Source organism: Sus scrofa, chromosome 2 (assembly GCF_000003025.6).
Source record: "Sus scrofa isolate TJ Tabasco breed Duroc chromosome 2, Sscrofa11.1, whole genome shotgun sequence".
In the NCBI taxonomy this organism is placed as follows: domain Eukaryota; kingdom Metazoa; phylum Chordata; class Mammalia; order Artiodactyla; family Suidae; genus Sus; species Sus scrofa.
In genome coordinates, this window is record NC_010444.4 from 73,133,251 (window position 1) to 73,412,871 (window position 279,621).

At 50.9% G+C, this 279,621-nt stretch overlaps 12 protein-coding genes and 1 pseudogene across 27 annotated transcripts in view; 8 read left to right on the forward strand and 5 right to left on the reverse strand.

Annotated features, from left to right (window-relative positions):
- Positions 1-4,671, forward strand: part of NDUFA11 (NADH:ubiquinone oxidoreductase subunit A11) — a 6,893-nt gene extending 2,222 nt beyond the window's left edge. Inside the window, exons 2-4 of the mRNA NM_001244924.1 lie at positions 2,844-2,936; positions 3,049-3,171; positions 4,492-4,671. Of these exons, the coding sequence (NP_001231853.1) occupies positions 2,844-2,936; positions 3,049-3,171; positions 4,492-4,604 (329 nt within the window). The 3' untranslated portion in view covers positions 4,605-4,671. The remainder of the gene's footprint in view (positions 1-2,843; positions 2,937-3,048; positions 3,172-4,491) is intronic.
- On the forward strand, positions 19,201-38,366 carry LOC100513844 (galactoside 3(4)-L-fucosyltransferase). Of its 4 annotated transcripts, XM_013994729.2 has the most exons (4): positions 19,219-19,331; positions 23,540-23,773; positions 24,633-24,711; positions 36,933-38,366. In XM_013994729.2, the coding sequence occupies exon 4, from the start codon at positions 36,945-36,947 to the stop codon at positions 38,028-38,030; it is 1,086 nt and encodes a 361-aa protein (XP_013850183.1). In that variant the 5' UTR covers positions 19,219-19,331; positions 23,540-23,773; positions 24,633-24,711; positions 36,933-36,944; the 3' UTR covers positions 38,031-38,366. The 4 variants fall into 4 exon arrangements, with proteins under 4 accessions (XP_003123142.1, XP_013850183.1, XP_013850182.1 ...); XM_013994728.2 differs by lacking the exon at positions 24,633-24,711 and having other exon boundaries at positions 19,231-19,331; XM_003123094.6 differs by lacking the exons at positions 23,540-23,773; positions 24,633-24,711 and having other exon boundaries at positions 19,201-19,331.
- On the reverse strand, positions 41,035-55,132 carry NRTN (neurturin). The gene is made up of 3 exons (XM_021084020.1): positions 54,724-55,132; positions 44,465-44,676; positions 41,035-41,624 (listed from the first exon to the last, which is right to left on the reverse strand). The coding sequence occupies exons 2-3, from the start codon at positions 44,631-44,633 to the stop codon at positions 41,200-41,202; spliced, it is 594 nt and encodes a 197-aa protein (XP_020939679.1). The 5' UTR covers positions 44,634-44,676; positions 54,724-55,132; the 3' UTR covers positions 41,035-41,199.
- DUS3L (dihydrouridine synthase 3 like) lies at positions 64,364-69,426 on the forward strand. 2 transcript variants are annotated; one of them, XM_003123092.4, is made up of 13 exons: positions 64,364-64,582; positions 65,329-65,617; positions 65,839-66,348; positions 66,723-66,764; positions 66,916-67,068; positions 67,296-67,412; positions 67,578-67,643; positions 67,725-67,835; positions 68,100-68,196; positions 68,369-68,444; positions 68,753-68,941; positions 69,018-69,146; positions 69,262-69,426. In XM_003123092.4, the coding sequence occupies exons 1-13, from the start codon at positions 64,476-64,478 to the stop codon at positions 69,332-69,334; spliced, it is 1,959 nt and encodes a 652-aa protein (XP_003123140.1). In that variant the 5' UTR covers positions 64,364-64,475; the 3' UTR covers positions 69,335-69,426. The 2 variants fall into 2 exon arrangements, 1 of the variants encoding a protein (XP_003123140.1); XR_001307011.2 differs by having other exon boundaries at positions 64,374-64,582; positions 67,993-68,196.
- On the forward strand, positions 69,678-71,729 carry PRR22 (proline rich 22). 2 transcript variants are annotated; one of them, XM_003123091.4, is made up of 3 exons: positions 69,712-70,053; positions 70,143-70,205; positions 70,618-71,729. In XM_003123091.4, the coding sequence occupies exons 1-3, from the start codon at positions 69,924-69,926 to the stop codon at positions 71,709-71,711; spliced, it is 1,287 nt and encodes a 428-aa protein (XP_003123139.1). In that variant the 5' UTR covers positions 69,712-69,923; the 3' UTR covers positions 71,712-71,729. The 2 variants fall into 2 exon arrangements, with proteins under 2 accessions (XP_020939680.1, XP_003123139.1); XM_021084021.1 differs by having other exon boundaries at positions 69,678-70,053; positions 70,143-71,729.
- Positions 74,208-132,908, reverse strand: CATSPERD (cation channel sperm associated auxiliary subunit delta). The gene is made up of 22 exons (XM_005661304.3): positions 132,344-132,908; positions 130,046-130,100; positions 128,192-128,268; positions 122,862-122,934; positions 121,323-121,437; positions 117,399-117,466; positions 113,627-113,740; positions 108,779-108,862; positions 104,923-105,073; positions 104,083-104,178; positions 98,358-98,440; positions 95,928-96,104; positions 90,589-90,702; positions 89,719-89,808; positions 88,951-89,009; positions 87,558-87,636; positions 87,084-87,136; positions 83,668-83,742; positions 81,832-81,960; positions 78,782-78,965; positions 76,109-76,266; positions 74,208-74,906 (listed from the first exon to the last, which is right to left on the reverse strand). Exons 1-22 carry the CDS (start codon positions 132,415-132,417, stop codon positions 74,669-74,671), a joined length of 2,346 nt encoding a protein of 781 aa, XP_005661361.1. The 5' UTR covers positions 132,418-132,908; the 3' UTR covers positions 74,208-74,668.
- Positions 98,563-100,840, forward strand: LOC110259125 (annotated as a pseudogene).
- On the forward strand, positions 133,060-153,524 carry LONP1 (lon peptidase 1, mitochondrial). The gene is given in 18 exon segments (NM_001243220.1): positions 133,060-133,504; positions 136,031-136,119; positions 136,492-136,611; positions 138,213-138,441; positions 139,852-139,913; positions 140,311-140,440; positions 140,838-140,921; positions 142,620-142,840; positions 143,817-143,955; positions 144,646-144,824; positions 147,056-147,143; positions 147,506-147,628; positions 147,711-147,827; positions 150,093-150,233; positions 150,866-151,031; positions 151,837-152,057; positions 152,139-152,303; positions 153,177-153,524. Coding segments are annotated over 18 exon segments (2,883 nt in total). The 5' UTR covers positions 133,060-133,072; the 3' UTR covers positions 153,354-153,524.
- Positions 153,656-155,262, reverse strand: RPL36 (ribosomal protein L36). Its single transcript, NM_001244687.1, has 4 exons — positions 155,229-155,262; positions 154,948-155,042; positions 154,050-154,184; positions 153,656-153,783 (listed from the first exon to the last, which is right to left on the reverse strand). The coding sequence occupies exons 2-4, from the start codon at positions 155,038-155,040 to the stop codon at positions 153,694-153,696; spliced, it is 318 nt and encodes a 105-aa protein (NP_001231616.1). The 5' UTR covers positions 155,041-155,042; positions 155,229-155,262; the 3' UTR covers positions 153,656-153,693.
- HSD11B1L (hydroxysteroid 11-beta dehydrogenase 1 like) lies at positions 155,739-161,427 on the reverse strand. 7 transcript variants are annotated; one of them, XR_001307013.2, is made up of 10 exons: positions 161,263-161,427; positions 160,960-161,129; positions 159,299-159,403; positions 159,083-159,213; positions 158,371-158,482; positions 157,910-158,001; positions 157,538-157,631; positions 157,234-157,399; positions 156,792-157,151; positions 156,400-156,700 (listed from the first exon to the last, which is right to left on the reverse strand). XR_001307013.2 is itself a non-coding variant. In XM_013994748.2 (9 exons), exons 2-9 carry the CDS (start codon positions 160,961-160,963, stop codon positions 156,280-156,282), a joined length of 723 nt encoding a protein of 240 aa, XP_013850202.1. In that variant the 5' UTR covers positions 160,964-161,129; positions 161,263-161,427; the 3' UTR covers positions 155,739-156,279. The 7 variants fall into 7 exon arrangements, 6 of the variants coding, with proteins under 6 accessions (XP_013850202.1, XP_003123133.1, XP_013850200.1 ...); XM_013994748.2 differs by lacking the exons at positions 156,400-156,700; positions 156,792-157,151 and adding an exon at positions 155,739-156,298; XM_003123085.6 differs by having other exon boundaries at positions 156,400-157,151; positions 159,299-159,385.
- C2H19orf70 (chromosome 2 open reading frame, human C19orf70) lies at positions 161,962-163,581 on the forward strand. The gene is given in 4 exon segments (NM_001097463.2): positions 161,962-162,029; positions 162,661-162,838; positions 163,023-163,074; positions 163,365-163,581. Coding segments are annotated over 4 exon segments (357 nt in total). The 5' UTR covers positions 161,962-162,000; the 3' UTR covers positions 163,463-163,581.
- On the reverse strand, positions 167,374-201,244 carry SAFB (scaffold attachment factor B). 2 transcript variants are annotated; one of them, XM_021084023.1, is made up of 21 exons: positions 200,772-201,136; positions 197,510-197,594; positions 189,672-189,736; positions 189,379-189,585; positions 186,251-186,313; positions 183,456-183,483; positions 182,004-182,514; positions 181,531-181,580; positions 180,623-180,717; positions 178,603-178,752; positions 178,444-178,526; positions 177,981-178,120; positions 177,736-177,824; positions 175,695-175,801; positions 173,457-173,747; positions 171,958-172,095; positions 171,704-171,746; positions 168,735-168,853; positions 168,326-168,432; positions 167,926-167,992; positions 167,374-167,684 (listed from the first exon to the last, which is right to left on the reverse strand). In XM_021084023.1, the coding sequence occupies exons 1-21, from the start codon at positions 201,132-201,134 to the stop codon at positions 167,555-167,557; spliced, it is 2,931 nt and encodes a 976-aa protein (XP_020939682.1). In that variant the 5' UTR covers positions 201,135-201,136; the 3' UTR covers positions 167,374-167,554. The 2 variants fall into 2 exon arrangements, with proteins under 2 accessions (XP_020939682.1, XP_020939683.1); XM_021084024.1 differs by having other exon boundaries at positions 167,378-167,684; positions 168,326-168,426; positions 200,772-201,244.
- On the forward strand, positions 201,272-236,111 carry SAFB2 (scaffold attachment factor B2). Of its 4 annotated transcripts, XM_021084025.1 has the most exons (21): positions 201,272-201,629; positions 202,814-202,901; positions 206,656-206,720; positions 206,806-207,009; positions 209,804-209,866; positions 210,915-210,945; positions 211,865-212,375; positions 212,805-212,854; positions 213,392-213,492; positions 218,414-218,563; positions 218,652-218,764; positions 223,782-223,912; positions 225,136-225,227; positions 227,520-227,656; positions 229,229-229,519; positions 230,526-230,666; positions 231,817-231,859; positions 232,817-232,947; positions 235,119-235,231; positions 235,391-235,457; positions 235,718-236,045. In XM_021084025.1, exons 1-21 carry the CDS (start codon positions 201,444-201,446, stop codon positions 235,872-235,874), a joined length of 2,865 nt encoding a protein of 954 aa, XP_020939684.1. In that variant the 5' UTR covers positions 201,272-201,443; the 3' UTR covers positions 235,875-236,045. The 4 variants fall into 4 exon arrangements, 3 of the variants coding, with proteins under 3 accessions (XP_020939684.1, XP_020939686.1, XP_020939685.1); XM_021084026.1 differs by lacking the exon at positions 202,814-202,901 and having other exon boundaries at positions 201,312-201,629; XR_002341685.1 differs by having other exon boundaries at positions 201,292-201,629; positions 210,915-212,854; positions 218,414-218,764; positions 231,762-231,859; positions 235,718-236,111.

Genomic DNA, 279,621 nt, shown 5'->3' on the forward strand with positions numbered 1-279,621 from the left:
CAATGAATGAGCACTGTGTCTGGAGGTCACTTCAGGAGGCTGAGGGGAAGCCAGGAACAGGAGGTGAAGGGGAGGGGTCTTTTGAGGGGGGTGACAGTGGCCTGCAGTGCTGGGAGGGAAGCTGCAGCATCTGAGGAGTCAGGTAGGTTCCTGGAGGTGGGCTGTGGCAGGTCACCTACTGAACGATTGCTGGGGGCGAGCTGGACAGTGCAGGCATCTGACACTGAGATAATCCAGGGGCTTCCAGGTCAGTCATCTGCTCCCAGTTAAAGGACTTCTGAGTGGACGTAGGATGGTGGGGCGCTGTTTGTGTCCAGTGTGTATGGTGAACTGGGTGTTCCTCAGCCAGGACTGCAGGCATACGGGGGTGGGGTCACTAAGGTTCCCTCCATGGCTCACTGCATGACTGGGTTTGGGAACAGTCACTGAATCTTGTCTGTGGTTCCTCTTCAGGGTCCAGCTCTGGAGATCATGCCTCCCCAGGTCCCTGGCGGGATGGGAGACCCTTCTGATTAAGTCTCTACAATCTCAGGTTGGGTGGGGGCACGTGTGAGAGAATGACTGAGGAAGGGGGCCTTCTTGGGTCAGGGCAGGCAGGTGGGGATCCCCAGAATACTCCAGCCCACTCCCCCCTTGCCAGCCTTCTTCGGCCTCTCTGAGGGCGAGTGGGGGCACCAGGGTTCACCGTGGGATTGGGAGGAATAAGATCTGGAGGGTCTACGTTCCCATCATGGCTCAATGGAAATGAATCTGACTGGCGTCCATGAGGACGCAAGTTCAACCCCTGGCCTCGCTCTGTGGGTTAAGGATCCGGCGTTGCCGTCAGCTGTGGGGTTGATCTCAGACTCAACTTGGATCTAGCATTGCTATGGCTGTGGTGTAGGCCGACAGCTGCAGCTCTGATTCCACCCCTACCCTGGGAACGTCCATATGCTGAGGGTGCAGCCCTGAAAAGACAAAAGGAAAAGGGAGGGGGGAAGTCTGGAGAGTCTCCAAACGGATGCCTTGCCTGTGGGAGCCCTATTTATTTTTTTTTTTTTTTTCTTTTTGTCTTTTTGTCACTTCTTGGGCTGCTCCTGCGGCATATGGGAGGTTCCCAGGCTAGGGGTCTAATCGGAGCTTTAGCCACCAGCCTACGCCAGAGCCATAGCAGCACAGGATCTGAGCCGCGTCTGCAGCCTACACCCCAGCTCACAGCAATGCAGGATCCTTAACCCACTGAGCAAGGCCAGGGATCGAACCTGCAACCTCATGGTTCCTAGTCAGATTCGTTAACCACTGTGCCACAACGGGAACTCCCCTATTTATTTTTTAAAATGTGTTTGTTTTTTTAATTGGATGGCCGCACCTGTGGCATGTGGAAGTTCTGGGCCAGGGATTGAATCCGAGCCTCAGCTGCAACCTATACTGGATCCTTTAACCCACTGTGCTTGGCTTGGCCAGGGATTGAACCAGAGCTGCTGCGGTCGAATTCTTAACCCTCTGTCCTGTGGCAGGAACTCTGGGAACCCTCTTTATGTGCAGCTTTTCTCCCCCATTCCTGGGCCTCATCTTCCCTGTCCGTGAAGTGGGACAGCTGTCTTGGCCCTCCCCAGGGTTGCTCTGGAGGTTACCCCCACTGTCTATGAGCTGCACCCCAGCCAGATCTATGGGTTGCTGCTCAGCCAGAAAGGTCACATGGGGGCCTGCACACTAGCTGACAGGGTCTCCAAATGCTGGAAGCCTGGGGTCTGGGCGGGGCCAACATCCCTGGGACATCTGTAAAAGGTGGCGCTTAGCCCTTGGGTCAGACTCTCCTGGTTTCTAGGGTCCTTCTGCCTGCCTGAACCCCACCCCCTGTCTCCAACACACCACCAGTTGACAGGCAGAGGGAACTGAGCCCTTCTGGCCTTGAGAATGAGTGGGGCAGTGGGTGCCCTTGCTGCATAGCAGGTGGCCGTTTTGTGGGGTGGCCCGGCCCTGGAGGTCTCTGCTGGCAGCTGGGCCACACTGGGGGTCTGGAGAGAGAGGAGGGGTGCATTGTCTGCCCTGAGCAGGGTCAGCTGCAGGATGGGGAGCCCTGTGTTGGGCTGATCTAGTGACAAGGAGCCCACCAGGTGGGCATTGGTCTGCCCGTCCACTGAGGAGGGTCTGCCTGGGGGAGCTGCCCAAGGGAGCCCCAGTCTCACCGCGAACCCACACGCCTGCCCGGGTCAATCAGTGTGTGCACAGGGTGCCCCCAGGGTGAACCTCAGTCCTGGCCACCCACCCAGGACTCGGCTCCAGGCCCAGCCCTCACAGAGCCCCTCACTCATAAAAGCCAAGTTCAGGGGTAGGGCAGCTGGGGCGATGGCAGAGATGGAAAAGCTGCCCAGAGTGATGAAGCTGGGCAGGTGTGGGTGGCCACCTAGCCAGTCAGCTGTGAGGGACGGGCCCAGTGGTGGCAAGGAGGAGGCCTCTGCCAAGGAGCCCTGGGCCTCTCCGGAAGATGGAGCCTTTGATGGGAGTGTGGGGCCAGCCAGGGTGCCAGGGCAGCCACCAAAGCCCCAGGCTCATCCTCATGTCTGCCATGTGCTGGGCTGGTGCCCTGCGGGGGGTCGGCGAGGGTAAGGGGACGCAGGCAGCATTCCTAGGGGCTGGAGGCAGAGGAGAGAGTTCAGGACTTGGAGCAGGAGAGCCGGTTTCGAGTCCCAGCTCAGCGGCTCTGGGCCCCTGGGTGAGCCCCTTTCTGGGGCTGCGGTGGTGCTGGAAGCCACCTAGGTGACTGCCGTGGGGCGGGGGGGCCTGCCCCCAGCCAGGCTGCTGCTCCGGGCCCAGGTCTGAGGGCCCAGGTCTGACTTGTCTTGCCTCCTCTCCTCCCCCAGGCCTGATTGTCTCTGCCTACAGTATTGCGCTCAAGCCCCCAGCCTCCTTCCTGGAGGGAGTGGCAAGGACAGGACGGTACACATTTACCTCAGGTGAGCAAGGCTGAGGAGCAGCTTGGCTTCTCCCCAAGGAGCCCTCCTCCTGGCACTGGTCTGGGCCACTGACTCAGACTAAGGACCTGTCCCTCCCCATCTGTCCCCACAGCTGCCATCGGCGCCATATTCGGCCTCACATCCTGCATCAGCGCCCAGGTTCGCGAGAAGCCTGACGACCCTCTGAACTACTTCATTGGAGGCTGCGCCGGAGGCTTGACCCTGGGAGCACGCAGTGAGTGACCTCTCCCCGCCCTGAACTCTGCTGACCCCCTACTTCCCACTGTTCTCTCCTGGATTTCGGGCCAGGCCAGGCCAGGCCAGGTGTGCAGAAGGCTGGTCCCAGTATAGGAGAGGGCGGTTGTCCTGAGAACTCCCAGTGCTTTGGAACCTCAGCCACCAGCACCTACTGTGCACCTACTGTACTATACCCTTGCGCCTCCCTCTCCTCGCCTTGCCGGCTATGCTCTAGCTCCGCTGCCACCTCCCCCTCCTCCTTGCTGTTCCTCCAACTGGCCTGGCATGGTGCTGCCCCAGGGCCTTTGCATGGGCTGTGCGCTCTGCCTGACTGCTCTTCTCCCAGATGCTGGCTTAGCTCCCTCTCTCACTGTCCCAACCTCCCCGCTAATGATCTAGGCCCTTGAGTGCCTTTCCTACATATCTCTCTTCTCCATCTGCCGCGCCTTGTCTGAGAACAAGAGGTCACCGCCCGTCTCCACTCGGGCCCCTGAGCACAGAGGAGGCAGTGCTGGGCCTGGCACTGCCGACCCGCTCCCAGCATGCAGGGCCTTGGTTGACTGAACACGTGGCCCTTGCTGGGGGCCGCTCTCACCATTCCCACTTTACAGGTGCAAGGACTGAGGCTTGGGGGATTAAGTGGCCCAAAGTCACTCAGGAAGCTGGAGAGGGTACCTCCCTATTGGGAGGCAGGGCCGGGCCCCAGGCCAGCCTGGCACAGTGGAGCCGCCTGGAATAGGAAGCAGACGCCGCTCCTCCTGCTTCCCACAGCCTCGGGATGGCGGGGGAGGAAAGGAGGCCACACGCAGATAAACTGCACAGGCCAGGCCAGCTGGGAGTGCTCCATGGAAGGTTCCAATGGGGCAGAGAGGGAGGGTACCATGGGGGGGAGGCCTGAGCCATCCTGGCTGTTGCTTTGAGACCTTGGCTGAGGTCTGGGTGTGACCCGTGCCCTTGAGCCAGCAATGGGGGCGAGAGCCCCACACCCAGCACACAGACCCCCTCTTCCCGCTGCGGTGCAGGTAGAAGGCCTCTTGTCTTCGCTTCATGGACCACAGGGTAGACTTGGCCAGGACACAGGCCGAAACTCAACTCTCCATCCACACCCCATCCCCAGACCCGACAGCCTGCATTCCTGCCTCCGTTTCCACACACATCTTCCAAGTCAGGGCCTGGGGGCTTAATCCCTAAGGAGCCTGCGATCCCAGTTAGCTGAGCTTTGAGGGACAGCCGTCCTCTTGGGGTCCCAGCCTGGCTCCCCAGGGTGGGCCTGGGCGAGCCCCCAATGTGCCTGACACTGCCCTTCCTGCCCCCGCAGCCCGCAGCTATGGGATCGGAGCCGCCGCCTGCGCGTACATGGGCTTGACAGCTGCCCTAGTCAAGATGGGCCAGCTGGAGGGCTGGCAGGTGTTCGCAGAGCCCAAGGTGTGAGCCCCGCCGCCTCCCGGGACCTCGGGCAGGTGCAAGTTCATTGTAAAATAAATTCTGCGTGTATTTATGTGTTTCGCGCCCTTCCTGCCGTGTTCCCCAGGGTGAAGCCCTGTACATGGATTGCTGGAGAACAGGCCAGCACTAGCAAGGGAGGCTCAGGGTGGATGCAGGGGGTGGTGAGGAAGGCAAAGGAGATAAGGCAGGGTGACAAACAGGGCCAGGGGTGCCAGCTGGGCCCTCGAGGAGGGAAGGGGTAACAAGCAGGGGTCACCAGGCCTCAGCTAGTTCCCATAGTGGCCGCGGAGGGTGAGGAGCTGGGCCTGCGTCCACAGGCCTCCCAGCAGCCCCCTGCAGGTCGCCAGCCAGCCCCGCCCTGGGCCTCCCCCCAAAGCCAACAACAGCATGTGGAAAACACGCCCAGGCCCCACACATGGCCTGGTTCCAAATTCCTAGGCATTGGAGCAGAGAGCCCTGAATGGCCTGGCCCAGGAGCCTTGTCCCCATCCGACAGGTGGGTGACAGGCCACCGGCAGCCTGCAGGGCAGGGGCCCTCAGTGGCAATGAGAGGAGGGAATCAAGGTCCTCACCCGCTGCCGCCTGTCAGGCCCAGTGATTTAGGCGGCCCCGGAATGCTGGCGGGCCCCAGGCCCTGGGTTTTCTGCAGAACTGGCTCAGTCCTTCCTGGCAGCCAGAAAGGAAAGCCCGGCATGTTCCAGCATGCCTCGATGGGCCATAAATTAGGGCTCTCTGGGCCCCACCCTAGGGAGCAGGGTCATTGCTGGCCAGATGGGGTCTAGGGGAGGGGGTGGTCTGGGCACTACAGGTGGCCTGGGGGCCGTGGGAGCTGGCCCGCAGGTCGCAGCCCTTCCCTTTCCTCCTCTCGAGCCTGCCCTGGGGGTCTGGATGTGATTGAAAGCCAAGCTTGGAGCCTTGCTTTCCTCCTCCGTCTACCCTCGGTAATAACTCACCGGTGTTGGGCAGGGCACAGAGCCCCAGCCGTTCTGCCTTCAGCCGCGCTGGCCCCATGGCTGCCGTTTCCTTACTGGTCCAGCCCCATACAGCCCTTTGAGTCCTCTGTGTCCTCACCCGCCACGCCAAGCCTCTCTGTGCTGACACAGCCCCTGCCCAGCATGCCGTCCCGGGCACCAGCATCCATATGAGACTGGTCATGTCCGGGCCTCAGTGCCTGAGCCAGCACTTGGGGTCTCCAGAAGAGGATAAGGAGACCCCAAGAGGATAAGAGGATAAGCCCTGCATCTGGGCTGGTGTGGGAGAGCAAACAGTGCTCTGGGCTCCCAGGTGTGCGTTCGAGTCCCAGCACTTGGTTCTTTCCTGGCTCTGTCCTCACCTTCCCCACCTGGCAAGTGGGGATGACCCGGTCCCTCTCTCAGAGATGGTCCCTGGAGAGGGAGAGTGACTCCACCCCATGGAAACGCCCCTTCCAGGCCCCTGCTCCTGCACCAGCCTGGCCAGTCCCTGCGGCGACCAGCAGGGGGCGGAGCCACTGCGCTCAGCACAACAGCCAGTCTCTCCAGGTCCCTGGCCCTGTGGCCCTGCAGTGACCACAGAGAAGTCAGCTTCTGTCCATGTCTCCCTTCTTCCATGCCTTCCCATCACTCCCGTCTACGGCAACCCAAGGAGCAGGGGTGACAGATTGTCAGAGTCAGTAGCGTGGACCTGTCACTGTAAGTAGGGCCTGTGAATGTCATTGGGAACGCTGAGGGCCGGAGCTGGGAGGACCTGTTCAAGGCCCGGTAGATGGTCACTTCCCAGCCCCCGCATAGCAGTAGCTTCCAAAACCAGATCTGCCCAGGCCTCCCCTTCCTGCCCACCCTTCCTCAGCCCCATCCCTCCTTGAGCCCAAACCCTATGCCAGACCCAAGGGTACGCAGAGGGGAGGGCCTGTTCTCAGCCAGCCCCTGCCTGCCTCCCAGCCTTGGTTTCCCCTCTAGCTCGGACCAGGGCTGTGCTGCTGCCCCCATCCCCACCCCCAGCCCTCTGCCCGTTGGAAGCCAGTGAGCAGACCCAGGCCCCCTCAGCCATAAACATTTACTAGGCCGTGAGGGGCTGACATCATCCCCACACGCAGGCCCATGTCCAGAGGATCCATTTCTTACCCCCACCCCCCACCCATTCCTCTTCCTAGAACCCCACCTCCTGCCACAGCAGCCGCTACATGGGGCAGTGGAGGGCCTTCCCAGAGTCACCCATCCCCCACTGGCAAGCCGTTCCCAGGCCTGTGCAGTCTGGACTGGAACGGGGCGGAGAAGGGGGGAGCAGGGGCCTCCTTGGAGGGGGCCAGGAGGGCTTCCTGGAAGAGGCAGGGAAGGGAAGACCCAGAGATGAAGAGGTCTTTCTAGATGTTTACGAACGGGAAGGGTGTCCCAGGCAGAGGACAAATCAAGATCAAAGGCCTGGTGTGGGTGCAGTGGGCACACCCTCCCCTCGGACCCCGGTGCTAGAGACACTTGCCAGTGGGGAGTGATGAGCCCTCAAGGACTGACCTAGCCCTCCAAGCCGGGCTCTGGCTCTTTGTACACATGAGCGATCCAAGTAGGCTAGAAGGAGAAAAGCCTTCCCTCCCCACCTGCCAGGAGGGCCCGGTTGTCCATAGCGATGTTGCTGTTTTCCCGTTTGCTCCCTGGATCCTCCCAAGCAGCCCCGGGGGGAAGCTCTTCACATGAGTCCCTTTTTACAGATACAGAAACTGGGGCTGCAGGAGGCGATACTATTCTAGGGCCCGGCTCACTCGGTGTTAGTTCACTTATTATTACTAGCTGTTACTGGGAAAGGACATTGTAACTGTGTCTAAAAGACTTCTCAAGTGGTCGCCATGATGGGAACAAAAGCAGCCTGATGGGACACAGGAGGTTTTCTCGCAGCCAAGTGATCTTTTTTATTTTTTGTTTTTTTTTTTTTTTATTAAAGTATAGTTGGTTTACAATGTTGTGTTAATTTCTGCTACATAGCAAAGTGACTCAGTTACACCTATGTATACATTCTTTTTTTTTTTTTTTTTTTTTTTTTTGTCTTTTTGCTATTTCTTGGGCCGCTCCCTCGGCATATGGAGGTTCCCAGGCTAGGGGTCCAATCAGAGCTGTAGTCTCCAGCCTACGCCAGAGCCACAGCAACGCGGGATCCGAGCCGCGTCTGCAACCTACACCACAGCTCACGGCAACGCCGGATCGTTAACCCACTGAGCAAGGGCAGGGACCAAACCCGCAATCTCATGGTTCCTAGTCGGATTCGTTAACCACTGCGCCACGACGGGAACTCCTACATTCTTTTTTATATTCTTTTCCATCGTGGTCTAATCCCAGGAGATTGGATATAGTTCCCTGTGCTCTACAGTAGGACCTTGCCGTTTGCCAAGTGATCTTTTTTTTTTTTTAATTAAAAAAAATTTTTTTTGATCTTTTGTCTTTTTAGGGCTGCACCCGCAGCATATGGAGGTTCCCAGGCTAGGGGTCTAATTGGAGCTACAGCTGCCGGCCTACACCACAGCCACTGCATCGCCAGATCCAAGCCGTGTCTGCGACCTACACCACAGCTCACAGCAGTGCCACATCCTCAACCCACTGAGCAAGGCCAGGGATCAAACCCGCACCCTCATGGTTCCTAGTTGGATTCCTTTCCACTGCACCACCACAGGAACTCTGCCAAGTGATCTTAAAAGCAAAATCATACCCCCACAAATTCCTTTTAAAAAGTGTTGTTGGATATGGGCTAAGGGGAACACACCAGGCTTTTAAGGAGGCCCCGTTGGGCCTGCCGTTTGCCCCTGGGGACCTGGGTCTGGTCATCCACACTCACCCGTTTTCAAACCCTTCTGCCTTCAGAATCCTCCCTGGATCTGCTCGCATGTCTCTACCTCTGTGGCTCCAAGGCCCATCCAGCCCCCATCAGCACTGCATGGACCGGGACTTTACCCTATCCTGGTCCCTGGCTCCCACCCTCAGCCCCTGTTCTGTCCTCCCTGGAGCAGCCTGTGTCTGCACCCAAGTCGGGTCACAAACCCTCTCTGTGCACAGCGCTCCAGGTTCCCGCCTCCCTGGGGTAAAGTCTGAGTCCTCCCCACAACCCACAAGGCCCTGCATGACCTGCCCAGCCCCCTTCCTGCCCTCACCTCCCTCCCTGCCCCTGTCTCTGCTCCAGCCACAGGGTCTCCTCACTGTTCCTCCAACACACCAGGTCCTGCCCCAGGACTTTTGCACATGCTGTATCCTTTACTGGGACCCCTCTCCCCCAAGATGTCCCCTACAGCCCCTCCCTTACCTCCTTCGGTTCTCAGTTCAAATGTCACCTCCTTGGAATTCCCTGGTGGCCTAGTGGTTAAGGATCCAGCATAGTCACTGCTGCGACTCATTGCTATGGCGCAGGTTCGATCCCCAGCCTGGGAATTTCTGCCTGCCACTGGTACAGCCAAATAAAAAGTCACTCCTTTATTGAGTCCTCCCTGTCAGGCCACTGAAATGGCACCCCACCCCACCCAGCCAGCAGTGCACCCACACCCTTTACCCTCTGCTATTTTTGTTCATGGTGCTCACTTGCTTCTAAATCCCACGTCAGGAGTTCCCATCGTGGCTCAGTGGTTAACGAATCTGACTAGGAACCATGAGGTTGTGGGTTCGATCCCTGGCCTTGCTCAATGGGTTAAATATCTGGCGTTGCCGTGAGCTGTGGTGTAGGTTGCAGACCCGGCTCGGCGTAAGCCATCAACTACAGCTCCAATTCGACTCCTAGCCTGGGAATCTCCATATGCCACAGGAGCGGCCAAGAAATGGCAAAAAGACAAAAAAAAAACAAAACAAAAAAAAAGAAAAACAAAAAAAAACAAATAAATCCCATGTCATCATCCCGTGTACTGTTCAATGGAATGTGTGAGCCCTTAAGGGCTGCGTCACAGCCTGATGGTTATACCCTTGGGCTAGCACCCAGCATAGGAACGCAGCAGGGCTCCATACATATGGGGCCCAGCCCTGCTCTGGGCAGGGTCCCACTTCCTTCATCCCCAGGCGATGGCTGTGGTGGGAGGGCAGATAGGAACCATCTGGATCTGAGGGTCTGGAAGTCAAGACCCAAAATTCCCTTACAGTATTTACCAAGCACTACACGTGTCAGGCAGAGTCTTAGGTCTGGGACCCTATCGGCTAACAAGAGCCACTGGGTCCCCACCTTCCTGGAGCTCAGAGTCTGGTCTGGAGGAAGAAATAGTAAGACAGTAAATGAGCAAACATGTACAAGAGTGGTTTACACAGAACTGTGCCTAAGAGAAAAAACCAAGGTGACATGAAAGCCAGGGTGGTGGCAATGGTGGGTTCTCTCACGGGGCACAGTCAGGGAAGGACAGGGAGAGACCAGCCTTGGGGCAGCTGGAGGAAGGATGTTCCAGCCACAAGGAGCAGAGGGTGCAAGGGCCGAGGTAGGAAGGATCTGGGTGCACCCCCACCCCAGCTGGGAGGCCACTTGATGGGGTGGGGTGGGCCATGGGGTGAGAGAGGAAGGGCCAAAGCCAGGCACATTACCCAGGTGGACACAGCAAGTCAGGGCCGATGCCATGACATCCATCCTGCCTCCACCATAGCAGGTGCTTCTGGGTACAGACATCCCCCTCATCCCGGCCCGTCTGAGTACCCCCAGAAGGGCTGCTCCGGGAGGGAACCGAGGCCCTGAGTGCTTTGGGACACTCCACAGGGTCCCCACACAGAGGGGAGGGTGGAGCGAGCCAGGAGACTGGAGGATGGGGGCTCTCAGAAAAGAGGAACCTCGGGAGTTCCCGTCGTGGCGCAGTGGTTAAGGAATCCAACTAGGAGCCATGAGGTAGCGGGTTCAGTCCCTGCCGTTGCTCAGTGGGTTAAGGATCCGGCGTTGCCGTGAGCTGTGGTATAGGTCGCAGACGCGGCTAGGGTCCCGCGTTGCTGTGGCTCTGGTGTAGGCTGGCGGCTCAGCTCCGATTAGACCCCTAGCCTGGGAACCTCCCATATGCTGCGGGAGCGGCCCAAGAAATGGCAAAAAGACAAAAAAAAAAAAAAGAAAAAAGAGGAACCTCGAGGGTCTGCTGGCTGGGTTCTGGTGAGGGTGTGGGATCCCGGCTTCACCACCCCACCCTCAAAGCCTGAAGCCGGGTTAGTTGTCACTTCAGGGGTCTGGAAGCTGGGGGCAGAGCTTTGCCCCTTGTCATGCTCCGTGGCTCCAAATCCAGGGCTCAGAACCCAGCGGAGCCCCCAGTTCCTTGGAAACAGACTATCTCCAACAACCCCAGCCAGAGAGTGACTGCAGTCCAGGGCTCCTTGGATTTGGCGTCCAGAGAGGCCTGGCTGGGCCCCCAGCCCCACACTGGCACTCAGGGGTCCCCCTCAGAGCCAGCCAAGCCTCCCAGGGCCTTCCCAGAACGCTGGGTGGTCGGCACAGACCTTGAGGGGCTCAGTCAGGCCTGGCCCCAGCCCAACCCGCATCTCATCCCCCAGGCCCCGCCAGGCTGTGAACCTTCCCTGACCCAGAGCAAGCAAGGTGTGAGCCAGGGTGGGAGTGAGGCCCCAGGGGCCGTGGGAGGCACCGAGTGGCTGCAGGCAAACCCATGGCCTGGCCTAAAATCCCACCCCCACACCTCCTTCCTTTAAAGCCCATCCAAACACTTTTATTTATTTCACCTTTTTTTTTTCATAACACTCTATGTATTTTAGTTTTTTTTTTTTTTTCAATAGGCAAAATAGACTCAGGCCACACACCTTAAAATATACTAGAAAAGGAGTTCCACGATGGTTCGATCTAGCCTCACTCAATGGGTTAAGGATCCTGTGTTGCCGTAAGCTGTGGTGTAGGTCACTGATGTGGCTCAGATCCCATGTGGCTGTGGCCGTGGCTGTGGTGTAGGCCAACAGCTGTAGCTCTGATTCGACCCCTAGCCTGGGAACCTCCATGTGCCATGGGTGTGGCCCTAAAAAAAAGCAAAAAATGTATATGGCATATGGAGGCTCCCAGGCTAGGGGTTGAATCAGAGCTACAGCTGCTGGCCTGCACCACAGCCACAGCAATGCAGGATCCAAGCTGTGCCTGTAACCTATACTACAGCTCATGGCAACGCCAGATGATTAACCCACTGAGCAAGGCCAGGGATCAAACCAGCAACTCTCATGGTTCCTAGTCAGATTCGTTTCCATTGTGCCACAACAGGAACTCCTGTCTCTTGCCTTTTAACAGCTGTGAAATAATTCCTCCTGTGGCTGGATTGCCATCCCAGGTGAGGAGTGAGGCCCCGGGAGGCCATCCCATTAAAGGGCATTTCCTCATTCATAGCCTTTTGCCAATTTCACATAGTGCCGCCATGAAAAACCTGTAACATATCATTGTGCATGTGGGTCAATATAATCCTTCCTGAAAAAAATTTTTGGCCACACCCACAGTACATGGAAGTTCCCCAGCCAGGAATCAAACCTGCACCACAGCAGTGACCCAAGCCACTGCAGTGACAATGCCAGATCCTTAACCTGCTGTGCCACAAGGGAACTCTCCTTTCTTTAACTGAAGTATAATTGATTTAAAATGTGTTAATTTCAGGTGTATAGTAAAATGATTCTATTTTACATATTCGTAAATCCATTCTTTTTCAGATTTTTTTCCTTCATAGGTTATTACAAGATATTGAGTCAAGTTCCCTGTGCTCTACAGTAGTAGGTCCTGGTTGTTTATTTTATATGTATGGTAGTATGTGTATGTTAATCCAAACTCCTAATTTATTTTTGCCCCACTTCCCCTTTGGTAACCGGAAATCTGTTTACTATGTCTCTGAGTCTGTTTCTGTTTTATGGACAGGCTCATTTGCGTCATGTTTTAAATTCCACATATGTAAGTGATATCATGTGATATTGTCTTTGGCCTACTTCACTTAGTATGGTAATTTCTAGGGTCATCCATGTTGCTGCAAATGGCATTATCTCATTCTTTTTTATGGCTGAGTAATATTTTATTGTGTATATATACCATATCTTCTTAGTCCATGCATCTGTCCATGGACATTTAGGTTGTTTCCATGTCTTGACTATTGTAAATAGTGTTGCAGAGTTCCCGTTGTGACTCAGTGGTTAACAAATCCGACTAGGAACCAAGAGGTTTCGGGTTTGATCCCTGGCCTCACTCAGTGGGTTAAAGGATCCGGCTTTGCCATGAGCTGTGGCATAGGTCACAGACGCAGCTGGGATCTGGCGTTGCTATGGCTCTGGCGTAGGCTGGTGGCCACAGCTCCTATTAGACCCCCAGCCTGGGAACCTCCATATGCCGCGGGAGCGGCCGTAGAAAAGGCAAAAAGACAAAAAATAAATAAATAAATAAATAGTGTTGCTATGAACATTGGGGTGAGAGTTCACTCTTTTTTTTTTTTTTTTTTTTTTTTTGGCAACACACGAAGCATGGGGAAGCTCCTGGGCCAAAGATTGAACCCTTCCCACAGCAGTGACAACACTGGATCCTTAACCCACTGAGCCACCAGGGAACTCCAAGGGTTCAATCTTGGTGCTATATGTTCTATGGATTTGGCCAAATGTATAATGATAAGGATCCACCATTATAGTATCATGTGGGGTAGTTGCACCGCTAAAAATTCTCAGTGCTCCAGCTCTGCAGCCCTGCCCCTGCCACCCATGGCTGCCATTAATCCGTTTACTGTCTCTGCAGTTTCACCTTTTCCAGAATGTCCTACAGTTGGTATCATGCAGTTGGTAGCCTTTTCAGAGCAGCTTCTTTCTCTTAGTAATGTGCATTTAAGCTTTCTCCACATCTTGAGTTTTTTTTTTTTTTTTTTTTTTTTTTTTTTGAGCACCAAATAACATTCCGTTTTCTGGATATCCTACGGTTTATCCATTTACCTGCTGAAGGACATCTGACTTGCTTCCAGGTGCTTGCAGTTATGAATAAAGCTGCTATGAACATTCACGTTCAGGAGTTCCCTCATGGCTCAGTGGGTTAAGGATCCAGCATTGTCACTGCTGTGGCTCTCTGTGGCCTGGGGGCACTTGCGCATGCCAGAGGCGCAGCCAAAAAGAATAATCAGTTCATGCACAGGTTATTGCGTGGACGTCCATTTTTGACTCCTTTAGGTGGATACCAAGCAGCATGAGTGCTGGGTTGTATGGTCAGAATATGTTTCGTTTTGCAAGAAACTGCCAAGCTGCCTCCCCAAGTGGCTGGACCATTCTGCGTTCCTTGCAGCAATGAACAAGAGTTCTGTTGCTCTGCATCCTTGTCAGCATTTGGTGTTGTCTGTGGCCTGGATTTGGGGCATTTCAGCGGGTACGGAATGGTACCTCATTGTGGTTTTAATTCACCTAAATATTTAGATAAACATTTGTTGAGGTTTCTCCTGGGAGCCCGGCATGCTTCTAGCATCTTTTGTATGATGCAGACTAGGAAGGAGGCACTGGTACCCCATTTTGCAGGGGGGAAACCAAGGCCCAGAGAAGGATGGCTATTTGCCCAGGGTCACACAGCAAATGGAGGTAGAGCCAAGGCCCTGTAACTGATTCCAGAGCACTTCCACCTGCACTGTCCTGGGCCCTATGGTGGGCACTGGGGACATAGTGGTGACAAAGACAGACCCAGTCTACCCTCTCAAGGCTCACAATCCAGTGAGGGATTTGGGGGAGACAGATGCATGACCAGGCAGCCCTTGGGCTGATCATGACTGTAACTTGGGAGACCCAGAGGAGGCACCTGACCTGGCCTGGGTGTCTAGGGAGGCTTCCTAGAGAAAGGGGTGCTGAAGCATGTAGAGGAGCTTTCTGGGAGAAGGGGAAAAGAATGACCCTAGCAAGAGGAACAGCATGGAAGATGGCTCAGAGGTAAGAGAGAAGAGGGCGTGGCTAAGAGCACTGGCTCTGGTGGGAGAGAATCCTGGGTTCCAGTCCCAGTTCTGCCACTGATAACCAGCCAGTCCCTTCTCTGAGCCTCAGTTGGTGGCCACTTCTCAGTGCAGGTTAGCCATGAGGATTCAATAAGTCCTGGGAGGAAGCCAGGAGCAGAGCAGCCGCAGCTCTGCCCCTGCCTGCACATCTAGGACACTGGGGTCCAGAGGACCTGGCCCAGGTGGTGGTGGAGACAGGTAAAAACAGAGAGGTGCAGCCCCTGGTCTCCAGTTTCAACATGAAAGGAAATGGCAGGGTGCCGTAGGGGTCTCATTCCTGCCCCTGCCCCAAGTTAGACACTTCCTGCCACAGGCTGTTGCGGGGGGGGGAGGGGGGCCCTAGTGGGCAAGGACCACACCCCTTTCCCAGCCCCCACTCACACTCTAGCCCCCATTAGTGAGGCCCAGGTGTTGCCCGCCCATACTCTGCCCCAGTGACCCGCCATTAAAAATGAATAATGGGCCCAGCAGGCAGGACCTGGAGGGTGGGGGTGGGGAAGAGAGGCCAAGCAGCCCCCTGGAGCTCAGCAGGAGTCACCTCACCATCCAGCACCTCCTGTGGCTTATTTAACCTCCTCCTGCCTGCCCCGTCCCCCTCTCCAGGAGGTGGGGGGGTCGGGAACCCCCCCCCAGCTAAAGTTGTCAGATAAAGCAAATAAGAATACAGCCAGCCAGTTAAGTTTAAACATCTCATAAGCAGTGAACCATGCAATTAGTGGGACATGCTTCTACTAAAACAGGATTCATTGTTTATCCGGAGTTCAGATTCAGCTGGATTCTCTCCAGTAGCCCCTTCCTTATCCTGCCTGGGTGGACAGCGGGCCTCAGTTGGCCTTCCTGCATTATGGGCGAGCACCCAGATGCTGATCCACACTGACTGATCAGACAGGCCCTGGCCCCACGGGACCCTGGGGGCCTCCATCTTAGGTTCTGGACCTGGGACTCCTGGGGGGCCTGGGTGGGGGCTCAGGTGTGGTTGAGGCCGCATCTGTCTGCCAGCCATAGTTGACCTATTTTAATCTGGATGCTGACGTTGGGACTCTGGACAGGGCCCCGTGCCCACCTCGACCACATACCCACTGAATGGGGTTTCTGTTAGCTCCCCAACCTTCAGCAAGACCCTGATAGCGAAGGCACCATCCCTGAACCAGATTCGAACCCCAGCCCTGTGCCTCGTAAGTCATGTGCCTTAGAACCAGGTGTTCTCTGGAGTTCCCATTGTGGCTCAGTGGGTTAAGAACCCAGCTAATATCCCTGAGGACACGAGGTCCATCCCTGGCCTAATTACTTAGTGGGTTAAGGATCTGGCATTGCCGCAAGCTGCCGTGTAGGTTGCAGATGCAGCTCAGATCTGGCGTTGCTATGCTGTGGCCTATGCCAACAGCTACAGCTCTAGATTCAACCCCTAGCCTGGGAAACTCCATATGCTGTAGGTGAGGCCCTAAAAAGACAAAAAATTAAAATTAAAAAATAAAAGGGAGTTCTCGTTATGGCACAGTAGAAACTAATCCAGCTAGTATCCGTGAGGATGCGGGTTCAATCCCGGACCTTGCTCAGTGGGGATCCGGTATTGCTGTGAGCTGCAGAAACAGCTCAGATCAGGCATTGCTGTGGCTGTGGTATAGGTGGCATCTGTAGCTTTGATTAGACCCCTAGCCTGAGAACTTCCATATGCTGCGAGTACAGTCCTAAAAAGCAAAAAAAAAGAAAAAAGAACTAGCTGTTCCCTCGTGCCTCAGTTTCCTCACCTGTGAAATGGGGATAATAATAACGCTGCCAATAATAGTATTGACTATCACGGTCATTGAGAGGATTCCAGGCATTCACATATTGGAGGAGCTTCGCCTGGCACAAAGTTAGTGCTCGCTTAAGTGATGGCCTGTCCGGGTCTCCTGGCCCAGGAGGGAGGGGCTGAGCGGGAATTGGAGGCTAATTTTAGCCCTGATGACACCCCCTGGCCGCCTGCCTTGTCCAAACATCCTCAGCCAAGCATGAGGTTCAAGGCGTCCCCCACCCCCCCACCTCTGACATCCAAGGAGCCTGTTTATTCATTCCTGTCGGCCAGAGCATTCCTCGCCTGCCTGCCTGCTTGCCTGTGCCTGCCATCCAGCTCCATCCAAGCCACTTGTCACCTGCCCCTTGTCGCCCAGGGTTAGGACCACCTCACCTGTAGGTCCCTAGGAGATAACCCATGGCCAGGGGTGGCCAGGGTTGGGGGCAGGGGAAATGGTGGGCAGGAGTCACTCCCAGACCAAAGTCTGGAGTCCCCTGGCGGCTTCATTTACAACTCTCCAAGTAAGAGTCCAAGCTTCTGTCTGTGTAGACTCCCAGACGCCATAATTTATTCCACCCCCAGTTCCTGAGCACCAAGTCCTCCTGGAGACCCAGGCCATGCCCCACGGGGCTCCCAGTCTCGGGGGGAAGGCAGTGACAAGCCAGGAAACAGAATTTTCCAGCATGCTTAATACTGTTCATTCATTCGTTCATTCATGTTCATTCATTCATTTATTCAAGGCGTGTTTCCTAAGGCCCTCCTGTGTGTCGGGCACTGTTCAGGTGGTCGAGGCTCAGCAGGAAAGAAAGCGGACCAAAGATCCCTCACAGAGCTGACCTTCTTGGTGGGGAGAGAGGCAGAAGACAGTAAGTCACGCAAATAAGCCAAATAAATCATGCAGATAAGTCAAATACACGGTATTTGATGCTCTGTTCTTGTTGTGGAGAAAAGTAAATCAGGAAACAGCACGGGGAATGCTGGGAATTGAAAGTAAAGTGATTTAGGAGTTCCCATCACGGCTCAGCGGAAACAAATCTGACTAGTATCCATGAGGACGCAGGTTCGAGCCATGGCCTCGCTCAGTAGGTTAAAGATCCGGCATTGCCGCAAGCTGCAGCGTGGGTCACAGATGTGGCTCAGATCTGGCGTTGCTGTGGCTGTGATGTAGGCACAAACTGCAGCTCCAAATTGACCCCTGGCCTGGAAACTTCCATATGCCCTAGGTGTGGCCCTAAAAAGAAAAAAAAAGAAAAAAGAAAGTGGTTTGAGGAGTTCCTGTCTTGGCACAGCTGAAACAATCCGATCAGGAACCATGAGGTTACAGGTTCGATCCCTGACCTTGCTCAGTTCGATCCCTGGGTTGAGGATCCGGCATTGCCGTGAGCTGTGGTGTAGGTTGCAGATGAGGCTCAGATCCTGCATTGCTGTGGCTGTGTTGTAGGCCAGCAGCTGTAGCTCCGATTAGACCCCTAGCCTGGGAACCTCCATGTGCAGATGTGGCCCTAAGAAGACAAAAGACAAAAAGAAAAAAGAAAAAAAAAAAGTGGTTTGAGAGGGAGAAATTTGTGGGAACTCTGTGGCTGTCAGGGTGGAAGGCATTCTGACCAACAGGAACTGCACATGCAAAGGTCCTGGGGCACAAATGGTTAGGAGGCACGTGGGGAGATGCAGCAGGACTTGTGGGCTTTGCCTCTGGAATTGGGCGGGGGCCATGGGAGGGTCTCAAGCCAAGGATGAGCCAGATGTGGCCTGAAAGTGCCCTGCCTGACTCTCACTGCCCTCTGAGGTCCATCCCCGGAACTGTCACCCTTGAGGCTGAGGGCCAGCCAGGGGCTGCAGCTGGGTTGGGGACCCAAGTGGCTGCAGGTGGATTCCTATGAATGAGGACTTCCAGAACATTTGGAGAGCCTGCACTGGGGGGAGGGTGCAGAATTGCTGCTCTCTGGGAACTGCCAGCCGCAGTGGGAGAGAGAGCAGAATTCTGGGCTCATCTTCCGCACGTGGCGTCGCCATACTCTCCCTGCAGGGCCGGGCTGGGTGCCCAAGTGGCGGGCGTTCTGGGCCATGTTTTGCCAGTGAAGAGACAGGTGTCTTAGGAAATTGGAAAACATCCTCCAAAAGCAAACCTCCGCTCTTCTGTTCCCTTGTCCCAACAGATCTTCTCCGAACTGTTTTCTTTCTTGCATAATACCTTCCCTGGCTTTTCTGACTCTCAAAGCACCACACACGCTCCACGGAACCTTTCCAGAGTGAAAGGGCTCTTTGTTCCCAGGCCCCAGTATTCCCTGGAATTTTCTGTCTCTCGACGGCAGCCATGCACCTAGGCGCTATTGTTTTTTCACAGGCAGTTTTGCAATGGGTTTTTTTCCACTCGACAATAGGTGGCCCCACAGCTTTTATTTCCAGAAATTGGAAAATGAAGCGTGTCCGGCCCCCGCCTCTTCACCCACCAGAGCCTGAAATTTAAGCCCCATGAACCCGGCTGGGCTGGGGTGCCAGGGGCGGGCAGACCCCAACGTGCCAGGGGGCCCGGGGTGAAGAAAGGCTGGGGGCGGGCAGCACGGGGATGCCAGGTTTCTGTCACCTTGTGTTCCCCCCACTCCCTCTCCACACCGCAGCCCCCAGCACCATGACGCCGGGCAGGGAGAGGCTGCATTCTTTACAATGTCATTGGAGGGGAAACCGAGGCCCAGTGAGAGCCAGGGGTGGACCCAGACCTGTGGGTTTCCAGCACACAAATCTGCCCTGCAGAAAGGGGATAGAGGGAAAATCACCTGAAGAGGGTACAAGCATTGGCTCTGTTTGGCAGAGGACATGACTGAGGCCCAGAGAGACTGTGCCACTCACCCAGGATCACTCAGCTGCAGGCCAGAGAACAAAGTCTCTTCTCTGAAACTCTTGGGGTCAAGAGTTCTGTGATCAGATAGGCCAGCTTCACCCACTGCAGGTGGAGTCTGATGCTAAATGAGGACTTCCTGAACATTCCAGAACCTTCTGGAGCTGGGGGAAAGGGGATGCTGTCTGGAGAAGGCCAAGGGAGACTGAGTTGGAAGTGGAGGTGAGTTCCAGGCACTCTCTGAGCCTCAGTGTCCCTGTCTGCACCGTGGACACCCAGGGATCCCTGTGCCGCCTGTGACCGGGGCCAGGATGGAGAGGGCACTGGTGGAGGGTGTGGGGGGTCTGGAGCGCCTCTGCCAAGCCCACTGGTGACCCAGGGCCTGAGCCAGCTTTACTGGGCCCATCGCTCACCCACCACCCACACCACACACCTGGGGCCCTCCCTACAGGCTGGCTGCAGGCCAGGGTCTTGGGAGGCAGATGGGCCCCCGGGGGGCCAGGCCAAGGTTTCCTTGCAGGCTGGGGCAGGGCTGGCTCCGGGGCCGGGTGGTCGCAGGGTGGTTGCTGTCTCTAGCTGAACTGCCACCTGGCCGCTGAACATCTCGCTCTTTCTCCTTCTCTCTTTCTGGAAGTTTCTCTGAGGCTCAGAGGGGAATAGGAACTCTCCTTGGCCCCTAGCCACCTGGGTCAACATCAGGAGATGCCAGGGCAAGCACCATCCCTGCACCCCGATCATCTTCCCATTTGCTCCTCATCGCACGTGTGGTTTGTATGGTTTGTTCCTCACCCACTCCAGGCTGGGGGCAGGGGTGCCCTCCTTTTGAGCCACAAGCTGTCAGCTGCCCCTTGGCTCACAGCCCAAGGCCCCAGGGGAAAGCAGTTTCCAGCGGGCTGGCAGCTCCATCACCCACCAGCCCAAGCTGAGCAAGGCCCTGGGGTCTGACCCAGGCAGAGACCCCAGCGGCAGGGGAGGTGCAGATGCCCCACGTCGCCCCACACGCTGGTTCCAGCTCATCCCAAGCCTGAGGGCGGGGTCCCCAGGGTCCCCCACTCTAGGCCTTGGGATCAACCCCTTTCTAGGGAGTCAGGAAATCTCTTGGCTCCCTCTGGTTTGGGGCGGGGGATTCCTCTGCCCCAGAAAGGCTGAACCCCAGAGGCTGGTGGTGGATTCTGGTGCACATCCAGGAGGTCTCGGTTCAGATCCTGATTCCCTCCACCCCCGACCCCCCGCTCCACTTCCCAGCTGTGAGAAGCAGGTGAAACTGTCAATAAAATCTGAAATAAAATTGTAGACAGAATAGGTGGTTTGAGGCCATAAAACTAAATGATGGGAGGGACAGTGGCAGGAAGCCTCCTGAAGGTGGTGGCTCTCTGAGAAGGAGGATTGTGAAGGTGGGGGAGGGGATCACTGCGTGAGGTCAGGGTCAGCTCTGCCAGGGGTGGTCTCAGGTGGAGCAGGAGCTCGCTTGGCCAGTCCAGGGGGGCTTTGGATGGATAGGAGGTGACCTGTATCCCTGTTACACATATGGGTTTCCTTTTTTTGTTTGTTTTTGGCGGTGCTTGTGGCATAGGGAAGTTCTGGGGCAAGGGAGCAAACCGGAGCCACAGCCCTGAGAGTGCCGGTTCCTTAACCCACTGAGCCACAGTGGGAACTCCACACCTGGGTTTCATTTCCAGTCCCTGTGAAGTGACAGGATTTGCTGGAGGGGTGTGGGTGGGCAGAGTGTTGGTGATCAAGAACCCCAAATGCCCCCTATGAACTCCACTCATCAGCTTCCCCTTCTCTGCAATTGGGGTCATAGCTCGGGATCAGGGCTCAGCCTGGGGTCATTCGGGGGCTGGCTTGAGGTCGGGGTTCCACCTGGCTACAGTTTCTGACCCCGGAAACACCATTGCTGAGGTCAGCCGGGTCATCCAGCCTCCCGTTGCCCTGTGGGGCCAAGTTCAGGCTCGTGAGAGGCTCAGGCAGGCCAGGTTGCACGATTGGCGTCTGGAAAGATCCCTCTCAGTGAGCCGCACCTAGCTGCCTCTGCCCCAGCCCACATCCTACCCATGACCTGGTGACAGATGGCTAGAACTCCCAGGGAATGGAGGGGTCGTGGAGTCCTGAAGCGCCGCAGATGTGTGTGTGGACCCCCTGGGGATGCACCCCCACCCCCGCCCATCCCCCACACAGTGGCAAGAGGGTCTGGGCCGGGCCAAAGCAGGTGGAGAGGGACAGCATGGGGTGGGGGGGCTCTGGCTGCGGGCCCAGCCCATCAGGATCTGACAGACAGAGGCCTCCTGGAACCTTCCTGCCCCCCTTGGTTCCCCTGAAGCATCTCAAAGGGGGATTCTTTTTTGTTTGGTTGGTTTGGTTTGGTTTGGGTTTTTTGTTTTTTTGGGTTTTTTGGCTACGCCCAAAGCAGGAGGAAGTTCCCAGGCCAGGGATGGAGCCCACGCCACAGCAGTGATAACACCAGATCCTTAACCCACTGAGCCACCAGGGACTCCTCAAAGTGGTTTTTTGGGTTTTTTTGTCTTTTTGCCTTTTCTGGGGCTGCTCCCACAGTATATGGAGGTTCCCAGGCTAGGGGTCTAATCAGAGTTGTAGCTGCCGGCCTATGTCAGAGCCACAGCAACACAGGATCCAAGCCACATCTGTGACCTGCACCACAGCTCATGGCAACGCCGGATCCTTAACCCACTGAGCAAGGTCAGGGATCGAACCCACAACCTCATGGTTCCTAGTCGGATTTGTTAACCACGGAGACACGACAGGAACTCCTCTCAAAGTGGTATTTAACAGAGAATCCTTCCACAGCTGAACCATCCTGCTTGGCCCCTCCCCTTGTTGGGGAGCTCATTCCCTCTAGAGACAGTAAAGGACACTCCCACAAGGGCCAGCACAGGCCCTGTATTATATGGGGGGCGCAGGGGGACTGAGGCTGCCAGAAGGGCCATCCCTCTCCTCATATCCCTCTGTGAGTAAAAGGCAAGACTGATGGCCTGGTGGTTAGGACTTGGCGCTTTCACCACTGCACCCTGGGTTCAATCCCTAGTCTGGGAACTGAGATCCCATATCAAGCTTCTGTAGGCTGCAGCCAAAAAAAAAAAAAAAAAAGAAAGAAAAAAGGCAGGATCAGAGTCCCAACCCGACACACTTACAGACAGAGGAGGCACAAACTTTGATCACAAGTGTGGTAGGCAGTGCCCTCCAGGCCTTCACGGGAGACCGGCTTTGGGGTTTTAAATCCTGGAGATAGAGCCCAATTTCTTACTCTCTCTTCCGAACTCTTGTGCCCTCCCGGCTTTTCTGTCCTCATGGGGCTGTCAGCACAGCAGAGGAAGTGACAGTGTGTCCAGAGCTGCACTGGGAAACACCAGGCAGCTATGGGAGCCAGAGGAGGGATCTGATCTGGTGCAGGGGATGGGAGGAATCCAGGGAGGCTCCCTGGAGGAGGTGCCTGGCCTGAGCTCTGTGGGATGACTAGGGATTAACAAGTGGGGGAGTGGGGAGGCACAGGGTGTTCCTGGCAGAGCAGCTTTGTGTAGTGGAGACCCCTTCATGCCCTTGAGATTCTGAACGACCCTCTGGGTCTCAGTTTTCATGGCAGGGTGGCTATGGGAAGGCTGAAGGCCTGGAACTAACCGGATGCTCTGATGGTTAATGTCCAGGCAGCGTGAAGTAGCCTCATCTGGGGACAGGGGAGTCGTGGTACCTGGGAGGTGGACCTCGGGCTTTGGCCCGCCTGCAGTAGCCCCCTCCTTCCCAGCTTCCGTGCCTCTGCCCTGCTCTGGAAGCTTCCCAGGGCTCCCTGTCACTCTTGTATTGAATAGCCATCCCTGACCACAGCCAGACACAGCTCAGTGAGGCTGACCTCATCTGCTGCTCACGAACACCCAGCCTTACTGGCTTTCCTCCACTGCCGGATTCCTTGCTGCCTCCGGGCCTTTGCACAGGCTGTCCCTTCTGCCTGGAAAGCTCTTGCCTCCTCCTTTTTCCTTAGAGAATTCTTATGAGGCTTTAGCTCCCAGATCATACATCCAGGAAGTCCAGACCAGGCCACAACCTCCTCAATTTTTGCAAATTATAATTTATGTTTGTTTATAAGCTTCCTTACGGGTTATTGGTCTCACCCACTTGCTTCCTGCAATATCCCTGGGGCCTGACACGTAGCAGGTATTCAAGAAACGGTTGCTGAGACGGAACAAGGAGGTGGAATCTGCTGGGAGTGAAGGTGGGGAGCTTGAAATTCTGCTCACTGGCCCCTTCGCACCCTCCAAGGAACCCCTGGTGCCCCCATGGAAACCACTTTGAGAACCAGGGGCTTGGGTCAGCCCTTTCGCTTTCTGGATGGGTCAACTTTACGCCCAGAGCCATATAAGCCTTGGGGCCATGGGGTGGTGACTCCAGCCCCCAGCTTCCTCCACCCTCTCCCTCCTCAGGTCGTATGGTGATTAGGGGAGTCTCACCTTTGCTTGTGGATGATGGCCTGGCTCATGGGACAGGACACCTTGCGTCACCTAATGGCAGGTGCGGGGGTTGGGCTGAGCCGTGCTGCAGCTATAGGCACATTTCCTTCTCCTCCCCCGGTGTCGCCTTATCCATACCCAGGGAGACTGTGCCTCCTAAACTTCCTGGTCAGCCACTCACTGCCGCACACGAACGCTGCCCCCTAGGTAAGGCCTCGGGGGCGGGGGGGGCAGGGGATGTACCCTCTCCCAGAAGGCGTGGGTGCCCCCTGGGAAGAGCCTTTGGGCTGCACTCCCAGGGGTCTTTCTGGGTACCCAGCGCACCAGAGTGGGATGTTTGGGTTGATTTGGGAAACCAGGAGGGATAGCGTTTCTCTCCCTGTGTCTTCCATCTCCACCCCCCACCCCCCCACCCCCCCACCCTCATCTTTTCCTCTCCTTTGCTCCCTCTTTCTCCCTCTCTCATCCCTCTCTCCCACCCTCCATTTCCTTCTTCCCCCCATCTCTCTCTCTCTGATGAAGTTTTGGATGAGAACCCCCACTGCTCCTGTGCCCCCATCAGCACCCCCAGAGCCGCTCTTCCTTCCTGACCCATCTCATGGAAAAAAAGGACCTGGGATGCTGCGGGCAAGGTGGGGGGCGATGTTTGGATTTTCTTATCTTTGTGGTGTCCCAGCATAGTGGCATTTTAAAAAGTTCCTTTCTAGGAAGAAACATCCTGGGTTCAAATCAGTGGGATCTCAGCCGTAGCCTCCCAAACCTGTCCCCCAGGCTGTGCTCTTCACGGTCACTGTCAGGGGCCCCCATGCCTCCTAGGAGGAGCTGCCATAAACCCAGGACAAACAGACTATATTCATTTTGTATTCATTTTAATTACATTGCCACGTATTAACCTTCTCTGCATGGCCAAAACCCCCAACAGCACAAAGCAGCTTGGGGTCGAAGTTCACCCCCTGCCTGCTCCTTCCTTGGGCTGTCCCCCCAAAGGCCTGTTTTGGGGACTCATTCCAGAAACTCGGGGGGGGGGACATGGAATTCCAAATCCTGCTCCATTCTCCTTGCACAGGGCCACCCGTCGACTCCTCCATTCTGCACTCACATGTTTGTAGCAGTTCCACCTAGCAGGAGCCTGCCAACCATCAGTGGTATTATTTTATTTTATTTTTTAATTAAAAAAAATTTTTTTGGCTGCACCCATGGTGTGCAGAAGTTCCCGGGGCCAGGAAGTGAACTCAAGCCACGGCAGTAACAATGCTGGGTCCTTAACTGCTAGGCCACCAGGGAACTCCTACATTATTTTTTAAATTGTGATAAACGTGGAGTTCCCATTGTGGCTCAGCAGGTTAGGAACCCAGCTAGTATCCCTGAGGATGCGGGTCTGATCCCTGGCCTCACTCAGTGGGTTAAGGATCCAGCATTGCTGCAAGCTATGATGTAGGTTCGGATCTGGAGTTGCTGTGGCTATGGTGTAGGCTGGTACCTGTAGCTCAGTTTTGACCCCTAGCCTAGGAACCTCCATATGCCATGGTTTCAGCCCTAAAAAAAGAAAAGAAAAGAAAGGAAGGAGGTTACCAGACCAGGGATCAAACTCATGCCCCTGCAGTGACACCACTGAATCCTTAATTACTAGGACACCAGGGAACTCCTACATTATTTTTTAAAATTGTGGTAAAATATATATGACCTAGGAGTTCCCGTCGTGGCTCAGTGGTTAATGAATCCGACTAGGAGCCATGAGGTTGCGGGTTCGATCCCTGGCCTTGCTTAGTGGGTTAAGGATCCGGCATTGCCGTGAGCTGTGATGTAGGTCGCAGGTGTGGCTCGGATCCCTCATTGCTGTGGCTCTGGCGCAGGCCGGTGGCTACGGCTCCAATTGGACCCCTAGCCTGGGAACCTCCATATGCCGCAGGAGCAGCCCAAGAAATCAAAAAAAAAAAAAATATATATATATATATATATATATATATATATATATATGACCTAAAATTCAATGTTTTACTCATTTAAAACATTTTTTTAATTAAAAAAATTTTTATTAAACAAACTTTTTTTTTTTGACTGTGCTCACGGCACGTGGAAGTTCCTGGGGCCAAGGATCCAACCCAAGCCACAGCAGCAGCAACGCCAGATCCTTAACTTGCTGTAGCACAACAGAAACTCCAATGTTTTACTCATTTTAAAGTGTGCGGTTGGAGTTCCTGTCGTAGCTCAGGGGAAACAAACCTGACTAGTATCCATGAGGACTGGCCTCGCTCAGTGGGTTGAGGATCTGGCGTTGCCGTGAGCTGTGGTGTAGGTCGCAGACAAGGCTTGGATCCTGCATTGCTGTGGCTGCAGTGTAGGCTGGCAGCTGCAGCTCTGATTCAACCCCTAGCCTGAAAATTAATTAGCCTGGGAACTTCCATATGCCATGGGTGTGGCCCTAAAAAGCAAACAAATAAAAAAAAATAAAGTGTGAAGCTGAGCAGCATGAAATACATTCCCAATGGCATGCAGCTATCACTGCTATTTCCAAAACATTTTCATCACAGCAGAGAGGCTCTGTATCCAGTAAGCAGAAACTCACCATTCCCCTTCTAACCCTCCCAGCCTATGAATTTATCTATTCATAGAGATATTCTAGATTTCGTAGAAGCGGGATCATAGAACATGTATCCTTTTTTTTATTTTAGTTTGTTCCCAATTTTTTTTTCATTTTTTTTTTTAAGGGCTACATGTGCAGCATATAAAAGTTCCCAGGCTAGGGGTCACATCAGAACTGCAGCTACCAGATTCAAGCCACATCCTCGACCACAGCCCCAGCAGCACCAGATCCAAGCCACATCTGCGACTTACTCCACAGCTTGCAGCAACATGGGATCCTTAACCCACTGAGCAAGGCCAGGGATTGAACCCTCATCCTTGTGGATGCTAGTTGGGTTCTTAACCCACTGAGCCACAATGGGAACTCCTTTTTTTTCATTTCTTAAAGTTTTATTGAAGTGTACTTGATTCACAAGGTTGTGATAACGTGTCCTTCTGTGACTGGCTTATTTCACTGAAAGGTTCATCTATGGTGTAGCAAGTGTCAGAATTTCCTTCCTTCTTAAGGCTGAACAATGTTTCACGGTATGGATGGAGCATGTCTTATTTATCCACTCATCCTTTGTTGGACCCTTGGGTTGTTTCCAACTTTTGACTATTGGAAATCATGTTTTTAGGAGCGTGGGTATACAAATACCTCTCAGAGTCCCTGCTTTTTCTGTTCCTCTGGGTAGATATCTAGTAGTGAAATTGCTGGGCCATGTGGTAATTCTGTGTTTAGCTCTCTGAGGACCCACCAGACTGATTTCTGCCACATGTATAATTTCCAGTCTTCTACCAAACACATTAAAAAGGATAGAAAGAGGAGTTTACGGAGTTCCTGTCGTGACACAGCAGAAACAAACCCGACTAGTGTCCATGAGGATGTGGGTTTGATCCCTGCCTTCACTCAGTGGGTTAACGATCCAGCATTGCCATGAGCTGTGGTGAAGGTCACAGAGGAGGCTGAGATCCGGTGTTGCTATGGCTGTGGCTGTGGCGAGCAGCTGAAGCTCCAGTGTGACCCCTAGCCTGGGAATTTCCATATGCCTCAGGTGTGGCCCTAAAAAGCGGGGGGAAAAAAAAAAAGAAAAGAAAAGAGAGGAGTTCCCACTGTGGTGCAATAGGATTGGCAGCGTCTCTGGAGCCCTGGGATGCAGGTTTGATCCCTGCCTGGGCACAGTGGATAAAGAATTCAGCATTGCTGCAGCTTGGGGCATAGGGTCACAGCAGTAGCTCAGATCTGATTCCTGGCCCCGGAACTCCATGTGCTGCGAGGTGGCCAAAAAAGAAAAAAAAAAAAAAAGTAGTAGTAGTATTGAAGAGTTCCCTGGTAGTTCAGTGGGTTAAGAATCCATGCTGTGGTGTGGGTTAGATCCCTGGCCCCGGGAATTTACACATTCTATGGGTATGGCCAAAACAGAAAGAAGTATTGAGATAATGTAACAGGGTCATCCTCATCCTAAGTTTTGAACATCCAATGTGTATTTTACACTCACAGCCACCTAATTCAGACACTGTTTTCATCGTAGATGCTTAATGTGTAATTAGACTCCATAAAAAAATAAACCATTGGCACGGATTTGCACCTCCAGGACAGCCAAAATGTACTGTGAATTTTTACAGTCATTCCACTGGGGAATCAGGGGCCGGTTTTGCTTTTGTTTTTACTGTTTATCTTGATGTTGTCTTAAAAGAGATTATTTTTTTTTTTTGCCACACCCAAGGCATACAGAAATAACGGGGCTAGGGATCGTGCCCAAACCACAGCAGTGACAATGCCGGATCCTTAACCCACTTTGCCACTAAGGAACTCCTTGAATTTAATTTAGCTTTAAAAACTGTTCCTTCAACACAACAGCTCCTCAAGCACCATAGGGGCTAGCAGCCACCAAACTACATAGTGCAGATATAGAACATTTCCATGACAGCAGAAAGTTCTGGACTTCCCGTGTGGCTTACAACATGACAGCAGAAAGTTCTGTTGGCCAGTGACAGGCTGTTGATCGGAGCTCTACCTGCAAAGTGGGAGAGGAATGTAGAATTACATTAAGACGGGAGATTCTGGATCATGATGGCTCTAGCTGTATGTAATGGGCAAGGGACATACTTGTCACTCACAACCTCAGTTTTCTCATCTGCTCCAGGGGCCCAGGACGTGGAAAGGGGCAAAACCAAGGTCCTAGATTTCTGCTCCGGTGGTTGGGATCTGGGGTCTATGAGGGCTTTGTGACCGCCTACAGGCACTGGAAGGACCAAGGAGTGGAAGAAGATCAGCCAGACTGAGACACCCAGGATGTGGGACCCCAGTTGTGGGACCAGAGGGGCAGTCTCTCTTTTTTTATTTTTAGGGCTACACCTGTGGCATATGTATGTTCCCAGCCTAGGTCGGGGGAATCGGAGCTACAGCTGTCAGCCTACGCCAGAGCTCATGACAATGCCGGATCCCTGACCCAGTGAGCATCCTCATGGGATTCGCTACTCCACAGTCAAAACTCTTTGTGGTCTGTCTTTGAAGTGCTTTATTCCCTAAGCACTCCCTTTGCTCTCCTGGAAAAGAGGCCAGGCTCGCTGCCACCTCTGGGCCTTTGCATGGTCTGTTTCCTTCTCCAGAAACGCCCTTTCCCCCAACTCATCCTCTACCCTGTGAGCCTTCACATAACCTTCAAATGCGAGAGGGTCATACCCCTCCCAGACGGAGCCCTGGATTCAAGTTTCCAGGGCACTGGGGGGCCTCTTGTAACTGTTACTGCTGTGGGTTCTTGGCCTTCCGAGGCCAATAAAAATTGACAAGAGGCCAAAAAGGAAAATTTCAGGCAAGGCTTTATTGGGGCCCCTGTTGTGTCAGGGAGGAGTGACAGCAAACAGGTTCCCTTGCTTGCTCTGCTCCACGGTGGGGGCTGGGAGGGGAGCCCAGAGCTGGTTCCTTATATGGGGCGAGGGTAGGAAGGAGCAGACCCAGGGGTGGTCTGCCCACCCCTTTGATGTTGTCATTTCTGGAGGAGCTCCCGGAATCCCTAGGCTGCCTCAGTCATCCAGCATGACTTACCCAGGAGCAAGGGCCCCCCTTCTTCTGGTCTAGGGACAATCCCATTTCCAGTGACCGTTTGCAGACTGAGCATGGACCAGGGGGCTGTTTCCGGCACTTTCGGGTCCAGGGGCAGGCTGACTCATACCAGATGTGTTCTCTCTTGCTGGTTTTCTCTCCGGGTGGATGGTGAAGCTTCCTTGATCCCCTTGGGTTGCCCTGACAGCAATGGCCACCGGTTTAGAGTGAGCCCTGGCCTGTCTCTTTGCACGCTGGGTTCCCTCTTCCTCCTCACCTTGATCTCAATTACTAAATACCCCAAAGGCCACCTCTAGGAGTTGGGGCATAGAGGTTTGTGGGCCCAATTTGTAACTTTTGGAGTTTCCGCCTAATGTCGGGGGCGGACTGGCTAATAAAATGTAGTCCCAGGAGTTCTCGCTATGTGCAACAAGATTGGCAGCATCTTGGGAACCCTGGGACACAGGTTCTTAACCCACCCAGCATGGTGGGTTAAGAATCTGGCGCTGCCGCAGCTTAAGCTTAGGTCGGCAGCTACAGGTCAGATCTGAGCCCTGGCCCAGGAACTCCATGTGCCTCGGGGCAGCCCAAAATAAAAAAAAGTGTTGTTCCAGCAGGGATTGACCCTCAGGAGCAGAGGGATCAATGTTGGTAAATTTTCTTTTCTTTCCTTCTTTTTTTTTGTCTTTCTGCCTTTTCCCACGGCACATGGAGGTTCCCGGGCTAGGGATTGAATCAGAGCTGTAGCCACCTGCCTACACTCTGATCGAGGCCAGGGATTGAGCCCGCAACCTCATGGTTCGTAGTCGGATTCGTTAACCTCTGAGCCACAAAGGGAACTCCCCATTGTTGGTAAATTTTCTAAAAGCCTCCACAGAGCATCCCTGAAAGAGGTCGGGATTTTCTCTTTCTTCTTGGTCAGCCCTTTAACCTCTTAGTAGTTAACAGTCTCTCTGATACACTTTCTCAACGCTTGTAACACTCATTAAACCGTGTGGCTCCCGGCCTCTGTTCCCTCCTGGGAATTGTAATCCCAATGGGGCTCCGGATTTGGGACTGCGTCTCCGCCCTTAGCAGCTGGGGTTGGTCCCTGGCAAGCTGGTCGCTGTGCCCCTGGGCTGAGGCCCAAATTCTCTGCTTTTCCTCAGGAGTACAGCAAGAAGATGGGACTATTTGGACCTCCTTCCAAGTTAAATCCAAGGCCAGGGTTAGGGCCCAAATCCCTTCAGCAAATTTACCACGGTCTTCAGAAAATCAGCCCAGTCTCTGCTTTGAGCTGAATGGGTTCAAGAGAAGGTCACGTGTCTTTAACAGGCCCTTCGCCGGGTGCCACTTTCCTAAGTGGGCGTATTTCCCCTGATCCTGGGTGCTAGGAACTTCCACGAGGAGTTAACCTGGTGGGACTAGTGTTCTCCTCCTGGGGCAACGGAGGATATAAAGGGACATAGGGAAAAACTACGGTCTCCAGAGGAGACATTTTGGGGAGTGGGGGAGTGTGCTTGGGTTATGGGATGGAAATCCTGTAAAATTGGATTGTTGTGATCATTATACAACTACAGATGTGGTAAATTCATTTGAGTAATAAAAGTAAATCAAAAAAAAAAAAAAAGGGCATAGGGAGGAGTTCCCATTGTGGTGCAGCAGCAGCAGAAACAAATCCGACTAGGAACCATGAGGTTGCTGGTTCGATCCCTGGCCTCACTCGGTGGGTTAAGGATCCGGTGTTGCTGTGAACTGTGGTGTAGGTTGCAGACGTGGCTCAGATCTGCGTTGCTGTGGCTGTGGTGTAGGCTGGCATCTGTAGCTCTGATTCGACCCCTAGCCTGGGAACTTCCATATGCCCCAGGTGTGGCCCTAAAAAATTAAAATAAAAAAATAAAATGTTTTCTGATTCTTCAGGCTTTTGATTACAGAGGCTGCATAGAGCAGGGGTTCTAGTAAAGGACCATGAAGGCTTGCACATAGGGAACCTCTCAGTCCATTTTCCCACCTTGCAACAATAAAGACCCAATTGCAAGATGGTATTATAATTTAGAGATCCATTTTCAGGCCATTTTTTTCCACTTCCCAACTTTTATATATAAAGGCCAGGTGGTGCTGGCATAGAATGTAAGTTTTTCCCTTCTATTTTGAAAAACTTCCAGTTTTCAGGGATACATTCCAGAGGTGTTGCTTCTGGCTTAGAAGAGGATCCTCCCGTGTCGAGCAACCTGTAACCAAGAAAGAGCGCTCCTAGAAATGCAGTCCGGCGTCCTGGAGACGTGCACCAGGAGGCTTTTGTCAGAAAGGGATTAGAGTGTCCCCCTGAATTCCCTTCTTACCTAACGGGGTTCTGAGCATCTTCTACTCTCCCATCACCTAACCAGGCGTCTCTGGTGGACCCAGTCCCTTCCATAAGGAGTCCCCCAGGGGGACATTTGAACCAGAGCATTCCCAGGACCCTCCTTGAGAGGGATCTGTTGTTTATAAAGCTTATGTCCCTGTGGTGCTATGGTGTCCTCCTTGAGATGAAACGTCGATAAAGCCTAAGATGTGAGCTGTTCGGAAGTGACCAGCCCAATAGGGAGTTGGCAATAATGTCTGGGCAGCCGAGGCCTGGAGTTAAGAGGATCCGAGATGTAAAAAAAGAACTGGAGAAATTGGAGTTGGGTGCAATGGAGGATGCCATGGGGGTCAGGACTTGAGGGCCTCAAAGGGAGAGTATTCCTATAGTGGATTTTTTTTTCCAACATAGAGGAAAGTGAGAAACTAGATGGCACAAGAACCCCAAACCATTCCCTTATCTGGCAGTTACAGTAAAACTGGGGAGAACCTGATGATTCCATCTGACATAAGCAATGTTCCCATGTAAACTAACATACCACATGAACCCAGGTAGTTTGGGATCTTTCTTTGGGATGCTCCATGGGCCCTTGGAAGCATTCCAGAGTTAACTAGAAATCACAAGAACTTTAATTAGAATTTGATATTTGGAGGAGAGTTCCTGTTGTGGTTCACGGGGTTAAGAACCTGACATACTGTTGGTGAAGATGTGGTTCCATCCCTGGCCTTGCTCAGTGGGTTAAGGATCTGGGGTTGCTCAGAGCTGTGGCATAGGTCACAGATGTGGCTAGGATCCGGTGTTGCCACGTCTGTGGCACAGGCCAGCAGCTATAGCTCCGATTCGACTCCCAGCCTGGGAACTTCCATATGCCATGGGTGCGGCCCTAAAAAGAAAAACAATGAATTTGATATTTGGGAAGTCCATCAAAAACTTCAAGAAGGAGTTCCCGTCGTGGCTCAGTGGTTAACGAATCCGACTAGGAACCATGAGGTTGCAGGTTCGATCCCTGGCCTTGCTCACTGGGTTAAGGATCTGGCATTGCCATGAGCTGTGCTGTGGGTTGCAGATGCGGCTCAGGTCCTGCGTTGCTATGGCTCTGGTGTAGGCCGGTGGCTACAGCTCTGATTAGACCCCTAGCCCAGGAACCTCCATATTCCGCCGGCGTGGCCCTAGAAAAGGCAAAAAGACAAAAAAAAAAAAAAATTCAAGAAGCTTTGGAGTTTCTGTCATGGCTCAGCGGTTAAGGAATCTGACTGGCATCCATGAGGATGCAGGTTCGATCCCTGGCCGAGCTCAGTGGGTTGAGGATCCAGCATTACCGTGAGCTGTGGTGTATGTCGCAGACGCAGCTCAGATCCCACGTTGTTGTGGCTTTGGCATAAGCCAGCAGCTACAGCTCCAATTTGACCTGGGAACCTTCATCTGCCACAGGTGCAGCCCTAAAAAAAAAAAAAAAAAAAAAAAAAAAAAAAGCTAAATAAATAAATAAATACGTTTCAAGAAGCTTTAAAACAGTCAGATAGGAGTATAGGTTACTGTGAAACAATACTCATTCCTTGTGCTAACGTGGAAGAAGTTTTCAAAGGCACATACAGATCACTTTAAAGGCACAAAAACTCACTCGCTCAGTGATCAAAAGCAGCATTCCAGGAAAACTTTGTTCTCTTGAGAGAGACCAAATCCAGTCTTGCATCAGCTTCCTCTTAAAATGCATTTAGCTATTTCAGTTTAATCCAACCTTAGAAAATTCTGACTATATACAAAATTCTTTTCGTAGTGTTTCCTTTCCTCAAGGCTTCTGCAACTTTCTGTGTCCATATTATTACTATTATTATTATTATTGCTTTTTAGGGCCATACCTGCAGCATATAGAAGTTCCCAGGCTAGGGGTTGAATCGGAGCTGTAGCTGCCAGCTTACACCACAGCCACAGTCACAGCAACACCGGATCCGAGCCGCGTCTGTAACAACCACCACAGCTCAGAGCAACACAGGATCCTTAATCCACTGAGCGAGGCCAGGGATCGAACCCACATCCTCATGGATACTAGTCTTGTTGGTTACCACTGAGCCACGATGGGAACTCCTGTGTCCATATTATTTTGTCCCTTTTTTCCTTCAGAAACAAGCACCTTTAGGACAAAAATCACCTTTTTTCCTTTAACAAAATGTATTTCCATTCCTCATGCCTTTTTACTGACAGCACATGTCCTACATTCCTAAGCAACCATGAACTGTCTTTAACATCAGCGTTCTGTAGATTTCTAGACATCTCAGAGTGGCACCAAATGTCTTTAGTTTCTCTCACATAAGAAGACAAAAGTAGGTAAATTTAGACCTGTTCAGCAATTGATGTTCCAATATTTTATCTTATTTGAAATGGTCTGGGAGTTCCGGTTGTGGCTCAGTAGTTAACGAACCTGTCTAGGATCCATGAGGATGCAGGTTCGATCCCTGGCCTCGCTCAGTGGGTTAAGGATCCAGCATTGCCATGAGCTGCGGTGTAGGTGGCAGACGCAGCTCAGATCCCGTGTTGCTGTGGCTGTGGTGTGGACTGGCAGCTGAGCTCCTATTGTTGGACCCCTAGCCTGGGAACCTCCATATGCTGCAGGCGCAGCCTTAAAAAGCAAAAAAAACCAAAAAAAAACCAAAACAAAAAACAAACAAAAAAAAACCCCAAAAAACTTCCCAGATCACATGAGCCTGAAGAGGATTCTGGTGAGTTTCTTTTACATTTCTGAGAATGTATATAACTCCTCCATTTCCTTTAAACCAATTAAATACAGCTCATTTACACATTAATTTTACCTAAAGACGGAATGAACCAGAGATCAGATCTCAGTTTTCCAGTTTGAATTTTTTTTTTTTTTTAGGGTCGAATCCGCATCACACGTAAGTTCCCAGGCTAGGGGTCTAATTGCAGCTGCAGCCACTGGCCTACACCACAGCCACAGCAACACGACATCCAGATTGGAGCCGCTTCTACGACCTATACCACAGCTCACAGTAACGCCAGCATGAATTTTAAAAGCCCTCGTTCTTGTCCCCTCCCCCCCAATCTGGGGCACTACAGGCAGAATAGTTACATTGCAAACGCAGAGGAGGGAAAATGCAAGCTCCTTTCTTTTTTCTTTTTTTTTTTTTCTTTTCCTTTTTGCTCTTTAAAATCCCACCAAGTAATCTTAAGTCTGGGAATCTCAGCCAGTGGAGGCTCTACGAGGCTCCACCACTCTCACAATTTCACAGACTTGCCAGAACAGTTGGACAGTCCAAAACTACCTGACACAAAGATAACACTGACAGAAACTTAAATACAAAGTTTTCTGGGTAAAGGGAATGGGAGCATAAGGCTCAAGGGAGAGGTAAGGGGGGGAGAGCCAGACAAGACAGAAAAAGAGGAGGAGGCAGCAAGGAAATAAAGGTGAGTGTATTGGGATGATCTTGGACTTCCAGCCGCTATAGACGAGAGGTTTGAACCTCCGTCACGTTCATAAATCAGGGAGACCCCCCTGCAGCAGCATCCACACTGGGTGAGGCAGGCCTCCCCCACCTGCTTGTTACCGTCCGGGTGAGTCATTGCTGCCCAGAGGGAACAGGTCTCACAAATGAGATGAGTGATTCTGTAACTGCCCAGTGTCCACGCTAGAAGTAGGAGAGGACAAAGGAAAAGTAGAGAGACCTCAGGAGAGGGAAAGGGACAAGGGAGAGGGGAAAGTGTTGCCCGAATGAGGGGACTGAGGCCCCCAGGGCCAGGTAGGCGCGCTCGCTAAACATGGTGACACTGAAAAAAAAAAGGTTCAGGAGTTCCCACTGTGGCGCACCAGAATCGGTGGTATCTTGGGAGGGCTGGGTCGCAGGGGTTTGTTGTGTTTTTTGTTTTTTTTTGTTTGTTTGTTTGTTTTTGTTTTTTTATGTCTTTTGTCTTTAGGGCCGCAGCAGAGGCATATAAAGTTTCCTAGGTTAGGGGTTAAATTGGAGCTGTAGCTGCTGAGCTACACCACAGCCACAGCAATGCTGGATCCAAGCCATGGATCACAGGACCTACACCACAGCTCACGGCAACGCTGGATCCTTAACCCACCGAGCGAGCCCAGGGATTGAACCCGTGTCCTCGTGGATACCAGTCGGATTCATTACCGCAGCACCGCAACAGGAACGCCAAGCTGGTTCTTTTTATGGGGTGAGGATAGGGGTGGGGCCAGAGGGGTGGCTTAGGTGGTCTCCCCACCCTTTTGGTGGTGGTATGTGCAGGGGAGGTGCCTAGTACCTGGCTTTTGCTCTTTGATCTTCAGAAATGGCAGTTGGGTTTTTTGATTTTTTGTATCTTCTTTCTGGTAATTTGCAGAGACTGCGCATGTCAGCAGTTATTTTTAGTCTCTTACAGTTTCTTTGTATTTTGTTGGAGATGTTTGTCCAGATGCAAGCATGGCAGCCACTTCAGCAAAGGGTCCTACATCTCATAACCTGCTCTGTGTTCTCCCCAGGCTGGGGAAGAAGCTGGGAAAGCTGGGCAAGTGCAGGGTCAAGGTCAAGGTGGGACCTATCCCAGGTCAAGAGGTCATGTTTCCTAGCTGCTAGGAGAAAGTAGACTGTGGAGCCAGATGCTTTTGGTTAGAATTTCAGCTCTGGGGGTTCCTGTTGTGGTTCAGCTGGTTAAGAACCTCACTAGTATCTATGTGGATGCGAGTTCGATACCTGGCCTTGCTCGGTGGGTAAAGGATCCAGCGTTGCAAGCTTCAGTGTAGGCTGCAGATGTGGCTGGTGTTGCTGTGGCTGTGGGGTAGGCTGGTGGCTGCAGCTCCGATTCGACCCTAGCCTGGGAACTTCCATGTGCGGAGGCTGTGGCCCTGCGGAGGGAGGGGGGGGATTCCAGCTCTGCCATTTCCTCGCTCTGAGTCCCTTGGGCTCAGTTTTATCATCTGTAAAATAGGAATAATAGCAGTGCCTCCTGCTGGTTAAGAATCCAACTGCAGGAGTTCCCATTGTGGCACAGTGGTTAACGAATCCGACTAAGAACCATGAGGTTGCGGGTTTGATCCCTGGCCTTGCTCAGTGGGTTAAGGATCCAGCGTTGCCATGAGCTGTGGTATGGGTTGCAGATGCAGCTCGGATCCAGCATTGCTGTGGCTCTGGCGTAGGCTGGTGGCTACAGCTCCGATTCGGCCCCTAGCCTGGGAACCTCCATATGCCGTGGGAGCAGCCCAAGAAATGGCAAAAAGACAAAAAAAAAAGAAGTCCAACTGCAGCACCTCAGGTCATTATGGAGGCACAGGTTCAATCCCTGGCCCGGATCTTCCAGATGCCATATACCCAGGGCACGGCCGTTAAAAATGCAGGACTCGTGAAGATTGACCATGGGAACCCGTATCTGCCTGCTAGGGATGTGTTATTACTTTTGTTATCAATGATGTGGTCTCTGCTCTCCCCTCCTCCCAGCTCTTCTGATCCATGGATCCCCTTGACTCGGCCAAGATAAAATGTTCCTGGCGTCACTATCTCCCTTGGCTGTTTTTGCAGCTGCTTTTGGCTCTGTGCTTTTTCTCCTACCTGCATGTGTCCCAGGACGCGCCCACATGGGCCCCTGAAGCAAAGGCCCCCTGCCAGACCACAGCGGCGCCCTCCAGCCGCCCACCCCTGCTTCTGCTGCTGTGGACGTGGCCCTTCCATGTCCGGGTGGCTGTGTCTCGCTGCTCGGAGCTGCGGCCCGGCACGGCCGACTGCCAGCTGACTGACAACCGCGGGGAGTACCCTCGGGCAGATGCAGTCCTCGTGCATCACCGGGAGGTCAGCTCCCACCCCCAGAGGCAGCTCCCGCCTTCCCCTCGGCCCCCCGGCCAGCGCTGGGTCTGGTTCAGCATGGAATCGCCCAGCCACTGCCCGCAGCTCAAGGCCCTGGACGGGTACTTCAACCTGACCATGTCCTACCGCAGGGACTCTGATATCTTCATGCCATACGGGTGGCTCGAGCCATGGCCCGGCCAGCCTGTGGACGTGCAGCTCAACATCTCGGCCAAGAACAAGCTGGTGGCCTGGGTGGTGTCCAACTGGAGGGAGGACTCGGTCAGGGTGCGCTACTACCGGCAGCTGCAGGCCCACCTCCAAGTGGACGTGTATGGGCGCTCCCACAAGCCACTGCCCTCGTCGGCCATGACCACGCAGCTGTCCCAGTACAAGTTTTACCTGGCTTTTGAGAATTCCTTGCATACTGACTACATCACCGAGAAGCTATGGAGAAACGCCCTGCTGGCCTGGGCCGTGCCCGTGGTGCTGGGCCCCAGCCGGAGGAACTACGAACAGTTCCTGCCCCCCGAAGCCTTCATCCACATCAACGACTTCCAGAGCCCCAAGGAACTGGCCCAGTATCTGCTGGCACTGGACAAGGACGACGCCCGCTATCTGGGCTACTTCCGCTGGCGGGAGACCCTGCGGCCTCAATTCTTCAGCTGGGCCTTGATGTTCTGTAAGGCCTGCTGGCGGCTGCAGCAGGAGCCCAGCTACCAGACAGTGCCCAGCATCGCGTCTTGGTTCACATAAGCCAGGCAACCTGGGGCCTGGGCTGCCGGGAGCCTGGGGGCATAGGTGGCTGGAGCTTTTGCTTACCGGTGGCTTCTCCTGCCAGGCACCTCTGATGCCAGAAATCTTGCCTCCCTGGGAAATGGCTTTTGAGGAGCTCCCTCTGATGGACGGCTACCTGCCAGGGGCCATGACTGCTGGGGACCTCCCCAGCTAGGTCACTCACCCCCTGGGGAACTGGCCTTGGTGTCCTTAGTGATGGTGCTGATGGATTTGCATGTGATTACTGTGGCTGTTGTTAATTAACCGCCTCTGGGCTAAGCAGGTGGCAATATGACACTATTTTCCAGATGGGAATGCATGTCTTCCCTTCCTCCAGATTGGTGGTTTTCACCCCGGGGCGACTCTGCTCCCTGGGTCTAGGGATGTCTGTGGTTGTTACAGATAAGGATGGGATGATAGGAGTACCCGTCGTGACTCAGTGGTTAACAAATCCGATTAGGAACCATGAGGTTGCGGGTTCGATCCCTGGCTTGCTCAGTGGGTTAAAGGATCCGGCGTTGCCGTGAGCTGTGGTGTGGGTCGTAGACGCGGCTCGGATCTGATGTAGCCGTGAGCTGTGGTGTAGGCCAGTGGCTGCAGCTCTGATTGGACCCCAGCCTGGGAGCCTCCATATGCTGTGGGAGCGGCCCAAGAAAAGCCTAAAAAAAAAAAAAAAAAGGATGGGATGATAGCATCGAGTAGATGGGAAGCCAGAAATGCTGCTCAACAGCCTGCAGTGCCCAGACAGCTCCCTACAACCGAGAATGGTCCAGCCCCAAGAGAGAAAAACCCTCAAGGTCAAGGCAGGATGGGGGACCGAGGTCTAGAGGGGGTGGGAGTGTGGGGGCTGAGCAGTCTAGCTGTCCACACAGAGCAGGGCTGGGACAAAGGGACCTTCTACACCCAGCACAAGGATAGAGGGGCAGGGACTGCCCCCCCCGAAGGAGGGAGAGGGTGTGATGCTGTGCTTATGACTATGAGTGGGTATGACAAGTGACGACCATGTGGGGCTTGGCGCATGGCTCTGTGTGACTGAATGTGCGGCCCCATGTGTTTTTTTCAGATAAAGTGACTTTGAGGGTCCCCCATTCTGGGTGTGAATGTCCACTGAGCATGTAAGCATGTGGGCCCTGGGTCTGTGTGTGATCCTGTTTGCTAAGCCCCGGTGGGTGTGCCCTGTGAGCGCGTGTGTGTGTGTGTGTGTGTGTGTGTGTGTGTGTGTGTGGTGTGCACTGCTGAGAACCCCAGCCCTGGGGTCTGTGGGGGCAGCTCTGTTTATGTTCCAGTTTTCTGGTGGGCTGGGCCAGTACCCTGTGGTTTGATCTGAGTGGGAGACGTGGATGCTGGGGTCCCAGGAGGCCCCAGGAGAGTGCATGCACACACATGCACACGCACACACTCATTCTCTCTCTCTGGTGCATGCGAACACTCTCTCCCTCTCTCTCACGTGCATATTGAGGCAGCCAAGCTTCAGGGGCCCAGACCTGGGCTCCGAGGCCAGTTTTCCTGCTGTGTGTCCTTGTGTCCTGGGCCAAGCAACTCACACCTCTAAAGCTCTGGGCCCTCTAGCACAGGGAAACTGAGGCTCAGCTTCTGCAGCATCTGAGAACTCTGGCCTCTCTGCCACAGCCAAGCTGAGTCAGCCCAAATGGTATAGGAATCCACCACCCGAAACCTCAGAGTCAGAAGACTGTGGGGGTGGCTGGGGACCCCAGCCAGCCAGCCTGCCCTGGAACTGCCTTCCAAGCAGACCACCCACCGTCTGGGGCCTGGCCTCGGAGCCCTGCTCTCAGGGCTCCCTGGAAGTCCTGCCTGTTAGCTGCCTCCAGTGTCTCCTGCTGCAGCCAGGGGTCTTGGGCACAAGGGAGCTGGGGATGTGCCTGCCAGCCTGCGTGGACCTCCCTGGGGGCAGCTTGTGATTCGAACCCTTCAGCTTCAGGATGGTGATTGAGTTTGGGAAGGATATGATGTTTAGAAGGTGGTTCTGAGCAGAGATGTGTGGGAAAGGGGAGGCGGGGCCAGTCTATGAGACAACAGTAAGGGAGGGAAGCGGCTGTTCTCTCTGGAGCCCCAGTCAGGAGTGGGAGGAGGGAAGAGGAGAGGAGACCAGGTCCTCAGGAAAGCTGTCTGGGCAAAGGGGGAACTGTGCGCGCCGGACACCCGCCTCCCCAGTCTGCTGGGAAGGGTCTGAGGCATCTGGTCTCCAAAGTGGGGCTCTCTACACCCTCCTTCGTCCCAGGCCCTCCTCAGACTGTAGGACCTGCCGCCCTCTCCCCATCCGCCGAGAACCCAACACCCCACGTCGTCATGGGCCTGCCAAGCATCAAGGTGACCCGCAGGCAAATCTAAACACCGCACCGCTTTTTCCATTCTGCGCGGGGTACTCGTTGTAAATTCTCCCTGGAGCTCTGGCCAGAGCTTTTATGGCCCTAGGACCTAGGTCCCTGGGGACCCAGCTTGGCCCCAGCAGGCGCCAGTTTGGGGCTGGATGGAGTTGGTGCCAGCCCAACCCAGCCCGCAGGGAGATGGGCAGCACACATATATTTTTAGCAAGTGAAAGGAGATAGTGGCTCAGAGTTCACCCTGGTGGGAGCTGAGGAGGCCTGTCAGGTGAGAGAGGCCTGGAGCTCAGTCTTCCCATCTGCACTGTGGCTCCATCTTTCCAACCCAGAAAGATACCTTGCAGGGAGGTGAGGATGGGACACACGGGGAAGGGCACAGGGACCTGCAGAGAGGTGAGAGAAAGGGTCCCTGCTGACATTCCCCTATTTACCCCATTTTCCTTTTTGAATCCTGGAACTAAGATCCTCTTTGCATCTGCTTTCCTTTTCCCCAAGAGCAAATGGGATCCTCCCAGCATCCTGCAGGTGGTACCTACATCCGTCCCCATTTTCCCAATGGAGGTGGCGCCTCCTCCCCACACACCCTCGCTCCTCCAAGAGGTGGGCATCCCCGGGGTGGGGGGCAGAATCACAACTCGGGCTCGATTTTACACTCTTTATTTTAGTACAGTTATCACGAGAGTCCTGAGGCCTCGACGGCATCTTCTGCCCATGGGCAGTCCGTCGTGGGGCTTGCCAGGCCAGACGGTGGGTGCCGTCGGGACGGGAGGCGTGGCCACCATCTCGCCGGGCCCAGTGAGGTAGGGTCACACGCAGGCGCACTCGCGCGCCGACAGCTCGTGCACCGTGTGGTAGCGGCTGTGCGTGTCCAGGAAGGACACCTCGTCCTCGTAAGCCGTCGGGCGGCAGCAGGGCTGCGCGCGCACCCGCTCCCGCCGCACTCGCCGCCGCTGGCGCAGGCGCCGCAGCCCCAGGTCGTAGACGCGCGCGGCCGCCTCGCACGCGCCTGCGCAGTAGCGGAACAGCACTGTCTCGTCCGACGCGTAGCCCAGGCCCAGCTCGCTCACGCGCACCTCGAGCTCGCGTAGTCCGCACGGCCGTGTCCCCGACCGCGCGCGTGCGCGCCGCCGCCGGGGCCCCGCCCGACGGCGCGAACCTGGGGACCGCCCGGCCCACGGCGTCAGCTCGCGCAGCTCCACCGCGTCCGGGGCGCCCTGCAGTAGTGCACGGTCTGCAAGCGGAAGGAGATAAGGGGGTGGGGTGGGGTCAGTGGGTGGGTGGGAGAGAGTCGGAGGGAGCCCTCTCCCCTCGCTGTTCCCATGCCAAAACGGACCTTTGTGGAGACGCTAGTGCACCTTTTCCGGACCGCTTTTATCTCGCTCCCGGATTCCGGCTCATGCATCTTCTCGGGAGGTGTAAGGGGTGCATATCCAGATCCTTATGCCGTGTCCCCTTTTCTGGACCCTACACCTATGATGGACTACTCAGAACCTGGTACATCCTTCCCGGGTGCCCTGTACCACTTTTCCAGCCTGCCCCACCTTAAGCTGAGCTGACCTGGGTGACTGTCTCCCACTAGGCAACCCCTCCCCCCGCCCTGCCCCAGCACTCTCTGGGGACCCCATTCCTATGCAGGGCAGCATTGGGGATTGTTCCCCTTTTCACTGAGCTGCTCTTACCCGGTTGCAGAAAAGAAAGGGAGGGCTCAGCAGGTGGTGTGGTGATCTAAATCCCTGTCCCCGCTGGGCTCCAGCTGCCCACACCCCTATGCAGAGCTGCCCAGAGCACTGTTTCCCACACTCCAGCTACCATCAGGAAGCTTGAGCTATCGGGGTCTCTTGCTCACCCTCTGAGGTTCCAAAGCCCCCACATCTCTGAGCCCCTGGCCTGTTCATAATCTCCCACCTGTCCCTGCTGCTCCACTGTGTAGCAGAACTTGGTTTCCCTCTTCACAAAACCAAGTTGGGGCTGTGCGGGCTTCTCAGAAGGCACCGAGGAGTAGCAGGCACTGAGGTCCTATGTGGGGACCTCACCTCTTGAGGAGGCAGCTGTCAGGGAGACCCCCCCCCCGGTGTTGTAGGTGAGGAAACTGAGCATCCAAAAGGGCAGAGACTTGCTGGAGGCCACACCACGAGCACGTGGCACAGAGAAAGAGAGATGAGCCCAAACAGCAGCCTTCCCACTTCCATCGTGTGCCCAAGTTTGGTCCAACTCCAGCCCTCTGCTCCCATAGCTGCCAGGAGTTGCCCCAAGCCTTAGATTCCCAGGGCCCCATGGCCTAAATTTATTTCCCAAGCGGCTGGCCCTGCCCCTCCCCCTCCCCCATACTCCTCCGCCCCAGGAGAGAAGTGCAGACTTTGGAATGGCAGGCAGTGATGATCGGCTGCAGATCTGCAGGCAGGGGGTTCCCAGCCCCTGAGCAGGTGGCAGTCACACTTGTGGTTGAGAGAGGAAATCTTGAGTTTAGCCCCCGCCTGTCCCCAAGGCTGATGCACCTGGCTGTCAAAAGAAATGGCTTACTGGGAGGCCTGAGGGGAAAGGGCTGTCAGGGGGTCTTGCTCTGCCACTCTCAGCCTTGTAGTTTCAGGCAGGCGCTGGCCCTGTTCTCTTCCTCAGTTTCCCTGTGTGCTCCGTGAGGCTTATAGGGACCCCATTTAGCTGGGGCTGGGAAGGTAGAAAGTTGGGGTGGGTGGGTAACCAAGCAGCATCTTCTGAGTTCTTGAAGCCCAGGGGCAGGAGCAGGGTGCCCCACACTGCCTGCTCTGGAGTTGGGTTGAGCCTAGCTCACTTCTGAAGCCTACAATTCCAACACTTAGTGTCCCCACCCCAAAGTTGTGTATCCAGAGAGTTAACTCAGGGGTTGCCAGATAAGATACAGATGCCCTGTTAAATTTGAATTTTGGATAAACAATGATATTCTAGTATATCTGTCTGCCTCCCTCCAGCAGGCCTAGCCATGTATGCTGGGTCTGGAATACAAAGAGGTGAGATCTGCACCCCCAGGCCTAAGCCTGAAATTCCACCATCAGCACGTTAGTCCCAGGGCCTAGGACATTCGACTTGGGGGGATCGGGAGCCATTCCCTTCCCTCAGTAGGGCTGGGTCCAAGGACAGGATGCCAGGCAGGCAGGGGCTGACCATGAGCCAAAATCCTCTGCTGTGCCTGAAATTCCACTATTGGTGCTTTGCCCCCAGGGCCTGGAGCGCTAGCTTTAGGGGGCCCACCCGGGTCCCTGGGACCCAGTGTCCTGGGAAGGACTTTGATGCCTATAGGAGGGAGTGGTGGAGGCGGAAGTGGAGACTGCGCCGGAGGCCACCCACCCTTGTCCATTGTAAAGACAAGAAAGAAGGATTGTGTGGGCTGGCAGGGCGGGTGCGGACGTGCACACAGGCGTGCACGCAACCCCTACCCACAAGGGTCCATGTATGTGCCCCCCCATCCCTGCTCCTAACTCCCCCTCCATCTGTGCGGGTGCTTGCGAGGACATGAAGGCGTGCACACAAGGTCGGGGCCCATGCACTGCCCTGGACCGACAGAACCTGAAGAGGGCAGGCGCCAGGGGAGAGTGGGGAGCAGGGTGGACACGCCCCCCAGTGGGCGTGTCCACTTTTCTACCTCCCTGCCTGTTCCCATCCTGTGTCTCTGTGCTGTTCTCTCTCTCTCCCCCCTTCTAGGTCTCTTCTTATTTCTAGGTCTCTCTCTCATTTCCCCCTCCCCTTGGTCCCTGTCCACCCTGGCAGGTCACTAGGGCCTTGGGTCCAGCCTCCCTCTCCCTCCACCCCCCGCTGCGCTGCAGGGCCGCCCGGGCCGAATGCCCAGGTCTAATCTCCATCTGGCCCCCTGGCCCCTAAGGGCTAGAGCCTAATTCCTTGTGACAGCTGAGCCGAGAGACCCCAGTTCCCAGGAGCCATCCCATCCGACGCCCCTGCCAGGCCTTTGGGGGGATTTGCATCCTCCCCCCACCCCATCTAAAATAAGCCTCAGCGGCCCCGCTCCACTGCGTGGAATTCCACGATTGTGGCCCCTCCGATGTTGAGGGTGTCTGACCCAAGACAGGGGGAAGGGCTTACACTGGGCCAGGCGGGCGATTCGGGCGTCCAGGGTGCGAGGGGGCCGGCGCAGCGGGGCCAGCGCGGGTCCGAGGCGGTGGCTGAGGAGCAGGCCGTCCCGACACATCCAGATGGAGAGCACCGAGCTGCAGAGCACCGAGGCCAAGGCCGCCGCCTTCCAGCGCTGCATCCTCGGCCTGCGTGCACGGGATGGTCAGCCACACGGCCTCCGTCTGTCAGGCAACAAATGAATGGGCACAGGGTACTTGGTCAGGCACTGAGGATACAATGGGGCCTCTTATTTTGAACCCCCTCCTGCTCAACGATCAATAATAACATAGAAGGGATATATCAAGGAACCAATGAACAGTGCTGTGAAAAACGCTGCCAAGGAGGGCGTGGGTGCTGTGCCAGGGTTAACGTGGGAACCATCCCCATCTGGGGGGCCCAGAGTGCTTTCCTAAGGACTGAGGAAAGTTGAGACTTGAACAAAGGTAGGAGGTGGCCAGGCAGAATAGAGTGGCACCTCAGGCAGAGGAAACAGCCAGTGCAGAGATCCTGGGGTGGGACCAGGTGTAGCCAGTTTAACCAGGAGGCTGGGGTGGCTGGAGCCCAGTGAGCTTGGGGAAGAATGGAAGGAGGTGAGGCCGTCCCCAGCAGGGGGCACTGTGGGACTAGGGCGGCGAGGAGACGTGGTGCTTAGTATACTGTCTGGGAGGTAGGAATCCTGGGATTTAGACAAATAGATGTCCCTGGGAGTGACTTCCTGCGCCACTCTGAGCCACAAACTAATGCCCCAGAAGTGGGCAGCAATGGACCAAAGCTGCCCTTGACGGCCCCCCCCCCCCCAGGCCTTTGTAATACGACCAGGCCCTTCTATCCAGAACATACTCTTCTCCTTTGCGGCCCACTCCCATTCCATTTTCAGTCTTAGCGTGGAGGGCGCCTCCCCCAGGAAGCCTTCCCTGACTACTCCTCCCCAGCCCCAGGTCGGCGCAGGGGCACCCTCTGGGCGTCCACAATGCCCTAAGCTTCCCCCCGTTAGGGCACTGATTACTCAGAGTTGTGGCTGCCTAAGTCGCGTCGTGCTCGGAGCAAGCAGTAGATGTTTAATAACCCATGCGCACCCCACACCTCCACCCTGTCTGAGAAGCTCCCCGCCGCTGGGTGGCCCCCAGCCCGCGTTTACATTCCCCCGCCCGGCCGCCTAGTGTCGGCCCGCGCGGGGCCTGGCGGCCGGCCCGGTGTAAACATTTACACGGAGCACTGAAAGCCCGGCTGGACCGCGGTCAGCGCCTGAGCTCGGCCGCGGGGCGCCGGGCGCCCCCACGCGCGCGCCTCGGGCCGCACAGGCAGGCAGGCGCCGAGCCGAGCAGTTATTCGCGTTTCATTTGCATGTAATTTGCATGTGTCCGCCTGCGGGTGGCGTGGTTAAGGGCAGTAGGGCTGGAACCGCCTCTCCCCCCTCCCACCCATGGATGCCCCCCCGCATAGGAGCTACACTCACCAGACAGTAAGTAAAAGGATATTTATTAAGCGCCTGCTGTGAACCAGACCCGGTACTGAGCCCAGGAAGGAAGCAATATAACCTCCATTTTACAGCTGGGGAAACAGAGGCACAAAACAGACAGGGAGGGGCTTGGCCAAGGGCACAGCTAGGAAAGGGTCTGTTATGCACACCTGGGTTCTTTGACCTGACACACACCACGTGGGGCAAGCAAATGCTGTAGACTCATTCCGAGGACTTCCCACTCTTGGTGGTATTTGATACTGCCATTCTTATTACTGTTGGTGGTGACAGTGGGGAATGAGCTCCCCAACTCCGGGATGTGTCAACAAACATAAGCCAGCTTGGAGATCTGAGGGGCAGGACTATGCCTGGCTTGGGGAGGGAACAATCAAGGCAGCGCCGTGTGTTTGAGCAGAGTGAATGAAGGAGGAGGTGAGGGCAGGGAGGTGACCAGGGTTGTGGGGAGATTTCATTCTCAAAGTTGTACAGCAAGCGGAAATTTTTCAGGTGCCCAGACCCATGGCCTTTATTTAATTTATTTATCTCTAAAGAAATTATAGTTTGGGAGTCCCTGTTGTGGCTCAGTGGTAACAAACCCGACTAGTATCTGTGAGGACGCAGCTTTGATCCCTTCCATCCAGTGGATTAAGGATCTGGCCTTGCTGTGGCTGTGGTGTAGGTCAGCAGCCGCAGCTCTGATGCGACCCCTAGCCTGGGAACCTCCATATGCCCTGGGTGAGGCCCTAAAAAGACAAAAAAATAAAAATAAATTAAATTTTTAATTTTTAAAAAGAAACCAAATTTTTCCCCCTGGGTGCACTTGCAGCATATGGAAGTTCCTGGAATCTGAGCTACAGCTTCAACCTATGCCGCACCTCTGGCAATGCCAGGTCCTTAACCTACTGCACCACAGGGGGAGCTCCCACTGCGTTTATTTTTAATGAACATCCCTTTTATGCCAGATCCCATTCTACAACCTTAAGGACATTATTAAGTCATTTCAACCTCGCAAGGGTCCTTATTCTCATTTTATAGCTGGGGAAACAGACCCAGAGTGGTGACGTGACCTGTCCAGGGTCACAGAGCTGAGATTAGCACTCTGGTGGCCTCACCCCTCCTGGGAGAGGGAGACGGGCAAGGAAACCCACTCAGGCCCAAGACCTCAGGTGGTCAAAGCCCTCTCTGCCCCCCACACACACATCTTGCTTGCCTCACACCCAAATCCTGGAGTAGCGTGCCTCAGATTCCCTGTTAGGCTGGAACAAGAGCCCTGCACAGAATTGGCCTAAAATTCGGGACTGAGAAGGTAAATGAGTCGCCAGCCACAAGATAGCCCAGCATGGGAGCCTCTGGTGGCCTTGGAGCCGCAGACCCCCCGGAGCTCTAATGGGGGTCAGGAAAGCAGGGGGCCGCCAGTGGAGGGGACCCAACAGGTGCGGCTGATAAGCGTCTGCTAACAATGAGCCTTTCTGTAAGGGGGTCACCCAACTGGTTTGTGTCTGGCATGGACCTGACTGGGAGCGGGCGAGGCAGAGGGCACGGGGAGGGGACCAGGTGTGCTTGATCAGTGTGCTTGTGTCGTGGGGAGGTGGGTTCACTCACACAGCCAGCATTCTCACACTCACACATTGACCCACTCACGCGCACACACTCTCAGGTGCACCCAAACACTATTGCACACTCTGGGATACTACCAGACACACTCTCACATGCACAAATGCCACCCCACATACACACTCAGTGTTCTCATGCTCACACCCTCAAACAGGATTGCACTCACACACCTGACCACCACCACACTCGCATGCCAGTGTTTCACACTTTTACACATGGGCATTTTACACCACACTCAAACATGATCACACTCAAATATTACCACACTCACACACTCATGTGTGAGCACACTATAGACTTGCACTTGGGAAGTCCCCCACTCATGCCCACTCAGGTGCCCTTACACTTTCTCATACCCTCAGGAGCTCCCACATGCCTTCAGTACTCACACTCCTACACACTCAAGCTCATTCATACCCTCACTCACTGTCTCTTGCACCCTGACACGGAGAATGAGCACACCACACACACGCCACCTCCAAACCCTCCCGTGAGCGTTTGAAATTGTGCGTGTACAGGCGTGCCTGTCCTCATCGGCTTCCCGCATTCCGGGCACACACATGAACACGCTGCCGTTGCTCGCGGGCCTTAGGCTGAAAGATCCTGGGGTCGGGGGGTGAGCTGTGCAGACAAGGTGAGCTGCGAGGCGGGGAGGGGAGAGGCAGAGCGACCTAGCGAGAAGAGCCCGCCCTGGCCACTGGTACCCAGCCCAGGCTCACACCTGCTCAGACAGGGCCTGGCAGGGGGTCCCCTCCCAAGCCAACAATGTCCAGACCCTGGAGAATCCTCACGGCCCAGGGAAGAGAGCACCTCCCTTCTGGGGGCCAGGCCGGTGTGAAGTGCAGCAAGAGGGATCTGGCTTGGACGTCCTCTTCTAGCTGGAGGCCACAGAGGGCTGGGGCACTAAGGGACGGGAAACTGAGGCGCAGAGGGGCAATGAGTAGCCCAGAGTCACATAGCCAGCTAAATTCTTCCAATTAGCCATGGAACAGACAATTAGGCCCAGGGTGTGTGGGTGTATCTGGCAGCTTCCTTGATGGTGCCAGGAAACACTGCTCATTATCTCGATGTCCTGGCAACACTCCAGGGCTCCACCTTTCCACAGGTCTTCTCAGGGAACACCCTCTAGGCATACCTGTTCCTAGGGTCAACAGCCTGCATCCAGCAAAGATCCTGGCCTCAGGGTGGGACTTGCTTCTGGCTTGTTCCCAGGAGAGGAGAGGAACCCTCCCTCCATCCATTCATCTCTCTAGTCTGGGGGAGGCCTGGAATCAGGGCCCGTCTCCATGAGGCAAACTCCTATTCATCCTTCAAAGCCCCAGCTCTTATAGCCCCTCCTCTAAGAAGCCATTCCTGTTTCCTGCCTTGGCCCCCTAGCCCCCTCCCTCTTGCCCAGCTCAGCCAGCATAGTGTCTGGGTCCATGTCTGTCTTTGCTGGGCAGGGGGCTTCATAGCCTGGGCTGGGTCCTCTCAAGGTTGGGGCAGCCTTTGATAATTCTGTCCACGGTTTCCCGGCTTTTGGCCATGTGGTGCCTCTCTCCATGGGCACCTTTCTTCTTCCTCTGTACCTCACTCCTGGACATGTCTCTGGTCCTCCTGTACCTCTTTCCCCATCCTCAGAAAGGGCCTGTGGCGGGGGCTGGGGGGCACCAAGCACTGTGGGAATGACCAGGCAGCTCGTGGAGCTGTCTGTCATTTCTGCCCACAGGCAGAGTGAGCCAGTGAGCCAGGCTGGACAGCCACATGGGCAGATGTCGGGGTGGCTGCATGTGTGGGCCAGCCTGTGAGGAAGGGCGTGTCTGGGCGCTGCAGCACGTGAGGCCTGGACAGCTGAATCCAGATCCCTGCTCTGCGTCTTCCTGGCTGGATAACACAGGGCAAGGCTTCTTGTCGCTGAACCTCAGTTTCCCATCAATTTCCCAGGCTGCATGGGACCTTTTCTTCATTGGGAGGGCCATTTAATTCAATGAAGTCCCGCAGGTCTGGCTTGCGTGACATGCGTGATTGCACGTCTGGTCTCTGGTTTCTTCCATCAGTGCTGACAGCTCCGGGGCTGGCAGCTGGGCCTATTCCCGGGGCAGCCCTGCTCATCGCCTTTCCTCAGCTGGCCCCTGGGGGTTCCCTAGGGTTCCATTGATGGGGAAACTGAGGCCCCACAATGGGCGGGGCTTGGGCCTCTCTCAGGGCAAATTCAACTGTTCTGCAAAACAAGAAACAAATTCCACAGTCTGCAAAAATGTGCCCCCTCCCTTGGAGAGCCCCAGGGCCCAGCCCCACCCCATGGGGGGGATGGGGAGGCCAGGGCAGGCACAAGCCAGTGACGCACATCTGGGGCTAAACCAGGAACATCTGGATAGCACAGCTGGTTCCGATGTCGCGTCTGTGGAGGCCGGGGGCCAGCCTGTGGGGCGGCCTGATGGGAGGGTGCAGGCTCAGACACCCCCAGCAGACCCCTCAGGCCTGGCCAGAGGTGGGAACCCAGCCTCTCCTCTTCTTTCCCCAACCTGGAAGCTGTCTGCTGCCCAATCACTAGAACCATTGCTGGCTCCTTGCTACTCTGATGGTCAAGTCTCGAGTTCTGAGCTTGTCTTAAGGGGCTCTGGGTTCTATCTTTGTCAAAATAAGGCTGAGGGGTGGACAGACAGAGTGACTTCTGGGGAAGACCATGTCTGTTGCTTTGTGAGAATCATAGCAGTAAATAATAATAATAATAGCTAATACTAACATTATTGAATAACACCATTGGTGTACCATAGTGACCCATAGCAAGGTGTGGACCATTTTATCCCCATTTTGTAGATAGGAAAACTGAGATCCAAAAGACTGAAGTGACTTCTTCAGGGTCAAACAGAGCGTAAATGAGATTTGAATTCAGATGGCTGGGCAAACTCCTACTCATCCCTCAAAGCCCCAGCCTCAGTGCCCCCTCTTCCATATTCTTGACCACTGTACCATGTGGCCTCCCTAACAACAAAAACAATAATAATAACATTAACACCTGGCAATGTTAGCTATTCCATTTATTTAGTGCCAAGCATTCTGCTAAGTGCTTTCCATATGTTTACTTCTCCCCAGTCCTTGGAAGAGATGTCGGTATTATTATTAGCCCCATTTATCTCACAGGAAACTGAGATTGGAGAGATAGGGTGACTTGCTCAAGGTCACACATGAATTAAGTAGCTGAGCTGCAGTTGAACCTAGGTCTGACTCAGAACTTGTTCTTTGCATGTCTCCACAACGCCAGTAACAAGGGTAATGCTGAGGGCCAGGGGAGAAGCGGGGAGGGCATGATAGGTCCTACTGTTTGGGACAACAGTGGGCCTGACGTCCAGGGCAGTAAAAGCTTTGCTCAAAGACCACACAGCTGGAGTTCCCATTGTGGCACAGTGGAAACGAATCCTACTAGTAACCATAACGTTGCGGGTTCGATCCCTGGCCTCGCTCAGTGGCTTAAGGATCTGGTGTTGCCATGAGCAGTGGTATATGTAGGTCGCAGACATGGCTCAGATCCTGCATTGCTTTGGCTCTGGTGTAGGCCGGCAGCTGTAGCTCCGATTGGACCCCTAGCCTGGGAACCTCCATGTGCTGTGGGTGTGGCCCTGAAAAGCAAAAACAAAAAAATAAACAAACAAAAACACACAAAAAAACACACATCAAAGCAGAAATAGCAGAAAGCCCAGTGTGCCACGCTGGGTTCTGCCCCCAGCACATTAACTCCACACTTACTGAGTGCCTACTGTGTACTGCACCAGCCAGGAAACTCAGGATGACAAAGGCCAACCTCCCCCACCTTTGCCAAGCTCACCATCCAATCAGGGAGACGGCTTATAAACAAGAAACAAGTAAGGTAATTTAGATGTTGACAGTGCAACAACCACCCCAAAATAAAACAAGGTGAATCATTAGTGACCCGGGCTGCTTTTAGGTAGAGTGGTCAAGAAGGGCTTCTTAGAGGAGGCAGCAGTTATGCTGAGTCCACGTGAAGAGTGTTCTATGCGAAGGGGAGGGCAAAAGGCTCAGAGGCAGGACTCTAGCTTTGCGGGTGACCTGTGTGACTAGGTGAGCCACGGGACAGCAGGGGGAGATGAGTAGGAGAGGTAAGGAGGGCCCTGTGTCCTGCAGGGCCAGCACTCCATCCCCCACCGAAGTCTGGAGCCCTTCTGTACTGGCTGCCGCACAGGCGTGTTATTGGGGAGGCTGGCTGGGGATCATGGGGGTGTGTGTGTGTGTGTGTATGTAGCAGGGCTGCCAGCTTTTCAGACCCGCCGTTTCTGGCCCAGCCCTCTGCGGCTGGCCTGTGAAATACCCACCTTGACCATACCAGCCTGGTCTGGCTTAGCCAGACCGGCCTGGGACTGGCCCTGCAGGCATCTGGGGCAGGCAGGAGGGGCCTCCCTGGGGTGGGATAACAGGATCAGCCTAATGAGGCCTGGCACGGCTGAGCAGCTGGCATGGGGCCCAGCGGGTGGCTTGAGGGACATGGGTCCTCTGGGAGTGCCTGGGAGGACACCGCACAAAGCTGGTCATCTGACAGAAAGGGAAACCGAGGCACAGGCCCTGGTGAAGCCTGAACCTTAACGCTGGTTGCCTAGGAATCAGGGGACCTGACTCACCTCTCCCCTCTCTCCAAATGCAAATTCTGCCTTGGATCCTGACACACTGAGCTGTTTAAGCATGCATGGTGCCCTCCATCTGGGCCTCAGTTTCCCCAACTGGGAAGCGAGATCCACCTGCTGGATTTCTTCCAGGACCAGCCAAAGCCTGATGGCACTTGGATTTGGAGGGAAGATCTTTCTACTCCTAAGCATCCTTGCCAAAGCGCCCCAGGCTTTCTTTCAGGCCGTTACGTCCCAGGAAAGTCCAAAAGACTGGCTGGCTGGTTTGGGAGCCTCCTGTCCTCCCCTCATCTCACCAAATGCAGCTAGCACCAGGGCTATCTTGTTCTCACTTCATCACAGCACACAGCCTGGCACACAGCAGCTTAGGGCTTGGGAATTAATTACATGGAGCATGAAAGAAAGCTTGCCCAGCCTCAGTTTTCTCAGCTGTGGGGTGAAATGGGAAGAATCAGCCTCTCACTGCACCTGCTCAGTCGATGCTCACTGGGCAGAGGGATGTCCCTGTCTCCCCTTCTGAGCTTTGAGGCTTGGATCCCTCTGCCCAGTCTTGGGGGAGGGATCCTGGGGGACCAGGAAAACTGTATCTGCAGCAGAATCCCTTCTCAGCAAACACCAGTGATGGGCCCAGGGATGCCAGATGCATTAAAGACCCATTCCTCTCTCTTCTGTGTTGCCAGCCTCAGGAATCCATCGTTGAATGCCCCCGGCCAATTCTCTAGCAACACAACAGTCTCCCTCCCACACTCACACAGGCCCCCTGGATTTCCCCAAACCACCCCTGCTATTTCCCACCTCCAGATCTTTGCATATTCCATTCCCACCACCTGGAATACCCTTTCTTTTCCCATTTAGAAAACTCCTATTCATCCTTCACAACCCCAGCTCCAATGCCCTTCCTCCAGGAAGTCTCCTCTGACCCTCCTTCCCTGAGATGGAGCCTTTGCTCCCCTCTCTGGGCTCCACTCTGGATCCAAGTCTGTCTTCCTTGAAGGACAAGGCCCAGGAGCTTGACACCAAACAGTCAGCCAAACTGTTGCTGTCCAACAAACATCTTGATTGTGTCCTTGTGCCTGGCTGCAAACTGGTTCTCTCTCCTGCCCAGACTCTTGAGAGCCATAGCCTCTTCTCATCCAAAACTGAGGACAGACACTGATGGTGGAATTTCAGACACTGCCTAGCTATAGTGGGGAGTGGTGGTAATATTTTGTTTTCTTCTCTGGGCCCTGGAACTAGCTCTTTGAGACTTGAGGGGAGTAGACTGTAAGGCCTGGGAGTGGCCGTGGAACCCCAAACCTCAGGAGTCCTAGAATGAAGAGTGTGGAGAGGGGGGTGGTCCAAAGGGCCCAAGGCCAGGGGCTGGGGGTGGGGAGAAGCTGGCAAAGTTGGGCGTCACCCCCCCACACACCCGACATCCGCCTAAACCAGTCACGCCCCACTGGGACTTCCTCAGCCTGGGGCTCTTGAAGACAGACAAAGAGTGTCATGGAACACAGAGAAAAGGATGTAGAGCAGGGAGAGGACGGGGCAGCAGGCAGGAGTGAGGAACGCCAGGGTCTGACCTTCCACACCCCCTACCTAGGTCCTTGGCCCAGCCTTGCAGGTAACCACAGGACCCCTGAGATGGGCCATTGGCACCACGGTATATGCTGGTACTTCCTGGGGAGGGGGCAGTGGTGACCTCCACCTCTGCAAAGGCTATTTCTCTCTCCAGTCCCACCCCACATCCACCCATTTTCTGAAGCCCCCTCAGCCTAAAGTCTGCGGCAATCTGACAAACCGAACTTCTGGGAAGAATTCTGAGACCATCCTAAGCAAGAGATGCCTTTTACAAAAAGTCAGGAAGGAAGACACAGCCTTCTCTCCCTCAAATACGGTCTTTGCCCTTAAGGGACCCCCCCCACCCCCCCACCCCCCCGCAATGGTTTCGCGCCCTCTTGTGGCTGAACAAGGGCTCCAGGAGCCGAGAGAGCCCGGCCCTTACCGGAGGACACCGTGTCCCCGGCGGCGGCGGCGGCGCGCAGGGAACGCGGTTGGAACGCGCCACTGACAGATGTTTACTTCTGCGTGCAGCTGGGCTGCGACGGCAGCCCCCCACCCAGGGTCTGCGGGATCCGGATGCCCTCCCCCCGCGGCCTCTTGCAGACCGCAAGGCAGAAGGGGTGTCTGGGTCTCGCCCTCCTAGAGGCTGGGGAAGGGATTCCGGCTGCTCCTGCTTCCACCCTTCTCCAGACCCACACATGGGGGTCCGAGGAGGCAGAGGCGCGCCCGCCCCGTCGGACAGGGAGGCCCCCCGCCCCTGTCGCCAACACCGGCCAGACTGGCTTGAAGAAGGAGCTTATGTTCGCACTCCCGCCCCCCTGCCACGCGCGGACCTGTCGCCCCTTGACCCCACCACCCTCATACACACGCCAGTTCTCGGCTCGAGGCGGGAAGCTACTGGTCTACCCGGAGTCCCTGGAAGCCCCCCAACCTCCAGCCGTGGGGCCAGTCCTTTCCCCGCGCCAGTCCCTGCGGGCCCCCCGCTGGCCCTTGCTTACCTGCTCTGGGCTCCCAACTAGCCGTCAGTGGCGGCCGCGCCTGCCGCCCGCGCCAGCCCCGGCCCCTGCCCCTGCCGCTGCGACCGCCATCCGGGCTGTCTGGGCCCGCGGCGCCCGGGGGGGCCCGGGCCGGAGGGGGCGGCCGCGGGGGGGCCGCGGCGCGGGCCGGCCCATGGGGCCCCCCCGGGCTCGCTCAGCCGCGGGCTGCGGCCATCCCGGCCCGGCGGAGGCTGGGGCTAAAGGGGTGCCCTGGACGGCCGGCGGCTCGGAGGGCGCGGGGCGTAGAGCCGCACGGACGGCACGGGCGGCCTCGGCGCGCGGCGCTGGTCTCCGGTGCGGCGGCGCGAGGGGCCTGGGCGCTCAGAGCGGCGCCGCAGCCCGCTCTCCCGCCGCCTCCGCCGCTCCCGCCGCGGACGGCTCGGCCGGCGCGGCCGGGGGCGGGGCCAGGGGGCGGGGCCAGGGGCGGTGGCTCGGGTTTCCCGGGACAGGGAGCCGCCCCCGCCCCGTCCCGCCCCGCCAGAGGGGGACCAGAAGAGCGCAGGTGGCAAGGGTGCGGAGGCCAGAGCACCCCCTAGACGGCGAAGTCCCTGGCCCGGAAGGCTGTGGTGGTGCTCCTTTGGAAAAGCCAGGGTCCTGAGATGCCCCACTCTTAGGGCCCCCTCCTGAGATAAGAGCCACAGCGCCCCCGACGCCAGTCCCGCAACCTTCAGCGTCCCCCATCCTTCTGAGGACCTGATCTTACTGCCACACACACACACACACACACACACCCCTTCCCGCTCTGGTATCCTGGAATGCAAAGCCCCAAGAGGTCCCGTCATCAAAGAGGCCCCTCAGGGAAACCCCCAGGACAGCTTCTCCCCCAGATTAGCTGTTTCCCACCCCAACTCCAGGAACCCCGACGGCACATCTTCATAAATCCAGGACGCACCAAGACCGCCCCCCCCTTCCTTCTGGTGGAATTAAGAGTCACAGCATCCTCCCAGACGGCCGTAACCACGGCCTACAGTCTCGCCTACCCCACTGAGGATTGTGGGGCACCCAGTCCTTTCCCAGGTCCTCTTTCCAGAAAGCTAAAGAAGGCCCCCTCCTAAGGAGGACATTCCAAAGAAGTGAGACCCCCGATTTTTTCCTAAGACAGCAAGAGATACCCTCAGACTGACTGAAGATACCCGCTCCGCTGTCCATGGCGCCCCTCATCAAGTGGCAGTTCTCTCCAGTCTGACCTCCGAGCTAGATCCTGCAAGGGATACCTTTCCTACCCCTGGCTCCCGGGAGCGCTCTCTTGGGCCCAAGGCCCAGCGCTGCCCCCGATCCGCCTGCGATCCTAAACCTACCCGGCCCCCTCCCCGACGGCTTCGGGCTTCGCGTTCTCAACGCGCCCCCTAGCGGCCCCAAACTGACTCCGGGGTTGGTGGAGGAGAAGGAATGGGGAGGCGCGGGACCCGCCCTGGCCTAATTTCGGAGAAGCACCGCCTGGTAGCCCAGCCCTCGGACCCCCGCACTCAGGCTCCTGCCCGCTGAGCCCGCGCTGCTGCCTGCGTTCTTGGGCCGGGTACTCTGGTTCTCACACCCGCCTCCTGACTTCTTGGGGCTTCCTCACTCTGGCTCAGGCCGCCTGCATTTCTCTAATCCCAGCAGCCTGGGGGTTTTTATGGACATTAGATCTTCCTAAGACCCCCACCCCCAGCCCCAACACACACACACACACCCGGCCAGTGGCCTACCAAATTTGGCACTACTACTCATTGTACGCAGTGGTGGGGGAACACTTAGGCTGTACACGGGCTCATGTGGATGATGTGGGGCAAACTGGACCCGCGAGGACCATGTAGCAGGAATGTGAGTTTGTGGGTGGTAGGGGCACATGAGGATGAGTGAGAGTCCAAACAGCGGCGCCTCAGCTGCCCCATCAACGTCTAGGATGGAAAGAACAGGAGTCTGTGCTCACCTCTCCGTGCCTGGGTTTTCCCATCTGTAACACGGAATGTTGATATGAGATCCTAATAGGATTGCAGCAAGGAACGAATGCGTAACCATGCGGGCTGAAGGTGAACAACGCCCACGCATCTGCCACCATTGGTGTTGCCAAGGGCTCACTCTCAGTGACACGCATACCCTGGCTGGAAGGAAGGGTGAGGCACTGGTGATCATTCACACACAGACCCTCAGACCTTGTTCCAGGCCGGGTCCCACCTAGCACTCTTGAACACCCTTCTGACCACAATGCCATCCCCACCACACACACAGCTGTCCAGTCCTCCCACGCAGACACACACTCACACAGGTGTCCTTACTTCTTTCCCTTTGGACACACTCGTGCGCACAGATATGCAGCTCTCACTGTCCCAAATCTCGAGTGCGTGCACGTGCACACACACACAAACACAGAGAGTTCCCTGTTGAGACACAGACATGTGATATTCACATGATTAGCAGCTCATGCATCCTCACAGCAGCTCCAGGGGCCACTCCGGGCAGCAGAGTAGCATTGCTCCTGCACACGCATGCACACTTGGCAGATGGTTACACACTTCTGTGCTGCTAGGTTAACATGCGTTCGGTGCTCACGCACGCTTTTCATACAAGACACTCACACACGACCCTAAGGACCGGGTACCCACCCCACAGCCACACACCCACAGGAGTTGCAGAGATCCTGTTGCTGTGCACACATGGGCCCACATGCACACACTGGGCCAGCCCGGAAGCACAAGCTCCTCTGCGCATACGTGGCCAGCCCAGCAGCCCACCCCCACCCTGGCCAGTCATCATTAAGCTGTCACCAGCTGCCCCTGGGCAGCCTCTGCTCACCTCACACTGCCTGGGCCCCCCTCCCTGCCCAGGGCAGGGGGCTGTGGGGAGGGGGCAGGGGCATGCAGACACAAGGGGTGCAGGACATACACATGTGCCCACCATGTGGATTCTCGTAAAATGGTTGCCTTGGTAACAGTGTCTTGAAAGACTCAGTTCTTCCTCTGGGGTGGGGGTGGGGGGGCCAAGGGGAATGGGTGGGATCTACACCCACCTTCCGTCACTGGAGATCAGGTCACACAGTCCCGGAAGCAGACACACACAAACTGCCACCTGGGAGGAGACCCCTCCACACACATTGAAACACACATGGAGACCCCCATCACACTGGAGCCCCCAGAGACCCTGCCCTGCTCCGGGCCAGCCCCACGTGATCATACCAGACACAGGTGTGATGCCCTTGCACAACGCTGGGACGCCACTTCATACAACCCAGCACCCTGGCTACTCTCTGTTGTCAGCCACATGGTTTGTCACCACCTGGACAGGTGGTGACAGAGACACCCCGTCACACTGGCTGACTCACACGGCAGCTGGGAACTGGGGCACACCCACCCTCAGCCCCCACCCCACCCCCAAGTAGCTGTCTGGGCTCAGCTGCCTGGGAGGCCGAGGGGATTCAGGGGCTGGTTCTATTTGCAGGAAACACGAGTATTTACAATGCTTTATTTTTAAACCTCTCTCGTTCCAGACTGGGGCTGCTCTGGGCGGGGTGGGTGGAACTGAGACTTGAACCTCCCACCCTAAAAGTACCGCCTTTGGGTAGGGACCATGGTCTCCCCAGGGCACAGATGGGGGAGACAATCTCAGGGATGAGCAGGGGGCATCTGTGGCTGATTTGAACTTTTCAGCCTCAAGGTCAAGGCTGAGGCAAGGGTGGGACAGCCAGAACCCAGGCCTTGCCACCTGCCCTTCTCCTCAGTGTTTTCCAGGGAAATTAGTTCTGCTCCTTCACAGCCTCCTCCCCTAGGTAGCTCACGGCAGCACTCCCCGTCTCCAGCCTGCTCTGTGCCTACTTGGCAGTTGTGAAACCTGAGGATCAGAGAGGTCAAGATGCTGGCCCAAGGTCACACAGGAAGACAGAGCATCACATCTGGGGCTAGATGAACACTCAGCCACTGCCCTTGGCCCCTTCTCCACCCCTGTCCCCTGGGGCTGGCCCCTTGCCCTCCCTGGACAGTCACTGCTCCCAAGGGGAGTGTTCTGTTCGCGGATGGAGGCCCAGGCGGAGGTCCTGGGAGGCCGCGGCTTCTGGCCAAGATGTAGACTTGGCTGGTGGAGAAGTTTCCATCTTAGTGCCAGGAGCTGCTCCAGGCCCTGCAGGCTCAGGGCTGCACCTCGGGACCCTCCAGGGACCAGCCCTGTGGGGGTGGAAGTGGCCTAGCACTCTCTGTGTCCTGTGTCCCTTCACTGGCCCTCGGCCAGTGCTTCAGCCGTCCCACACACTGAGCAACACACCATCCCACAACGTGCAGGTGGCTGAGCTCCCTGGGCCTCAGTTTTCCCATCTGTGAAATGGCTCCTGCGTTTGTTCTGTGCCCAGTGCAGACCTGTGGCCGTGGGAAGTGTTCTGCCCTGGAGATGAGATGGGGCTCTCCCAGGGTCAACAGGCCAGCCCAGCCCAGGTCTGCCAATTACCAGCCACGAGGCTCCCCAGAACTGGGCTTTGGGGGTCTTGATTCCAACAAAGTTATTCTCACCTCGAGCTGGACGATGCTGAGGGTGGAGAGAGGCCTCGGCCCCTACAGGGAACACAGCTGGACACCCACTCCTGGCCAGAGGTCAGAGCAAGGGCCCCAGGGACCAAGGAAGGAGTCGGTAGGACCAGCCAGGATGGGGCCCATGAGGCCTGTGGGCGGCAGGAAGGAGCCGGCTGGATCCAGGCAAGGATGGGAAAAGCAGGGCCAGAAGGCGTCCCCATAGGGCCATTTGCAGCAGGAGGTCACAGGTCGAGGGCTCTGTCCCTGGGGGCCCCAGGTCGGCAAGGTGGGAAAGCCATCAGGCCTGGGGGCAGAGGGACAGGGAAGTGGTGGTGGGGGGGTCAGCTTGGGGGACACCTGAGGGCGGGCCAGAGCTGAGGCCCAAAACGGAAGCTCCCAGACACCCCTCCACACACAGAAGCCACAAATGTGTGCCCACCGTGTGTATCCACGCATGCACATACAACAGACACACAGACACACGCTCAGAGACACAAATATGCCTGTTGACCCACAGACCCATAATGACACACACAGACGCCTCCCAAAGTCAATCATACTCGGCAAATGTGTACACACACCATCACACACACTCACACAGACACAATACATACCCCCCACACTCACACACTCACAGCTGTACACAGCCGCCTCAGGCCCGGAGGCTGGCAGGCACCCCGCAGCACACACACCCGGCACCCTGGCTCTCGCCACCCACTTGCTTGGCCCTGCCTTCTCGTGTCCTTGGCCTGGGCTGCCCTAATCCTGGTCTCGTGTCCTGAAGCCAGAAGATAAGGGGCAGCTGCAGCCCCAGATAAAGGAGGCGCAGCCACAAATCCTGGGCGGCCCCAGCAGCAACGGGCAAAGAGCCCGGGCTGCACCTGCCCCGTGCTTCCTCCCCCATCCGGCCCAGAAGGACAGAGAGAAGGCAGGGGAGACAGAGACCAGAGACGTGGAGGGAGTCAGAGACAGGGGTGGGGGGCAGCAGCAGAGAGAGGAGAAAGATGCAGAGAGAGATGTGGAGGGACATAGACACTGGGGGAAAGAGAAATGAAGAGAAAGATACACGACAGACACACAGAGAAAAGGAACTACAGAAAGAGAACAAAAAAAATTGAGGAGTTCCCGTGTGGCTCCATGGGTTAAGGATCTGGTGTGTTCATTGCTGTGGCTCGGGTCACTGCCGTGGTGCGTGTTCCATCCCTGGCCCCAGAACATCTGTGTTCTGTGGGTGCAACCAAAAAAAAAAAAAGAAGAAGAAACAGAAACAGGAAGAATAAAAGAAAGAGACAGGCAGGGAAAGCACAAAAGCACACATGGGCAGAGTGCCAGCGGCACTGTCCCTGGGCCCTGCCCCACCCCTTCCTGGGTGCCTCAGTCTCCCCCCCTGCCCACAGGGGCCCCAGTGCCACCTGCCTCCCTCTTGTTTCCTCAGATCGGCCAAGGTCAACCATTTCTAGGACTCAGGTCTGGTTGGGGGGGGCAGGCGGCGCATCTTCCTTAATGTCTCCACACCCTCCAGGGTGACACCTGGGAAATTCCCAGCTTCCTGCGTAGCCTCCCAGGGTGACACCTGGGAAGTCCAGCCAGTTCGTGCCCCCCCATGCCTCAGTGTCCCTAGCTATGACAAGATGCATTCACTCAGCAAGTGTTCACTGAGCACCTACTGTGTGCTAATCCTGGTGCTGTGTGCTGGAGATGCTGAAAGCCCGAAGCAGACCCAACTCCTGTCCACTATGGGCTCATAGTTTAATGGGGAAGATCCCTTGTGCATCCCTTCTCCAGAGGAGAAGCTGGGAATGGAAGGGTGTGTGGAATGAACAAGGTGACTGGGTGCAGGGAATAGTCTTCCCGGGAGAGGGAAGAGCATATGCAAAGTCTGGGAGATCATACTGGCTCATGGGAGGTCTGGAACAAACTTGGTACTTGAGTTTAGGAAGTGAGGAGGTGATGAAGGATGAAATTGGGAAAGGCAGCAGGGGCCAGATTATGCAGAAACTTCAGGGGTGTGCTACAGGGCTGGGGCAGTAGGGAGCCATGGAAGGATGGGGAGCAGGGGAGTGCCATGGTCAGAGCTGTGTTTTAGAAGGAGCTGTAGCGGGAGTTCTCACTGTGGCACAGTGGGTTCATGATCTGGCTTGTCTCTGTGTAGGCTCCAGTTCCTTCCCTGGCCAGGCACAGTGGGTTAAGGATCCAGCATTGCAGAATCCTTGTAGGTCAAAACTTGGCTTTGGATTTGATCCCTGGCCTGGGAACCTCCATATGTCACAGGTGCAGCCATTAAAAAAAAAAGAAGAAAAGGGATCTGTGGGAGGCTGGACTCTTGGGGTCAGGATTGGAGATTAAAGCCTGGAAGGGGGGTTGCTTGGAGAGGAGGTGGACCAGAGAGAGACCCTGGAGGGAACGTAGGCAGGACACGGGGAGTGACAGGCTGTGGGGGGAGTTGCAGGGTGTGTGTGTGTGTGTGTGTCCTGATGCCCTGGTTTCTGGCTAGAAGGTGGGGCAGCCCTGAGCCAGGACCCTCTGCAGGCCATGGACTCAGGGAGTTGGGATGAATGCCTGTTCCCTCCATATAAGGTCTGAGAGAGGAAAAATATGAGCTAATACATGAAAGGAGCCTAGGACAGAGCCTGGGATACAGTAAGTGCTCAATAATTAGCTACTGGTGAATAATTAATACTATGCCATTAAAGGAGTTCCCATTGTGGCTCAGCGGTAAAGAACCTGAGTAGTATCCATGAGGATGCAGGTTCAATCCCTGGCCTTGCTTGGTGGATTAAGGACCCAGTGTTGTTGTGAGCTGTGGTGTAGATTGCAGACGAGGCTCAGATCCCACGTTGCTATGGCTGTGCTATAGACCAAAGGCTGCAACTCTGATTTGACCCCTAGCCTGGGAACTTCCATATGCTGCGGGTATGGCCCTAAAAAAAAAAAAAAACTATTCCATTATAATAATATAATGAAAACAAGCAATTAATATTATGTCACTTGTAGTAATACCATGGTTATTAATGGCCAGTCCACAGGCACACTCCTCGCTGCTGCCCCCACCCCCTTTACAGGAAGCCTTCCTGGATCACGTTACACAGAGAAAAAAAGTCACCATTATAGGGCAGAGCCAGGAAGCCCTGGGAGGGTTCTTGGAGGCTGAGGCCCAGAGGAGTGAGGCCAGTTCCTGAGGTCACCCTCTCTGGCCTCAGTTTCCCCAGCTGTCCAGTTGTCTCCCCAAAGGACCTGGGTGCCTGTGGGATGACACCGGGGACATGATGGTAGAATCTTGGAGGGCAATGGGACAGGCACCTCCCATTGAACAAGTGAGCTCCTGTCCCTGGACGTGGGGGGGGCGGGCGGCGGCAAGAGTCTCCCAAGGACTGTGGTGGTTTCCTCCCAGATTCCACCACTTTATTCCCAGATTGTCCGATAGAGGGCAGCCAAGGCTAGAGATGGAAGACAAGCTTCTCCCCACCCCCACTCCATTTTCTCCCAGGTCTTAGAAAAGCTGGTGCCTAGCCTGTGGCCTCAAGCAAATCCTTTCTCTCCTCAGGCCTCAGTTTCCCCACTTGTTACCTCTAGGAACACAGAGTTCCTGCCTCACTTCCCTGCTCAGGGGAACATCATCAAGTTTAGCCATGAGGAGATCCCTTGTGGCTCAGTGGGTTAAGGATCTTGCATTGTGACTGCAGCAGCTTGGGTTGCTGCTGCGACATGGGTTATATTCATGGCTCAGGAGCTTCTATTCCATGCTGCGGACTCGGCCAAAAAAAAAGTTTAGCAGTGAAATGCAAGGGCCGCTATAAGGGCGTGGTTGTTCCCATTCTGCGCTATTCACGTAATTCAAGGCAAATAATAGTAGTAAAGTAACAGTAACAACAGTAGTCATTAATGTTCATTGTTATTTATTGAACCTTACTTTCTTTTCTATTTTTGTCTTTTTAGGGCCACCCCTGAATATGGAAGTTCCCAGGCTAGGGGTCGAATGGGAGCTTACAGCTGCCGGTTTACACCACAGCCACAGCAACGCAGGATCCGAGCTGCATCTGTTACCTACAGTACAACTCATGGCAACGCCGGATCCTTCCCCACTGAGTGAGGCTAGGGGTTGAACCTGCGTCCTCATGGATGCTAGTCAGATTCATTTCCACTGAGCCATGACAGGAACTCCTCCCTTACTTCTCTCAAAAACACTCAATGTCAGCTTCTCAGTGAAAATGTTTTCCCTGATCATTCTATTAAGCATTGAAGCCACCAAAAAATGACATTCCTGGGAGTTCCTGCCCTGGCACAGTGGGTTAAAATCTGACTAAAGTGGCTTAGGTTGCTGCAGAGGTGGGAGTTTCATCTCCAGTCCGGTACAGCAGGTTAAAGGATCCCACATCGCTACAGCTGCACTGTTAGTTGTAGCTGCTGCTGGGAACTTCCATATGCCATGTGTGCAGCCATTAAAAAAAAAAAAAGGTATTCCCACTTCCTGCTTCATTACCATCCAACATACAGTATACTTATTATGTGATCGTCTTCACCACTCCTATCTGAACTCTTAAGGGCAAAGTTTTTTGTTTTTTGTTTTTTTTTGTCTGTTTTATTCATTGGTGTATCCCTAGGACAGCATCTAGCATACAGGCCCTGAACAAATTATTTGTTGAATGAACGCCCCAAATAAAAGCAGCAGAATTTAAAAAATTTTAGGAGCTCCTGTCGTGGCTCAGTGGTTAACGAGCGCGACTAGTGTCCATAAGGACACAGGTTCAATCCCTGGCCTCGCTCAGTGGGTTAAGGATCTGGCACTGCCATGAACTGTGGTGTAGGTCGCAGAGGCAGCTTGGATCCCCCGTTGCTGTGGCTGTGGCGTTGGCCGGCAGCTGCAGCTCTGATTCGACCCCTAGCCTGGGAACTTCCATATGCCGCGAGTGAGGCTCTAAAAAGACACACACACACACAAAATTGAAAATAAAAAATTTTAAACCCCATCAGGAAAACAACTCTTCCTTGGGCCGATTGTGGCCCGGAGGAGGCCAGTTTGAGCGAACCAAAAGGATCATTTAACATTTCCCTTTCCCACAAGAGGATCAGAGGTTTGTACAAGAATCTGAGGCCCCACCCCCACGCAGGCTCCGCCCCATGACACGTACAATGGCGTCATTTGGAGCGACGCGGGCAAGAGCACTTCCCCGGCACAACCAGGGGAGACACACGGGCGACCCGGAAGGCGACACTCCAAAGCGGGGGTGAAGGGGACCGATGGCGGAGGGAGCGGCGGAGGCCCCAGCAGAGAGTGGTGGTGGTGGTGGTGGTGGCAACCCCGGAGCCGGCGAGCCAGAACGAGGGGTGACGCCCATTAAATCTCAGTGAGTCTCTGGGGCGGGGGGAGTATCTCAGGGCCTTCCCGGCATCCGTAAGTGGGGCCCGAACCGTGCATGCTGGGAGGTGGGGCCGCAGCCCAGGGCGGGAAGCTCGCATGCTCTTCTCTCTTTCTTTTCTGCTCTCCTTTCTTTTCTACTCTCAGGGCCGGAGAGCACCTGAGATCGCGCACGTTGGGAACTGTCACATGCTCGAAGGACAGCACGGTGCATGCTGGGGTGGGCGGGCTTTGATGCCAAGGCCAGCATGCATGCTGGGGACTGTAGTCTCAGCATTTGGCGGGAATAGCGCATGTGCACCCCTAGCCAGCCGCAGATAGAATCTGGGATTGAATCTGAAGCAAGTGCTGGGAGGCGGGGAGGCGGGGAGGGGGCGTGCTGGGGGTTGTAAGGCTGAAGGGCGTGCTGGGAAATGTGGCGGGCTGCGGCCTGGTTGCAAGACACTCTGGGACTTGTAGTTTCTTTTATCCTAACGTGGCCAGGGGTGTTCACATCTGATGCCTATACTTCAGCTCATCAGTGTGGGCTCTGGGGACCCAGGAACAAAATAGGTACTCCTTGTGGCCCTGAGGTGCTCCCAGGTTGGCAGCTGACTGATTCTAAGTGAGCACCCCATCAGCAGAAGCATGTAAGCAGGGGCAGGTGTTTTCAGCCTCTTTTCTCAGCGTTCATTGACTCTGAGCTCAGAGGGACTTCTTCCCTAACTCCTGTTTCCCCCGCCTATCTGTTGGCAGATACCTCACCACCAAGGAGCAATTCCACGAATTCTTGGAAGCCAAAGGACGGGAGGAGCCCAGCCAGGAAACCAAGGCAGGGGACCCTGATGACAATGACCTGGTTGAGCCTGAGGCCAAGCGTATCCGACTGGAGGATGGGCAGACAAAGGACGGGCAGACAGAGGAGGCAGCCGAGCAGAGGGAGGAGCCGCAGGTTCAGAAGAGGGCCCGGGGCCAGAACAAGAGCCGGCCTCATGTGAAGCCCACCCACTATGACAAGAACAGGCTCTGTCCCTCCCTGATCCAGGTGAGTGTCATTGTCACCAGAAAGTTTTAGGGGACTTGAGTGTGTGCCTCTCTGTCCTTCATTCAATCCTCATGACTTTGTGATATAAGAATCGTTATCATTCCCATCTGCCCATGAAGAAACTGAGGACACCCTGCCAGGAGGAGAGGGACCTGCATTTCAATCCCTGGTTGCCTGACTGTCTCCCTGTCTTCCCTCATTGCCGGCTTGTTTCCCTGCAGGAATCAGCCTCTAAATGTTTCTATGGTGACCGCTGCCGCTTCCTGCATGATGTGAGCCTCTACCTGGAGACCAAGCCGGCTGACCTGGGACCCCGCTGTGTGCTCTTTGAGACCTTCGGCAGGTGCCCTTATGGCGTGACCTGCCGCTTTGCTGGGGCGCATCTGGGGCCCGAGGGCCAGAATCTGGTGCAGGAGGGGTTGGTCCAGGCCCCAAACATCCGCAACGGCCTGGACAAGGCCCTGCAGCAGCAACTGCGAAAGCGCAAGGTCTGCTTCGAGCGTTCGGAGCAGGCCCTGCGCCAACTAAGCAAGGGCCGGCTGCCAGGCCCTACCCCCACCGCTGCTGAGCCTGAGGTCACAGAGGCTGATGGTGCCCCAGAGCAAGATGGCTGTGATGCCCAACAGGCCTCCCATGGGCCACAACAGGCCCCTCCCAGTGGCCCTTTAAGGACATGCGGGCCCCTGACAGATGAGGATGTAGTCAGGTTGCGGCCCTGTGAGAAGCGGCGGGTATGTGTCACGGGTTCCCCGCTGAGGACATGGGCAGTGTTGGGGACAGACAGAGCTGGACACTCACTCCGAACTCTCGAGGGTCAGGGCTGTGGCAGAGGGGAGCAGTGGGAAAGGCTTCCTGGAGGAGAGGACATTGGGGCTAGTGTCATGATGGTTGGGTAGAAGCTCTCCAGTGGAGAACGTGGAGAAAAGAACATTCTTCATGGAGGGATTTGTTGGCTTGTGTGGAGGCCTGGGGGTGAAAGCGATCCCGGCTGGTCGCGGTAGGGCAAAGCATGTGGGGCAGAGGCTGTGGGGAGGCTTGAGGTTTGAGAGGCCTTGAAAGCCAGGTCGGAGGGGGGATCTTCACCGTGTGTTTTCCTTCCCTCCAGCTGGACATCAGTGGGAAATTGTACCTGGCCCCCCTCACCACGGTAGGACCCACATGGGGCTGGGCCGGCTGCTGGCAGCACGGTCACTCCAGCAGTACCTCCCCCGCCTTATGGGTCTTAGGGTTTGGACGGGTGTCCGGGGGTCCCTGCCTGCCATGCCCTCACACATGCCCCTGTCCCCCTCTGTCCCCAGTGCGGGAACCTACCCTTTCGGCGGATCTGTAAGCGCTTTGGGGCTGATGTGACTTGCGGGGAGATGGCCGTGTGCACCAACCTGCTGCAGGGCCAGACGTCCGAGTGGGCCCTGCTCAAACGCCACCCCTGTGAGGACGTCTTTGGTGTCCAGGTCTGTGCTGCCCTGAGGGAGGGTGGAGGGGAATCTCAGCTGCCAAACTTCAAGGCAGGGTTCGGGGTCCGGCTCTCCATGTCTCCTCCCAGACCCCTTGCCTCAGCCACGGGCGGGGTGCCAGCCTGATGCACTTCCAGGGCTGATGGCTTTGGCACGGGGCTAGGAAGAGCCGGCCCCTCACCCTCTGCCCTGTCCCCCTGTTCCCCCTCCCCATGCACACACAGCTTGAGGGCGCCTTCCCCGACACCATGACCAAGTGTGCAGAGCTGCTGAACCGCACCATCGAGGTGGATTTCGTGGACATCAACGTCGGCTGCCCCATCGATCTCGTATACAAGAAGGTACCCGCTTGGCCCCAGAGCCCCGGGGAGGGCAGAGTGTGGGTGGGCAGAGTCCCTGGGGGCCTCTGGGCCTCGGGTTCCCCATCTGGACAGTGAGGGCAGCAGGGGGCATCTGGCCCAGCCTGGGTCCTGCCTTCTGGAGCTCCAGCAGCCCATCTCTCACAGGGCGGGGGCTGTGCCCTCATGAACCGCTCGGCTAAGTTCCAGCAGATCGTCCGAGGCATGAACCAGGTACAGTCGGAGACACCACCTCACTCCCACACCTTCCCCTTTCCCGATCCCCAGCCCTGCCGACCACTCCCGTCCCCACAGGTGCTGGACGTGCCCCTGACCGTGAAGATCCGCACAGGCGTCCAGGAGCGTGTGAATCTGGCCCACCGGCTGCTGCCTGAGCTGCGGGACTGGGGGGCAGCTCTAGTCACGGTGGGTCTCGGGGCGCAGTGGGCATCGGGACCCCTGAGACTCATCACTTTCTAACTCTCTCTCCTTTCCCACTGTTCCCACCTGTTCTCTGGCTCTCCCTCCATCTCTGTCTCCATCTGTCTCTCTCTCTCTGTCTCTCTCTGTCTCTCTCTCTCAGCCCGTCTCTCCCGGTCTCTCTGGATCTCTTTCTCTCTGTCTCTGTCTGATCCTCCACCTTCCCGAACCCTTCCTCCCTCCCTCCCCATGCGGCTGCCTCTTCTCCAGCTCCATGGCCGCTCTCGGGAGCAGCGCTACACCAAGCTGGCCGACTGGCAGTACATCGAGCAGTGCGTGACAGCAGCCAGCCCCATGCCCCTCTTCGGTGGGTTCCCTGCCTTTCAGCTCAGACCTCCCCTCCCGCACTGCCACCAAAGGCCACACACCTGGGGCCTACTCCCTGCCCTGATGGGGGTTGCTGGGCCGGCAAGGACTCCCCAAAACCCCCCATTCCTGCCTGCATGCAGCTCTCTGAGGCCCTGGCCTCTGTCCCTCAGGAAACGGGGACATCTTGTCTTATGAGGATGCCAACCGAGCCATGAAGACCGGTGTCGCTGGGATCATGATTGCCCGGTAAATGCCCAGGGCTGGGGGGTGCTACAGAGCACCAGCCAGACCCACCCCTGAGCACCCGCCTGCCTCCCCCGCAGCTCTGTCAGTCCCCAGTGAGTGGCTCTGCCTGGTGGGGCAAGGGGATGTTGGAGGTGGCAGCCGGTGGGGAGGGAAAGGACTGGAAACTTCTGCCATCGCAGGCTCAGAGTTGTGGGTTGGAATTCTCGGACTTAGAAGGTTGCATTAGCGTGGCCAGGAAGTTTGGGACCATAGGTCTGGGGGGCTGAGGGTCCGGCCACCGGCCTGCTGACTGCTTGCCCGGCCCCCAGCGGTGCCCTGCTGAAGCCGTGGCTCTTCACGGAGATCAAGGAGCAGCGACACTGGGACATCTCGTCCTCTGAGCGCCTGGACATCCTGAGGGACTTCACACACTACGGCCTCGAGCACTGGGGCTCAGACACGCAGGGTGTGGAGAAGACGCGCCGCTTCCTGCTCGAGTGGCTCTCCTTCCTGTGCAGGTGGGATGGGACAGGGGGCGGGGGTGGGTATCCTGTGGAGGCCTGGCCCAACCCTGGCCCCCCCGCCGCCCCACAGGTATGTGCCCGTGGGCCTGCTGGAGCGGCTCCCACAGAGAATCAATGAGCGGCCGCCCTACTACATGGGCCGCGACTACCTGGAGACGCTCATGGCCAGCCAGAAGGCAGCCGACTGGATCCGCATCAGGTGCCCGGGGGCCCAGGCACCGGGGTGGGAGCCGAGAGGAGCTGGTTGGTGGATGGGGAGCTGGGCCGGGGGCACCCTTGCCCTGGCTTGACCCTGCCCCCTGTCCTCCTCACAGTGAGATGCTGCTGGGACCCGTGCCACCCACCTTCGTTTTCCTGCCCAAGCACAAGGCTAATGCCTACAAGTAGCCACGGGGGCGGGAGGGGGCGCCTGACCGCCCAGTGGCTCCCCCCCGACCTTCCTGGCACCTGAGAAGACAATAAATTTTATTCTCGTAAAACCCAGGCCTTTCTGTGACCCTGAGGCTGCCCTTCTGCTCCCTGTCCTTTTAGCTCCCTTCCTCCTTCTTTAGCCGTCTACCCGTGCTGGCTGCTGCCGGTGCCCAGGAGACCTTGGCCACAAGGAAGCCACAGGGCTTCTGAGAGGAGAGCTTGGCCTGTGAGGGTGTGGATCTGGGTGGGTTGCCTGGAGGAAGGGGCCTCGGACCTGTCGGGCAGGCATTGCTGGCAGTGGCGGAAGGCTGGTGACTGGGCCCAGGGTCCACCCTGCCCTTTGTGACGCCCGTCTCTGGCTGCCTTGGTTTCCCTGTCTGTTCCTGCCCACCCACCCCCCATACCCGGAACCCTGACCAGTGGGCAGTGTGCAGCCTGGAACCTGCTGCCCCGAGTAACCGGGCAAACAGAACCTTGCAGGACTCTGAGCCCATTCTCCGGGTGGGCTGCCTTTGCTCCCACCTGCTGCCTTCCTGGCCTGCCCAGGCCAGGCTCCCACCTCTCCATGCAGCATCACAAACCCTTCTACACACCTGCAGCTCCCCAAAGAGGCTTCAGTCCCCAAGGCTTGGACGGCACTGAGGGGGCGGGCAGCCAGCCTGGTCCCACCTGCACGGAGCCTCTTCCCACTATGGGTATGGGGAGGTGGGATCCAATGGGGTGGGGACCAGGGCTCTGCCCACCAGCCACAGGACCCCACCCACCTGTCTGTTTTTGTCCACAGGTTCCTCCAACCTGTATCACCCCTCAAACCCGGAGAAAGAGGTGTTTCCGGCCCCTCCAGCAGGTACCAACCTTGATGTCCAGGGAGTGGGCAGGTCTGTCTTGCCCCCACCCATGTTTCTAGGTGGCTCCCCCTTCCGAAGGCAGGACCTGTGTCTTATTTCCCAACGGGGCCCCTGGACTGAGGCCTGTGTTCCCTCTTCCCCTAGATGGGGCTCTGCAGACAGGGACTATGTCCCTTGTCCTCCCAAAGCCAGGCCTGTTTCCCCAGCCCCCAGTCAGGCCTGCAAATCGAAGCCCAGGGCCCCTGGCCCCTAGACAGGTCCCCAGAGGCAAAGGCTATGTCCCTGTCCAGGTGGGCCCCAAAGTTGGTCCGTGTGCTCTGTCTGCCATGTGTGCCCCAGGGTTTGGGCCCCCCAGCCCCCCCACGGCAGGTCCCAGGACTGCTTCTCTCAGGGCCGCCCTCCCGGCCACAGGTTTCCAGATGGCGCCCTGCGGGTGCTTCTTTGACCCCCGCATCTACCGAATCGAGTGGGCCGCCACCGACTTCGGCCAGTCGTCTTTGTACAAGCTGGCGACAGTAGGCGGCGGGGGGCCTGCTGGGGGCCCCGCCTCGCCCAGCACCTACCTCCTGGAGCCCCAGCACTACCTCAAGGCCCCAGGGCCGCCTCCGCTGCCCCCGCCCTACCCCCACTACCAGCCGCTGCTGCCAGGGGGCCCCCAGTACCTCCTGCCTTATTTCCCAGAGGGGCCTGGGCCTGAGGCCCTGGGCTTCGTGGGGGATGGGGGACCCCCCACCTTCGTGGAGCTGCCTCCTCCCTTGATCAAGGAAGGCCTGGCACCCCCACTGCCCCCCAAGGAGAGCAAACTGCCCCCACTGCTCATCACGCTGCCCGCCGAGGCCCCGCTGCCCGCTGGCCCCTACAGCCACCTCAAGGGCCGCCTGAGCCAGCTGCAGGGGCCCAGCGAGCCCCCCGCCTTCCCCATCAAGGAGCCGCCACCCAGCCCGCTGCTGTACCCACCAGGCCCCGCTGAGCCCAGGGCGCCCGAAGCTGAGGCGGCCCCGCTGGGGGTGGGTGAGGCCAGGACCTCCGAGGCGACCAAGGCCTTCACCCTGCCTGAGAAGGTGCTGCTTGAGGATGCCATGAAGCTCTTTGACTGCCTCCCGGGTGGTGCCGAGCCGGATGGGGCCCCTCACAAGGCCCCCGGGCCCACCCTGCCTGACAGCGGGGGCGGTGGGGACGACTCCTCCGGTGACATCCGCTCGCTACACCTGCCCGACGAGTTGCTGTCCTTCGACTACAGTGTACCCGAGATCCTGGACACTGTGTCCAACGTGGACTATTTTTTCAACTTCAAGGCGCTGGACGAGGAGCCACCACCGCAACCAGGCCCCCCGGCTGCCACCGCCGCGGCCCCCGCACTGCGAGCTGAGCCCCCTGGCAAGAGAAAGGCCGGCACCTCGACCTCCAAGAAGGGGAGGCAGGGTGGCAAGGGCAGGCAGGCTGCTGGCCTGGCCAGCGTTGCCCCCTCAGGGCCCAGGCAGGACCTGGAAGCCGCGCCCCATTAAAGGAGATTTGATCTCTCAGCTCAGCGTCCACGTGGTGGCATCGGATGTGGGGGCCTGGGCTGGGGCCCGACCTGGAGGGCTCTCCCTTTGCTCACTCCATTGTCCAGTGGGCCTGAGCCATGTGGTGAGGCCCTGCCTGACCGCAGTGCCTCCTGGGTGTCAGGCTTCCTGAGCGGAGTGGATTTGGGATTCTAAATCCCTGGTCTCCTAGCCCTAGAAAATCCCAAGTCAACCAGCAGGACTCAGGGGGTGGGCTTCTTAGTGGTGGAGAGACACCTTCCAGACTCCTGCAGTGTCAGGATTTCACCTCCGTGTTTGATGAGGAAGCCAAGGCTGCCCAGAGATGTGCAGGAACTTGCCTGGAGACACACAGCAAGCAGGGTGGGGCCTGGGAAGTGGCCTGCACATCCCCCCCATCCCCCTGAAGCCAGGACCTGACCAGTGGAGGGACGGGGGAGGCCTTTCAGCAGCGTGCAGCTGTCTGGGCTTCAGCCCAGCGGGCAGGAGTGGGTGTCACCAATGGTGAATGGAAAGGTCCCCACTGGTGGAAGCCCTGGGAGGGTGGAGGCAGGTGTTGGGTGGGGATGGAGGCACCTAATGGTCTGAGGGAGGGGGCTGGACAGGGATGCAGCAGAGGATACCTGATGGTTGCTCAGGTGTCCCAGGACAGGTGTGCAGAGTGCAGCTGCAGCCCAGGTAAGGGCCGAGGCTTGGCCCTGGGTGCTGCATCCCCCCACTGGGCCCTGCCACACGTGGGCCCAAAGTTTGGGTGTTTCACTGCTTACACCTGTTCCCTATGGCCTGGCTCCACCCCCTGCGGTCCTTGGAGCTCCCTCCTCCCATGTCCCAGGCTCCCCTCTGCCTTTCCCTTCAGGAGAAGACATTTCAGGGGAGGGGCAGCTGTTGGCTGTACCCTCCCCTGAAATGCTCCAGGGGACCCTGAGGGAAGTGACTTGGTTTCCTGGTGGCATATAAGGAGGTAAAGAGAGATGGAGCAGTCTCTGGAGTGGGTGGGCCTGCCTGCTCCCCTCCCTGCAGGAGGAAGGGCCCTCCCCAGCCCAGGCCCTGGGGCCTTCACAGTTGGGCTCTGCTGGGCAGGCCCAGGGGCTTCATTAGAACCCAGGACATGGCTGAGTGTGTGTGTTGGGGGGGTCCTGTGTGTCAGCACCACACCTGGAATCTGTGGGGCTTGTCCCCCTGAACCCTTCTGCAAGAGCAGAAGCAGCCGGTCCGGACTGTACTGGCGTCGTCGTCCACACTTACCCGCCCGGCTCTGTTCAGAATGTGGACACAGCCCAGAGAAGCCCGAGCTCGCCTCCCTCGCTTCTCTCCGAGCCCTTGCTCCCTGCAGCTGCATTACGGGTATTTTTGAGACTAAAATTAAGTGCCTCCAACCAAGAGGAGGCCCTGGCAAATGAGGAGGCTGCAAGACAATGGGTTCAGTAAGATGAACGCAGACTGAGGGTTGAGAAGCTAGTGTTACCTGACCTGTCTGCTCCGAGAGGCCTGGAGGGTGGGTGGGTGGCTCAGCCTCTGGGTTTGGGGGTGGGGGGAGCCAGGTAGCCGGCCACTGCGCTGGATGTGGATGGTGGTTTTCGGCAGCCGGGCATTGAAATGACTGTGAGATGTGTCCTTTTAACCGAAAAGCGATCAGGAAAGTTGTGGGACCACCCAAGTTTTCACTAGAGTGAGAGGGCTGTCCCAGGCCACCTGGATCTGAATGAAGTGTGGGTGAGGGGAGCCTATTGGATGGATGGATAGAGTGGTAGAACACACACAGACACACACACACGTGTATGTCATGGATATACATGTACAGACCTGTATATGGATTCACACGTGTATGTTCACATCTCTGCATACACATGTGTACACCAAATAGGCAATGTGTTATCTGTATGTGTGTATGTGTACATGCATGTGTATGTGTACATGCATTATATGTTTATGCATTATATGCATAAACATATAATGTCATAGTGTATGTGCACACATATGCATGTGACACACACAATCACCTATGCATATACGCACACATACATGTGTTTCATGTTGACATGTAGACATAGCATGTATGCACACTATCCGTGCATAGGCAGCACGCATATGCATGTATTCACATACCCACATTGTATGCACACACATGCAGATTATCTACATGTGTGTGTATTGCACACCTGTATATGACTCCATATGTGTACATGTGTGCACACTGTAGTTATGTGTGCATGTTATCTTTGCATACATGTACGCATGTATGCATGCACAGCTATACACGTGTACATATAACACATACAGTTAAAATATGTATGGAGTTCCCACGGTGGTTCAATGGGATTGGCGCCATCTTGGAAGCTGTAGGACCCAGGTTCGATCCCTGGCCCAGCACAGTGCGTTAAGGATCCAGCGTTGCCACAGTGGCGGCTTCAGTTGCAACTGCAGCTCGGATCCTGGCCCAGGAACTCTATATGCCATGTGGCAGCCAAAAAAGAAAAAAAAAATGCACCAGCCTTCCACATTTTATTCATGGACATCCCAAAACATGCAGATACGCATTTGTTTGTATATACATCAGGGTTTCTTGGGACAGAAATGGAAACCCAGGTCTCATGTCTTCTACAGCCCCTCCCCTCTCTTCCCTTGGGTCTCATCCTTCCTGACAGAACACATCACCCTGTCTAATGCGTCCCAGAGGCTCCACTGATTATTCCACCACCAGCCTGTGCTTATCTCACCAAGCTCCTGTTGAGTGGTACTTGGGCTGCCCACCTTCTCCCCGTTACAACCCGTGTAGGTGCTGGAGTTCGAGGGGATGCTGATGCCAGGATGTCAGGGGAGGCAGGTGGATGGAGAAAAACTCAGAACACAAGTGAGACACACTGCCACCAGGTTTTTTACCCAACGCTTTAAGACGTCTCTGCCCCACCCCGCCCTGCACCCCCCCACCCTGTGTGTGCTCAGCACCTGCCCTGGAAACATGCACAAAACTTCCTGCATCTCCTGTACAGATGGACCCAGAAGTCCTTGAGCCTGAGGCCCTGCTCGGTGTGCAGCTGCTTGGGGATCATGTAGGCCAGCCACACGGACAGCAGGGTGGCCACCGTGAGCAGGACGATGGTGAGCTCCGCCGGGATGATGGACAGCGGGAAGGCGCCATAGACGTAGACACTGAAGGTGGCCTCCAGGTGACAGTAGCTGCGAGAGGCAGGTGGGGAGAGAGGCCGTGGGATACTGCCTCCAGGGATCCCCCTTCACCCCAGCAAACATATTCAAACTTGGGTAGGAGAACTGGGCCTGGGGTGGTGACTTGGGACACAGAGGTCCATTTCTAGCCACTTAAGTCCTGTCCCTTTGGCATCTGCCCTCCTCTCTGTGTTTCGGCAGAGGTCATACTTTTCCCCAGGACCCCTGTGGCCAACTTCCTCCGTGGACAAGGGGTCCACCCTCCAGATCCAGGCTCAGTCTAGGGGGCTCAGCAGTGGCCAGAAGATCCCTCGTCACTTAGTGGACACCGAGTAGGCCACAGGCGCCCCTGTGGGGGAAGCAAGCAGGTGGGGGTAGTAGCATGATGGGGGGAGGGGTGCCAAGTATGGGGACCCCGGTGGGGGGAAGGCTGGGGGCTCTGTTGGAGGCAGGGAGGGGAGGGGAGTCTTGCAGGCAGTCTCAACCCCAGGCATTCCAGCCGTGGTGTCCCAGAGTTGCTCCAGGGTCTGGGGTCTCTACAGAAGGCAAGGTCTACTTGCACTCTTGGGGGTGGTCTTTGTGTCTGTCTGGGGGGGTACATGATGGGGGAAAGGATGCTGCCTACATTCCCTCTCCCAGCGGGAGATGTTGATGATCTAGAACCAGCACAAGCGAGAGATAATATTAACATCCAGCTCTTGGGGCGGGGTTGGGTGTGTGGGAGCCCAGGCCTGTAAATGTGGCTTAGGTTGCATGGTGTAAACACTCCGCCTGAGGCTCATTTCAAGCCACTGGTGGGATGTCAGCAGGCTTGCAAAATCCCTGGCTATCTAATGCTGGCTTGGGAGCCAGTCTGTACCAGTATCTGCGCCCCACCTGTTACACAGTGCACGAGGGTGACTCTGGTCCCTGACAGCAGGGAGGGGTTCATCCCCCAGCACCCAGCATGGATTCTGAATAAGGATTTATTTAGCGAGTGGACATGTCATCAAGAACTTAAAATATCTGGAGCTCCTGTTGTGGCTCAGTGGGTTAAGAACTGGACTAACATCCATGAGGATGTGGGTTTGATCCCTGGCCCCAATCAGTGGCTTTATACAGGACCTGCCAAGGGGAGGGTGCAAAGTGGGGCCCCTGCACGTGTGAGGCCTGCCCCAGGAGAGCCAGCTGTTCCCGCAGGGGACCCCGGCACAGGGCCACGCACCCCCACTCACCTGTAGTACGGATCCACGATGGAAATGAAGAAGATGTAGATGCCATTTCTCTGGTCAAAAATGACCTTGTTGTCTGTTGGGCCGCCCAAGATCTGATACGGGACTTTGGGCCACGTCAGGGGTGCTTCGTTGTCAGGGTCATGGCAGCTCACGTATGTCTGGGGAGGAGGACAGAGGTGTGCACGCGGGGGGTGGGGGTGCCGGGAAGGACTGTGCCAGCCCACAGATGCACCCCACCGCGTGCACAGCCCCACCTCGCACCACCGCCCGTCAGCACCCATGGGTGTGAGTCCAGGGCCAAGTGCCTGTGGGCAGGCCAGCTGACTAGTGGTTTTCTGGAACCCTCCTTCTGCACCCCTCCTCCCAGACCTGCCTAAGCCTCCAGGAGCCACAGGCATTAACAGCTCTGTTTACCAGAGTCTCTTGCAGCGCTGGTTCTGTGTGTGTATCAGATGCTGCCAATTGCGAATATTCTTGGCCACATCTGTGCTCCTGGCTCCTCACACTTGGGAGAGAGGACCCCAGCGACCCCATGGGGGTGGCCTTGGCCAGCACCCTGTGGAGCACAGGCACCGCTCGCCCGAGCCACGGATTTGTGAGCAAGGGTACCTCCCATGAGTGTGGGCATGGTTTGTTTTGTAGCTGTTGGGGCACAGAGAGAGCTGTCCATTGTACCACTTTTGAGGATGTTCCAATGTTCTCAGAATCAAGAAGCAAACACATGCAGCGTGTGGATGGCCACCTGGACGGGCGCTGTCTCTTGCCAGGCCCTGCTCTGGGGCCCCAGGAATGGAGTTAAGGCGGACACTTGACTTCAGCTGTGCCAGGCCCCCTGCCCTTCCTCTGATGCAGCCATAGCAACAGTAGTTCCTCTTGGTTGTCAAGGGCTTCCCAGGTGCCTGAGCCATGAGGGACCCCACAGAGCACCTGTCTCCTCCCATCCCCCAGCTCCGTCCTCCTGCTGCTCTGGTCCCTTGGCCTCCTTGGCAAACACATCTTTAAGTTACCACCCAAACACAGAAGGCTTCCAAGCCTACGCCAGCTCTGCCTTGTCCTCTGTCTCCTTACATTTCCCCGGCCACTGGGCTCCTCCGCTCAATGTCTCCTGGGAGCCTCTTCCTCTGACATTCACTGTCCTATTAGTTGTGCCCCCCCCCTTTTTCCTTTGTTTAGAGCAGCACCTGCAGCAAATGGAAGTTCCCAGGCTAGGGGTCGATCAGAGCTGTAGCTGCTGGCCTACACCACAGCCACAGCCACAGCAACGGATACTAGTCGGGTTCTTAACCTGCTGAGCCACAACTGGAGCTCCCTAGTTGTGCCCCTTCTATGCACTCAGTGTGTCCCCCACCTCTGTTCCTATGTTGAAGCCCCATCCCACAGTGGGATGGTATGTGGAGGGGGTGGTATTGGGGAGTGATAAGGTTTTGATGAGCTCCTGAGAGTAGGGCCCCTATAATGGGATTCTGTACCTTGTAAGAAGAGACACCAGGAGTTCCCTGGCGGCTCAGTGAATTAGAGCCTGCACTGTCACTGCAGTGGCTTTGGTTACTGCTGTGCAGTGGGTTCAATCCCTGGCCTGGGTACTTCCACTTGCCATGAGTACAGCCAAAAAAAAAAAAAAAAAAAAAAAAGAAGACACCAGAAAGTAGGGTCTTTTCTTTTTAGGGCTGCAATGTAATATGTGGAAGGCTAGGGGATGAATCTGAGCTGCAGCTGCCAGCCACAGCCACAGCCACAGCCATGCAGGATCTGAACCGTGTCTGTGACCTACACCACAGCTCATGGCAGCACCAGATCCTTAACCACTGAGCAAGGCCAGGGATCAAACCCTCATCCTCATCGATACTAGTCAGGTTTGTAATCGGCTGTGTTACAATGGGAACTCCTAAAACAGGGCCTTACACACCCACATTTATAGCAGAATGATTCACAGTAGTCCAAAGGTGGAAGCAACCCAGTGTCCATTGACAGATGATGGATAAACAAAATGTGGTCCAGACCCAATAGTGGACTATCACTCAGCCTTCCAATAGAAGGAAATCCTGACACACGGCTGCAGTGTGAATTTAATCAGCTCCTTAACTAATGAGCATTTGGGTGGTTCCAGAATTTTTACACATTATTGGCAATGCCCCATGAGCACCCTAGTGCCTACATTGCCGATGGTCTGGCGGTTCCCTTGGGAGAGAGTACAAAAGGGTGTGTGCACCTCACATTCCAAGGCTCCCAGGGGCCTGAGGTGGCCTGGTGTGCTCCACCCCAGCTATGGACCAAATGTCCATGTCCACTCCCTGTCCCGCATCCCTACGTTAAAACCTACCCCCCAAGGTGATGTATTAGGAGGTGGGGTCTTGGGGAGGTATTTAGGTCTTTGGGGTGGAGCCCCCCTGAATGGGATTAGTGCCCTTATAAAGGGACCCTGGAGAGCCCCATGGCTCCTTCTGCCCAGTGAGGACACAGAAGGGACCATTCATAAACCAGACACCAGATCTGCCGGTGTCTTGATCTTGGATTTCAGCCTCCAGAACCAAGAGACAGAACTGCTGCTGTCACAAGTCACCTGGTCTCTGGTGTTCTGTTACAGCAAACTGAAGGGACCCAGACAGCCCCCAGCACACACTGGGTGTGACCAGTTGTCACCTGCTTTAGGAATAACTGGAGGGCAAGCACTACCTCTCGGTCCCAGGCGAACAGCCCCTGGTCTCCGGCCATCTCGGCAATGCTGGTCCAGTTCTGTGGCTGCGAATTGCAGAGGGCCGTGTCAGCCGTCAGGGAGTAGGTGTATGTGAACAGCCCGTTCACCTCCAGCAGGACATACTCAGCCTCGACCACCTCCTGGAACGTGCCTTCCCGCCACCTGGGAACACATGCATACTCCCGTGGGTGAGGCTGTGAGCGGGTGGGGGGTGGCGGAGGTGGCTTGTGGGGCTGGGGGCCCTGCTGAGTTGTAGCACCAACAGGGGCTGGTGGGAGGCAGCAGGCAGGCCCCTCCTTCCCCCCAGGCTGACATTTCTGGGACAGGGATAGGCAGTGCCAGGTAAGGACAGAGGGCAGTGTCGGGGTCGGGGTGGGGGCACTGAGTATTTTTTGACATTGGCAAATCTTCCAAAGATACACATTTGGGCTGTGAGTTAGAGTTGTTCTAAATCCTTATTTATTTTTATTTTTAGGCCGCCCCTTGGCATATAGAATTCCTGAGCTAGGGATAGATCTGAACTGCCATTGAGACCTACACCAAAGCTGTGGCAATACTGGAGCCTTTAACCCACTGTGCTGGGCTGGGGATTGAACCTGCGTCCTGGCGCTGCAGAGATGCTGCCAATCCCATTTTGCCACAGTGGGAACCCCTAAATCCTTATTTTGGGGCACACAATCTGTTGTCTCCTGCCGGGTTGGTGCTCACACCCCTTCTCTGAGGGGACCCTTCCCTTGTTCCTCACCCTGGGCTGGCAGGCACCCCACCATGTGGCAGCAATTAGGGGTGGGCCCAGCCTGAGGCAGGAGATAGATGGGCCCCTGGGCTGAGAACAGCTGGGACGTGTCAGGCTGAGTAAACTGGGCCTTGCTTCTCTTTGACACATCAAGGAGAAAGTTAATGGCAGGAGCTGAGTTCTGCTGGAGTAAAAGATAAGGGAGTTGCCATTGTGGCTCAGTGGTAACGAACCCGCCTAGGATCTATGAGGATGTGGGTTTGATCCCTGGTCTCAATCAGTGGGTTAAGGATGCTAGTGGCGAAGCTCCGATTTGACCCCTAGCCTAGGAACTTCCATATGCCGCGCATGTAGCTCTAAAAAAAAGAAAAGCAAAAAAGATGCCCACATCAATCACTCTGGAGGTCAAGGAGACCTCCCCAATTACACATGCGCAGAAAGCCTCCTAGGGGTCAAAAAGGGAGCGGGGGTGCCAGGCCATAATAAGTCCTGATGCTGCCCCATAATCCTTTGCTTTGGAATCCATCTTGACCAAAAGGTGTGCAAGCAGGTGAGGGAGGGCCCTGGGTCTGATCACGTGTGAGCAATGAAACAAGATAATTGGCCAAAGGAAAACAAAGACCCAGAAGAACTGTCCTACGTAAGTGGTTTAAATCACCCCTCGGGCACACTTCTCATTCGGGGCAATGCCCACACCCTCATGCCTCCTTTGGGTGTATATTTCTGCTTTGCTTCTGCCTTAGATAAATAGACTGCTTCTCTGTGTGCTCTCCCACATGTGGTACTGTGTCTCTAACAATAAACTTTGCATCTGCTTTTATGCCTCCTTGAAACATTTTTGCTTTCAACAGGGGTGAGGGGAGCAAAAATCAGGGCAATTCTGCTTTTAGCCTCTAGCTGGTCTAGAGGCTAGGACTCCTGATTTTGACTCCGGCTACCCAGGTTCGATTCCTGAGCAGGAAGTGAAGATCTTGCTTCAAGCCATTGCTCACTGCTGTCTCTCCGCGATCAGACCCACAGACTCACCTGGGTGTGGGGCTGAGGCCACGTGGAGCTGAGACGGATGTTCTAATGAACCAAAATGTTTGCACGCGTGAGCAGCTCCTTCCATCTTTCAGTTGGTCAACAACTGTTTAGCCCAATGATCCACAGGGGGCCCTAAGGCTCAGCCACAGGCCTAGATGTGCTTATTTAAATTGATTTCCATCAGTAAAATGGAAAAGCCAGTTTCTCAGACACTGGCCTCATTTCTGGTGCTCTGTGGCCTCGCCTAGCTCTCTGCTGCTGGGTTGGGTGGCGCAGAGTTCTGGAACGTTTCCATCATGGTGGCAAGGTCTGCTGGGCAGTGCTGGTCTGGGGCTACAGTGTGGCCAAGCAGGAATGATTCCAGCCCCCTTGGGGTCCAGGTTGGGGTGGCCCTGCTGGATCAGCAGCCAGCCACGCGAATGTAGAAATTACACAGGGTGGGATCTGGGGGACTGGATGAAGGAAATCAGAATTCATGGAAGGAAGTGGAATGAGTGGCATGAACTGAAACGTGTCCCCCTTCTTTTTCCCTTTCCTGAATTATTATTATTTTTTTTCCTTTTTAGGGCTGCACCTGCAGCATAGGGAAGTTCCCAGGCTAGGGGTCCAATCAGAGCTGCAGCTGCCAGCCTACACCACAGCCACAGCAACACCAGATCCTTAACCCACTGAGTGGGATCAAGGCTCGAACCCGTGTCCTCATGGATACTAGTTGGGTTTGTTACCACTGAGCTACAACGGGAACTCCACTCTTGTCTGACTTTGATGCGGAAGCTACCATAGGCTTTTATTTACCAAATTCCTATTGAAGCCCTAACCCTGCAAAGCGACTGCACAGGAGGTGGGACCTTTAAGGAGGTAAGTGAAGTCCAGTGAGGTCATAAGGGTGGGCCCTGACCCCACAGGAAGAGGCCGACGCACTGCAGAGGATGCATCGAGAAGGCAGCCTCTACAGGCCCAGAAGACAGGCCTGGGGGTGGGCAGCAGCCTGGCCACACCTCCATCTTGGACTTGGGGCTTCCAGGACTGTGAGAAAACCAGCTCCTGCTGTTTAAGCCCCCGGGGTCCCTGGTGTTGGGTTAAGGCCGCCCAATGGGGGTGGGAGGAGCCGTCAGCTAAGAGCTACAGGAAGGAAATGGCAGGGAGGGGACATGGCGTGTACGAAGGAATGGAGAGCGCGTGGGGATGCGGTGGAGGGGGGAGGGGGAGGATGAGGGCGGAGGGGGGAGGGGAGGGGAGGGGGAGGGGAGGGGCCGGGGGTCTCACAGCTCTACCACCGGCTTCCACGGGGTGTCGTAGTAGGCGAGGAGAGGGCAGCCCAGCTTCTCATATTGGTAATGCACCTTCAGGTCCTCTGAGGCCTCCTGCCCCCGGAAGTTGGGGTCGTAGGCTTCCCTGCAGAAGAGCAGGACAGACAGGGGCAAGTTCCAGACGGCCACCCACCTACTGCCCTGCTTCTTCCCTGTGGAGGGGTGGGGTGGGGGTGAGTCCTTCAGGGGATTCAGGGCCATGGTCAAAATGAGCCTGGGACCCACGTCATGGGTAACATTCCAGGTTGGCTTGCCTGCACCATGACGTCTGGGTTGTAGTTAGATGTGATTCTGGATGTTTCTGTGAGGCTGTGCTTTGGGGCTGAGGTTAACACTGAAATCAGTGGACTTGGAGTAAAACACTGCCCTCCCCTAATGTGGGTGCAGCTGGAGGCCTGGCTAGAACAAAGTCGGGGTTCCCCCCAGCAAGAAGGAAGTCTGCCTCAGGATGGCCAGGGACTTGAACGCCAGCTCTTCCCTCAGCTGCCAGCCCCAGCCTCTGCCATCAGACTTCAGACCTATCAAACCTCAGTGAGGGAACCAAGGCCCTAAAAGAAATCTCTGTCTCATCACCGTCTCGTGTCTGTCTCTCTTCCTCTGTGTGCCTCTCTGTCTCTTGGATACTATTTTTTTTTTAATCTTTTTAGGGCCGCACCTGAAGCACATAGAGGTTCCCAGGCTAGGGGTCCAATCGGAGCTGCAGTTGCCGGCCTATACCACAGCCACAGCAACACCAGATCCATGCCATGTCTGCAGTCTACACTGCAGCTCATGGCAACGCCAGATCCTTAACCCACTGAGCAGGGCCAGGGATGGAACTTGCATCTTCATGGATACTAATTGGGTTCTCTCTCTGCTGAGCCACAGTGAGAACTCCTGCCTCTGTCTCTTTGTGTCTCTGTCTCGCACACACATCTTGCCATTTCTCTCTCTCTCTGGAGACCCAGACTCACACTCTGGTACATGCATGAGGTGTGGCTGCAGCCTCACAGGTCAGCAAGCCCAGTTTTGGCTTCATCTGTGGGTCGGGATGGGGGACTGACTCTTGGCTTATATGGGGAGGGGGCATGTCATATAAGACACATGGGTGTCTTTCCACACCAGGGAGGTTGGTGGTATGCATCAGAGTGGGGGGGAGCTCCATGCTCACACCAAAAAGGGCTGAGCCCACCAGACCCACTCGGCCCTTAGGACCAGCCGCCCTGCATAGAGGGTCACCCTGACTGGCCACCCCCTCCTGCCATGGCTGACAGCATCTGGCCAGCTTCGCTAGCTGGAATGAATGGGTGGCCAGGGTGGCAGGCTGGTGAGGGGTTGGAAGGCTAGTCTAGCAGGTGGCAGAACCTGGGTAGCCCAGACACATCACACTGGCTCCCTACAGGCCTGGCCCCCTCCCCTCCACTCAGCCCCTTGGATTCCTTGCTGGGTGGATATCAATTTAAAAACATTTCTTTTGGAGTTCTGTTGTGGTGTGGTAGCAGGTGAAGGATCTGGCTCTGTCATTGCAGCAGCTTGGGTCGCTGCTGTGGTGTGGGTTTGATCCCTGGCCCGAGAACTTCTGCATGCTGTGGGCATGGCCAAAAATTTTTTAAAATAAATATTATATTTTTTTGGCCATGCCCACAGCATGTGGAAGTTCCTTGGGCCAGGGATTGAACCTGCCCCATAGTAGCAACCTGAGCCACAGCAGTGACAACACTGGATCCTTAACCCCCTGAGCCACCAGGGAACTCCAAAATAATTCTTGATTTGCCTTCAGCATGTGCATGCCAAATGGTCATGTGTGTCTCACCTCTCAATGACATAGCTGTAGTTGTCCTGAAGGGCCACAGGGTCAAGAATGCCATTGTAACAGGCTGAGATCTCACTGTGAGCAACAAAAATTGGTGAGAAGCTGCCTGATCCATGTGGGACCAAAAAATCGTGAGTTCCTCCCTTTCACACACACATGTATTGCCCATTGGTTTGATCTGTTGTTGTTTTTCATTCCTATTATACTTTTTTTTTTTTTTGGCTTTTTAGGGCCGCACCTGCAGCATATGGAGGTTCTCAGGCTAGGGGTCAAATTGGAGCTGCAGCTGCCGGCCTATGCCACAGCCACAGCAACGCCAGATCGGAGCCATGTCTGTGACCTACACAACAGCTCATAGCAATGCTGGATCTGTAACCCACTGAGCAAGGCCAAGAATTGAACCCGCATCCTCATGGGTACTAGTCGGGCTCGTTTCTGCTGTGCCACAACGGGAACTCCTCATTCCTATTTTAATTTTTTTATTAAAGTACAGTTGATTTAAAATTTGTGTCAATTTCTGCTGTACAGCAAAGTGACCCAGTCATACGTATATATACAATTCTTTTTCTCATATTATCTTCCCATAATTTGATGGGTTCGATTTTTGAGCCCTGTCTTATTTTCTGGTTTTGCATGATGCTCTAGGCTCAGGTTACATCTTCCCTGCCTGACCTAGAATCAGCCATTTCTCCAAGGGGCCCTACCTTGTATTGAAGAATGACGTTAGCCACTGAGATCTGGGAGCTGGGTGTCCTGACTTTTGAGACAATCAGTTCCCTGTTTTTCTTTGTACTGTTACCATCTGTGCAGACATCTTTAAGCAACAGACAGTTGTCCCTGCAAGGGATTGGTCCAGGATCTGCTGTGGATGCCAAAATCGTTGATGCTTAAGGCTCATAGTGGGGCTTCTGTGTATCCTTGGGTTCTGCATGCACGGATTCAACTACCTGTGAAATGTAAACATGACCCATCCGTAGTTCGTTGAATCCCTGGATGTGGCCTTGCAGATATGAGATCTGACTGTAGTTTATTTTTGCCTGATTTTGGGTTTTTAAGAGTAGACTCATGCTGTATGTTCTTTTGAGTCTTTTGATGCCATGTCCATGTTTGCACAATCCATCTAGATAATTCTGCCTCGTTTATTTTCACTGCTGTGACAGCCTGTTGTATCAAAACACTGCTCTTGGTTTATCCATCTTCCTATCAATGGCCATTTCTGTTGGCTTGCTTCCAGCTTGGAGCTATTAAGAATAATGCTGCTTGGAAATGAATCCAACTGGGAATCATGAGGTTGCAGGTTTGATCCCTGGTCTTGCTCAGTGGCTTAAGGATCCGGCGTTGCCGTAAGCTGTGGTGTAGGTTGCAGATGCGGCTTGGATCTGGCATTGCTGTGGCTGTGGAATAGGCCGGCAGCTATAGCTCCGATTCGACCCCTAGCCTGGGAACCTCCATATGCCGTGGGTGTGGCCCTAAAAAAGAAAACAAAAAAAAGAAGAATGCTGCTGGGAACATTCTAGACCCTAGGTCAGTGCAAATGTGCATGAGAGGAATTGCCAGGTGGAAAGATGTGTTCTCCAGAGCAGCTGAAAAATGTACACACCCAGCAGCAGTGTCTGGGAGTTCCCGAGGCTGCCGGGGGCCTCCATCCTTCCAGGCTTTGTTAATTCTGTCATGCTGGTGATGAATAACCACCTCTAATGTATCAGTCTTTTCTTTCTTTTTTTTTTTTTTTTGTGGGGGGGAAGTGCCTGCTCAAGGCTTTCGCCCATTTTTTTCTATGTGTTTGTCTTTTTTTTTTCTTTTTTGGCTCTCCCATGGCATATGGAGTTCCCAGGCCAGGGGTCAGATCAGAGATGTAGTTGCAGCCTAAGCCACAGCTGCGGCAATGCCAGATTCTTAACCTGCTGTGCTAGGCCAGGGATCAAACCTGTCCCAGCACTCCCAAGATGTCACCAATCGTCGATCCCACTGCACCACAGTGGGAACTCTTTTTTTTTTTTTCTCGATTCATAGGAATTCTTTATGTATTCTGGATACAAGTCCTTTGTTTGTTACACGTGTGGCAAATACTTTCTCCACTCTCTTTATGGCAGACGCTTTTAAAGGATTGTTTTCAAACACTTTCCTGGCGTTCCCATTGTGGCACAGCAGAAACGCATCCAATTAGTAACCATGAGGTTGTCAGTTTGATCCCTGGCCTCGCTCAGTAGGTTAAGGATCCAGCATTGCCAGGAGCTGTGGTGTAGGTTGCAGATACGGCTTGGATCTGGTGTGGCTGTGGCGCAGGCAGGTGGCTACAACTCCGATTTTACCCCTAGCCTGGGAACCTCCATGTGCCGCAGATGTGGCCCGAAAAAAAAAAGAAAAGAAAAAACACTTTCCTGCACATATGTTCTAAATACATCATTTATTGGTTTAGTAAAGTATTTCCATTTGCAGCAGCGGCATGGGGGGATATCTGGTAAAATCGTCTCTTGAGCTTATTATTGTCCTTGTTCAGTGGAGCACTGAGGCTGGCTCTTACTAGCTCCAAAGAGCTGGCTATTAAATCCCCCAGAATTTTGTTCGCCTGCAGATGACTCATGTAGGCAGTGATCAATAGGCTCCATGGGAGCATTTACACCATGGGGATTGGCAAGTGCTACAAATCAGGGCTCCCTCCCAGAAATGGTTGTTGCATATTTACCAGCACAATACTGCCTGAAGGGGAAAGTGAATGGCAGTTTGGACAGTCTTCAGGTTTCTTTCTTTTTCTTAGATTCTTATGAGTGCATTCCCTGCAGTAACTGTGGATACTAGAGGCAAAGTTCTCTAATTTTTCAGCTGGTGATTAAACTCAAAAACCCTGAGCAGCAGTTCCCATCGTGGCTCAGCATAAATGAATCTGACTGGCATCCACAAGGACACAGGTTCGATCCTTGGCCTTGCTCAGTGGGTTAAGGATCTGGTGTTGCCGTGAGCTGTCGCGTAGGTTGCAGATGTGGCTCGGGTCCTGCGTTGCTGTGGCTCTGGTGTAGGCTGGCGGCTACAGCTCCAATCTGACCCCTAGCCTGGGAACTTCCATATGCCTTGGTGCGCCCTAAAAAGCCAAAAAAAAAAAAAAAAAAAAGCCCTGAGCAATTTTAATCCCAGTGAGGAACTCGGGGATTAAAAGGAAGAAATGGACTAGCAGGGAGAACACATGACTATCGCCAAGTCCATGCAAGGAGGGGTGGCCATCATGGGAAACGCAAACTTAACATGTTAGGACCGATTATTGAGCTGTTTGTCATGGATGTGTTAAGCATATACGCAAGTAGACAGAGTAGTGTCACCCAACTTTAGCAACTGTGAAGCAGTGGGGACTGGCTAGTCCCGTTCCCAGCCCCCTCACTGCCTCCATTTCCCCCCTCCCCACCCCACACTGATACACTCACTTCTGAATGACGATCTTCTTCTCCAGGTCGCAACCAACTGAAATGAGAGCTGTCTGCAGGATGGGAGAGACGGGGATGTCGACCTGGGTCAGTGAGGGAGTCAAGAGCCCAGCCACAGTGAAAACCCACAAAGGGATGCACTTGACAGAGGAGGGACCGGAGACCTCATGCCTGGGTCTCATGGAGTCCAGCCCTAAGAGCCTGCCCAAGCTATGTGGTGTGGCAAAGATCCCCCCCTCTATAGCTCCCAGCTGGTACACCTGCTCCAAGGATGGTAAGTCATGAGGGGCACCCCCGGGGGATGATAATGAGGAGGGGCAGGGATCTGGGCAACTGGGCTAGGATCACTTCCATTTCCTGGTCCTGGGTCTGAGCTCAGCTAGTCCCTCAGGGACAAGCCAGCTGAGACCTGCTGCCATTATTAATTTAACACTAATGACAAAGAATGTGGGACAGCAAACGGTTTGGTCATACCAGTGGTTTAAGGTCCACACATGAGATCTCCTTGTTAGCTATGTCCAGAGTGATGGTAGATATGGTGGATCTCTTTATGCTGCAAAGCAATGAGTGTGTGTGTTATTACAGCAAATAGCATTGCTGACCCAACCAGTCATCCATCCATCCATCCATCCACCAACCCACCTACCCATTATACATCCATTTATCCATTCATTCATCTGTTATCATCCATCTATATATCCATTTATCCATCCATCCACCATCCATTTATAATCCATTCATCCATCCATCTGTTCATACATCCACCCATCTATTCATTTGTTTCTCCATTCATCCACTCATCTATTCATCCATTTGGTCCAGAGTATTGACCAAACCTCTGCTCACACATGGTGGCACCCAGCCTCCCTCTAGCTTCTACCCCTTCCTGAGTCAGTTTTGTTAATTTACATGGTAATGTACTGAAATTACAGGGTAATCTATTGAAAAGAACAGCTGAACCCCAATTTTATTATCACAATCAGAATGATTCAGTTATACACATTTTTTTTTGGTCTTTTTGTCTTTTCTAGGGCCGCACCCATGGCATATGGAGATTCCCAGACTAGGGGTCTAATCAGAGTTGTAGCCGATGGCCTACGCCAGAGCCACAGCAACGTGGGATCTGAACTGCGTCTGGGACCCACACCACAGCCCATGGCAATGCCGGATCCTTAACCCACTGAGCGAGGCCAGGGATCGAACTCGCAACGCCATCATTCCCAGTCAGCTTCATTAACCACTGAGCCATGACGGGAACTCCAGTTATACACATATTTTAAAATACTCTTTTCCATTAAGGTTTATCACAAGATAGTGAAAAGAATTCGCTGTGCTCCAGAGTAGGACCTTGTTGTTTATCTTGCTGTTTATCTTGTTGTTTATCTGCATATAATAATTTACATCTTTAATCACAACTCCCAATTTATCCCTTCCCCATGCCCCTCCTGCTTTGCAACCACAAGTCTGTTCTCCGTATCTGTGGGACTGTTTCTGTTTCATAGGTAAATTCATTTGTGTCATATTTTAGATTCCACATGTAAGTGATATCATATGGTATTTGTCTTTCTGTGAAGAGCTTTTTTTTTTTTTTTTTTTTTTTTTTTTTTTTTTTTTTAGCTACACCTGTGGCATGCAGAAGTTCCCAGGCCAGGGATCAAACCCATGCCACAGCAGTGACCCTGTGCTGCTGCACTGACAACATTGGATCCTTAACCACCTGAGCCACATGGGAACTCCTGTAAAGTCCTATAAAGAACTTTTAATCATTCTTCCCATACCATCCTTGGAGTAGGGGGGTCTGGCTCCTGCTAAGGGAACCCCATGGGACACCCCAGGGCCACTGACCACCACCCAGATGACAACATACCTGGAGGTGAAATTGGGGTCAGCCCTGCCCCAGTGGTGCTGCTGCCTCAGGGAAATGTTCTAGGGAATGAGACAGAAAAATGCCATTGCAACAGTGGAATATCCTGGGGTGGTCCCAAAGTTGGGGTTCAGGAGACAGAGCAAGATGGGGTGTTGGGAGGAGGTGCTTGGGAGCCATCCAGCCCTCCTCTGGTTTTAATTCCTGCTGGTAAAAGGCTTTTGGAAGCTCTTGGGAATACCCCTCCCCCAAAGCACCTTCATTACTCCACTGCCTTTGTCCTGGGGACCCAGAGTGGCGTGGGACTCACTTCCCCTCTTATTTAGCTGCAATGGGACAAGGATGGGCCCAAAGAATTTGTTGTGGTCCAGGGTCAAGTCCCAACTCCCTGGTGCCACCAGAAGTCCTGGCTCCGCCCTGCAGATCCACCAGACCCTCCCAGAGGCACTGGTTGGCCTCCTGATGCCTCAGTTTACCCCGCTAACACAGGTCTCATGCCCTCCCTGGGGCTGGCTTAGCCTCCCTGTGCCTCTCCTATGTGACGCCCTGATGCTGTCACTCGTCTGGGGGACTGCTGCCTGCATGCGGTGGAGGGGGGCAGGGGGTAGGGCTGTGTCCCCTTCACATCCTGGAGCACCTTCTCCGGGTGTGTGTGAGGAAGGAAAGCAGGAAGAAGGTCAGACAGAGGGATACAGGTGGCTGGACCTGGCCCAGTCATCAAGGCTGAGCCCACCACCCGCTGAACCGGGTTTGGGGCAGTGGTGAGCTCACCAGTCTGTGCTTGGTGTTCCCATCGTAGGTGTAGCCATCCTCGTAGATGACTGCCTGCAGCCCCAGGGAGTGGGGATTGCTCACCATCACCTGGAGGGGGTGGGATGAGAGGCGCATGCACTGTAGGGCACCAGCAGGGGCCAAAGGGTGCCTCGGGGCATTCGCCCACAGGTGACCCCAGGGCCCCTTTAGACTAAAAACCGAGCTTGCTCTGCAAGTGCAGCTGTCGGTTCTGTCCCCAAATGTGCCCCCGTGCCATCCACACTCCACTGTGGCTCAGCGCCTCGTTCGGCACACAGCCTGGAGCTGCTGCGCCGCAAGATTCAAACTTGCCCCTGGTGTACAGAAGCTGGTCCTGCGTGGAGGAGGTGGGGTGGGATGAGAGAGCTCTGGGCGAGACCTGGAGCTAGGGTGGCAGCCCCTCGCAGACCCTGGTCCTGGCTGGACACGCCCTTGTATCCAGTCTGCCGCTTTGTTTTCAACCTGATTATCTGCACTTGAGAATCCCTTGCTTGGACTCCTGGGTTTCAGGTCCAGGAACACCCACTGGTTCTCAGGCACCCCCTGCAGGAGGAGGGCTGGCTCTGGCTGAGTTGAGAGAAAAAGGCACTTATAGAAAGGCCATGGGGCAGCTTAGAAGAAGGGTGGAGAACAGGCACAGAAGGGAGAGAAGGCCGGGCTGGCAGAAAGACTGTAGTGGCCAGGACACGTGGACACTAGTTGAGCCGGAGGGTTTCTAGGGGGCGTCGTGAGTGTGTCTCGAGAGAGGATGCCTGGGAATTTCCAGAGCCTGAGAATTGGAGGGGCAGGGCGTGGGGGGATGCCACCCACGTATCAGGAATGCTTGTCAAACAGATGTGTTGTCCTTACTAGTGGGACTGGAGATGTGCCCGGCCGGGGTATCATCAGGGCCGTCAATTCCAACTTGCTATTCATATCAATGGTGTACATTTTGTTTGCAAATTCTCCCTGCAGAAGTTTCACCTAGTTAGAAATGCAAAAAAAGAAAGAAAAAAATCAATCAGTCAATTGATCAAACAAAGCCTCTATTCCCCCAAATAGGAGGCAAGTGGTCAGTGGCAGGGGAGGCTGTCCCCCAGGGATGGAATCTTCCAGTTTGGAAGGTGCTGCAGCCTGGAGCTGTCACCAGAGCCATCATCTTCCCGGCTAGACCCTGCACCACCAGAGGACCATGGAGGTCCACTCAGTCACATCTCTCTTCTCTCCAGAAGTACCCCCACCCCACCTAACTTCTCTGTATTGTTGCTTCCTTGCATTTCTTTCTAGAGTTCTTGACAAAACAGGGCATCCCTACACGATATAATGTAGTGTTTCCACTTTTGAACTTTTTTTTTTTTTTTTTTTTTTTTTTTTGGTCATGAAGAAGTTCCCAGGCCAGGGATAGAACCCAAGCAACTGCAATGACAATGCCGGGTCCTTAACCTGCTGTGCCATAGGGAATTTCTATTTTGTCTTTTTAAGTTTCTTTCAATCCACAGCTCCCACCTCCATCCTCTTCCTTTTCATTTCTACACATCTTTGAAGGGACCCAGGCTGTGGGGACTGTTGATTCCCCAAGGTCTGGATTTTCCTATAGTGGATGGACACACATTCCTCTGTGCTCTGTCTTTTTGCTCACTGGTGGCTGAATCCACCAGAGGAGGGTTGGCTCAGGTTGGCCAAGACCCACCGTTGATTGAACTTTCATTGGTGGCACATGCAGTGGCTTGATGTGAGCTCTCAGTTCCCAGACCGGGGATTGAACCCTGGCCGCAGTGCTGAAAGAATGGATTTTGAATCACTAGATCACCAGGGAACTCCATGTCTCCGTTTTTTGATGGTGGAGTTGAACCGGGCAATATCTTACCATTTTGTTTTCATACATTTGCTGGAACAATTTTATAAGACCTTTCCCTGTGCTACTTACTGAGCCAGTGGAAGGGTGGGAAGGAGAGGAGGAAGAACGCTTGTGTCTTGCCTTTCACTTACCCTGTTTTCAAGGCACTGGATTGGTTGGATTGGTTTCCTGCCACCATGGGAAGGGAACCAATAAGGGGCTTCTGATTCTAGGCATTGACAAGGAATGACAAGATTAAATGAAACTTCATGTCCTGGCAACAGGACTCCTGACTGTCCCTGTGAATCCTGGTTTCCTGATAAAGGCAGTGTCTGCCTTCCACTGCCCAGTGGCTCTTTCCCCACCCAGACTCTGTTCTTTTCTTTTCTTTTGCGTGTGTGTCTTTTTAGGGCTGCACACATGGCATATGGAAGTTCCCAGGCTAGGGGTCGAATCGGAGCCGAGTCTGCAACCTACAGCACAGCTCATGGCAAGGCTGGATCCTTAACCCACTGAGCGAGGCCAGGGATTGAACCCAAGCCCTCATGGATACCAGTCTGGTTCATTACCCCTGAGCCATGATGGGAATTCCTACATTCTTTTTCTTATGTTATCTTCCATCATGGTCTGTCCCAAGAGATTGGACACAGTTCCCTGTGCTATACAGTAGGACCTCATTGCTTGTCTATTCTAAATATAATAGTTGGCATCTAGTAACCCCAAACTCCCAGTCCATCCCACTCCCTCTCCCCTCCCCCTTGGCAACCACAGGCATGTTCTCCATGTCTGTGAGTCTGCTTTTGTTTTGTACATAGGTTCTTTTGTTCCATATTTAATTTAATTTATTTATTTGGTTTTGTCTTTTTTTTTTTTTAAATGGCTGTACCCATGGCATATGGAAGTTCCCAGGCTAGGGGTCAAATTGGAGCTGCAGCTGCCAGCCTACCCCCTAGCCACAGCAATGCCAGATCAGAGCCACGTCTGCAACCTACACCACAGCTCATGGCAACGCCAGATCCTTAACCCACTGAGCAAGGTCAGGGATCAAGCCTGCATCCTCATGGATACTAGTTGGGTTTGTTACTGCTGAGCCACAACGGGACCTCCATGTGCCATATTTTGGATTCTACATATAAGTGATATCATATGGTATTTGTCTTTCTCTTTCTTACTTCACTTAGTATGAAAGTCTCTAGTTGCATTCATGTTGTCTCAAATGGCATTATTTTGTTCTTTTTACGGCTGAGTAATATTCCATTGTATGTCTGTACCACATCTTCTTTTATTTTTATTTATTTAGGCCTTTTTATAGCTGCACTCTCAGCATATGGAGGTTCTCAGGCTAGGGGTCCAATCAGAGCTGTAGCCACTGGCCTAAGCCAGAGCCACAGCAATGCTGGATCTGAGCCACGTCTGTGACTTACACCACAGCTCACAGCAATGCCAGATCCCCAATCCACTAAGCGAGACCAGGGATCAAACCTGCATCCTCATAGATGCTAGCTGGGTTCATTAACCACTAAGCCACGACAGGAACTCCAAAACTTTTTTATTTAGTTACTTTTTGGCACATCTTAATCCATTCATCTGTTGATGGATATTTAGGTTGTCTCCATGCCTTGGCTATTGTGAATAATGCTACTATGAACATAAGGGTGCATGTAACTTTTTGGATTACAGTTTTGTCTGGATATATGCCCAGGAGTAGGATTGGTAGATCATATGGTAATTCTATATTTAGTTTTCTGAGAAACCTCCATACTGTTTTCCACAGTGGTTGTACCAATTTACATTCCCACCAACAGTGTAGGAGGGTTTCCTTTGCTCCACATCGTTTCCAGCATTTGTTACTTGTAGAATTTTTTTTTTTCTGGGCCAAACCTGTGGCATATGGAAGTTCCAGGCTAGGGGTCCAGTTGGAGCTACCTACTACAGCTGCTGGCCTACACCACGGCCACAGCAACACGGGATCCGAACCACGTCTGCAACCTACACCACAGTTCCCAGCAACTCCAGATCCTCAACCCACTGATGGGGCCAGGGATCAAACCTGAGTCCTCATGGATACAAGTCGGGTTTGTTGCTACTGAGCCACAATGGGAACTCCAAGACTTTTTGATGATGGCCATTCTGACTGGTGTGAGGTGGAAACTCGCTGCAGTTTTGATTTGGATTTCTCTAATGATTAGTGATTTTGAGCATCTTTCATGTGCCTGCTGGCCATCCATACATCTTCTTTGGAGAGATGTCTATTTAGGACCTCTGCCTATTTTTTGATTTTTTTTTTTTTGTGTTGAGTTATATGAGTCGTTTGTATATTTTGGAGATTAAGATCTTGTCTGTTGCATCATGTGCTGTGGAGTAGGTTGCAGACATGGCTCAGATCTAGTGTGGCTATGGCTGTGGCTGTGGCTGTGGCGTAGGCCAGCAGCTACAGCTCCGATTCAACCCCTAGCCTGGGAACCACTATACGATGCAGGGTGCAGCCCTAAAAAAATAAAATAAAATAAAAATGATTCTCTAGGTGTTCTCTGGTGGCTCAGCAGGTTAAGGATCTCATGTTGTCACTGCTGTGGCTTGGATGACCATTGCAGCATGGATTTGATCTCTGGCCTGCCTGCTGTGGGTACTGCCAAAAAAATAAATAAATAAAAGTAAATCACCAAGGCCAGTCCACGCTCAGGCAGGATGCCTCAACCCCACTTACTGGAGAGGAGAGAATATTGGTATATTATTTGGAACTCTTCTGTAACAGAGAAATATCCCCCTTCCTTTTACTTATTTATTTTTTTGTTTTTATTTTTCGCTATTTCTAGGGCCACTCCCATGGCATATAGAGGTTCCCAGGCTAGGGGATCGAATTGGAGCTGTAGCCACCGGCCTACGCCACAGCCACAGCAACGCAGGATCCGAGCCGCATCTGTGACCTACACCACAGCTCATGGAAACACCGGATCCTTAACCCACTGAGCGAGGCCAAGGATGGAACCTGCAACCTAGTCGGATTCATTAACCAATGAGCCATGACAGGAACTCCACCCCCTTCCCTTTATTTATTTAGTCATTTATTTACATTGGTATGGACTCATGTATATCTTTTTACACACCTTATCGTATTATCCAATCCTGTGTTATTTTTGTGACACACTATTCTAGCTTTTTTTTTTTCTTCTTTTTTTCAGCTGCTATGTTACATACGGAGTTCCCAGGGCAGGTATCAGATCTGAGCTTCAGCTGCGATCTACACCACAGCTGCGGCAACGCCAGATCTTTAGCTGTGCTAGGTCAGGGATGAACCCTCATCCCAATGCTCCAGAGACACCCCTGATCCCATTTTACCAAAGCGTTAACTTCTATTCCAGCTTTTTTTTTTTTTTCCTATTCCAGCTATCATCCATATGTTTTTATGACACTACGTAGTTGCTCTGTCTTTTTTTGGTGGGGAAACTCTTTTCCATCTTTCTTGAACAGTTTAAGTGGCCATTTACATAAAAACTATTGTTTTTTCTCTTTCCCTCTCTCATTCTCTCTCTCTTTTTTTTTTTTTTTTGTCTTTTTGCCTTTTCTAGGGCCACTCCTGAGGCATATGGAGGTTCCCAGGCTAGGGGTTGAATCGGAGCCGTAGCCTCTGGCCTATGCCAGAGCCACAGCAATGCGGGATCTGAGCCACATCTGCAACCTACACCACAGCTCATGGCAACACCAGATCCTTAACCCACCAAGCAAGGCCAGGGATCGAACCCGCAACCTCATGGTTCCTAGTCGGATTCGTTAACCACTGCACCACGACAAGAACTCCAACTCTCTCTTTCTTTTTCCTGCACTTTGCATAAAACCAGCAATTCCCAGACATGTGATTTCAAAGACCCATAGGAAAATCCCCATGGATAGGGACATGCATTTTGTCATGGCAAGTAAAGAAATAAGAAAAAAAATTACACCCATCTATCAACACCATTATAACATAAAATAATATTTTAAGCAAAATGTGCTTTATCACTAAACTATATGGCAGAGTTGCTGCTCTTTTTTTTTTTAATTGTCTTTTGTATTTTTAGGACCACACCCATGGCATAACGGAGGTTCCCAGGCTAGGGGTCGAATTGGAGCTGTAGCTGCCAGCTTACACCACAGCCACAGCCATGTGGGATCCAAGCCATGTCTGTGACCTACACCACAGCTCACAGCAACACTGGATCCTTAACCCACTGAGCAGGGCCAGGGATCAAACCTGCGTCCTCATGGATACTAGTTGGATTTGTTTCCACTGAGCCAGGATGGGGACTGCTGTTCTTTTTTTTCTCATTTCCCTGATCACTATGGATCCAAAGGCCCTTTCTGGAAATTGATCCATAGGGTTATCAGCACATACTTTGCAGACATCAATGTGGAGTTGGGGGTCCATGAGAATCTCCTGGATATTCATGGGGCACTTCTGGAAATCGAAAGCTGGAAAGGTGGAGTCAGGAAGTGGGGTCAGTATTTCAAGCAACCCCACATCAGTGAACACCAGGACTGCCTCTTCTGACCAGATGTCTTGGTCTGCAAACTAAGAGAAAAATGACTTCTGAGATCAACTCATTCTCCTTCCTTATTTTTTAGGATTTTTTTTTCTTGGGATTCAGATTTATATAAGGTAGACCAAAAACAAAACCAAGAACAAAAAACAAACAAACAAACAAAAAAAAACAAAAGAAAACAAAAACCTAAGAAACCGAAAACCCAAGTAAAGTCATAAGTACACTTGTTGAGACACCTACTCATCAGCTTCTTTCATCCCTTGATGGTTAAATTAGAGGACACCAGGAAAGTATTCTGCACTTATTCACAGTTCATGGACCATTCTGGAACCAGATGAAAGCTACAGAACCTCTCCCTACAAAACACACCGGCCATTGGGATGTCAAGGTAAGGCTTTGAGGAGACAGTCTGTCTGCATACCCAGTGATCTCACCATCCTATCCCATTCTTGGGCAACTTTCTGGAAATAGGTTGGCTGAAGATCTGGCAGGGAAAAGGCTGAAGAGGCAGTCAGAACACCTTGGGGGACTTTTCTGGCTCAGCTGCTCACAAGTTGAGGGCCTTAGGAGACAGAGAAACCTGAACTCTGGTTTTCTCCTGTGTAAAAGTGGATGCTATCATCTCCTTCAAAGGGCTGTTGTGGGAATGAACTAACATCAGATACACATGATGTACAAGATAGTGTGAGCTAAGCCCAGTACTCACCACCTCCTGCCTCTCTGACCTCTGACAAGTGAATTTAACTCCCTGTGCCACTGTTTTTCCATCTGTCCAATGGGAACAATATAGGTTCTACTTTTTTTTTTTTTTTTTAGGGCCGCACCCACAGCATATGGAGGTTCCCAGGCTAGGGCTCCCATTGGAGCTGTAGCTGCCAGCCTATACCACAGCCACAGCAACTTAGGACCCGACCTGTGTCTGTGACCTATACCACAGCTCATGGCAATGCCAGATCCTTAGCCCATTGAGTGATGCCAGGGATTGAACTTGGGTCCTCATGGATGCTAGCTGGGTTCATTAACTACTGAGCCATGATGGGAACTCTGACTTCTTTTTTGTTGTTCTTTTCTTTTCCATATGCACCCAAGGCATATGGAGGTTCCCAGGCTCGGGGTGGAATTGGAGCTGCAGCTGCCGGCCTATACCTGAGCCATGGCAATGTCAGATCCAAGCCACATCAGGGACCTGTGCTGCAGTTTGTGACAACACCGGATTATTAACCCACTGAGCGAGGCCAGGGATCAAACCCACTTCCTCACGAACACTATGTTGGGTTCTTTTTTTTTTTTTTTTTTCCCCAGGGTTGTTACTGTGGCATATGGAAATTAGGGGTCCCTATTTGGCTAGGGGTGGAACCAGAGCTACACCTGCTGGCCTACACCACAGACACAGCAACTCGGGATCTGAGCTGTGTCTTCAACCTACACCACAGCTCATGGCAATGCCAGATCCTTAACGCACTGAGCAAGGCCAGGGATCACTCCAACATCCTCATGGATACTATTCGAATTTGTTTCCACTGAGCCGCAACGGGAACTCTCGGTTCTACTTCTTAAGGCAATGGCTGGGGTAACAGACAGCAGGTGCTAAGACCAGCATCTGCCATATTCTAAGTGCTAAGTGTTAGCTGCCATTGTTGTTTTAATAGCTACTGAAATTTCTATTCAAATTATTAAATGTTACTTTTTGTAATGTACAATGAATTAAAATTAAGTTATTGCCATTGCTATGAAAAATACTATTGCTATTTTAATAACTAGAGCAATTTCTTCAGAAAAAGGATCAGATGTTTGTGAACAAGATGATTATTCTTTTTTTTTTTTTTTTGCCACATCCATGGCATTTGGGATTTCCCAGTCTGGGGAATGAACCCTTGCCTCCACAGTGACCCAAGCAACTCAAGAGACAATGCTGGATCCTTAACCTGCTGTGCCGCAGTGGGAACTTACCAAGACAGTTATCCCTTACCAACAAGGTAACAATGGGGTTGTACCGACTCTTTCTGTTTTTGGGTTGATTCTTTTTTTTTGCTTTTTATGGCCACACCTGTGGCACATGGAAGTTCCCAGGCTGGGAGTCAAACTGGAGCTGCAGCTGCCGGTCTGCACCACAGCCACAGCAATGTGCCATCCAAGCCATGTCTGTGATCTATGCCACAGCTTGCAGCAATGACAGATCCTTAACCCACTGAGTGAGGCCAGGGATCGAACCCACATCCTCATGGATACTAGTTGGGTTCTTAACCCACTGAGCCAAAATTGCAACTCTGGATCGCACCTACTTTGATTAGAGAACTCGACAGAATTCCCAGGCTGCCATAGTACAAATTACTCTCCCGAGTTAAAACTGCCAGTTCGTTTTCATCTAGAAAAAAACAAAACAATGCAGAACAAGAGTTGAAATGAGGGTTGTTTCCGTGGACCAAAAATTTTTTTTAATTAAAATTAAAAACTATCCCAAATTCCATCATACAGACCAGGGGTCAGCAAATTTCTCCTGTAAAGGACCAGATGGTAAGGATTCTCTGCTTTGCTGGTCATGTGACATCTGATACAAGACAGCTCATAAATGGATAGGTGGAATTGTGTGCCCATAAAACTTTATTTACAAAAACAACTGGTGGGGATGACCTTGAGCCTTCAGCAGCCACATGGCGACTCTCTGGAGGCTGAGCACCCTCTGTGGGGCCCAAAAAGGAGGAGCTCTGTTCCTCTGAACCCCGGTGGTCAAACCTGCTCATGTCTCAGCATTTCTCCGGAGCCGACCTTCCGGGGGATGGTGTGGAATGCAGCACATTCACCTGTCACCCAGCCACCAGTCTGATTCCAAGGCTGCATCTCTCCACTGGACTGGCAAGAGGGCTGTCAGCGTTTTGCTCCTGGGCCTATTTCCAGCGGCTTATTTGAATCCTTGCTCGGCAATGGACTACCCTCTGGCCACAGCCCTCACTCTCCATGTCACTGGGACACTGGACAAGTTGTTACTATGTCAGAGGGGATGCACTGCAGAAAGCTGCCCAGGCAGGCCCTTTGGCACTCCTGGCTCTCATCTTTGCTGGGCTTTGTTATTTTAACTACCCGATGTGGGCCTCTGCAAAGCTGTTGCTATGATGTGGAAGCTCTGGACTTTTAGACTTTATACCTTGAGAACTTCATACACCTCCTCGCCTCTGTTCTGTCATGCCATTCGGCTCACAATAAGGAGGAAAGAACAGATAAGTCAATTGGTGAGACAAACCTCTTCTCCCAATCAGCTGGTTATTTTTATTTTTTTGTCTTTTTAGGGGTGCATCTGCAGCATATGGAGGTTCCCAGGCTAGGGCTCGAATTGAAGCTATAGCCACTGGCCTACACCAGAGCCACAGCAACGTGGGATCCGAGCCATGTCTTCAACCTACACCACAGCTCTTGGCAATGCCGGATCCTTAACCCACTGATGGAGGCCAGGGACGGAACCTGCACAAGTGAGATTCATTTCCACTGAGCCACGACAGGAACTCCCAGCTGGTTATTTTTAGAATTTAATCTTTGAGGAAAGATTTGAGAGGAATTGCATCCAAGAAGTTGTGAGACTAAGCTCTGTATTCTGGAGTATCTCTCAGCTTCTCATAAGACTCAGTGTAACTAAGCATTCTATGTGAGCGTTTGCCTTTTAAGTTATCAAACTTTTAACGGGAATTCAGCTTTATTACTCTCGGTACCTGATCAAACTTCTATATTTGTCCTAGGATGATGGAGAAAGGGAAAGACTGTTAAGTCATAAATAAAGACTTTGCAGAAAATTAGGCAGTGTTTAGTTTTTGCAGACTATTACTGATGGTTACATGTCCTAGGGAAATCAGAAAATTAGAAATGCTGATATTTCACATTACTGATTTCTAAATCCCTCGAAGAAGAGCCTGGAGAATTTCTGAATAATAGAGAAGTTCCATGTAGGGAAGAGGTCCTGTTATAGATGTTTCAAATTGTTACAGATTCTCAACTGAGACTTAATCCTCAAATGTGTTTATTTCACTTGTTCAAAAATAATCTGTCCGCAAAGATAACATTATAAGCAATAAATTGTTGTTTTCCTACTGTGGGGATCGCTAATGTGAAAATGCATTCTCTAAAGTTTTTAAATAAAATGCTGGGGGAGTTCCTGTCATGGCGCAGTGGAAATGAATCTGATTAGTAACCAAGAGGTGGCGGGTTCGATCCCTGACCTTGCTCAGTGGGTTAAGGGTCGAGCATTGCTGTGAACTGTGGTGTAGGCTGGATGCTGTAGTTCCGATTGGACCCCTAGCCTGGGAACCTCCAAATGTTGTGGGTGCAGCCCTAAACAGCAAAAATAAATACAAATTAAAATGCTGTATAAAAAAAACCCACAACTGCTGGGCTGGAATTGGCCCACAGGTCATGCTTTGCTGACCCCTGACTTAGTGACCACTGTTAGGATTTTAGCAAACATCCTTTCTGATAGTTTTTTTTTTTTCTTTTTCAGTCACACCCTAGGCATGTAGAAGTTCCTGGGGCTGGAGATCGAAACCGAGCTGAAGGAGCGAACTTTGTCACAGCTGCAGCAACACCAGATCCTTAACCCACTGCACCACAGCAGGAACTCCTTTTCTGGCAGTTTTATATATGTGGAATCATATTCTGGAAGGCCTCTTGCACCACGGGTGGGAATATAAAGTGGGGCATCCTGTACGGAAGGTAGCCGGGCAGTTCCCCAAAAGGTCAAATGCAGAGTGACCATTTGACCTTATATGCATCTAGGTGTTAACCCAAGAGAAATGAAAACACATGTCTGTGTGAAAACCTGTACTCGAATGTTCATGGCAGCGTGACGCATCATGGCCCCAGAGAAGAAACAACCCAGATATCCAAAGACAGTTGAATGGATAAACAACACGTGGTCCATGCTTACAGTGGAGCGAAACGCTGACACACCCTACAATGTGGATGAACCTTGAAGACATGTAGTCAAAGACGCCAGTCACGAAAGACCACAAGATCCCTTTCCCACGGAATGTCTACAGTAGGTGACTCTATAGAGACAGCAGGTAGACTGGTGGTTGCCAGGGGCAGGGGAGAGATGGGGGCTTGTGGGGTGAAGAATATGGCTTTCTTTTGGGAGGTTGGCCATGAAAATGCTCTAAAATGGATTGTGGTGATGGCTGCCCAACTCTGCACATACTGAAAAAAAGAAATGAGTTCCCTGGAGGCCTAGCAGGTTAATGATCCAACTGTCACTGCCAGGGTTTTGGGTTTGATCCTTGGCCAGGAACTTCTGCCTGATGCAGGCTTCCCCAACAAAAAGAAACACTGAATCGTACACTTTGGGTGAACTCTATGGTATATGAATCATATCTCAATAAAGCTGTAACCAAAAAAAAAAAAAAAAAGAAAGAAAGAAAATAATCTGCTTTTCCTGTGTCTAGGCCATTTGGGCTGCTATAACAACACTGTAGACTGGATGGCTTACAAACAAGACACATTTTTCACAGTTCTGGAGGCTAAAGTCCAAGATCAAGGTGGCAGAGGATACGGAGCCTGGTGAGAACCTGTTTCTGGGTCTACAGTTAACTTCTAGCTGTGTCCTCACATGGCAGTAGGGGTGAGGGACGGAGTCGTGGATCAGCAGTTTACAAACCCAACTAGTATGCATGAGGATGCAGGTTTGATTCCTGGCCTCGCTCAGTGGGTAAAGGATCTGTTGTTGCCGTGAGCTGTGGTGTAGGTCACAGACATGGCTCAGATTTCACACTGCCAAAGTATACAGAAGTAGGATTCCTGGATCACATGGTAGTTAAATTTTTATTCATTCATCCATTAATGGCTGTACCGGTGGCATGTGGAAGTTCCCAGGACAGGAATCGAACCCATGACATAGCAGTGACCTGAACTGTTGCAGTGACAATTCTGGATCCTTAACCTGCTGCACTACAGGGGAACTCATTTTTTTTAGGAATCACCATACAGTTTTCCTCAGGGGCTGCACTTTTTTTTTTTTTTTTTTTTTTTTAATGGCTGGACCTGTGGCATATGGAAGTTCCTAGGCCAGGGGTCAAACTGGAGCTGCAGCTTCTGGCCTATGCTATAGCCACAGCCACGCCAGATCCAAGCCACATCTGTGACTTCCACCGCAGCTTGTAGGAACACTGGATCCCTAACCCACTGAGCAAGGCCAGGGGTTGAACTCGCATCCTCACAGACACTATGTTAGGTTCTTATTTTTATTATTATTTATTTATTTTATCTTTTTGCCTTTTCTAGGGCCATTCCCGTGGCATATGGAGGTTCCCAGGTTAGGGGTCTAATCGGAGCTGTAGCCGCCAGCCTACACCAGAGCCACAGCAACACCGGATCTGAGCTGCCGTCTGCGACCTACACCACAGCTCACGGCAACACCGGATCCTTAACCCACTGATTGAGGCCAGGGATCAAACCCACATCCTCATGGTTCCTAGTCAGGTTCGTTAACCACTGAGCCACAACGGGAACTCCTTGGCTGCATTATGCATTCCCATGAACAGTGCATAAGGGTTCCAATTTCTCCACACCTACACCGACATTTCTCTCTCTTTTTTAGGTGTTGGTTTCCATTTCTCCATGGCCATGTCCAATGCAGCATTATTCACAGAAGTCAAGATCTGGAAACAACCTAAGTATCACTGGCAGATGAATGGATCAAGATAATGTGGGCCATCCATACAATGGAATATTATTCAGCCTCGAAAAGAAGGGAATCCAAGAGTTCCATGGCAGCCTAGCAGTTAAGGACTCAGTATTGTCCCGGCAGTGCCTTGGGTCCCTGCTGTGGCACAGGTTCAGTCCCTGACCCAGGAATTTACACATGCCGTGGGTGTGGCTATATAAAAAAAGAGAAAATCCTATAATATGTGACAACATGGACAAACACTGAGGACATGATGCTTGGTGAAATAAGCCGGACATAGAAGGATAAATACTGTCTAATTCCACTTACAGGAGGTCTCTAGAGGAGTCAGATCCATCAAGACAGAGGTAAGATGGTGGGGTTGGGGGCTGGAGGAGGGGCTGGGAGTCTGTTTCATGAGGACAGAGTTTCAGTGACACTAGATGAAGATGTTCTAGAGATCTCTTGTACAACGTTGTGCCTACTATACTGTGTGCTTAAAAATTTGTTCAGGAGTTCCCTTCATGCCTCAGCGGTTAACCAACCCAACTAGGATCCATGAGGATGTGGGTTTGATCCCTGGTCTCACTCAGTGGGTTAAGGATCTGGCGTTGCCGTGAGCTGTGAGGTAGGTCGCAGATGCAGATGGGATCTGGCGTTGCTGTGGCTGTGGTGTAGGCCAGCAGCTGTAGCTCCGATTCGACCCCTAGCCTAGGAACCTCCATATGGTGCAGGTACAGCCTTAAAAAAAAAGCCAAAAAAAAATTTTTGTTCAGAGAGTAGATCTCATGTTAAGTGTTGTTACCAAAATAAAATACAAAATGATGTGTGATGAAAAAGGGAAAGAGGGGTGGACCTCGGATCTGGCGTTGCTGTGGCTGTGGTGTAGGCTGGCAGCTACAGCTTTGATTCGACCCCTAGCCTGGGAACTTCCATATGCCACAGGTGCCTAGGCCATAAAAGGAAAAAAAAAAAGGTGTGGGGGGCAGTTTGGACACAGACACACTCAGAGAGAAGGTAATGGGAAGACACAGGGGGAAGACAGCTGTCTGCAAGCCAAGGAGAAAAGCCTCAGGAGGAAACAGCCTTGCCTTGATCTTGGACTTCTGGCTTCCAGGCTGGAAGACAATAAGTGTTGATATGGTCACCCCATTTGTGGTGCTTTGTTACAGCAACCCCAGGGAATGAGATCCAACTACATTCCATTTCATCATGAAAGGGCACAAAAGTTTCTGCCCTGACTCATACCATAATGTGTAATAATTATATTCTGTTTCTGTTTTGGTGGGGCTGGACCTGACCAGTTAGCGGTGAATAAGTTGGGTCTAAAGCCCTTCTAGAAATCTACCCGCAGCTCAGGCACGCACTGGCAGCGATGCTGTGGATGGTGATGTTGGCGTCAAAGATGGAAGGATACAGGATGTGTTGTCCTTCTCGCACCCGGACCGGGTCGACCAGCTGACCTGTGAGATAACAGGACAAATCCCAAGACCTGTGCACATGGTGGGAAGGGGGATCCCCTGCTGCCCACCCTGACTCTTGATTCACAAATTTATAAGGAATCAAGGAAAATGTAGCCGCAAGAGGCAATGTTGTAAAACATCACACAGAAGACGTTAGGTTTAAGACAATGAGACCCTGGCATGTCTCCTTGGTGTGAGAGCTCTGAGAAATGGACCAGACACCATGCCTTTTACTGTGATATGTATAAGGAATCAGGCAGAGCTTTCTTTCTGGAATGGGTTCCCCACATGGCCAGGTCAGCCCTGAGCCCTTTCCTTGCATTGGAAGGAAACAGCCATGTTCAAACAGCCTGACTGGTACTGGGAAGTATGCTGCAGCTGGGTGCTCTGGCAGCCACCACTGTGCCCAGAGGTTCCTGACAGCATCTCCTCCTGGGGGGTGGCTGCCTTTTGCTCCTCTCCTTATGAGGGCTGGTGGGCTGGGGCTCACAGGTCCTAGGTCTCAGAACAAGAGCTGCCGTTCCTGGACTTGGCCCCCTCTGTCCTAGGCATCTGGGTTTTTCAGAACCTGCCCCCGGACTCTAAAGATCCCAGGAGGTGGGAAATGGGCAGAGAACACGAAGGTGGGAAATGGGCAGTGAACACGGTGAGAATAGCAACATGAGAATGGGCTTGTGTCATCCACTTGTCATGGGGTGGGGTGGGGGTAGGGTTGCACTTGCTCCACCTGGGCCTTGATCTCACCTGCATTTCGAGAAACCAGCAGGCTCTTCTCAAACCAGAAGATCAGGATGCCTTTCTGGCCCGGGGCGATGAGGATGTCGAGGGTCCCATTGTAGTCAAAGGGCAGCCCGAAACTGCGGTTCAGGGGGTGGTCCGAGTAGCTGAACATGGCCTGAGAGAAGAATACTGACCCTTGAGCGAGAAACGAGATCACCAGGTCAAGCAGTTTCTCAGCGATGGGACTGAGTGGGTCCATGTGCTGTGTTATTCAAACTTCTTCAGACCTTATTACCTAGGCCGGTGGTTCTTAGCTTGGGGTGATTCTGCCCGCAGGGGACACTGGTCGGAGTCTGGGGTCATCTGTGGTCATCATGACTTGGGGGGTTCCTGGAATCCAGTGAGTGGGAGCAGGGAGGCTGCTCCCCCCACCCCCCACCCCACAGTGCCTTGGACAGGCCCTCATGACAAAGGACTATTTTTTTTTTTTTGTCTTTTGTCTTTTTAGGGCTGCACCTGTGGCATATGGAGGTTCCCAGGCTAGGGGTCTAATCGGGGCTACAGCCGTCGACCTACACCACAGCCACAGCAACACCAGATCCGAGCCACATCGACAACCTACACCACAGCTCACGGCAACGCCGGATCCTTAACACATTGAGCAAGGCCAGGGATCGAACATGCATCCCCAGGATTCTAGTCAGATTCGTTTCCACTGAGCCATGATGCAAACCCCGACAAAGGACTATTTACCCAAAACTCCCGTGGGGTCTAAAGACCAGCACTCCCTGGTTCTGCTCAGCCAGGCCCACTCTGGGCCCTTGTACCTGGATTATTATTTAAGCCAGTTTCGCTGGGCTGCTCCCCCCGAGTCTTTTCCTAACAGCCTTTTGCATCTCGTGACCCTCTAAAGACTCTTAGGTGAAATCTAAATTCCTCTGCGTGGTTATCAAAGTTCTCCCTTGTCTCTTTCTGGAACACCTCTGACAGCACTATGTGAGGATGGAATTAAAAACAACAACAACAACAACAAAAACCAGGAGTTTCTGTTGTGGCTGAGCGGTAACAAACTCAACTAACATCCGTGAGAATGAAGGTTTGATCCCTGACCCTGCTCAGTGGGTTAAGTAAGAATCCAGTGTTGCTGTGAGCTGTGGTGTAGGTCACAGATGTGGCTTGGATCTGGTGTGGCTGTGGCATAGGCTGGCAGCTGCAGTTCCAACTTGACCCCTATCCTGGGAAATTTCATATGCCACGAGTGTGGCCCTCAAAAGCAAAAACAAAAACAAAAAACACTTGGAGTTCCCTGGTGGCCTGGTGGTTAAAAATCCAGCACTGCCACTGCTTGATGTGGGTTCCATCCCTGGCCTGGGAACTTCCACATGCCATGGGCATGGCCAAAGAACAAAAACGGAAACCAGCACAGACATCACTAACACTGACACGTGTTAATCAAGAAACCTGCATCCCTCTGGTTCCATCCCAGCCCCGCACAGTGGTTTAAGGATCAGGCATTGCCAAAGCTGCAGCTCAGATTCAATCCCTGGCCTGGAAACTTCCATATGCCTCTGGTGCAGCCATTAAAAAAAAAAAAAAAAAAAAAAAGCCTCCTGGGGCAGGGAGAGAAGCTTAGTGGCTGGGGCCAGGGTGGGTGCTGATCTTGACTCATCCCGCCCCCACTCCATCCGCTAAGGGTTGGGAGTGTGAGCCTGCAGCTCCCAGCTCTCAGACCTGCCAAGTAATGGGTTGGCCGCTTTGGTCCCCGGACCCTGAGAGGGAGCTCAGCTGAGCTGCCAGGGGTCAGAGTAGCCACCTTGAATCGGCTGCTGCAGTGGGGAAAGCAAGAGCCCAGGCCAGAGAAAACACCAAGATACCTGGTCCTTCCCTGACAGAAGTGAGGAGGGTCTGCTGGGTCAGCGCAGGTGTGGGGTGCATCTCCCAGTGCTGGGAGCCCTGAACTGGAGGCACCTGCAGTTTTATGCACCTGAGGCCTCCAGAAGGGGAAGAGCCAGAAGCGGGAAAGTACTGAGTCAGACAGGAAAGAAGTGGCTCCAGGCTTCCCCCTCCTCCCTCCCTCAGGGGGCCGAGGCCTGAGGACCACACCTGGGCTAGGAATGCAGAGATGAGGAGATGCTGAGAGCCTGCCTGGCCAGGGGCCCGGAGTCTTGGATCAGGCTGCCTTCAGAGACTGCAGGTATGGAGTGGGGGGAGGGCAGCTTCCCACCCCCCAGCCCTCAACCCTCGCCTCTCACCCCTCCCCCCCAGTCCCCACTGCTGCCACCAGGTAAAGTCTTGTGACTGACTGGGAAACCATGCACAGGAAACCAGAGCCAGGCTCCTCAGACACCACTACATTCTGGAGAGTTCCAGAGCTGTGGGAGTGTCTCTTATTCATGACACACTCTGACGGTTCCTGCTTGTGAGGGGACTCTGGATGGGAGGCTTGGCAACCCCCCCAACTATGATTGTGGGGGGCACCAGGTTGCAGCCCAGCCTCCAGGAGCTTGCTGATGCTGGGTCCTCCACACTTCAGAGCACACCCCACTCACAGGTTTTGCAACACGAGGGTACTGACTGCACTTTAATCTCTGCCTGACTTGCTGTTTTTTCAAGTGCACTTTGCATGAACTGATTCCTTAAAACTTAAATTAGTCTTATCCTAAATAATATCTGTGAAATCACAGTTTTCTTGACCTGATTTTCTGAATACACGTGAAAATAATCATTAAAAATCATTCATGTGAGGCATTTAAAATGGTCTTGGCAGGGGGGTGTTCCTATTCTAGTGCAGTGGAAATGAATCCGACTAGTATCCATGAGGAAGTGGGTTCAATCCCTGGCCTTGCTCAGTGGGTCGGGGATCCGGCATTGCTGTGAACTGTGGTGTAGGTGGCAGATGTGGCTTGAATCTAGTGTTGGTTTGGCTGTGGTATAGGCCATCAGCTGTAGCTGGGATTCGACCCCTAGCCTGGGAACTTCCGTATGCTGCAGGTGTGGCCCTAAAAAGTGGCCATAAAATGGTCTTGGGTGCCATCAGTAACACGTAACAGCATACCTTGTATTTTATCCTAGTGCCCAGCACCTCCCAGACCCTACTTAAATACTGCTGAATGCAAGACTGAATGAGCAAATGAATGGGGGAGAGAGGAGTGGTTGGTGTGTGGGTTTGTGGGAGGGTATATGGATGAATAGGTTCATGGATGGATGAGTAGATGGATGAATGGGAGAATGGATGGATAAATGGATGGATGTGTGGATGGATGAGTAGGTGAGTTGATGGATGGATGGATGAGTAGGTGGGTAGATAGGTGGATGGATAAATAGATAAATAGAGTAGAGTTCCCTTCGTGGCTCAGCGGTTAATGAACCCAACGAGGACCCATGAGGATGCAGGTTCCATCTCTGGCCTCACTCAGTGGCTTAAGGATCCGGCATTGCCGTAAGCTGTGGTGTAGGTTGCTGATGTGGCTCGGATCCCATGTTGCTGTGGCTGTGGTGTAGGCCAGCAGCTGTAGCTCCGATTTGCCCCCTAGCCTGGGAACTTCCATATGCTGCAGGTGTGGCCCTAAAAAGTAAAAAAAATAAAATTAAAATTAAAATAAAAATGGAAGGATGGATGGAATGATAGATGGAGGAGTAGATAGGCAGGTGGGTGGGTGGGTGGGTAGATAAATAGGTAAATGGATGGATGGATGTGTGGAGGGATGAGCAGGTGGATGGATGATTGGATGGATGTATACATGGGTGGATAGGTGAATGAAAAGCTAGGTGGATTTCAGATACCAAAGTCTAAACTGTGTGAATTTTGACAAAAACCTGGCTAAGGATAAAGGTCACTGAAGTTGTCCTTCCCAGTATGAATGGTGTAAAAGGTACTCACCTTCCGTTGGTCGATGAGAAGCAGTCCGACCTGTGACAGGGAGTGAAAGTAGAAGACCCCACCCAGTGACCCGACTAGTTCCGCCTATGAAACAAACAAAATAGTGCAAGTCAATAAATCATAAACGTGTGCTTAATTCCAAATTTTACACTATCTAGTAAACGAGATGAAGGAAAGTCATTTTTAAAATCATGATCTACCTCCCCTCTGTGAAAACACAGCATCTAGGGCAGAATCTTAAGTGAAGGCGGCTCTGTTTGGGGTGCTGGAGGGAGTGGTGTGACCCAGGCTGTGAGATGCTTGCCTAAATCCCTCACTCCTTCCTAGGTTCCCTGTTCTTGATCTTTGGCTGGTCAGCAAAATGCCCAGCAGGCAAGTTGGAGCATGAGGCCAAGGACCCCTACCTGGGAACAGTGGGATCCATTGCCATGGCTACCTCCACTCATTTTTCAGGTAAGAGAGAAAGACCAGCATCTTATGTAAGCCTCTTATTTGGTTTGTATGTGTGTGTGTGGAGGGGTGGTATTTCTATTATATATAGTGCTACGGACCAAATTGTGTCCCCTCCCCCCGCACCCCAATTCACAGGTTGAAACCATAACCCCTGTCTTAGTCCGTTCGGGCTGCCACAAGCAAATACCATAGACTGGGTGGTTCATAAACGATAGGAATTGACTGCTCAGAGTTCTGTAAGGCTGGAAGGCTAAGATCAAGGTGCCAGCATGGTCAAGTGAGGGCCCTCTCCAGGGCTGGAGCTTCTTTCTGTGCCCTAGGCACCTGCCAAAGGCCCCACCTCCTGACACCATCACATTAGGCATGATTATTTTACCATATGAATTTGGGGGGATACAAACATTCAGACCATAGCATCTCCAATGTGATGGTGTGTGGAGGTGGGGGTCTCTGGGGAGTGATTCAGTTTAGGTGAGCTCATGAGATTGGGGCCCTCATGATAGAATTAGTGCCCTTATAAGGAGAGACACCAGAGCTCATGCTCTCTTGGTGTCTGTCTCTCTCTGCTGTGGAGGACGCAGCAAGAAGGTAGGCGTCTGCAAGATAGGAAGAGAGCCCTCTCCAGAAATGGTGAATCAGCTAGCACCTTGAACTTGGATTTCCCAGCCTCCAGAACCATGAGAGATAACTGTTTGTTTTTTTCTTTTTTGGCCACCCCAGGCCAGGGATCAGATCCGAGCAACAGTTTCGACCTGAGCCATAACAATGGCAACACTAGAACCTTAACCCACTGTGCTGGGCCCAGGATCAAATCTGCATCCTGGAACAGCAGAAAAGCTCCCTATCCCATTGTGCCACCGTGAGAACTCCACAACTGTGTTGTTTAAGTCAGCAGTTTGTGCTATCTGCTGTGGCAGCCCGTGCAGACTGATACCTACAGTTAGTCTATCCTGGCTAGCAAGGTGCCTAGACATCGTGGTGGCCTGCCCATCTCCTCCCCACCAGTTACCCCAACTTCCTTTTCCCTGCCAGGGGAGCTCCAAAGAGGCCTTGATCTCAGGGGATGTATGGTGATTACCCTGGACCACAATGAAGAATGTCAGCCCCTTGGCCACAGACTGGGATGGGGTGGCAGGGGATTCAGCTCCGGGCTAGTGTGATGTGAAGGTAAGTCTTCTGGAAAGGTCTTTTTTCTTTTTTTTTCTTTTCTGGCCACCCCACGGTATATAGAGGTCCCAGACCAAGGATCAGATCCGAGCCACAGTTGCAACCTAAACCGTAGCTGAAGCCACACCAGATCTTTAACCTACTGTGCTGGGCTAGGGATCAAATCTGTGCCCCAGAGTTCCCAAGATGCTGCTGATCCCATTTTGCCACAGCGGAAACTGCTGGAAAGGTCTTCTTGAGTGCAAAGACGAAGCTCCTATCTTCCTGCTTACTGGGGAGATGATGCCTGGAGATGAAACCTCAGCTTGCAATGTGGGAGGAATGCCAGCTGGCTGAGTGGGATAGGTCTTCAGCTGGAGAGCACCCATTGAGGAAGTACTGAGATACTTCTGGAGTTGGTGGCAAGCATCCTTCAGCCAAGCATCCCCGGACCCTCCCTACAGAAGGTTGTTTGCATTTCCTGGGTCAGCTGTAATGACCACAGACTTAGTGACTTCAATTGTTCTGGAGGTCAGAGTCCATAATGGACTAAAATCCAGGTGTGGGCAGGGCTTGCTCCCTCTGGAGGCACCACAGGAGAATCTGTTTCCTCAACTTTTCTGGCTGGTAGAGGTGTCCGCGTTCCCTGGCTTACAGCCCCTTCCTCCACCTTCAAGGCCAGGAGCATTGCATCTTCTTCTTTCAAGCATAGCGTCTTCTAATCCCTCCATCTCTCTGTCTCTCTCTCATTCACATCTGCTTCCATCATCACAATCTCCTCTGACTCTGACTCACCTGCCTCCCTCTTATCAGGACCGTGTGATGATACTGGGTCTACCTGGGTAATTCAGGATCATGTCCCTTCTGAAGATCATCACCTTAATCTCATCTGCTGAACCCCTTTGCTATCAAGGTACTGTAGACACAGGTTCTGGGGGATTAGAAGGTGGACATCCTCAAGGATTCATTATTCTGTGGACCAGAGACCCTCCCTTGGCCTTCCCACAATTAGGCGACTCTGGGATCGGTGCCTGACACGGTCGGGGACCACAGATCTTGCTCTGTTTCCATGGCCAGCATCTATTCTGACTGGGCAGTGCCTGTGCCATATGGTCCCTACCATCAGTGTTTGGAATGTCATGAGTCCTGAGGTTGAGGATGGTGGAGCAGAAAGAGGGGGAAATTCTGAACCCCTGTTGGGGCCCCAAACAGAACAAAGAGGTGGAGGAAGGGTGAATTGGCTCCTCCCTTCCTTCCTTTCCTTCTTTCTTTTTCTTTCTTTCTTTCCTTCTCTTTTTCTCTTTCTCTTTCTTTCATTCTCTCTCCCTCTCCTTCATTCCTTCCTTCCCTCCTTCTTTCCTTGCTTGCTTGCTTTCTTGTTTTCTTTCACCGGCTCTTTCTTCTTGAGCTAGAGGTCCACATCTTCCAGCCCTTGGACTTTGGAGCTCCTGGTTCTTGGGCCTTCAGACTCCACGATTTAAACCAGCAACCCCCTGGTTCTCAGGCCTTTGACCTTGGGCTGAATAATGCCATCCATCTTCCTGGCGTTCAGCTTGCAGACAGCAGGATGCGACACCTCTCTGCCTCCATAATCACGTGGGCCAGTTCCTTCCATGTGTGTTCTATATGTTTATATCTCTGTCCCTATACCTCCTGTGGGCTTTGTTGCTCTGGAGAACTCTAATACAATTGGGGATTTAAGTGGCAACAGTTTTCAATGGAGCACCAACATTAACTCCAGGTCCTTCCAGGCCTAGTTTTGAATGAAAATACGTGGCCAGTTAGGTTCCAGGCTTTGCTGGGCCTCCAGGGCAGGGACAAGAAACCAGATGTGAGACATGATCAGAACTGGAGAGCAGAGTACACTCTGTCTGGCTTCCTTTGGACCAACTTCCTGAGTGTTTGGGGGTGAAGCCATTCTCTGTGTCATCAAAATGCCGTCATCCTCTAAACTACCCAAGGATTCCCGTCCTCTTCAGCTGTTCAACTGCCAACTCTGCCCAGCTGTGTGGCCCTGGCAGAAACCTTGCACCTCTTTGAGCCTTTGTCTGTGTATTCATTTTCAGGGGGGGAGGCTGCCACAATAAAATGCCACATACTCAGTGGCTTAAAACTGTAGGGATGGGGAGTTCCCGTCATGGCTCAGTGGTTAAAAAACCTGACTAGCATCCACGAGGACTCGGGTTCGATTCCTGGACTCGTTCAGTGGGTTAAGGATCCCGCAATGCTGTGAGCTGTGGTGAAGGTTGCAGATGCGGCTCAGATCCTGCATTGCTGTGGCTGGTGGCTGTAGCTCTGATTGGACCCCTAGGCTGGAAACCTCCCTTTCAGGTATGGCTCTAAAAAGACACACACACACACACACACAAAAAAATCCAGGGATGAGAGTTCCCGCTGTGGCACAATGGGATCAGCATCATTTCTGCAGCACCAGGATGCAGGTTAGACCACTGGCCTAGGCACAGTGGCTTAAAAGGATCTGGCGTTGCTGCAGCTGTGAGGTAGGTCCCAACTGCGGGTCAGATCTGATCCCTGGCCCTGGAAACTCCATGTGCCATGAGGCAGCCAAAAAAGAAAAAGAAAAAAAAAAAAAAAACAACCAGCAGGGGTGTGCTGTCACAGTTATGGAAGCTGGAGGTCTGAAATCAAGGTGTCACCAGGGAGGGTTCCTTCCAGAGGCTCCGAGGAAGAAACCCTGCTGTTCTCTTGCAGCTTCCAGGGGTTACCAGCACCTGGGGTGCTCCTTGGCTTCCAGCTGGGTCTCTCCCATCTCTGCCTCTGTTTTCCCAGGGCCTTGTTCTCTGCCTGCCCCACTCCTCTCCTCTCATTGGGGTTAGAACCCACCCTAATCCAAGATAACCTCATGTTAACTAACTGCATCTGCAAAGATCCTAGTTCCAAGAAAGGCTACATTCCAGGGTTCGAGGTGGACATAAGTTTTTTTTGGGGGGAGGCACACATTCAACCAGTCCAGTTCACTCATCTGTAAAATGAGGATAATGGTGATACCCGGTGTCATCATCCACATGCAGCTTTTATTGTGGCACCAGCACTTTCCCTAAACGGTGCTGTCCTGCTTTCCTAATCCTGGTCTCCCAGCCCTCTGCTCCCACCTGGAATTTCCCCTGCCCTCATAGCCAGCTGGACCCTTCAAGAGAGACAAGTCCTTGATCTGCATGGACAGTGAATTCCCCGACCATACAGGGGACATACTTTTTGTTGTTGGCTTTCTTACCAAATTGAACACACCTGTCTTTCATGAGCAAACTTCTGAAATCTGTATCCCCGTGTGTTTGAAAAATAGATATTGGTCTGAGATATCTGAGCTCCATGCAAATAAGCAAAAACCGAATTACTTATATCCTGGAAGAACACAAAATAAAGCAGTCTCTTTAAAAGGAGATAGAGGGTTGGCGTTCCTGTCATGGCTCAGCGATTAACGAATCTGACTAGTGTCCATGAGGATACAGGTTCGATCCCTGGCCTTGCTCAGTGGGTTAAGGATCCTGTGTTGCTGTAGCTGTGATGTAGGCCGGCAGCTACAGCTCCAACAGGACCCCTAGCCTGGGAACCTCCATATGCTGCAGGTGCAGCCCTAAAGAAAAAAATAAAAATAAAAAAAAATAAATATAAAGGAGACAGAGGGCTGGAGTTCCCATTGTGGCTCAGCAGGTTAAGAATTGGAAGAGCATCCATGAGAATGCAAGTTTGATCCCTGGCCTTGCTCAGTGGGTTAAGGACCTGGCGTTGCTGTGAGCTGTGGTGTAGGTCGAAGATGCGGCTTGGATCCTGCGTTGCTGTGGCTATGGTGTAGGCCAGCAGCTGCAGCTCCAATTCGACCCCTAGCCTGGGAACTTCCATATGCCACAGGTTTGGCCATTAAAAAGAAAAAGGAGACAGAGGGTGAAGGGACAGTTGGGGTTGTGTTCTTTAAGTTACATAAATAAGTTTTGGAGGTCTAATGCACAGCATAGTGATCGCAGACAATAACAGTGTATTATAAACTTCAAAGTTGCTAAGAAACTAGATCTCAATTGCTCCCACAACAAAAAAGAAGTGATAATTTTATGACCTGCTAGGGTGGCAATGATATTGCAATATGTAAATGTGGTTAATCAACCCTCTGTACATCTTACATTTACATAGCATGGTATGTAAATTACAGCTCAATTTTATTTTTTTATATTTTATTTTATTTTTATTAGAGTAGTTGATTTACAGTGTTGTGTCATTTCTGCTGTACAGCATAGTGACCCTGTCATTCATATATATATTTTTCTCATGCTATCTTCCATAATGTTCTATCCTGAAAGCCTATTGTTCCCTGTGCTGTACAGCAGGACCTCATTGCTTGTCCATTCTAAATGTAATAGTTTGCATCTACTAACCCCAAATTACCAGTCCATTCTGCTTCCTCTCCCCTCCCCCATGGCAGCCACAAGTCTATTCTTCATGTCTGTGAGTCTGTTTCTGTTTTGTAGATAGGTTCATTTGTGCCATATTTTAGATTCCCTATATAAGTGATATCATACGGTGTTTGTCTTTCTCTTTCTGTCCTACTTCACTTAGTATGAGCATTTCTAGCTCCATCCATGTTGCTGCAAATGGCATTATTTTGTTCTTTTTATGGCTGAGTAGTATTCCACTGTATATATGTACCACATCTTCTTAAACCATTCATCTGTTGGTGGACATTTAGGTTGTTTCCATGCCTTGGCCATTGTGAATAATGCTGCAATGAACATACAGGTGCATGTATCTTTTTAAATTACAGTTTTGTCCAGATATATGCCCAGGAGTGGGATTCCTGGATCATATGGTAGTTCTATATTTAGCTTTCTGAGAAACCTCCATACTGTTTTCCATAGCGGTTATACCAATACATTCTTATCAACAGTGCAGGAGGTTTCCCTTTTCTCCACACCCTCTCTAGCATTTGTTATTTGTAGACTTTCTTACCATTTTGTAGGCCAGTCTTACTGGTGTGAGGTGGTACCTCATAGTTTTAATTTGCATTTCTCTGATAATTAGTGATGTTGAGCATCTTTTCATGTGCCTATTGGCTATCCATATGTCTTCTTTGGAGAAATGTCTAAAATATTTGGAATGCTTCATGAATTTGTGTGTCATCCTTGTTCAGGGGCTGTGCTAATCTTCTCTGTATTGTTCCAATTTTAGTGTATGTGCTGCCGAAGCAAGCACATCTCAGTTTGGGGGAATGGGAGTTCCCTGGAAGCCCAGTGGTTAAGGATCAGGCATTGTCACTGCTGTGGCTCGGCTTCAATCCCTGGCCCTGTAACTTCCACCTGCCTTGAGCACAGTCCCCCAAAAGGGGGGAGTTGGGAGACAGATACAAGTGATCATGCTCCTGAGCATTTGTCCCAGAGAAATGAAAACTCATGTCCACACAAAAACCTGTAAGGGAATCTTTATGGCAGATTTATTTGCAATAGCTGAAAGTGGAAACAACCCAATTCTGGCACATCCATACTGTAGAAAATTACTCAGCAATGGAAAGGTACAGACTAGACATAAAACACATAGAATCAGACGAGTCTCCTGAGAAAAAACTAGTCCCCAAAGGTTTCAAATGTATGATGTCATTTATATAATATTCTATTTTTTTGTCTTTTTTTTTAGGGCTGCACCCACATCACATGGAGGTTCCCAGGCTAGGGGTCAAATTGGGGCCACAGCTACTGGCCTACACCACAGTCACAGCAACACAGGATCTGAGCTGGGTCTACGAACTACATCACAGCTCATGGCAACGCTGGGTCCTTAACCCACTGAATGAGGCGGAGGATGAAACTTGCATCCTTGTGGATGCTAGTCAGATTCGTTTCTGCTGAGCCACGACAGAAACTCCCTATATAGTATTCCTTCTTTTTTTTTTTTTTTTTTTTTTTTGCTTTTGCCTTTCAGGGCCGCACCTGCACCATATGGAGGTTCCAGGCTAGGGGTCTAATCAGAGCCGTAGCTGCCAGACATAGTCGCAGCCACAGCAATGCAGGATCCGAGCCACCTCTGTGACCTACACCTCAGCTCACGGCAATGCCGGATCCTTAACCCACTCAGCGAGACCAGGGATGGAACTGCCACCTCAAGGTTCCTAGTTGGATTCGTTTCTGCTGCACTACGATGGGAACTCCCCCTATATAATATTCTTGAAATTACAAATTTAGAGAGACGGAGAACAGATTAGTGGTTGGCAGGGCAGGGAGGTCTGGGGCGATGGAATAGTTCAGTATTTTGATGTCAGTAGTGGTTCTCTGACTTTACACAATTGTGTCCATGTCAATGTCCTATTTTTATCACTATAGTTACATAAGATATAACCATTGGGGGAAACTGGATGAGGGATAATGGGAGTCTGTATTGTTTTCAACTTCCCTATATATCTATAACTATTTCGAAATAACAGGTTAAGGAGTTCCCTTGGTAGCTCATTGGGTGAAGGATCGGCATTGTCACTGCAGCGGCTCAGATTGCAGCTGTGGTGTGGGTCCAATCCCTTGTCCAGGAACTTCTACATGCCATGGGCATGGCCAAAAAAAAGAAAAGGAAGAAGAAGATAGGTGGATATATTCACAGTGTGTCAGCCAGAGCCGTGCCTTTATCTCAGGTCCTCTTCTGAACCCCGGGAAATAACACTGCCCGAATCTATCATGGTGTCAGCCCTCAAGGTTTACTCTGTCCTTATTTCCATTCCTAAGTTTCTCTGGGAGTTCCCATTGTGGCTCAGCAGGTTAAGAACCCAACTAGTAATCACGAAGATGAGGGTTCAATCCCTGGCCTTGCTTCGTAGCTTAAGGATCCAGCATTGCCACGAGCTGTGGTATAGGTCACAGATGTGGCTCGAATCCCACATTGCTGTGGCTGTGGGAGAGGTCAACAGCTCTGATTCTACCCCTAGCCTGGGAACTTCCATATGCCACACCTGCAGCCCTAAAAAGAAAAAAAAAATGTTTTTCTCTGCTCAGAGCAGAATAAAACATGAAACACAATACATGGTACTCACCATGCAAAAGGAATTTTCACTGTAACAGCAGTTGTCACCAGAAATATGTGAAACAGGATGTTCTATACCTGAAAAGAGAAAAGAAGGGGAGGGCTCCGTGAGTTCCCTGGAAGTTCAGAGATAAAGATAGAGCTGGGCTTCTCACCCACTGCACTGACATCTAGGGCCAGATCTTTCTCTGTTGCGGAGGGCTCCTGGATCCTGTAGGATGTTGTGAAGCATCCCCAATTCTTCTAATGAGATGCCAGTGGCCCTCTCCTCCAGTCTGAACAACCAAAAATGTCTCCAGGCATTGCCAAGTGTCAACTGGGGGAAGGGAGGAAAACTGTCCCTGGTTGGGAACCACTGGTTTTGCAGAAACTCTTTTAGGACTCTGCCAAGATTGCTGGGGAGGTCCTGTTGCGGTGCAGTGGAAACCAATCTGACAAGTGTCCATGAGGGTGCGAGTTCGATCCCTGGCCTTGCTCAGTGGGTTGAGGATCCGGCATTGCTGTGCGCTGTGGTGTAGATCACAGATCTGGTGTCACTGTGGCTGTGGCGTAAGCCAGCAGCTGTAGCTCTGATTCCACCCACATCCTGGGAATTTCCATATGCTGCGCGTGTGGTCCTAAAAAGCAAAAAAAAAAAAAATCTGACTGGCTCACTACAGGGGTGCAAGTTCAATCCCCAGCCCAGGAACTTCCATATGCTGCAGGCATGGCCATAAAAAAAATTAAAAGCAGTGACTCAAGGAGACATTTGTATACACATATTCAGACCAACGTTATTCACAATGGCTAAAACATGGAAACAGCTCGAGTGTTCATTGATAGTTGACTGGATAAAAAAATGTCAAGCCTCCGTACAATAGAATATTATTCAGCCCTAAAAAGGAAGTTTTTTTTTTTTTCCTGTGCCTGTGGCATTCAGAAGTTCCCAGGGCCAAGGATCAAACCCATACCACAGCAATGACAATGCTGGATCCTTAACCTGCTAGGCCACCAGAGAACTTCCAAAAGGAAGGACATGCTACAACATGGATGAATCTTGTGGACATTATGCTCTGTGAAGTAGGATCCCAACTCTGAATGATCCCATTTATTTGAGGTCCCCAGAGGAGTCACATTCTAAGAGGCAGGAGTAGAATTGTGGGGACAGGGGATGGATGACCAGGGGCTGAGGAATTAGCTCTTTGGATGCTATTAAACAAATGATGGAAAGAAGAGGAAGGACAGAGACTAGACTGACTTGTGTTACAAGTAGTCCTTGATGGTTCTGCAGTAAGTTAAATATGGAATTACCATCTGACTCAGCAATTCCACTCCAAGGCATCTCTTTACCCAAAAGAACTAAAAACATATGTGGCCGGCCTACACCACAGCCACAGCAATGTAGGATCCGAGCCGCACCTGTGACCTACACCACAACTCACGGCAATGCAGAATCCTTAACCCACTGAGTGAGGCCAGGGATCGGACTCGAAACCTCATGGTTCCTAGTCGGATTCGTTAACTACCGAGCCACGATGGGAACTCCTACAGCTCCAATTTGACCCCTAGCCTGGGTACATCCATATGCTGCTGGTGTGGCCCTAAAAAAAAAAGACAAAGAAAAAAAAAAAAAAAAGGATCTGGCATTGCCATAGCTGTAGCCTTAGGTCACAACTGTGGCTCAGATCTCATCCCTGGCCCAGGAACTCCATATGCTGCAGGACAGCCAAAAAGGAAAGAAAGAAAGAAAGAAAGAGAGAGAGAGAGTTTGTGACATTCCGTTTATATGAAACATCCAAGTTCCCTGGTGGCTCAGCAGGTTAAGGATCCAGTATTGTCACTCCTGTGGCACTAGTTTGATACCTGGTCTGGGATCTTCTACATTCTGCGGGAGAAGTCAGAAAAAAAAAAAAAAGAAAGAAAGAAACATCCATAACAGGCAAATCCACAGAAACACAGAGCAGATTAGTGGTTCCCAGGGGCTGGGGGAGGGAGATAGGGAATGATGCTGATGGGAATGGGGCCTCTTTTAGGGGGATGAAAACGTACTCAGTGGTGGTGGCTTTTGCATGACATAACGAATGCACTAAATGCCACTGAACTGTACACATTAAAGTGGTTAAAATAGGCGTTCCCTTGTGGCCTAGCAGTTACTAGGCCACTGTTGTCACTGCTGTGGCTCAGGTACCATCACTGTCCTGGGGAACTTCTGCATGCCTAGCGTGTGGCAAAAAAAAAAAATGATTGAAATGGTGAGTTTTATGTGAATCCTATGCCCCCCTCCCCCAAAGGGAAAAGAGCTGTGGACCATGGGAGAGAAAAGAACTGACCTGGAAGATCAGGAAGGGGACCAGGAGAAGATTGTGGCATCAAGGAAAAGCCTGCCAGCATGGGTGAATTTTGGAGGGAGAAAGGGAAAGGTGATGAGGAAGGAGGGATTTTAGGCAACGTGGTGGTAGGTGGAAGATATATAAAGAGTGGGTTGACTGATGCTTTGGAGGCAGACGCATGTTTGGTTTGGATGTGACCAGTTGATGAGATGATCCTAAGACTGGCCCCCAGGCAGCCCAGCTTTACCTGGGTTATACATTCTCTCTGGACCGTTCACGCTGTGTCAACAGACAGTGTTTCCACCTCAGCCAAGGGGCTTGGAACCTTCTAGCTATTGATTCACTAAACCTCAGGCAATCACCTCGTTGAGAGACAGCCTGGAACATCATGATGAGAAGTAAGACCGAGGCCAGGCAAGCTGGACCCTTCCGTGTTTGTTTCCCTCTCAGGGGGCAGTGATCAGCTCTCCATCTAGAGCCTAGCAAGCACCTGGCAGGGACTGCGGCAGGGCTCTGTCTTATTAGGGGAGAGGACCACAGTCTTTCACCACCAGGAATACAAGTGAAGCAACAGGATAACAAATTGCCAGATGGTGATCTACTAACCCAGGGGTTCTCACTGTGAAGGAATTTTGATACCCCACTGGGTGATATCTGAGGACACTTTTGTTAGCATGACTTAGGGGGGCTCCTGGCATCGAGTGGGTCAGAGCAGGAGTGCTGCTCCACTCCCCTAGCACCCAGAATGCTCCCCCACCCCAAAAATGACCCGGCTCCGATGTCAGCAGGGCCAAGGCTGAGAAACCTTGTCCTGACTCCTTTCTCACCATGATGGGTACCCATCCCTGTTCCCTGGAAAAGAGGGACTATCCTTCTTCTTTTTTCTTTTTCTTTTTTTATGGCCGCACGCACAGCATATGGAAATTCCTGGGTTGGGGATCGAACCTGCACCTCCGCAGCAAGCCAAACCACTGCGGTCAGATTCTTCACCAATAGCACCACAGTGGGAACTCCATCCTTCCTCTTTTCTAGAAAATAACATCTCCCTGTCTTCATTTTACCACATCTCCTTGCCTCCTCCACCAGGGTTTTGTTCTCTCTCTCTCTCTCTCTTTTTTTGCTCCTTCCCTTTTTCACTGGCTGTGCCCTTGGCATGCAAAAGTTCCCCTGCCAGGGATCAGACCCTTGTCATAGCAGTGATAATGCCAGATCCTTAACCCACTGCACCACAAGGGAACTCCCTCTCTATTTTCTTAAAGCTGACCTTCTCCACTGTTCCCAGTCACCAAGATGATGTATGTGGGACTGAATGTGCCCACCATCCAGCATCTAGGACCTTCTCCACCCTCCAGTCCTCCCCAACATATCCTGCATTGCAGTACCTGCTGATGCCCCTTGTTAGCGCCAATCGGATCAGTTGTGTGTGGCTTGTCACCACCATATCCAGTGGAAACACTTGCTTCCCATCCTGTGGGGTGGGGGTGCAGGCCAACTTTCATTTGAATTTTAAAGGACAAGGTGATGTCTGGTAGCTGACCTCCAAGAAGTAGCACTTGCACTTCTGGAACTTTTCTCTGATGTTGGCTGAATGCAAACAAGATTTAAAAAATAAAAAAGACACCTACCTGTAGATGCATTCCAGGAATTGGCTTCATAATCATAGACATAAACTTTTCGATTCACCACCAACAGCAATACTGAACCAGCAAAATGTGCTGATGTTACTTCTGGTATGCCAACCTAAGAATAATGACATAGACAACTTCGATAAGTGCATCTTTTTGGTCATTGATTCAGAAAGCAGTACTTCTGGACAAGCATGCAAGAAAACATTTATGCCAACAAGAGTTGTTTGGGTCCTAGGTATTGAGAACTGTGTATCCTGGGGATCCGCTGGAAACAAAACTGGGAGGTCGCAATTGCTCTTTGGTGCTCTGGGGTACCTAAATTCGCTCCATCTCCTTCTCCCATATCAAAACCTCTGAAGATAAAGCCTAAAGTATAAATGATGAATGATAAGGATAACTGACAAATGTGTTGCTTATGAGAGAAAGAGTGGTATTTTAATGGACAGCAAGGCCTTCTGTAGCATAGATGCCGATGGTCAAATCTCTTAAGATATTTACTGAGGAGGTCTCACTGTGGCACAGTGGGTTAACAATCCTGCTGTACAGAGTTCCTGTCGTGGCTCAGCAGTTAATGAATCCGATTAGGAACCATGAGGGTGCGGGTTCGATCCCTGGCCTCTCTTAGTGGGTTAAGGATCGGCATTGCTGTGAGCTGTGGTGTAGGTCGAAGAGGCTACAGCTCCAATTCGACTCCCAGCCTGGGAACCTCCATATGCCGCAGGCACAGTCCTAGAAAAGGCAAAAAGACAAAAGACAAAAAAAAAAAAAAAAAAAAAAGAATCCTGCTGTAGGAGTACAACAAGATCAGTGGCATCTTGAAGGAGTGCTGTGATGAAGGTTCAATCCCCAGCCCAACAGAGTGGGTTAAGGGCCTAGTGTTGCTGCAGCTGTGGCATAGGTTACAACTGCTGCTTGGATCTGATGCCTGGCCTGGGAACTCCATATTCCTTTGGGGGCCAATTTTTTTTTTTTTTTCAAAAAAGAATGCTACTGCATTGGCCTGAGTCATTGTGAAGGTTCAGGTTTGATCCCCAGTCTGGCAAAATGGGTTAAGGATCTGGTGTTGCCACAGCTGTGGCGTAGGTTGCAACCATGGCTCAAACTTGATTCTTGGCCTGGGAACTTCCATATGCCTCAGGTGCAGCCATAAGAAATAAAAAAAAAGATATTTACTGAGAGGGTAAAGGTTTTTCTGTTTTGGTTCAGGACAATTTAGGGAGGCCCTGAAATCAGTGCCTTTAATCTATCTCTTCCTACCATACAACCAATTATAAGGAGCACTTGCAAGAGTCTGGTTCTTTCTTCAGGAAAAATTAATTACTGGTTTTGGTAGTAAGAGCAGAATAGAATCAACCCTTCTTTTGACTTAGAAATTGCTCTCAATGTTTTTAAGAGGTGCACTGTAAAGTAAGCCCCCAAACTCAAAACCAAAACAAAAACACAAGAAAACACCAGACTTAGTGTGGAATCTCCAAACAATAACCCTAAGTATTACTTATTTCAAACATCTCTCAGATCATTTGGTAAAATAACTACCTGCATTGATGTAGGGATGGAACACGGAAGGAGACTACTTTCAAAATTATCTCTTGTGAGAAAAATTTGTCTTCTGAAATAAACAACAGAAGAGTTCAATTAGGACACTTTCGCACAAGAAAAGAAAAAAGGCAATGGCAGGTTCTAAACATGTTCCATTCAAACAAAATTCTTAACAAGGAACCACTTTGCCTGCCCCTGCCCCCATCTATTTTTGCATGAGAAAATCTCTACAGCCTGGACATTTGACTTCTCAAAATAACAATTTTAAAAGTGCAACAAACTGGAGTTTCCATCGTGGCCCAATGGTTAACGAATCTGACTAGGAACCATGAGGTTGTGGGTTCAATCCATGGCCTCGCTCAGTGGGTTAAGGATCCAGCGTTGCCGTGAGCTGTGGTGTAGGTTGCAGACTTGGCTCTGATCCTGAGTTGCTGTGGCTCTGGTGTAGGCTGGTGGCTGCAGCTCCGGTTCAACCTGTAGCCTGGGAACCTCCACATGCCACTCAGGAGTGGCCCAAGAAATGGCAAAAAGAAAAAACAAACAAACAAAAAAGCTACAAACTAAAAAAAACCCTGTGACAACATCAAAAATAAAATGTTATACAATGTACATTAAGTGATAGTTTGTTTTCCTCAGGATGAACTCCAGTTTTGTCCTTTATTTCACTCTGATCCCACTAAAGTAAAGACTTTCAGATCAGGAATGTATACATGAGAAAGAAATAGCATGTTGCCTCATGCAGGAAACTTTTAAGAAGCAAAAGGCCATCCATGAACATGGTATATTGCATCCTTATCCAGATCTCCTTCTCCAGCTCCCTCCAGAAGAATTTTTTAGGCAGAAAGGAATTGCTGAGTTAATTCCAATGTATTTTAAAGTTTTTGTTGCTACTGTAAATGGCACTTTTCATCACTGCCTTTTCTAAGGGGTCATGGCTGGTTTACAAGAGAGTTGGTGGTGTTTTGTTTCGTTCTTTTGCTTTTTAGGGCCGAGGCATATGGAGGTTCCCAGCCTAGGGGTCTAATCAGGGCTACAGCTGCCGGCTAGAGCCATAGCCACAGCAACACCAGATCTGAGCTGTGTCTACGACCTACACCACAGCTCATGGCAACACCAGCTCCTTAACCCACTGAGCGAGGCCAGGGATCGAACCCATATCCTCACAGATACTAGTTGGATTCATTTCCACTGAGCCACGATGGGAACTCCCATACTTTCTATTTTGCGCTTGTCATATTGCATGGGCTGGAATCTCTGATACAAAGTTGAAATGAGAATACGATTTTCTTGGTGATGTTTACCTTTATATTGTCTTTTTTACATGTTTGAATACTTTCAGCACATATATCCAGTTGACATCAAATCCAAAAAAACATTAGGGGAAGGAGGAACTCTGAAGCATGAACTGGGGAATGTTATTTTATCTATATATTTTTGGCTTTGTTTCCATTTTAAAACCTTTCACTGAGGTGAGCCTTTTTTTTTTTTTTTTTGTCTTTTTGCCATTTCTTGGGCCACTCCCACAACATATGGGGATTCCCAGGCTAGGGGTCGAATCGGAGCTGTAGCTACCGGCCTACACCACAGCCATAGCCACAGCAACGCAGGATCCGAGCCGCATCTGCAACCTACACCACAGCTCATGGCAACGCCGGATCCTTAACCCACTGAGCAAGGTCAGGGATCGAACTCGAAACCTCATGGTTCCTAGTTGGATTCGTTAACCACTGAGCCACGATGGGAACCCCAATTGCCATCAGATTCTTAAACCACTGTGCCATAGTGGGAATTCCTTCTATAGAACCTTCTGTGGTGTTGGAGACACTATATTTCTCAGCTGTCTAACCTGGCAGCCATTGGCCATGGCTGTGTATCTGAAATGAGGTTAGTTTAAATGGGTGGAGTTTTCACTGTATTTAATTTTAATTTTAAAATAATTCAGAGTTCCCATGTGGCTCAGAGGTTAAGGCCCTGATGTTGTCTCTGTGAAGATATGGGTTTATTTGCATCCTTTTTTAATTAAAAAAAAATTTTTTTTTCTCTTTTTTGGCCGCCCTGTAGTATATGAAATTCCTTGGCCAGGGATCAGATCTGAGCCAATGTTGTGACCTACACCACAGCTGCAGCAATGCTGGAGCCTTTTAACCCACTGTGCCAGATCTGGGATCGAACCCGCATCCTAGTGCTGCAGAAACATCACCAATCCCATTGTGCCACAGCAGGAACTCCTGCATCCTTTTTTTAGATTCCACATATGTGATATCATGTGATGTTTGTCTTTCATTGTCTGACTAACTTCACTTAGTATGATAATCAGTAGTTGCATCCATGTTGCTGCAAATGGCATTATTTCATTCTATTTTTGGCTAATATTCCTTATTTATCTGTACCACATCTTCTTTATCCATTCCTCTGTCAGTGGACATTTAGGTTGCTTCCACGTCTTGGCTGTTGTAGCTAGTGCCACAATGAACATTGGGGTGCATGCATTTTTTCAAATCATGGGGTTTTTTTTGGATATATGCCAAGGAGTGGGATTTCTGGATCACATGGAAGTTCTGGTTTCAGGAGGACCCTCCATACTATTTTCCATAGTGGTTGTACCAATTTACATTTCCACCAACAGTGCAATAAGGTTCCCTTTTCTCCACTCACTGTTTGTAGACTTTTTGGTGATGGCCATTCTGGCTGCTGTAAGGTAGTACCTCATAGTAGTTTTAATTGCATTTCTCTAATAATTAACGACGTTGAGCATTTTTATGTTTTTTTTTTTTTGCCATCTGTATGTCTTATTTGGAGAAATATCTCCTTAGATTGTTTGCCCCCTTTTTAATTTTTTTTTTAATTTTTGTTGTTGTTGTTGCTATTTCTTGGGCCGCTCCCTCGGCATATGGAGGTTCCCAGGCTAGGGGTCGAATCGTAGCTGTAGCCACCGGCCTACGCCAGAGCCACAGCAATGCCAGATCCAAGCTGCATCTGCAACCTACACCACAGCTCACGGCAACGCCGGATCCTTAACCCACTGAGCAAGGGCAGGGACCGAACCCACAACCTCATGGTTCCTAGTCGGATTCGTTAACCACTGCGCCACGACGGGAACTCCCTAATTTTTTTTTTGTTTGTTTGTTTGTTTTTTTGTACCTGTAGCATGTGGACGTTCCCAGGCTAGGGGTCAAATTGGATCTGCAGCTGCTGGCCTACACCACAGCTACAGCAATGCGGGATCCAAGCCATGTCTGTGACCTACGTATACCACAGATCACAGCAACACCAGATCCTTAATCCACTGAGCAAGGCCAGGAATTGAACCCACAACCTCATGGTTCCTAGTTGGGTTTGTTAACCACTGAGCTATGGAGGGAACTCCCTTTTGCCCATTTTTGGATTGGGTTGTTTGTTTTTATGATATTGAGATGCATGAGGTGTTTTTATATTTTGGAGATTAATCCCTTGTCAGTAGCATTATTTGCAAATATTTCTCCCATTCTATGGACTGTTTTTTCATTTTGTTTATGGTTTCCTTTGCTGAGCAAAAACTTTTAAGTTTAATTAGGTCCCATTTGCTTATTTTTATTTTTTTGTCTTTTCTCTTTGTCCTCTTTAGGGCCACACCCCTGGCATATGAGGTTCCCAGGCTAGGGGTCTAATTGGAGCTACAGCTGCTGGCCTACACCACAGCCACAGCAACATCAAATCTGAGCCGCATCTGTGACCTACACCACAACTCACAGCAAAGCTGGATTCTTTTTTTTTTTTTTCTTTTTTTTTTGTCTTTTTGCTATTTCTTGGGCCGCTCCTGTGGCATATGGAGGTTCCCAGGCTAGAGGTCCAATCGGAGCTGTAGCCCCCGGCCTACGCCAGGGCCACAGCAACGCAGGATCCGAGCCGCATCTGCAACCTACACCACAGCTCACGGCAACGCCGGATCGTTAACCCACTGAGCAAGGGCAGGGATCGAACCCGCAACCTCATGGTTCCTAGTCGGATTCGTTAACCACTGCGCCACGACGGGAACTCCAACGCTGGATTCTTAACCTGCTGAGGGAGGCCAGGGGTTGAACCCGAAAACTCATGGTTCCTACTTGGATTTGTTTCTGCTGCACCATGATGGGAACTCCACTTTTGCTTATTTTAATTTTCCTTATTCTAGGAGGTGAATCTGAGAAGATATTGCTGGAGTTTACATCAGAGTGTTCTGCCTATGTTTTCCTCTAAGAGTTTTATTTTATTTTTTTGTCTTTTTAGGGTTGCACCCAGGGCATATGGAGGTTCCCAGACTAGGGGTTGAATCGGAGCTGCAGTTGCCGGCCTATACCACAGCCATAGCAACGCCAGATCTGAGCCGCATCTACGACCTATACCACAGCTCATGGCAACACTGGATCCTTAACCCACTGAGCAAGGCCAGGGATTGAACCTGCATCCTCATGGATGCTAGACAGATTCATTTCCGCTGAGCCACAATGGGAACTCCTCCAAGAGTTTTAGAGTATCCAGTCTCATATTTAGGTCTCTAATCCATTTCGAGTTTATTTTTGTGTATGGTGTTAAAATGTGTTCTAATTTCATTTTTTACATGTATCTGTCCAGTTTTCCAGCACCACTAATTGAAGAGATGGTCTTTTCTCCATTGTATATTCTTGTATCCTTTGTCATAGATTAGTAGACCATAGGTTTGTGGGTTTACTTCTGGGCTTTCTATCCTGTTCCATTGATCTGTATTTCTGTTTTTGTCCCAATACTATTTTGATGACTGTAGCTTTGTAATATAGACTGAAGTCAGGGAGCCTGAAATCAGGGAGCCTGATTTCTCCAACTCCAATTTTCTTTTTCAGAATTGCTTTGGCTACACGGGGTCTTTCGTATTTCTGTACAAATTAAAAAATTTTTATTCTGGAGTTCCTGTCATGGTGAAGTGGAAACGAATCCAACTAGGAACCATGAGGTTTCAGGTTTGATGCCTGGCCTCACTCAGTGGGTTAAGGATCTGGCGTTGCCATGAGCTATGGTGTAGGTCACAGACAGGAGTTGGATCTGGCGTTGCTGTGGCTGTGGCTATGGCCGGCAGCTATAGCTCCGATTAGACCCCCGGCCTGGGAACCTCCGTATGCTGGTAAATGGGATTGTTCCCCTGATTTCTATTCTGAACTTTCATTGTTAGTATTTAGAAATGCAATAGATTTCTGTGTATTAATTTTGTATCCTGCAACTTTACTGAATTCATTGATGACAGAGACATCTTTCTTAATGTTTGTCAAGTGTGAGAATGAGGGCAAGTGCAATGTTTTAATAACATGAAGGTAAAAATATATAAAATGGTCACTTACCCTAGATACAGGGCTATGTTTTTCTTGCAAGGATGCTTAATCAAGCGAGTTGTCCCAAATGAAAAATATAGCTGGTCCTAGAGAGAGTCACAAATTCTTAATCACATCAATACTAATAAACACCAGATGAAAACAATTTCCTAATGTGCAACACTGAAAATACAGTCATGAAGTCTGAATGAGGCAGGTGGGCTGCATCTATGTCATTTTCCTGTTTTGATATTATCCTCTGGTTATTATTCTGGTTATGTCAGAGGTTACCAAGGTGTGAAGCTGGGTAAAACAGACCTGAGACACCTCTGCACTATTTTGCAGCTTGGTGTGATGCTATAATTATGTCAAAATTAAAAGTTTAGGAGTTCCCTTGTGGCATAGCTGGTTAAGGATCTGTCATTGTCGCTTCAGTGGATCTGGTCACTGCTGTAGCACAGGTTCCATCCCTGGCCCAGGAACTTCCACATGTGGTGGGCGTGGCCAAAAAGAAAGTTTAAAAAGAGCCACAAGATACTTATTCATGGAGTTCCTGCTGTAGTGCAATGAGATTAGCAGAGTCTTTGCAGTGCTGGGACATAGGTTCAATCCCTGGTTGAGCACAGTGGGTTAAGGCTCTGGTATTGTTGCAGCTGTGGCAGAGGTTGCACCTGTGGCTTGTATCTGATCCCTTGCTTGGGAACTCCATATGCTGTGGGATTGGCAAAAAAGAAAAAGATACTTATTCGTATCAGATCGCTTTGGTGTATATGTTATTTAATTACAGATTACTCATTATTTGAGAGGTCAGAGGACCAAAAAAATGGCAGAAACCAGTCACTTGATGATTACTTAGAAACCACTTCTAAAATAACTGCAGTAATGCAGGGTCAATAGAAAACACATTTATGACATTTTTTTCCTTCATGCATTTTTGGCACATATAGGATGAAAGGAAGTTCCCTGTTGCACTATGTCATATAAACGAAGTAACAGTTTGCTTCCTACCTCCCCCTGCTTTTAAAACCTCACAGCAAGAGTTCCTGTTGTGGCTCAGTGGTAACAAAACCGACTGGTATCCATGAGAACTCATGTTCAATCCCTAGCCCTCCCTGCTCAGTGGGTTAAGAATCTGGTGTTGCCATGAGCTGTGGTGTAGGTTTAAGATTCGGCTTGGATCCTGCATTGCTGTGGCTGTGGCATAGGCCAGCAGCTACAGCTATGATTCGACTCCTACCCTGGGATCTTCCATATGCCTCGGGTGTGGCCCTAAAAGGAAAAAAAAACAAAAAACAAAAAACAAACAAACAAAAAACCACCTTGCAGACAGGACACTTGATTAAAAACTCAGGTGATCTGAGTTCTAAATCCAGCTCTGGGTCCTGGCTTTGTTTAGGCTACTTGATCTCTCTCAATTCTTTTTTTATTTTTCAAATAGTTTTTTAGTGACGTGGGAAAGAGTAAAGCGTACTTCAAAAGCATTGGTAAAGGAGTTCCCATCGTGGCACAGTGGGAATGAATCTGACTAGGAACCATGAAGTTGCGGGTTTGATCCTTGGCCTTGATCAGTGAGTTAAGGATTTGGCGTTGCCATGAGCTGTGGTGGAGGTTGCAGACAAAACTCAGATCTGATGTGGCTGTGCTTGTTGCTGTGGCCGGCAGCTGTATCTCCAATTCAACCCCTAGCCTGGGAACCTCCATGTGCTGCAGATGTGGCCCTAAAAACCAAAAACAAACAAACAAACAAACAAAAAAACGGCATCAGTAAAGGGTTAGATAAAAATGCTCTATGCCAGTCACAACGCACAACACTGGCACCCAAGAAATACTAGGAAATGTTAGTTCTGATCCAGCAATTGGATAAAAGTAAAGAATGAATGTTACCCCTTGAATTTTCTGTCCGTCATGAAACACCTTTCCTGTCCTCACCATGCGACTACTAGAGTAAGGGACAAGAAAACACCTGTCAGTGTTTATTGAATATTTGGCATGACTCCTATCACATTACCTCTGGGTTAATGGTGAAGTACCCCCTCTTCTTCTTTCTTTTTGTTGAACCCATAGCATGTGAAAGTTCCCAGGCTAGGGGTCAAACACACACCACAGCAGTGACCCGAGCCACTGCAATGACAATGCTCGATTCTTAACCTGATGAGCCACAAGGGAACTCCAAAGTATCTCTTTTTGAAGTTTTTAGGGTGTTTGGAGCCCATGGAAAATCTGGTGAAACAGTGAGCCCTCCTATCCTGCAAACAGATATATGCAAAAATGGAGACGTAATTCTGCAGAGCTCATTAAGGCTCACTTATAGAGCCCAGATTGACAGGATTGGGAATGAGTACTCCCAGATTTTCTTTTTTTATTGGCGTGGGGGTGGGGGTGGAGGGTGTTGGTGGTTGGGAGAATGTTGGATCAGTTTATAGCAGGTTCTCAAAAGAAGCTCTTGGGAAGGGGGGCTGATAAACTGTAGATCACCCCCCCCCTGCTGAGTCTCTGCTTCAGTAGATGGGGGAGATTGTAATTCTAACAAATCCTCAGAGTTCCTGTTGTGGCTCATCAGTAACAAACCTGACTAGTATCCATGAGGCTGAGGGTTCAATCCCTGGCCTTGCTCAGTGGCTTAAGGATCTGGCATTGCCATGAGCTGCATTGTAGGTCACAGACTCGGCTTGGATCCTGAGTTGCTGTGGCTGTGGTGTAGGCCAGCAGCTGCAATTCCAATTCAAGCCCTAGCCTGGGAACTTCCATGTGCCACAGGTGTGACCCTAAAAAGACCAGAAAAAAAAATTCTAACAAATTCTCACTTGATGCTGATGCTGCTGGTCCAAGACTAACTCTGAGAACCAATGTTGGGAAATGGGAGAATTGGGGGTACCAATCATTGCAGACTTCGAGACAAATTCTGCTAGTAAATCTTACTGGAAAACTCTACTCCTCACTCCCCAATTAAAAGCAACTGTGTCTTTAATTTTGCTGAGTGACTTTCATTTCTGTAAAATAAGGCTAAGGAATCACTACACCACGAATCTTGTCCTAAGGATGAAAGGAGGTCATGCACCAGAAATGCACACTCTCTATTTGATCTGCAAACAGGGCCCTGCTGAATGTGCCAGCTCACTCCAGGTAGGGGTTCCCTGAGGGTAGGAACTGGGCTTTAGCATCTGCCAGCCCTCTTGGCACCTCATGTACTGTGTTTACTAATCTAACATTTACTGAAACCTAAAAATGTTCTGGGCAAGGAGTAAATAAGAGAAACACTCTGTGCCCTCGTGGAGCTAATATTCTAGTGACAGCAACAGAAGTGGAAAAAATGTATGAAAAGAGTAAGAGGAGTTAGTGACCGATAGGAAAAAGCAGCTATGAGCGGGTAGAGGGGGACTTTAAATAGGGAAGTGTACTATTTAAGTCAGGATCTGAATGATGAGGAAGAAGTGGAGTAGAAAATCTGGAAGCAAAACGTTCCAGGCAGAGGGTGTAGCAAGTGCCAAATCTCCTCCGCGGTCCCCAAGGCTTGCCTGCATTTGGCACATTCAAGGACAGGTGGCTGGGGCGGTGATTCAAGGATAGGGAGGGGCTACATTAGTGGTCGTCAAATCCCCAGGGTACCTTTGGCAATGCCTAGATGCATTTGATTGATGGTCAAGTCTGGGGAAGGAGATCCTACTGGCATCAAGTGGGTGGAGGCCAGGGATGCTGCTTAACATCCCACAATGTACAGGATGGTCCAACCCCAGACAATGATCTGGCCCTAAATGTCAATAGCGCTGCTGAGGAACCCAAGCCAGATCATTCGTGAAAAGGAAGACTGCGCAAGAACACTAGGTTTTATTCTGGGTGTCCCAGAGAAGCAGAGGAGGAGAATGAGGGATCAGATTGCTTTATATTATAATCAACCCCTCTGGCTGCCAGGATGGACAGGAGGGCACAGCCTAAGTGGAGGTGCCTTGGAGTGAGAATCGGGCCAAAGTTTTGAAGTGGCAACGGGAGGACTTGTGATGAGCTGCGGGGGGTGAGAAGGGAGTATGGGGGTGCATCAAGCTGGCTCCCTAGTAGAGTAAACTGGGAAGCTTCACCGAGGTTGGGGAACGTCTTTCCCAGATTCCACCCAGTCTTGCACTCAGGCATAAGCCCCCACTCTCCCAAACCACCGACAGCATCCCAGCCCAGGGAGGGCGGCCCCACCGGCACAGTGGCTGAGCTCTGGACAGCAGGCAGAGCCGCAAGATAGTCACCGTCACCAGCATTAACACCAGCATCCTGTTAGGACCACTGCCTCCAACGAACAACCCCAGAACTGCGGCCGCGGGTCGCTTCACAGTCTGGGCATGCGCAGACTATAGCCTGCGAAAGCGCACGTCCGCCGGGGAGCTTGGATTTGCGCACCTTTTCCCGCAGGACGCCTGAATCTGACCACTCTCAACACGCCCCCTTTCTCTTGGGCACGCGCACAGGGCCGCCCGCGGGCCGGCTACAGTTCGAGCGTGCGCTTAGCACCTCCCGGGAAGCCCGAATCCACCAATCGCGACGCGCCCCAAGAGCTGGAGCATACGCCTGTCATCCAAGTGCCTAAACCCAGGGGCTGGGACCTGGCTGCCCACGCGTTCCCAGAGCTGCGCTTGTAGCCATGCCTGCTCCCTTTCTAGGAGCCATCGTGCGTGCCCACAGCTCTCCAAGAGGCCGGAAGAAGCGCGCCAGCTAGGAAGCCGCAAGAGAAGGCTGCAGTGAGGAATCTCGAAGCTTCCAGCTCTGCTCCCTATAGGCCCCGCCTCCACTCTTTCAGGTCCCGCCTCCGGCGGTCCTGTTCCCAGCCACGCCCCCCGCGGGCCCCCGGCACGCACCCGCTGTCACGTGCACCCCAGGCTGGCCAGCGGAAATGACGCAAGTCTAGCGCGCCGCCAGGATGGCCGGGCCATGGCGGCGGGTGCAGGCTGTGTCCGGCTGTGGGGAGCTGCGAGGTGGTGGGCGCTTCGGCGGCCGCTGCTGGCCGCCGCCGCGGGGCGGGTTCCGACTGCAGTCAGAGCGTGGTTGCCCAGAGGCCGGCGGGCCTGCGACGCCTCGCCTCCCTGGGCGCAGTGGGGCCAAGGCCCCGCTGCCGCGGGCCACTGGCGGGGACTTTGGGAGGCGAACAACCGCAGCAGCGGAGGCGCATTCTCGGGTGGCGAGGATGCCCCCGAGGGCGGCGCGGAGGATGGGGCCTCGGGAGTGGGAGGCAACGCCGGCGGCGGTGAAGGCCCAGTCATAACGGCGCTAACGCCCATGACGATACCGGACGTATTCCCGCACCTGCCGCTCATCGCCGTTACGCGCAACCCAGTGTTCCCGCGCTTTATCAAGATTGTCGAGGTAATGAGATCCCCCGCCTTGGCCTCCGTTTCCCCACGTCCTTACGTAGCAGGTTGGACCCAGGGCTCCTTTAGCACTCTCATGCCTCACGACTTTTTCCAGGCACGAGGCTTTTCGAGGGCTAGAGTTCGAGTCCTAGTCTTCCATCACTAGCTTGGTGAACTTGAGCCAGATTCCTCCCCGCTTCAGTTCCCTTCTGGAGAGTTGAATCCAGTGAGCTTAGGATTGTTCACTAACCCAAGTCATAGAAATTCGGTGCTGGGGCAGCTGAAAGCTTTGTTGCCCAGTTACTTTTCTGCGGATCTTAGTAAATGTTTATCATAACACTCTCTCCCAGAAGGCCAGCCTTCTGGTAGAAAGCAGAATTCATTCTTTTACTATTTCTTGACGTCATGTGCCCGATACGGTTCTAAGTGTTAGACAAGTCAGACACAGCCCCTCGGCCTGAGGATCTTATATTCTGGTGGAAGAAACAGTAAACAAGATCTTTTCAGACTAAAAGTCATGGGATGGGGGAGCAGTGCCAGGGTGATGTAATAGAAAGCAGCGGGAGTGCAAGGAACTTGAGTTTTAGAGTAGGAAAAACCCAAATGCCACCCCACCCCTTTAAAAAAAGTAATGTGGAAATGAGTCCGTGGAGGAGAAAGGTTATCTGTTAACTGCCTAAGCAAGGTCATACAATGAGTCAGCCTCTACCTTCACCCTCCAGCCTCCCCCCTTACAGTCCAGACTCTGCTGAACAAATCTCAGGGATCCATTGGCAAGGGAAAGGACAGTATAGAGGGGCAGCATTCAGCCACAAGGAGGGGACAACCTCCTCTCCTGTCTTGCTGCCCTTCCAAGGGCCTTCCCTGATGCAGGCAGTGGTTACTTGCAGGTCCCAGGGCTCAACCATGTGGGATCATAGCCTGGCCTCTCTGCCCCTGGGCAAGTGGTTCCTCTGGGCCTCCGTTGTCTCATCTGTGAAATGGGCATAATAATAGCAACTCATTTCTTAAGAGATAGTTGTAGGAGGTAAATGAGGTCACACGTGCAGGGTTTAGAACTGCCTTGTGCTTAATATACCTTCGTAATAAGGTACTGCTGTTTTCTGTGTGGTGCGCTTTTGACCCGGAGGTCTTTTTCCTTCCTTGACCCCCCCCCAACCCCCATCAGTCCTTCCTACCCTCCTAGGCCTCTTGGGCCAGGACTGTTCAGCAAGTGTGGTCCCCTTAGCCCTACACAGTGGCAGAGGCCCCTTGTCCTCAGTGCCCAAGTGGAGATAGGATTCCTGCAAAAGATTCTGTCTGTCCCCCACTCCCCTCAGGGCTAGCCAAGAGAGTTGTGGGAGTTGCTGCAGATCCTATGAGACTGGCTTGTTCTACTCTCACGTGGTATTCCTATTGCGATTACCTTGCAAATAACCAAGAAGGATCCTGCCAAAAAGAGGGGACAGCTGTTAAGATGTAGCGGTCAGCTGTGCGCAGAGGAGAAATTGGGAGTTTCCATGGGGTCTGGTCAGTGTTTGATTTTGCAGTTGGTGCTGTATGTGAGTAACTTTTCCCAGTACCTCCTTATTAGTGGTTTCTGAGTATAGATAGACCAGTGGCTTTTAATTTTTTGTGGGTCATGTATTCTCCTGCCAGATACCATGGTCTTTTCGTATGGAAAAAATGGATTTATAGTGTCAGAAATTCCCATACCACGTAGGAGTGGAGTGAATTAAAATTCTGCCTCTCAAAGCGTGGTCCCTGAACCGGCAGCATAGGCATCATCTGGGAGCGTTCTTGAAATTGCAGACTCTCAGGCCCACTTCAGCCCTCTTGAATCAGAAACTCCAGGGGTGGGGCCCAGCCATCTGTTTTAAGAAGTCCTCCAGGTAATTCTGATTCATGCCAAAGTTTGAGGGCTATTAAGTTAGAGTCTGCTCTGGGAATTAACACAGGCTTGAAGAAAATCAGTTGGGTCCCAAGGACACCTGTGCACCTCTCCATCACTTGTTTCCTAGGAAACGTCATTAGCCCTCTTCCTGCCATGCAATGACATGATCACAGTGCAATGTGCTGTGATCCTGGGGGCTTTCGATGATTAATGAGTAGAGTGTGGATGTGATTGGGATATATTTTCTGTGAAAATTGAAGGTTACCAGCCTATGGAGTGTGTCACATTTGAATTATGCACTTTTACTCTTGTCTCCCAAGAAGGGAAGCTGAGATTGTAAAGCTAAGGCGTTTCACCACAGAAACAGCTCTTGAAGTTGGAAGTGAGATCAATTTCTTGGTTCTGGCTGTTGATCTACTTTGAGCTTCTTTGGGAAGAGGGAAAAACAAAGGAATGCAGCTCATCAACACTGCCCTACTCCATTCTCCACACATCTGTCCTTTTTTGCAGGGGTGGGGGTGTTCAGGGGTCCTAGGACCATGTTGGTTAGTTCTAGATCAGATTAGCATATCCCCAGAGTAATACAGAGAATGGGCTAAAGCTGCTGTCAAAAAGTCAGCCAGAAAACCTACCTTGCGTTTCACTTTGTGGTCATTATCATGCTAGGTTAAAAATAAAAAGTTGGTTGAGCTGCTAAGAAGGAAAGTCCGCCTCGCCCAGCCATATGCCGGCGTCTTTCTAAAGAGAGATGACAAGTAAGTGTAATTTTTCTTTGCTCCCCCATTGAGATTGCTCTGGAGTGTAGCTCGCAGTAAATCCTGATCTGTGGAGTAGCTTGGATCTCTGATCTCTAACTCGAAGGAAATCAAGCAAAACCTACAGGGGATGAGGCCAAGGTCTGAGCACTGCTTTTTAGCCTGGACTGAAGACTCGGTTCAAAGCACCAGGTTTTCTCTGTGGTCCACAAGGGGGAGGTGAACCCTTGGTGTTAGGTGATGTGTGCCGTGACCGCCTTAGCCCCAGGGTGCCTGTGGGAGCGAGGAGGTCAAGGCTGGGGGGTGTGTCTCTCCTTACCCAAGAGAGCCTGAGTGCCTGTGTCCATGTTCCTTTGTGTCTCTCTCCCTCAGCAATGAGTCTGACGTGGTTGAGAGCCTGGACGAGATCTATCACACGGGGACATTTGTCCAGATCCACGAGATGCAGGACCTTGGGGACAAGCTGCGCATGATCGTCATGGGACACAGGAGGTGCGGGGGCCCAAGCGCACGGGGTGGGAAGAGCTGCCAGGGTGCCCCAGGTCCCAGCGCCGACCTGCCCATCTTGGTCACTGCAGTGACCAGGCCAAAGCTGGAGATGGAGCTCCCCTCTCGGAGCTCCCCTCTCAGAGCCCCTCTGGTAAAGTGGCTGTCTGGTCTGTCAGTGAGAAGCCATTTCTTATGCACATTCCACAAAGCACCCTGAAACTGCAGCTGGCACGGTGCCTTGTATTCTGCGTCTGGGTGTTGGTGAGCCTTCCCCCTGGTGCTGCTGTCTGCTTCTCTGTTCAGCTAGGCAATTTGCAGTCTGTCACTCAGCCAGACACGTTTCTCTGTTAGGTTGCTCTCCACCTCTGTTCAGCTGAAGGGCTCCCTGTGACTTCTGTGAGCCCCATCTTACTGTTATGCTTAATTGAGAAAAACCTGCATGATCAGCTGGGTGGCAGCTGGCAGAGACAAACCAGCATTCAGGTCTCCTGAGATGCTAGGCAAAAGCGTCCTGTGAGCAGATCACAGAGGAGACAATTCTGAGTCACAAGCCATTACCGTGAATGTTCTGAAAGCCCCTCATGGAAGATGCCCATTGGTGTGTGTTGATTCTACAGCTCTACATCCTTTTTTCTCCCATAGCCTTTTTCTGTGTCTGCTGGCAGCGCCGCCAGAGCACACTGGGGAAACGGCCTGTGCCAGCAGCGCTTCTGTGGACTGTCCTGGTGGTGTCCCTGCGGCACTGTGCCCCCATGCCCTGTCCATTTGCTCCTGTTAGTCTTTCTTAGGGAAGAGGCTCAGAAGGAGCAGAATAAGATGCAAACAGAATTAATAAAGATGGTGGTGGCTACTCACTGCTCTGCTGCCCTGCAGAGTGCTTTGTAGGACGAGTCTGGCTGACTCCTGAGGCCGCCTCTGTGCTCACGGCGTACCCACCTCCTCTTCTCTGTGCATCTTGGTCTGCTCCTGAAAAGCGGTCCTCTTGTTAATTACCCTCCAGTGACAGAAAGGAAGCAACAGGTCCCTGAACATAGGGGGCTAGTGTCTGCCAGGCCCTCGGGTGTGAGTGGAGAAGCAGATGTGGGTCCCCCTTGGGGAGCCGGCCCCCCAGCGTAGGGAGACAGGGGAACTGATCAGTCACAAGTTGGATTCTGATGATGGTGAGTGCTTGGTGGGAAAAAGAAGGTGGACAGTGCAGGTATGTATGCAGGTGGGGTGGACTTCACGTGGAGTGGTCGGGGGTGCCTCCTTGTGGAGGCGCCTTTGAATCTGGACCAAAGGACGTGAAGGAGCTGCTGTGTCGTGAGCCTGAGGCCAGGGGGTGCAGCCAGGGTCCCCCAGCCCCAACGGGCCCCAGAGCGGGGCTGCCACTGGCTTCCTCCGTGGAGGACAAGGGGCGTTGGTGTGGGAGACAGAATGGGTTGGCTGGAGTCTGGGGCAGAAGGGGATGTTGGTCTCGGGTTCTGAGGCAGCAGCCCCACTCCTCCTGGTGGCTGCAGGGCCCTGGACCTAGCGGTCCCCTTGGTGGTCGTTACCGTAGAGTTCACCGAGGGTCGGTCGCTCCCCAGCCTCAGTGGCTTCACCCCTCTCCTCGCCATCTTCAGGGTTCACATCAACAGACAGCTGGAGGTGGAGCCAGAAGAGCCGGAGGGTGAAAAGCAGAAGCCTCGCAGGAAGCCAAAGCGGAGCAAGAAGGAGGTGGAGGAGGATGGGGGCGCCAAGCAGCAGGTGGAGGTGGTGGTGGAGCCAGGCCTCAGCCCCACTGGCGAGGTGCTGATGGTGGAGGTGGAGAATGTCGTCCATGAGGACTTCCAGGTCACAGAGGAGGTGAAGGTGGGTCCGTGGGGCTCCCCAGGCACCGTAGAGCACTCTCTCCCTCAGGGTCTTGGGAGGAGCTGGCGTCAGGAAGGTAAGGAAGCCCAGAGGGGCCTGGCTGCTGTGAAGGAGGCAGGGTTTGAACCAGGTCCAGCCCAGTCTGCGCCCCCAGGCAAGAGCCTCCAGCCTGCCTTTCTGTCCTGGCTGCTCCTCCCAGGCCCAGGGGTGAGGGGAAGGGAGCAAGGCACATCCCCTGTGACCCGCAGCTTCAAGACAGGAAAGACAGCCTTCTGGCTACCTTGCCCCAAGCCTAGGCTAGCCCACTTTCTTTATAGCATGGCAAGCCAGCTCTTGAGACAGTGTCAGGATGTGTCCTTCCACCATCCTTCTCATGGGGCTGTGACTGGGTGGCCTGCCTCCGCCTGATGGAAGTGAAAGAGACTGGGCTGGTGGAAGGCCCCTCGCGTGTGTGGCACCTGGTGTCCAGGTGTAGCTGACAGCTTTGTTCTGAGCCTGGGCAGGTTCTGAGCATGTGGGCAGGAGTGCCACAGTCCATTGGTGATGTCTGCCAGGGGGCGGGAAGGGGCCCGGGGCAATCACATCCAGGGCGTCCAGAGCAGTGCTCTCGGGGAAGACATGCTGGGCATGTCCTGTGATTCTGCATCATTAGCCCCTGGGGCTGTTGAGTACTTGACGTGTGGCTGGTGTGACAGAGGAACAGAAGGTGTAGTTGTGTTTCATTTTAACTCCCTTAAACCTAAGCAGTGCCTGGTGGCTGCCATTCTGGGTGGTACTGCTTTAGTGTCCCCCTTTAGGGCTCTGGTACGGGGAGAGAGATGGCTACACTTGTAGGTGCATGGAGAGAAGCGCGGGGAGCTGGGAGAGCACTTTCCCTGCTGACACTCATGTCATGCGTGGCCTCCAGCTGCCCTGTTCTGATTCTTTCCACAAAGGTCATCCCAGGCAGATTAGGGACACACCTAGTGTCAGCAGGTGATCACACTGAAAAAGCCCAGCAGTGGCAGCCGCTTGCTACATACCCTCTAGTGACCTCAGTGTCCTTGGCTGCCTGGCCTCTGAAAACGAGGGATGGGTTTTATACTGCGAACTGTGCCTGGTGGTCCCGCCAGGAGCGTCGCCAGCCTCACTCTTGGTGGCAGCAAAGGCGAGAAGGACAGTACTATCCACGGCATCCACAGCAGAGGGGTCCCTGCCTCAAAAGGGAGCCTGGGTGAGGTTCTGGGGGGGGACGGGGAGAGCCACTTTTCCCCCAAAGGATGGCTCATTCTGAGGTCAAGGTTCTGAGCGGTCCATGGACATTCTGCTCCTGGGCCTCTGAAGCTGACTTGGGCTGGGCCAGGAGGGAGGGACTCTAGGGCCACAGTGCCCTCTGGTCCCAGTGGTCCATGGGGCCTCCCTGCTTGCCAGGCCCTGACTGCAGAGATTGTGAAGACCATCCGGGATATCATCGCCTTGAACCCGCTGTACAGGTTGGTCTCCAGCGCCCTCCTCAGGGCAGGGCTGGGGCCTGTCTGGCTCTTTCCACAGCTGGTCAGCTATCCTCCTGGAGAGTCTGGTGGGGCTTGGGGCCTCGTGTAGCTGGCGTTCCCTGGGGTGGGAGGTTGGTGGGGGCGTGGCTTACCTGGCCCTGGCCCTGGCCCTGGCCCTTGGCAGGTGCTCAGAGGGCCTGCATTTGGCCCCAGCTCTGTTGTCATCAGCCGGGGTAGAGGGAGGGAATCTTGGGGGTGGGGGTTGCTGTGGGGCTGCCGGGTGGCTTGTGTCTGGGCGAAGGCATGTTAGTTCCACTCCAGGACGGGCCAGTGAAGAGGCCCATCCCGCCACCGTGGAGGTCCTGGCACCCCACGGCAGCATCTCTGTCCCTTCCAGAGAGTCTGTGCTGCAGATGATGCAGGCCGGCCACAGGGTGGTGGACAACCCCATCTACCTGAGTGACATGGGCGCCGCCCTCACTGGAGCCGAGTCCCACGAGCTGCAGGATGTGCTGGAGGAGACCAATGTGAGTGCTGCCACCATGTATGGCTGTTCCTCCTGGGCTCCCGGGCTGGGACGGCATCGCCTTAGTCCCTGTCCTGTCCATCCGGCCCCTCGTTCTTTGTAGCTGTTGTGTACTGTCCTGCTGGGCAACATCCATCATTTAGCGAGTGGTGTGTGATTGGGTTGTCTCCAGTTTTGCCCTTAAGAGCAGCACCTCTACAAATGCCCTGGGCCACCCAGCCTGCAGACCTAGGGTGTGGCTGGAGGACTGGGCTTGCTGGCTCAGATGGCGTTGGCCTCTCGGATTTGGGAAGGGATGGCCTGTCCATCTGCCCCAATTTGCACGCCCTCTGCCCTGCTTCCCCCATAGATGGACACCGACTTCTGACCATCCTCTCACGTCTTCCCTTTCTTGACAGATTCCCAAGCGGCTGTATAAAGCCCTGTCCCTCCTCAAAAAGGAGTTTGAGCTGAGCAAGCTGCAGCAGCGCCTGGGCCGCGAGGTGAGCGGGGGAGCAGCCTCTGCTTCCGGCTAGACCCCGTGCGTGTAAACATCAAGCTGATGCCAGCGGCTGAGTGCAGAGGAGAGGTCCCCGGACTGCCCCGACTGTTGAGGGAGCCCTGGGTGATATGTTAGAAGTCAGGAGCCGGCCTGGGGAAGGTTGAAAGCTATTTCCCAAGACTCAGCTGTTGGAGGCGCACCTTTCCAACTTCAAATTTGTGGCCTGCTTGGATTGTCAGTTACTTCATTTTTTCCAGATTTAGCTCACTTTAGTCACTTTTTTGTTTTGTTTTTTACTTTTATGGCCATACCAGTGGCACATGGACATTCCCGGGCCAAGGATTGACTCTGAGCCACAGCTCCCACTTGTGCCGCATTTGTGACAACACCAGATCTTTTAGCCCACTGTGCCAGGCTGGGGATCAAACCCCCATCTCCACAGCAACCTGAGCCACTGCAATTGGATTCTTAACCCACTGCCCCACAGTGAGAACTCCTATTATTTTTTTTTTTTTTTTTAATTTTCCCACTGTACAGCAAGGGGGTCAGGTTATCCTTACATGTATACATTGCAGTTACAGTTTTTTCCCCCACCCTTTCTTCTGTTGCAACATGAGTATCTAGACATAGTTCTCAATGCTATTCAGCAGGATCTCCTTGTAAATCTATTCTAGGTTGTGTCTGATAAGCCCAAGCTCCCGATCCCTCCCACTCCCTCCCCCTCCCATCAGGCAACCACAAGTCTCTTCTCCAAGTCCATGATTTTCTTTTCTGAGGAGATGTTCATTTGTGCTGGATATTAGATTCCAGTTATAAGTGATATCATATGGTATTTGTCTTTCTGGCTCATTTCACTCAGTATGAGATTCTCTAGTTCCATCCATGTTGCTGCAAATGGCATGATGTCATCCTTTTTTATGGCTGAATAGTATTCCATTGTGTATATATACCACTTCTTCCGAATCCAGTCATCTGTCGATGGACATTTGGGTTGTTTCCATGTCCTGGCTATTGTGAATAGTGCTGCAATGAACATGCGGGTGCATGTGTCTCTTTTAAGTAGAGCTTTGTCCGGATAGATGCCCAAGAGTGGGATTGCAGGGTCATATGGAAGTTCTATGTATAGATTTCTAAGGTATCTCCAAACTGGAGAACTCCTATTATTTAGATTTTATGTTAGAAGAAAAATTCATATCATTCTCTAAATGGGAAACTTACAAGGCAGCTCTCCCACATGAAGAGCACAAGATGGCAGGACACTCTGGGCGGGTGCTGGTACTGACTTGGGGTCCTGAGCCTGCGTCCTGCTGTCCCTTCTGTTAGAAGGGATCGGGAGTTCCTTCTTGGCTTAGCGGATTAAGGATCCAGCATTTACTGCTGTAGTGTGGGTTTGATCCCTGACCCAGGAACTTCCATGTGACATAGGCATGGCCAAGAAAAAAAGCACAGCATCCCTGAGGCAAGGTTCGGGGGGTGGGGGTGTGCTGGCATTAGGCCTGGCCTTTTCTCATCAAAACCAGGATTGAAGGGCCATACCTTCCCCGCCCTGGAATTTGGCATTACCACCAGGCCTGTGTTTGGGAGTACTTGGGGTTGAGGTGGGAAATCGGAGGCTGCACCCCAGTGTCTGTCCTGAGTCTCAAGGAAGCAGCAGGCCCACCCATCCCCTTGGTCTGACAGCAGCTTCTTGGCCACGCAGGTGGAGGAGAAGATCAAGCAGACACATCGCAAATATCTGCTGCAGGAGCAGCTGAAGATCATCAAGAAGGAGCTGGGCCTGGAGAAGGACGACAAGGATGCCATCGAGGAGAAGTTCCGAGAGCGGCTGAAGGAGCTGGTGGTTCCCAAGCACGTCATGGATGTGGTGGATGAGGAGCTGAGCAAGCTGGGCCTGCTGGACAACCACTCCTCTGAGTTCAAGTGAGCGCCGAGGGCCGGGACACCGATCCGGGGGAGCCAGGAGGGTGGGTCCCGTGGGCACCTTCTGGCCACAGCAGGCGTCAGTCAATGTAGGCAGACCTCAGGTACACCGGGACCCCAAGGGTTTGGCTCCAAACCACCACAGTAAAGTGAGTCACATGGATTTTCATGGTTTCCCAGTGGGTATGAAAGGTTTGCTTGCACTATACTGTAGCTTGTTGTGTGCGATTGGGTTATGTCTAAAACAGCAGCGTACATGCTTTGGAGTTCCCTTGTGGCTCAGTGGGTTAAGGATTTGGTGTCATCACTGCTTTGGAACTTCCATATGCTCTGGGTGTGACCAAAAAAGGAAAGAAAAAAATACAGGTTTTAATTAAAGAGTAATTTAGACAGAACAATGTAGATCAACTATAATAGAAAAAATAAAAACTAAAATTAAAAAAAAAAAGTACTTGAGTGGTTAAGATTCAGCAGTTTTGACTGTTGCAGCCCAGATTCAGTCCCTGGCTGGGAACTGAGATCCCACATGAAGCTGCTGCACACACTACCCACCCCCCCCCCCAAAAAAAAAGAAGAGGAGAAACTTTTTTTTGCTTTTTAGGGCTGTAGCATATGGAGGTACCCAGGCTAGGGGTCCATTCGGAGCTGTAGCTGCCGGCCTACACCACAGCCACAGCAAGGAGGGATCCGAGCCAAGTCTGTGACCTACACCACAGCTCATGGCAGTGCCGGGTCCTTAACCCCCTGAGGGAGGCCAGGGATTGAACCTGCATCCTCATGGATCCTGGTTGGGTTCGTTAACCACTGAGCCACAAAGGGAACACCAAAACTTTATTTCTGAAATGGTTATCACTTGACAAGGCAGGATTACCACAAACTTTTGAAGTGTAAAACACACAGTTTTTGCCAAGTGCAGTAGCCAAGGCATGCCTGGGCTGTGGTGGGTGCTCACTGGCTCTTGTCTGTCCCGTGGTAGCGTCACCCGGAACTACCTGGACTGGCTGACATCCATTCCGTGGGGCAAGTACAGTGACGAGAACCTGGACCTGGCCCGCGCCCAGGCAGTGCTGGAGGAGGACCACTATGGGATGGAGGACGTCAAGAAGCGTATCCTGGTGAGGCCCCGCTAGCTTGCCCCTCTCCAGGGCCCCCGCCCGCCTCCCCGATCCTGCTCGATCACCCGGGCGGGTGCCGAGGGGCAGAGGCTCTTGTGGTCTGGATCCGTGTGCGTGGTGGGGCCCTGGGGGCCTGGGACCCAGGGTTCCCCCTGGGCTGTGGGGAAGACCCAGAGGAGCTCCCTGTGAATCCAAGGGTGCAGAAGGGGCTTGGCTAAGGCAGGGCTGGTGCGTGGGTCAGAAGGGGCTGAGGAAGGTGAGGGGCAGAGGGACCAGTGTTATAGTGGCTTGGAGATGTCAGGGGCTGCCCAGGCCACCCTGGCCTGCTCCAGGGTCTCACCGGTTTACAGGGGAATAAAAATTGTGCTGGCAATAGGAGAAAATTGGCCAGAGGTGTCCAGCTCTGGGCATGTGGGCTGGTGGGAGAGAGGATGTGATCCAGGTGGACGAGCTGCTGCGTGGGCCTGGCGTTGGGGTCACCCACAGTCAGTCACCCGCCTCCTCCCAGCTCCTGCTCTTCCTGTTGGTGCCACGGGCTGTCCCTGTGGCAATGACAGTCCAGTCAGCTCAGCCCTGTCCTGTCTCACAGCCCCGGATGCCTGGGAGGTGGGGAGGCTGATGCCCGGCGGGGGGCCCCTTGCCATGCAGAAAGGGCAGCGGGTGTCTCATGGGAGCCGCCTCTGCCCGCAGGAGTTCATCGCCGTCAGCCAGCTCCGGGGCTCCACCCAGGGCAAGATCCTCTGCTTCTACGGCCCCCCGGGCGTGGGCAAGACCAGCATCGCCCGCTCCATCGCCCGTGCCCTGAACCGGGAGTACTTCCGCTTCAGTGTCGGGGGCATGACGGACGTGGCTGAGATCAAGGGGCACAGGTAGGCCTGGCTCCTCTTCCCCTGGGACTCACCCCCACCTCCCGTCAGGCTTCCTTCCTCCTGGGTCTCTTCCTGCTCTGGTAGCGCTGGAGAGTCGAAGGTGAGATGGTCTCCCCAGTGAGGCCTTGGTTCTTTTCTCCCTCGTCAGGCTCAGAGCAGAGGCTGGCATCCCCTGTGTCCAGGCTCCCAAGGCCAGTGGGCCCATGGGGCACTCCCTTCTGTGGGGCACCCAGGCTATGGTGTTCTGGGCTCCCTGCTGCGCAGGCCTCAGCAAAGAATGGTTCTTTGAAAAGCCTCGGTGAGGCAGAAAAGCCCGGTTTACAACCTGTTTCCATCCTGTGGTGTTCAAAGACGATGTCAATCTGTGTTTACAAGTTATTTTTCTGGCTTTTCTAAAAACATGGACAGTTCTGGCTGCCTGGGGCGGGATCAAAGCACTCGTCTGGTGCAGCCCCCTCTGCTCCTTACTGTCTTGAGTCCCAGGCGAGCTGGCCAGTCTTGCGCCCCCCTGGTCAGGAGCCTGGTGTGACCTCCAGGACTTTGCAGAAGGGAGCTGGGGCGGGGGGGCTGGCGGTAGGGTCAGTAGGGGATGAGGCTGGTGCTGCCTTGGGTGCGGGGCCACTGGGAGGCCTGCAGGGTGGGGCAGTGCAGGAGTTTGCGTGGGCTCAGGGTGAGCCCTGAGGGTGGCGGGGCCAGTGGGGGCGGCCTGACAGGGGGCAGGGCAAGTTCAGCGGGATGGAGGTGGAGGAGAGGCACAGAGGGGAGGCAGAGGCAGGCCTGGGTCCCTGGTTCAGGGACTGCCCGGGAGCTGCAAACAAGCCCCATTCGCCGGGGTGAGGAAAGGCCTTGGCTGAGTTTCTAGGCAGCACAGGAGGTGTGTGATACCGGGGGGATCTCATCAAGGAAACGGCACCCAGAAGGGTGGGAGCAGGTGGGCCGGGCCTCTGTGCTGACATTGGTCTGGGACACTGAGACAAGGAGAGGGACCTGACCGTTGCTGCATTGGTGATAGCCAAACCCACCTCTGCCCACCACCCTCCAGGGCTCCCACCTCCTTCCAGATGAAAGTCCAAGTCCTCCCCAAGGCCACAAGGACCTTCATGACCTGCCCCCTTTCCTCTCTCTCTCCCCCTCACTCTTTTCTAGCCACACAGGACCCCTCACTGTCTCTCCAACACACCAGACAGGATCCTGCCCCAGGGCCTTTGCATGGGCTGTGTGCACTGCCTAGAATGCCCCTCCCCCAGGTGGCTCCTTACCTACATGGCTGCTCCTTACCTCCTCTGCTTGAAGCCTTTCCCTAAGACATTCCTTATCCCTCTAAAATACTGCCTGCCTTGGAGTTCCCATTGTGGCTCAGTGGTGAAAAATCTGACTAGTACCTGTGAGGATGTGGGTTCAATCCTGGCCTTGGTCAGTGGGTTAAGGATCCGGCATTGCCATGAGCTGTGGTGTGGGCCACAGATGCAGTTCCAATCCTGCGTTGCTGTAGCTATGGCATAGGCTGGCAGCTATAGCTCTGATTCAACCCCTGTGGGAACTTTCATAGGATACACATGGGGCCCTAAAAAGCAAAAAGAAATAAAAATATGGCCTGCCTCCCCCCCCTTCCCAAGTGGCATTCAGATCCCTTGTGCCTGCTTTCTGTCTTTGTAGCAAACATGAAGTCATTTGTAACTTGGGATTTCCTCCTCTGCCTGGTTTGTGGTCTCTCTGCTCTGCTGGGGCGCAGCTCACAGCACAGGACCCATGTCTGGTTTGTTCCCTGCCAGTGCCAGGCGGGAGCCTGCAGTCGAGCTGGGGCAGAGCAAGTAGGTTTCAGGAGGCACTCCTGAGGATGTGCTGTTAGGACCAGGATCCCCAGGACCTCACACCCTGGCGTGGTGGCCGTTCCTGCTTCAGCCCTAACTGCTCCCCACCCCTCCCCTTCTGTCAGGTCTGGCAGTGCAGGCTGGATTTCGCCGTCTGAATGGGAGGTGTTGGCTAGGGGACAGGTCTAGGAGGAACCTGGCTATGACTCTGTCTCCCCGCCCTCCCCACACACACTTGGGAACCTAAAGCCATCAGGGTGACCAGGTGCTCTGCCCACCCACACGGTGTGGAAGCATTTATTCTCCGCTGGGACCTCACTGTACGCATCTCTCTCTCCTCTGGGCGGCAGTGGGGGATCATGGTGGTCCTGGAGCTCTAGACAGTGAGGCCCTGACTGCCCTGCATGCCCTCTTCCGCAGGCGGACGTATGTGGGCGCCATGCCTGGGAAGATCATCCAGTGCCTGAAGAAGACCAAGACGGAGAACCCCCTGGTCCTCATAGATGAGGTTCGTGAGGCCCGGAGGGGATCCCCCCTGCAAGCCCCCTGAGGTTGGACATGGGCCCTGCCATGTCTAGGCAGCCCTGACTAGATAGTCTGTTCAAGGTGAAACCTTGGCCCCTGCGGTTTTGATGTTCCCTGAGTCACCGTGGGTGGCCTTGCTGCAGGAAGCTGTCTCATAACACTGGTCCCTTCCTGCCTTGGAGGCCCCCTCCTGCCCACAGCCGCCTGTGGGGCCAGTCCTCCTGTCCCTGCTCCAGGCCAGTGCTAGCTCACTCTGGGCCCAGCTGCTCCCGCTGGCGTATCTGGTGAGCAGGTGCTGGTGGCCGACAAGGAGCCAGCAGCACCCACCTGCTGCCACCTCTTCAGGTGGACAAGATCGGCCGGGGTTACCAGGGGGACCCCTCCTCAGCGCTGCTCGAGCTGCTGGACCCTGAGCAGAACGCCAACTTCCTGGACCACTATCTGGATGTGCCTGTGGACTTGTCCAAGGTTCGGGTTCCGCCTCAGGGCCGGGCCGGTGGGGAGAGGCGGGCAGCCTGGTCCTCCAGCGCCTCACCGCCCCCTCCCCCAGGTGCTGTTCATCTGCACGGCCAACATCACCGAGACCATCCCCGAGCCGCTGCGGGACCGGATGGAGATGATCAATGTGTCGGGCTACGTGGCCCAGGAGAAGCTGGCCATTGCAGAGGTGAGGTGGCCCTGCCGGCCCAGCCCTGGGGAGGGGTGCCCCACTGCCGCTTGGGCTCAGGAAATAGCCGAGCGTCCACTGGGTGCCATTCATGCAGCGTCACCTTTCTGACGCTGTGGGGGGTTTCCCACACCAACCAGTTTCCAGGCAGGGGTTCTGTAATTCAGTACCGTTCTTCTCCCTGGGCTCCGCCACCCAGTGAGGCACCTGCAAACTTCCAAGCCAGAGATTGAACCCGATCCGCAGCTGCAAGGCCAGATCCTTAACCCCTGTGCAGCCGCAGAGACACCACCAGATCTTTCAGCCACCAAGCCACGGTGGGAACTACAGACCACCCAAAAACAGCACCAGACCTACAGGTTCAGGGCTCAGACCCACAGCACTGCCCCCACTGTAGATGTCACTCACAGGTCTCCAGCTGTGCTTACCTTAGCCCTGCTAAGGTAACTCACTGGAACAGCCTGCAGAATTCAGGGCGACAGTTGACTCCCTAATGCTGGTTTATTATAAAGGATACAACTAGCGAATAGCCAAAAAAGATGATTGCGAGGGGCAGGGTAGGGGAGTGGTCCCTTACGTGGCACAGTTGATCAGATCATTGGTGCTTGGCTCACTCTGCAGCTCCCTCCCCTCCCTGGGGTCTGAATGTTCTGGTCCTCCAACCTTTTGGTTGGTTCTTTGGGCCACCAGTTCCCATCTAGCTATACTAATGAGTCACCTCATTGGCACAGACTCAGGTTTTCTCAAAAGGGGCTTCGTGTGAATAAGAAAGGATGCTCTTGGAAGTTTCTGTTTGGTGCAGTGGTTTAAGGATCTGGTGTTGCTGCTGATGTGGCACAGGTTGCAACTGCATTACCAGTTCAATTCCTGGTCCAGGAACTTCCACATGCCACAGTTGTGGCTCTTCTCACACCTGCTCCTCAGGCTATTCTAAAGGTCTTAGAAGCTCTTGTGCAGGGAGCTGGGGCTGAAGATCCAGTGTGAATCTTTGGTTATGTCCCATCGCCATAGGCTGCACAGTAAGAGCAGGAAGAGACATGCCGTGAGCACAGTGTTGAGGGGAACCCAGCCCCACCTGGGCCTTCAGGGCCCAGCACTGTCTTGGGATGGTGAGTTCATCTCTGATAGGAAATTCCCCCTTTATTGCCCTGCTGCCTCGTGGTCACCCAGGCGTCGGTGCTGGGTCACCACATTTGTGGGTGCGAGAGCAAGGCCGCTGTCAGCAGCTTTGGTTCCCGGGGTTACACGGCTGCCTGACTGGGCTTTCCTGAGCCAAGGCTCAGCCAGGATTCGTGTCTCTGTCTGCAATTCTGTGTAAGGAAGCCTCCCTGGTCAGGGAGCCCCTTAACTTTTCCTGGTGCCCGGCGTGTGTGGTGCCTTTACTCGCCTCAGTCAGCCGAGGGGAGCCGTGTGCCCCATGCACTGTTTTTTTCCTGGAAGAGACCTGAGTGCATCTCATCCCCTTGAGCCTTTTGCAGCCCTGGGTAGACACGGGCTCTCAGCCTTTGCAATCCCCTTGGGGGTTGGAAGGAGGAAGAGCTGTTGAGTGAGGTGGTCGCAGGGGTCCTGGGGACTCTGCCACATCCTCTGTCCCCACAAGCATGGAGACTAGATGGAGGCAGCCCGGCTTCGTTGTGGATGGAGGGCGTCCTTCAAACACCCGAAGGGGCAGCAGGAGGAACGTGAGAATCGTGGCTTGCATCTGTCCCAGTCAGTGCTCGGGACTGGGACAGCGACTGCTGTGACAGGAGTGGCGCTGGGCCATTGTGTCCTCCGACCTGCTCCCCACCCCCATCTGCCCTGGGCAGCGGCCACATAACCAGCCAGCAAGCAAGTCCAGGGGACCCAGGGGAGCCTTCCTTCCCTGGAGGAAGAGGCAGCTACGATGACACCTGGAGGGTGGGCAGGAGTCGGAGCTGGGCAGAGGATGCAGCAGGAGCAGAGGCCTGGAGCCTTGGGAATAGGTGGGGGCGGTGGGTCCCAGGCCCACTGTTCAGGATCCTGGCACCTGCCAGGCCGTCAACCTGGATGCTCTGCCGCCCCTTCCTGGCCTCGCCGTTCTCTCACTTCAGGTCTTGGCTTGGCTGCCTGGAGCAGCCTTCTGACACCCTGGGGACAGGGACTCTGCGGGCCCAGGGTCTGTGTTGGTGACCTTGTTTACCCAGCAGGGGTCTTTGGAAGGCTGGGGGGGTGGGCCATGGGAGGGGCGTTGGTGCTTGACTGAGGCCTTGAGGGTCCTGATGGTGGCACTTTCTTCCCTGGCAGCGGTACCTGGTGCCTCAGGCCCGTGCCCAGTGTGGCCTGGACGAGAGCAAGGCCAAGCTGTCGTCAGACGTGCTGACCCTCCTCATCAAGCAGTACTGCCGAGAGAGCGGCGTCCGCAACCTGCAAAAGCAGGTGGAGAAGGTGAGCAGGTCTGGCCAGCAGGTGGACTTGAGGGCGTGATGACGAGTGAGCGACACTCAGGAAAAGTGATGATCCTACTCACAGGAGGCCCCCCAGAGGAGTCACAGCAGTAGGGACAGGAAGTAAGCGGGGGTGGGGACAGTGTCAGTTTGGGAAGATGAGAATCCAGGAGATGGATGGTGAGGATGGTTGTGGGCTTAAAAATGGTTACGATGGAGGAGTTCCCACTGTGGTGCAGTGGGTTCTGAATCCGACTGCAGGAATTCCCATTGTGGCTCAGTGGAAGCAAACCTGACTAGTATCCAGGAAGATGCGGGTTTGATCCCTGGCCCCACTCAGTGGGTTAAGGACCTGGCGTTGCTGTGAGCTGTGGTGTAGGTCGCAGTTGCAGCTCGGATCTGGCGTGGCTGTGGTATAGGCTGGCAGCTACAGCTCTGATTAGACCCCATCCTGGGAACCTCCATATGCCGTGGGTGCAGCCCTAAAAAGCCAAAAAAAAAAAAAGATGGTTTTACGTTGTGTGTGTTTTACCACAGCTGTAAGAAATTGAAGAGAAAGCATGTGGAGGTGTGTTGGAAGCAGGGGTGGTTCTGCGGCCTGGCCAGCCCCCCAACCTGCCACTGTGCCCGCAGGTGTTACGGAAGTCCGCCTACAAGATTGTCAGCGGTGAGGCCGAGTTTGTGGAGGTGACACCTGAGAACCTGCAGGACTTTGTGGGGAAGCCGGTGTTCACAGTGGAGCGCATGTACGACGTGACGCCCCCCGGTGTGGTCATGGGCCTGGCCTGGACCGCCATGGGTAAGTGGTCTGCACCTGGAGGTGGTGGGGCTCTGCCCGTCCCTGGTTGTCTCTTCTGGGAGGTCTGTCACCACAGGCTGTTCTGAATGGTGCCCCCGCTGGGCCAGCCTGCAGTAAGGCCAGGGCATGAGGGCTGATTGTGGGGATGATGGGGACCAGAAGGCAGCAGCGCCCCCAGGAGCTTTGGATGACACTGCCAGGTTTGCTTGGAGGGGTGCCCTCCGCAGCATGTGACCCTGTGGCCTGGAGACCACCGCTCACCGCTCAGCAAGGGAGAGGCCAGGGAGCCGTGGGGGATGGGTCAGAGGGGCTTCTTGTACTGGTGGCCTTGCTCAGCCCACTCACACCGTCAGGGTGCTTTGAAGGGTTGGTGGGGCCTTTTGTACGTATTGTCTTTTTGTTTTTTGCTTTTTACATGCAGCATATGGAAGTTCCCAGGCCAAGCATTTCCAGCCCCCTGACTATACCACAGCCACACCAGATCCGAGCTGCATCTGCTGCCTAAGCTGCTGCTCACGGCAATGCCAGATCCTTAACCCCAAGTGAGGCTGGGGATCAAACCCACATCCTCAGAGATATCAGGTTTCTGTGACATCTCTGTTGAGCTACAAGAGGAACTCCTCCCGGGTTGTCCTGGCATATGGCAGGCAGGGGTCTGCAGCCCTGAGGCAGCAGCTGCCAGGACTGTGGGCACAAGGTGTGAGGGAGCTGGGGAAGGCATGGTGAGGGGCATCTCCCAGGGCCCCCCAGCAGCCAGAGGGTGGCGGTGTCCCACGGTTCATGGGCTTTGCTCTGGGTTTCCCAGGAGGCTCTACACTGTTTGTTGAGACGTCTCTGAGGCGGCCACGGGACAGAGACAGCACCAAGGGGGACAAGGATGGGAGCCTGGAGGTGACAGGCCAGTTGGGGGAGGTGATGAAGGAGAGTGCCCGCATCGCCTACACCTTCGCCAGGGCCTTCCTGATGCAGCATGACCCCACCAACGAGTACCTGGTGACCTCGCACATCCACCTGCACGTACCTGAGGTGAGTCCCCCACCCTGCCCCATGCCCCCGCTGTCCCGTGTCCCCCTGCCTGCAGCAGGCCCACCACTCCTCTCCCCGCAGGGTGCCACCCCGAAGGATGGCCCCAGTGCGGGCTGCACTATCGTCACGGCCCTGCTCTCCTTGGCTATGGATCGGCCGGTGCGGCAGAACTTGGCCATGACAGGCGAGGTCTCCCTCACAGGGAAGGTCCTGCCTGTGGGTGGCATCAAAGAGAAGACCATTGCGGTGAGTGGCCCACTGGGGCTTAGGAACACGGGTACCCACAAGGCCACACCTGCCTCCAGGCAGGAGGGGTGACTTACATATGGGGAATGAGGCCCAGCAGGCACAGGCTTGGTGTCCAGGGCTATTGGTTCTCAGCTTTTTTTCAAGGCTCTGGAGAACCTGACATGAGCCTCCAGCTGGGCTCCTTTGTGGGAGGATTGGGGCCTCCTGCTCTCTGGCTGCTGGCCTGACCTAGCACCCAGGATAATGTGTGCAGCAGAGGCTAGAGGAGCAAGATCTGGGCCCCTCTGGTGACCAAGGGGCCCAGAGCCTGGGGTCTCAGTGCGTTGTAGGTTGGACTCAGGTGGATTGAGGGGGCCAAGTCAGCCCACGGCAGAACCCTGCTCTCTCCCACCTTCTGCCTAAGCCCCCACTGGTTCTGGCTGCCCCCAGGCTCTGGCCCTTGCACCCCACCCTCAGCAGACCACAACCCAGGTACCTAGTTTTCCTCACTTGCAAAGTGGGAGGGAGGTTCAGTGATTGCGTGCTGTGTTCCTAGAGTAGCACATGGTGACACATGGGAATCCCTGTCCACCAAGGGGCATTCAGGCTGAGGGATAGGTATGTGGCCATCTCTAGGTCCTCCGCCCTTAGGTGCAAAACCTCTAAATATAAAGCAGGATGGGCTGTGACTAACCCAGAAAACCACAGACCTTGCACTTCACACACTTCCAGACTGCTCTGGGCTGGGGAAGCCACAGTGGCCTCTGGAGTAACAGCACAACAGAAGAGGATGGGTTCTTGCCCCATGTTACTGGAGCAGAGGCCCAGGGGGCCTGGGAGCTGGTTCCCTGCCTGGACCTCCTCACTGACCTGCCATCCCTTCCCTCCCAGGCCAAGCGAGCTGGGGTGACATGCATTGTCTTGCCGGCTGAGAACAAGAAAGACTTCTATGACCTGGCCGCCTTCATCACCGAGGGCCTGGAGGTGCACTTTGTGGAGCACTACCGTGAGATCTTTGATATCGCCTTCCCTGAGGAACAGGCTGAAGCCCTGGCCGTGGAGCGGTGACAGCTGCCCTGGGCACTGCTGGCACCACTGGGCCAAGCTGGGAGGAAAACTGCACTAGGGGAGGCTTCAGGCAGCGGAGCCACAGGAAGCTCGGAAGAGGACTGGAGCCCACGACCTCAATTATGGCTTAATCACAGACTATTTAATTATGATTAAAACCAATTTCCAGTACTGCTTGCCTATGTGGCTGTGTGTCTACCACCATGCCCCTCACCAGGGTGCCCCCCTACCCTGGGGGGTGGGTCTGTGTGAAGTTTCCATCAGGTAAGATCCCTTCCCAGGGGCAGCACAGAAAGCCAAGCTTCAGAAAAGGCTTTATTAGGCACAGAGGGGAGGGGGCTCAGTCCTTCTTGGCTGCTGCTTTCCTCATGGCCGCTAGAACATTGCTCAGCTCCTCTCTCTTCCTCTTGGCACGGATATGTGTCCCCACCTGCCGAGCAACAAGGGCTGTGAACATGTGCCCCAAACCCACCCACCCACCACGGGGGTCCTACAAACACCCCCTTTTTGGTCACCCCACGGCACATGAAGTTCCTGGACCAGGAACCAGAACTGAGCCACAGCTACAAACCAAGCCGCAGCAGCGCAACACTGGATCCATAACCTGCTGTGCAGGGCCGGGGATGCAACCTCCACACTCCAGTGCTCCCAAATTGCTGCCAATCCCCTTGTACCACAGAAAGACCCCCTACTTACCCTTTTCTTGATGAACTTGAGGGCCCGCTTGTCTTTGGAGACCTTGAGCAGCTCCATGGCCCGCCGCTCATAAGGCGCAAAGCCGCACACCTCCCGGATCATGTCCCGTACAAACTTGGTGTGCTTGGTGAGGCGCTGCAGGAGAAAGGAGTATCATTCCAGGTGGCACTCTATCTGGCACCAAAGAGAAGCCCAAACCCCTCCCAGCCCCCAAACTCACATCTTACCCTAAACCATATCAAAGCACATCATACCAGGCCCTTTGCACAGGCTGCTCCCTTGGCCCAGAACCTCCTCCCCCTGCACACCACGGAGTGGGGGCCGCTTAACGAAGCAGCACATAACTCCCGGCGAGGTTGACACTCAAAGCTTTCCCTCCACATTCCAGCCCCAGTGCAGCTACAGCTCCTTTTCTTCTGTGGCCGCTCGGTGGCACATAAAAGTTCCCGGGCCAGGGACTGAATCCGAGCCGCAGTCGCTAACTATGCCGCAGCTGTGACAACACCAGATCCTTAACTCACTACCAAGGCGGGGATCAAATCTGTACCAGCGCTCCCGAGACTGCCGAGCTACGGCGGGAACTCCCCAAGCACCATTCTACTCGGCAAGCTCCTGCCCATCCATCAAAACCCGCTCCCAACTTGCTCCTGCCCTAGCTTCCGAATCCTGGTTCTGTGCCGGGCCGGCGGGTACCCAGCATCTCCACTCTGCTCTGGGAAAGACCGACACCCCTTTTCTTGCGCACCCAACCACGAGAGCTCCGCGCTACCTGCGGGACTCGACACCCCCACTGTGCTCTCGGAGCCTTTGCTCAGGCCCTGCCCTCTGCCCAAAAAGCTCTTCCTAAACACCGCCCCCCCCCACCCAGCGGCCCAGGACCGCGCGCCCCAGCACTCACCCCGCGGCGGCGGCTGTGCCTCGGCTTGCTCACGTTCTTGGTCACTTTATGGCCCTTGTTGAGGCCCACAGCCATGGGGTAGCGCAGAGCCATGGCTACAGACAAGGAAGGGGGGAAGGGGAGAAGGGGTGAAGGTGAGCCTCGGCTCGGCCCCTGACGCCCGGAACTCCGAGCCTCTGCTACCCGGGGCTCGCTCGCCGCACCCAACCACACCCTCGGGCTGCACTGGGGCCCAGAGGCCTGGATGGGAGCGGATCCCACCTTTCCAAAGCCCCACTAACCTGCCTCTCTCCAATGGCTGCCGCGGCGGAAGGGCCTCCACCGCGCGGAACTCTGGGATATCTACCCACCGGCGGGAGGCACGGGCCAGAGAGGCAGGAATGACGCGGGCTCCCCCTGGCGGCTGGAGGAGTCCCTGCGGGCTCCCCAGAACATGGCGCGTTTACCCCAGTCACTCCAGACCAGGAGTCGGACTGGGTGGGCGTGGCTGTGGTTGAGACGCTTCCCTCTGCTAGTCTGTGGAGTGTTGGAATTCTACTTCTGTTGTCAGCTGGCTGTCCCTGTGCAAGGAGACTTCACCTCCCACTACCTGAATTTCTCCATTTGCAGAATGATGACAATAACAGTACCTATTCCAAACTATTTTACTAATATATAACGATACCTGTGACAAAATAAAACTTCCACCGAGGTACTGGTTTTACTACATGAGAGGTCAAGTTCAGGGCTAGAGCTAAGGAAAGCATTGTGATTTTGTGCCCCCTAGTGGCATTTGATATAACTTGATGTAATCTAAGGCGCAGGGATGGGAGGTGTGGTGCGAACAAGTATTTCCCGGTTTTTAATTTTTCAATCCTATTTATCTTCAAGAGAGTATCAATTTGGGGCTTGTCTGTTTGGGGTTAGCCCTTCAAACTGCTAATCTTGAAGATTAGGACAGCTAACAGCTAACATTGTATTCATTCTACTGTTTTAATCTTTACAATTGCTTTTCAGTTACAATCTTTACAGTTGCTTTTCCTTTATGCAAGCAGTGCTGGTTTACCATTTTAGGGAAAGTGTCAATTTTTAGTTCATTAGCGTAAATATCAGTGATGTGCAGATGCAGCCCACACTTTGCCTTAAGGAGAGACAGTCTGGTGTCAGAATTGCAGCTTCTGTCACTGACTTCCCCTCTAAATTTCCTGACCCGTAAAAGCAATAACAATGGTAGCACTTACCATTATTGGTGCACAAACCATGTACTTTGAATGCTGCAAATAAAGCCTTCAGTCCACAAACCCTTCCCCTCTCCTTCCATTCCTGACTTCCTGGATGAGGTCCACCTGTCTCTCAGCCTCCATTTCTCCACCTGTGAAATGAAATTGAGAGTTCTGGCGCCGGTACTCACATCCCTCTTCACCTGCCTACTGCTAGCAAATTGGAAGGACCAAGGAATTTGAACACCAGATGTGCAAGGGAAGAGGGATTTTTATTATCAAATAGGAGACAGGATCCAGTCCAGAACCCGTTCTTTTCCTTCTCCCCCTCCTCAGACCCCATCCTCAAGTAGACGGCTTCTCTTGCCCCCTTGCTTGGGGCAAGGGTTGGGGGAGGCTTCCAGGTTGAGTGAACTGAAGGGACTAAGCCGGGATGAGGTGGCTTCAGGTCGGAGATAGGGTTCCTTGGTTGGCTCAGTGGTGTTGTGACCTGTTTGATGTGGCCAGGGCCCTGGGGCAAGTCACATGGTTTCTCTGAGCTTTAGTTCATTCATCTGCAAAATGGAAGCAGCAATCATATCATCGATGCAGCTGGGAAGGTTGAGGTACTTGCCTTCCAAATCCCTGACAAGATGCCCGACACACCTTAAGTTTTGATTGTTTTTAGGTGCTGATGGTTTTTCTCCATTTTACTTTGCTGTCTTGATGACTTTCTCTTGAGCCTGGGCCACTATCTCGGAGGTGTCCCAGCTCTAGGATGCCTTCTTGGAAAGTCTTCTGGGGAGATGAAGGGGCACCTGGCCAGGAGCTCAGGCAGCAGCAGAGGCAGTGATGTTGAGCTCCTGGCGGATGAACCAGGCCCTCGGGTGTGGCAGCCAGCCCCGAAGCAGGCAGAGCAGGTGGAAGCGCCATGGGTAGAAGACACCGGAGGCCCGTGTAGCACTGCCACGGATCACAGCCAGGGCTGCCTTGGGCCCTGGGGCCGCCTTGGCCCTCGTGACACCCCTGGGTAAGGCAGAGTGTCGTGGGTCCTGTGGCTGGGGCTTAGCGCCGCCCCCCCGCCCCCAGCTCCAGTTCTGGGCTTCACCTGACTCCTTCAGCGGCTGAAGCATGATCTCGGAGGCCCAGGACACACATGGTGATGGCCACGTTCACATCTTGCATGTCCAGCTCTCGCCGAAGAGAGTCGAAGAAGCTGTCCAGCGCGAACTTGGCCGCCGAGTAGGGGCTAGAGAAGGATGTGGGCACGCGGCCTGGGAGCGTAGGAGGGCAGCTGCTGAGCTGCCAGACGCCGCTGCGCCTCCTTCAGGAAGCCTTCCTGTCCCCTCCAGGGCCGTCCGCATCGCACCGAGCCCCGTACCTTCCCCACTCCCCGCCCCGGGTGCACGTACCTAGCAAAGAAGACACCACCACCAGGGAGCCCTTACTGTCAGTCAGACTGGGCAGCGCCAACGAAGTCAGTTGCACGTAACTTATAAAGTTCACCTGAAGGTGGCGACTGCGAGTCACCAGGCAGAGGAGGAACCCAAGCCAGGAGGGGGCATGGGGCGGAGCCTTGGTAGGCAGGGGCGGGGCTCGAGGACTTGGGGGAGCTCAGGGTCAGGGGCGGAGCCAAGGCCAGGGCGGAGCCTAGAATCAGGAAAGGCGGGGTCTGGAGATGGGCGGGGCAGAGCTCGAGGGGAATGGGTAGGAGGGGGTTAAATCCGTGGCGGGAGGGCTGAGCCTGGGCCAAGAGGGGACCGAGCCGCGGAGGAGCACAGCACCTGCAAGAGCCAGCGTATCGCCTGGGCGCTGCGGGCCCGCGTGCCTGCCGGGGCGGCGCCGAGATGGTTCAGCACCAGGTAGTCCAGCCCTCCTGGCCCGGAAAGGCCCGTCAACCCTGAGCCAGTCCTTGGGGCTCTGCCCCCTCCGCCCCCGGGCCCAATGAGACACCCGCCTCTACCCCTTGAACCAGCAAAAGCTCTGACTTGAGCATAGGTGCAATAAGCTCCATGCCAGGTAAGGCCCTAAAATCAAAGAGACCCGCCCTACTCCCTTACCAGGCTTCATCCCAGATGCAATGAAACCCGTCCAGAGTTCCGCCCCCAGGATGCAATGAGACTCCACCCTAGCCACGCCCCCATACCCATAAATCTCCGCCCTCAGACACCACACCCCCGCCCCAATTTGAGCCAGGCCCCTAAGGCCTGGGCCAAGGTCCCAGACTCCACGCCCCGCCCCTCACCCAGCTTGTCCAGAGCGAACTGCACCACGCGCTCGGGCACGTCGGGGGAGGCCATGTCCGCAGCGATGTAGAAGACCTTGGGAGCGCCCAGCTTCCGGCAGTTCCCTACCACCTGGGGAGCGGGGCAGAGCTTCCCTTGGGCCCCTCCCCCCCAGATTGCCCCCTCCCCGCACCTGACCGCCCCATTGGGGCCCCAGCCTGAAGCCCCCTCCCCCCTCCTGTGGGCCTCTGGTTACATTCAACATTGTAAGGGCCACTTTTCTGTTGTTCAATCATCACTTAAAACTTAAGATTTCAAATAAATCTGGAGATTTCTGGCCTCTCTTGAAATTTTGGAAGGTGAATCCCTAAGAGCTGTACATTTCCTTGAAGTAACATCAGGCTGTTACTTAGAAGTGTCTACCCACCCTGCTCTTGAGCTTGAGAACACTAGTTACCAGCTCAGCCTGTGGTCACTATCAATACTCCCATTTAGTGAGGAAACCTCTTAGCTTTACAACTACATCAACCCAACACCACAACCCAGGAGAAGGTGCTTTTATCATTTGTGTTTTGCAAACGGAGGGGAGCAAGGTTCAGAGAGGTTAAGTGACTTGCCCAAGGCCACGCAGGAAGCCTGGACACTTACAGGCATTCAAACCCAGGCCCTGTTCCCCTCTGCCCTCATTCCCCACCCCCTGCCCCACCATAAAACTTGGAACTAGGGTCTCACTTTCTGCAGGAGAGCCTCGGTGTGGGCAGTGAGCACCAGGTGTGAGCCCAGGCGCGCATAGTGATATGCCAGTTCCTCCCCAACGCCTGCGCTGGCTCCTGTTAACAGCACACGGGCTCCACGGAGGCTGGCTGGAAGGGAGCAAGGGTGGTCAGCTTGGGGTTGGACAGGACGGCCAGACCGACCGATCCTCCCTCCTCCACCCCAGGCACTCACCTGGGTCAAAATTGTCACCCCAATAATAGGCGAAGAACAGGGCTCCCAGCCCCGTGAGGAGCAGCACCTTCATGGCCTTCACTGGGTCTGCAGTGGGAGAGAGGCCTGGCCCACAGTCACACCCCAGTCAGACCCATTTCCCCAAGTGCATCTTTTTTTTTTATAGAGCACGCGGTAATGCCCCAGGCTGTGGCTCTGCTCCCTCTTCTCCATCTCCATAGCCACCATCTGGTCAAAGGCATTATACAGTTCACCTGAATGGCTGCAGTAATCTCCTCCCCCTGCTGAAAACTCTGCCTGTTTTCATTTAAAACAAAAGCCTCGGTGACCAAAAAGGCCCTGCTTAGACCAGCCCCTCTTGTTCATTCTGCTTGGCCACACCAGCCTCTTCACCGTTAATCAGAACCTGCCAGTCACCATCTTGCCTCGGAGCCTTTGCACTGGCTGTTCCCTCTGCGAGGAATGCTCTTCCCAAATATAACCCAATGGCTCGCTCTTTCAAGTGTCACCGCAAAAATCACCTGCTCAGAGGGCACTTCCCTGGCTTCCTTCTCTAAAACACCTGTTCCCAGTCCCCCTCTCTCCCCTACCTGTAGAACTTTCTTCTTCTGGGTATTTGTCATCCCCTGAAATCACCCTGATGATTTGTTACGTGTTTAGGATCCCTCACTCCCCTTAAACTCAGCTCCATGAAGGCTGGAAGGAAACAGAAACCTGCCTCTGTGTTGCTCACTTTTTTTTCCTTTTTTGGCCACCCTGCAGCATATGGAGCTCCCAGGCCAGGGTCAGTTCCAAGCCGCAGTTGCGAACTAAGCCAGAGCTGCAGTGATGCTGGATCTTAAACTCACAGTGTCTGGCTGGGGATTGAACCTGCATCCCAGAGCTCCCAAGACACTGCCAATCCTATTGTGCCACAATGGGAACTCCTGTGCTGATCACTTTTGGATCTTCGATGTCCTAAACTGCCAGACATGCAGTAAGTGCTGACTATATACTAGACTGGCCCAAAGTGATAGGAGGAATGTGAGAGCTGGGGGAAGCTCAGAAAAACAACTTGGTCTGGAGATATCCAGAAGGAATAGGATATGGCAGACAGATGTGCCCATGACACCAGGTTAAGATGTGATTTCAGCTGTGGGAGCTGATTTACTTGTTCCAGGGAGAACGGGCCAGGTGCTTTAAGTTCAGTGGATCATGGGCCTCCCCTGAAAAGGGCACAGGCCAATCATATATCTTGGAGTTTCTATCCTATGAATTCCATGGGGCAAAGAAGAGAGGTAGACTTCTAGAACCCAGGAGGCTGAGAGGTGGTGGCCTTGGGGAGCCCCCATATCTCCAAGCACTAAATCAGTCCTACCTCCTTTGTCCCTACGGCAAAGTTCCATCTGCCTTCTCTCTGGCTCTCGCATCTTCACACTCCCTTCCTCCCACTCTATTCTCTCCAAGCAGCCATAGGGATCTTTGTCCAAAAAAATTCTGGAATGTTCCTTCCTGCTCCAAACCCTCCCAAGGCGTCTCACTGTCCGAAATGGAGACCGTTTCCTCACCTTAGCCCACAAGACCCAGAAGGTCTGGCCGCTGCCTTTCTGTTCATCCTCATTTACCCTACGTCCTATCTATGAATCTTCCAGTTCACAGAAAAATGAACTCCTCGGCCTTACCCATTCACGCCGGCGTCCCCTCAGCAGGGGACGATCTGCCACTTCCAGGGAAAGCCCTGAAGGGCCTCAGCTTAGCCCTCTTTCAACCGGGTCCTGAACACAGCAGCCCCGCAAGGGCTGGGTGATAGCTAGGTGGGTGGATGAACGAATGGATGGATGAAACACCCAGGCTGCAAAGAGGGAGGAAAAGCGGAAACCTGATCCTTACAGAACCGACTGGCCTCCGGACCTCGCCCGGCCTCAGTTTCCCATCTGGACAAAGAGGGCGTGCAGCCCACTGCATGCTCACAACCGCGCACTCACCCACTCAGTTTCTCCCGCCGTCCAGTGGGGCTGGGGTCCGGGCTTGGGAGCCACGCGCGTACCTCCCCGCCCTCGCGGTGTCGGGATGGCCGCCGACCGCGCCCCCTCCAGTAGGGTCTGAGTCACGTGACCCAGAGCCCACCTACTCAGGGGGAGGGGCTAGACTTTTGGAATCTCCGCGCCCGGCGTTGCCGGGCAACAGCCTCAGCCTGGCTACCTTCTATCCCCGCCCCTGTAGTGAAGCCACACTGATTCGACCACGTGACTAAGGCCCGCCTGTCTCCTAAATTCCGCCTTCGTGTTGCCGTGACAACCGGCTTTCCAGTACTCTCTTCCCAGGCCTGCGCTGGTGGATCTCCCAGGTGCCGAAATTTCGTGTGTCACCCTCAGGTCTTACTCCAGACACCCAACTCCTCTTTCCCTCACGTCACCACGGCCATTCCGCTCCGAACTGCATTTCCCAGGAGGCTTGGCCGCTTAAACTAGCTTTCCAGAGCCTTACTGGACGTGACAACTACTTTTCCCAGACAGCTTTGCGGCTGCCGGCCCCGAAGACTAAGGTTCGAGGACTCATTTTGCAGCGGAACAGAAACCCCTCTCTGGCGTCTCGCAGCCGAGACTTCATGTCCCGGAGGCCTTTGCGCCTGACAGGCGACCACGCTTCCCAGAGGCCTCTGCGGCGCCGCGACCGGAAGCGGCGGGCGAGCCGAGTGTCCTTGCGCACGGAGCTGAGTGATCATGGTACCTCGAGTGTGGTCGCTGATGAGGTTCGTGGGGCTACTGGGCGGGCCTCAAGCCCCCAAAATATTTACTTCTGTGGGCACCCCCATCTGGTTTGCTTACGACCGGCTCTTCGCTGCCGTAGTGTCAGGTTTCCCGTGTCGGTTCAGACAGGGTGGAGCTTACCGAGTTCTCCCTCCTGTCGCCGCCTTCCCGCTTCCTAGCGACTCCTTCCCTCTGCATTCCGTACACTAGACCCGTCCGAGTTTCAGCTGCCTGATCTGTAAAATGGGAGTGTCGCACGCGTTTGTTGGGAAGTTAATGTGCACCCAGAGCAGCGTTTGACACAGGAAACGACCAGGGACCCCCGCTGGCTCCTCTCGGAGCATCCCTCTCGGGGCTGGAAGGTAGAAAGCGGTCAGTGGTCTTGTTTTCACTGACCCCTGCCCTCTGCAGGATCTCAAGTGACATTGTGCCTCTCCAGGCTTCAGTTTACTAAACAGAGCTGAGTACCCCTGCCTTTTGTACACTCTAAGTGTTGTGCATGGGAGGGCTCATGCACGCCTCTTGGCTCCCAAGGTGCCCTGTGCTTCCCCATTAGCTGCCTGGCTTCAGGTATGTCACTCTTTGGACTTGAGCCCCCCACCCCTACCCTGTGGTTCCTTTCCTTCCATGCAGGTTCCTCATCAAGGGCAGTGTGGCTGGGGGCGCTATCTACCTGGTATATGACCAGGACCTGCTGGGGCCCAGCGACAAGAGCCAGGCTGCCCTTCAGAAAGCCGAGGAGGTGGTCCCCCCTGCTGTGTACCAGTTCAGCCAGTACGTGTGCGAGCAGACTGGCCTGAAGATACCCCAGGTACCCCGAGCTGGGATCAAGACTAAAGCTTGGTGGGAGCTGGGGTGTCTGCTCTGGGGTGGTCTTTGATCCTGGTCCCTTGATCCTCTGCCATGGGGCTTGTGCTGCTCTCCCTGCCTGTGAGGGCGGATGGGGCTGCTGGGCCTTACTCTTTCAGCAGCCCCTTCTCCCTCTCTCTTCCCAGCTCCCAGCCCCTCCAAAGTTTAACTTTCACATACGGGACTACTGGAATTCAGGTAGGCCCCAGGCCATCTACCTGGGGGGTTGGCTGCAGATACCTCCCACCTTCCTTCTTGGCCATTTCTTTTCGTCACTCCCTGTCCAACTCTGTGTGCACCTCCTGTGGATCTGAAGGAGAAAAGGAGGTGGAGATTCCAGGGAGGTGGGAGCCAGATGGCGCCTCCTTTGAGGGCCTGAGGCCACAACAGAGCGAGTGTGGCCTTTGCCTGTTTTCCTTGCATGGAATTGACAGAGCTGCTGCCTGTAAAAGTCCTCGCTGAAGGCACCTGGCTCTCCCTTTCCACAGGCGTCATCAAGGTGATGTCGGCTCTGTCTGTGGCCCCCTCAAAGGCTCGAGAGTACTCCAAGGAGGGCTGGGAATACCTGAAGGAGCGAACCAAGTAGCCTGTCAGAGGAGGCTGCCTGCCCCAGGTGGGAACAAGGCACCATGGACACCAGACTTGGACCCCATGCTTGAGGGCAGCTCCCAGCCTTGCCGGCTCAATAAAGGACTTGGAAATGTTCCCTGACCTCTGTGCTGGCCCCCAGGGCTTGAGCTTCTGGATCCTGGGGGCTCATCAAGCCTGACCTTGACCGTGGTTCACCCTTTGTGTCTGGGCCCTGCCCACTGATGAGCCCTTGACCTGGTGTGTGGGGGGTGGGAGCAGACCTTGGCCCTTGGGCTTGGGGCTCCAGGAGAGGGTTGAGAAAGTGCTAAGGGCCCACCTGGGTCAGGGGTTTCCTCAGGTCATGGTTGGTTGAGCCCAGGGTAGTGCAGTCTGGGGGTGAGGGCTGTTCTCCATGGCCAGGAGCTCCCACAGCCGCTGTCCTGCTTAGCTCACTGATCTGCTCGCCTGGTCTAGTCCCTCCCATCCCTTGCCTGATCTCCACTCTCATTCCACCCTCTCCCTACAGCCTGGGGATTCCTGAGGAGCACAGACCTGGCAGCAATGGCTGTGCAGGGGTTTCCCTGTCCACCACATGTCCCCTGCCCCCCAGGAAGCCTTCTCTGACACCCCTGCCCACACTGGCTCAGCTACCTGTGACCTAAATGTCTTCCCATCTGGAGCTCTGGGAGGGTGGCAGCTCTGGGAGAGTGGGTCTTTGAGATGTTCCTGCGAGGCCCTGGCACCTAGCCACAGAGGGCATCCCACTGTAGTGACAGCAGGATAGAACCTCTGTCCAGGACTTCCCTTCGTGGCTCAGTGGTTAACGAATCCAACTAGGAACCATGAGGTTTCAGGTTCAATCCCTGGCCTCACTCAGTGGGTTAAGGATCCGGCATTGCCATGAGCTGTGGTGTAGGTTGCAGACACGGCTCGGATCCCACGTTGCTGTGGCTGTGGTGTAGGCCGGCGGCTACAGCTCCAATTTGACCCCTAGCCTGGGAACCTCCATATGCTGTGGGAGTGGTCCTAGAAAAGGCAAAAAGACAAAAAAAAAAAAAAAAAAAAAAAGAATCTGTCCAGACTGGCTAGGAGGTGGGCTTGGGTGATAGCCAGCAGCTGGCTCAGGAGGCTCCCCTGGGAGTCAGGGAGCAGGCCTGGGTAATGGTGCCCTGAGCTGTCAAGGGATCCTCTGTTTCCAAGAGTTCTGGGGTTTAGGTCACTTGGCTTAAGGGGCAGAGCTCACCCAGGGTCATGAGCCAGGAAAAGATAGCAGTATGACAGATGAGGGAAACAGACTGGAGGCCGGGGCATGCCATAGGCTCTGCTGGGGAGTAGAAGCCAGCATGTGACCATCCATCCATTGGGCCAGGGAGGAGCGGGGAGGGCTGTAGCCTGGCCCTGAAGCTTGGGAGGATAGAGCCCTGAGTGACTGACCTGTGCCATCGTGGTCTCCAGGTGCACCTCCCATGTCCTGTGCATCACGTGAAAGCCATCTGGGTCCTGTACTCCCCAGTCCTTGCTGAGCCCCTGTGGAGGTGGGAACAGGTCTAAGCGGGTGGGATAGGTGGGGCCAGGGCCTGTCCCTGATCCTCTGCTGCCTAGGAGGGAGATGGTGCTGGCCATTATGGAGGCCAAGAGCAGAGCTTGGTTTCAAGCCTGACTCCAGCCACAGAACCTTTCCAGCAGCCTTGTGGGCCTATTTTATGGATGGAGAAACTTGGAAGAAATCTGCACTGCCAAGTTAATGGTTCCTTCTGTCCACCAAGAGCCCAGGTGTTCGACTTAGACCCTTCCTGGTGTGCAGGCCTTCTAGCCCCCACAGACCTAGTCCCAGGCCTTGAATATAGGCGGGATTCATGCTAGGCATGCATAAAGCTTGGTCTCCCTAAGGCCTTGTGACCCTCCTGTGACTGTTATCATTTTATGGAGGCAGGGGGTAGAGCTGCCAAGGCCACCCGTTCCTGCCCTGCTCTTGAACAGCTGTTAGCCCAGTACTGGCCCAGCAAAGCCCACAGGAAAGGAAGCCAGTCTGAAGGAGATGTCTTGAGGCATGCCTGGCACTCCTGGCCCCCTCTTCTTCATTTAGGCAGCTGGCTGTGTCTGTCTCCTCAGTCAGACCTCGCCTTGATTCCTCTTCATCAACTTTTTCTTTGGTCCGTGTACATGGCACGCCTAAGTTCCCAGGCTAGGAACTGAACCTGCCCCACAGCAGTGATGCCAGATCCGTAACTGCCAGGCCACCAGGGAACTCTGTTGACTTGTATTTCTTGCCAGTGCCAAGACCACCTCCCTGCTCCTCTCACCTCCAGGCCTGCCTCCCTAAAATCCAAGTCTGATGACCAAATCTCCCCTGTTCAAACACCTGTGGCTCCCCACTGGGCTCTTTGAGCCCAGACTCCTCAGAGGGGCCCTGCCTCCCCTCGGGCCTCCTTGGGGCAGCATCTGCCCCAAGCTTGAATGCCCCCTCCTCCAGGAAATCTCCCCAGCCCCTTCTCTGAGTGCTCTGTGGGGGCCCCATCACAGCGCCTGCCACCTGGGGCAAACTGCCACAGTTTGGTATCACTGACATTCAGGAAGGATGGCTTTGTGGTGGGGCCATACTGGGCAGGCCATCCTACCTCCAACCCCCCCAAACAGCCAGTGGCACCTTACCATCCACTCCTGACAAACACCAATGTCTCCTGGCACTGCCAGATGTCTTCTGGGGACAGGTTCACCCTGGGTGGTCCAAAGTCCAGCATGGTTCTCACTGGCTGAAATCTAGGTGTGGCAGGGCTGGTTCCTTCTGGAGGCTCCAGGGAGAATCTGCCTTTTCTAGCTCCTAGAGGCTGCTGTGATCCTTGGCCTGCGGCCTTTCCTCCGTCCTCACAGGCAGGAGCGTAATCCTGCCTCCACTTTTCCCTTCGAGGACCCTCCTGATAGCACATGATGTACCTGGAGACCTGGGTAATCTTCCATGGGAAGATTAACTGAATCCCATCTGCAAAGTCCCTGCTGCCACATGAAGTGTGTGTAGAGGTTGTAGGGATCATGACAGGGAAGTGTCTGGCCTAGATGAGGGGGGTTACAAGAGGTGAGAAGGCCTGCTCCTGTGTCTTCCCCTGACTGTGGGCTCTGAGGAGCAGGCACCTGGTCAGCCTTGGTCATTGCATTGTTACCTCCAGGGCCAGATACTACTTTAGTGTGAGAAGGGGGCCCAGAGATGACAGGTGACTGGCCACTTCCCATGGAGCCAAGAGACAGGCCTCTGACCCCTATTCCCCTAATAGGGTAGGTCCCCACCCTGTCCATACAAGCAGGGTATGCAGCTAATGTGGGGAGGTGGTGCCTGTCCCACAATCACATGCGGTCATCTGCTTCTCCACTAGGATGCCATTCCACTCATGAGGTTCCTAGAACAGTGTGATTCAAAGACAAAGTAGATGGTGGGGGCTGGGGCCAGGGATGGGGAGTGGATGTTCAATGGGGCACAGGTGCAGTTTGGGGAAGATGAGAAGGTCCTGGAGATGGATGGTGTGGTTGGTCATGTAGCACTGACAATGTACATAATGCCACTGAGTTTTACCCTTAAATGGTTAAGATGGTAACTTTGATGTTATGTGCATTTTACCACACAAAATGCAAAACAGCCCATTCAGCAAGTCTCAGACATGGAGGCAGAGTGTGGGCGATGGGAACAAATATCTGAGGTACATCGCAAAGTCCTAGAGGAGGTGCAAGCCAGACAGTCCTGGTCCAATGAACTCCAGGCCTGGGCTCACACATGCTGGGAAGTGTGTGCAGCTGGCAAAGAGCTTCGGGAAACCCCACCCTGAAAGCTGCTCCTTTCTATCCTCCTTCCCTGAAGGAAGAACTGTGGCTAGGCATTAATGAGTATCATGTCATTTTACTTAGAGGTGAAGAGAAAAAGAGATGACGCTTTATAAATAAAGGCTATGTGAACAGAAACACATTTATTACAAAAAAACAAAAGAACAAAAAACAAATTCACATTGTATTGAGCTACAATATGGCAGCAGATAAAAAAAAATTATTGTACACAGTTTAAGGGAAATCCTAACAGAACACGTTCTTGTTGCCACATGACGTAACACAGGGTTCCAAGCACTTAGTAGCGGCGAGTGAAGCGGGCATCATTGGGTCGGCTCCCCCGGTTCTGGCCTCCGAAGCCACCCTGCATGCCACCGCGTGGGATCACATGGCCCCGTGAGGCACCCCCAGGGGCAAAGCTACCTCGCCTGGAATAAAGGCAGATTCTGATTGGCCCCCATGGCCCCACACAGTGGGCTCTGCCCCACACCCGTGCTCTCTGGGGCTTCTTCCTTCTGGAGCAGTGGCACCAGGGGCCAGACCTGTACCCTTCAGGCAGCAGGGACACTGCCCAGGACATAGCACACAGGGGCTGTGTTAGCTGGGAAGGAGTGACTATTTCTACACCTTCACTGAGGCAAGCCCACATGCAAAGACGGTACGCCTTACCCTGACATGCCTCCCCGGTTCATCATGTGACCTGGCCCAGAGTGACCAGACATACTTCTCTCGCCACCTAGAAAACAAGAGACATTTTTCGCACAGGACAGGGGGTTTAAGAGGACACAGGCTTGGGAAACTCCAGTCCTTTTCTCAGGTCACCAGGTCAACCCATAACTGGCAGGTCCACAGCACACACCCAGTGTCCTCACCAAGTCACAGCAGAGAGGAACGTTGGCACCCATAGCAACCCTCCTATGCCAGGTCTCACCCACTCACCCACCCACCCACCCAGGCCAGGAGAAGCAAGGCCAAGCAGGAAGAGCAGACACAGGTGGACAGCAGTTGCAGCTCCAGCTTCCCAGATGTTTTTCCACAAAGACCCGCCCCAGCCGAGGCCAGTCCTCACCTTGCCACCTCTTGTGGTCCCTGTCTATCATGCCTCCGTCAGCAGCACCCTGCCACGCACGGTCATCCTCTATTCTTCGGCCATGGTCCCCCCAGTCACGTCTGCCCCTTAGAAAAAGACATCTCTGATTTGGATTGCCCCCATCTCTGCCTTTCAGAAGAGCAATGGCGCTAGCTTCTGGAGGGTGGGTTTAGCATTCTGGGAGCCCAGCCCTCTGCCCCTTGGGACAATGCAGTGGACAGAACTGGTTGACTATCTCGTGCTGCTGAGAGCTCAAAGGCAGCTTGGGTTGCGGCGAGTGTACTGGGCCTACACAGCTTATCCCTGAGACCAGGGCCCCAAGCTGGACAGATCAATCCTGCCAGCTGTCTAAGACCCTTGCGGGCACTGGGAGGCACAGGACACAAACCTGGGTGGAGGAGGCAGCCCCCGGCCCTCGCTCATCCTTTTGTCAGAGCCGTATCCACCCCACCCATCACGAGAGTCCCGTCCGTGGCGCTCTGGTCCTCCGTGGCGTTCCGGGTAATGCTAGAAGTTAAAGGGTCAGAACAAAAAAAGCCTTCAGGACAACCCTGGATCCCAGGGCCTTGGGGAAACTAACAATGAAGGACAATAACTCAGAAGCGCTTGGAGGCCTGAGACAGTACAGGCAGGTGTTCTGCACGCTGTCTGGGGCCACACAGGCCCTTTCAGCAGATGTGATCCAGCTACATCCCCGAAGCCTGCTCACGGTCTACGGAGAAGTGGAGCTGAAGATCGAATTAGGTTATGCCCAATTTGAAGGTGGAGATCTAAAGCACCGATGAACTGAGGGGTGCTGGGGCCGAACCACTGCCCCATACCAGAACAGACCATACTGTGCCTGATGAATATAATCACAAGCCACACAGAGCCATCAGAGCAGAAAGGCCACCAGGGGTCCTTTGACAACTCACTCCAGGGCCTGGCATCTCGTCCTGTTTTGCTCAAAGCACAACTCTTTGGCAACCCCCATTCTATTCAGCAGCACCGCCGTGTGAACTGCTTGGCCAGCAAAACCCCAGGAGGATGAAGGAGGAAGCCTCACACCCTAGCTCCTTTCCCTTCACCCAAAGTCCATTACTGCTGGCTGGAAGAAGGCCCAGGCTGACCTTCAGGGGAGCTGGCAAGGTGGCTCTGGCTCCTTGGTCCTGTTCTCTTGCTGTTCCACAAACCCAACCTGTGGCCTTGAGCCTTTTGTCCCAGAACCATGTTCTCAATGAGCAGGAAGGAAAAAGTAATCCCAGTAATGATACCCTGTAGGGAACTGCTCCGGCCACCCTGTCACCATCCACGTCCAGGGGGATTTCCCAGGCCAAGGGCACATTCTGACACAGCAGCTCCAAGGAGAGCCCTGGCTTTGTGGGCCTTGGCACAGGGGGCAGCACAGACGCCTGCTTCCCCAGGCCACCCACATCCAAACATGTGCTGACACTTCCCTCGACACAAGAAAAGGAAGTCAATTTCACAAGATGGATAAAATACAGCACTGTTCCTTCAAGGGGCAAAACCATGTCAGTATGTCCAGCAAAGTCAGTGTTGCCAAATGAAATAAGGGCAGCTCAAACTGGATTCCCAAAACATTTCTTTCTACGAATACCTTCGGTGCATACCATTTTTTTTGGGGGGGGGCTGTCTTTTTAGGGCTGTACCTGCAGCATGTGGAAGTTCCAGGCTAGGGGCTTTTGAATTGGAGCTGTAGTTGCCGGCCTACACCACAGCCACAGCAATACAGAATCCGAGCCGTGTCTGAGACCTATACCACAGCTCACGGCAATGCTAGAATGTTAACCCACTGAACGAGGTCATGGATCAAACACGCGTCCTCATGAATACTAGTTGGGTTCGTTACCGCTGAGCCATGACAGGAACTCCAGGGGGGTACCAGCTTTAAAAAAATATAGCAAATGATTTACACAGCTTCATTTCATTTGGGGCAAATTTTAAGAATGACCTTTTAGGAGTTCCCTAGTGGTCTAGTGGTTAAGAAGGACTTGATGTCGTCACTGCTGTGGCAGGGGTTTGACCCCTGGCCTGGGAATTTCTGCATGCCACAAGTGTGGCCAAAAAAAGGAATGACAGTCCATCAACAGCCTTCTGAAGACTTCAAACTGGACAGAGAAGCACTTAAAATAGGCAAGTTCATCTCAGCAAGACCTAGTTCTTTAACTAAAGCCCATTTTCCTCTCTCCCAAATGTTTTAAAACTTAACCAACATTCTTCTAACCAACAACCCACCCACGCATCAGTGCAAAAAGGTTCTGAAGGTCTGTGTTGGTTTTTCCCTTTCTGTCAGATGTCATCATCTGCTGTTCAAGTCAGCAGTTATGTCTTATTATTTATGATCGTGGATGTGAGAAAACAAACAACACTTTCCGTTTCAGAACAGCACCATCTAATCATATAATGAGCTATCAATGATGAAAAGCAACACATCAGGACTGAATGAACGTTTTCCGTAGACACATACGACATCTCATTTAACTCCTACCACTCTAAGCAGCAGAAATAATCCTCATTTCACAGGTGGAGAAATAGGCTTAGCAAAAGTGGTGGCACCAGAATGTGACCCCAGTCATGATTCTGGAGCCTGGACATTTAAGCACCCTGCTCAATGTCTCCACCAAAGGAGACTCAGGAGGCTGGGTCTAGATTTAGCTGCATGTAAGATTTAGGTCCAGGAGCAGAGAAAGAGGAGTCACGTGAGGGTTATAGACCATCTCAGACGTAGCCAAGAAGCTTAGCCATCCCCAGCTACATTCTGAGGAGTGGAAGGAAGGCAGCACTGAAACGACGATGCTTGAGTCAGGGAAAAGACTGACTCATGGGGCAGCGATTCTGCTAGAACAATTCCCTGACACAACCTTCTCTCATCCCTCCCATTTTCCAAGGAAACTCACTAAACAGTCAAGACTCTTTGGGGACATGCTCAATCTAAATGTAAGATAGGGGAAAAGGAGAAAATTGAGCTTATTTTCTAATGTGTTAATCCCACAGAGAGAGGGTGTGTGGGCCCGACTGAGTTGCTTCCCAAGACTCAAGAAGGGAGGGCTGACTCATGCAAGGACCCCGCCAGATTCACGCAAGGCTCCCCAGTACTTTAGTACCAGTGTAGGCACTAAGGTATTAGGTATATAGAACCTCAGGGTCAAGGCCAAACAAGGATTCAGAACACCTGCCTGGATTATGGGCCAAGACAAAGCACAGGCCATTTACGTCGTCACTCCACAAACATCACAGGGGCTGCACTCCCTCACTTGTTCTTTCTCTAACTCAGATAAAGGAGGAAGGAGGCTGCAGAAGGGAAGAGAACCAATTCTGCAGGGAAAACTGTGGCAATAATCATAGCCTCTGACTTACCTGACCTTCTCGTTCTCCCATCATTGACCTTGAACCTTCTCTCCTGAAAAAGGCAATTTAAATGAAACCATAAAGAGACAGGTCACTTAGATCCTCAAATGGAAAACATTTCCCAAGTTGAACCCACTGTGCTAGTTTGAGTGGGCTTGCAACTTAGAAGCCTAGAGCCTGGAAGGGCCACCTGAGTTCTCTGTCATTACAAATGAACTGGGGCCAAGAAAATGTGCATCAAGCAGGTAGGGTTAGCAACTGACCTGTCGACTGAGTGATCGGGGTAGCGGCCCCGGTCCCTGTGGTCAAAGTCGTGGAAGCGGTCCTGGCGGTTGAAGTCAGAATGGTAGCGTTCATCTAGGGCAGCCCGCTTAGCTTCTGGCCAGTACGCATCATCTCGCCTGGAAGAGTAAGCAAGAATGAAGTACATGCATTTTCCCCTCCAAATAGGTTACCTCTATTAATCTGAGCTGATAAACTAAAGCCTCAAACTGTCCCTGGACCCTATCACTTCACAGTATGAGGAGACTCTCCACTACATGAACGGAGAGCGCTTGGAGGCGTGATGTGGGATTTGACTGACTGCCTCTGTCTTACCCAACATGCACTGCATCCCCCATGGAAAAGCTTAGGTCTCCCTGACAGGAGGCCATCAGTGAAGTGGGCAGGTGCACGTGTGTGCCAGCGGATTCCCTTTGGGAATCTCTCACAGCCATGAGGGTCGGCCAGCGTCTACCAGGACAGTTACTGTGGTGCTGTCCTTCTTTCCCAATGCAGACCTGACCCTCCAGACGCCCAGTGGGGAGGACTTTGTAGCACTTGAAACAGACCATTTCAAAAATATTTGTGACCATAGCAGATTTCTACATCAGTAATTTGTAAAAAAGCATAAAAAGTCCTAGGTCAGCTTAAAGGCCTTCTATAGAAGTCTCAATGTTATATTACACAGGAACCTATGCAGTACAAAGAGTAAAACAAACACCACTATGCAGTCTCCTCCAAGTATCCATGTACATGGAAAAGCTCTGACTTGGATCGATGCTAGGATGATCACCTAAGACTCCTGACAGCAAGGTCTGAAACAGGCCTGTCCTTTACTGGGAGTCGGTATTTTAGTATTCTTATGTCAGCATGTCTGGGAATTAAAACAAATCTCATTAACAGAATGAACCAACACAAACTACTGCAATGATTACAAACTTGGAAGGTGCCCAGAAGTAGGTGCTTTTTGGTCTCTGCCCAGAACTGTGTGTCATGTGTTGCTCCGGGTATCTAAGCTGGGAGCGCTATTTTATCCAACCATTTATCCACCAATCTCAAACCACCTCCATCCGGTTCCTGGATAAAGTACAGGATATCAAACTGGGCTGTGGCAAGCACTTGTGCTTCTTCCTTTTCTATTTTCTTCTTTTTTATTCTGCTTTTTTTGGGGCTGCACTTGCAGCATATGGAGGTTCCCAGGCTAGGGGTCGAATCGGAGTTACAGCTACTGGCCTACACCATAGGTACAGCAATGCCAGATCCGAGCCACGTCTTTGACCTACACCACAGCTCATAGGCAACGTCGGATTCTTAAGCCACTGAGCATGGCCAGGGATCCAACCCGCAACCTCATGGTTCCTAGTTGGATTCATTTCTATTGCACCATGATGGGAACTCCCTATTTGTTTCTTTTTGTGTGCTTAAAAAATTTTTTTTTTAATTTTTTTGAGCTTTCTTTTCTAAAGGAAAAGGGGTGGCTGCTAGGAGCGACTCAGCTTACCTGCCGTCCACATCATAGGGCCTCCGCACAGCAGGCCTCCGCTCCTGCTCATAGCGCAGCTCTTGCTGGCGCCGTAGCTCCTCACGCTCACGGTGGATTCGCTCTTGCTCACGCCTGCGCTCATGCTCCACATGCATGCGCTCACGTTCTAGCCGCTCCCGCTCCATGCGCTCCCGCTCCAGGCGGTGTCTGTGGAAGGCCAGCCTCTCGCGAGCAATCGCCAGCCGCTCTCGCTCCTCCCGCTCCAGCTGCGCCTGCATGCGCTGCTCCCGCTCACTGCGCTCACGCACCCTGCAGACGAAAGTAGAGGCTGCAGGGCTCCTGAGTTGCAGCAGTACTGTGCCTGGCCTTTCCCAGCAGGGGAGCTATGGATGCATAGCTGCCAGGTGGAAATGGGGCCCCTACACTTGCAGATGTTACACTTAACAAGAAGCAAAGGCCCCTGGCTGCTTGGTGGTGCAATGCAGCACCCCACCCAGGCTGAGGGCACCGACAGCCCTTCTTCTGCTGGCAATACTGATGGTGTCCATGTTTGTCTCCATGTACAGCTGCCAAGTTGCCTGCTGTTCACCCTTGGCTCTCTGTTTATACACACACAATTATACCAGCAGAAACGTCTAATCTTGCCTGACTTTTTGCCTGCATCTTGGACAAAAAGAGCCACAGCTTCCTCAATTAACCCACCACGTCCTGGACCCTGTGCATCCCAATCTCTACAGACATGTGGAAAGCTTTGGTGAAGGAATCCACAGAATGGAGAGGCTGCAGTTTACAAAACCACTTGCAGACATGGGCCATCTGGTTGTTCCTAGACTCATGGACACGACCACCTTGTCCCCACTTTCCTGCGCACATGTTCCTTTCATGAAGGCTGGGGGAAGTGGTGTTGCTAGATCTGGGACACCAGGATTCAGAAGCTTGCACTGCCTGTGTCCATCTGCACACCACTCCCACCACTACAAGCAGTCTTCCCATACTGTACTTCAGATCAAACTGAGGGATGGAAAAGCAGTCTCCCTGCTGTTTTCACCTTACCATCTCTGGTAAGGTTGACCGACATTTCAGGTCTCAGGACCATGTGTATGGCCCCTTCTGCCTGTCTTGCCACTGGGTTAATTTTTTTTTTTTTTTTTTTTTAATTTCAAATCAGCTTTACTCTCATCGGTTACTTATCTTTGGATTTTTTCTTTGGTCTTTCGTTGTACAGAAAGTAAATTTTGGTCTACTTTTCCTTTATACATTTTCAGGCCCTTCCAAAAGCCAAACTCATAAATAAATTTACTTTCACACCATATGGACAACTTTGGTTTTTATATTTACACCCGACCATCAGTTTATGTTTGTCAATGATATGAACTAGAGATCTAAATGGCTGCCTGAAGCCAAGTGACCTGAAGCTGTTTTGGGAAGAGCGTGTCTTCTCACTAGTGGGAAACACCACTTTTATCATGTTTAATTCCCATATGCACACAAATCAGTTCGGCTGATCTATTTCGTCACTAATGCTGCACTTTTCTTTGCCCATTGCTTTTCCCTTCTCAGCAGAAAGTTCTGTATGGCTTTCTGAAATGGTGTCCCGCCCTCCTTTCTCACTCTCATTACTAGATGTTTTACTAACGGTTATTTAAAAAAAAAATTTTTTTTTTCATTTTTGGCCATCCCTGTGGCATATGGAGCTCCCAATCCAGGATCTGAGCCACAGCTGTGGCGACATCGGATCCTTAACCCATTGTGCTGGGCTAGGGATCGAACCGGTGTCCCAGTGCTCCCAAGACGCTGCAAATCTTATAAAGTATAGCTTAAAAATTTTTGACAGGATATGATTGATACCATTTCTCTTTATTTTTAAAAAATTATGAGGACCCTGGACTTAAATATTTAAGGATGAGAATCTCAGTTCTCTCACTGGGTCTGTCCCACAGTTTTTTCCTTTTCACAGCTTCTAGAGCAAATCTGGGGTGTTCTGTTAACTAGCACTCCTGCTCTAAGAAGGCATTCCATCTCCCTGCCATTGCTACCTCTCAGCATCTTCAGAAAGAGGTGGCTTATGCGCATGAGAAAAATCACTGAAAAAAGCCACAGGAAGAAAACCAGTGCACACAAAATCTATGAACTAAAAGCCTAAGGAGAAGAGGTTTAAAGCAATATTCCACCCACGGGGAGCTTGGAAAATATCCTCCCAGGAAAGAGTTACCAGCAGTCTAGGGCAACACCCAACATTCCTGGATCCTTACTTACCTACGGGACTCTGAGTCTCTTGACTTCCTTGGCTCTTTGACTTTATCAAAGGACACAACAGACCGCTTCTCTCTACTAGCAGATTTGCGATCCTGGCTCTTGGAAACCTGGTTCATCAAGAAACATTGAGAAGTTCAGGGAGAAATGATACAAGAAGAATCAGGTGTGCATTCAGGTCTAAGCAGTGAAGATCAGAAATGAAGATTAACGTTACATGAAACAATCAGGTAACAAAGTGTTCTCCCCTAAGAAACTTCATGTTTACTTATCATAATTCAAGGTCACAGACTGTCATCACCATTTAACGCTAAAATAAAGACCTACTGAGTACTTTCAATAATCAAAATGGAAATGAGTATTTTTCCCAGAAAGTTTTTCTTAGGATAAAAAAATTTTTGCCACTTTGTCTCCTGCATCCTAACACTTCTTTTTGTCTTTTTTAGGGCCGTACCCACAGCACATGGAGGTTTCCAAGTTAGGGGTCCAATCAGAGCTGTAGCTGGTGGCCACAGCCACACCCACAGCAACTTGGGACCGAGCCATGTCTGTGACCTACACCACAGCTCATGGCAACACCAGATCCTTAACCCAATGAGCAAGGCCAGGGATCAAACCTGCATCCTCACGGATATCATTCAGATTAATTTCTGCTGAGCCACGATGGGAACTCCCCAAAACACTTATAATATTAAGCATGCAGCGATGCCCAACTGTGGCCACTTCTGGCACATTTGAGGAGTCCTTATTGTGCCAGCTGCATTATTTTTTGAAATCTACCCATCTTGGCTCTCAAATCCACAAGTCTGTTTTATCATTTTATAATCACTTTCAATAAAATAAGGGGAAAATGCTCATGTTAACACAGTAGAACATTTGCACAAACACAGGCAGACCGACATGTAAACTTCTATAATGGAAATGTCAGTCTATAACTGTTTGATGGGGATCATGGCATGCAGGGTGTCCCCAGTCAACTGGCAAGGGTGGTTCACTGTGCCGAGACCATGCAAACCATGGTTTATGCCCAACACCTACTCTCCCTCTGGGAGTTAGGACAGTTGGTACTTGCCTGGAGAGGGTGCCTATGTGATAAGCCCCCAGTAAAAACCCTGGGAGCTAAGGTGCTAAAAGGCCTCCATTGGCAGTGCACTCTCACTGCTGTGGGAGCATCACCAGAGGGAGAGAACACAGGCAGCCTGCAGAGTTCCCTCCAGACACTGTCTGTGTCTTTCCCCAACTGACCTGGCTGTATAGTCTCATGGCATCACCAGAGCCAATCTTAGCTGTGACTACAACTGTGTGCTGAGTCCAGTGGGCCAAGAGTGGATCTTGGAATGGAGGTAGGACCTGGACCCACATCTATCAAAGTTGTAAGGCTGTCAAAAGTTGAATGTATGAATGTCAAAAGCTGTCCATGACCCTAACGGCAGGCAGAGTGATGTGGTAAGAAACCAAGACCAGTATTGTGTGGATTCCACGTTCTGTGGAATATCTGCAAGGAGAGAGAACGTGGACTGAATGAAGTGGAGACGGCCTAGAGGCAGGCTGGAAAAAGCTAGGTGGGTCACAGTGGGTTTATGAATGTAAGAGCAAGGGCTACTGAAATGTTTAGGGCAGGAAATGAAAATGGACTGGTGTTTCCTGATCAGGTGAAAAAAAAGAGCCAACCACTCCCATAATAGAATTTAAAAATGAGTTAAAAAAAAAAGTAACAATTTTTTTTATCAGGACAAATTAACGAAGGAACGCTTTTAAACGTTCTCATTTTTCAATTAAAAAATTCTACATGTTTGGAGTTCCCAGGTGGTACAGGGAGATAAGGATCCAGTGCTGTCACTGCTGTGGCTTGGGTTCAACCCCTGGTCTGGGAACTTCTACATGCTGTGGGTGTGGCCAAAAAATTTTCTACATTTTGAAAAGGTTAACAACTCTTCTCAAATTAAGGTCAAGAATCCTCTAAAACACACATTAAAATAGAAATAAAAGATAAAGGATAAAGGAAGTAAGTGCTAATTGCCCTGGTGGAAAATAAACCACTCACTCTCTCTTTGGATCCTGATGTTTTGACACTAATAACAGGCACACCTTTAGATTTATCCATCACTACAGTCCGCTCAGTTCCTCGACTTCCTACAAGAAGAAAGGAATAAGGTTAAGAAGTAATGCTTCCAAATGAGAAAAAACATTCACCTCCATGGAAAATGAATGTACTTTGTATTGTCAACTAAGCACATCATCAGCCAAGAACAGAACACAAGGCGAAATCTGCACCCACTGGTCAGCTACCTGATTTTGTGGTTCGAGAACGCTCTGAAGGGCCAGGTTTCTGATCATCCTGCTCTTTACTCTTTTCTCCACTTCCATCTTCACTCTTTTTAGCATCATCTTTTCTGTCGATTTTATCTTCTCTCTTAAGGTTTGCAGATCTATAAATAACACCCCAGACATAGAAGTGTGTTAGATATTTAGGGAAACAAGCCAGTGATGATGACAGGACTCTTGCAATGAGCAACAAGTGCTGAGGAGGCTGTCTCTGAGGCATCAACAAGACGGAAAACAAGAAGCCCTGCAAGAGGGACGAGAGTAAGGAAACTGTCTCCCAAGACTGGTGGTGAAATCTTCCTCCAACAAATGTAAAAAAGCAAAGGGGACAAGGCCCTCACAGCCTTCTCCATCTGTGGAGAACATGAAGGATATGAAATGAAGAAAAGGGTCATCTCGACCACAATCCCCTTGGGAAGAGTAATACCTGTCAGCATTGTTGGACTTTTCTTTCTTCCCCTCCCCTTCTCTTTTGTCAGATGTTTTCTTCCCAACAGGTTCATTTTTCGCCTGAAAAAGAGAATCAGGTGGAAGTATTACCTTATTTCCTACATGATCACATCCCTGGAAGAAAACGGCCCCTTACTTTTTCCACTGAGATCATCTTCCCATGGAGCTCTGTTTTGTGCAGGTGGTTAATGCATTTTGTGGCCTCTTCTGCTGTGGACATTGTAACAAAGCCGTAGCAGCGAGCTCCAGGACTCCGGGCATTTGTCACAACCTTGGCGCCCACCACCTCGGAGGAAAGCACACAAATAAGGGTCAGACACAGACCCCAACACTGTGGTTCATACTGCTTCCCTCTGACTGGGATGAGGGCCTGTGGGGGGAGACACCAAGAACAGGTGCCCAACAAGTGGCAGGTTGAGGACTGGAGAGGGTAATGCTAGTGTCTGGCTGCTCCTTCTTCGTCCTGGCTGTTTCTCTAAGGAAGCAGGATGACAGCGTGGAGAAGAGAGGAAAGCGAAGCGGAAGGCACAGTCGTACCAATCTGCCTATAATACTGTCTAAAACATGTAGAGTTCCCGTTGTGGATCAGTGAGTTAAGAACTCAACATAGTGTCTCTGAGGATGTGGGTTTGATCCTGGTCTTGTTCAGTGGGTTAAGGATCTGGTATTGCTGCAAGCTGTGGTATAGTCCACAGCTATAGCTATAAAAAAAGGAAGGAAGGAAGGAGGGAAGAAAGAAAGAAAGGAAAAACTTGTAAAGAAATGATTCAGAATATGGAATCAACTAGGTGGGCGGTAAAGTAGGAAAACATCTATAGAAGTAGATCAAGATAATAGGTTTATAAAGAGAGATCTGAAGAGCAGAGCCTACTCTATCATTAACAAAAACAAAATTCAAGGCGATGTTTCAGGCACTACACATAGATCTTTAAATGCTACTTAATTCTCCCAACAACCGCAGCAGGCTGAAGTGAGGTGTGCCCTTTTCTGGCAGAAGGCAATGCAGTTCAGGAGAGGTCCCATGGGACCAGTGGCCATAGCCAGCATTCATCCGCACTGTGCCACATGGAGTCTTGGCCCCAGAGGAAGATTTCAGAGTGGTCTGGTCCCCTATTCCAGCCACACTAATCCTGCAGTGCACCCAAGACACCGCAGGCTACAGGCTGACATTTCCCTGCTGAGGGCATCCATCTGCTCTGAGGACCACAGCAGAATCAAAAAAGGAAAAGGGTCCCACCTGCATTACTGAGGTCCAGGGAGTCGTGAGTTATTTTGAGAAACATGTCACGTTTACTTTCCCTTGTTAGTTCCTGAACATCAACAACCAAGGTATGATGATGGTTTTCTCTATTATCACTGCTAAACCGTTAATATGAAGAGGGGCCTGTGCTGGCTAAGTCTCACTTGGGAAAAGCTGACTGAGAGACAAAGACCATGGGCCCATTTATGTGGAGGCAAGTCCAGGAGGCACGGGGAGGAAGGGGAAATGAGAAAGAGGAAGAAAAGGCAACACATGGGGAACAGCAGCGGGCACCCGGCAGCACGGCCACCCCTCCGAGACTGAAGAGGGGAAGAGGCAGGTGTGACAGAGCAGAAGCAGCCTGAGCTAGCTGGCTAGGGGTGGGAGCAGGTGGGCAGAGGGGCCCGCCCAGGGCCACCAGAAGCTCTGCTACAACTACACACACCATCGTTAAAGAGGCACCAACTCTGAAGGCTCACAGTGTAGAGACCAGGTCCACAGAGGAGGCAACATGCCCTGGCCACAAAGCTGTCAACAGCAGAGCTGGGGCCTGTATTTGCTCACATCAATCTGGCTCCACAGCTTGTTAGGAATGCTTATCTATGGCTTCACTCCGGTTCTATAATCACTACCATCTCAGGAAAATGCTAACAGCATCTTCCCACCCTGACCTATGCTCCGACCCCTGCAGCCCTCCCAAGCCTCCCCTGGGTTTAAGGTCTGAAACCAGAGAAACGGATTCTGGAAGTTATCAAATCGGAAGTAGTAGCCTGGGATTGGGTGAGGGGGCAGACCCTCCTCAGGCCATGAGCAAATGTGAGCTCAACAATGGCACATTGTCACTCAAGGTTCTTATTTACTAAGCAGGGACAATCATCCGTATGGACTTAAAAAAAAATACTTGCCCTGGTCTTACCTTTCCATATTTGCTGAAAAGATTCTTCAAATCTGTAGCTCTGGTGGTAGAAGAAAGTCCACTGACCCAGAAATTTCTACCACAACTGCTACGACCTATTTCAAAAGAAAATTCTCGTCAAAAACAGGATACCCACAAAATCCTAAGTCTTAAAAAAGCCTAAAGTCACTCCAAACCAGACACTCTCCCTGACTTGTCCCAGATGCCAACTGCACTCAAGGCTGGCTGGAGTGAGGGGCCAGGCCTGCTGTCCTCACGAGACCTTTGGAGCCGCACAGTAGCCTGATGGGAAAAAGAGCAATGCTACTAACTACGGCAAGTTGGGGGCTGCTAGGCCCATAAGAGGGACCTTTAGTCACCACATGGCACTACCTGACACAGTGAGACGACTTTGGAATGTTAAGACAGGCATTAGCTGTGTAGAATCACCTTAGGCATTTCTATTTCTTGCAGAGTACAACCCCTGGTTTTGGTTCTTTTTAAACATTGATTAAAGAGAAATAAGAACCAGCAAAACTTCTTCTCAACCAGTGATTTAATAAAGGGATATGGTGTTGATAAATCTGAAATATCAGGGAACCCCAGGACATCTGAGTCTCAAAGCATTTGCTCCATCTGCAAGTGTTTCTCCTGCAAGGCCAAGGAGTTTACGAATAAGAGGGTCAATCAGGAAGGATGAACTCAAAGCACTCTGGCAAAATCAAGTCTCTACATCAAATCAATGTGTCAACTCTGCCCTGCAACCCAGAACCTGCAGAGTGAAGATCAGGGAACAGAGTGGAAAAAGGCTTCATGACGGGCTCACAGGGTAAGGTGAGGCAAAAACACAATGTACGATGGACTAGAACCAAGCTCCCTGCCCATGAGGCCAAACACGATCCTGGGGAAGGTGCTGTGTGAGGACCTACCCTTTTCCTCCTTGGAAAGCCTTTTTGGATCCGAGTCATCTTCGACAGAACTAGAGACAAAAGACAATGTCACTCCAGCAGGAAGAAGCAGACAGGAAACGAACTCAAAATTATAAAATACGTGCTGAGGTTGCATACCTACCCGAAATTTAGTTCTGAAAAAATGATACCCCGACAAACATGTATTGGAAATCTGACCTAACCATAAGATTTCAGACCCAAAGGAGTTAATTAATTCTGCTGGGCTAAAGATAATTAGGAAGAATTAAAGAAAACAACCATGATAGGTTGAGAAAAGAAAAAAGATTATGTAATCAGTTTAAAATAAACAAAGAGAAATAAAACATTCTTTAGAAGTAAACTACAATTGCATCAGTCTGGCTGGCCAATTGCAGAAAAAACAGCTTATGTGTGTCATTAAACGACCAATGAAAAGGAGATAGCGTCTGGTCTAAAACTGAGAAAAAACAAACCTCATTTTCTGATCAGCGCCCTCACTGGCTGAGGACTCTTTAGGAGCCGGAGGGACTTCATTACAAGCTTCAAAAGCAAACTTCTTCACGTCTTCTTTGCTATCCCTGGGCTCTGGGCTTGAGGCTTCCGGGGGCGCTTCCGCGGCCTCCTCGCTACAGGCTTCCGCGTGCTCTGAGGCTTTACTACTCTGCTCAACTGGCTTCTCTAGCCCTACAGGCTCACAGTCCGTCCTCTCGCCATCGCCTGTCTGCTCCACGGGCTCCCTTTTCACTACCGCTAACAGGGTGTCTGCCTTGCTCGACTGAGCTTGTGCTGTTGACTCGCTGGCCAAATCTAAATCACCCTCCTCCGGATGGGCGCTGCCAAAAAGGTCCTCTTCCTCCGCAAGCTTTCTGTCTGGCCCCACGCTACTTGTATCCTGTGCAAATGGCTGCTCCAGCTCGGAACCTTCTTCTTTTACTGGCTCAGATTTACAAGTTTCCCCCAAAATGTCGAGTATTTTCTCATTTTCTACGGATTTAACAGGAATAGAATGGCACAAGGTTTAATTACCAGGGAAATAAAGCAATCACAAATGCGGAACTGGCACGGCTGCCACACTAACACGAAGAGAACTGCTAGCTACACAGAGATTGGAAAACCCGCGGGTACACAAACTTACACTGGTTACACTACCTGCGCTCCAACCGACTGCTAGAGTAAGCCTCTACGCTACATGGAAGAGAAAAGCATCCCAGAGATTTAACCCCCAAAACCTTCTGGCTGATTCTTGACAGTCTTCATTCTGTCGTCGTTTATATATGACTCTTCCAAATTTAGCTTCCAAAGTCCAAGTTGCTTAACTGAATGTATCACCATTCACTGAACAGCTCAATTTCCAAATTTCTTTGCAATTCTTTTAACAGAACAGTCCAACATGACAACCAGAAACTCTTCCATCGGTGCTCTGAGATATTTGCAGTCCAGAAAGTGAATAGTATTTGTTTTGCAATTCTCATGAAGAAACTCTTTCCTCTTCTGGAATCCAGTAACGTCTCAATGTTTTAAAATGTATCTCCCTATCACTGCCTGCACTGCCTGAATTATAAACCACAAAGTTAAGATACTGCCCAATATCACAAGATCTGTTTTGTGGAGTACAGAGGTATTAGCTCGAGAGGCATGCAAACTCTCTCTACTTAAGTTTCAGGCCATGTACACTTAAAAAGGCATGAGACAGTTTTATCTCACCAATACATTTTGCAAAATGAGAAGGTAGCCACTTTCACAGATCTGGTGATATGGCTGGGTTTCCAATCTCTATGATCCTGGTATGTTTTGGATCGTAAACCTTCAGAACAATGTATACTACAGTAAGGTAACTTTTTTAAAATTAAAGAATTCAAATTAGAGAAGGTGGAAAACTAGAATGGTTCCAAGCCCCCGTTGGTAAGTTTTTCATTTAACAGTACCTGGCTCCAAGGATGGCTCTTCAATTTCCTGCAACAAAAAACATAAATAAGACTGTGCCAGATGGATGGAACCTAGAATTTATTAACATCCAAAACTACAATAACTAGGAGGGGATTTTTTTGTCTGTCTTCTCTAGGGCCGCACCTGTGGCATATGGAGGTTCCCAGGCTAGGGGTCTAATCAGAGCTGTAGTCGCCAGCCTACACCAGAGCCACAGCAACACGGGATCCGAGCCACGTCTGCGACCTACACTACAGCTCACGGCAACACCAGATCCTTAACCAGGATCTGAGCCAGGTCAGGGATTGAACCCACAACCTCATGGTTCCTAGTCAGATTCACTAACCACTGAGCCATGATGAGAACTCCACTAAGAGGGAATTTTAAAAACACAGACTAGGAACCTCACAACTACAACAGGTAGCAGATCTGCTTATTCCCAGAAAGAGCTCACACAGCTGGCATTCTATTTCATTCACCTGAGCCCCAAGCCCTACATCCCAGGCTGCTCTCAATGGGCCTGGTATTCTTGTTTGCCAATGTCTGGTAATATTATCACTTTTAATGTTGATGAACCCATCACATGCTTGTCATCCCTCTAAACTAAACTCTTACATGCATGAAGAGTAGTATTTTCATTTTTCTATTCTTAGGGTCTGATAGAATGCTGATACAGATCAGATAATCATTTTTTTACTTAATTAATGTAGCGTCAGTTTCTAAACATTTGAAAGACTGACCGAAGGCACAGGTGGCCTGACCCCGGTTCTTATTTAGCCTGGTCGTACCACCCCCCACCCACCTGGTCAATCGAGCCCCCTGCAAGATTACACATGCCGCCTCCCTTAGGTCTTCCATCCAACACCCTCCAAGCCAGCTTATTCCTAAATATCCCTGAACCTTTCTTAGCTAGCCCAGTCAATCCACACCACTGCTATTCCTAGCCTACAGCAGTGTTTGGCTTTACTGTTCCCATTTCTACCTTCCACCCCCAACGGTTCCATTGAAACCCCACAGACCCCTGGCAATTCCTCATCATCTAGCTCAGGGGCCACCTCTTCACAGGAAGGTTTGCCCTAACGGCTCCAGCAACTGCTCCACTCAAGGAAGGAACTTTCTCTCAGCATGTGGTCCCTGGCACCTATATCCCCTCTATACATTATTCTGAAATTCCAGCCAAGCACTGACTAGGCCCCAGGCACTAATTTAAGCACCTTACATGCACATATAGTAATCAATCATCACATAGCCCTAGCAGGTTGGTACCATTAGTATCACCCTCCTGTTCAAAAGTTAAGAGATAGGCACAGAGTGGATGACAAACTTGCTCAAGGACACACAGCAGTCCTAAGATTTGAGGAAAGGCTATGTGACTGGGAGTCTGTGCATCAGTCCAGGCCTCTTCTCAATGCTCTGTGTAAGCAGGGAGGGTGGGTCTTATGAGGATGAAGGCCATCCTTTCTTCTCATGTACCTGACCTATCACAGCTGCTTAGGATATATACCCACTGAATGACTGTGAATGGTGGGTACCTTCCACTGGGCACTAACCTGACATTCTGGAAAGCACTTTTCTAATCGTTTATCTGTATTTTTTTTTTTTTCATTTTATGCTGGGAATTGAAGATTTCATACTGAAGGAACTGATCACTTTAGGCAAAACAATTCTCTCCTAACTTTCCCTAGAGAGAATCACATATACGCTCCCTATTTGTCTCTGAGAGGGGCTATTAGCCCATTTACCAGAGGAGCATCTGACCTAGAAAGACACTGGAGAAAATGACAGATCTGCTCCTCCTTTCCCCTGAAGCAGGAATGCACTGTGTCACTCTGCAGCTGCAGAAAGACATCAGCCCTAAAGGTGAACTGGGTTTCACCAAGAGTTCTTGAGATTTGTACCCTCCTGGAGGTTGTGGTTCTGGCTCACTAATAACAAACTGCCCCTGCCCGGCAGAAGCAAATGAAGATCTTGTCTGAAAGCTGACTTCTAATTAAGCAGCATAAGTGATAGGTGACATCATTAAAACAAAAACAAGGACTGACGTAAGTTGACTGTATTTCCATCTCCTCATAAAACCTTCTATTGAAAATTAGCTACACTTTATTCTGACAGTTTATGTCTACATATGCCGAACAAAAAAAAAAAAAAAAAAAAAAAAAATTCAAAGGAAATTCAAGGTCCACATTTATGCAAATCATACCTGAAAGTCAGTCCACATCTCATTTGTTCTCATCTAAGATTTAATTTTTACACAGATGGTAGTCAAACAGTCAAGGTGATGGTCATCAAAAGAAATCTGTGCACTGAGAAAAACTTCCCAAAGGCAGAACTAGAATCTGATAATCTATCTTTCCCAGCTGTGATTTCAGTAATCTGCCCACCCCCACCCTACTGCTACCCCCTGCCCCTGCATTCTCATCTGTGCCCCATTCATCTCTCCTGGGGACGGAGCGCCCTACTGCTGTCTCATGTCTCACCTAATAGTCTTTCTGCAGAGGATGCCATCCAGAACAGACCTGCCAGGCTGTCTTTCTCCCAGCAATCAAATTAACAAGAGTTCCCCCAACATGCCCTCCTCTCAGCTGTAGGGGGGGAAGCCAAGACGATGAGCCCTTTTCAACAGGCACATATGTATGGGGAAAGAGGAAAGAAGAACCCCCTCTTGAGATGGCGACAAAGGAAACAAACCTTGCTGTGTCTTTTAGCTGGGACAGCCATACAATATCTGAAGCGGTTTTCAGAAACTGTTGTCTAACCTTTGACTCTAAAGTTATTGAGACATATGACAATTTACCTGTAATATAGTGAAGTCAGATGATGAAGTATCTAAATTGTTTATAGTTTCTTTGTCCTCTATCTGTAAAGGGAGAATACAATTTATTACATTAATAATAAGGTAACCTAATAGTACATCTGTTCAATGAAAAGTTACAGCCATGAAAGGTCACTTATGATGAAATCCTAAACAGTGCAACAAGGAATCAAAACAGCATTATAAGATGATTCCACTCACAGATATTGAAAAACTTATGGTCTCCGGAGGAGACAGTTTGGGGGGTGGGGGGATGTGCTTGGGCTGTGGGATGGAAATCCTGTGAAATCAGATTGTTATGATTATTATACAACTACAGATGTGATAAATTCATTTGAGTAATACAAAAAAATGAAAAAAAAAAAGATGATTCCACCTCAACTAAAGAAATGTACATAAACAACATAACTGCAGACAAACTAGGAAACCCATTAAAATGGTATCAGTGTAGGTTTCAAGAGGCAAGACAAGCAAGAAAAACACAAGACTAAACTAAGCAAAAAAAAAAAAGAGAGAGAGATTTCTAATGGAGTAGTACACAGACTCTCTAGGTAAACTGGAACACCAAGTTTGGAGGCTGCTCTTCAAGGAACAATGTCTAGAATCAAGCTGCAGCGTGGATTCTTGGATTTCTGTAGCCACAACTTCCTGAAGCCTGGATGCTACTGATGCTGGGACTGTTGCCCCGGGGCAGCTAAGGCCCAGAGTGGAAAGGCATCTCCAAGAAGCCTGCCTCCTAGTATCAACTGGAGTGTGGAGAGAGGAGCACAGGACTGGTAAAGCACAGGTGACCAATCATTGCCCCACCTGCAGAGGAAGAATAACCAGTATGGTACACTACTATTCTAAGAGGTGGGCTATGCCCAATAAGGTGAGGGATTTCCCAAACATAGAAAGGGGTTTCATAAGATCCTTGTGATCCAACATAATTTACAGTTTGCTATATAAAGCCCTGAATATTGGTTTATTCATTTATTTTTTTAGGGAGGGGAAATATTTTTAAAATGTTTCATAATGAGCATGTACTGTTATTACCTTTATTTGACTAGAAAGCTGCTTTGTACCACCCCTTCCTTCCCTTGATGCAACCCATTCAATGCATGCTTGTGTGGGCACACACTCATGTCAATGACCACCTCCTCTTTTTCTGTCTACATTATCCTGTACCCTCCCTTATTTTCACTTCTGTCTTAGTGATTATTTTAGCACATGTAGATACGCTTAGTTCACTGAGATGGTTATACAGAAGCAATAACCATTACTGGAAATAGTAATCGATGTTACATTAATAGCAGCAGTAACTCTACGATGCTTGCTTTAGGCAAGATACTGCTCTAAGCTGGGGTCAGCAAACTTTCTGTCAAAGGCCAGATAATAAATATTTTAGGCTTTGTATGCCAGATGGTCTCTGTCATGACTACTCTACTCAGCTGTTATACCCAGAAATTGGCCAAAGACAGTTGTTACAAATAGGTATGGCTGTGTTCCAATAAATCTTTGGCCAGCTTAATGACTTTTGTGCTAAGCCAGCAATAAACATTCACCTATTTAGAACTCTCTAAACCTATTATTTTTCACAAAGGAGGCCCAGAGAGGTTAAGTAACTTGCCCAGGGTCACAAAGCAAGTTAAGTGGCAGACCTCTAGTCAATGCCATTAACTCTTTAAACTGCTGCTTCCACCAATTCATAGTTATTTAACCATCACTGATAGACATTTAGGAGCTTCCAGGCTTTTGATGAATGTAATATTTTCTATCAGAGGGAATAAAACAGCCTTAAGAAAAAATAAGCCCATAAGAAAGACCGTCACTGCTCTTGTATTTTTGGTACTCCTTTATAGGAAGCCAATGAATAAGACTCACCAAAAAAAAATTAAAAAAACAAAATACCCTATCTGTATCAAAATGACTCTTTGGTCATTTCTCAAAATCACCCACCCCTTGCCGCCGCCCATTCAAAGACCATAGTCTGCTGTCTCTAGGGATACTGAAGAGCAGTTCTAAAAGAAAATGTAAACAAGTTCCCAGGAATGGCAGGCGTGGGTGGACTGGGAGAGAACAGGGCTTTCTCTCCCCGAGGACGACTCAGGAGACACTCTGCAAAAGATCTGAAGAGTACTACGAAAACAAGGCACCTGCCAGGGACCAATTCCTAGGAATTCCCACAAAGACACCTCATGGCTTCTATTTCTCATTGCCTTTTCTGTCTACCTAACAAACATTCACCCTCACAGAATGAGGTAATCTAGTAAATTAATACCACCAAGACAATGAAGTGTATGAGTTAAGTACATGGGCTCTGGAATTAGCTTGATCTTTAATTCTTATTCTCACATAAGCTGTATGTGGCCTAGAGATATTTATTTACCTTTTTACTTCTCAATGTTATGAAAAACGGAATTATCAGCATCTATATATCATGCTGTTATTAAATAATACCTAATACCTAGCAAATAGAATTAAGTATGGAGTTCCCGTCATGGCGCAGTGGTTAACGAATCTGACTAGGAACCATGAGGTTGCGGGTTCGATCCCTGCTCTTGCTCAGTGGGTTAAGGATGTGGCATTGCTGTGAGCTGTGGTGTAGGTTGCAGACGTGGCTTGGATCCCGTGTTGCTGTGGCTCTGGCGTAGGCCAGGGGCTACAGCTCCAATTCGACCCCTAGCCTAGGAACCTCCATATGCCGCGGGTGCAGCCCTAAAAAGCAAAATAAAGTAAAATAAATACAACATCAAAGCTTAGTATTAAAGATTGGCTAAGAGGACCAACAAAAGAAAAAGAACAACTTTCAACCTCTGCTTTGGTATTCTGAAGGCATCCCAGCTATTACACCACAGAGCAATCTCCTATAACAGGAAGGTCTAGAACAGTATCTTTAAAAGGTTTAATGATGCCTTAGACAAATAGATAGCACACACCTGTGTATCTCACAAGATACCATCTTTCAACGAAGCAAAGTATGTTTTTCAGAATCATCTGACTTTCACATGTTTGTGGATTAAAGCACTATTCTACTGAACTGGCATTAATATTGGACTTATTATCTGTTAAGATATTTGAGGAGTTATTGCATTCAGGGTACATTCTAGAGACTCTGCCGAGTTACCTACAGCATGTTCTTGAAGCTGCTCAGGAAGCTCTTTCATTTCTCCTTCGACTAGCTCTCTACTATCAGACAGGGACTCTGGGAGATTATCAGCATCTTCGTCTTCCACACAATCTGCAACGCTTCCATTATCGATTTCTGCTTCATCCAACACACTGATATCCATCATGTCAATATCCTGCAAGTTCTCTAAACTGGTCTCAACATCCTCCTGTGACAAAACAAAATACAACCATCAGATGACTGTCATGGATCCACATACCCAACTGATGCACTGATAAGACCACACACATATACCTGTCCATCCCCAGAATTTTCCTCTAGCCCATTATCTTCCACACCCTCTTCTTCTGGTTTGCGCCCTGGAAGAATAATTTAGAGCATGAGATCAACAATATGCATTTTCCAGGAGTGACAACTTTCATGTTCATAGGCCCTACAATAAGACACCTAAAACACCCGTGGCACTTCCCAGTTTAGGAACACCATAATTTCAGAATGGTAAGGCCTTTCTGGATAAGGCAGTGCCCTCTACCATTGCCAAGTAGAAGAGGTTCTGTTCTTACCAACTAGCTATGGGAGCATGAGGAGCTGGAAATGGATTCTTAATAAGAGGCAGACCAGACCTTTTTCAGGCCCACTCTTTTTAAGTGGCTTTGATTGTGAGGTAAAGAGTATCTCATACAAATGTACTGCTCTTTAGATAAGAAATGTGGAACATTATTTTCCCTCAGAGACGACGACATAAAACATAAAGCAAAAAAGAAAAGTAAAAGAGCCTTTCATAATACCACTTGGTTGGCCCTTGGGCTATCATATACTGTCATATGTTTTCCTCCATTTCAAAATCTCTTCTAGGAGTCCCAGCTGTAGCTCAGAGGGTGAAGGACCCAATGTTACCTCTGTGAGGATTTGGATTCAAGCCCTAGCTTCACTCAGTGGGTTAAGGATTAGGCATTGCCACAAATTGCAGCACAGGTCACAGATATGGCTTGGATCTGGTGTTGCCGTGGCTGTGGCACAGGCTTTAGCTGCAGCTATGATTTGACCCGTAGCCTGGGAACTTCTGTATGACACAGGTGCAGCCATAAAAATAAATAAATAAATAAATAAAAAAAAAAACCTCTTCTAGGAGTTCCCACTGTGGTACAGTGGGTTAAGGATCTGGCAATGGTGCAGCTATGATGTAGGTCGCAGACTCTGCTTGGATCTGGCCTTGGGACTGTGACACAGGCTGGCAGCTACAGCTCCGATTTGACTCCTAGCCTGGGAACTTCCATATGCTCTGAGTGCAGGACTAAAATTAAAAAAAAAAATTAGTAGTAATGGTCACAAATATAAAGAAAGTCTTAGGAACTGTTGCAGACTAAAGGAAACCAAAGAGACATGACACCTGAAGGCAATGCATGACTCTAGATTTTTTTTTTGCCTTATGAGTTATGAAAAATACTACTGGAAACAAATGACTAAATCTAAATGAGGTTTAAGGTTAGACTTAATATTACATCAACATTTCAATATTAACTTCTTGATTTTGGTAAGAAGTTCTATGTCCTTGCTTTTAGGAAATACTGAAGTATACAGGGGCAAAGGGGCACATGCCTGCAACTTATTCTCAACAGTTCAGGAGAAAAAAATACATGTACACACATATATGGAGAGGAAGAGAGAGAAACAGAGGGAGGAAGGGGTGAGGGAGGGGGAAAAGAAAAGGACAAAGTAAACGCAATAAAATGCTAACATCTAGGTGATCTGGATTCTCACATGGATATAGGAGAATTTCTTGTATTATTCTTGCATCTTTCCTAAGTAAGAAATTATGTCTCCATGCAGTTCCTGCAGTGGCACAGTGGAAACAAATCCGACTAGGAACCATAAGTTGTGGGTCTGATCCCTGGCCTTGCTCAGTGGGTTAAGGATCTGGCATTGCCGTGAGCCACAGCGTAGGCTGCTGGCAGCTGTAGCTCCAATTAGACCCCTAGCCTGGGAATCTCCATATGCTGCATGTGCGGCCCTAAAAAGAAAAAAAAAAAAAAAAAAAGGAAGGAAAAAAAAAAAACCAACCAAGAAATTATGTCTCCTAAGAAAAGATAAGCTGTACATTCATGTTTCTGTGTGGATCTATGCATTCATTTATTTTGGCTAAAGACACATGAGTAAAATAATTGGGTTGTACTTGGGTGAATTTTAATTTTTTTATTTTTTCGTCTTTTTGCTATTTCTTGGGCTGCTCCCGCAGCATGTGGAGGTTCCCAGGCTAGGGGTCTAATCGGAGCTGTAGCTGCAGGCCTACGCCAGAGGCACAGCAACTCGGGATCCGAGCTACACCGCAGCTCACGGCAACGCCGGATCGTTAACCCACTGAGCAAGGCCAGGAACCGAACCCACAACCTCTTGGTTCCTAGTCGGATTCGTTAACTACTGCGCCACGATGGGAACTCCTGAATTTTTAATTTTTGAAGTATGTGCCAAATCTTTCCCCAAAATAGTTGTCTAATTTTACTTACTCTATAGCGGTATATGGGAGTTTGTTTTTATCTTTGCACCTTTGGGGGGGGAGGGAGCTCAATTGCGGCATGTGGAAATTCCCGGGTCAGGGACAGAACCCATGCCACATCAGTGACTCTGCAGTGACATGCCGGATCCCCAACCTGCTGCACTGCAAGGGAATTCCAATCTTTGTTCTTTCAATAGTTTTCCAGTATTAATAATCATTTTAATTTTCATCTACTTGATAGCTAATGATGTTGAGTGCTTTTTTGTTTGCTTTTTACGGCCACACCCGGGGTATATGGAAGTTCCCAGGGGTAGGGGTCAAATCGGAGCTATGGCTGAAGGCTTACACCCCAGCCACAGCAACGCCAGATCTGAGCCGCATCTGCGACCTACACCACAATTCACGGCAGCACTGGATCCTTAACCCACTGAGCGAGGCCAAGGATTGAATCTATATCCCCACCATGGATACAAGTCAGATTCTTTTTTGCTGTGCCACAACAGGAACTCCAAGTTGAGCATTTTTTGATGAGGTTATCAGCCACTTATATATCTTATCTTGTGAAGAATCTGTTCAAAATTTTGCCAGTTGTTAAAATGTATCTGATGATTATTTAAAAAAAAATTACGGTAAAAGAAAAACAACCCAGCAGCACAGGATCAAGCAACAGCTTAAAAAACAAACATGCAGACTCTGCTTTTTCAATTAAATTACTTTGCTGATAATTACTTTAAAAGATTTTTGGAGTTCCCATAATGGCTCATCAGGTTAAGAACCCAACTAGTATCCACAAGGATGCAGGTTAGATCCCTGGCCTCACTCAGTGGGGTTAAGGATCTGGTGTTGCCACAAGCTTTGGCGTGGGTCACAGAATGAGGCTTAGATCTGGTGTGGCCGAGGCTAGGGCTCCCATTCGACCCCTAGCTTGGGAACTTTCATGTCGTGGATGCAGACCTATTAAAAAAAAAAAAAAAGATTCTGCTATACAAAGTATTGGTCTGTAAAACTACTCTGGAGGAGATTACTTGAGGTTTGATTTCTAGGATTCTGATTAAACAATCAGATTTCAAACCATTTTGGGTCTGTTCAAACTAGTCAGGAAAAAAACCTTTTTTTTTGCTTTTTAGGGCCGCACCTGCTAGGGATCTAATCTGAGCTACAGCTGCTGGCCTACACCACAGCCACAGCAATGCAGGACCTGAGCCATGTCTGTGACCTACATCACAGTCCACTGAGTGAGGCCAGGGATCAAACCTGCATCCTCAGGATCCTAGTCGAGTTCATTAACCGCTGAGCCACAAAGGGAACTCCTTCTTTTCTTGATAAAATCTAATAACATAGTTGTAAATAATTCAGTATAACTTATAGGCTTGCCCTCTCAAATACCAAAATGTACTGTAAAACTGCAGAACAGAATTAGACCAAGCATAAGAAACCAGACACAAAAGAGGTTTTTCTTCCTTTTTTCTTTTTTGGCTGCCCCATGGCATATGGAATTCATGGGCCAGGGATCAGACCTCAGTTACAGTTGTGACCTAAGCTGCAGCTGTGGCAACGCCAGATCCTTTACCCACTGTGCTGGGCCAGGCTGGGGAATCAAATCTGTATCTCAGCACTCCCAAGATACTGTCAATCCCGCTGTGCCACAGCAGGAACTCCCAATTGAGTTTATATTGAATGGCTTTTTTTTTTTTTTTGCCTTTTTTAGGACCTCACCATGACATATGGAGGTTCCCAGACTAGGGGTCTAATCGGAGATTCAGCTGCCGGGCTACGCCACAGCCACATCAGATCTGAGCTGCGTCTGCAACCTCCACCATAGCTCACGACAATACTGGATCCTTAACCCACTGAGCGAGGCCAGGGATCGAACTGGCAACCTCGTGGTTCCTAGTCAGATTTGTTTCCACTGTGCCACGACAGGGACTCCTGAATGGTTCTGTTTTAAATAAAATGCTAGAGCAAGCAAAACAGGGAGTTCCCATTGTGGCTCAGCAGTAAGGAACCAGACTAGTACCTATGAGGATGTGGGTTCAACTCCTGGCCTCGCTCAGTGGTTTAAGGATCCGAGTTGCTGTGACTGTGGTGTAGGCCAGTAGCTGCAGCTCTGATTCTACCCCTAGCCTGGGAACTTCCATGTGCCGCAAAAGCAGCCACTAAAAAAAAAAAAAAAAAGACAAAGCCAAAGTAGAATGACCCACTCGATAATATAATACCATTTATTTATTAGCTATTTTTTAGGGCACAGGGAAGTTCCCAGGCCAGGAGTTGAACTGGAACTACAGCTGCCAGCCTACACCACAGCCACAGCAACACCAGATCCAAGCAGCGCCTGTGACTTACACCACAGCTCACAGCAATGCTGGATCCTTAACCTACTGAGTGAGGCCAGGGACTGAACTGGTGCCCTCGTGGATACTAGTCAGAGTGGTTTTTTTTTTGTCTCTTGTCTTTTTAGGGTCTCACCCATGGCAATATGGAGGTTCCCAGGCTAGGGGTTGAATCGGAGCTGCTGCTGCTGTCCTACGCCAGAGCCACAGCAACACCAGATCTGAGCCACCTCTGCAACCTACACCACAGCTCACAGCAACGCCAGATCCTTAACCCACTGAGCGAGGCCAGGGGTTGAACCCGCAACCTCATCGTTCTTAATCGGATTCGTTTCTACTGCACCATGATGGGAACTCCCTAGTCAGGTTTTTTTTTTTACCACTGAGCCACAATAGGAACTCCACAATACTATTTATGTAAAGAACAGCCACAATAAGCTACACAGATGACGCCATAATTTTTAGTGGGTCCATATTTAATGTATACTGTGAGCTTTTCAACTGGCTAGAAATATACTTTCCAGATTCCTAACATGATGACCTTTAGGAGGCTGAAGCAGCACCTGGATTTGGGGAGTTGGTCATAGGGACTTTTTATACTTTTTAATTTTTAATTAAAAAATTTTTTTTTGACTGCTCCCATGGCATGTGGAAATTCCCAGGCCAAGGATAGAACCCAAGCCACAGCAGCTACCCGAAGCACTGCAGTGACAATGCCAGATCCTTAACCCATTGCTCCACAAGGGAACTCCGGGCAGTTGCAGCCGTAAAAAGACACACACACACAAGTCTAGAAACCATATAGAATAGATTGACTGACCTGCCTGTATTAAAAGATTACAACTTTAGTGACCAAAACACCACAAACTAGTTACGTCAAATGACAGACTGGGAAAAATTAAGTGTGACACTGTATAGAGAGCGAGCCTTCAAAAGACAACAACTAGGCAGAAAAATAGGCAAAGGACATGAAAAGGCAGTTCAGAAAACAGAGATGGTCAATTATCAGAAATAATCTAATCTGTGAATAAATATTAAATGGAAGCTTTACCTGTGGAAAATTCAGATAAATACAATGAAATTTTTTTACATATATGAAGCAACATTAAAAAAGAAAAATATCGTGTTAAGTGTGAATTTTAAAAAAATAGCCACCCCCCCATAATGTTAACCACTACAGCCTCTAGGAAAGCAATTTGTTAGTAGGGCTTTTTTTTTTTTTGGCTAAACCCATAGCACTCGGAATTTCCCAGGCCAGGGATTGAACCCAAGCCACAGCAGCAACAACACTGGATCCTTAACCCACTGAACCACCAGGGAACTCCTGTTAGCTATTTCTAAAATAAAAGGTACAAATCTTTTGACTCCAGAATTTTACTTCTAATAAGTTAACAAAATTATATGCCTTTAGCAAAGATATCTCTGGTTCATGGCCGAACTGAAAACTAGAAATGCCAAGTGAAAACTGGAACAAACCCCAGTCTAATAACAAGGAGATTTAAGAGCTCAACTGTAGTATAATAGTATGAATGACTACTCAGCTGTCAATGAGGTCTTTTTATTTTCAGCACTATGGAAAAACGTCCTTAACAGGATAAGTGAAAAAGGCACATTAGAGAATACTGTGTAAGTAGAACTGATTTTTTTTTTTAAAGAACAAATGTACACAGGTGTGTGCACATCTTTCTTTCTGCATGTATTTTCAGAAACCGCATACACACAAACAAACCTGGGAAAATACGGCCATGCTTTTAATAATGGGTTGCCTCCTGAATAGAAAGGAAGGAATTTCAACATTTTACTTAGTGCGCATTAGTATTTCTAAAAACCATTTAAACCTTTCCTTTTTTAATAGGAAAATGAAAAAGGAGATCCACAGGATCTATTTTTCTCTCTCCATGACTGCCTTTCTCTGTTGATTTTTCAGTACTCTTTGCCTTGGCAAAAACATTTATTTGGGCAAGGCCAAAAATGCATGATGTACTATGATCCACAGAACTGACTTTATTCCAAAGTGAGGTCACTGACTGCCGTTCTCCCAGAGCTTCCATACTGCATGGTGCAGTCAACACTGGTGCCTGCCTCTTAGATATTTCACGCCCAATTCTTCACCACTGGCCGGGTGAAAGTATTTCATTTTGTTTTGGGGCCTGAGCAATAAAAAGTTCTCCCATTACCAAGAAAACTTTCAGAAGAACCCAAATGCCTGGTTTTAGCTGATTCTTTCTAAAAACAGTAGCTGAATGGCACTGAATTCAATTAGTAACTCAATGAGTAAATCCTAAGTATGAAGAAAGACAAGAAAGATGCAACCCTTGTCCTCAACAATCTAATTATGACACAAAGTAGGAGGACATAAGCATTAAAACCCAAGCTAAGGCAGTGTAAAGGACCTAAGGAGAGAAAAGGCGCTACTGGTGGGCTGAGAAGCTGTTCTTGATGAACTAGTACTTGAATGCAGACAGATGGGGAAGAGTGGGAACGTACAAGCTAAGGCCCAGAGGGCTAAGAAAGTAAGTCATGTGTTTAGTACCCGGTAAAAGATAAATGTAACAGAGGAAAGTGGTTGGGGAAGAAGTGGGAAGGGAAGATGGGGCAGATGGTGAGGGTCATTAACGAACGCCATGTAGAATCTTGCTTTGATGTGGCAGGCAGCTTCTGAGAGCAATGTCTATAAAGTGACAACTCACTCTGTTTTGACCAGGTGGTATTTAAAAGCAAGGTTATCTTCTACAAGTCAGACTGGTCAGAGACTTAAGTAATACTTTTTTTTTTTTTTGGTCTTTTTGCCTTTTCTAGGACCGCTCCCGCAGCATATGGAGGTTCCCAGGCTAGGGATCCAATCAGAGCTGTAGCCACCGGCTGACACCACAGCTATAGCCACCAGATCTGAGCAGCGTCTGTGACCTACACCACAGCTCAGGGCAATGCCACATCCTTAACCCACTGAGCAAGGCCAGGGATCGAACCCGCAACCTCATGGTTCCTAGTCAGATTCGTTAACCACTGAGCCACAACGGGAACTCCCATCCTAAATACTCTTGACTTTAAAAGAAGGTTAAGGGTCTAGATAAGCAAGGGCTGCTGAGAAAACTACAGAGGAAAATGAGTAGAGGTGTAAACAACCCTTCCATCTTCTGAATTTCCAAGTACAATGGAGATAAAATATAGTGTAGGGATCTTGAAAGAAACTGCAAACCTTTCAAGGTCCTTTTTAAATCAGGGCAGTCCAGAGGCACATTAGCAAAGAAAGTCAGATTTTTCAAATAAACTCCTAACATTAGCAATGCTTATAAAATCTGCAATACCTTTATTGGATCTCTTTGATGTCTTCTTATTTCCTTCAGAGGTAATTTCAATTTCATCAGGATTACCCCCTTCATCTTCAATTGCCTAAAGGGAAGACAAAAGAAAAGTTCATCCAAAAAGGCAGCATCCAGATTTGACTTTCACAGAAGCTGATCTGGAATGGTCCTTTTCTCGCCCAGTCTATGTTGGCCTAAGGTCTCTGACCTACCAGATCTTAGGCGGGTTTACTTAGTAGCTCTGAGTTTCTCTTTTACTGGGAAAACGGGACTAATTAAGCAAAGTCTTTACTCTGGAAGGCTGTTGTGAAAATTCTTTTACTTTTTTAGGCCGTGCCCATAACATACAAAGTTCCTGGGCCAGGGATGGAACCTGCACCACAGAAGTTAACCAGAGCCACACAGCAGTGACAACACCAGATCCTTAACCCGATGAGACATGAGTGAACTCCAAGAATTCTCATTATGCACATAAAGCAAGCACTCACCAAACCTTAGGCTTTTATTTAATATTATCACCACAGTCTGATTCATCTTGTTCCTAGGCCCAAAAGAACTCAGAAAGGAAAAGGCACACTCTCCAATTATGTATGACTTCACTCAACAATGTGCTGTCTGACCCTCCCTGACCCCCTCTCCCTGCCATGCCTGTACTCAGCACCGTCAGGACAGAATACTAACACTCACTGGCTGATTTCCTGCTGTGTGTGGCCTGGGATGGGATGTGACATGTACTACCTCATCCTATCACACATATTTATGACTGACTCCAAAGGTCTCACTCTCAGCCACTAGGGGACCTGTTTCATCAGATACAGAATTATAAGGCTCTCTAGGCAAGTCTCACCTCCCACTCCAAAAGCCCACTGTTTACTTGAACAGCCCCCACTCATGCTCAGCACTGTGCCAGGCACCAAGGAGGCACTCTGGAGAAAAAAAAAATAAAACTGAACTTGTCAATGCTGACATCCTGAGATACCGAGTTTCACATTTATATTTTGTTAACCCTTTCTCTACCAGACTATCCTGTGAACAATAGTTCTGTTTAAACCCATTTCAAAGACTATTTGTAAACAGCTTCAAAGATTCTCGGGAGTCTCCCAGTCTAAATTTAGAATGGGGCTAGGGGGCTCCATACCTACTCTCTACCAGAAACAAAGAAAATCTCTCCCTTTTCTCTGAAGCCAGAACCAGAAGACTGAGTTATCTCCTGGGATCAAGGAAAGCACAAACAGAAAGTTCCTCACCCTCTTCCTGGGGAAAGAAGATTCTGGAACACCAAGATTCTGGTACAAGAACTACCTCAGACAGATGTACCAGTTTGACCCTCAGTGTATCTCTGGGTGTAGTGTTTATAGCATCATCCCTAGGGGGGACTATAGGCTATGACTGATTCTTTTGGGCCTCAGCAAATTACAGTTTGTGTGTTCCCCCACCTTTCCCTCTTTTGCCCTTCCTAAAAAAAAAAAAAAAAAACAAAAAAAAAAACAAAGGAACGAAAAACTAGATGATAGACGTAGAAGAGAAAAACATCAGTACTCCCAGATTTGCTTGGGCAGAGTGGCAGATAGGTGTGTACACTCATAGTATTTTTGTAATTTGAGCACATCCCTAGAAAACGGAAAAGGAAGAAAGATGGATCTATCCCCTCAGAGATGCTAGTGACAGAAGATTTCTGAAGTCACACACCAGTCTCAACCACCAGCCTGACAGGAAGGTTCAGTGCCATCTTATCAGCATTGCAGGCTTGTAGACTAAGGGAAAAAGGATACCCCCCCCCCCCAGTTTGGCTTTGTTGACAAGAGGTCCTGGAGGCTACTAACGACATGGATGGGGGGGCAGGGGGCGGTGCCTTCAACCCTCATCCTGCTTGCATCTTTTCCAGGTAAACATCTTAATCAAATGCCTAACCTGTCTGAGTAAAGGAAGTTAGTATCCATACTGAAAGAAACACAGGCTTTCTGAGTTAGACCCAACTGACTCAAGGGAAGTAATTCACCACTCCCAAGCCTGAGCTTCTCAACCAGATAATAGAAAATAATCCCCATTTCCTCTAAATAGCAATTAATAAATAACCCCCCAATCCTCAGTTGTTTGGGAGGCAGGAGGGTGGAATGAGTCACAAACCGCACCGTCTGGAGGGCTTGGGGGTGGGGTGGGGGGTGTTGGATTAAGTGGCAAGGCTTAGCGATTACACGGAAGACCCAAGACAAGTGTCTCTAGGTTGCAAAAAGGCAAAGAAAGAAGCCACAGGAATAAAGCAAACCATAGGGTGAAACAGAAAGGCGCCAACATTTACTTAAACTCACTGCTCTTCACACGCATCCCTCAGAACCCCTCAAGACAGGGGTTAGAACCACCCTCTGCCGCTTGCCAATATCAAACGGTGGCACAGAAAGAAAAGTGACTTGTAACAGCGATCCTACTACCTCTGAGTGTTTACATGTGCTAGGCAACACGCCAAGCCTGTTTCATGCCATCTTACTTAATCCTAGCACGGAAGAACTATTACTTTCCTCTTCGAACACAAAAAGAAACAGGATCGAGAAGGGGTAGTAAATGTCTTCCATGCCCAAGATCAGGCCCCTGGGCCTGGCAGGGGCCTGATCTCTCCCCAACCCTCTATGTTCTATCTCGCGATTGCTAACTGCACTTCCCTTTGCATGCTGTGTCCCCGAGTCCGTGCTGGAAGGTCCCTAAGCCGTTTTTTCTCTCTCTTGGAAGATTTTTTTCGGAACGATTACTTTAACAGTTCATTCAAGGCTTCTAGGCCATAACGGATCAAGGAGCATCTATCTTCCCAAAGGAGAACCGCGCGGCCCGCACGGGCTCAGGGAATCAGACGGCTTGGGTTCAAATCCCCACCTCCCCACTCGGGTCGAATGACCTTGGCCCAGTCCCCACGCCGCGGAGGAAATGAGGATTTCAAGGTTCCGCGTCCACTTTCGCAGACTGGGATGAAACCAACCAAAAAAAAAATCCCTAAAAAACAGTGAATGATGCGGAAAACACAGGCCTTAGCCGATGTCACCCGTCACCCCAAACTTCCCCCGTTCGCTTCCCCAGTCTCGCCCCGATGCGACTCTAGACTTCGAACCTGGAGCTCCCGCCGGAGCCAGAGAGAAGCCGGGAGAAGCGCTGAGCGCCAGGCCCAAAGCAGGCCGCAGACAGGGCCGGGGGCGGACCCCGAGGCCAGGACGCCACCGTCGTGGCTGCCGGGGTCCCCCAACCCACTTCCTGCCCACCCCCAAGGCCCCGGCTCCACCTTTTTGAGCCGCTCCATCAAAACGCTCTTGTTGCCGCTCGAGTCCAGATTCCGTTTCCTCAGCTCCGCCCGCAGATCAATCACCCGCAGGTCGCTGAGGCGCCGCGTCCCGGTCTCCGACGAGGCGGAACTCAGAGCGGCTGCGCCCGCCGCACTCGAATCGCCTAGGCCTGACAGAGCCTCCGCCATTCCAGGGACCCTGGCTCCGCCGCCCACTTCACACAGAACCGGGCAGGATTTATCTCGGCTTCTAGCACAAAATGGCGCCGCCTGCGAGGGAACCGCTCCAGCCGCCCCGGCGCGCCTCGCTCCTGCGCAGGCGCACCCGGCGCGGGTTCGACGCTCCCGGTCGCGTCTGCCCATGCGTGGTGAGAGACTTGGGGAACTGCGCGCAGGCGTGTTGCGTTTTGCTGGCCTCCCGCCGCGATCAGCCGGCACACATGCGTACTGCAGTTACGGCGCCTGCGCGTTGTGCCGGGTCACGTGCGTTTGGTCGACGCGCTAGCGTGCTTGCTGCTAAGAATCCCGGTAGGGGCCGCACGCATGCGCTGCCGGAAAAACTGGGCGGGAGGAAGCGAGTGCGTTTTCCTCGCCGGCGGCGCCATTTTGTGTTCAGAGCCGCTACTGCCGCCGGCGGTGTGAGGAGTAGGTGGCGGAGACGGGGTGCCCGGGATGGCGGAGTCTCCGGCAGGGTCCGGTGACTCGGGTTCTGGCACGGCCAGTGTCGTCTCGGGCGCTTCAGAAGCCGGGACGCGGCGGCTCAGCGATCTGCGGGTGATCGATCTGCGGGCGGAGCTGAAGAAGCGGAACCTGGACACGGGTGGCAACAAGAGCGTCCTGATGGAGCGACTCAAGAAGGTGAGGCAACCAGGGGCCCTGGGGTGGCGCAGGAAGCTGGGGCACGCCCCCGAGCGGGCCTGTCACCGTGACTCCCGGGCCCGGGGCGCCTCCGGCCCGCTTCTCGTGGCCGAACCCAGCCCGAGCTGTCAGGGACCGCGGGGATCCGGCTGTGTGACCTTGGCTCGTCACCGCTTCTCTCTGTGTCTTACCTCCTCCTTTTTTTCTAGTTAGTCGTTTCAAGAGCGCTGAAAGCCCACTATAGCTGCAGGGTGGCTTCTAGACTGCACCCGGGGTTTGGGTTGGAGACTGTTTGTGTGACCTTGGACAAGTGCTTTCCGTTACTTGCTCTTGTTTCTTGTCTTGGAGATCCAAGAGAGAAAGATCCTTTGAGGTTTTCTGTCTTGGAGAGGTTTTCTTTCTTGGAGATCCAAGACTGAAGATCCTTTGAGATTTCTCGGGGTGGAGGGTGCTTTGCTGGGTCCTGCCCCAGGACCTTTGTTCCTCCCTTGCTTTTCCCCCGGACTGCTCCTCTCCCAGGTCAACAACTGTCTGGCGCCTTGTCATTTTGGGGTCTGAGATGTCGAGTCGCCGACCAGCCTCCCTAAGTTCTGCTGCACTTCCCTGACTCCATATCGCACCATCCTGTGTTTATTGCTCCCACCTCAGGGGCACTTGACACAAACTGGGGCGGGGCGTTGTCATTTCCCAAGTCAGAACTAGCTTCTTGAGGATCAGGACCTTGTGAGTTCCCTGGGTTCGCCGCGCCTCCCCAGGCCCAGAAGGCACTGGGATACTTGTTGAGTGGAACCACTAACCTCTCCTCTACCCAGGTTGATGGGTGTTTTTCTACCTCAGGTCAAAGATGGCTGGGTTGACCAGCTCCTCAGCCCTTTGCCCCTGCCGCCTTTCTGCCTGTTACTTTGTTGACTTAGAGCAGAGGCATTTTGGAGGTTAGGGGTCATTTTGGAACTTGTCATTGACCCTGTTTCTGAACTGTCTGTCTTTTGGGTGAGGAGCCCAGAAAGAACTAGGGGGTACTGGGATCATCCTGTGCCTTTGGGGTTTGCAGCCCAGATAGCAGAACCAGACTTGTTTTTTGCAAGGAAAGGTTCACCTTTGTTCACAGGGAAGTCATTGCTTAAAAGAGAACAGTACATGCCCTGCAGTTTTTAGTAATGTTAAAATCTGTCTCTTCCTAATAGGCTGTGAAGGAAGAAGGGCAGGGGCCTGATGAAATTGGCATCGCCTTGGAAGCCACAAGCAAGAAGACAACAAAGAGATGCCTTAAAGGTATCCACTTGTACTTGTTGCTGCTTGGGGCCTCTGCCTTCAGAGCACTAATGTAGAGAACTGGTTTTTTAGCAGTCTTCCTGCTCCCCAGGTCAGAAAAGCTCCTTTGGACCTCGTTTTCCTCCATTTAGCTTACTTTTCTACTACCTAACATGTGGTTCCATCAGAGTGCTGAGAGAAATAGAGCTCTGTAGGTGCCAAGTTAAATTAAAATACATACTAGGAACATCTCAGCTCTTGTCACTGCGATTAAAAAAGAGCTAGAGTAAGGCACACTCTTAAAGCTGCCCCAACTGGTCTCCTTGGCTTCCTTCCTGGTTCAAAAAATAGGTCTCAAATCAAGGAAAATGACACCAACCTGAGACCAAATAGAACCCAACTTCTCTAGAGTCCAAAATAGATTGTTGGATTATTTGCACCTAGGCTATATTTTACCAGCGTGATTTTTTTTTTTTTTAATTCACATGCTGTAAAACTCACCAGTTTAAAGTGTATAATGCCGTGGTTTTTAGTATTTACATGGCTACGCAACCGTCACCACTAGATTGACATCATTTCCGTTATCCCAAGAAGAGCCCCCTGTGCTCGTTCTCATCTCCCTCTCCCCCAAGCCCCTGGCAATATGTAGTCAAGGTTCTGTCTCTGAGAATTTGCCTATTCTGGTCATTTCATATAAGTGGAATCATGTAACATGTGGCTTTTGTGTGTGGCTTCTTTTACAGAGCATTGCTTTTAAAGTTTATCTATAATATAACGCGTATCAGTACTTCATTCCTTTTTATGGCTGAGTTCAGTTATTTTTGGAAGTATTTAATTTCATAAAACTTAGGAACCTCATTAGATGTTGTCCTCATTATCAAAATTTACTGTGATAAGGATAGTATAATTTGAAACTTCTATATGATGGACTTGTTCTCTTGAAAGGTGCTACAAAAAAATTCTCAAAGCTGTATGTGTCCATTCATCTTAAGAAGTGCTGAGTTCAGGAGTTTGCATTGTGTCTCAGTAGGTTAAGGACGCAGTGTTGTCTCTGTGAGGAGGTGAGTTTGATCCCTGGCCTCACTCAGTGGCTTAAGGATCTAGCATTGCCTCAACCTGCGACATAGGTTGCAGATGCAGTTCGGATCCATTGTTGAAGTGGCTGTGCCATAGGGCGGCAGTTGCAGCTCCAGTTCAACCTCAGAGATATAACTGCCAGCCTGCACCACAGCCACAGCAACACAAGATCTGAGCCTCGTCTGTGATCTACACCACAGCTCACAGCAATGCCGAGTCTTTAACCCACTGAGCGAGGCCAGGGATCAAACCTGTGTCCTCATGGATACTAGTCAGGTTCGCTAACCACTGAGCCACGACGGGAACTCCCCAAACATTTTTAAACTGTATTTCAAAGGGATATGCTGGCTTTAGGCATAATGGGGGGTGGTACAGCTTGAGTTTTGGATTGCCAGCTTTGGAGTGGAACCAAAATCCTTTTTTTTTTTTTTTGCTATGTTTTTAGTATTCAGGCCAGGGATCCAACCTGTGCCACAGCAGTGACAATGCTGGATCCTTAACAGCTAGGCCACCGGAGAACTCCCCAAATTCTTGCATCAAATCCACGTGATAAATCTGCTAGTGTGGGAGTTGCTGTCGTGGCACAGTGGTTAATGAATCTGACTAGGAACCATGAGGTTGTGGGTTTGATCCCTGGCCTTGCTCAGTGGATTAACAATCCAGGCGTTGCCGTGAGTTGTAGTGTAGGTTGCAGACACAGCTCGGATCCCGCGTTGCTGTGGCTCTGGCATAGACCCGTGGCTACAGCTCCGATTTGACCCCTAGCCTGGGAACCTCCATGTGCTGCGGGAGCGGCCCTAGAAAAGGCAAAAAGACAAAAAAAAAAAAAAAAAAAAAAAAAAAAATCTGCTAGTGTGGGCAGGGAGTATTAAAAAATTTAAAGAGCATGGTGCCCAACATGTAATAAAACTACATTTCTTAAGTAATCATTGACAATAATGGCAGCACTTAAGGTGTAGAAATTGTAGTTGGCATGTTTTATCAAAGATTGAGGTTTCTTTCAGTTTTTTCATTTTAGAAATTATTATAAAGGTTATTATGATAGATTTAGATACTTTGAAAACATAAAGTATGTATATGAAAGGAAAGTGCCTCTTATTGTTCAGCATCTTTACCACAGTTGATAAATTGTCTTAGCCATATTCATCTGTGTGTTTTACACCTGCATCTTCAACACTTGGCATGTGTAAACGTGCTTTTTTTTGTTTGTTTTTTTTTCAGTCTTTTTAGGGCTGCATCCACGGTGTGGCATATGGAGATTCCCAGGATAGGGGTCTTAGCAGAGCTACAGCTGCTGGCCTACACCACAGCCACAGCAGCGCCAGAGCCACAGCCACAGCAATGCCAGATCCGAGCCGTGTCTGCGACCTACACCACAGCTCACGGCAACGCCGGATTCTTAACCTACAGAGCAAGGCCAGAGATCAAACACGCAACCTCATGGTTCCTAGTCAGATTCGTTTCCGCTGTGCCACCATGGGAACTCCTAAAACGTGCCTTTTAATAAAAGTTGATCTGTGTGGTAGTTCTGTGGGCATTTTCCCATATTATTAAATAGCCTTTAAAAGCATAATTTTTTTCAAGGTGCAAAATGTGTGCTATGCCACAGGGTTTTGCAAACTCAGCACTTTTACCCATTTGGATGGAGTACTTTGTGGTAGGACAAGTCCTGTTGTTGGGCGGCATCCCAACCATCCACTACATGCCAGTAGCACTTCTGGTCATAATGCTGTGTCACCAAACATCACCAAATTACACGTCATGCCCCCACTGACTCCTCATACTGGCATCCCACGTGAACAAAGTGTGCCATGTTTTTTTTCCAATTTTGGTTGTTTAGTCTGTGTGTGCTCTATGAGATAAATAACCTTTGTTTTGAATTCCTTGTCAGACATTTTAGTGCGTGTCCTAAGGGTAATTCCAGAATAAAGAGTGTGTACATTTTTAAGGGTTTTGATACATATGGAGCCCAAATATTTCACTTTCCTTCTGAGTCTAGAAGTTTTCCTTTTCCTTTCCTTCCAGCTCCATTGGAAATACCTAATATTAACTCTCAGTAGTCCCATGGCGTTCACAAAACCCAGGGTGAAGATCGACTTTATGTTAGTATTTGCCTTTTTCCTCTTGTAAAAAAAGTTCTGGGTGAAGAATGATGAAAGGCAGGGTACCTGCTTTCAGTGGGTAGAGCTTAGGGGAACGAGTAGGTCCATAGTTCAGCACACGATGTTAGGTTGCCGTTCTTTGGGTACTATATGGATGAACCCCACCCCCTAACCCCCAGCATGTGGACGTTCTTGAGGCAGGGAATGAACCAGCGCCACAGTAATGACAATGCTGGATCCTTCACTCTCTCTGTACCACCAGAGAACTCCTAGGCATTACATTTTTAAATATACTTGTTGGGAAATGCCTGTTTTTATCCTTTGCTCATTTTTTGATGGGGATGTTAGTCTTAGTTTGGAGTGGTTTTGAAAGCTTGGATATTTGATATAAAGTCGGATTACCTTGATAGGATTGCAGAAATCTAGATTTTTTTCATGTTCCTGTTGGGACGAAATTATACATGATAGAAGACAGGCATATTTAGCTTCCTTGTCCCATGTTCGCACCAAGATTGAACTGTGTGTGATCCTATGTACACTGATTATGAGGCCAGAACCCCGAGTGTTGTCTGATTGCATGATTATTCTGTAATTAGGACAAAAGATGGAGGAGGAAGGCACAGAAGACAATGGCTTGGAAGAAGATTCCAGAGATGGACAGGTATGTGGTGTCACAGCAGAGAAGGCGGCAGGAACTCCGTGTCCTAGTCCACCTGGTTGTTGACGCCTTTCGTTCCTCGTTACAGGAGGATATGGAAGCAAGTTTGGAGAGCTTGCAGAACATTGACATGATGGATGTTAGTGTGTTAGAAGAAACCGAAGTCGAGAATAGCAGTGCTCCAGACTTCGGGGAGGATGGCACTGACAGCATTCTCGAGTCCCTTTGTGAGAGCAAAGACTACGTGGCCGAGCAACTAAGGGAGCTCCCTGCTCAGTTCACAGGACATGCTGTAGGTAACACAGGTGTGGTGCAACGCGCTGCAACCATGGGGCTCCTTGGTGCTTATTTGCTTTTCATCTGTACCAGAACATGCTGGTGGTTGATTGATGACATGGGGCTAAATCACCAGTCAACATAAATAAACACTTAATCTGATGTCTAAACCTTGGGGTAAATCATATCCATTTAAATTCTACGCAGGTCGGATATTTGTTAATGGATACCTTCCCTGTAGTATTGGAGAATATTTTTATAATTGGATAGGAGATACTTTCTCAGCATAAGTCATAAAATGAAACACTGACGGTATTGGTAAAAGTATTTTTTTAAATAAAAGGTGTAAAAAAGTTATAGAAAGGGAGTTCCTGACATGGCTCAGTGGAAACGAATCTGACTAGCATCATGAAGACACAGGTTTGATCCCTGGCCTTGATCAGTGGGTTAAGGATCTGGCGTTAACATGAGCTGTGGTGTAGGTCACAGACATGGCTCAGGTCCTGTGTGGCATAGGTGTAGGCGGGGGGCTACAGCTCAGATTCAACCCCTAGCCTGGGAACCTCCATATGCTGCAGGTGCAGCCCTACAAAAATAAATTTTTTTTTTCTTTTTTCTTTTTTGCCTTTTCTAGGGCCGATCCTGTGGCATATGGCAATTCCCAGGCTAGGGGTGTAACCGGAGCCGTAGCCACCGGCCTACGCCAGAGCCACAGCAACGCAGGATCTGAGCCACATCTGCAACCTACGCCACAGCTCACGGCAACGCCAGATCCTTAACCCACTGAACAAGGCCAGGGATTGAACCCGCAACCTCATGGTTCCTAGTCAGATTCGTTAACCACTGCCACAACGGGAACTCCCGCTAAAAAAATAAATTTAAAAAAGTGTATTCCATGCATAAGTTTAGACAGTTATATTAAAAGGTGTGAAATACAGTGAAGAAAAGTATTTGTCCCCCCAGAAGAATCTCTCCAATTAAAGGGGTCCACTATTAATTTTCTTGTATATCAGAGACGGCTTTAATTCCATTACCAGTGTTGCTTTCCCAGTTTTTCACTCATAGCCTTTTGGCATAGACCTCTCTGTGGTGGCCTTCCTAGAACTAATTGCCAGTTTAATCTTACTGCCTTGACATACCCAGCCACCTTAGTTTGGTTTCATTTATTTAAGGCATTATAGCTTTAAACTGGGGAGGGGAGGTAGTACCCTTTTAGGAGTAAACTTTAAACCTTGATGGTCAAAAGTCACAAATTCCAGATATCACCACAACTTGGCCTAGGGTAGCGTTGAGCTTTGAATTGTCCTCTTTCATCATTGTCCTGGTGTATGTTAATTATTTCCGTGGCATGGACTTCGACCTTTTGGTTAATGGAAACATCCAGGTCATAAGTTTTACTTATTTTTTTTTGTCTTTCGTATGTTTTTTGAGGTTTTTTTGTTCTTTTAGGGCTGCAGCTGCAGCTTATGGAGGTTCCCAGGTTAGGGGTCTAATCAGAGTTGTGGCTGCCGGCCTACACCACAGCCACAGCAACACCAGATCTGAGCCACGTCTGTGACCTACACTATGTATGGCTCATGGCAATGCCAGATCCTTAACCCACTGAGCAAGGCCAGGGATCAAACCTGCAACCTCATGGCTCCTAGTCAGATTTGTTTCCGCTGTACCACAACGGGAACTCCCAGGTCATAAGTTTTAGATCTAGAAAAGGAAAAAAAGAAAAAATATTTAGGAAGGGAAATTTTTATATTTCACTTGAAAAGGTGAAAGGGGAGTTCCCGTCGTGGCGCAGTGGTTAACGAATCCGACTAGGAACCATGAGGTGGTAGGTTCGGTCCCTGCCCTTGCTCAGTGGGTTAACAATCCGGTGTTGCCGTGAGCTGTGGTGTAGGTTGCAGACACGGCTCGGATCCCGCGTTGCTTGGCTCTGGCGTGGGCCAGGGGCTGCAGCTCCAATTCGACCCCTAGCCTGGGAACCTCCATATGCTGTGGGAGCGGCCCAAAGAAATAGCAAAAAGAAAAAGAAAAAGGTGAAAGGCCTTCAATTTTTATTTATCTGTAGGATAAAATTTTTCTTTTGCATAGTAAAAGGAGTAAACCGTCAAGTTAAATGTTTTAAATGAAGTACTCTGTAAGAAAGTGCCCAGTTACTGCTATCAGATGAAATTGGAGGGGTGCAGAGTTCATTTTCCTTTTGAGTTCAGCTTCAGAAGTTCTGAGGCTGCACAGTGTATGCTGACAACCACTAGTGTGTGGAAGCTGCCTGGGAAGTGAATTTGCTCATTCATTCATTTGACCAGTGCCAACAGAACGCTAACCCCCGAGCCACTGTCAGATGTTGCTGTCACCTAGTCCTGAAATGGGCAGGGAGGCAGGTGATAAACTGAATATAGCAGTCCTCTCCTTAGCCATGGTTTTGCTTTCTGAGGTTTTAGTTACCTGCAGTCAACCAGGGTCTAAAAATATTAAATGAAAAACAATTTGTATGTTTTAAATTACACACTGTCTGAGTAGCAAGATGAAACCTCGTGCCATGCTACCTGAGATAAGAATCATCTCTTTGTCCAGTGTACCCGCACTATATACACTGCCTGCTAGGATAGGAGAAAACAGGATTTAGGGTCTGGTGCTCTCTGAGGTATTTGACGTTAGGGTTTTTGGAGTGTATTAGGGATTAGGGGGACTTCTGTAATCCAGCAAGGGGCATGGAGATGGTGGTAGCAGCCAAGGAGGCCTGGAAGGTGGTGAGGTGAAGGCCTTGGCATTCATAGTTCTGTCTCCACAAAGTAGTCTTGTGTTTTGTCTTACAGGTAGATGGGGAAGGTTTTGAGAACACTTTGGATGCTTCGTCGTTGGACTTCAAAGTACCTCCGGTAAAAGCACCTGCTTCTGCATGGCTGACATTAACCATGCGAGTGGTTAATTTTCTGTCATGGAAAAGAATGTGTGTGTGTGCCTGTATGTAAAAAAACCAATCATTGAGCATCACTCCTAAACTGTCTGATGGGATAGGAAGTTGAGCCAAACTAGTCAGCAATAGGTTTTATAGCCTAGGGGCTGTGGTGTTCTTGACCAAAGAAAGTATAACTAGAATTGAAGAGAAGTTCGATGGGGGAGAAGTTCAGGCACTTGGGCTGTAAAAGCACTGAAAGGCTTCCCAGAGGAAGTGCAATTTGAATTGAGGTCAGATGAGTCAGTTAGCTGGGTGAAGGGGGAAAGAAAACTTTGGGACAGAAGAGAGAGTGGCTTGTTGTAGGGCTGGAGAATGCAGGGTGGGCCTTTACTACCAAAGTCCATGAGCCATTGTGTTCAGTACAGGGATGGGTCAGGGAGAGGTGAGGTATGGAGCAGGGTGGAGAAACGGGGTTTGCTTTCAGGTTCCAGTTATAAAGAACAGTTCTATGTCGAGAGAAATACATTTTTCGCAAGTCATGTGTAAAGCAGTGGCCATCTTTGTGACCTGTCTTGATTGTGGAAGTGTTTGCCAGCTATGGAGGTCATTAGTCAACCAATGCCAAGAGGGGAATTGCAGGCAGTATTATTGCTACCAGTAGGCTTCTGTTGGGGCAAAACCAACAAAATGAGCTTTTCTTCATTGAACTTTTGTAGAATGGAATGCATTGGGGCTTTTTGTTTGTTTGTTTGTTTTTGGCTGCACCCATGGCATGTGGAAGTTCCCAGGCCAGGGATCCAGTTGGCACCACCACAGTAGCAGTCCCAGCTGCTGCAGTGAAAACACTGGATCCTTACCTGCTGCACCACAAGAGAACTCCCTAGATTGCAATACATTGTTTTGAATGGAGAATCTTGTTTGGAGCAAGGATTTATTCATATGTGATTGAAAGTTGTATCTGTTAGGGGAATCTGCCCAATTTTTAAAGTCTTTGTGAATTTTCTTTGTCTTCTTTTTTCTTTCAATAGGATATTGAAGAACAGCCTCTATTGGAGCCAGGTACTGATAAGAGAAACACGACAGTTATGGTTTGAAAGTTTTCTCGCTCTTTTTTTCAAGCTGTGTATATATTTTAAGCTGTGTTATGGTCTTGTAAATTATTTTAATGGTGGACAATCCAGATCGTACAAGGATCAGAGATTGGAAACCCATTCGTATCACCAGATCTGTGGAAATGCTGTTCTGGTTTCTGGAGGTCAAATATATTTGTGAGATGTAGTGATTATTTTCATCTCTCTAACCACACAGAGTGGCATATAAGTAATTTCCCCCACTCCTTCGTGATTCTTCCATGTGTTTCTACACATGAAACAGATCTTGTGATATTTGCTGCAGTCATTTTGATTAATGCAGTTAAGGCAGGATAAAGCAGTGGTCAGGGCACTTACAACCTAAGAAGTGACTGGATTCCAGAAGAGGAAACAGAGTTTCTTCATGAAAATTTCCAACTTATTGTTCCCCTTCTGGACTGCGTTTATCTCCTGCTGGCGGAAGAGTGTCTGCTTTTCCTATTGGACTTTACTGTTAAAAGAATTGCAAAGAAATTTGGAAATTGAGCCGTTCAGTGAATGGTGATTGCATTCGATTCAGCACCTTGGACGTTGGAAAAATAAGCTGAAGACCCAGACTTGAACAGAAACACATGAAGAAGACTGTTGAAGCAACCACGTGGTTGTAGGTGTTTAAAATCTGTGGGGGCCTTTTCTCTTCCATGTAGCGTAGAGGCTTACTCTAGCAGTCGGTTGGAGCGCAGGTAGTGTAACCAGTGTAAGTTTGTGTACCCGCGGGTTTTCCAATCTCTGTGTAGCTAGCAGTTCTCTTCGTGTTAGTGTGGCAGCCGTGCCAGTTCCGCATTTGTGATTGCTTTATTTCCCTGGTAATTAAACCTTGTGCCATTCTATTCCTGTTAAATCCGTAGAAAATGAGAAAATACTCGACATTTTGGGGGAAACTTGTAAATCTGAGCCAGTAAAAGAAGAAGGTTCCGAGCTGGAGCAGCCATTTGCACAGGATACAAGTAGCGTGGGGCCAGACAGAAAGCTTGCGGAGGAAGAGGACCTTTTTGGCAGCGCCCATCCGGAGGAGGGTGATTTAGATTTGGCCAGCGAGTCAACAGCACAAGCTCAGTCGAGCAAGGCAGACACCCTGTTAGCGGTAGTGAAAAGGGAGCCCGTGGAGCAGACAGGCGATGGCGAGAGGACGGACTGTGAGCCTGTAGGGCTAGAGAAGCCAGTTGAGCAGAGTAGTAAAGCCTCAGAGCACGCGGAAGCCTGTAGCGAGGAGGCCGCGGAAGCGCCCCCGGAAGCCTCAAGCCCAGAGCCCAGGGATAGCAAAGAAGACGTGAAGAAGTTTGCTTTTGAAGCTTGTAATGAAGTCCCTCCGGCTCCTAAAGAGTCCTCAGCCAGTGAGGGCGCTGATCAGAAAATGAGGTTTGTTTTTTCTCAGTTTTAGACCAGACGCTATCTCCTTTTCATTGGTCGTTTAATGACACACATAAGCTGTTTTTTCTGCAATTGGCCAGCCAGACTGATGCAATTGTAGTTTACTTCTAAAGAATGTTTTATTTCTCTTTGTGTATTTTTAATGGGTGATTTCAATTCCTTTTGTTTTTCTCAACCTACTATGGTTGTGGTCTTAAATTGTTAAGTGTTATCATCTTCAGCTAAATCGAATTGACTTTTAAGAATCTGACATTGTATTTTGGGGGTCAGATTTCCAATATAAGCTTGTAAAGGTGCCTGTTAAAATTCTGTTTCAGACTAATTTTCTGGTAGGTATTCAGTTTTAGCACATACCATACTTTTGATTTAGTTCTTTCGTTTTTTTCCTGTATGAGTAACATTAACTTTTGTCTCTAGCTCTTTTAAGGAAGAAAAAGATATAAAGCCAATCATTAAAGATGAAAAAGGTATGAATTAGCTTATGTGGCAGGTGCTAGCTACCTATGGATCCCTTATTTGGGGAGGGAGGGGCCTGCAGGTATCCACATTTTGGATCCAATATTTGGTTTTATATGGATTAGTGGAATCTATCATTTAATGATATCCTGAAAGACAGTTTTAAATGTTGTCGAGCTTCAGTATTTTATGTCTTTGTTGGGATTGTCATTTCTGGAATAGTGAAAGTCCTGTTATAGGACAGGAATCTTTCTACCCGTTGAATAATGGAATATTAGAAATTGTTCTGTTAATTGAGAGCTGATCTTTGAAAGACATTTGAATTTGTAACTGATATGGATGTGATTATTCCTCAAGTAAGAAAACTTATTTTCTGTGATCCAGATTTCTCATTTTCTGTCCAGAGTGTTGGCAGTGATTAAATTCTTAAATCAGAGAAGTCAAGATTGGATTTAGTTAGGGTGTAAGAGAGGGCTGCTGTCTTAGGCATGGTCCTTCCTTACTGTTATGCCTTGAGGCAAAGCATAATCTTCTCCTTCCTGCTCCAGGTCGCATCAGCAGCAGTTCCGGAAGGAACCTGTGGGTCAGTGGACTGTCTTCCACAACTCGAGCGACAGATCTGAAGAACCTATTCAGCAAATATGGAAAGGTATGCAAGTTTAGAAACCTAATTCTCACTTTGTTAATTTTACCGGTTCTTATTTCTGGTTGGGGGAAAATAAACATTAAAAAAAAGAAGAAAAACTCCAAGGAGGAAAAAGCCTAACCAGTTGTGGATAGTAAGCTCTGTTTCCTGGTTGGGAGTAGGTGATAGGCAGAGCAAATACCTCAAGAACATTGCTCAGAAAAGATGTATAAAAACAATAGTCTTAATGTCCTGGCTGTTATAACTTCTTGAAACTATCATTTGGAACAAAGACTTAAAGCTGGCATGCTCAGTTTTGAGGGCTTTTTAACAGTAAGTCAGCAGTTGACTTCCATGTGTCTGCTGTCATCTTAAGGATGTAGTCTAAGAACTGGAACAGGATAATGGCTTAAATAAACCTAGTAACGTGCTGGTCACAGGGCAGGAGGAAAATTGTTCAGAAGCCTTCGGAGGAACATTTGGGAGGTGAAGTAGTCTCATGGGAAGCCATGGCACCTGCCTTGGTCTGGGGGCCTGTGGGAGGAATAGGTATAGTACTGCTCACCGGGATTCCAGGCAGAGGCTCGGCAGCTGTGTCATCCTGGCTGCCCAGGTCATCCCTCTGCTTAGATCTTTGTCACTTGATTGGGTGTTTGTGAGTGGGTTAGGGACAGAAAAAGCATTCCAAAGGACATAGAACACTCTTAAGCCAAAACCTGTTCACTCACTCACTTAGAATCAGTCACTGATTGTAAAGCTGGAAAGACACTACCATCGTGAATCTTACATCTGGTGGAAAGTCATTTAAGAAATAAATACATACAATGTGTTGTAAGTTTACCTTAAGGAAAATTACAATGTGCCATTAGTGTACAGTAGAAGGACCTAATTTAGATTTGGGAGGTGGGTTCAGCAAACGTAGCTGAGGAAGTGATGTTTAGGCTGAGGGCTGAGTGGTTAGACCTGGCCTGGCCTTCAGAGCTCAGCTCTGGACCAAAGCAGCAGGACTTAGGAAGGCCTTGTGGTGGGGAAAAGACTCTGCAGTTGGATGAACTGACAAAGGTTGCTGTGAGGAGCTTGAGGGCAGAGGACAGGAAGTGGGGGAGGGGGCACAGACAAGGGTCTCTGAGCTTTTTGTGGAATCTGTTCTCATTTGGTTTTTTCTGTTATCAGAATTGAGGCCCTTGCAGGGATAGTTTGATGAAAAGGGCACTTGACCCCATGTTTGGCTTAGCCTCCTTACCTTGAGGAGAGGGAAGAGGGCAGAGTTTCATCTCACTTAAGAATTGACATCTGGTCACTCCGCAGAGACTCTGTTACCTTCGCCCTGGTATGGGGTACTTTGGATAGATCAGGGCTTTCTTCCAGCAGAGCAGTGCTTTTCCATCCCCGTGGGTGGAAATGTTGGGGTCTACTGGGACCCTCAGGAGCATGGATCCCCTCCCCATCTCCAGAGAGAAGAGAAGGCTTGTTCATGTTGACTACTGTGTCAAGAGGTGGTCAGAGCTGGAACCCAGGGCTCCTGTGTCTCAGGCTCTTTTGTATGTCCCGAGCTTCACTTTGAATGTCCTACAGGAAGGTTTACATTCAAAATGAGCTTTGGTATGGGAGGGGGGTTAATTCTGTGGTCTTGCTCTGTGTTTTGTATCTGTCTCTTCTTGGATTCCTTCTGTTTATCTGCTTGATTCTGCTCTGTGTATTAAGATTTGTGGTTTATTAGTTATATTTACTATATACAACTAGTTTAATTGTTTAATTCTAGTTCCTTGGGGTATAAAGTTAGGTTATTTATTGAAGATTTTTCTTGTTCCTTATGTAGGCACTTACCACTATGAACTTCTAAGTACTGCTTTTGTCACATCTCATAAGTTTCTTTATGTTTCTGGTTTGGTACTTTGTTTCATTTGTCTTGAGGTATTTTATGATTTATCATGTACTGTCTCCCAGTGATTTTTTTTTTGTTTTTGTCTTTTTAGGGCCACACCCTTGGCATATGAAGGTTCTCAGCCTAGGGGTCTAATCAGAGCTATAGCCACCGGCCTACGCCACAGCCACAGCAACACGGGATTCAAGCCACGTCTGTGACCTACAGCACAGTTCACGCAACCCTGGATCCTTAACCCACTGAGCAAGGCCAGGGATTGAACCTGCATCCTCATGGATACTACTTGGGTTCGTTAACCACTGAGCCACTTCAGGAACTCCTCCCATTGATTTTATACCAGTTCCTGGATAGTTTAAGAACTTTACTGCAGCACACTGCCATTTCCCCCTCCCAGCCTTTGTGATGTTACCTATACTTTATTTCTGTTAAATAAAGTACACAGTGCAGTATTGACTTTTGTGTGTTTTGGTTTTGGGTTTTTTTTTAAATTATAGTTAGTTTACAGTGTTCTGTCAGTATCTGCTGTACAGCAAAGCGACCCAGTGACACACTTAAATGCATTCTTTTTTTCACATTATCCTCCATCATGTTTCTTCGCAAGTGATTAGATATCGTTCCCTGTGCTATACAGCAGGATCTCATTGCTTATCTGGTTTTGTTTTTTAAAAAAAAAAGCCATGGGTTTTTTTTTTGTTTGTTTGTTTGTTTGTTTTTGTCTTTTTGCCTTTTCTAGGGCTGCTCCCGTGGCATATGGAGGTTCCCAGGCTAGGGGTCTAATTGGAGCTGTAGCCACCGGCCTACGGCAGAGCCACATCAATGTAGGATCCGAGCTGGTCTGCAACCTTCACCACAGCTCACAGCAACGCTGGGTCCTCAACCCACTGAGCAAGGCCAGGGATTGAACTCACAACCGCATGGTTCCTAGTTGGATTCGTTAACCACTGCGCCACAACGGGAACTCCAAGCCATGGGATTTGAGTTACCCATGTGTGTTTACCACTTTGGGTGCTTTTTTTTTTCCTTTTCCTTTTGTATATCCAAGTTCCCCCCCAAATATCATTCACCTTCTTCCTTAAGCGTATCTTATAGTGCAAAGTTGTTGACGATGAATTCCTGCAGCTTTTGTATGTTTGAAAAAGTTGTTCTCTTCCCTTTGTTCTGCTGGGTATAGAGTTAAAAGTTGGCTGGTTTTCTCCTAGATGGCACTGTTTACTCTGCCCCTTCTGGCTTCCATTCTTTCCAGCCAGCTGGCTGTTGTTTCTTTTCCATCTTTGCTTTTTAGTGTGCAATGTGTTTTATCTTACTGTAGCTGCCTTCAAGATTTTCTCCTTACCACTGGTTTGGAGCTGTTTACTGCTGATGTGCTTTGGTTTCATTTGCTAAGTTTTTTCCTGTGCTTCTTGCCTGTGAAGACTCTGCAAGCTGTCCCACATGACACTATTGCTCTGGTTCATTTTGATTTTTCTACCTTTTTTCTCAGTTTTTTTTTTTTAGTTTCATTTTTAATGTTTTCTCTTACTGTGTCTTCAAGTTCCCTAATTTTTCCCTTCTCTAGCATCTGGCTGTCAGTTTCATCTAGTGTAGTCTTTCCAGAAATTGGGTTCTTGTTGCTGTTGTTTTTGTTTCTTTAATGGCTACATCTGAGGTATATGGAAATTCCTGGACCAGGGATTGAATCTGAGCTGCAGCTGTGGCAATACAGGTCCTTTAACCCACTACTCTGGACCGAGGATCAAACCTGTGCTCTGCAGCAACCCAGCCCACTGCAACTGGATTCTCAACCCATTGTGCCACAGCAGAAATTCCTGATTTGGGTATAAATATTTTCCAGATGCTTACCTGACATGCTCAGTTGTTGCTTTGCCTTCTTGAACGTATAGAATATGGCTCTCCTTGCCCACTAATCTTATCATTGTGTCATTTCCATTGACTTTTTCTTTTTCTTCATCAGAACCATATTTTCCTCCTTCTTGGCTACCTCACTGTTTTTGATGGGATGCCAGGTGGTATGACTTTTATCTTATTGGGTGCTGGTTCCTCCTGTATCTCTGTAAATGCATTTGAGCTTTTCCTGGGATGCAGTTCAGTTACCAGCTCCTTCTGAGGTCTGTTGTTAGGCTTCCTTAGTCCAGGGCAGCCTTTAGCTCAGGGCTGCTTTGTCTACTCCTGAGGCGGTACCCTTCTGAGTCCTCAGCCCGATGCGCCTGGCAGTTACAGGCTCTTCCAGTCCAGCTGGTAGATTCACTCTGTGAGCAGTGAACCATCTGTGGTCCTGAGTGAGCTCTGGGGATTGGTCCCTCTACCCCTTACCAGTGGGTCTCTTCCTAGCCTGGGTGGACACCTCACACAAGTGCGTAGTTGGAGGTAGCCCTCTTAGGATTGCCCTGTGTGGCCCTCTCCTCTGCTTGCTCACTGTCTTCCATCTCCTCAGACTCCAAGCTCTATCTGCTCAGCTTAGGGCTCCTACCACCTGCTCACCCACTTCCTCCTCTTCCCCTGGCCTGCAACTTGTGAGCAGTGGGCCAAAGCAGTCGTAGGAGACATGCCTCATGTGTTCCCCACTTATAGGGGTCACTGTCCTGTGCTATGTCTGCAAATCCTTGTTGCCCACGTTTCCTCCAGGTTTTTAGTTTCAGCTGGCAGGAGGGTAAATGCTGCATTCTTACTGGAAGCAGAAGCCCTCTCTGCATCCTGCATCTGTAGCAGAGCTGTTCTCAGCCTGGGCCTACAAATTGGAGTGTACTTCGCAGTCAGTATCCCTGCAGCTTTCCATGGGTACAGTGGAATTGGAATTGGAATTTAACAAGTTGTGGTTCGTGAAGTTTACCTGTCTTTAGCTTTTCTTGTTTGTATTGTGTCACTCTGGTTTTGTATCAAAAGCAGTTATATTTTGATAATGTAAGGATTAATTAAAACCACTTTAATAGTTATGAGAAGCAGCAATTTCCAGAGAAGTAAAAATAAGTAGAAATGATTCTGATGCTGAATTAACTGCTCATAATTTTTGACACAAAGTATGGTTATTTATATGAGAAAATAAGAGTGTCCTTTCTCATGAAGGTTGTTGGGGCCAAAGTGGTGACCAATGCCCGCAGCCCTGGGGCTCGGTGCTACGGATTTGTCACCATGTCGACATCCGACGAGGCTACAAAATGTATCAGCCATCTTCACAGAACTGAGCTGCATGGAAGAATGATCTCTGTAGAGAAGGTGAGGCCGTTTTTGGCGCTGTTACTCAACAGAGCTCATAGATCAGAAGACCTAGTCCCTGAGCCATTTTATCTTTGTTGTATTTTAGGCCAAAAATGAACCTGCTGGGAAAAAGCTATCTGACAGAAAAGAATGTGAAGTGAAGAAGGAAAAATTGTCCAATGTTGACAGACATCATTCTGTGGAGATCAAAATCGACAAGTAAAGTGCTTTTTAAAAATCTTTCTCTTGGGAGGAGGGCAGGTGGGCAGCCACAGGATCACTCATGAAATTAGCATGTGTCCTTTCCATAGACAGCCTCACCAGCTCCTTATTTAAATCTCAGGTGGTTTTTGTATCTTGCTGCCACTTATATCCAAACAAGTTAGTTTGTTAAATAACACGGAATGAAAGACTAATATGTCCTTGGTTTGTACTGTGTAGGTCCACTTACATGAGTTTTTTCAGTAGTACATAGCAAGTACTTCAGTACCCAGAGATGGTGAAGCCCACAGATAAGAGCCTTGACTAGAAACAGCCAATTAGGAGTTCCCTTTGAGACTCAGCGGAAACATTTATTTATTTATTGTCTTTTAAGGCCACACCCACAGCATATGGAGGTTCCCAGGCTAGGGGTCGAATCAGAGCTGTAGCCACTGGCCTAGGCCAGAGCCACAGCAACGTGGGATCCGAGCCATGTCTGCGACCTACACTACAGCTCACAGCAATGCCGTACCCACTGAGTGAGTTCAGGGATCAAACCCGTAACTTCATGGTTCCTAGTCGGATTTGTTAACCACTGCACCACGATGGAAACTCCAGCGGAAACAATTTGACTAATAACCATGAGGACGCAGGTTCGATCCCTGGCCTCGATCAGTGGGTTAAGGATCCAGGGTTGCCTTGAGCCATAGTGTAGGTTGCAGATGTGGCTCAGATCTGGTGTTGCTGTGGTTGTGGTGTAGGCCAGCGGCTACAGCTCCAGTCGGACCCCTGGCCTGGGAACTTCTATATGCCACTGGTGTAGCACTAAAAAGACCTCCCCCCACCAAAAAAGGAAGGGCCAATTAAAAAGTAACATGTGGCTTTTTTTACTGGAGGGTCAGCACCCCTAATCCCCATGTTGTTCAAGAATCGGCTGTATTCTTACTTCTTTCTTGACATTCTGAGCCCTGGCAGGCCTTTTAAACCTTGGAATCATTTCCTGCTCCAGACTGATTTTTGTGTAGTTCCTGCTTTTCCCCATAGCAGCTGCAGAATCCCAGCTTTGCAAAGATACAGCATCATCCAGAGTAATGTAGCCTGACCTAGTCTTGAAACAAGGGATCTCAAGCTAGTAGTCCATGCAGTGTTTGTTTGACAGATATCAAGTATTTCTGTGTTTTTCTCTCAGAAATTTAAAATATCCCAGGGCACTCGTGGGTTCAGCTCTCCTGGTGTACCTTGGCACAGTAGTATGGGAACCACAGGTTGGCTATACTGTTTTTATAAAGGTGGTAATATATATCTTTAATCAGGATGAAAATGGGGACAGGTCTTTCAAAGCAGGCATTCCCTATTGATAATTTTATTGAAACTATAGGTTTGTCTTTTTGAGGAGGTAGGCTTTGGTGAAATTCTTGATAGGGTTTCATTCTCAGAATGCTGAGTACCTTAAATTTATATTCTCAGCATAACTTGTTTTCATTTCTAGGTCCACTTATACGCTAAAAAATAGAACCCTTTGATGAGAATGTCAGTGTTAATGGTAATTTTGTTGTCCAGGTTTTTTTTTTTTTTTTTTTTTTTTTAATATAAGACAATTTAGGGGTTCCCCAGTGGCCCAGTGGATTAAGGACCTGACATCACTGATGTGGCACGGGTTTGATCCCTGGGCCAGGAACTTCCTCATGCCGCGGGTATGGCTGAAAAAAAAAAAGAGAATTTATAGTTAAGTAACATATCTGTGGGCATCATAGTACTCATAAGTTAAACTTTTTTAAAGATGTAATTTCGGAGTTCCCTTGTGGTGCAGTGGGTTAAGGTTCCGATGTTGTCACTGTGGTGGCTTGGGTTGCTGCTGTGGTGTGGGTTTAATTCCTGGTCTGGGAACTTCTGCATGCAGCAGGCATAGCCAGAAATTAAAAATAAAGATGTACTTGTCTATCGTCATCAGGGCCAGAGTGGAATTTGTAAACCTGTGAGAAATGAATGTCAGATTAGCTTTCTTATATTTTTGGGTGAGATTATGGTTTTATTAGCTTCTTCTCTGAAGAGACAAATTCTATCAGTAGTGCTAAAAACCCTTAGTGGCAGAACACAGGGAACTGTTGGGAGTTCTTGCCATTCTCTCTTGCTCTTTTTATTGGCTATGCCCACAGCATATGGAAATTCCTGGACCAGGGATTGAACCCACACCATGGCAACAGCCCAAGCCACAGCAGTTACAATGTCGGATCCTTGACTGGCTGTACCACGAGAGAACTCCGTTCTTGGTATTCTTGATGTCTCAAGATGCATTTCATTCGTAGGTTTTTCTAATCACAAAACTGAGACATGCTTATGGGAAAAGGAAGGGGGTGTAAAATTACTAGTTAGCGTGTGTTGGGCGGTTTCCAGAGTCCCCGGAACAATGCTATGAGCTCTGTGCTCTGTGGAAGGAGAGACAGCTAGAAAGGAGCAGTGCCTGGCCCCAGGTGAGTTAGGGATGAGAGGCCTGCCCTCTGGTGCAGGGCTGCTTAATTGGGTGATGAGCCTAAGGATTTTGAAACCAAACTGCTTCATGGTTTGCCTAGGGGGCTAAGTGTTTTTAACTTTGTTCTCTCCTTCAGTGAACACACTCACTGACCTTTCATTTGAAGAATTTCTAGTTTGGTCGTCAGCCTAAGTGAAATAGAGAAACTTTTCCAAGGTGCTGGCTTCCTTTTGCTATCTTGGATGAATCGTGGTTTTTATGTAATTGCCATTTCAAAAGCACACAAAGGTGTTCCCTTGTGGCGCAGCAGATTAAGGATCAAGTGTTGTCACTGCAGCAGCTCGGGTCGCTGCTGTGGTGTGCCTTCAGCCCCTAGCCCAGGAATTTCCATATGCTGTGGGCACAGCCAAGGGGGAAAAAAAAGCAAGCACACACGTATGTCAGGTATAATCCCACAACGCAGGACTGACAGTTTTCGGTGTGTATCTCTCTACTCTTGCCTACACATGTATTTTTTAGAAATTGCCTTTTAACTTAGTGTTATCAGGAAGGTCCTTTGTGTCTAACACAGAGGTGCCACGTGAGTATGGAACAAGTAGGGGGCGTCTCCTTTCAAGACGTCTTTTTAGGTCTGCTGGGAGGGAGAAGGCACTGCCCCCAAATAGTTGGAAGAGGCATACCGTGGATGATTCCTGGTGGCTTTATTTGCAGCCGTGTCGTACTGGCGCAATCTCTAGCCTATCAGAAGGGAATCGGGCTGTTGTGCAGCAGTTGAAAGGACCCACAGCCTTTGTGCCATGTCCACACAGCCTACCTGGCAAAGTGTGAGATGGAAGGCCTTGCAGAGCAGTGTACAAGTGTCCTCCCACTATGTAAGCCTTAAGAAATATAAAATGCCCATCAATGTGGACATCGTGGTTACAAGCATGCCTATAAAGCCAGGAGGAGTGGAACCAAATGTTTGACAGCAAAGACGTGGTGGTTGTCATGGAAATGTCTCTGTCTATTAGTGTTTTCTTTTTTAGAAGGAAAGTATGCTACAGATGTTTACAATTACCAATTCTGATAGACACCATCAATTTTCTTTAATTAAAATACTTCTCAAATACAATTTTTAAAGATGACAGCTCCATGCTCTGGAAGTTTAGGTGGTGCAAAGAGGGGGCTGGAGGTGCTTATTAGTGGACCCCAAGGAGCATGGCTTTCCAGTCCTGGACTCTGGCACACAGTGGGCATTTAATAAGTTTGGAATTTAATTGCCTTAAGCAGTAGTAGGAAATAAGGGAGACAGGTTTGAATGGCCACAATGATTTATGTCACTGGTTAGACTAAAACTGCCTTCAGCTGAAATGGTACTAACAGTTTCCATATTTGCTGGCATATTACATGCCATTTTACCTCCCCTGAAATGTGTAGAAATTACCAGCTGTGTGTGGGTGGTCAGGGTAAAGGGTACCACCCATCCTTGTACTGTGCTTCCATCCTTTTTTTTTTTTCACAGCCATTACTTGCAGCATATGGAAGTTCCCTGGCTAGGGGTCGAATCAGCTGCACCTGGGGTCTGTGCCACAGCCACAAGAGACCCAAGCCACATCTGCAACCCACACAGCAGCTTGTGGCAATGCCTGATCTTTAACCCACTGAATGAGGCTGGGGATTGAACTCAAATCCTCATAGAGACAACATCTAGTACTTAACCTGCTGGGCCACAGCAGGAACTTCTAATTCCATTCTGTTTTATTTATATTAAATGTTTTATTAGGAAAAAAGTTTTTCCTTACAAAACTTAAAAATAATATTGTACAAGAGCTCTTGTCATGGCTCAACGGTTAACAAACCTGATTAGCATCCATGAGGATGTAGGTTCAATCCCTGGCCGTGCTCAGTGGGTTAAGGATCCGGCGTTGCTGTGAGCTGTGGTGTAGGTTGCAGACGTGGCTTGAATCCCATGTTGATATGGTGTAGGCCAGCAGCTATAGCTCTGATTCGACCCCTAGCCTATGGAACCTCCATATGCTGTGGATGTGGCCCTAAAAAGACATAATAATAATAACAATAATAATAATATTGCGCACATGCAAAATGAAACAAAGTTCATTTTTTAAACAAGCTTTCCTACATAGTTGGGAGTATTTCTCATGTACACTTTCGGGTCTGATTCACATACCGGTGCCTCTAGCATTTTGGAAACCACCCCTCCACCCCCTGCCACCGCAAACCCAAGCCTGCAGTTTCATCCGGTATGTTTCTAGATGTTGCAGGTAACTTAAGTAGGAATACGGCCTCTATCCAGAGAGGGTATTATTAGAGTTCCCTTGTGAGGCAGCAGGTTAAGGATATGGTGTTGTCACTGCTGCTGCCAGGGTTGCTCCTGTGGTTGGTGTGGTTGCTTCAATCCCTGACCTAGGAACTTCTCCATGCCTCAGGGGCAGCCAGAAACAAAAGAAAGAGAGTAGTAATCACTACCACAGTTTTCAAATAGGTTTTATTTTGTGTGGAAGTCTAAGTGTAAACTGCTTCTGTTAGAATCTCTGGAACTCAAGTTTGATAACCATGTTCTTTTAGAACCGTAATTAAGAAGGAAGAGAAGATTGAGAAAAAGGAGGAAAAAAAGCCTGAAGAGATTAAAAAGGAAGAAAAAGATGAAGATGAGCTGAAACCAGGACCTACAAATCGCTCCAGAGTCACCAAATCAGGTAATGAGAGTCTTTCAAGTGGGTTGCTTGGAGCCAGGGAGCACAGCAAGCTAGGTGACTTTATTGAGCTGTGCTCAGGCAATGACAGAGCTTCAGGTGATGACATGGCTTAAAGGAGTTTCTCTGTGACATAAGAAATCTGAAGCTTTTCTGGTTGGGATATATGTTTATAGGTGGCTCCATGACCTGGGTTGTTGATTTTCCTGAATCTCTGACAAAAAGAGAGTGTGGGATATGCAAGAGGGAGGTGTCTTAGTTCTTGTGACTAAGAACTAAGACATGCAGTTCTGCATGTGTGTAATCAAATTTTTCTGCATTTATGTTAAAACCAGATACAGTTTTTTGAAACACAGAAAACTAAAACCTTAGAATGTCTATACCTATTGAAGTAGTTGCACTTGGAGCATGCCACCTCTGTTGTCGTTTTATAAAAGTTTATTGTGCTGTGCACCCTCAGATTTGCATGAGGCTCCACAGAACATTTTGCGGAAAAAATAAAACCAACCCCCCCCCATAAAACAGAAACAAAACCCAGCCATCTGGAGCCTTGAAATTCAGTTCTGCACATTACAAGTTACATCTTAAGTGCTTGGGGTAATTTACCAGCAGTCTCGAGAGGAATGTGTTTTTAAAATGTTCCTCAAATATTGTAAATCTCCCTAAATCAGTAATTGTTTCGGTGTTTAGAGCCTGCTTATTGTGTCATTGAGGGGAAGATTGGTTTGGAAGCCTTTATTGCAGTCGATGAATGAGGGCAGCCCACCCATCTGGGGGGGGCCCTCAGAGCGTCAGTGTCTGATTCAGAGTACAAGGGCCCAGGTTTTGCAAAGCACTCCAGAACATGTGGGAGGAATACAGATTGGTGTTAATTTTCCTTGGAGCCACTGGGATTTAGTGTGGGGGTGAAAGCAGCCTGCAGGTTGGATGTGTTTGTGCCCAAGTTGCAGAATGCACTTTGACTCACATCTACATCCTAAGATGTGGGCAAATCATGCCGCTTCATTCCAGATGAGCAAAGGCCTGTCGGGGGCACCATCTGCCTCAAACCCAATGTTGCTCTCTTGGCAGTGCTGACTTTATGTCACAGTGAAGAGAAAGATGGGGTGCAGAAGCTCCAGAGCTTAGCATCAGTCAGTCGATGCAGTGTCAGGCTGGGTGCTGCCTGCAATCAGAAGTGAGGGTGTCAGCATGTTTTTTATAGATTGCTGTGTTTTTTCCTGAAGGAAGCAGAGGAATGGAACGAACAGTCGTGATGGATAAATCGAAAGGGGAGCCTGTCATTAGTGTGAAAACCACAAGCAGGTCAAAAGAGAGAGTAAGTATTGCTTCTGCCTCTCAAGTCCAGCCATTTTTGATGGTGGTTTAACAACCACTTTGATTTATGTTATGAGTACAATGTTAAGAGTTCTTTGAAGTACTCAAGAGGCACATTGTTAACTACTTAAATGATATGTACAGACACGAATTAGATTCTAAAACTTATTTCAAAACAATACTCAACCTTGTTTGCTCTCACAAGAGCTCCCAGCAAATTCTGTCAGGTTATACCATCTTCTAGAAGGAGAACTGCTTCACAGATCCGGTAGAATGGGCAAGACCCAGGGCTTTTCAAGTCAGAAGGCAGATTCTACTCTGTTAATCTAATAACACTTTATTTATTTTCTTTAGTTGCTTTTCTAGTCTTTTATTAAATTAATCAAAACGAAAAGTAGAGTTCACCCTAAAACTGTCCTCCATGTTATTAGAGAATGTGCTTCATTGCTTACATGGTACACACCGCTGGACAAGCTAATTGCTTCTCTGTTTTGCTTTTTCCACTCTGGAAAACAAAACCCTCTGCATCCCAGCCGAAGGCACTAACTAAACAATAAGGAGAGAAGTGCTCTTTTCATGAATGCAGAAAAAATGAACGTTCCGGGAATCCATCACTTGGTTTCGTTAGTGGTATGGGGGTGTGTATGGTGCTAGGTAGGACATTTTTATCATCAGTGTAGATTTGTGCGGCTGCCGCCACAGTCCAGATATGAAATTAGTCCATCAGCACAAAGCCATCCTCCTTGGTGCCCCTTTATTGTCATACCCACCCCAAGAGCCCTTCCCCAACCCAGGGAAACCTCTTAACTTGTTTTACATCGCCAGCCTGTCATCACTGTGAAAATGATGGGTAAGGGTATAATACCCATCCCTGGGTATAAATGGAATCTTGGAACTGGGACTTCTTGAGATTGGCCTCTTCCCTCAGCATGATGTCCTTGAAATCCATCCAGGTGGTGGTATGTGGCTTTTCCTTGTAAAGCTCATATGATTCAGTTTATGGATGCACTGCCATCATTTTAACCAGTCCCTAGTGGCAAGACACTTGGTTGGTTCCACATCTCCTGTTGGAGACTGGGATGGGGCAGCATGCCTCTTGGCAGTGCTGGTCCAAAGCTGCCAGCACATTATTCGTTGTGATAGATATTATCAGAGTGTCTAACAGAAAGGTGCTTATTAGCCTTAAGTACTTAACCATAAGGATACTAAACGTTCATTGAGTGTGTCATGTGTGCCAGGCTGCTAGTAAGTGAACCTAGGAGTCCAGTTCAGGAACTCCACTGCCATGCTGGCCTCCCCAATAGATCGCATCCACACCCTGAAACATAGGGTGTGTCTGTCCTTCCTCACTCCATCCTGCAGTATGTGGGATCAGACTCTGAACTCTGCCCATCTTGAAGGTCATTGTGATGGTTTGGGTTTTCTGTCCTTGTAATGAGGTCGTCCTCTTTGTGTCTCCCTCTCTCCCCTTGCCCAGCTCCATTGGTAAAATACTTGGTTATGACCTTTGCCTAACTTTTTCATGGATTGCTTTGTCTTTTATTGATGTTTTTGCCCCTTTGTGAGCTAAATAAGAAAATAAGCTTAGGAGCTTTTAAAAAATGTCTCCCAGGCCCTTTCCCTGGAGGTTCTGAAGCAGTGGGTCTGCAGAGAGCTCTGACTTTTAAGGTACTAAAACTTCTGGGAGAATCTGGTTTGTGGCCAGTTTGGGAGTCCTAGCCTTGGAGAACCTCAGAAATGGGAGTGGGTTGTTAATGTTTCCTCCCTTATCCTGGAAATGGAATTGCCTGTTAGAGCTTTATGCTTTATTGGGAGTGCTATTTTACTTTAAAGTGCCTTTGGCTTGTCATTTTTTTGAGGCCACCTGCCTGAGGCCTGAGCCAACAGTTGAGGAGTAGAAAATGCAGCCCATCATCCAGCTATCCCAACAGCTGGCTTGACAGCTTCCCCACTGAACGGCTGGGCTGCTGTGGCATTGTGTGCACATGCCCTGTGCCTCTGAGGAGCCTCGTTTTGCTCTGGATAATGCAGAGTGCTTGGTTCTGCTACTCCAGAAAAACTCTTTGCTGAGATTTCACTCCACCTTTTGTCTTCATCAATGCCCTCTTGAACATTTGAAAGCAAGACTGGCAGTGTAACTCAGGTGTGGAGCGAGGCAGCCTGTGCTGGGGTCTGCATGTAAACAATGTGGGACTGAAGAGTCTTAGTCTGGTTCAGACATGCATAGTTAACTTTCATCGTGCATTTGTCATAATCACTTTTCTGACATTAATAAACCAATTTTGGTACACAGAGCTCTAAGAGTCAGGATCGCAAATCGGAAAGCAAAGAGAAGAGAGACATCTTGTCATTTGATAAAATCAAAGAGCAAAGGGAACGAGAACGCCAGAGGCAGCGGGAACGGGAAATCCGAGAGACAGAGAGGCGACGGTGAGTGGAGTCAAGCAAAGCTGGCAGGTGCATGGTTTCCTCCCCAGATGGTCGTCCTTTCTCCCAAGCGAGTTGCCTGTGTGGCCGTGGACTCGATGGCCTCCTCCTGTGTTTTCCCTGAGACTGAAAGACGAGGGTTCGCACTGGTCCATGGTAGTCCTGTGACATTCATCAGAGCCCATTTCTGCTCAGCAGTAACTCCTCTGGCTGAAGTTGTACCTTGGCCCAGGTAGCAGGCATACCCACGTGTGGCTTTGATAGAAAGGTCCTTAGGGTTAAGGCCTCCATCTTCCCTGGCAAACCCTTCCACATAAATTAGATCAAACACAGCACCCAGGGATATGCTGGCCTTTTAGAGCTGTGAGTCAACACAGAAACTCTTATCTTCACTCCTGAAAGGTCTGTGCTTCCTCGCATTTTCAGGCAGCGGTGTTCCCACAGCCACATTGTGCCACACTCCCCTTTGCTGAGGAGATGGCTTATTGGAACTGGGCTGTCATTTCCACTTTCATGTTCTGCCATTTCATTCACATGGGGCCATCTAGAGCTCCCTTGTTGCTGTTCCCTCAAATATTGCTCAGTGAAGCAAAAGCTTCACATTGCAGTGTTTGGGAAACTTCCTTGAGCTAAAGTGGATCATTTGCTTTTCTAAAATAGTGTGACTTCAGCCTCTGCATATAACTTTCAAAAGTAAAAGCACTTTGGGAGGCTTCTTGGTCACTCTTTTACTTCCAGCTGGCTTACATTTGGTTTGGAGCCTTTCCAGGCACTGTGGGAGGGCGTGACAAGTGGCTGTCCAGTCCCTGCTTAGCTCTTGATGTGCAGTGGCCGGGGATGCGAGACCTTGGTCCCCTTCGCTTGTGCCTGTCTTTATCTTATCCCCATACCTTCTTGGGTCTCTTCAAAATGACATGTTCATTAAAAATACAGCCTTTTGGAGTTCTGTGGCACCACAGGTCAAGGATCTGGTGTCCTCACTGCAACAGCTCGGGTCGCCGTTATGGTGCAGGTTGAATCACTGGCCAGGAAACTTCTACATGCCAAAGGCACAGCCAAAAAATAAAAAAGATACAGCCTTTTTAGAGGGAAGGGGTGAAAAAAGGTTGCTCGTTGTACATTGCTAACTGTCCCTTCTCAGAGAAAGCTGCCCTCATCCATGTCTCCAGGGTTTTCTCTGTGCCCACCAGCTTTTTGAGTAGCAATTATCTTTTGTTTTTCTTACTTTTTTTGTTTTTCTTACTTTTCTGCTTCATTTTGGTTTGTTTGAGACGGGTCCTCCTGGTCTGAACCTGAGGCTTGAAGTTCTGTTGTCTCCTCCGCACCACACACACACACACACACACACACACACACACACACAGCCTCCCAGCTCAACCTTGGCTTTGCTTTTATGAGGTTGGGGTTTCTGGCTTATCCAGAGCTGCTTAGCAGGAGTGGGTTGGTGCCCACTGCCTGGGGCTTGAGGGGAGCCACTTAACATCAGGGAGCTGGAAGTTTCCAGGCACCGTCGGGAGGAAGACACCTGGATCACTGGATGCCACCAGTCAGGATGGCCTTCCTATGTCCCCCCAGAGAGCGGGAGCAGCGGGAGCGGGAGCAGCGCCTGGAGGCCTTCCACGAGCGGAAGGAGAAGGCGCGGCTGCAACGGGAGCGGCTCCAGCTCGAGTGCCAGCGGCAGCGCCTTGAGCGCGAGCGCATGGAGCGGGAGCGGCTGGAACGGGAGCGCATGCGTGTGGAGCGCGAGCGGAGGAAGGAGCAGGAGCGCATCCACCGCGAGCGTGAGGAGCTGCGGCGCCAACAAGAACAGCTACGTTATGAGCAAGAGCGGAGGCCAGTACTCCGGAGGCCCTACGACGACGTACGGTAAGCCCCATCCCACCCCCGCGCCTGCGCCTGCAGCGGGGGGAGGTGGTCCTTCCTCTAAACGTTGGACCAGCTGCTTTTGCTCCTGTCCACCTTAGCGTGGAGAGTCGGAGATGTTGGAGAGGGAATCTGGGCTCCTGGATGCTTTTGCAGAACTCGTTGCTAACACCTCCGTGCCCTTGCCTTCTTTTCACCAGCCAGTTTATTCAGAGTCTTGGTAGTTGCCACTTGCTGAAGGGTTTGTGATGCTTTTGCTTAAGTTGTCCCATTACTCCCACCGTGGCTCACACAGTTTGAGTGTGTAGGCAACAACCAGGCAAGCTTTGCGCTGGTGGGGGGGGGGCGGGGGCGCGTTCACCACCGCTCTGTGGGGTCACTTGTCCTCCACAGGGAGAGGCACAGGGTCGGCACTATGGAAAAGGAGATTGCCTTCTGATTCAGAAAGTAGGTTTATTGGTCTCCAGCTTCTCTGAGCTGCTTAATTGACGGTCACCTGTCACCCCACCACCCATGAGCCTAATTTTCTGGTAGAAATCAGGAAGAAGATAATTGGATACCATCCTGAGTTGTATGTAGTTTGCTATCACCTGATCTAATTTCCTTTGCTTTTGCAAAAACTCAGAGGGAGGTTCAGGTTACCATAGAAGGCGAGAAGGTGAAAATGTGGCAGCTCTGAATGTCGTTCCAGAAGAATCAAATATTTCATTTCACTTGCATTGAGTTCATGTGGGGATCAAGGTATTAACAGCCTTGTGATACAATTAGCTCACAGCAGTTCTTTTTTCAGGAGTGTCAGATGAGAATGCCAGTATGCCTTTTGGCAGTTTGGGGGATTTTAATTTATCAAATCAAAGCGATAATGATTGAATGTTTAGAGATTAGCCCTGCAGGACATTTTAAATGATACTGGGTCTGGAGAGAGTGCTTCCTCCCCACCTCCACCTTTCTTTTTTCTCTCATTTCCTTTCATCAATGAAATTTGCATCCTCTTTAAAATAAATACTAGGCGAGATGACACCTATTGGCCTGAAGGAAAGCGTATGGCCATGGAGGACAGATACCGCCCGGACTTCCCTCGGCCTGACCACCGCTTCCACGACTTTGATCATCGTGACCGGGGCCAGTACCAGGATCACGTGGCTGACAGGTCAGTCCCTGCTTCTCTCTTATAGCAAGAATCAGTCTCCATCTGTTCTCTTGTCTGAGCCTCCTAGTGCATGTCTCTGACCACCACATAAGGGATTTAAAAAGAGACCTTAAGCAAGACATTGGGAATTGGTGGCATCTTTGCCTTGTCTAGCAGGAAGGCACCTCAGAGCTCGTTTCATGCCCTGTCCTCTTACAGATACGACACATGGGCCCTGGGCAGGACCAGAGCCTTGGCATCCCCCACACTCACCTCTCTTGGGCATGGCCCAGGCTCTGGGTTACACTGCTCCCTAGGGTCACTCCACAGCACTCCGTCTCTCTACCCCTCCTACCAGCATGAGTTGCTCTGGAGCACAAGGCTTGGAGGAGGGCATGGCCCGGCCCCCTTGGTAATACAGTTGAGGAAGCAATTTAGAGAAAGGGTATGACCCACCTGAGCCATCAGCAGGGGTTCATACCAGCACATGTGAAGAGAGCTGACTGTGGAACATAGCATAGGTCCTGTTAGGCCTTCTTTGTGTTTCAGAGGTCTGGGTTGGGTTTTGGTAGTACTTTTTGTAATGAGGACTATATCTTCTTTATTAGAAAGGCAGCCCTCGATTTTCCAGTTTAAGAATTCTCCCTTTAGGTTTCTCTTCGGGCTCCCCTGGGCTGCATATCCTTGAGCCATTTCATTGCTCATTAGCTCCACCATAAGGGAAGGGAGAAAAAGGGAAAGATGGCCGAGAAGCCCTTGTTTAGTTAATTATAGCTGGAATTGGTTTGAGATGTGATATGAGTCATGCATGTTGGGTCAAACCAGAGGTTAGGGATCCTCCAAGGCTTTCTTAATTATCCCATTTGTCACCAGGCCATAGGTAAGTTAGGCCTTGGCTTCATGGTGTGGATCTCTACTTCTGAGACCCCTCCGAGGGATTTTGGTTTAGCAAAACCTTCATTCCCACCTTCTTAGGATCCGACTTCATTCCCAGCCCCAGGAAAAAGCCTTTAGATGTGAGCCAGCATTTTTTTTCAGGCCAGCAAATTACAGTTTTTATGTGGTAAAAGAGGATAAGTACCCCAATTGTGGAACTCTTTTTGTGTGGCCTTATAGCAATGTTGTATGGAGCCATCAGCTGCCATTGGAATGAGATATTTCCCTTTTGCAGGAGGGAAGGTTCAAGGTCAGTGATGGGAGAGCGAGATGGGCAGGTGAGTAAAAGCCAGACACCAAGACGGGGGTGGGGGGTGCCTGCTTTTGTGGGCTGGGTGGGAGCATGGCCATGGCAGTTCTGGCTAATGAGTACGTATTCACAGAATTAATTGTTCCCTGTTTAGTGAGTCTACAAAGGGCATGTTCTTCATTTTATTCAGGAGAAACTGAATAAAGAGATACCTGGATACCTACTTGTTTAGAGTGCCTTCAAGTCTAGGCACTGCCGGATCCCCCAAATGGGGGCTTAGCGGCAGCATGTTAAGGGGTCATTTAGCTCATGTTTCAGGGTGTTCCTTTGTTTCAGGTACTGGTGTGGGTCCCTTTGTCTCCTGTGGTCTGCAGGTACCCTGTGAGGGGTGCCTAGGGTATCAGAGGATGTGGGAGACCGCCACAAGAAAGGTGGGGGGCCGTATCACAGTTGTGGCTTTTTAAAAATAGGGGTGTGTGTTTTGAGAGAATGTTATAGTGTCACTGGCCAGGGGTTCTGAACCACTCCCACCTGTGGTACTTGCCTCTGGGTGTCATTGTAAGAGGCCCATGCCACCTCCATGTTACTATGAACAGAGGGATATGAGAGCACTGGCCCATCCTGGTGGTGTGGGAAAAGCCCACCTGTCACCAGCAAGGAGCACATGTCTGATTCTTTAAGGTCTAAGTAACTCTTCTCAGTGGACCCCAAAGAGGGGGGCTCTCCATGCTCACAGAGCAAGAGGAGCCCTTCACTGGCCCTTTTTGTGGCGCTCTAGTGGGGGCTTGGGGTTTTAAGTGAGGAGGAGATTAGGAAGTGTCAAAAGGGACCTGGGCAGGTCTCTAGGGTGGCTGAGGGTGCAGAGCCATACCACTGACCACTGAGACAGGGTCTGCAGGTCGGTAAGATGTAGAAGGTGAGCCTGCTTCAGGCCTGTCCAGTAGTGGTGTGGCTGGAGTTGCCCTGTCCCTCTTGTGTCTTCTAGCACTATTCAGACGACCGCCACGGCCACGGAGGACCACCAGAGCGCCATGGCCGGGACTCCCGAGACGGCTGGGGGGGCTACGGCTCTGACAAGAGGATAAGTGAGGGCCGGGGGCCCCCGCCTCCACCCAGGTTAGCAGGCAGGCCACAGCGGGGCCAAGCATCTCTGTTGCACCTGGTCAGAGGTTGGCTAATCTAAAAGTGAACTGGTCATGTGCACCTGCCACCTTGCCCAAACTTGCTCTGCCTGACTTGATGTGTCCAGGTTCACCCCTAGGTATGAATGTCCCCTCATGAGCCTTGCCTGCTGAAGGAGACAGCCCTGAAGCCATCTAAGACTTGTTCCTGTCAGTAGTAGGGAAACTTTACTCCACCCCTTGAAGTTGTCTTCAGACATAAGTAAGGCTGCCATTAGGGATACCAGAAGTTTCTATTACATCTCCAGGTGGGTTTTCAGGTGTTACTCTAAAACTGGGGTGCTGGTCTGATCCTTAGAAGTCTACTTAAAATTCGGTCCTTTAAGCTCGTTTAATCCGCTTTGCCTTATATTTAAATGGGAGAGTACCTGCTTAGGCAGAACATAGCACTGAGCAGTGTTACTGTGTGACTGGGCGGCTTTCACCCAATGGCAATGCTACACATGTCTGGGGGCGCACTCACCCATGCAGAGAGGTGTTGGGCATCTGTCTGCTGGGTTCCTGGTCCTGGGCCTTGGAGTGGTGGTCAGCTGGTGGCCAGTGCACTCATCCTTCCACACTCTGCCTAAGTCTGGGAAGCTTTCCTGGACAGTCTTCAGGGGCTGTTGGTACCAGCATGTTGGAACTGTGTTTGGATTTTCATCTCAGAGCATTTCTTTCTGAAACTTTATTTTTTTATTTTTTTGCTTTTTAGGGCCGCACCCAAGGTGTATGGAGGTTCCCAGGCTAGGGGTCCAATGGGAGCTGTAGCCGCTGGCCAGTACCACAGCAACGCCGGATCCTTAACCCACTGAGCAAGGCCAGGGATCTGAGCCATGACGGGAACTCCTGAAATTTTTTAAAAGAGCTCCTTTGAGCTCTCATTCACATGCTGCACTTGTTTGTTTGTTTTGAGAGTTAATTTTTATTTGGAGCAAAATTAGGACTGAAGCCCGGAGACAGCATCTCAGGTAGCCCAAAGAAACCGCTCTGCACACACTGCGCATTTTACTCATGTAAAGTGTACAGTTGACTTTCAGTATATTCAGTTAATGCACCCATCACCACAATTTCAGAGCATTTTCATCACCACCAAAAGAAAACCTCATTAGCAGTCACTCCCCAGTCTCTTGGCAACCACTAACTTGCTTTCTGTCTCTGAACTTGCTGGTTCTGAGTTTATCACAGAAGTGAAATCTCACACAGAAGGAAGCCTTCTGTGTCTGCTTCTCTAACTGAACATCATGATCTCAAGGCCCATCTGTGTTTTTAGCAAGTGTTAGTGCTTCATTCCTTTTCATGGCCGATAAATATTCCAGTGTGTGGATGGACACTTTGGTGGTTGCCACTCTTGGACTGTTAGAGAATTATGCTGCTGAGAACATTAGTGTCCAAGTTTGTTAGGTTTTGTTTTGATTGGTTTTTTTTTTTTTTTTTTTTTTTTTTGTCTTTTTAGGGCTGCACCCACGGCATGTGGAGGTTCCTTGGCTAGGGCTTAAATCAGAGCTGTAGCTGCCACCGCCTGCACCACAGCCACAGCAATGGCCAGATCCAAGCTGCATCTTTGACCTACACCACAGCTAAAGGCAACACCAGATCCTTAACCCACTGAGAGAGACCAGGGATCAAACCTGCATCCTCATGAATACTAGCCGGATTTGTAACCTGCTGTGCTACAACAGGAATTCCAGTGACCAAGTTTTTGTATAAACCCGTGTTTAGCGTTCTTTCAGACATCTAGGCGTGGAATTGCTGGGTCACATCGTCTTTGTTTAACCTTTTAAGGATCCATTGCACTGTTTTCCAAGGAGGCTGCAGCATTTTATGTTCCCATCTGTGTTTCTCCACATTTTCACCAACACTTGGCATTGTCTGTCTTTTTGATAACAGCCATCCTAGTGGGGAAGAGGTGGTACCTCACGTCTCACTTGTGTGGTTGTGATGTCAGCTGTGCTGAATATGTTCTCATGTGCTTCCTGGCCACGTGTATCCTTTGGGGAAGCGTCTGTTTCCATTCTTTGCCCACTTCTCTAAGAAACCCTTGGCAGTAGGGCACATCATCCACGCTGCACCTCACCTTAGCCGCCCAGTGGGACAGTTGTGTATCTGCTTTTTGTTTTGGCAAAGGGGTGGACGTGACTGGGTGGAACATAATCCAAGGCTCGAAGAGCATCAGGAGCGCACCTGGCCAGGCACAGTGGACGCAGGCACGGCGGGCCGGGAGCACTTGCGGTGGCAAGGTATGGGCTGACTGCTTGTGGGTCGGGAAGGGGCTCCAGGGTGGGGGCGGCCACAGTCCCAGAGCTCTCCAGAGACCAGTGCCGTGCTGCCCCCCCCCCCCCCCCCCGCTTTTCCAGAGCTTCCGAGAAGGGAGTGTTGGCAAAACTCTTCTCTTCCAGGTGGTGAGAGGGGTCTTTCTGGGCCCTCGGGCCCGGGGCACATGGCAAATCGGGGCGGAATGTCGGGGTAAGAAGCTTTGTCTTGCTCTTCACTTCCTCTCTTTCTGCGTGTTTTATCAGCCTCCTGGGTCGAATGTTTTAAAAACCCCCAAAGTAGCTCTTGGCGACTTATGCAAATAACATTCTTCCCCGAGATGCAACCTGTGATTATGATTTTTCTCATCTGGAAAAAGTCAAAGGGCTCTAAAGGCTTTAGAGCTGCCGTTTGCTGCACGGCGACACAGAATGCGAGATGCTTCCGGGACCAACATGTGCCTTTGTTCCTAGGCGAGGCGGCTTTGCACACAGCGGGCATTCCCAGGGTCACATGGTGCCTGCCGGAGGCCTAGACGGTGGAGGACTGGCCGGCCAGGACCGGGGCAGCAGAGTCCCGCACCCCCACCCTCACCCTCACCCATACCCTCATTTCACCCGCCGCTACTAGACCCACCCCACTCTGCGTGTCCTGGCTGTTGGACAGATGGACTGTTGAATCTCTTAGGGTTACCTTGAACTTGTGGGATATTTTAAGAAACAAAAGCAAATCCTGCCACCATGTTGTAGCTCAATACAATGTGAATTCACTTTTTTTTAAAAAAATAAATGTGTTCTGCCATTTTTAAGACAAGGTTTCTGTTAACGAGGCATTCCATTTTCCATTAATAAAAGTTTATGGTTCGCACTTGGTGTGTGTCTCAGTGATTACAGAGGAGAGCGCGGTGTTTACCCTCAGTATCACCTCGGTACATTTGAGTAGCAGAGGCAAACTCACATTAGGGAATTCTCAGAGCTGTTCAGTGAGGCGGGGTGTCTGCCTCCCCATTGAATAGATGAGGAAATGGGTACAGGGGTCAGATACTCACCCAAAGTCAGAGAGCACATGGATGGCAGAGCTGGGATAGGAATTAGGAATTCTTCACTGAGGGGAGGATATTTGTTTTGGGGCCCTTGGACCAGTCACTTCACCTTTTGTTCCAGGTCCTTGGAGTGAGTGGCCGGCAGTGGTATGCAGTTTGGGGGTCTGGCAGAAGAGGGGATGGGGAGCCCCCTGCTTGGCATGAGCCCAGTGGTGCCTGATCCACCCATTTTTCTGGAAATGTGAATTCTTAGGTGAAATGTCATTTGTGATTTCTAGCAGTAGCAATTTTCTTCATTAAAAACCACCAGACAAGAGCATTCCCATTGTGGTTCAGCAGGTTACAAACCCAACTAGTATTCATGAGAATGTGGATTTGATCCCTGGCCTCACTCAGTGGGGGTTAGGGAGCTGGTGTTGCCATGAGCTGTGGTGAAGGTCACAGATGTGATTCGAGTCCTGCGTTGCTGTCTGTGGCGTAGGCTGGCAGCTGCAGCTGCAGCTCCCAATTTGGCCCCTAGCCTGGGAACTTTCATATGACCCATGTGTGGCCCTGAGAAGCAAAGCAGACAAGCAAAAAACTATCAGACAAGGTCCCTGTCTGGCCAGCAGTGCCTCATGCCAGTCCTTTGAGCCAGGCCTTTCTGGTGTGGCTCCACAGTGAAGTGTCTTTTCAGCCAGGGGGATACTTGCTGCCCCAGCAGAGCTGATGTTGACAGGGACGGGGTGACCACAGGCATGTTGGGGCAGGGAAAGGGCCCATCCCTACTCATGAGGGGTGACCTGGGGGCCTGTGGAGGGCCTGGGTCACAGAGAAGTCTCACTTCCCACAAGTTCCAGCCTTGGTCTGGCAAGGTGAGAGTTAACCCATGTGCCGCCTGCTGGGAACCTCCTCTTTCTCCGTAACTAGGACAGCCACCCCACAGGCCCTAGAACAATTGCCAATTCTCCTGGAGTCCCCTGTGTTCCTGATGGGGTGTTTAGTTTTAAAAGAGCAATCTGAAAATCCAACTCAGCGTGCCATGGAAGCCAGAGCATGAAAGGCATGCTGATGCTGGCCCCCGTCCTGTCTGAACTGCCCAAATAAACACATTGTGTGCTTCCCTCCCCACAGGGGCTTTTAGAGTCATTTTCCAATGACAAATTGATGGGACACAGTCTCCATGGTGCACTTGGGGCAAGTGTGGCATGTTTTCTTCTGCCTCATCTAACCACTCTGCATGTTAGTCTATAGTTATGGTCAGAAAAAATGCTTAATATGATTTCAGTTTTCTTAAATTTGCCAAGCCTTGATTTGTGGCCCAGAATGTGATCTATCCTAGGAAATGTTCTGTGTGCACTTGAGAAGAATGTGTATTCTGCTGCTTTTGGATGGAATGTTCTATAAATATCTAAGTCCATCTGGTCTGATGCATCATTTAAGGCCTGGATGATTTTCTGTGTGAAAAATCTGTCCATTGCTGCAAGTGGGGTGTTATTGAAGTCCCCTGCTATTATCGTGTTACTGTTGGTTTCTCCTTTTAAGGTTGTTAGCAGTTACCTTATATATTGATGTGATCCTATGGTGGGTGCATATATATTTACAATTGTTACATCTTCTTGGATTGATCATTTGATCATTATGTAATGTCCTTCTTTGTCTCTTATTCTTTAAGGTCTGTTTTGTCGTTTATGAATATTGCTACTCTAGCTTTCTTTGATTTCCCTTTGCATGGAGTATTTTTTCCCATCCTCCCAATTTCAGTTTGTACACATCCCTAGAACTGAAGTGGGTCTCTTGAAGACAGCAAAATATATGGGTCTTGTTTCTATATCCATTCAGTCTGTCTTTGTCTTTTGGTTGGGGTGTTTAGTCCATTTACATTTAAGGTAATTTTCCATATGTGTGTTCTTATTGCCATTTAATTAACTGTTTTGGATTTGTTTTTGTTGGTCTTTTTTCTTCCCTTCTTGTTCTCTTGTGGTTTGATGACTGGTGTTGTGTTTGGATTGTTTTTGCTTATTTGCTTGTATATCTATTGTAGATTTTTGGTTTGTGGTTACCATGAAGTTTTGATACAGGAGTCTATGTATATACAAGATTGTTTTCAGTTGTGGTCTCTTAATTGCAAGTGAATCTCAAGTATCCTGCATTTGTACCCTCCTCACGATTTCTGGTTTTGGTGACATATTTGTGTGTGGATGATTTCCTACCTTTATTATGTGTATGCCTTTACCAGTGAGCCTTGTCATTTGTAATATTTTTGTTTCTAATTATGGCCTTTTCTTTTCTACCTAGAGAAGTTCTTTTAGTATTTGTTGTAAAGCTGGTTTAGTGGTGCTGAATTAGCTTTTGCTTGTCTTTAAAGCTTTTGATTTCTCTTTCAAATCAGAATGAGAGCCTTGTTGGGTAATCTTGTTTGGAGTTTTTTTTTTTTTTTTTTTCATCATTTTAAGTGTATTGTGCTACTCCCTTCTGGCCTGCAGAATTTCTGCTGAAAAATCTGCTGATAACCTTATTGGGGTTCCCTTGTATGTTATTTGTTGCTTTCCCCAGCTGCTTTCAGTATTTTCTCTTTGTCTTTAATTTTGGTCAGTTTGATTAATAAGTGTCTCAGGGTGTTCCTCCTTGGGTTTATTTTATATGGTACTCATTGTGCTTCCTGGATTTGAATGAGTGATTCCTTTACCATGTTAGGGAAGTTTTCAGCTATTATCTCTTCAAATATCTGCTCTGGCCCTCTCTCTCTCCTCTCCTTCTGCACCCCTATAATTCTGATGTTGGGTTTAATGTTGTCCCAGAGTTCTCTTAGACTGTCTTCATTTCTTTTCAGTCTTTTTTCTCTTTTCTGTTCCGCATGAGTGATTTCCACTAGTCTGTCTTCCACCTCACTTATTCGTTTTTCTGCCTCCTGTATTCTGCTGTTGGTTGTTTCTAGTGAATTTTTTATTTCAAGTATTTTGCCTCTATGCTTGCCTAACCCTTAATCTTCTATTTCTTTGCTCACTGTTTCTTGTAATTTATCAATCTTTGCCTCCAGTTTATTTCCAAGATCTTGAATCATCTGTACTATCATTAGTCTAAAGTATTTTTCCTGGAGGTTTGTAATCTCCAGATCACTTACCTGTTCTTCTGGGATTTTGTCTTATTCCCTTATCTGAGTCATATTTGTCTGCCTTTTCATTTTGTATAGATTTTTGGCATGGTCTCCTTTTTGCAGACAATAGGGTTGTAGCTTCCCTTGGCTTCTGATGTCTGCCCCCTTGTGGCTGAAATTGGTGCAGGGGCTTGCTGCAGGCTTCCTGATAGGAGTGGCTGGTGCCCACCCACTGATGGGTGGAGCTGATTCTCATCCCTCTGGTGGGTGGGGCTTTGTCTCTGGATGTGATTAGAGGTGGCTATATGCCTGGGGGGCGGGTCTTTAGGCAGCCTCTTTACTGATGGGTGGAGCTGTGTTCTGAAACCAGTTTGTTTGGCATGGGGCTTCTCAGCCCTGTTGGGTGGGGCCAGATTTTTCCAAAATGGTCACCTCTAGAGGAGTTCACCCTGATGATTATTCCTGAGACCTTTGCCTCCAATGTCCTTCCCCCACAATGAGCCACTATCATCCCCTGTTTTCCCAGGAGATCCTCCAAGAGCTGCAATCAGATCTGACCCAGGATCCCTGAGTTGTGGTTGTGGCATAGGCCAGCAGCTGCAGCTCCAATTGAACCCCTAGCCTTGGAACTTCCATAGGCCACAAATGTGGCCCTAAAAAAAAAAAAAAGATTAGGGGGGTGTAAAACAATACAAATGGATCCTATCCTAGTCCTTGAGGCCAGGAGTCCAAAATTAAGGTGTCAACAGGGTTCTTTCTGAGGCCATGGGGGGGTGTCTGTTCCAGGCCCTCTTCCAGCTTCCTGTGGTCGCCGACAGTCCCAAGCATCCCTGACATGTAATTGCATCACCTCATTTCTGCCTTCTTCACAAGCCTCTCCCACTGTATGTCTGCATCCAAATTTCCCCTTTTTATATGTACAGTCATACCGGACCAGGGCCCATCCTAATGACCCTCTTTTAATTTTACTTCCGGGAGTTCCCGTTTTGGCTTAGCAGTAATGAGCCCAACTAGTATCCCTGAGGTTGTGGGTTTGATCCCTGGCCTTGCTCAGTGGGTTAAGGATCTGGCTTTGCTGTAAACTGTGGTGCACATCATAGACACGGCTCAGATCCCGCATTGCTGTAGCTGTGTTGTAGGCTGGCAGCTGCAGCTCCAATTCAACCCTTAGCCTAGGAACTTCCATATGCTACAGGTGTGACCCTAAAAAGCAAAAAAAAAAAAAAAAAAAAAAAAAAAAATTACCTCTGTACAATTCCCTGGTGGCTCATTTGGTTAAGGATCTGGCATTGTCACTGCTGAGGCTCGAGTTGCAGCTCTGCTACGGGTTCCATCCCTGGCCTGGGAAGTTTTGCATTCTGTGGATGCAGCTTAAAAAAATAAAAATAAATGAAAATAAAAATAATTTCTATAATTTTATTAGAATTCCCTTGTAGCAAAGTAAGTTAAGGATCTGATGTTGTCACTGCATTGGCTGGGATCACTCCTGTGGCACAGGTTCAGCGCCTGACCTGGGAACTTCCACATGGTGTGAGCATGGCCAAAAAAAAAAAAAAAGATTACCTCTGTATAGGCCTCCAAGTCCAGTCACATCCTGAGGTCCTGAGGGCCAGGACTTAAACATGTGAGTTGTGGCAGGGCAGGGTGGGGAGATGGGGTGCTGTGAACGCAGCTCAGAGTTTTCATACTTAAGAGATTTTTCAGGAATACAACTTCTGGGTAAATTGAGGGAAAATGGCTTGTTGTTAAGTCCATAACCTTACCAAGAGTTCACCATTTCTATGTACAGACCTTTGGGGTCTAAAAATACCTCCCCTGCTGTTTCTGTCTGAGATTAGTCTGAAGAGGCCCACATGTCTGAGCACTTCATTGTGTGCGTGGTATAACCGGGGCCTGTGTCTGAGCACTTACAGGCTGAATTAGTCAGTATTTATCAGACATTATTTTCTCTTTCTTTTTGAAAATATTTTTAATCATTTAGCTGTGGGGTGCCACAGCTTGATGTGGAATCTGTTGCTCATCCAGGGCTGGAACCTGGGCCACAGCAATGAAAATGCCAAACCTAACCACTAGACCACCAGGGAACTCCCTTTAATCTTTTCTTTTTCATTTTAAAAAGTTTTATTATAGTTGATTTAGGAGTTCCCACTGTGGCACAATGGAATCGGTGGCATCTTGGGAGCACTGGGATGCAGGTTTGATCCCTGGCTCGTTGCAGTGGGTTAAGGATCCAGGGTTACTGCAGCTGTTGCTTAGGGAGAAGATATGGCTGGAATCTGATACCTGCCTCAGGAGCTCTGTATGCCTCGGGGTGGCCAAAAAAGGGGAAAAAAAAGTATAGCTGATTTACAGAGTTGTAATAATTTCTGCTGTAGAGCAAAGTGATTCAGTCATACATGTACTCACATCCATTCTCTTAGATTCCTTTCCCATGTAGATTATCACAGAATACTGGGTAGAGTTCTCTGTGCTATACCACGGGTCCTGTTGGCCAATCATTCCATATACCTCAGCTTGCATATGCCAGTCTCAAACTCCCAGCCTATCCCACCCTTCCCACTTGTCCCCTTTGGTAACTGTAAGTTTGTTTTCAAAGTCTGAGTGTTTCTGTTCTGACAATAGGTTCATTGTATCCTTTTCTTAAAATTCCACATATAAGTGACATCATATGAATTTTGTCATTCACTATCTGACTAACTTCATTTAGTATGGTCCATCCATGTTGCTGCCAATGGCATTATTTCATTCTTTTTTATGACTAAGTAATATTCCATTATATACATGTACCACATCTTATGGTTTTCTCCAGATGGATGCTCAGGAGTGGGATTGCTAGATTATATAGTAGTTCTCTTTTTAGGTTTTTTTGTTTGTTTTTTATTTTTTTTTAGGGCTGCACCCGAGTCATATGGAAGTTCCCAGGTTAGGGGTCAAATCAGAGCTACAGCTGCCAAACTACACCATAGCCACAGCAACACTGGATCTGAGTCATGTCCGTGACCTACAGTACAGTCAAAGCAATGCCAGATCTCCGACCCACTGAGCGGGGCCAGGGATCGAACCCAAAACCTCACAGATACTAGTTAGGTTTGTGTCTGCTGTGCTACAACAAGAACTCCTATTTTTAGTTTTTTGAGGAACTTCCAAACTGTTTTCCGTAGTGATTGTAGCAATTTACATTCCCACCTACAGTGTAGGAGGGTTCCCTTTTCTTTGCACCCTCTCCAGCATTTATTTTTTGTAGACAACTTTAAGATGGCCATTCTGACTGGTTTAAGATGGTGCCTTGTAGTAGTTATGGTTTACATTTCACTAATAATTAGCGATGTTGAGCATCTTTTCATGTGTTTTTTGGCCATCTGTTTATCTTCTTTGGAGAAATGTCTATTCAGATCTTTTGCCCATTTTTTGATTGGGTTGTTTTTTTTTTATATTGAGCTGTATGAGTTGTTTGTATATTTTGGAGATTAATCCCTTGTCAGTCACATCATTTGCAAATATTTTCTCCCATTCTGTGTGTTGTCTTTAATTTTGTTTATGGTTTCCTTTGCTGTGCAAAAACTTTTAAGTTTAATTAGGTCCCATTTGTTTATTTTTGCTTTTATTTTCATTACTTTGGGAGGTGGATCTGAGAAGATATTCCTACAATTTTTGTCAGAGTTTTCAGTCTAAGTTTTCCTCTAAGAATTTTATAGTAGCCAGTCTTATATTTAGGTGTTTAATCTGTTTTTGAGTTTATTTTTGTGTGTGGTGTTAGGGAGTGTTCTAATTTCATTCCTTTACATGTAGCTGTCCAGTTTTCCCAGCACCACTTATTGAAGACTTATTTCTTATCTTTATATCTGATAGCGCATCAAATGATTGTGTTGTTGAGGTTTTTTTAAAAAAAAAAACATGTGTTGTTAGTTTATACTAGCTCTGGTTTTTATTTCAAGAGAGAAAAAGGAGGTGGGAAAAATCTTTGTTTGAAGAGGAATCTGCTGGGAGTTCCCGCCATGGCATAGTGGGTTAAGAATCCGACTGCAGCAGCTTGGGTCCCTGAGGAGGCAAGGGTTCTATCCCAGGCCCAGTGCAGTGGATTGAAGGATCTGACATAGGTTGCAGCTGTGGCTTGGATTCCATCCCTGGCCAACTTCCATATGTGCAAGTGCAGCCATTTAAAAAAAAAAAATCTGCTAATGGACACTTGGGTTGTTTCTACTTTTTGGCTCCTGTGAAGAATGCTTCTATAAAGTCAAGTGTGAATATTTGTCTTTGCAGACCTATTTTCTCCTTTTCTGGGTGTATATACCTAGGAGCAAAATTCTTGTGTCATATGGTGAGCCTATATTTAACTTTTGAGGAACCCGCCAGACTGTTTTCCACAGGGGCATCCCCTTTTTTATATTCCCAGGAGCCGTGCACAAGGGTTCCAAGCATCTCCACATCTTCACCAGCACTTGTTTTCTGGGTTGTTTGTTCATTTTTGGCTGCACCCAAGGCATGAGGAAATTCCCAGGCCAGAGATTGAACCTGCGCCACAGCAGTGACAGTGCCAGACCCTTAACTTGCTGAGCAACCAGGGAGCCTGATGTTTCTTTTTTTATTAATAGCCATCCTATAGCTGTAGGTCCAATTTGACCCCTAACCTGGGAACCTCCATATGCCATGGGTGCAGCCCTAAAAAGCAAAATAATAATAATAATGATAATAATAATAGCCATCCTAATGGAGGAGTATTGGTATGGATGAACAGATTGTGGTCCAACCATACAGTGGAATATTAGTCAGCCTTTGAAAGGAAGGGAATGTTGACACACATGGCAGACTGCAGTATGGATGGGATCGTGACATAATGCTCAGTAAAACAAGCTAGACACACAAGAACAAATACTGAATGATTCCACTCACAGGAGGTCCCTAGAGAAATCAGATCTGTAGAGACAGAAAGTAGATGGTAGGGCCAGGGACTTGGGGAGGGGGATGGAGAGTCAGGGCTCAAAGGAGACGTGAGAAAGTTCTGGAGATAAGAAGTTCCCACTTCGGCTCACTGGTAACGAGCTGACTAGTATCCATGAGGATGCCTGTTCGATCCCTGGCCTTGCTCAGTGGGTTAAGGATCTGGCATTGCCATGAGCTGTGGTGTAGGCTGCAGACGTGGCTTGGATCCTGGGTTGCTGTGACTGTGGTGCAGGCCGGCAGCTGTAGCTTCGACTTGACCCCTAGCCTGAGAACTTTCATATGCCAAGAGTGCAGCCCTAAAAACCATAAGTCTCAGGTTTGATCCCTGGCCTCAGTGGGTTAAGGATCTGGCAAAGCCGAAGGCTGCAGCATAGGTGGCAGATGTGTCTCGGATCCTATTTGGCTGTAGCTGTGGCTGTGGCTGGCAGCTGCAGCTCCAATTAGACCCCTAGTCTGGGAACTAATATATGCTGTGGGTGCGGCCCTAAAAAAGATGAAAAAAAAGTTTTTAAATTAAAAATATATACATTTATTGAGCACCTACTGTATGCCAGGGCAATTCTGGGAAACCTATAGGAACTGGGCCTAGGGTGTTCATGTCTTACAGGAGACCTGTAAAATGTTGTGAGGCCTGGTGAGGAAGAGTGAAGAAATGATCTGCTCCAAAAATACAAAAAGAAAACTGCAAGATCAGAATTAATATCTTATAAAATGTCTCCACATCTACAAAAATGTGTCAACTTCATCAACTGCTAAATTTTGTATTCATACAGATTTCATTATGTTTCAAAACAGCTCCTAGGTTAAATTTTCTCACTTTGCAGGAATTCCCAAGCCTGCACCATGATTGCCAGTCTCAAATTGCACGAGTTACTCTTAGTCAAATAATTTCCAATGCAACATTATAAAAAGGACTTTTTGATGTTTAAAAAATACAACCACAGATCCGTCAGTGTGTGGGGAGGTGGTGCCTTTTAACTGGTTTGTGGGTTGAGGGGTGGGGTCCTCCCATTTCTGCCCCTCCCTCGGTCACAGGATCACAGGGTGATGAGCCCAGTGGGTTCATATCCCAGCTCTTCTTCTTTCATCAGCTGTGTGTCCTTGGGAAAGTGGCTTACCCTCTCTGGAGCCCTCAGCATTCTCATGTTTCAAATGGGCTTCATGCCGCCACCCCAGGCTGCGGGACGGATTTGGTGGGTGATCATATCAGGTCCAGCCTTGGGTGCTGGAGGCCTCATGTGCTCAGCGGGATGTTGCTTTCTCGGAATCAGTGATCTCCTTTCCCCAGAGGGTGTGCTGATATTAGGATTTGTGTTTCACACAGTATCTGCCGTTTAATTGGGTGTGTGCTTCCTCTGGCTGCTGTAACGAATTCACACAGACTCCTCAGCTCACAGTTCTGGACGCCAGAAGTCCTCAAATTCAAGGTGTCTGCAGGGTTGGTTCCTTCCAGAGGCTCTGGGGGAGCAATCTGACTCTGAGCCTTTTCTAGCTTCTCTAAGCAGCCCACATCCCTTGCCCCCTGGCCCCTTCCTCCATCTTCAGAGCCAGGAGAGCAGTGTTTTTCTGATTCTTTTTTCCATAGCCACATCTCCCTCCAACTGCGGTCAGGAAAGTTTCTTCAGTTTTGAAGATTCACGTGGTCCCATGGGACCCATGTGGATAATCCCCATCTCAAGGTCCTTAACCTCAGTCACATCTGCAGCAGTCCTTTTGCCGGATCAGGTGACATTTTCACAGGTCCCAGGGCTTATGATGGGGACATCTTTGGGGAGAAGGGCATTATTTTGCCTTTCCCACTGGAGTATGATTGAATCTGCCTTGGGGGTCACAGGCGTGAGTACTGGCTAAGGAAGTGAGCCATCCATTGTTACCTGTGGCCAGAGACATCATGTGGTGTCCCCAAAGGCAGACATGCCCAGTCACAGCTTCTCTGGGGAGCAGAGTCCATTCCTGGGAAGGCCAATCAGAGATGCAGGCTCAGAGCCCAAGAGAGCCTGGGCCTTGTCCTCAGGTCCCTCCTCCTCCTCAGCCGCCCCAGGATGCAGGGAGCCCCAGACCAAGGTCACGTGTTAGTGAAGTGACAATTGCTTTGAGCAGCAGTGAGCAAGCCAGACTCAGAGATCGTGGTCTGCATTATTTTGCGTGTGTTCCTAACCTTTAGAGTGGACTCCGATGCTGTCAGACCCCTAACCCGGCTGGAAACAGCCCCAGGGAAGGTTAAGGCAATGCCGAGGCTCCCGGAATCACTCCCGGAAAGGTGGGCACCCAGGAGCAGTGAGATGGCCCACAGGCTGCAGGGTTGTTACTGCACGGCCTCAAATCCACAGCCACAAGCACCCTCCCTGTGTTTGCCTCCAGCAACAAGTGCCGACACAACAGAGACCACACGGTACCACAGCACAAAGCACTGGGGACTCGAGATGCTTCCCCTCTTCACGGAACTTCCCAGACGATGCATGAAGCGGAATCCAGGGAGTTAAGCGTAAGCTGGTGTGGGCTGGCTGGCTCCTTCTCATCTCGCAGGTTGGTGTTCAGATTCCACCTCCTCCTCCAGGAGGTCTCCCCTGACCACTCCCCTCTTACCTGTCACTGTCCTCAGAGCTTATGTCTGCACCCTCCCCTGGAATGTAAACATCACTGGGGCGAGCATTCCTTCTCTCCTGGGTCTTACAATTACTCAGACCAACAGATCAGGAGATGACTGCCCCTGAAAACATTTTTTTGGTTTCCAAGAGGAGGGGGAGGTCAAGCCACGCTATCTATTTAGGGCCACATGGAGAAGCACCAGGGTTGGGGTGAGGGGGCAAAGGGATGGGGGAAAATGTGGACCAGAGCCTTTATTATGGCTTCTAAGGGAAGGAAGAGGGAAAGGGGGGTAAAGAGGCCCAAGATGGGCTAGTTTAAATAATGTCAGCAGGCTCTGAGGCAGTAGATGCTGGCTTTAGTTGCCTAACACCTGGCCTTGGGGTGATTAGGATAGGGGGATAGTGCCCTCCCTCTCGAATGTGAAAGCCCCATAGAGGAGGGGGTTAGGGTGTGAGCTCTGGATTGGCTGGTTTGCACATGAAGGGCACTCTAAGGGGCTTGTTTGCAGTCTCTGGGAATTAGCTGGCTCTGGGAGGGGCTGTCTCTCCTGGGTGAATGAGGCCCCAGATGTCAAAGCGTCAAAAATCAGGAAATACAGAGTTCCCGTCGTGGCTCAGTGGTTAACGAATCCAACTAGGAACCATGAGGTTGCGGGTTTGATACCTGGCCTCGCTCAGGCATAGCTGTGAGCTGTGGTGTAGGTTGCAGACCTGGCTTGGATGACCCCTTGCTGTGGCTCTGGTGTAGGCCAGCAGCTACAGCTCCAGTTAGCCCCCTAGCCTGGGAACCTCCATATGCTGTGGGTGTGGTCCTAGAAAAGACCAAAAAAAAAAAAAAAAAAAAAAGAAAGAAAAATAAAAGTCAGGAAATAAAGACTTGGTCAATACACCTGGCATGTGGTAGACATGTAGTAAGCGCTTATGGAGAGGAGAAAGAGAGAAAGAACTCAATCATTTTCAAGTTTTCATTCCTCATCTGGTCTGTTGGGTCTTTTGAGGCCTAGTAGAAAACTCCCCTAGTTTAGAGTGTCTGATGGGAACACCGAATCCCTTTTTCTTGTGGTGTCTTCAATAAACACCAGGTGGCAGGCGATCCCTGCTGAGATTGAGAGGGAGCCGTGAAAACACGTTTGGACGCATGCAGCAGTAAGGCTGCTGTTCCTGAGGAAAGATGGAGGAACACCTCTAGCAAGAGTTACCTCGGAAGGGAGGGAAGTGCTTGTTTAAAATGCAGGTTCCCGGGGCCCAACTCTGACCTACTGATCTGTTTCAGGCACTACCTCCATTCCTGGGATCCTGACTGTTGAGAAGCCATTTCCAGGGGATCCTCACCATGGCCCTGTTGGGGAGGCCTCCATAAGGGCTGGGTGACTTAAGTGAGACCAAGCTAGGCTGGAGAATAAATAACCCCAGCTCTCTACGCTTTGCCACCTGGATGACCTAGAGCCAGTTACCCTGAATGCCTCAGTTTTCTCATCATAAAGCAGGGCAATTTCTGAGGATGGAAGCAGATGATGCATTTAAAGTATTTTGCAGGCATTCCCGTTGTGGCCCAGTGGAAACAAATCCAACTAGGAACCTTGAGGTTGCCAGTGCGATCCCTGGCCTCACTCAGTGGGTTAAGGATCTGGCATTGCCATGAGCTGTGGTGTAGGTTGCAGACCCGGCTCGGATCCTGCATTGCTGTGGCGGTAGTGTAGGCTGGCAGCTGTAGCTCCCAATTCGATCCCTAGCCCGGGAACCTCCATATGCCGTGGTGTGGCCCTTAAAAAGCAAAAAAAAAAAAAAAAAAAAAAAAAAAAATTGCACAGGGGAGTTCCCTGGTAGTCTAGTGCTTTCCCCACTGCAGCTGGGTTCAGTCTTTGGTCTGGAAACCGAGATCCCATATCAGGCCTCTGCATAAATTAGCCTCCAAAAATAGAGCACTTTCCACAAGACCCAGCATATAGTAGGTGCTTGGCCAATTATTGTGGTTTCTGTTAATTCTTCTATAAGAGCCAGGTCTAAATCAGGGCCTTCCACCTTCTAGTTAGAAATCCCTTCCTCTAATTAAGCGTGGCCTTTGGACTTGGGAAAAGGGATCCACTGGGCCTGCGTGCCCAACATAGCTGTGATCTAAAACATTGCATTAGCAGTTCTTACAACAAGAGGGCCTGTTTGGGCCTCCGGAAAGCTGCACACTGCCGGGTTAAGTGCTGGCAGCCGCTGATGGCACCTCGAGGCTGCTTCCAATCCTGCAGTCAGGCCCACCTCGTGCCAACCAGCCATGAAACTGCCGGGCGTCCCACATACCCAGCCACAAAAACCTCTCCTTGGATCCCTGTGGGGAAGCTCATAAAACGCACCGAAGCTTCCCCTGCCTAGATGCTGCAGGCCACGGCGGACCAAATATTTACAGACGCGGCTGAAATGAGACCCAGCAGGGCAGATTGCGCAAGTGGCCCAGAAAAAGTCCCCTCTCCCCCTGTTCCTGGGAAAACAGGGCACAGAGCGACAAGCATCCCATTAAGCCAAGCAAGGCCCACACCCCCAGCAGGGCAAGATGGGAGACCTGGGCTTGAGAGAGCGCCTCTGTTTAGCAGTGCTTCCTGGGCATTTCCTGTGTGCCAGGCCTTTGTGCCAGGGAGATAGCAGTCCTGCTCTTTGGAGCGCAAGGGAGAATTTCAAGTCAGAGGCAGCATGAGCCTGGCTTCCTGAAGGAGGTGACTGGAAGGGGATTCTAGAAGAGGGAACAGAATGTGCAGGAGCCCCCAGGAAGGAATAGGTCCGGCACCTAGAAGGAACCCAGCAAGCAGGAGTGTGAGTGACTTGAGGTCAGAGTGGTCTCTGAGACCCTCAGTGGGTCAGGGATCAGGCCACCAGCCCACAGGTGATGGAGGGGCCATGGCAGGTTTCAGCAGTCAAGCAGAGCGGATCCCCAGGTTCCTAGCAGAATTCAAGGGTGTCCATCACTGTCTCTGGCTGGGCTCTTCCTTGTTGGGGGGATCCAAATCCTCACTGTCTCTACTCCCCCTCCCTGTGCAACCATCACTTCCTGCCTCCAGGAGCCAGCCCTGGGGAAGGGGCAAGCCAAGCTGGGCTCCTGGTCAAGCTCCACCCAGACAAAGGCACAACAGGGGAATCCTGTGCAGCCTCCAGGCATGTAGGCATCCTCCCCAAAGACTAGAATGTAGGAGGTAGAAGTAGTGCAGAGCTGATGGGTGGTCATCACGCCCCACCAGGACAGAGTCATAGCGGCAGCCCATGGGTGGCAGGAAGGGCCAAGGATGCCATGGGGGGCCAGGGCACAGGAAACGTGTCTCAATTATGGAAGAGGAGGTGGGGGGAGATTTGGAGAGAGAGAGGGAGAAAAAGATAAGGATGGAGAGATACAAAAGGGACAGAACTGCAGAGAGATGGGAAAAGACAGACACAGAAGGAAAGAGAGACAGAGACTGAGACACAGAGAAATAGAGACACACAGATGCGGGTACAGACAAAAGCAGCTATAGATGGATGCTTAGGGACCCAGAGAGCCGCAGAAACCCAGCAGCAGGGGCTGCAGTGCCCCCTGCCCCAAGGTAACCGCCGGGTGGCGCCAGAGAGCCACGCTCTGCACAGCAGCCGTCCCTGCCTGGCCCTAGTCCCTTTCTCTCTGCCTATGGTTGCCCTATCGGTCCACTGCCTTAGCGGGAGCCCTGGACCCTAGGGTAGAGATGGATGTAGATCTGGGGCTTCCACAGGTATCAAGGGTGACCAGAGGCCCCTAAATCTGGCCATCCCCCTACCCCCCCTCCAAAACCCTATATGTGTCTCCTGTATGTATCCGTGCTTGTCTTGGGATGTCTTTGCGTCCATCTGGGTTTGTGTGTCCCTGAGTCTGTTTTGAGATGGGCGTGTCTGTTTTTGTTTTGGGGTGTGTATTTAGCTGGTCTCTGTGTGTGTCTTGTTTTGTCTCGAGGGGTGTGTGTGTGTGTGTGTGTGTGTGTGTGTGTGTGTGTGTGTGACTGCAGGTGTCTCTGTGTGTCTGCATTGGTCCCTGTGTGTGTCTGGTATCTCCAGTGTCCAGAAGCCTGCCAGTATCCTCTCCCTCACCTATCCCTGCAGCTCTGCATGGAATCATCCAAGGATTTTAAGAACCAAAACATTTATGGAACCCTATTGATGCCCAGAATCTCTCCTGGACACCAGTGGAAATGTTTCCTAGAGACACAGGAATGGTTGATCATGGAGTTGACAGAGCAAGACTTAGGTGCTACTAAACCCAAGTACCTACTTTGTATCAGGTCCCAGCCAGGGTGCTGCTGTCATGCTGTGGACTCAATTTCCTCATCTGTAAAATGGGCCTGATATTAACACTAGCCTCTTAGCATTGCTGTTAAGAGATTAAGTGAATTGAGGTTTGTAAAGCATTTTGAACCCTTCCTGGCTCACAGCCTAAGGACTCAGTAAGTGTCAGAAATCATCTCATTTGATCCTCATTTTATTTTATGTTTTGCCCATGACCACATCATGCAGAAATTCCTGGGTCAGGGGTCGAACCTGAGCCACAGCTGTGACAACACTGGATCCTTAATCCACTGAGCCACCAGGGAACTCTTCCTTTGATCCTTATAACCACAGGACATCCATTAACCCATGGGTCAGTGGGAGCCCCTGAGAATTCTCCACTCACCACTAGGGATCTGAGGATTGTCTTAAAGACACACATAGGCAGATGCTCAGATATCTGCATGCCCAAAACTTCCCTTTTTGGTCTAGCTCAGAGGATCTCAAGCTTCAGCATACAGTAAAATGAGTAGAATAGATCATGCTGGGTATATAAATCAGAGCCAGGTCCTGTTCCAGACGCCAGAGACTCAGCAGTGAACAAAACAGACAAAAATGTCTGCTCAAGCAGAGCTTCTGTTCTAGTGGGAGAAACATTAAATGAAGTTGATTTGTCAGTCAACAAAGGTGAGCCATTATAATTAGTTATTTGCTTTCGATACATTTTCCCATTTTACCTTCCAGAAAGACAGTACTAACTTATGCAGTATCAGAGGTGAATGCCAATTACCTTGTACCTTCATAGCATCTAATATGACCAGATATCTTTGTGGACAATTAGAGCAGATATTCTAGAGTGGTTAAATACTTTTTCATGTCTTCCTGAGGCATACAGAAGTTCCCAGGCTAGGGGTGGAAAAGGAGCAGCAGCTGCTGGTCTACACCACAGCCACATCAGTGCCAGATCTGAGACACGTCTGCAACCTACACCACAACTCACAGCAATGCTGGATCCTTAACCCACTGAGCAAAGCCAGGGATTGAAGTCAAGTCTTCATGGATACTAGTCGGGTTCATTAGGCACGATGGGAACTCCTCATGTCTTTTTTTTTTTTAACAATTTCCCATCCATGTCTTTTGTGTATTGAAAGTGGCATCCATGTTCTTTGCATATGTCTCTAATCTCATTTATTTCTCAGAACTATTTATATATGAAGGATGCTGCTTTAAAACCTGCTAGTGTCAGGAGTTCCCCCTATGGCACAGTGGGTTAATGATTCAGCTTGTCTCTGTGGAGATGCCAGTTCAATCCCTGGTCTGGTACAATGGGTTAAGGATCTGGCATTGATGCAGCTGTGGTGTAGGTTGAAGCTCGGGCTCAGATTCGATCCCTGGCCCATAATAGGGCTAAACTGGAATAACACAATTTATCAACAGGCACCCCTTGAACTCTCATTTGCTAGACATCCTAGCAATGAATTCCTTACAAAACTTTAATTCAGTGGTGGAGGACAGAAGCATCCAAGAAGTAGTAGAAAGGAAGAGAGAGCACTCTTATCTGAGACAAAGTCTTTCTCAGGTAAGAATCAATGTTTCCATCTTCTGAAATGGATTCGGCCTCATCAGGGACATTCCAACGCATAAATTAGATCACACACTCCCTTGCTTCAAACCCTCCCATGGCTCCCCACTGCCCTTTGAGGAAAATCCAAACTCTTCCCTGAACCCTTCCCGGATCGTCCTCAAGCACCACATTCTCCTGTTTGCACCACCAGGAGATCCTTCTCTTAACTCAGTCCTGCCATGTTTCTGGGGCTCTGCCTTCAGGTGTGGCTTTGGGGAAGTGATTTCTCTCTCTAACTCTCAGTGTTCTCATCTGAGAAATGGGATAACCACAGTATTGACCTTGTCAGAATGGTTACAGGGACCCGGTAGAATAACCTTAAAGCATGAAAAGATGTCCATTTACTTTTTCCAAAGGCTTTTCATCCCCTCCCTGGGAAGAGAGTGGGGACCTTGGCAAAAAACTGTCCCTGGGGCTCACTTTTTAAAAGTTATTTATTTATTTTTATTAAAGTATAGTTGATTTATGTGCTATATTGTGCTAATGTCTGCTGTACAGCAAAGTGACCTGGTTATACACATATATACATTCTTTTTAAAATATTCCTTTCTGGAGTTCCCACTGTGGCTCAGTGGTAACAAACCTGACTAGTATCCATGGGGACACGGGTTCAATCCCTGGCCTTGCTCAGTGCATTAAGGATCTGGCAATGCCGTGAGCTGTGGTGTAGGTCACAGACGTGGCTCAGATCTGGCCGTTGCTGTGGCTGTGGCGTAGCCTGGCAGCTACAGCTCCAATTTGACCCCTAGCCTGGGAACTTCTAAAGGCTGTGGGTGCAGCCCTAAAAAGCAAACAATAATGTAAATAAATAAATAAATATTCATTTCCTGGTTTATCCTAGGAGTTTGAGTATAATTCTCTGTGCTACACAATAGGATCTCATTGTCTACTCATTCTTTTTTTCTGGCCATGACCGTAGCATGTGGAAGTTCTCAGGGCAGGATCAAATCTGAGCCACAGCAGTGGACATTGCTGAATCCCTAACCACTAGGCTACCAGGGAACTCCCTCCCTTTCTGGATCTTAAAAGGAGGATATAAAGTCAGTATTAACACTGGTTCAGGAGAGCAAGCTCACCCTCCAGGGATCAAGGAAGAATTTGGACCTGGTAGGGTCATAGAGAATTCACATCTTGATCATGGAGGGTCCTCAGTTGCCACTTGGACTGGAGACCCTGTGGATCTGCACCTTCTTTTTTTTTTTTCTGTCTTTTTAGAGCCACCCCCGAGGCATATGGAGGTTCCCAGGCCAGGAGTCTAATTGGAGCTGTAGCCCCTGGCCTGTGCCACAGCTCACGGCAACGCTGGATTCTTAGCCCACTGAGCAAGGCCAGGGATCAAACCCGCAACCTGATGGTTCCTAGTCGGATTCGTTTCTGCTGTACCGTGATGGGAACTCCTGGATCTGCACCTTCTTATATGGGAAAACTCATTCACCAAATTCTTCTTGTAAAGAATGTATGAACAAAAACAAGCAAAAAAACAGATTAGGAGTTCCTGCTGTGGTGCAGTGGGTTAATGATCCAGTGGGTCTCTGCAGCAGCATGAGTTCATTCCCTGGCCCGGTACAGTGGATTAAGGATCCGGCATTGCTGAAGCTGTGGCGTAGGTTGAAGCTGTGGCTCAGATTCAATCCCTGGCCAGGGGATCTTTGGTATGCCACAAGTTCAGCTGAAAAAGAAAAAACTCAGCTTCAGCCCCTGGGCTTCTGATTTGAAAGGCGTCTGATCCAAGGGGATAGGTCTAGAAAAGAAATCTGTGTCACAAAAGGCTAAGTATTTGTGATTCAAGAGTTTGGCAATGTCAAGTTCAACAGGTAGGTCATGGGTAGTTAGGAGCAAGTTGGCACAGCCCTGACCCTCCCTTCCTACCTGCCTGCAGCATTGGTGGGATGCAGGCCCCAGCCACACGTATCTCTCTGCCTCTGATGACCTGCACATTCTTTTTTTTTCCTTAGGGCCATACCTGCAGCATATGGAAGTTTCCAGGCTAGGGGTTGAATCGGAGCTACAGCTGCTGGCCTACGCCACAGCCACAGCAACGCCAGATCCTTAACCCACTGAGTGAGGCCAGGGATCAAACCTCATGGATCCTAGTCAGGTTCATTAACCCCTGAGCCACGAAGGCAACTCCCTGACCTGTGCATTCTGACCCAATATTCTTCCCCACCCCCACCCCACCCCCAACCCTGGTAAGACAGTCAGAAGTGGGAGTTCACTTTTGTGCCCTGGGTTCCATCCTCGGTCTGGGAACTGAGATCCTGCATCAGGCCATTGCACATTGAGGCAAAAAAAAAAAAAAAAAAAAATATTCGGGAGGAGGGGAGACTATTATGAGGGTCTAGAACCCCAGGCATTCCAAGAGTCTGAGAGTCCACGATTTTGGAAATCCCGCAATTCTGAGCCTCCCAGGTTCCAGAACTCAGGGATTCTCTGAGCTTGTCACTGTCCGCCTAGGTCTTCCATAATTGCCTGTGACAGATAATACAGTGTCTCGAGGCAGAAACCTTGATCCCTTTAATCCAGCGGCCCAGGCAGAGGGCCTACTGCCTACAACCACCTAGCTTTTCCTAACGGCTTAATGAGAGAGTCAGAATTAATTGGAACTGGCAACCAGCACTCACAGGCCTCCGCGAGGCTGGCCTGGCCTCCATATGTTAAAGCCGAGCATCCCTGGCCCTTGTTCTGACCTGTTCTACACACCAACAGGTATGCTGCCTGAGAACTTAAGCTTTGTCTGACAAGGGAGGGCCATGCTGCTGGGGCCGTGATGACCTGGTGCCACCGGTAGAGCCGGCCTGCCCACCTTCCCCAGGCACAGTGGCCTGGGCCCCTGGTCTGTCCCTTCCCCTCCCCTGGGCCTCAGTTTCCCTCCTGTGTTCAGGGAGATCAGCCTCACAGTTTGTTGCCGATTCCATGCAAATTGCTTAGTGTGTACCTAGTGCTATGATCTGTCCTTGGGCATATGGATAGATTCCCAGTGGCCTCTCATTTCAAGACGTCTTATCAGAGAGATTAGGCCATTTCACACTCTGAACCCTGATGCATGAGATATTCTTTTCCCCAGACCCCAACAACATAGTCAATTATCAAACTCTTTCATCCTTAGTCACCTGATAGATTTTATTTAAAAAAAGGTATTTCATGGAAGTTCGCGTTGTGGTTCAGTGGGTTGAGAATCCGACTAGTAGAGTATCCATCATGGTGCAGTGGCTAACGAATCCGATTCGGAACCATGAGGTGGTGGGTTCGATCCCTGGCCTTGCTCAGTGGGTTAAGGATCCATCATTACTGTGAACTGTGGTGTAGGTCACAGATGTGGCTCGGATATGGCATTGCTCTGCCTGTGATGCAGGCCGACAGCTATAGCTCCGATTTGACCCCTAGCCTGGGAACTTCTGGAACTTACCATAAGCTGCAGCTGTTCTAAAAAAGCAAAACAAAAAAAAAAAAAGTATTTTATTTCATGATAGTTTTATTTTATATGTTGCTTACCATGAATGAGAAGGAACTCCCTTTCATATCTTAGAAGACCTTTGTATATCCTTCTCAAAAGCTGTTTTGCCTCTTTTTCTATTGGATTGTTGATTGATTTCTGGAAGCTTTTTACATATTAAGGAAATCAGCCTTTTGTACATTACATCTTGGAAAAATTTCCCTGAGTTTGTCTGTGGACCTAGTATTTGTGTTTGTGTGTATAGGAATTTGATATTTGTATGTAGTCAATTGTTGATCATTTAAATCATTAAAGATGTCATATCATGATTCAACACACTGGGATTATTATTATCATTATTATTTTGGCCAAACCTGTGGGATGTGGAAGTTCCTGGGCTAGGGATAGAACCCATGCTACAGCAGCAACCCAAGCCACTGCAGTGACAATGCCAGATCCTTAACCTGCTGCACCAAAAGAGAACTCTGAATTATTATTATTTTTAACTTCCATGGTTTCTTCTAGTAGTTTAATAACTTCTCTGTCTCTGTCTCTCTCTTTTTGGTTTTGTGGGAGGTTGTGATCCATCTGGAATTATTTTGCTCTTAGCTTCCTTTAAAATCTCCATCTGAAATCCGATGGTTGTATAAGAAGCTGCATAGTAATAGCATGATTGCTGAAGCCAGGTGGCTAGGATTCAGATCTTGGCCCTGCCATTTTTCCCTGTGTATCCTCAAGGAGGTCACCCTCTCTGAGCCTTACATTACTCATCTGTAAAATGGGAGAAAATAGGGAGTTCTCATTGTGGCTCAGTGGGTTAAGAATCTGACTAGTATCCATGAGGATGTGGGTTCAACCCTGGCCTCCCTCAGTGGGTTAAGGATCTGGCATTGCCATGAGCTGTGGTGTAGGTTGCAGACCCGGCTCGGATCCTGCATTGCTGTGGCGGTAGTGTAGGCTGGCAGCTGTAGCTCCCAATTCGATCCCTAGCCCGGGAACCTCCATATGCCGTGGTGTGGCCCTTAAAAAGCAAAAAAAAAAAAAAAAAAAAAAAAAAAAAATTGCACAGGGGAGTTCCCTGGTAGTCTAGTGCTTTCCCCACTGCAGCTGGGTTCAGTCTTTGGTCTGGAAACCGAGATCCCATATCAGGCCTCTGCATAAATTAGCCTCCAAAAATAGAGCACTTTCCACAAGACCCAGCATATAGTAGGTGCTTGGCCAATTATTGTGGTTTCTGTTAATTCTTCTATAAGAGCCAGGTCTAAATCAGGGCCTTCCACCTTCTAGTTAGAAATCCCTTCCTCTAATTAAGCGTGGCCTTTGGACTTGGGAAAAGGGATCCACTGGGCCTGCGTGCCCAACATAGCTGTGATCTAAAACATTGCATTAGCAGTTCTTACAACAAGAGGGCCTGTTTGGGCCTCCGGAAAGCTGCACACTGCCGGGTTAAGTGCTGGCAGCCGCTGATGGCACCTCGAGGCTGCTTCCAATCCTGCAGTCAGGCCCACCTCGTGCCAACCAGCCATGAAACTGCCGGGCGTCCCACATACCCAGCCACAAAAACCTCTCCTTGGATCCCTGTGGGGAAGCTCATAAAACGCACCGAAGCTTCCCCTGCCTAGATGCTGCAGGCCACGGCGGACCAAATATTTACAGACGCGGCTGAAATGAGACCCAGCAGGGCAGATTGCGCAAGTGGCCCAGAAAAAGTCCCCTCTCCCCCTGTTCCTGGGAAAACAGGGCACAGAGCGACAAGCATCCCATTAAGCCAAGCAAGGCCCACACCCCCAGCAGGGCAAGATGGGAGACCTGGGCTTGAGAGAGCGCCTCTGTTTAGCAGTGCTTCCTGGGCATTTCCTGTGTGCCAGGCCTTTGTGCCAGGGAGATAGCAGTCCTGCTCTTTGGAGCGCAAGGGAGAATTTCAAGTCAGAGGCAGCATGAGCCTGGCTTCCTGAAGGAGGTGACTGGAAGGGGATTCTAGAAGAGGGAACAGAATGTGCAGGAGCCCCCAGGAAGGAATAGGTCCGGCACCTAGAAGGAACCCAGCAAGCAGGAGTGTGAGTGACTTGAGGTCAGAGTGGTCTCTGAGACCCTCAGTGGGTCAGGGATCAGGCCACCAGCCCACAGGTGATGGAGGGGCCATGGCAGGTTTCAGCAGTCAAGCAGAGCGGATCCCCAGGTTCCTAGCAGAATTCAAGGGTGTCCATCACTGTCTCTGGCTGGGCTCTTCCTTGTTGGGGGGATCCAAATCCTCACTGTCTCTACTCCCCCTCCCTGTGCAACCATCACTTCCTGCCTCCAGGAGCCAGCCCTGGGGAAGGGGCAAGCCAAGCTGGGCTCCTGGTCAAGCTCCACCCAGACAAAGGCACAACAGGGGAATCCTGTGCAGCCTCCAGGCATGTAGGCATCCTCCCCAAAGACTAGAATGTAGGAGGTAGAAGTAGTGCAGAGCTGATGGGTGGTCATCACGCCCCACCAGGACAGAGTCATAGCGGCAGCCCATGGGTGGCAGGAAGGGCCAAGGATGCCATGGGGGGCCAGGGCACAGGAAACGTGTCTCAATTATGGAAGAGGAGGTGGGGGGAGATTTGGAGAGAGAGAGGGAGAAAAAGATAAGGATGGAGAGATACAAAAGGGACAGAACTGCAGAGAGATGGGAAAAGACAGACACAGAAGGAAAGAGAGACAGAGACTGAGACACAGAGAAATAGAGACACACAGATGCGGGTACAGACAAAAGCAGCTATAGATGGATGCTTAGGGACCCAGAGAGCCGCAGAAACCCAGCAGCAGGGGCTGCAGTGCCCCCTGCCCCAAGGTAACCGCCGGGTGGCGCCAGAGAGCCACGCTCTGCACAGCAGCCGTCCCTGCCTGGCCCTAGTCCCTTTCTCTCTGCCTATGGTTGCCCTATCGGTCCACTGCCTTAGCGGGAGCCCTGGACCCTAGGGTAGAGATGGATGTAGATCTGGGGCTTCCACAGGTATCAAGGGTGACCAGAGGCCCCTAAATCTGGCCATCCCCCTACCCCCCCTCCAAAACCCTATATGTGTCTCCTGTATGTATCCGTGCTTGTCTTGGGATGTCTTTGCGTCCATCTGGGTTTGTGTGTCCCTGAGTCTGTTTTGAGATGGGCGTGTCTGTTTTTGTTTTGGGGTGTGTATTTAGCTGGTCTCTGTGTGTGTCTTGTTTTGTCTCGAGGGGTGTGTGTGTGTGTGTGTGTGTGTGTGTGTGTGTGTGTGTGACTGCAGGTGTCTCTGTGTGTCTGCATTGGTCCCTGTGTGTGTCTGGTATCTCCAGTGTCCAGAAGCCTGCCAGTATCCTCTCCCTCACCTATCCCTGCAGCTCTGCATGGAATCATCCAAGGATTTTAAGAACCAAAACATTTATGGAACCCTATTGATGCCCAGAATCTCTCCTGGACACCAGTGGAAATGTTTCCTAGAGACACAGGAATGGTTGATCATGGAGTTGACAGAGCAAGACTTAGGTGCTACTAAACCCAAGTACCTACTTTGTATCAGGTCCCAGCCAGGGTGCTGCTGTCATGCTGTGGACTCAATTTCCTCATCTGTAAAATGGGCCTGATATTAACACTAGCCTCTTAGCATTGCTGTTAAGAGATTAAGTGAATTGAGGTTTGTAAAGCATTTTGAACCCTTCCTGGCTCACAGCCTAAGGACTCAGTAAGTGTCAGAAATCATCTCATTTGATCCTCATTTTATTTTATGTTTTGCCCATGACCACATCATGCAGAAATTCCTGGGTCAGGGGTCGAACCTGAGCCACAGCTGTGACAACACTGGATCCTTAATCCACTGAGCCACCAGGGAACTCTTCCTTTGATCCTTATAACCACAGGACATCCATTAACCCATGGGTCAGTGGGAGCCCCTGAGAATTCTCCACTCACCACTAGGGATCTGAGGATTGTCTTAAAGACACACATAGGCAGATGCTCAGATATCTGCATGCCCAAAACTTCCCTTTTTGGTCTAGCTCAGAGGATCTCAAGCTTCAGCATACAGTAAAATGAGTAGAATAGATCATGCTGGGTATATAAATCAGAGCCAGGTCCTGTTCCAGACGCCAGAGACTCAGCAGTGAACAAAACAGACAAAAATGTCTGCTCAAGCAGAGCTTCTGTTCTAGTGGGAGAAACATTAAATGAAGTTGATTTGTCAGTCAACAAAGGTGAGCCATTATAATTAGTTATTTGCTTTCGATACATTTTCCCATTTTACCTTCCAGAAAGACAGTACTAACTTATGCAGTATCAGAGGTGAATGCCAATTACCTTGTACCTTCATAGCATCTAATATGACCAGATATCTTTGTGGACAATTAGAGCAGATATTCTAGAGTGGTTAAATACTTTTTCATGTCTTCCTGAGGCATACAGAAGTTCCCAGGCTAGGGGTGGAAAAGGAGCAGCAGCTGCTGGTCTACACCACAGCCACATCAGTGCCAGATCTGAGACACGTCTGCAACCTACACCACAACTCACAGCAATGCTGGATCCTTAACCCACTGAGCAAAGCCAGGGATTGAAGTCAAGTCTTCATGGATACTAGTCGGGTTCATTAGGCACGATGGGAACTCCTCATGTCTTTTTTTTTTTTAACAATTTCCCATCCATGTCTTTTGTGTATTGAAAGTGGCATCCATGTTCTTTGCATATGTCTCTAATCTCATTTATTTCTCAGAACTATTTATATATGAAGGATGCTGCTTTAAAACCTGCTAGTGTCAGGAGTTCCCCCTATGGCACAGTGGGTTAATGATTCAGCTTGTCTCTGTGGAGATGCCAGTTCAATCCCTGGTCTGGTACAATGGGTTAAGGATCTGGCATTGATGCAGCTGTGGTGTAGGTTGAAGCTCGGGCTCAGATTCGATCCCTGGCCCATAATAGGGCTAAACTGGAATAACACAATTTATCAACAGGCACCCCTTGAACTCTCATTTGCTAGACATCCTAGCAATGAATTCCTTACAAAACTTTAATTCAGTGGTGGAGGACAGAAGCATCCAAGAAGTAGTAGAAAGGAAGAGAGAGCACTCTTATCTGAGACAAAGTCTTTCTCAGGTAAGAATCAATGTTTCCATCTTCTGAAATGGATTCGGCCTCATCAGGGACATTCCAACGCATAAATTAGATCACACACTCCCTTGCTTCAAACCCTCCCATGGCTCCCCACTGCCCTTTGAGGAAAATCCAAACTCTTCCCTGAACCCTTCCCGGATCGTCCTCAAGCACCACATTCTCCTGTTTGCACCACCAGGAGATCCTTCTCTTAACTCAGTCCTGCCATGTTTCTGGGGCTCTGCCTTCAGGTGTGGCTTTGGGGAAGTGATTTCTCTCTCTAACTCTCAGTGTTCTCATCTGAGAAATGGGATAACCACAGTATTGACCTTGTCAGAATGGTTACAGGGACCCGGTAGAATAACCTTAAAGCATGAAAAGATGTCCATTTACTTTTTCCAAAGGCTTTTCATCCCCTCCCTGGGAAGAGAGTGGGGACCTTGGCAAAAAACTGTCCCTGGGGCTCACTTTTTAAAAGTTATTTATTTATTTTTATTAAAGTATAGTTGATTTATGTGCTATATTGTGCTAATGTCTGCTGTACAGCAAAGTGACCTGGTTATACACATATATACATTCTTTTTAAAATATTCCTTTCTGGAGTTCCCACTGTGGCTCAGTGGTAACAAACCTGACTAGTATCCATGGGGACACGGGTTCAATCCCTGGCCTTGCTCAGTGCATTAAGGATCTGGCAATGCCGTGAGCTGTGGTGTAGGTCACAGACGTGGCTCAGATCTGGCCGTTGCTGTGGCTGTGGCGTAGCCTGGCAGCTACAGCTCCAATTTGACCCCTAGCCTGGGAACTTCTAAAGGCTGTGGGTGCAGCCCTAAAAAGCAAACAATAATGTAAATAAATAAATAAATATTCATTTCCTGGTTTATCCTAGGAGTTTGAGTATAATTCTCTGTGCTACACAATAGGATCTCATTGTCTACTCATTCTTTTTTTCTGGCCATGACCGTAGCATGTGGAAGTTCTCAGGGCAGGATCAAATCTGAGCCACAGCAGTGGACATTGCTGAATCCCTAACCACTAGGCTACCAGGGAACTCCCTCCCTTTCTGGATCTTAAAAGGAGGATATAAAGTCAGTATTAACACTGGTTCAGGAGAGCAAGCTCACCCTCCAGGGATCAAGGAAGAATTTGGACCTGGTAGGGTCATAGAGAATTCACATCTTGATCATGGAGGGTCCTCAGTTGCCACTTGGACTGGAGACCCTGTGGATCTGCACCTTCTTTTTTTTTTTTCTGTCTTTTTAGAGCCACCCCCGAGGCATATGGAGGTTCCCAGGCCAGGAGTCTAATTGGAGCTGTAGCCCCTGGCCTGTGCCACAGCTCACGGCAACGCTGGATTCTTAGCCCACTGAGCAAGGCCAGGGATCAAACCCGCAACCTGATGGTTCCTAGTCGGATTCGTTTCTGCTGTACCGTGATGGGAACTCCTGGATCTGCACCTTCTTATATGGGAAAACTCATTCACCAAATTCTTCTTGTAAAGAATGTATGAACAAAAACAAGCAAAAAAACAGATTAGGAGTTCCTGCTGTGGTGCAGTGGGTTAATGATCCAGTGGGTCTCTGCAGCAGCATGAGTTCATTCCCTGGCCCGGTACAGTGGATTAAGGATCCGGCATTGCTGAAGCTGTGGCGTAGGTTGAAGCTGTGGCTCAGATTCAATCCCTGGCCAGGGGATCTTTGGTATGCCACAAGTTCAGCTGAAAAAGAAAAAACTCAGCTTCAGCCCCTGGGCTTCTGATTTGAAAGGCGTCTGATCCAAGGGGATAGGTCTAGAAAAGAAATCTGTGTCACAAAAGGCTAAGTATTTGTGATTCAAGAGTTTGGCAATGTCAAGTTCAACAGGTAGGTCATGGGTAGTTAGGAGCAAGTTGGCACAGCCCTGACCCTCCCTTCCTACCTGCCTGCAGCATTGGTGGGATGCAGGCCCCAGCCACACGTATCTCTCTGCCTCTGATGACCTGCACATTCTTTTTTTTTTCCTTAGGGCCATACCTGCAGCATATGGAAGTTTCCAGGCTAGGGGTTGAATCGGAGCTACAGCTGCTGGCCTACGCCACAGCCACAGCAACGCCAGATCCTTAACCCACTGAGTGAGGCCAGGGATCAAACCTCATGGATCCTAGTCAGGTTCATTAACCCCTGAGCCACGAAGGCAACTCCCTGACCTGTGCATTCTGACCCAATATTCTTCCCCACCCCCACCCCACCCCCAACCCTGGTAAGACAGTCAGAAGTGGGAGTTCACTTTTGTGCCCTGGGTTCCATCCTCGGTCTGGGAACTGAGATCCTGCATCAGGCCATTGCACATTGAGGCAAAAAAAAAAAAAAAAAAAAATATTCGGGAGGAGGGGAGACTATTATGAGGGTCTAGAACCCCAGGCATTCCAAGAGTCTGAGAGTCCACGATTTTGGAAATCCCGCAATTCTGAGCCTCCCAGGTTCCAGAACTCAGGGATTCTCTGAGCTTGTCACTGTCCGCCTAGGTCTTCCATAATTGCCTGTGACAGATAATACAGTGTCTCGAGGCAGAAACCTTGATCCCTTTAATCCAGCGGCCCAGGCAGAGGGCCTACTGCCTACAACCACCTAGCTTTTCCTAACGGCTTAATGAGAGAGTCAGAATTAATTGGAACTGGCAACCAGCACTCACAGGCCTCCGCGAGGCTGGCCTGGCCTCCATATGTTAAAGCCGAGCATCCCTGGCCCTTGTTCTGACCTGTTCTACACACCAACAGGTATGCTGCCTGAGAACTTAAGCTTTGTCTGACAAGGGAGGGCCATGCTGCTGGGGCCGTGATGACCTGGTGCCACCGGTAGAGCCGGCCTGCCCACCTTCCCCAGGCACAGTGGCCTGGGCCCCTGGTCTGTCCCTTCCCCTCCCCTGGGCCTCAGTTTCCCTCCTGTGTTCAGGGAGATCAGCCTCACAGTTTGTTGCCGATTCCATGCAAATTGCTTAGTGTGTACCTAGTGCTATGATCTGTCCTTGGGCATATGGATAGATTCCCAGTGGCCTCTCATTTCAAGACGTCTTATCAGAGAGATTAGGCCATTTCACACTCTGAACCCTGATGCATGAGATATTCTTTTCCCCAGACCCCAACAACATAGTCAATTATCAAACTCTTTCATCCTTAGTCACCTGATAGATTTTATTTAAAAAAAGGTATTTCATGGAAGTTCGCGTTGTGGTTCAGTGGGTTGAGAATCCGACTAGTAGAGTATCCATCATGGTGCAGTGGCTAACGAATCCGATTCGGAACCATGAGGTGGTGGGTTCGATCCCTGGCCTTGCTCAGTGGGTTAAGGATCCATCATTACTGTGAACTGTGGTGTAGGTCACAGATGTGGCTCGGATATGGCATTGCTCTGCCTGTGATGCAGGCCGACAGCTATAGCTCCGATTTGACCCCTAGCCTGGGAACTTCTGGAACTTACCATAAGCTGCAGCTGTTCTAAAAAAGCAAAACAAAAAAAAAAAAAGTATTTTATTTCATGATAGTTTTATTTTATATGTTGCTTACCATGAATGAGAAGGAACTCCCTTTCATATCTTAGAAGACCTTTGTATATCCTTCTCAAAAGCTGTTTTGCCTCTTTTTCTATTGGATTGTTGATTGATTTCTGGAAGCTTTTTACATATTAAGGAAATCAGCCTTTTGTACATTACATCTTGGAAAAATTTCCCTGAGTTTGTCTGTGGACCTAGTATTTGTGTTTGTGTGTATAGGAATTTGATATTTGTATGTAGTCAATTGTTGATCATTTAAATCATTAAAGATGTCATATCATGATTCAACACACTGGGATTATTATTATCATTATTATTTTGGCCAAACCTGTGGGATGTGGAAGTTCCTGGGCTAGGGATAGAACCCATGCTACAGCAGCAACCCAAGCCACTGCAGTGACAATGCCAGATCCTTAACCTGCTGCACCAAAAGAGAACTCTGAATTATTATTATTTTTAACTTCCATGGTTTCTTCTAGTAGTTTAATAACTTCTCTGTCTCTGTCTCTCTCTTTTTGGTTTTGTGGGAGGTTGTGATCCATCTGGAATTATTTTGCTCTTAGCTTCCTTTAAAATCTCCATCTGAAATCCGATGGTTGTATAAGAAGCTGCATAGTAATAGCATGATTGCTGAAGCCAGGTGGCTAGGATTCAGATCTTGGCCCTGCCATTTTTCCCTGTGTATCCTCAAGGAGGTCACCCTCTCTGAGCCTTACATTACTCATCTGTAAAATGGGAGAAAATAGGGAGTTCTCATTGTGGCTCAGTGGGTTAAGAATCTGACTAGTATCCATGAGGATGTGGGTTCAACCCTGGCCTCCCTCAGTGGGTTAAGGATCTGGCATTGCTGCAAGTTGTGGCGTAGGTCACAAATGCGGCTTGTATCCTGTGTTGCTGTGGCTGTGGTGTAGGCTGGCAGTTTCAGCTCCAACTCAACCCCTAGCCTGGGAACTTCCATATGCTGCAGGTGTGGCCCTAAAAAGAAAAAAAAAATTGGGAGATAATAATGTCGTATGAGAATTCATGGAAACTTTCTTTTTTAAAAAAGTCGAGTATCTAGAAGGCCATCGGTCACTTAGTAGGTGTTTTTTTTTCTGTTTGCTATTTTTTGTTTTTATTTGCTTTTCTTTGAGGAGTTTAATTGCACTTAATGATTCTCTCAGCATAGCCAATTAGCTGGTGACTGTGCTTCAGGAATATTTCTAAGCACTTACATACAATAATTTATTCTTCATAACAATCCCATTGGATGGATGGGGACATCGAGGCCCAGGGAGCTTAACTTCCTTCCTGAGGAAGTTTCAAGGGTCAGGGTGGGAATTAGAGCCCTCTGTCCACTGCCCTGTTCTGGCCTCAGCCTTCCTCCCCCGACTCTCTGGGCCATTGCTGAAGGGGAAGTCCCCATTGGGCTCCATCGTACATAACTAGCTTCTAGGTACAAATTGAATTGCTGAGGTCAAATCAACATCTTGGATACCTAGAACTGGTCAGTCCTGTCCTGGCAGATATGGCAGTGGGTAGGGGCAGGCAGCAATCAAGGAAGGCTTTCAGGAAGAAGGTGCTTGGATAAGTAAGACTGGAGAGCCTGGCAGGGCCTGAGAAAGGGGTTACAAGGGTGGCAGAGGACAGCAGGGAACTGGGGGCAGATGATCTGTGGTTCACAGGCCTCCCCTGACTGCCACTGGTCAAAAACCTTGACTCTTGCTTCTCACCAATAGGCACATAGTGAACTATATAGTTGGTGACCAGGGGCAAGTATCTCCTCGGTGGGAGTGTTGAACTCCTACTCATCTGCTAAAGCCCTAGGGCTCAGTGCCCATCCATCTGGGAAACCATCTCTACCTTTTGGCCTTTCCCAGCCAGGTGTGTCTCCTGATACTCAAACCCTCACCACATAGGCCTGAGAGTATCTGTGTCCGGCTCTGTGTTCCCCACCCTCAACTAGGTGACCCTTGAGGGCAGGGCCCTAGGTTGAGATTTCTGTGGTACTTAACATTACCCCGCCCAGCCAGAACACAGTAATTACTAAGTATTGGTTGAGTGTGTCTTGAAGGACATAAGGGAGTTCATGTGTCAAATACGTGAGTGACAAATACAAACCTTAGTCACTTCCCTCCAGGGCTCCCACCTCCCTCCAGGTAAAAACTCAAGTCCTCCCCACAGCCCACAAGGCCCTCCAAGACATGCCTCTCCCTGCCCTCCCCTCCTCCTTCCCTCCCTCCCCCTCCTTCACTCTGCTCCAGCCTACAGGGGTCTCCTGGCTGTTCCTTCCACAGCCTGGGTCAGTCCTGCCCCAGGGCCATTGCACCGGCTGTTCCTTCCTCAGCCTGCAGTAAGCACTACAGATGACGCTTTGCGTGGCTGGCTCAATCCTCCTCCTCCAGATCTCCATTCAAATGCCACCTCCTCAGAGGGGCCGCCCTTGACCTTGATCCTTGTCTAAAATAGCCGGCCAGGAGTTCCCCCTGTGGCACAACGGGATTGGAAGCGTCTTGGGAGCTCTGGGACGAAGGTTCCATCCCCAGCCCGGCACAGTGGGTTAAGGATCCAACGTTTCTGCAGCTATGGCTTAGGTTGCATCTACAGGTCGGATCTGATCCCTGGGGGGGGGGGGGAGAGACTCCATATGACGAGGGGCGGCCAGAAAACAAAAAACAAAAAACAAAAAAACGTTCGAGTTCTCTTCCTTTTCTGGCCTCTCCCTAGCACTTCCCACCCTCGGAGGTACTGTATACTTGCATATTATCTTCTGGATGTGACTCCTTTTTGTGCGTTTTGCTCCCAGGCATCCAGGGCGCCTCCATCTGCCTGGCGCGCAGTAGGCACTTAATACATCTCGGCAAAATCGAAGGGGGCGCCTGCAGGGAGGGGGACTGTAGGCGCCGGGGGCCCGCGGGTCTGCCCGCCTTGCCCCGCCCTTGCGGGGCCTCCAGCCTGCGAGCCGGGCGTGCCCCGGCGGGCGGGGCGCGGGCGCGGCGGGGGCGGGCGGCCCGGCCGGTCGGGCGGGTGCGGAAGGCGCGCTGGGCCCGGGCTGGGTCCGAGCGTCCTGCGGGGGCCATGGAGGGGCTGCGGCGGGGTCTGTCGCGCTGGAAGCGCTACCACATCAAGGTGCACCTGGCGGACGAGGCGCTGCTGCTGCCGCTCACCGTGCGGCCGCGCGACACGCTCAGCGACCTGCGCGCCCAGCTCGTGGGCCAGGGCGTGAGCTCCTGGAAGCGCACCTTCTACTACAACGCGCGGCGGCTGGACGACCACCAGACTGTGCGCGACGTGCGCCTGCAGGACGGCTCGGTGCTGCTGCTCGTCAGCGACCCCAGGTGGCCGGGGGCGGGACTCGGGGGCATAGGGGGGCCTGGCTGTGGTCCTGATTGAATCAGGGCTAGAGGAGATGGCGGGGACGTGAGGGCCCCATCCTGGATGGGGCGTACTAGGAGGAGACAGCGGGGCACAGGGTTCCCCGGTGGGGCAGAGGGTGGATCAGGACGGGCTGGGGCCTGGAGGGCACAGGAGCGCCGGGCTGGGATCAGGTAGGAGATGGATCAGGGCTGGGGGGAGGCCAGGAGGACCTAGCTGGGTCGGTCGGGTTGGGGGGGCTTGGGGAGGGGTGGGATGGTTGAAGCCGACTAAACTGGGGGTCCCTCTCCTCCCCGTGTCCGCGGCCCCCACCCTCCCTCCAAGCTCAGCCTGTTGTGGGAAGTGGCTGGGACAGAGGTTGGAAGGCAGGCTTGGACAAAAGGAGGCAGGCGCTGAGAAAGGCCATGAGCCCAGCTGGATTCCCCCTGCTGGCTTTTTTCTTTTCTCTCTGGCTCTCTGCCTCTCTTCAGCCTCCCCTGTCTTTCTCTTGATCTTCCTTTGTCTCCCACATTTGTCTCTCTCAGTGACACTGTTCCTATTTCCTTTCCTTTCCTTTCCTTCTTTCTGTCTCTGTCTCTCTGCATCTCTGTCCATTTTTATCTCTGCTGTTTTTCTCTCTGTGCCTCTCTCTCCCTTTTCTGTCCAGCCATCTCCCCCACGACCCCTTCCTTCCTCACAGTCCCTCGTGACACTTGCTGCGTACCCTCTGCCCTGACCATCTGAGGTATCCAAAGAGGTCCCCTGGCCCAGGTGTCCCAAAATGAGTGGGTGTCCCAAGGAGGGGCTGTGGAGAAGGGCAGCTGGGACATGAGAGCAGCACACGCAGAGCCCTAGGGCAGCTTTGGGAAATGGTGGGGGCTAGTGCTTGGCAAGATGGGCAGTGAGTTGGTGGAGATGGACGGGGCTGGTTCCAGATGCTGTCGTGCAGGTGTTGGGCAGGGTGGGGGATGGGAGCTGCCTGTATAACCCTGGAGTTTATGGGGGTCATGCGTGCCAAGGCCCTAGAGGCTTGATCCACCAAGCCGGGGATGACAGGAGCAGTAGCCTCAGATGCCAGTCCTGGAGGCTCAAGATGGGGCAGGAGGGCCCGCTTCCCCAGACCCCCTGGAAGGAGGGTCTCAGGAGACAAGTGGGTTGGTGACCAAGGGGGGTTGGGGCTGGGAGGTGGGAGAGGATGTTCCTGGCAGCTGGATGACCCACAGACGTCCACACAATCAGTGTTCAACATACAATAAGCAGGAGTTTCCATTGTGGCTCAGTGGTAACAATCTGGACTAGTATCCATGAGGACGCAGGTTTGGTCCCTGACCTTGCTCAGTGGGTTAAGGATCCAGCATTGCCATGAGCTGTGGTGTAGTTTGCAGATGTGGCTCAGATCTGATGTTGCTGTGGCTGTGGCATAGGCCGGCAGCTGTAGCTCCAATTGGACCCATAGCCCAGGAACTTCCATATACAGCGGGTATGGCCCTAAAAAGCATTTATTGAGTACCTACTGTGTGCCAGGTTGGCACTGGAAGCTAGCTGTGACCCATACAGATCAGGCCTGTCCTCATGGAGCCCACAGTCAGTCCAATGGGAGGGACAGACAGGGAACCAAATAAATATGTTAGAATGTCCGACTGTAATAAGTGCTGTGGAAAGATGGTCCAGAGTGATGGAGTGATAGAGACGTTGCTACGCTATTAACAGTGGCCAGGGGAGGTCTCTCCGAGAGGGTGACATTTCAGGATGCCATGTGAAGGAGCTGGTTAAACAAAGAGAACAAGAGTGGGCGGGACGGAGTTCCAGGCAGAGGGAACAGTGCGTGTGGAAGCCTTGGTGTTGGAGGAACAGGGAAGAGTCCCTTGTGTCTGGAGCAGAGCCAGCAGTGGGGAGAGAGAGAGGAGGGGAGGACAGGGAAGGTTGTGGAGGACCTTGTGGGTAGCTTTTCCTGCAGGGGAAGTGGGAGCTCTGGAGGGCTATAGGTAGAGGAGGGAGGGGACCTGACTCAGGTGCTCACAGGCGCCCTCTGCTGGCTGCTGCAGGGGGGACAGAAGGTGGAGGAGGCAGGTAGGGTTCCCAGTTGGGAGCGGCCAAGGAGAATGTCTAGTGATGAGAGTGATGGTGGATGCTGAAGTAGAACAGAGCCAACTTGTTCCTACAACTCTCTAGGCATGGTCCTACCTCAGGGCCTTTGAACTGCTGTTCCTTCAGCCCAGAATGCTTCTCACCTCCCTTCTTTGGCTCCTTTAGGCCTTTGTTCAGAAGCCACCTCCTCAGTGCAGTCTTCCCTGACCACTTGTTTAAAATTGCAACTCACCAACACCATCCCTCACCTCCACTTTATCTTTCTCCCAGGAGATGACTTCTCTATATGTCACTAATTCTTTCTCCTAATATTTTCCTACTTTTTTTCACTCTGTCTCCCCTGATAGTAAACTTTATGAGGGCACTGTTGTTGTCCATCCTACTCGCTGCTATTTCCCCAGTTCAGTGCCTCGCCCATAGTAGCTGCTCAATAAATGTTCCTTCTTTTTTTTCCTTCATTTTTTGGCTGGCCCACGGCCTATGGAGTTCCCGGGCCAAGGATCAGATCCGAGCTGCAGCTGCATGGCAACGCCGGATCCTTAATCCACTGTGCTGGGCTGGGGATCGAACCTGCATCCCAGCGCTCCCAAGACTCTGCCGATCCTGTTGCACCACAGCAGGAACTCCTCAATAAATGTTCTTTGAATGTATTATCTTGTGAGGTGAGAAAGGGGATGCTCAGAACATTTTCCTGGAGCTCCAGTGGTGCCTGGAAGTGGGGGAGAGGGTCTCGAGGGTGGAGGTGAGCCCTGGCAGGTGCAGGGAGGTGCACTTTCTGGACACCCAGCAGACCAGGAGGCCTAATGTGCCAAGGTAAAGGCTGCATTGCCCTACAATCTTTGTCTTTCTGTTCCCCTCCATCAGGTAGTCTGGGTTGGAGGACATGGAGCCATGACCAGGGGGAACAGGGGTGCTGGCTGAAGGAGGAGGCTGAGGTGGGGGCATCTCCCAGGAGCTTTGACCTCACTCTAGGTAAGTCATTCCAGCCCTTGGGACACGGAAGGTACCTTAGAGATTGTGGAGACCACAGACAGGTAAACTGAGGCTCAGAGAGGAGGAGGGGCTCTGATGACCATCACCCTGCTCTACACCCCTCTGCTTCTGGCCCTTCGGGCAGGGTCACTGGCCTCACCTCCCTTCCTTTTGAAATAACACGTGGGCCTGAGTACTATTGCTCTGATTGCTGTGTGCACTTGGGCAAGTCACTCCTTCTCTCTGGGCTCTGTTACCCCCCTCCTTTTTTCTTTTTTCTTTTTTTGTGGCAGCACCCCTGACATGCAGAAATTCTTGGGCCAGGGACCGAACCCACGCCACAGCAGTGACAATGTGGGATCCTTAACTTCTAGGCCACCAGGGAACTCCCTCCATCCTTTTAAAAATTTTCTTTTTTCAGAGTTCCCATTGTTGCTCTGTGGATTAAGAACCCGGCTAGTACCCATGAGGACACGGGTTCAATTCCTGGCCCCACAAATCTGATTCAGCTCCTAGCCTGGGAACAAACTTTCTTTTTTTCTTTCTTTCTCTCTTTTTTTTCAGGGCTGCACCCACAGCACATGGAAGTTCCTAGGCTAGGGGTCAAATGGAGCTGTAGCTGCCTGCCTACACCACAGCCACAGAAACACAAGATCTGAGCCACATCTGCAATCTACACTGCAGTTCATGACAACAGTAGATCTTTAACCTACTGAGTGAGGGGAGGGATTGAACCTGCATCCTAATGGATACTAGTGGAGTTGCATTACCACTGAACCACCACGTAACTCCTAGCTTGGGAACTTTCATATGCTGCTTATGCAACCTTAAAAAAAAAAGAGGAGTTCCCGTCGTGGCGCAGTGGTTAACGAATCCGACTAGGAACCATGAGGTTGCGGGTTCGGTCCCTGCCCTTGCTCAGTGGGTTAAGGATCCGGTGTTGGCGTGAGCTGTGGTGTAGGTTGCAGACGTGGCTCGGATCCCGCGTTGCTGTGGCTCTGGCGTAGGCCAATGGCTACAGTTCCGATTAGACCCCTAGCCGGGGAACCTCCATATGCCGCAGGAGTGGTCCAAAGAAATAGCAAAAAAAAAAAAAGAAAAAAAAAAAAAGAAAAAGATTTATTTTTTGTTTTTATTTTTCCCCCCCCCCCCCTTACAATGAAAGATGGATTTTTGGGTCTCAGGTTTGGTTTAAGTATCCTCTTTGCCTGCAATTCTGGTGACTGCCACGAGGTGGCTCCAAATGCCAAGCTCTCTGCTCTGGGACCAGTTACCTATGGCTAAGGGCAATTCTTGTCCTTCCCTGAGGGCACCAAAACATTCCTGAAGGAGGAGCTGGCTGCTGGTGTTGCATCTGTGGGGCTGTTAGGGAAAAGGGAAGAAGGAAAAATGGCCAGAGATCTGGTGTTTCACCCTCCCAGAGGCCTGGACTAAAATTGTCTTATCTCTTCCCCCCCTTGCTGTTCCAAGGTTCTGGGCTCCCAGGGTGGATGGTGAAACACTGGCCAGCTGATACCCACTGCCTGGGACACTCATGATGGAGCCCCAGTCCCTGACATTGACCTAGGATGTTGCCGCTCCGGCCCAGCCAGCCTTCCAGCTGTGCTCTCTGATTCTGAAGCCACTGCTCCCACCTTAGGGCTTCAAATGCTGGGTCTACAGTGGGAACCATCATGGAACCTTGGGAGACAGCCAGAGGATGTCACATGAAGAGAAGCACAGCGGGGAGAGGAGAGGAGGTTGGGGATGTCACCTCGCCTGCCTCTACATTCTCTCCTCCATGCCTCTGCCCAAGCTGTTCTCCCTGCCTGAAGCACCTTTCACATCCCTCTCTGCAAGCTCCAGGCCACCTGGGATTCCAGCCTCCTCCAGGAAGCCTTCTTGGATGCCCTCCTCCCCAGCCAGTGAGCAACTTAACCTCTTCTGGGCCCCCACCAGACCCCTCTACTGTGAACAGCCTTGGCTAGGGGTGCGGCCAGACACTCATGAAATCTCAGATGACTAGAGGAGACTGGGGAACCCCAACCCTCTCTCAGTGCTTGAGGGTCACACTGGGCCCCTCCCCCAACCTAATCACCCATTGTACCCGTGCTGCCCCTGCCCTACCCCCTGCGACAATGACTGTCAGGTTAAATCCCAGAGCTGCGGCCCCTGCACGGGGTCTTCTGGCTGTGTCTGAAGGGCTCTGGATGAGTGGGTGGGGATTGGAGGGGGTGGTCTGTGCCTGGCAGAGAGCTGAGACATTGATGCTAATCGTGGGATTATTCCAGGCAGTGTGTTGTAGAAATTCTGGGTACAAGACCCTCCAGATGGAACGCTGGGCCTCAGCTGGATTTTTGATCTGTGGCCACGAGGCGTTGGATCCTCTAAGCAGACCCCAGGGGTGGGGGCACTGGGCCTGCCAGTGCCCTCCAGGTGTTGGTGTCACAGGGCAGAGCCTGGGGAGCCTGGGAAGAAATAATGTTTTAATTAAGAGTCGTGTTGGCCGCAGGGCCCGGAGCAGGGACAGGTGGATAATAAATCGTGGCTGCGGGGAGACCCGGGCCCAGACCGTGTGTTTACCTATCATGGGGTGGGGAGGGCACCAGCCTGCCAGACTCTGCTCACCTCCCCTCAGCAGAGCCTCTCTGGGCTGGCATCTGTCCTCCTGGGGCCAAGTAGCCTAGACCCCTGCTCCTGCCTGGTTTTGGCCTCGGGGGTCCCTGGACCACATGCAAATAACTAATCTACAGGCCCTGGGACTCCCCTGTTTGCACAATCCCCTGCAAACCCTGGGGACCTGCCTCCTAGGGCCCAACAGGAGAGTTGGGTTTGTAATAGTCACCACAGCTCCATTCCTGGGCTCCCACTACACTGCCAGGGCCTGGGCAACATCCTTGCCTGGCCTTGAGTTGCACTGGTCTGCCAACTGAGAGGCTTGGTGATGGTGGTGATGATTGCTGCCCATTTTACAGATGGGGTGTCCAAGGTCATCCCCCCCTCTTTTGGGCTACTTCCTCTGCAGCCCCCTAATTGAGGGGTCCCAGTCCATTCAGCAGAGGTCTATGATGGAGGAAAACAGAGGATTTCTTGCTTCTTGGCTGAGGTGGGGGTGGGAGAAAGCATTTTCAGGCCGTTTTGACATTTAACAAACACTATGCAAATCGCATGCAAATCACATGCAAATAATCACCCATTTCTTAAACCTCGACAGCTCCAGCGTGTTCTGAAATAATAATGTTGGACCTGTCCCTTGGCGTTGGCCTCGAGGAGGGGTACAAAGCCTTCCTTTCCTTCCCTCCTTTCTTCCTTCCCCTTCCCTTCCCTCTGTTTCCTTTCTTCCTTCCTTTCCTTCCATCCCTACCTTCCTTTTTTTCTGTTATCTCTTTACTCCCTTTACATTATTTGTTGAAGGCCTCCCAGTTCTGAGATGAATACAAATAGCAAAAGTGGCTTCTGTAGTTCCCGCTTTCCAAATGGGGAAACAGACACAGAGAAGCACAAGCCTGGCCTGAGATTCCACAACCACATTGTGGAAAGCGTCCCCCACCAAGTGCTGTTGTGGACCAACACTGGATGGTAACTGCGACCTTAGGTGGAGAGACAACAGTGGCTGGAGCAAGCTTAACAGGGCTCGGAGGAACCAAGGAAAATTGTCCTTGGGTTTCTTGGCCTTGAAGGGCAGGCTGCCAGGCTTGGATCTGGAGAAATCTGACCTTGACGGGTCTTACTCCTCAAGTCTTTCTTTCTCCAGCTACTCCATCAGCAAACTCTGAATTTGGCCCACAACCTCTCTGCTTAGTTTGCATGCCCTACTTTTTCTGTTCGCAAACTCCTATTCATCCTTTGAAGCCCTAGCTCCAAGGCCCCCTTCTTTATGCAGCCATCTCTGATCCTCCAAGAAGAGCTGCCACTTCTCTTTGGGCTTCTGTTGCTCCAGATCTCTCTCTCTCTCTCTGATCCAGGGCTGACCCTTTTGGTCCAGGGCTGCCCACTCTGGCTTGATTCCAGCACTTGTCTGATTATTATACACCTTGAAACTTGTATTCTAAACCTAGATCTTTTCTGATCTTTTTCACCTGGCCTACTCCTACATTTTCAAGGTCTGGCACTAATGCCCACCTCTGTGTAAACTGTACAGCTCTCTCCTAGTTGGCTTCTGGGTCTACAGCCTCCAGCTCTCCTGGCTTGTTTCTGACCCATGGAACGGGGAGGTGTGTGTGTCCTTCAAGTCTTAGGACTTGCCTCTGCAGCCCCAGGATCATCCAGGTTGGGACTGGGTACAGAGGGACTGAGTTGGAGTGTCTATGAATAAATGATTAAGTGTCTGGAAACAAAGCCAAGTTCACTCCCTAACTTGGCCTTGGGCTTCAACTCTCCATGACAGTTCAGCCCTAAGTGTGCCCTTCGCCCTTCCCTCTCCCTCACCTCCAGGCTTCTGTACCTCTGCCAGGAATGGTTTTCCCTTGACTCCTATTTTGGGGGACCCCAAGCCAGCCCTTTCCCATTTCTGGCCTGTGAAAAGGGGAGAAGCCCGCCCCCCTCATGGCCTCTCACGATCCTGACTCCACCCCAGGAGCAAGTCTGGGCTGCAAGGAGTTTCGGGTGAGACTTGGCAGCCACCCTGTCTCGCTGAGGCCTGCAGCGTCTGGGGAGGGGCCACCTCCCGCCTTGGCTGCCCACTGACTTTGTGCTCCCAGAAGTTCCATGGGAGTTGTCCTGGGGGGAAATAAATCCAGGCGGGTCCCAGAGGAGGCATCTAGGGCTCAGCCAGAAACTATAGGCACCTGGACTTCCTGCTTTAGTTCTGCTCTGCACTCCCCCGACCCCCATCCCCAGGACTCCAGGCTGGATTCTGGTGTTTGCTAACTCTGTCCATTAGCCCAACAGGCATTTATTGAGTGCCCTCTGTGTACCCAGTTCTGGCTGCCAGATATACTAAGACAGATCCTGCGTTTGGCTGCCATAGATGGTGGAGCCAGTTGTTCACTGCACAAAAGCATCCAGCTGAGGAATTCCTGTCGTGGTGCAGTGGAAATGAATCTGACTAGGAACCATGAGGTTGCGGATTTGATCCCTAGCCTCGCTAAGTGGGTTAAGGATCCGGTGTTGCCGTGAGCTGTGGTGTAAGTTGCAGACATGGCTCGGATACTGTGTTGCTGTGGCTGTGGTGTAGGCCGGCGGCTACAGCTCCAATTCAACCCCTAGCCTGAGAACCTCCATATGCTGCAGGTGTGGCCCTAAAAGGACAAAAGACAAAAAAAAAAAAAAAGCATCCAGCTGGGGTGAGAGGAAGGGGGAAGGGGAATCTTTTTGTAATTCACACAAAGTCTCCTATACAAGTTAGTGGTGGTCCTGACCTTGTTGCCTCTCTTTCTCTCTTTGTCTTCATCTGTCTGTGTGTCCCACTTAGTCACTTTTTCACATATCTGCCCCCCCATCTATTACTCTGTGTGCTCCCTGCTTTTTTTCCCACACCCACGGCATGCAGAAGTTTTGGGACCAGGGATCAAACTCCCACCACCGCAGTGACCTGTGCCACAGCAGTGACAATGCTAGATCCTTAACCATTAGGCCACCAGGGAACTCCAATCTGTCTGTGTCTCTTGAACTCTGCTGCTCTACTCTCTCTACCTCTCCCTCTGTCTCTTTTTTCCTTCCTGTCTCTGGCAGTTTCTCTCTCTCCCTGTCTCTTTCTTTCTCTCCATACCCCTGTATCTGTCTCTCATATCCCCTCTCCAAAAGGATACCCTTTTCCTCCAATTTGCAGGACACTGAGGTGACCAGGACATACACAGCATGGCACTCATGGTGACCAAGACACACACAGCTCTTGGCACTCATGGGGCTTGAGGTCCAGCAGAAGAGACAGAAGTTGCAGGGTGGGGCTGCTCTTGGGATCCTGGAAACCCCCCCTCTCTGGGCTTCCGTTTGCCCACCTACCCAACTAGGGAGGTTTTTAGGGTGGCCGGGTCAGGAGCTGCTTGCTTGGCCTAGGCTGTTTGTTGGCAGAGAGATTCTGACTCATCCCCACGCCCAAATGGTTTGAAAGAATCCTCCCAGGGGAAAACAGTTGTAAGAAAAAACAAAACACAAAATCAGAGTCACCAGCCCAGGCTGCTGTCTGACTCAATGAGGGGTGAAAGTATCTACATTGCCATCCCCCAGATCATCAGAGAAATTTCCTGCCTCTTCCCCTGATGGCCCCTGGCTGTCTACTGAAGGCTTCTGGCGTCACAATGATGACTCCAGGCCTGGCACTGGCCTCACACTTGTGCTCTGAGCTCCAGACCCACTTCACCCTGTGCCAGGGCCACAAGTGGAAGAAACTCTTTCCAGCCACAGGGCCTTTGCGTGTACTCTTTCTACCTCTGGAGGACTCTCTCCCCACCCCTCATCTTTCATCCTCTGATTTTCAGGTTCAATGTCACTTCCTTCAGGAGGCTCTAAACAATCACGTTCCCTTGGTTTTGCATTCACTCATTATCCTGTGATTTTCCTTTGTAGCATTAATTATTTATATTATTATTCATTCAGTGTATTATTTTTCCTACTAGCCTCTGGGCACCATGAAGGCTGGACGAGGTCTGGTCTGGTCACTGCTGGATCACGCAGCACTTAATAACCCAGAGTAAGGGAGTGGTAGCCAGAAACACCCTCCCTTCCCAGGCTCAATGAGGACCCGCTGCCCCAGTTGTTGTCACTCCCGTGTCCAGCTCCAGGTGGCTGCAGGGCGCAGAGGCTTAGGATTGGGATTCTGGGCACTCTGGCTCCTGCCGCTTTGATAAATGGGGGAAATTCAGAATTAATTATTGACTGCTACACCGAACCAGCCTGATCTGGACAGATAAAGAGTGTCCTCACTGCTGCGTCTGTCCAATAGTTCTAGGGAGTTTATTAGAGGTCGGAAGGCAGCTGGCTGAGGGGACAGGTCCAGAAAGCACTGGAGCCAGATGGAGCTGGGTGCAAAGACTGGCTCTGCTGGGCCACTTTGGGCCATCGACTTTCCCTCTCTGAGCCTCGGTTTTCTCATTTGGACAAAGGGAAGAGAAAACATCCTTGTCTGTTGGGACAAATTTGTTGGGGGAATCACTTTGAGTTAATAGAGTGTGCACACAGTGGGTATCCAATAAATGTTGCTGAATTGGTGCATTGACTCTGGAGTCCTAATTCTTTTACCCACCCTGGCAGAATAAATTGGGGTCAAGGTAGGGGGCCAGAATTCTTACCCAGATGTAGATCCATCTTCCTTCGGCAGTGAGAGATGGCAGATCACAGACCTAACAAAAGTTGTTGAGAACTGATCTAAGACAACAACCACAAAGGATCAACTGTATGAACTACTTCCTTTTGCTTCAGATTCCTGGTTGCCCAACATCACCACAAGGACACAGCGCCCTCTGGAGGGCTGTGCAAAGGCTGCCGCATCTTAGATCATGAAAGCCAACTCATGTTATTCAAAATTTTCTGATAGCCACAAGAAAAAAAAGTAAAAGGCGATGTTACTTTTAATAATGTATTTTATTTAACTCAATACACCCAAAATATCATTTTAACATGCAATTACTGTAAAAAATTATTAATGCACTTTCTTTCTTTTTTTTTTGACTTTTCTAGGGCCACACCCACGGCATATGGAGGTTCCCAGGCTAGGGGTCTAACTGGAGCTATAGTCGCCGGCCTACACCACAGCCACAGCAGTGGGGGATCCGAGCCGAATCTGTGACCTACACCACAGCTCACGGCAATGCCGGATTGTTAACCCACTGAGTGAGGCCAGGGATCGAACCTGTAACCTCATGGTTCCTAGTCGGATTCGTTATTAATCACTGAGCCACGATGGGAACTCTATTAATGCGCTTTCTTACATTTTCTTTTTTAATACCAAGTCTTTTGAATCTGACGTGTTTTAAACATACAGAGCATCTCAGCTTGAACCAGTCACATTTTAAATGCCAGTGGCTCCCATATTGAACAGTATAGAATTAGGATATATGATTATCCCTTACTGGACCAGTGCAGTCACCTCTGCCCTGGTCCTTGGTCACTCACTCTCACTCCCTACACTCCTTCCAGAAGCAGCCACCAGAGGCCGACTGTGAGCACTTGAGTCAGGCCCCGCCCCTCCTCTGCCCACAGCCTTCCCAGGATCTCATTGGCTTTGGGGGTAGGTCATGCCAGGTCTTGTGGGCAATGGGGAGGACTGAGAGAGGCTGGAGCCCTGGATGGCTGTGCGCTTGCGGGGCCGGGGGCGGGGGCAGGGGCAGGCCCTGATTCAGGCGCTCACGGGCGCCCTCTTGTGGGTGAGTTTGGAAGCCAGGAGGCCATGGTGGAGGCAACTTCACTGGTCCCTGTGAGTGGAGATGGGGGATGAGGGTTCCAGGCAGAGGAAACATCCAGTACAAAGGCCCTGAGGCAGGACAGTGCCTGGCGTGTTGCAGAAAG

Bases quoted from the DNA above. Each gene is read 5' to 3' on its own strand.
- CATSPERD (XM_005661304.3), bottom strand. From the start codon at position 132,417: ATGCTGGTGTTAATGCTGGTGACGGTGACTATCTTGCGGCTCTGCCTG. The intron at 130,101-132,343 runs GTGGGGCCGCCC...CCCTTACTCTAG, and splicing joins AGAGCTCAGCCACTGTGCCG to TAGTCGCATGGTGAGGACAG. The intron at 74,907-76,108 runs GTGAGTGGGGGT...TGCCTCTCGCAG, and splicing joins ATCGTGGATCCGTACTACAG to CTACTGTCACCTGGAGGCCA.
- LOC100513844 (XM_003123094.6), top strand. From the start codon at position 36,945: ATGGATCCCCTTGACTCGGCCAAGATAAAATGTTCCTGGCGTCACTAT.
- HSD11B1L (XM_013994746.2), bottom strand. The intron at 159,214-159,298 runs GTGAGTGCCTGG...GCTCCCTTCCAG, and splicing joins GGGTGACAATTTTGACCCAG to CCAGCCTCCGTGGAGCCCGT. The intron at 158,483-159,082 runs GTGAGACCCTAG...CCCGCTCCCCAG, and splicing joins CCGAGGCTCTCCTGCAGAAA to GTGGTAGGGAACTGCCGGAA.
- SAFB (XM_021084023.1), bottom strand. From the start codon at position 201,134: ATGGGCAGACGCGACCGGGAGCGTCGAACCCGCGCCGGGTGCGCCTGC. The intron at 197,595-200,771 runs GTGGAGCCGGGG...TCTTCCCTTTAG, and splicing joins TGATGGAGCGGCTCAAAAAG to GCAATTGAAGATGAAGGGGG. The intron at 173,748-175,694 runs GTAAGTAAGGAT...TTTCGTCTGCAG, and splicing joins AGAGACTCAGAGTCCCGTAG to GGTGCGTGAGCGCAGTGAGC.
- SAFB2 (XM_021084025.1), top strand. From the start codon at position 201,444: ATGGCGGAGTCTCCGGCAGGGTCCGGTGACTCGGGTTCTGGCACGGCC. The intron at 218,564-218,651 runs GTGAGGCCGTTT...GTTGTATTTTAG, and splicing joins GAATGATCTCTGTAGAGAAG to GCCAAAAATGAACCTGCTGG. The intron at 231,860-232,816 runs GTGAGTAAAAGC...TGTGTCTTCTAG, and splicing joins TGGGAGAGCGAGATGGGCAG to CACTATTCAGACGACCGCCA.
- DUS3L (XM_003123092.4), top strand. From the start codon at position 64,476: ATGGCGGAGGGAGCGGCGGAGGCCCCAGCAGAGAGTGGTGGTGGTGGT. The intron at 66,765-66,915 runs GTAGGACCCACA...CTCTGTCCCCAG, and splicing joins ACCTGGCCCCCCTCACCACG to TGCGGGAACCTACCCTTTCG. The intron at 67,644-67,724 runs GTACAGTCGGAG...CCGTCCCCACAG, and splicing joins TCGTCCGAGGCATGAACCAG to GTGCTGGACGTGCCCCTGAC.
- RPL36 (NM_001244687.1), bottom strand. From the start codon at position 155,040: ATGGCTCTGCGCTACCCCATGGCTGTGGGCCTCAACAAGGGCCATAAA. The intron at 154,185-154,947 runs GTGAGTGCTGGG...TTTCTCCTGCAG, and splicing joins GGCACAGCCGCCGCCGCGGG to CGCCTCACCAAGCACACCAA. The intron at 153,784-154,049 runs GTAAGTAGGGGG...GTTGCTCGGCAG, and splicing joins TCAAGTTCATCAAGAAAAGG to GTGGGGACACATATCCGTGC.
- PRR22 (XM_021084021.1), top strand. From the start codon at position 70,374: ATGTCCCTTGTCCTCCCAAAGCCAGGCCTGTTTCCCCAGCCCCCAGTC.
- NRTN (XM_021084020.1), bottom strand. From the start codon at position 44,633: ATGCAGCGCTGGAAGGCGGCGGCCTTGGCCTCGGTGCTCTGCAGCTCG. The intron at 41,625-44,464 runs GTAAGCCCTTCC...TTCCGCTTGCAG, and splicing joins AATCGCCCGCCTGGCCCAGT to ACCGTGCACTACTGCAGGGC.